The 243,793-nt window shown below is 40.5% G+C and overlaps 1 protein-coding gene and 1 non-coding gene across 2 annotated transcripts; one reads left to right on the top strand and one right to left on the bottom strand.

The window, feature by feature from the left end:
- Positions 1-5,367: 5,367 nt before the first annotated feature.
- LOC126473662 (dnaJ homolog subfamily C member 16) lies at positions 5,368-176,500 on the bottom strand. The gene is made up of 13 exons (XM_050100894.1): positions 176,220-176,500; positions 175,997-176,063; positions 142,978-143,180; positions 142,567-142,847; positions 142,306-142,486; positions 113,475-113,676; positions 102,101-102,311; positions 100,577-100,779; positions 80,861-81,033; positions 45,450-45,719; positions 30,692-30,902; positions 21,219-21,350; positions 5,368-9,121 (listed from the first exon to the last, which is right to left on the bottom strand). Exons 1-13 carry the CDS (start codon positions 176,363-176,365, stop codon positions 8,981-8,983), a joined length of 2,421 nt encoding a protein of 806 aa, XP_049956851.1. The 5' UTR covers positions 176,366-176,500; the 3' UTR covers positions 5,368-8,980.
- Positions 168,843-169,041, top strand: LOC126476524 (U2 spliceosomal RNA). Its single transcript, XR_007587029.1, has one exon. It is a non-coding gene; the product is annotated as a U2 spliceosomal RNA (small nuclear RNA).
- Positions 176,501-243,793: the final 67,293 nt, after the last annotated feature.

The following is a 243,793-nucleotide window of genomic DNA, read 5'->3' as shown; positions in this document are numbered from 1 at the left end:
GCACTCCATGGCTGGCTGGTACTGCGCTGGTTGATCCGAGACAAGACTTACTAAAACAACATGGTCATGGAACGGAATGTCGTCAACATGGACTCCATCATTCCCATTGACCTGAACCTTTCTCCTTTACTTGGAGCTGGGGCTCAGACATTTAAAGAGCTCTCCATAGTTCTGTGACATGCAATTTACTGGTGGTGACCACATGTGACCTCATTCTGCTACCCTTGCTTTAATTCTCTCTTAGCAGCTATTTAAATTGATTTATGAGGGTTTGCCCTAGCCATGTCTATTGCTTCTTGGGGCACCGTGCGAACGAATGAGTGTGCGTATTATTCTGCCTAGTCACTGTCCTTTTCTGTTGCTCTCTCTCACTCAGCTACTGCAGATTGTGCTGCCCGTCTGTCTTGCATCACGTGCTTCCTGGTCCGCCGCTAATTGTAGCATAACCAGCCTATCTTACAACAAAGTGGTTGAACTCTACTGAAAATTTTATGACTTGGAACCCTTATTATTCTGTACAGTTTCACATCCCTTCCCTCTGTTAAAATTCGTCCCAAATTTTCAGCTTCACTTGTTCTTAGTTAGCCTATACATTCTTAGTTGATTTTGCTATGCTTACCTAACTACAGCATTGTTTTTTCTGCTTCCATCTTATGACTAAGTTGTATCTATTTTACTGCATTTGGTGGTTTGCTATTTCACTTGAGTGTACCATCATACATCTCAGACAGAAGTAGATTGCACAAATAAATATCAGAACCAACATTATGCTCATGATTGACGAACTGTAAATAATTGTCTTCTGCCTATGCTTTTCATGATACTGTTTCTGTTGGTTTTTGGAATTTATCAAGTTGTTTATTGGCTGTAATAAAGTTTAAGCCAACGAGTTGTTGATATAAGTTAGGTTTTGGTGGGATAGAATGTGTGGGGGTTTCTCTGGCCAATACAACATTGGTCTGGACATGTTAATTAGTGTTGTACCCGTAATGGTATTTGGAAGGTGAAACTGTCTCCTTGCTATCTCGCATCAAGTCACTTTTATTAGCAATCCGTTACTTGTAACAATAACCGCATAATTCCTGTAGGTTTTCCATTTTCGTAACAGTTAGTGATTACTGTTTCTGACGTAAACATAGAATAAAGCCAGTGGTCTGTGGTTCTCTGGAATTCCGACTGTGGCACAAAAACTTTTTTCTCACACTCTGCCGCTTCTAGCTTCCATAAAAACAATTGCATTTCACATGACTTTTGGTTGGTTTCTATCGCCTTTGATGGACAAATACTAATTCTTTCCTGAATGCAGTCACTGAAATTTTCTATGGACATGGCAACATGAGCATCTCTTTCCTTAGAATCGAATGATATTTCTCGTGTTTGTAACTGTACCCATTTCTGAACTGTACTTCATTTTATTGGATATGGATGTACCGTGTAACATTGGTATTGTGCATTCATTCCTACTACTGGAAATTTAATTCTAACATGTATCCTAGCTTGATCAGTGGTTACTTCTACAATAAATGTACGATGAAATAAAACAATTGAAAATCCAGGATTGAATGTAACAATATTATGAAAAGGAAAGTTGCTACTCACCATATCACTAGTGCACTGACTATAACACCATGTTCAAACTCACTTAGATCTTGATAACCTGCCATTGTAACAGCAGAACCGATCTAACAACTGCGCCATACACTTCTCGTCTTATATAGGCACTTCAGACCACAGCGCTGTCTTCTGCCTGTTTACATATCTCTGTATTTGAATACGCATGCCTATACCAGTTTCTTTTGCACTTCTGTGTATATTTATCCATGCCAAGATGAATGGAAATTGTTTTGAATGCCAACAGTTTTTTACACCATATCAGGCATGTGCTTTTCACTTATGACTGATAGCTCATAAATTCAGAGAAAAATGTAGTTCAGCAGAACTGATGATTACACTAGTCTGCTGACATGAAATGATTGGAAACTGACTTCAACTTTTTATGTTGATTCCAAATCTGTTTTCAGGTTTTTTCCTATCACATGCAGTTTTGCCACAATTTGACCTCAAAGATATGTTGCTGTGTCAGTGCATTATACATACTGTTGGAGGGAAATTTATCAATATGCCACTGTATACCTTTAGGTTGTTAAAACTGTTGATGCTAGTTACTATTGTGTGACCTTGAAAGTGTTGTTCATCTCACAGACTGGCATTGCTAGTCTTACATTGTGATTATTCTGATATTTAAGACAGTATTAATAAAATAGTTTGCCTATTGTTTGTTGTAACTACAATGTCAACACGCAAGAGTTTGAACAACCCATATGTTTTCTGTTAGATTTGTGGAAATTATACAGTGCCAAGTAGAGAATGGTCATAACAGACTTTGAGAAAAAAGCTTACCATGTTTATTTTAAAATGAAACTTGGTGACCAGGACAAGGGAAGGGCACCAAAGACAAATTGCCGCTATTGTGTTAAGAGGTTACGTCTGTGGACAAAAGAAAGAAAGCATTTGTGCCATTTGTGATTCCAGTGGTGTGGAGGGTCCCTAAAAATCACCTTAATGAATGTTAATTCTGTTTTGTTAATGTTCAGGGGTGCAGTTCTAAAATTAAAACACACGTTGTGTATACAAGCATTGTTTCAGCCACTACACCAGCCGCACATGGAGAAAATCTGATTGCTCCTCTTCCTCCAGCAGTTTTAGATAATGTGGCAGAAGAAGAAGAAGAAGAAGAAGAAGAAGAAGAAGATGATGATAATGAAGCTGATACAATTCCAAAGACAATAGTGATGTCTACCAGCCTGAATGTGACTTTACCCCACAACTCGGCTATCAGAGCGAACTTCAAGTGAACTTAATGATCTCGTATGAGATTTGAATTTGCCTAAGGAATCTGTGGAACAACTTGGCTCGCAGTTAAAAAGTAAGAATCTTCTGAAACCAAGAACACATTACTCACAGTGCAGACAAAGAGGGAAAGGACTAGTTCCTTTATTCTCACTGAATGATTCCTTGGTTTACTGCCATAACATAAGTGAGATAATGTACTTGTATGGCACTGAACATGATCCTACTCAGAGGACACTACTTCTAGACTCATCAACAAGGAGTCTAAAATGTGTGTTACTGCGTAATGGGAACATTTATGGATCCAATTCCTGTGGCCTATTCTGTTAAAATGAAAGAGACATATCAGAACACCCGAAGATACTTTTAACAAGTATCCAGGTATGAGAAACAAAAACGGCTTATCCACAGTGACTGCAAAGTTGTCAGAATACTATTGCGACAAAAAACTGGGTTGACAGAAATGCCTTGCTTTCTATATGAATGGAACAGTCAGAGAAGGCAAAGACACTGGAGTGTGAAAATTTGGTCAGAGCAGATAAATGTTGTGCCTGGAACTAAAAAAAATCCTGCATGAACTGCTTGTAAAAAAAAAAAAAAATAATAATCTTGCTTCTGCCAATGCACATAGAACTGGGCTTGATGAATTAATTTGTAAAAGATCTACAACAGGATGAAGCCTGCTTGAAGTACCTTTCCAAGAAACTTCCTCTTCATCGCACAAAACAGATTAAATGCTGGAATTTTTGTTGGTTCTCAAATAAAGAAATTGATGAAGGATGAAGATTTTGATAACACAACGAGGAGGAAAGAAAAAGACACATGGACTGCCTTCTGATAAGTTACTGAGAACTTGATAGGGAATAACAAAGATACTAATAACAAAGCCATTGTTGAAAAAATTGAAGAAGATAGGTCTGAAAGTCAACTTTCTACACTCATACATTGACAACATTCCAGAAAATTTGTACATTGACAACATTCCAGAAAATTCGGAACATTATAATAAGGATCGGGGGAACATTTTCACCAAGATATTAAGGAGATGGAGAGGAGGATCAGGGTGAACATTTTCACCAAGATATTAAGGAGATGGAGAGGAAGTACCAGGGGGACTGGAATGCAACTGCGATGGCCAATTATTGTTGGATGTTGAAGAGGGACAGTCATCATATATAAGAATCTGTCACAATATTTGAGAAGGAAAGTTGCTACTCACCATATAGCGGAGATACTGAGTCACGGAGGATTTTTCAGGACGTCAAGAAAGATAAAGTTTAAAAATTAATAGAATACTGTTGACTTGATACATGGTAAACATGAAATGAATTAGGGGAGTTCTGTAGAGTATTTTTTAAATGTATTTTATTTTTTTAATGTACTTTGTCATTAAAAACTCACATTGTATGAAATGGTGTTCGACTATTTTTGTGGTCTCAGAAGTTAAAAACTTCAAAATATTATTTGAATATAATAGAGGGAAACATTCCACGTGGGAAAAATATATCTAAAAACAAAGATGATGAGACTTACCAAACAAAAGCGCTGGCAGGTTGATAGACACACAAACAAACAAACACAAACATACATGTATGTTGTATGTTTGTGTTTGTTTGTGTGTCTATCGACCTGCCAGCGCTTTTGTTTGGTAAGTCTCATCATCTTTGTTTTCAAAATATTATTTCTTTTTTATGTAAAAACCTGAAGTGATAGGCAAAATTGGCAGTTATTTCTAGAAACAGCAAAAACACTTATTTTTAACAAACCATCTGACAACAAAAAGTTTTACAACACAGACTAGTGTTACAGTAACACTACTAAACATTCATTTTGGACGTTTTATGTTCAATCACTTGGTTCATGACATGATGACTTGCAGACTGAAGATTTTGATTAAGCAAGTAGTGCACATGCTCTGCCTCATAGTTTGACCACAGCTATTTGGGATTACTCATGCAAGTTGTTTTAATTCTAATAAGTAAACTTTTCAGTCTTATATACCACATATCACAACATTCCCCATCAGTTCTCATTCTGCTCTTAGGTTGCACCGTCTCACACATTTACACTTTCCTTTCTTGAGTCTTTCACTGCCCTCTTTCATTCCAGTTTTTTTTTCTTTGTATATCATGCATACTGTATTCTTGCTTTTTATTTCGTTCTACAATGATTGGAATTTTTTCTTAGCCAACCATAGTTTTCTCCTTTTTTTTAAAAAAAACTCCTTCAATGTGCCAGCTCAATCATTTTATTTCATTTACTTGTACCCTGTTCTTTCAATATATCCTGCCTGTATGCAGCAATATTTCTTAAGGCGATACAAAAGAAAACACACATGAGGAAGATAAAAACTCACAGCTTTGTATATTTTATTTTTAACAGTGCCTCTTTTTCCCTACTGCCAATGTCTGCTGTCAGATGCACATTATATTAAGTGTTAATCAAAGATACACTATTCTGTAAAAAGAAAGGAAAAACATAACCAAAAACTTTTCATTAATCAAATGAAAACAAATGTTTTGAAAGAAAGAATGTATTTGCATGTATAATTGGTTTTCTAGTATAAAGGCAATACATGTAAAATAATTTGTACTGCATTTTCAATGATGTTCTTGATTTTATAATGCAAATAGCATTTGCGACCATACTATAAAATATTATTAGAAACCTAGAGCAAATTGCAATGACCTGTTTAAAATGCAGAAAAGTCACCAGAAGTTTATGGCAGAGTGCCATTACACAGTCCTTGCAATTCACTCCACATCGACGACTTACCCTGAAATTTTAATGAGCATGTAAGTATTGAAAAATCAGTGTCCCATCATTCACTGCAATTTTAGAGCAGTAAGCTTGCATAAATAACAATAATAATATAACAACAACAACAGCAAGAAGAAGAAGAAGAAGAACAACAACAACAACAAGAATGATTAACCAAGAAAGCACTGCTCAAAATTTTACACATTAAATAACAAATAGTGTAGGAATGTCACAGGGATAAAGGAAATGATAAATGTTTACTTATTGCAGTGAAATGTAGAGGGAGATATCAAGTTTAGATGTGCAACAAACTATGATAAACAATGAGAGAACATTAATAATTACAAGAACTTAGCCATTCACCTTTAGCGTTATAGATTCATATATAACAAATAGATCAGTTCTGCTCTAGGCTATTAAAATTACATTTCCCACCCTCATGTAAACAATATGTATGGCACTTTGGAAAATTTGTCAATCCCCTAGGGGATTACAAGGCTTAATTTGTTTTTAGTAATATTCCATTTCTATTTACAGTCTACAGAAAGTTTTACTGAATAGCATGTACTTTCAAATAATGCTCATTTACAGGAAATAAAAATATATGTAAAAGCCCCCTAAATGACAGACATTCTTAGAATCTTCATAAATTTTACAGAATATTATGTACAAAAAGCAATGACAACTATGTACCACCCTCCCTCCACCCACCCACACACACAAATGAAGTTGTGCATGACTAGGAATGTATGTGTGGGCTTGGAGGAGGGGAGGAATAGACAGGGATTGGGAGGATAGTGCATCCAAGTATGAGTGTGAACATAATGAGCCTTCTTTCTAATGCTGGGAATTCAAAAAATATAGATAACTTAGCTTTTTATGCAAATATGGTACATTACCCGCCACATGTAACAGAAAAACAAATAAATCAAAAATTCTAAAAAAAGAAATTATTGTACATACTGTCATTTTATGGGGGTCTGTGAAAGCTGAATGGGAGCCAATGGTACAATTAAACTGTATAATATCACAGAGTGTGTAAATACAAAATAAAAAGGTCATATCATGACAACATTGTACAAACGGACCTTTAATTAAGAATTCTGACAGTTTCTCAAAAATTCAGCATGAAACATGAACACTTATACACTGTTAAAAACTGTAGTCCAAAAAATAATGTCTTATTTTGCAAAACACTGTATAAATTCTAATATGAAATTACAATCATTGGCTCACACACAGAAACAAAGAGACTAATGACAACTAATAAATACTAACAACTACAATTTTTTGCTTATGAAAAATGAAATATCAAAATCTAATATTTCCTTTCACTCTCATTAAGCATAACTGAGAAGTTAACCTTAAGCACAAAACAAGTGTGTTTCAAAAATTCTGATAAACAAAATGTTAAGACTTATTCATCAGACTTTGTATTTATATTCATACATAATTTTCCTTTCTTCAGTGAAAGCATTTTACCTTCTACATTTTAGACTACATGTCTCATCATTAATACTAATTTGTTAAAAATCTTTATTTACAACTGATTGTATATTTTGTGTCATCACGTGCAATTAAATTTATCAACTTTAGTGTTCATTTAATTGGTACATTGTATCTAAAGTCTTTGTATTAAAGTAAACTAAGATTTCTCTTCAATATCACTATGGTATATATAACTATAAGTTTTAATAACATATTTTCTTCCTTTTATATATCGAATATGTATTAAAAAAGAACAGCTACAGTAAACCATAACCATAGAAATTACAGGGAAAATGTTTAAACAGGTTATTAAAATCAGCATAGTAGCACGATTCAATAGGATACAGTTCATCTGAAGTAATCACAGATACAGGGAACAGCATACTCCCACAAAATGTAAGGCTAAAAATGGAGTATGTCTGTCACTCAAACAGCCAATAGGACTTCAAGTGTTAAAATCTTATTTGCGATCTGACTAGATAAAACATTACATTTTCAGGGAAACTAGTTTTTCCCTCTTACAGAACAAAGTCAGTGACTAGAAATTATACTAAAAGTGTAAATAACTCTATAAATTAGATAATAAGATGCACTTCAGTTAAAGAATATTCTTTGTAAAGAAATTTTGTCTCGTTCCTATTACACATGCAGAAATTAAAATTTAGATTAATAGAATACATTAAGAGTGAAATACAAAAAAGGGTATGTTGCCTTCTACTTAACAAAGTATTGAGTTATTGCAGGCTGAATCTGAAGACAAAAGTTAAAGATTTTGCTGCAACTGTAACTTCCTTTGTGGTACTACCTACATAAAAAAGAGCTTCCACAGAGCATCATATAGTGAACTGAATGAATTATCGACCAGAAAGCTCAATCTTTATTCTATACGTGGTCCTAATTAACAGTGTTTTCAAAAATACTCTTCTTAAAGATATATGAACTTTCAAGACGAATGTTTCTTTGCTCTTGGTTAAGCAGAATCATGCAATATCTGCAAAAAAGTCAATTGATAAGTGACACAGAGTCACTTTCTAGGAGGCAATGGACCTACATTAGCAACAATTCTGTAAGCTAAATGGCAGTGAAAATCTATATATCAATGCAAATGGAACAATGTCCTTATAGTTGATGAAGTCTCTTTATTTTTTCCAGGAGTCCTTCAATATAATTAAAAACATGGCATAAAATATCCATGTTGCAAATATCTACTAATTTTAAGCTGCTTCAGTTCTTGCGTAATAGGCATCTGTATATTTGTGGTGAAGGACTTAATTTATTTACAGAACTATTTTTTAAAAAATCAACGAGATTTTTTTCTTTCTGTAGAAGTATGTTTCACAGATTGTTCCTCTACACAGAGAGGGATTATTTTCCCCTATGAAGTTTGAGTTGTGATGCACACAGTGAACACAGTTTCTCAAGCTATGCTTCAATTGTTCTTAAAACTGTAACAGTATTCAGAATCTTCTCCGATAATACAATCAAATTTGCTCATACCACAACAACAGCTGCATAAATGCTAAAAAACAACATTCTTATTTCTGTCAGTCATGGGACCCTCAAAATGCCACATCATAAATAATACACTATAGTTTTTTTAGTAACAGCCAGATTAACAAAGTACATTCCTCTTCTAGAAAACAACAACACTCCTTAATCACATCACAGCATTTGGGAGAAAGATTTCCAATTAGGGTACAGAACTTCTTCGGAACATGGAACTTGCAGAAACTTTTAAGAGAAATGGGCTTCTAAGGAATTTATGAAAAGTTATTTACATGATATTTTAAAATGTTTTAAATTTTTATATTATTTTACAAAAGCAGACAAGTTATACTTCTTAGTACAGCACCTCTTGTTATACAGATCATTGGCCAACTGCCTACTTCAGTGGAAAATCTGGCCAATAATTTATATAGTATCGTTGTGTTGTTCCTTCGAACAGCCTATCAAGCCAATTGGGTAAACCATCAAGAAGGTTACCTTGGAATACAACATTGCTGTATTTGTCAGATAGTAGACCCTGCAAAAAAAGAAAAGAAATCAAAAATATGTTTGCAATCCAAGCTGCTCCTGTAAGAAAAATCAGAATTTCAATATTCAGAGCTGTGTGGTAAATTTGAGATTGTGATTGCTGACATCATTTTGCAGCGTCTGCCTTGTCTTAGAAATGCATTCCAAGGGTATGTTAAGAGCAGATCATGCTATTTCACTAATCAACACTTGGTACACACAAACACACCCCTCACATTTACTGTACAGATAAATAGCCTGTTAGTCACTATCAATTGCCTACTGAAAAAAGAATTATAGCTAGTAACTAATGTACATAAAATTTTACTGACACATTTAGATACAGTAGGATCATGATAGTGAACAACATTTGATTGTCAGTATACTCTTTGTTGCAAAATAATATAACCCTGCTTACAGAAAGTTGCTGAGAATTACTATACCGGAGACATACAAGGATGAATGATGAATGCTGCATTTTGTGCCACTGTGAAACTCTTTTCCCACCAATTTAGTTAGTTCCTTTCAGCACTAATACGGATATACAAAGAGTAACATGTATCCTTGTCAAGACGCCTGCAATTCAATCACAACTCATCCTGCCTGTGACAGCTGCTGCAGTATTGAGAGTTCCACATCCACCAGGTACAAACAGCAATAGCTTGTGTCCACAAGCCATGTGACACTAAACATCCACGTATTCCTCTGCAGGGCAGCTTTATGTCACCACCCAGCAGCTTAGCAGTGAGTGCAAATTCCAGTCTTGATCTCGATGTCTTGACTTAACATGACAAGTCCTGCCAGTCTACCCATCAGAGCACAGTGGGCACCAGTGCAACCTATACCAACTGTGCCTAGACAGTGTTTCACAATTGTGACAGACTGAGTGCTCACATGCACCTACAAGAACTGCTATCACACTCAAAAGCTGTTTTGGTTCTAAAGTTACTGTGTACTTCCCCTCACACAACCAAACAACCAGATGTCAGACTCTCATGTCGGTACCAAATATGTATATTGAAAGACTGTCAACCAAAACATCAATTTAGTTGAAAGAAGCAAAAATATAGAGAACATTTTTATTTTATTTAAAAACAAAGATGATGTGACTTACCATACGAAAGCGCTGGCAGGTCGATAGAAACACAAACAAACACATACATACACACAAAATTCTAGCTTTCGCAACCAATGGTTGCTTCGTCAGGAAAGAGGGAAGGAGAGGGAAAGACAAAAGGATGTGGGTTTTAAGGGAGAGGGTAAGGAGTCATTCCAATCCTGGGAGCGGAAAGACTTACCTTAGGGCGAAAAAAGGACAGGTATACACTCGCGCACACACACACACACACACACATATCCATCCGCACATACACAGACACAAGCAGACATTTTTACAAGGACAGGTATACACTCGCGCGCACACACACACACACACACACACACACACACACACACACACACACACACACACACACACACACACATATCCATCTGCACATACACAGACACAAGCAGACATTTGTAAAAATGTCTGCTTGTGTCTGTGTATGTGCAGATGGATATGTGTGTGTGTGCGAGTGTATAACTGTCCTTTTTTCCCCTTAAGGTAAGTCTTTCCGCTCCCGGGATTGGAATGACTCCTTACCCTCTCCCTTAAAACCCACATCCTTTCGTCTTTCCCTCTCCTTCCTTCTTTCCTGACGAAGCAACCATTGGTTGCGAAAGCTAGAATTTTGTGTGTATGTATGTGTTTGTTTGTGTTTCTATCGACCTGCCAGCGCTTTCGTATGGTAAGTCACATCATCTTTGTTTTTAAATATATTTTTCCCGCATGGAATGTTTCCTCTATTATGAACATTTTTATTAGATAGATGTGGTGTTCTGTTGGACCAGAAACCTTTCTGATGAAAACGTGGTCAGAACTTATGGTTGTCTTGTAATCGTGTCTGTTTGCAAATTAACATGTCATATTTGCGGTAAGTACAATCTATCTTTCTTACATTGTTGACAACACAACATGGAGTTTCCATTCTTTTAAGTTGAATAATCATATTTGCTTGTAAAACATACCACTGACTTGCTTTACAAATTAACAGTAGGCACTGTGGCACGTCAGAAGACTAAAAGATCTTCCTCAAATCAGCGAACTCATAAAAGTGGCATATGGGAATGAAATCATGTTACTTTAACAGTGTCGACATGGATATGGCAATTCTGAGCGTGACATACATCAGTTCCAAACATTATCATCATATGGAGATGTGTCACAGACAATTTCACTGTGACAAAAAACAATATGATACTAAAATATTAGTAGAAGTACTAAAGGCACAATTTAGTGTTGTGGCTCTGTATGGCATGCTACCAGGTACATCTTCAGAAAATTTAGCTGCAACAGGTGTCAAGATTCGATTACATAATTCAAAAACAACATTTAGCTTTTAGCAATACTGTTTACATGTGACCACAGTGAAGGTATATAAATAGCAGTTTCTGCCCAACTTTTAAAATCAGGGAGGTTGTGTTTATGGTTGAGAAATAATGGGGATGAGCAATGGCAAATTAACATCTTCTCTCCATCTTTCCAAGGCATGAGTTCTTCCAAACTCCACTTTGTTGTCAAAGGGAAGGAGATGACATAACTAGTGAGCTTAAAAAATTCATTTTATGGTAAATTCAAACTGCAGCTCATTGCAACTAGAATTGTGTCCACACAAACTACTTTACTAACAATAATTTAAAATAACTCTATTATCTGCACATAAATATTCACAAAAGTAATCAATTTTCACTTACTGGTATAGGAAAATATCTAGTGAAGCATAATTCGGAAAGAGTTAGATGTATTCCAATAAAAGGCATTTAGTATGCATGAACACAACTGCCAGTCAGAGCACTCAAAATACTCTACCAAATTAATGGTCAAGCAAGTGAAAGGTGCCTACACAAGGATATGTTAAGTATTGCAACATAAGTCACTTTTGTTACTGACATCATTAAAATGTGCACAGGTTGGTTTCACTCACTCTTTTTTTAGATAGTTTCCTTATTTTGTGTCATATTACACGCTATGAAACAGTGTTCTGCAGTTTTTGTAACAAATGAATTGGCTGCAAAATGAAAGATAATGTCAAGCACAAATTTAAATCTGGAAAGTATCTTCAAGACAGTGCAGCTGCTTTTCAATGAAAAGACTTATTGGAAGTTTGGGGAATCTAAGTGAAGAAAACAAGATGAAGATAATTTCAAACAAATGTCAGTGGAAGTTTTTGCAAAAGTAAATACTCCATTTGTAAAACTTGGAAATCCTGAATTCTGCTTCTGGATTACTAATTTTGCAGACAAAGATCTACCCTGCACAAGATACGTACAACAAAATGAATGACCTTGGCAGCCAGTCATATGAGTGTGAGCTGCATTTGCATGAGTGTGTGTGTGTGTGTGTGTGTGTGTGTGTGTGTGTGAGTGTGTGTGTGTGTGTGTGTGTGTGTGTGTACAAGGTATGTTCAAAAAATTCCGGAACATTCATAATTTTGTGCCAATGTCGTCTTGGAGCAAAATGCGGTTGGCATCCCTGCATAAGCCTGTGTTTAATGTGTACTGCCAGAAGTTTCATTGCTATATGTCTTGTTAGTTGTTGTTCAGTGCTGTATTAAGCAGAACGTTGTGTTGCACAGTCTGTGGATTCCAGAGATGGCAGAGTTAGAGGAGCAACGCGTTTGCATTAAATTTTGCGTGAAACTCAAGAAAACCTCTACAGAGACAAACCAAGTGATGCAGAAAGCTTCTGGTGATGAGTGCTTAAGCCGTACTTGGAGTTACGAATAGTCACAATTTAAAAATGGGTGGACTGAAGTTAAAGATGACCTTCATTCAGGATGCCCTTTGACGTCTAACAATGACACTCATGTCAGAAATGTCAATGAAATTGTGAGTACCATTTGAAGATTGAATGTCCAACAGATTTCAGAAGAATGAACAATTTTAGTTGGATCATGTCACGAAATCCTGACATAGCATCTTGGAAAGGAATGTGTTGACACCAAGTTCGTCCCATGGCTTACAAGTAAAGACCAGAAAGACCTTCGCCTCGCAATCTGTGAAGAGCTTTTGGATCTTGCAAATGAGAATGAGATTAAACAACAGAAACTCCAGGACGGAATGTAACAATATTAAGGGAAGCAAAGTTGCTACTCATCATACAGCAGAGATGCAGAGTAGCAGATAGGCACAACAAAAAAACTGTCAAAAATGAAGCTTTCGGCCAGTAAGGCCTTCGTCAAAAATAGACCCCACACACACACACACACACACACACACACACACACAAAAGCAGTCTCAGGCAACTGAAAACACACTGTGAGTGGCAGCACCAGTGCATGATGGGAGTGGAGACCGAGTGAGGGATAAGGAGGAGGCTGGGATGGGGAGGGGGAGAGATAGTATGGTAGGGGTGGCAGAAGGTGAATTGCTGCAGGTTAGATAGAGGGCAAGCGAGAGATGGAGGGGGGGGGGAGTAGCGGAAAGAAAGAGAAGTAAAAGGACTGGGTGTGATGGTGGAATGATGGCTGTAGAGTGCTCGATAGGAGTAGGGAAGAGGTTGGATGGGTGAAGACATTGACTTTCGAAGGTTGAGGCCAGGAAGGTTACAGGGACATAGGATGTATTGCAGGGAAACATCTCACCTGTGCAATTCAGAAAGCCTGGTGTTGTTGGGAAGGATCCACATGGCACAGGGTGTGAAGCAGTCATTGAAATGAAGGACATCATGTTTGGCATGTGTTCATCAACAGGGTGATCCACTTGTTTCTTGGCCATAGTTTTCAGTGGCTGTTCATGCAGACACACAGCTCTTTGGTTGTCATGCCCACATAGAATGCAGCATAGTGGTTGCAGCTTAGCTTGTAGATCACATGACTGGTTTCACACATAGCCCTGCCTTTGATGGGATAGGTGATGTTTGTGACGTGGTAGTGGGAAGCTGTATGGGACAGGTCTTGCATCTATGTCTATTACAGGGGTATCAGCCAAGAGGTAAGGGGTTGGGACCAGGCGTTATGTAAGGATGGATGAGTATATTGTGTAGGTTCGGTGGATGGTGGAATACCACTGTGGGAGGGGTGGGAAGGATAGTGAGCAGGACATTTTTCATTTCAGGGCACGACGAGAGGTAGTCAAAACCCTGACAGAGAATGTCCCAGGACTGGAGCAACTGTATTACATTTTCCCCCAGGGTTTCAACTACCTCTTGTCATGTCCTGGAATGAAAACTGTACTGCCCACTATCCTTCCCATCTCTCCCACAGTGGTGTTGCACTGTCCACCGAACCTACACAATATATTTGTCCATCCTCATACAACCCCAGCTCCCAACCCCTAACCTTGTGGCTAACACCCCTGTAATACACCTAGAAGCAAGACCTGCCCCATACATCCTCCTACCACCACCACTACCACCACCACCACCACCACCTACTCCAGTCCGTTCACAAACATCACCTATCCCATCAAAGGCAGGGCTACCTGTGAAAGCAGTCATGTGAGCTACAAGCTAAGCTGCAACTGCTGTGCTGCATTGTATGTGGGCATGACAACCAACAAGCTATTTGTCCACATGAAAGTAAGCTGATAAACTGTGGCCAAGAAACAAGTGGACCATCCTGTTGCTGAGCACGCTGCCCAACATGACATCCTTAATTTCAATGACTGCTTCACAGCCTGTGCCACGGGGACCCTCCACATGAACACCAGCTTTTCTGAATTGAACAGGTGGGAACTTTCCATGCAATACATTCAACGTTCCCATAACCCTCCTGGCCTCAACCTTCGTTAGTCACTGTCCTCACCCATCCAGCCCCTTCCTTGTTCCCATTCCAGCAGTACACAGCTGTCATTCCACCATCACACCCAGCCTTTTTACTTCTTTTACACTACTTCCCTCGTCTCACCTCTCCCCTGCCCATCATTTAACCTGCAGCACTTCATTGTCTGCCTCCACTACCATTCTGTCCCTCTCCCTCCCTGCCTCAGCCTCCTCCTTACCACCACCCAGTCACCACTCATATCAGGCACTGGTGCTGCTGCTTGCAGTGTAGTTTTAGTTGCCAGAGACTGCAGTCACTTGTGTGTGTGTGTGTGTGTGTGTGTGTGTGTTGTTTATTTTTGACAAAGGGCTTACTGGCCAAAAGCTTTATTTGTTACAGTCTTTTTGTTGTGCCTAAATAAGAATCTGATAAAAAGGGGGGGGGGGGGGGGGGGGGGACAAACTGTTAATCAACGGTACTATTGGTACATGTTGCATTGCTTGTGAGAAAATGTGAGAAGGAAACCACCTGAAATGTGGGGAGACAATTCATGGCTCTTGCATCACAATGACACACCTGCACATTCATCCCTGTTGGTGCACGACTAAAGCACAAAAAATCAAATCACTGTGCTGCTTCATCCTCCATACCCTCCAAACCTGGCCCCACCGGACCCTTTTTTTTTTTATTTCCAAAGTGGAAAACCCTGTTGAAAGGCTGATGATTTGCAATGATAAATGAGATTAAAGAAAATTACCAGAGATGCTTCACGTGATCCATCAAGAGTCGTACAGAGATTGCTTTCAGAAGTGGAAACAGCACTGAGAGCATTGCATCAATTGTGGAGGAGATTACTTCGAAGGAAACCATGCACAGTAAGTAAAAGATGAGCGTAGAAAAATCCTGCTATGTGGATATCCATAAACACAGCAAAAATAGATAATGTTACTAATGCTTTTCTGAGCATTTTATGTAGCTTTGGAATGATATCACTGGTCAGCTGTCCAACAAGGATAACGACACAATCAGTCTCTACTATTGATCATATAGCCACTGATACTGGCACAGAAAACTGTTACTTAGTACTAAAAAATCTGGGACTTTCAGTTCATCTTTGTCAAATTGCACAAATAAAAGTTCCTGTGGGAAAAGCAGCCAAGTTACATGCATATAAATCACTCTACTCCAAATCAACCACGCAATATTTTACTGCACAGTTAAGTCGTGTAACCTGGGACAGTGTATACAAACAAACAGATGCCAACAAAAAGTTTTGTCATCTTATGTCATTGTTTAAGCTCAAATTTGTGGAATCGCTTCCTGAAGTCCTACTTCTGGTTGGAGCACAGAGCAAAATGAAATGGATTACCAGTGGGATTACAAAATCACCCAAACCTTCAGACAACTCAGCTCTATAAACAATACATGCAGTCGCCCTGGTTTTTAAGCTATTATAAAAACTACAAAAAAATCTACAGAAGGTCCTTCAGGCAGCTAAAAGGTCAGCCAACGACAAACTGATAAAAAAATGCAAACAATAAAAGTAAAGCTGCTTGGACTTTAGTTAAATGTGAGACTGGGAGGAAAAAAAAGGAGGAGGCACTCAAACACCAAAATCAATAAATCAGGCAACACAATCAGTGATGAAAAAGAACTGGCTAACTTCATAAACTCATACTTCATCAGTATTGCAAAAGAACTGCAGAGCAAATTTCCAAAAAGATCTGATATTCCAGTGCAAAATTACGTAAAAATTCAATGGTTCTGCTCTCCACTACTCTGGGAGAAGTAAGCAGTGCCATAAAACAATTAAAAAACAAACCCTCAATAGGATTGGATGAAGTCCCAGTTTGTGTGTTAAAAGAGTGCCTAGACAGCATTAAAGCTCCAGTAACTGACACCACTAACCAGTCTTCTAGGACTGGCTGCTTCCCAGACTACCTGAAACTAGCTAAAATCATACCCCTTCACAAAAAAGGCGATGTTGAAAACACAGAAAATTACAGGCCAATTGCTTTACTTCCAGAATTTCCTAAAATAGTGGAGACTTTAATGAAAAATAAACTTATGAGCTACTTAAATAAATATAATCTTCTCTGCAAGGAACAGCATGGCTTCAGACTGCTCAGAAGTGCTGAACACCAATAGCTCTGTTAATAAAAATTGTTGTTGAATCACTTGACAAGGATAGTTATGTAACTGTAATTTTCCTACATCTATTGAAGGCCTTCGATACCATTGATCATGACACTCTTCTACACAAATTGGAGTCTCTGGGAATCAGGGGAGTGGTAAATAAATGGTGCCAATTATATCTAAATAACAGTGCAGAGAGTAGAAATTTCACATAACACATCCAAATATGTGGTAAATCACTTATCTGACCCACAGTACGTTAATGTAGGAGTCCCACAAGGAAGTGTTCTGGGCCCAATATTGTTCTTAATTTATATTAATGATTTTCCACAATGTGTGGAGCATGGAGAAAAAGTAATTTTTGCTGATGACAGTAATATACTGATTACCAGCAAGACACCTGCCATGCTATTGGAAAAAGCCAATGAAGCACTAGCAGATGTTTACAAATGGTCTACAGAGATCAGAGCAACTCTCAACATTAAGAAAACCAACAGCATGTACTTTAGAATAAACAAGAAGCCCAAGTCCATAAATTTAAAACTATGCAACACTTCAATAACAGATAACAGATATACCTAGGACTGCACATCGACAGCCAACTAAAACGGAATGAACATGTCATGATTATCTCAAAGAGGGTACCCACAGCATGCTACATGCTTAAGAGTTCTTGCATCAGTATGCAGTGACATTTGTGTAAGGTCAGCTTACTTTGGTTATGTGCATGCCATTTTTAGCTGTGTAATAATCTTTCTTGGGGAAATAGTACACAGAATCTGCAAACAGTTTTCAGATTACAACAGAGAGCTGTAAGTATAATGACAAAATGCAATAAATGGGCTCACTGCAAAGAATTATTTAAAAACCAGGTCATTCTGACTGTTCCTTGTGAGTTTATTTTTCAGACCATAATATATAACAGAAAAAATCTTGACAATTACAGCTTGAATAACATTATTCATGATCATAACACAAGGTTGAGTCATTGCCTCCATTTAGATAGAAAAAATATGCTAAAAGCTCAGAACAGTCTTGATTAGTGAGGCATGATAATCTATAAGAATCTGCCCCAGAATATAAAAGAAATTAGCAGTAAGTATTCTTTTTAAAAAAACTGTTTTCACAAGAGTATTATTTCTACACTTGGACAAATATCTTAAATGAAAACCAAAGAACTGTTGGGAACATCTAGCATAAGTTGTACCTGACATCGTATTTTTTTTCCATTCATGTATTATGTATTTATGCCTATGCATTTACGTCTGCTAGTTCCATATCAACACATCTAGTATACTTATTTAAACAATATAAATTAACTTTTTTCATTTACATTATATAGAGGCAAACATTCCACGTGGGAAAAATATATCTAAAAACAAAGATGATGTGACTTACCAAACGAAAGTGCTGGCAGGTCGATAGACACACAAACATACACACAAAATTCAAGCTTTCGCAACCAACCGTTGCTTCATCAGGAAAGAGGGAAGGAGAGGGAAAGACGAAAGGATGTGGGTTTTAAGGGAGAGGGTAAGGAGTCATTCCAATCCCGGGAGTGGAAAGACTTACCTTAGGGGGAAAAAAGGACAGGTACACACTCGCACACACACACATATCCATCCGCACATACACAGACACAAGCAGACATTTGTAAAGGCCTTTACAACTCCTAAAAACTTAGTTCAGCTATATTTGCACTTATAATCATTGCCAATCTTAGGGAGGGACAAATCAGTATATTGACATATTTTTATTTGATAATGCCACGTAGAATTGTGTTCTGGGGTAACTCATCTTTAGGAAAGAAAGTCTTCATCTAACAAAAATGTGCTATCAGAATAATATGTGGTGGTCACTCATGTGGTGATCACTCACAGTCATCTTGTAGACATCTGTTTAAAGAGTTGGGCATTATGACAACTACTTCACAGTATATTTATTCTCTCATGAAGTTTGTTGTAAATAATCCACTACAGTTCAAAAGGAGCATGATGTACACAGTTACAATGCCACAAAGAAAAACAACATTCATTACTCCACACTGAGGTTGTCTTTAGCACAAAATAGGGTGCATAATATTGGAAAAAAATTTTGATCACTTATCCAGTATATAGTATTTTTGACAGACAGCAAAGTAAAATTTGAAAAACAACTCCTCCTACTCCGTAGCAGAATTTCTATTACCATTATGTCTAAAAGGTGTTGGGTAGGAATTAGTAACTCACATCTGTATATCTTTCCTTTCTTTTTGTAAAAACAACAAGAACTTCAAAATGTTCAGAATGTGACCATGTGTACCAATTAATACGTGATGTGAATGTAAAATCACTTGTTACACATTGTTACGATCTATAGTGCACAATGATCCAAGGAATATGTAACTAACTTAAACTTAATGACTGTGAGATGGTACACTGGCCAGCCTGAACATGGTTTTTAAGCAGTTTTCCGTGTTTTTTTAGGACTATGCTGGGCTCGTCCTCAAATTCTGCCTCCAACAATATGATAAATAAACAATTAAAACACAACTACATACAGAACAAAGTATAAATAACTCGCAGACAGATGGTGGAAATAACTTCCCTCTCTTAGGTAACCTTGACGACTGTGGTATTAGGAAGAGCTCCCAGCCACAAAGTTATATAATAAAATTTGCCGAATCTTGAAAAGCTGACCATGTACTAGACAAATTAAAAACTCTAGGAAAAAGACTAAAGAAGAAGTAATGTCTTACTATTTCACAATGGTGAAATCAGCCTTTTTAAACACCAAAAGTCACAAAAACAAATACATTCAGGTTTTGAAAACAAGTATTAAATTACAGCAATTCAAAAGAAATTAAAATGAAAGTATTAAATCTTAAACGAAATAAAGCTTCTTGCAATATAATGTAATGCAACAGATTTATTGTCGGGACATTGTAAACTTTAAATTGATAAAAATGAGAGATACTAGTAAGAGCGCTGTAGATTTTATACAGTGTTTAACAGGGAGGGATGTAAACAGGATATACACCCTTGTTTTTAAAGAAGATCTTCAGTCAGCTAATTGAGATTCTAACTTTACTTGAGGGATTAAAATAACACTTATTATTCTGCAAAATTTAATTCTGGGCTTATATGTGAAGTATTCTGAGACAACAGAAACAGAATTAGGTGGACTAAATACGGAAGTACAAGCTCTATATGAGGATGTGTTTCACAATAGAGCTAATGCTGGGAAAATGGAATCTTGCAATACTGAATATCAAAGATCAAAATCATGAGATTTTTGAATCCTAAGACTGGACATTTTATCCAAGAAATGTGACTTTATGCAACACTGTAAATGAGTTGAAATAGAGAAAAATAATTGAGTGTTTTAGATATAACAATGCCAGACATGGTGAGAAGCTATGACATTTCAGGAAATTAGTCGAAGTGCGGCTAAAACAGAATAACAAAGCTGATGGAAGTGTCTTGATTGTCATTAGGGTTGAGTATGATGTGTGTGCCAAACATAGTTCCTGTGGATATCAATAGATAATGTTGACAGCATGAAAATTTAGCCTCACTACAATACTATTGTTCAGAAATGGGTGTAAACTTAAGGACTCATTCATATGAGCAATAAGAAAGGTTCACTACATTTTTTGTCACTTGTTTCTTTCTTCAAGGAGGTTGATCAGTATTTAAGAAAGTAATTACTTACTACTAGGTGTAATGAACACTAGTAAATGGTAGGAATTAAAATCCTTTGAAATTTATAAATTTATCTCTTTCCTAAACATAGATGATGCTTTGTCCAAAAACAGATGTTACATTTTCAGGCCCCAAATCAAACAACCACAATTCATTTATTCTACAATTCACAAAAAATTATCTGCATTTCAAATGAACAGGAATTCTTCAAAAGGAGGGATTAGGTAATTAGAGGTGGAGCACAAATTGGACTGGAGAAGGAAACTGGTCACATCCTTTTCAAAAGAATCATCCTGGCATATGCCTTACATGATTTACGGAAACCACAGAAAAATTGCTAAATGGGGATTCGAAGTGCCATCATTAATGTACCATGTCAATTAGAAAAATAATTTTGCATTTTACACTTTCAAACCCTTCTAGTCCAAGTAAAATTTTTCTGCCAAAGATACTAGTAAAAATTAGATAGTGTAAGGATACTTACATCATCTTGCTGGTACCCTTGCTCAATGTCAGAGGTTTCTGTGTCATCTGATTCACTAGTATCAAAACCCATAAATGCTCCATTTGTTGCATTAGGTGTATTGCTGATGCGTTTTGTCATTTTTACCATACGCTACAAAAAAATTACAAGTAAAAATTAAACAACACATCGATCCTATGTATTAAAAATTAACATGACTCATGGATAAAGACTTGCCCCAATCAATAAGAGAACAATAAAAGAAGTTGCACTGGCTAAAAAGTCTTATTATCTGAGCAAGGCAATGAGATGACAACTCTACTATGGTTACCCAAGATGTGAAAAGAATACCCATGTTACCACAATGACCTATCAGTTGGTTGTAATTGATCATTAGTGGGTTCACATCTGGATAAAGCAGATTATTGCATGCACTATATTCCTGCATCTTTAAGGGAGACATACGAAAGACTGATGCAGAATGTGTTTGCGCTTACATCTTGAAAGTGAGAATTTTTCACAACATGATGGAAACACAAAGTAAGAGGCTGCGGTATTCTATCTCAACAGTGCTCACTGTGCAGGTTTCCATGGAAGGAATGAATGAATGGGATCCGGTATCTCCATGTGATACTAGCCAAATATGTGACAAACCCCCTCTCACTTGATGAATACTGTTATGTGAGCACCGGCCGCTGTAGCCGTGCGGTTCTAGGCGCTTCAGCCCGGAACCGCGCGACTGCTACGGTCGCAGGTTCGAATCCTGCCTGGGGCATGGGTGTGTGTGATGTCCTTAGGTTAGTTAGGTTTAAGTAGTTCTAAGTTCTAGGGGATTGGTGACCTCAGATGTTAAGTCCCATAGTGCTCAGAGCCATTTGAACCATTTGTTATGTGAGTACAGGTTTTCTCCCCAAGTGCTACCTGGTCCATCAGAACCTAAGGTTTCAATGTCAGATGAAAGATTACTACTAAATTAATATAACAGATAGCAAGCTGCCATTTCGATGAATCTGAATAAACAGGAAATGATAACTTTGTCTTTGCCTGTCAGTATCTTGAATCTTTGCCCCTTATCGTACTTGAATTTATATTTAGTTTTTGGTAAATACTCAAAATACATACTCCAGTAAGAATCCGTCCATGTTTTTAATCCAGACCATATCCTAACATACAGTGCTGATCTCCTAAGTTGTAATTTCAGGTGCATATTGTATATAGTTTCAATTATTTCTACTCAAAATGTCAAGTGAAACTAGCCTTTCTATTGAATGAAGTGGGTAGTAAACTAATAAAAAGGTATCACAGAATGTGATTTGCTTGATCATAAACAGTCCCTCCAAAAACACCCCTCAGAGATAGTTTATTTCACTAAATTTCCAAACTATGTTTTATATCAATGAGCCAAAACATGAGCACCTGCTGGAATGCAATGCAGCAGTGTTTTTACATGGCAAGGATTCAACAAGTCCTTGGTAGCTTTCTTCAGGTACGCAGAACCAGATACCTATGCACAGGTTAAGCAATTCCTGTAAATTATGCCTGTAGTTTGTGGGTGCAGAGCTGGTGCCCTTAATCTCCCACGTGTTCCATTGGGTCCAGGTCAGGCGAATTTGTTGACCAAGACACCAATATGAGTTCACTGTCATGTTCCTCAAAGCACTGTACCATGATTCTGGTCTTGTGATATGGGCAGGTACCCTACTGAAAGATGCCATCACCATTGGGGAAGACGTCGAGCATGAAGGAATGCAAGTAGTTTGCTGTAATGTTCATGTAGTCCACAACTGTCATGATGCCTTTGATTACTACCAGAGATCCCACTGAAGCCGGACTTAAAGACGATCATAGCATAATATTGTCCCCACTGACCAGTGCCTGTGGCACAGCGAATGTTTTATGCAGCTGTCTGCCTTGATGGCATTGTATCCAGTCATGACCACAGACCTAGTGTAACAAGAAACGTGATTCATCTGACCACATGTAACATTTTCATTGGTGCATGGTCCAATCCATTGATGCATGGTCCAATGATCTCATGCCCACTGCAATCTTAACTGATGATGTCATTTGGTCAACATCTGAATGGGTAGGTGTCATCTGCTGGACAGCCTCATGTTCATCAATGCATGCTGAGTGGTGTGCCCTAAACATTTGTGCCTGCACCAGCATTGTACTCTGTTATCAGTTCTGAAACAAATCACTTACTATCCTGCTTTGCAGAACATGTAAGTCTCCTAGCACACATTCTGTGATGTGGCGAAGGCATCAAACACCCTGTCATCTAATCGTGGTTTTAATGTCCTTCAACCACTTTCTGTTGCTGCTCACAAAAGCAAATGTGTGAACAGTTTCACCACGTCAGAGATGCTTGTTCTCAGGTGCCACACCATAATAATCTATCCCTTGTAAAATTTACCTGTGTCAATGGACTTCCCCCTTTCGAGCCGATATTGACATCAGAATGACTCTCCAATCGTTCTGCTCCGCTTATGTACTTTCTGTTGTGACTCGCCGATCATTCACAGTGCTGCCGCGCAATTAGGCGCATTGTCTACATGCAGCGCTGGCTGCCAGCCACGCAGCAGCCGCGCCACCTAAGCGACCAGCCAGCCAGCGGCCACTAGGCTTGGACTCAGTGCTCATTCAAATGTTACCGTGTTCACATGTCTTGCTTTGTCAACTTGCTCAGTGACTTATGTGTGTTGTATCGTTTCGAAATATGTGTGTTCAACTTGACATTATAACAATTTGCGACGAGGTAGTGGATTTTTCCTTTTCATTGTTGACTCACAGGTTTGCATGGCTACTGTCGAGCAACTATTGCAAGGTCTCATTAAACAGCAAACGCTTCTCACATCGGCGATTCACGATTTCGGCGCGGCATCAAATGCGGGCGTTTCTCGTTGTTGTCTATGCCTCCTTTTCCTCCTTATGACCATACGGCGGAAGACTGGTCTGATTACGAAAAACGTCTTCGACAACATTTCTCGGCCTTTCATGTCATGTACGAACAAACAAGTAAATATCTGTTCCTTCCATGGATTTCACCTCAAATGTATCGGTTGTTGTCGCAAATGGCTCCTTTGAAAGATCCTGCGTCTTTGTCTTTTGCTGAAATGTGCTCACTTCTGTCCGTATATTTTCATAAGCAAATGCATGTGGTAGCCTTTCATGTTGCCTTTTATCGTTGTCAAAAACAACCGCATCAATCCTATCGCGCTTGGGCTGCTGAACTTCACGGCCTCAGTCGAAAGTGTCAATTTGTTACCGACGTTCACAAAGAATCCTATGCCGATTCCATGGTCCGGGATGCTATTATCCGGTCGGCGCCCGACAAAGAAGTTCGGCAATGTGCCCTTCAGTTGGCCAATCCTACTCTAGATGAAGTCCTATCCATCGCGCAGTCTTTTGAAATTTCTCGCGCCGCTGGGACGCAAATAGAGGCATGGGGCGACGTCGGGGAAATACAGCCCCTGAGCGCTGTTGACGACGCGTGCGGTGAGACCCTGCCGGCCGACATGGCCGCAGTACGCTCCCACGCGCAGCCTCGGCCTAACCGTAAACAACCCTCTAAGAAACTGCAGCACAACCCCCGGCAACTCCCTTCATGTCCGCAGTGTTTTACGAAACATTCACGGGAGGGCTGTCCCCAACGTTGGGCCACGTGTCACAATTGCAAAAAGAAGTGTCATGTGTCTGCCGTTTGCAAATCTGACCGCATACACGATGGTCATGACCGTGACACTAATGCTGATTCTGCTTCTGTGTTGTCTGTCAATTGCACTTCTACCCTTTCAGGGAGGTTATTCCTCACTGTCCAAATCCTTGGTCGGGATGTTCGCATTCAGGTGGATACTGGTTCTGCAGCCACTATAATTAATTCTCAGACGTATCTTCAGTTGGGTTCTCCACTCCTATCACCTGTCACTCAGCAATTACGGACGTGCAATAAACAGAAGATTTCTCTCTTGGGGCAATTTAATGCTGAGGTATCTTACAAATCCATCGTTCGCACTGTTCCCATATTTGTGGTCGACCAGAGTAACGCAGAGAATCTTTTTGGTTTCGATGCCTTTCACGTTTTTCGGTTCTCCATAGATGGCTCTGTCAATATCGTCTTTGATGCTATTCCTTATGCTCAATTGGATTCCTTGTCGACGACATTTTCGTCCCTTTTTTCTCCTGGGTTAGGCCGTGCAAACGACTTTGAAGCTCATATCACGCTCAAACCCACTGCTCGGCCTAAGTTTTTTCGGGCTCAGCCCATTCCTGTGGCCCTTCGGGATCAGGTAAAATGGGAGCTGGATAGTCTCACTACTTCAGAGGTCTTGCTTCCTGTCACTTCCAGTGAGTGGTCCTCTCCTGTCGTTGTTGTTACTAAGCCCAATGGTGATATTCGTCTCTGTGGCGATTTTAAAGCCACTGTAAATGCGCAATGCCTCACTGACACTTACCCCATGCCCCGACCTGAAGAATTGTTCACTAAACTTGCGGGAGGCCAGTATTTTTCTAAAACTGACATGTCATAAGCTTATCATCAACTTCCTCTCGATGCTGCTTCCCGGCAGTTTCTGGTCCTTAACACGCCTTTCGGCCTCTATCAATACCAACGATTGCCATTCGGGGTTGCCAGCACCCCTGCTCTCTTTCAGAGATTCTTGGAACAATTATTGCTCCCTGTCCCTGGGTGTATAAATTACATGGACGACATTGTTGTCACTGGCTCTACCACTGAAGAACATCTTCAGAACCTCCGCACCCTTTTTCATGTCTTACAGACTGCCGGTCCTATGTGTAATCTTCAGAAGTCACAACTTTTTCAGGCATCTATCACATACTTGGGGTTTCAACTCCCTCGGGATGGTATTCGTCCGCTTCAGCAAACTGTCGCTGCGATCGATGCCCTTCCTTGCCCTACATCTGTTAAGGAGCTGCAGGCCTTCTTGGGGAAAATAGCATACTATCACAAGTTTTTACCGTCTGCTGCTTCGGTGGCTCAGCCGTTGCATCGCCTGTTGCATAAAAACGTGCCTTTTCACTGGTCCGCGTCATGCAATGTGGCTTTCCAGAAATTGAAAACTATGCTGAAACAGGCCCCGTGCCTGGCTACTTATCGACCTGGCCAACATCTTGTTCTGGCCACGGACGCGGTCGGTGCAGTCCTTGTGCACCATTTTTCTGACGGCTCTGAACAACCCATTGCTTATGCCTCCAAAACACTCACGGATGCCCAACAAAAGTATTCTCAAATTGAAAAAAAACTTTGGACATTATTTATGCTCTTCATAAGTTTGGTGTTTTTCTCTATGGATCCAAATATCATCTTGTTACGGATCATAAACCACTTGTTTCCTTGTTTCATCCATCATCGTCACTTCCTGACAAGGCTGCACACTGTCTCCAGCGTTGGGCTCTTTACTTGTCTCATTTCAATTATGAGATTCATTTCCGGCCGACGGCTCAACATGCAAATGCTGATGCACTGTCTCGCCTTCCCATGGGTCCTGATCTGGCATTTGATAGGGATGAACTTTTGTGTTTCCACCTGGATGTTGCTGAGTAGCGGGTTGTGGACAGATTCCCCATCACCGGGGACCGGCTGGCGGCTGCTACGGGTTCTGATCCTACTCTCTCCCGGGTTTTACGCTGTATTCAGAAGGGTTGGACAGATCGTCCGTCTGCTAAGACTTCTGACCCGTTGCGGAACTACTACGCTTTGTGCTACCGCCTCACGGCTAGGGATGGTGTTATCCTCCTTTCTACCGACAATGCTTCGCCGCGTGTTGTGGTACCTGCGTCTTTGTGTGTTTTGGTCTTGCGCCTCCTTCACAAAGGGCACTGGGGTGTCTCTCACACAAAATCTCTGTCATGTGTACTGGCCTGGCCTGGCATCGGCTCTGAAATAGCATACATGGTCGCTGCCTGCGGTCCTTGTGCATCGCAGGCCGCCGCCCCGAAGTCATCTTTGTCACCGTGGCCTTCGCTTGAGACGCCCTGGTAGCGCATTCATGCTGACTTCGCGGGACCTTTTTTAGGTACTTATTGGCTCCACGTAATTGACGCCTACTCTAACTTTCCTTTCATTGTCCGTCGCACGTTGCCTACCACCGTGGCGACCACAAGTGCTCTCACCCGCATTTTTTCTTTGGAAGGCCTTCCCTCTACTCTCGTTACTGATAATGGTCCGCAATTTGCCTCTTCCGAATTTGCGGATTTTTGTTCTCGTCACGGCTTTACGCATGTCACGGCCCCTCCGTTCCATACACAATCAAACGGTGAGGCTGAAAGACTGGTCCGCACATTTAAGGCTCAGATGCGGAAACTCCTGACTTCTTCTGCTGCTGATGATGCGCTTCTCCAGTTTCGGTTTCTTACCGTTTCACCCCCATGGGCGACCACAGCCCGGCTGAGCTCTTACATGGCCGACAGCCCCACACACTACTTCATCTTCTGCGGCCTTCCACCTCACGGCCGCGGGTGCCTTTGCTTGGCCGGTTCACCGCCAACGACCTTGTCTGGGTACGGGGATATGGCAGGCGGCCAAAATGGAGCCTGGGCCGCATCTTACGACACCGTGGCCGACGCCTGTATGAAATCCAGACGGACACAGGTGTTGCAGTGTGTCATTCGGACCAACTTCGGCCTTGTGTGCCGGCAACGCCTGTTCTGAATGCCGCTACACCACCTTCGGCTCTACCTGACGCTCAGGATCTTGGCATCTCTCATTACTCACAACACAACCCTCTCACCGTCATCTTGGTGCCAGTACAAGAACGGACACCACCGGGAGACGTGCCCATGCAGGAACCAGATGACCATCATCTGTCGGAGCCAATCTACTCGCCTCCTTCTCATATGGACGCTGACACATCGCCCATGTCTCCTGTTATATCCACTGGACTTGCCGCAACGGGCAGATTAGTGCACGGGGCCCCAGCCGATTTGACCCCTACATCTCCTGTCATCTCGACCCGGTATCATTGGGGACACTTCCGTCCTTATGGGAAACCCCCTCCTCGAGACTTTACGGCCAGTCAAACAACACCTATGGACGTTAGCACTCTACAGGCCACCTCCATCAAGACCAGTGCAAAAATTTCAAAGGGGGGAAAAGTGTTGTGACTCGCCGATCATTCACAGTGCCGCCCTGCAATTACGCGTCATCTACATGCGGCGCTGGCTGTCAGCCATGCAGCAACCACGCCACCTAAGCGGCCAGCCAGCCAGCAGCCGCTAGACTTGGGCTGGCTCAGTGCTCATTCAAATGTTACCGTGTTCACATGTCTTGCTTTGTCAACTTGCTCAGTGACTTATATGTGTTGTATCATTTCGAAACATATGTGTTCAACTTGACATTATAACACTTTCCCTACAACATCACATGACGGGAATACCATCAAGTGGCATTCAATCTCGGGTGGGCTGTGGTCATTATGTTTTGGTTCGTCAGTGAATGTGCATATTCATCACTACCTTAATCATATTACATGTTCAAATCCACTAAAAGCACATTCACATAAAGTAAATTATTTTTTTAGAGTACTTTAATCTTTGGCCTTTTACATTCAGTAAATATTTACAGCACAGGTCTTAATATTATTTTTCGCTTAAGTTAAAAATATTACATTTATTTCTTTCAATCTTGTCAAAAGATATGAAATATTTACATCAGCTTTTATAAATGACGTGATTTTAAAATAGCCATAGTTGGCAAAGTGCACCAGCTGATTTCATAGTAGATTAAGGTTAGTCAAATTTTGTGGCTGTCTTAAAAATGTGTGTTTAAAAGAATCAACTATATTTCATTGGGAAGAATGTAAGGAGACTGCACTCAAATTAGCTGTGGTCAATATGTTGTTTAATGCATCAAGCATTAGAAAAGGCAGGTGTGACTGTGGCCCCAAGGTGCACCACTTTATGCTGAGACAAAGCTTATAAATAACAGATACAATTTTGCATTCATGTCCTGATTTCTAGAGTGGGTAAAAGAATTTTAGCAGCATATTTAATGAGGATGTCAAGTTGAGTGAAATTAAATTACATGAAAAAATTGCTTAGTCAGCTAACAACCTTGTCACACATGGACATTTGAAGACACGTCAAATATGATTCAAACCTGCGCATGTCAGATATGTCCATTATAACTGTTTATTCATTCATTACTTCATTAAATATATGTGAGCTATGGTACAAGTATTTGAAATCATTCTGACTGTGTCACTGACACTCCAGAAGCCGTCATTTATCTCTCTGGAATGTTCCTGCTGTTCTACCACAACACTGCATGGATAACAGTGGCAGCCTGTATTGTTGCCAGCACGTAACTGTGCTGTGAGGCAGGGCATGCGAGACACTGTTAACCAGTAGTGGCAATATATTCTGACCTCCCTCTAGCGCTCATCATCTCGTATTGAAGACCTGTGTTGTAACAAAGCAATAATTCACACAGCATCAAAGTGAGTGACAAATCATAATCTTGATACACTGAAAAGGCTAAAAGCCTGTGGAGTGTGTATGGAGCACTCAATAGTATGTGGTCATGACATGAGACTGATAAGCAACATGAAAGACTTAAATCTGATAATGATGTTGCACTGTACCTATCTTGTGTTTCCTAGTTGTTGAAAAAGACTATAAATTTGGAGAAAGCAGGAGATTAAAAGTTGATGAGAGGAAGGATTTTTTTTGTTTAGCTCTTGGTCAATTAAGCATGTCTCTTTCATTTTATATAATGTTTACATTGTCACAAAATTACCTGAATCATGTACTGAAAATCAGAACATGTCCGTCAATGAAAACAATCAATAATATTAAAAGTATGTTCATCACATAAACACAAAAATAACTGTCATTGCTAAACTGGGTTCTGAAGGGTGACAGCCCTGATTTATATACAATATTGAATTTTCTCTAATTGCCCAAAATTTTATTTACAAGAAGTTTCAAGAATCTTTCAAAACTCTTAAATATTTGATTTGGAGTTAATTCAAAATTTGTCAATCAAAACACCAGAAATGAAAATTTAGCATCTCATCACACACTTTGCAACTTTCGCTGTCTCAAGTCTCATGTGGAGTTTTCTTACTTTTGAAATTATTTATTTCAGACATCTCAGCTGTATCTACTATCAATATTACTGTACATCCTTAAGGATAAAGAATACACAAAACTCTCTCATATGGTGCACTTGAAGTATTTTTCTGATGCAAAATATTGCTAATGCCTTAAATTCTGACTTGTGACATCAAATAATCAATTACACCAGATATTTAAATTCTGATGTCTGCAGCTGAAGATTATTTGCAAAAACAAAAATAAATGAAATTTTTCTACACTGGGGAACATTATTTCCCAATTAACACATTAGTGAGAAAGAACAGACTGTCGAAAGTTGCAAATGGGGAGGCTTGCATATAATAGAAACACTATGTTACATGCACAGAACAACTTTAATTACAGCTGCTAAAATATGGAAGTCACCTATACTGTCCTACCTTGGAACCTTTTCCTCTACCGCATTCAGGGTGCTTAGCATGGTACATGCAAAAGTATTTCCGATGGCCATTTAGCGACAGGACGGTACCAATGCAATTCCTCGGATTTATGTTAAGATCTCTTGGTTCCGGTAAGCTCAGTGTTAGTAAACACTTGTACCACTCTAAAGCACGATCCAGCATCAAGTAGCCAAACATTAATGTCTTATTTCTGAAACAATGAGGGAAAGTTCTGTATAAAACATCAATTCAATAAATACAAACCAAAATGTCATAAAATGGCTGAATTTAATTGTTAATATTACTGTATGCAAAACATGAAAGTATAAGATTAGTTTCCAAGTTTGCCTTTGTCATACAGTCAGTCACACAGCAACTGACTTACAATAGTATAAGATGGACTTCGATGGAAGGAGGATCAAGTTAGCATTCTTTTCCAAATGCTTGTATGTTACTGAGTTTCTCTTCTATTCATATATAATGAACTAATTTTAATTTACATTTTGTTCATTTTACATTTATTTCCTGGGATGACAAATTTTCATATAACATACAGTCTGCTTAAAATTACTTGATAGTCGACATCTGTAACTTGCTGCTACAGTGTTGTCACATTGGCCACCAATCAGTTATAAGTGAACATAAGCACGGAAAGTTACTTCACAAATGCTGTTAATGTGTAACACATAGCAATGTTGGATGTGGCTGCCGCTAGATATGTCAGAAACGTAAGATGCTCTGTCGAGAACTGATTTTAAGTGACCAATGACTGTACTGCGGCACGAGATGGGTTTTGCAGACCTGAATTTAAACTCCTGTCCAAAGCTAACAACCACCTCAAGGTACGTAATGTATAAGAGATAGCGGTGGTCAACAATCTGTGGCAGAACTAAAATCACATTGAGTAAAAACTATAATCAAACTCTTTTGATTAGATTTTGAAGTAATTTTTTTTGACATCACACAAGATTTGAATCTACGACATTCCACATGGCAGGTTATTATGCTAACAATTGCACTAAAATACACCAAACACATCAGGAAAGAATACCAGACATGGAACTGGAAGTGAACTGACCAACTGTTGTGTGGCAGTTTGGCAACGGTGAACAGTTCAGGTGCGATGTTGAGGAAACTGTCTTGAGCAGCTAAATCGACAGCCAACGCGTAATGGAAATATTTTAGATCTGGTAGCCATGAACAGACCAGACCTCATCGATGGTGTCAGTGTTGAGACAGGGATTAGTGATCATGATGTTGTCATTACGACTATGGTTACGAAAGTTAAAAAGTCGGTCAAGAAGGCTAGGAGAGAATTCTCACTAGAAAGAGCAGATAAGCAGTTGCTAGTACCCCACTTAGTAAATGAATCGACTTTATTTATTCCCGGTACGACGGACGTGGAAGAATTATGGGCAAATTTTAAACACATTGTAAATCACGCATTGGAGAAGTATGTGCCGAAAAAGTGGGTTACGGATGGAAAAGACCAACTGTGATTTACCGTATTTACTCGAATCTAAGCCGCACTCGAATCTAAGCCGCACCTGAAAAATGAGCCTCGAAATAAGGAAAAAAAAAAAAAAAAAAAATTCTCGAATCTAATCCGCACCTGAAATCTGAGACTCGAAATTCAAGGGGAGAAAAAAGTTTTAGGCCGCATCTCCAAATCGAAACAAAGTTGGTCCATTGTAATATGAGACACAATTTAGGTCGAATGAATGACGATGCAGCTACAGTAGTTTGGTTCGAGTCGTAAGCTTAGCAGTTAAGCTTTACCAGGTAGCCATTGCTATGCGTCAGGCGCTCCATCCGTATTTATACGGGTACCCTTCCTTTTTCACGCGCTTTGTCTGGTTTGAATCGATTGCTTATTTTGCTTTGATCTGATAAGTGCCGATTTCTTTGTTATAGGTGTTTACGTCACTCTAAGCTGAAAATGCATTACTGTACTGCGTCATGCATTGTTTGTCGCATTCTGATAGTTCGTATTTACGGCCTGTCGCCGCTCGCGGCATGGCTTGCTTTTGTGCGCGCTACCGCCGCTTACAATAATAAAAAAGAGAGGAATTGTCTCATAACCGAAACAACGGCAAGAGACTGCTATTTGTTGTTACTTACACTGCTGCTTTCTTCGATAATGATCAACAAGAACCAAATAATAGACTGCGTATGATAGAACATAGTTCTGAACGAGAGTTAGTCGAAAATTTTGCTCCGTTTGAAAATCTTTGCGGCCGCTTCTTTAGTACACCAAATTCTGCACAGAAATTAGTCATCTTAGATTTAAAAATCTAGTCAGTTGCCGTACTTCATTTCTGACTGTGTCACTATTAGGCATAAGAATAATACGAATATAAACATGAAACGATACGTAAATTCTTCCGCGTTTGCTGTTGTCTCACTCTAGTTTCGTAGTTTATTAGGCAGACAGGATTTAAATGAGATAGCAGCAAACACGAAAGAATGCATGGCAAAATGTTTATATTCGTATTAATTTTATAGTGAAGAGAATACCGCATGTGATTCACATTTCATCAGGTTCCTATTAGCAACCATCTCTTCTCACAGGTAGGAAAAAGTTCAGAACATAGAGTTGGCCATATTGACGAACATCCCAAACAGTCTTGCCAGTCGGATTTTCGTATTACATTGAAATTCTGCTACATTCGAAGATGAACAATGCGGAATTTGTATTTACTTCGTTGAATAATGTATGAAAATGCAGTGGTCGAAACTCGGGGCGGAGAAAAAAAGCTCGTCTTCCACCTTTTTTTTTTTTTCAAAAAAAATTTATTTACTGACTCAGAGGTTTTGGCGCCAGTATTTATCTTTGTGCCTACAAAGCATGCCTGTGTAGCGCTACATATATTCGACGGCAGAAGTTAGCTGTGGCGGCACCTACCAACATTTTTCAGAACTTCCGCTTGCTTTGCACTCGATTCTAAGCCGCAGGCGGTTTTTTGGATTACAAAAACCGGAAAAAAAGTGCGGCTTAGATTCGAGTAAATACGGTAACAGCGCAATTCGGAGAACGCTCAGGAAGCAAAGACAGTTGCACTCGCGGTACAAGAAAGATCGGCAGAATGAGGACAGGCAAAAGTTAGTAGAGATTCATTCTGCTGTAAAAAGAGCAATGTGCGAAGCATACAACCACTACCACCGTCATACCTAAGCAAAAGATCTTGCTGAAAACCCAAGGAAATTCTGGTCTTACGTAAAATCGGTAAGTGGGTCGAAGGCTTCCATCCAGTCACTCACTGATCAGTCTGGCCTGGCAACGGAAGACAGCAAAACGAAAGCTGAAATTTCAAATTTAGGATTTGAGAAATCTTTCACACAGGAGGATCGTACAAACATACCGCCATTTGAGTCTCGTCCCCTATGAAGGACATAGTGATAGACATCCCTGGGGTTGTGAAGCAGCTGAATAGGTTGAAAATAAATAAATCGCCAGGTCCTGATGGGATTCCAATTCGGTTTTACAGAGAGTACTCTACTGCATTGGCCCCTTACTTAGCTTGCATTTATTGCGAATCTCTTGCCCAACGTAAAGTCCTGAGCAACTGGAAAAAAGTGCAGGTGACGCCTGTATATAAGAAGGGTAGAAGGACGGATCCTCAAAATTACAGACCAATATCCTTAACATCAGTTTGTTGCAGGATTCTCGAACATATTCTCAGTTCGAATATAATGAATTTCCTTGAGACAGAGAAGTTGCTGTCCATGCATCAGCAAGGCTTTAGAAAGTATCGCTCCTGCGAAACGCAACTCGCCCTTTTTTCACAAGATATCTTGCGAACCATGGATGAAGGGTATCAGAAGGATGCCATATTCCTTGGCTTCCGTAAAGCGTTTGACTCGGTGCCCCACTGTAGACTCCTAACTAAGGTACGAGCATATGGGATTGGTTCCCAAATATGCGAGTGGCTCGAAGAATTCTAAGTAATAGAATCCAGTACATTGTCCTCGATGGTGAGTGTTCATTGTAGGTGAGGGTATCATCTGGAGTGCCCCAGGGAAGTGTGGTAGGTCCGCTGTTGTTTTCTATCTACATAAATGATCTTTTGGATAGAGTGGTGTACAGGAAGGTGTCGTCATTGAGTGACTGTAGGAGGATACAAGATGACTTGGACAGGATTTGTGATTGGTGTAAAGAATGGCAGCTAACTCTAAATATAGAATGTAAATTAATGCAGATGAATAGGAAAAAGAATCCCGTAATGTTCGAATATTCCATTAGTAGTGTAGCGCTTGATACTGTCACATCGATTAAATATGTGGGCGTAACAATGCGGAGCGATATGCAGTGGAACAAGCATGTAATGGCAATTGTGGGGAAGGCGGATAGTCGTCTTCGGTTCATTGGTAGAATTTCGGGAAGATGTAGTTAATCTGTAAAGGAGACCCGCTTATAAAACACTAATATGACCTATTCTTGAGTACTGCTTGAGCGTTTCGGATTCCTATCAGGTTGCATTGAGGAAGGACACACAAGCAATTCAGAGGCGGGCTGCTAGATTTGTTACTGGTAGGTTTGATCATCAAACGAGTGTTACGGAAATGCTTCAGGAACTCGGGTGGGAGTCTTTGGAGGAAAGGAGGCATTCTTTTTGTGAATTGCTACTGAGGAAATTTAGAGAACTAGCATTTGAGGCTGACTGCAGTACAATTTTACAGCCGCCAACTTATATTTCGTGGAAAGACCACAAAGATAAGATAAGAGAGATTAGGGCTTGTACAGAGGCATATATGCAGTCATTTTTCCCTCGTTCTGTTTGGGAGTGGAACAGGGAGAGAAGATGCTAGTTGTGGTACGAGGTACCCTCTGCCACGCACCGTATGGTGGATTGCGGAGTATGCATGTAGATGCAGATTGGAGGAAACCAGCTCCCCACACTTTGTGGTACGAGGTACCCTCTGCCACGCACCGTATGGTGGATTGCGGAGTATGCATGTAGATGCAGATTGGAGGAAACCAGCTCCCCACACTTGATGGGTCAACTATGAAGTAATTTTAATTAGACTATAGCTAAAGCACTTGCCAGAAGTGTTTAAATTCCTGCAACAGGGAAAGACTAAACAGACGCCCTCAGACAATTAGGAACTCTATAGAAATTAATGCCAAAAAACTGAATTAGATTATTGTTTTGGAGAAATATAAGTAACACACAAACTTGTATTACAATGATAATCACTTGTGAAAATTGAAAAACTATGAGAGAACTTGACTGCCCCACACTTGCCTTCAGAAGACAAAATTCCATTGCTGCCAATACTAGTAAAATTATTATTTAACTTTCAGAACCGTTCTACGGGATGGGCATGGAAAGGTTGTGAAGGAGGTTGAAGTCACTCAGGCACCAGACTGAGAGGGTCACAAATCATAAGGGGTGGGTCCCTCTCAACCTGGTATTTGAGTGGCACAACCACCATTTCCAAACCTCGCCCCCCCCCCCCCCCCTTCCCCTCCTGAGAATGGGGTTAAGGGTTCTGAAGGTTATGTAACAATTTTTCAATTTTGATGTTTCTATCAGCAGCAGTGCAATACCACCTCCTGGTGATTATACAGCATTGTACCATTGTACCTCCAGGGTTTCAGAAGACAACTGCACGAAACTATGAGACATACAGAAAAATAGCACATATCTGGGGTAGAGAACCTCTCCAAGTTTCGATATGTAATCTGCACTGCGGTGTAAATGCAGAGAGCAACAGTACCTGGCAGGCACGTCAGAACATGATGTATAATGGAGCAATGTGTGTGTCGTGGTCCTTGACTTCACTAAATGTGAGTCAACTGTGATGGTTCTGCGATGATTTCATACCCAATACCAAGTAAGAGTTCAAACGGACAAATCAATCTGTGGGTGGCACAACATTTTCAGTGAGCATGACTTCTTGTATGATGCAAACACTAACATTATTAATAAAGCAGCCTAATTAAAGCAATGTATGACATACGTGAGCCATCCAAACTAAACCAGGTATCTAACAAGGCAGCAGTCTCTTGCTTCCCACATTACTATAATGGATGAAGTAACAAAAAGAATTAAAAGCTGAACCACAGCAAATAACTTACAAATGTGACTGAGACAAGTGCCTTTGCTAAGAGTACGTCATCGCAAGCAGTGCCTCCCCTGGGCTCATGACCATATTGGTTGGACCCTAGAAGGATGGAAGCATGTGGCAATGTCAGACAAGTCCCGATTTCAGTTGGAACAAGCTGATGGTTGGGTTCATATGTAGGCCCAAGTTTTCAACAAGGCACTGTGCAAGCTGATGGTGGCTCCATAAGGGTATGGGCTATGTTAAAATGGAATGGACTGGGACCTCTTGTCCAAATGGACTGCTTGGAGACCATTTGCAGCCATTCATAGACTTCATGTTCCCAAAGAATAATGGAATTTTTATGGATGACAATGTGCCATATCACTGGGCCACAACTTTTGTGACTGGTCTGAAGAACATTCTGGACAATTTCAGCAAATGACTTGACCACCCAGACTGTCCAACATGAAACCCACTGAACATTTGTGGGACATAATCAAGAAGTCAGTTTGTGCACAAAATCCAGCTATGACAACACTTTCACAATTATGGATAATTATAGAGGCAGCATAGCTCAATATTTCTGCAGGGGACACTCAGTCCATGCCTTACTGATATGCTGCACTACGCTGGGAAAAAAGAGGTCCAACATGATATTAGGAGGTATCCCATGACTTTTGACAACTTAGTGTAATACCTAAAACAAATTACAGTCCTACATAACAAGCAAATAGGGTCTAAAATTTAATAAATTTTGTATCACAACTATATCCTGCCCCAGTGGTTTCAATTTGAAACCATTCATCAAAGCAGTAGTATGAACTCAAGAGACTTTTGCAATAGCTTTCGATATACAGTAAAACTTCCCTTAATGGACATTTGCCGATCTTTAACGGACAGACTCCTCTCAATAGTAGACATTTTAAAACTCTTCTGCAAAATAACATTAGCCCTTATGGTAAAATTCATTCGAATGGTGGACTTTATCAATAATGGATGCTGGCACTGAAATGTATCCCTCAACAACAATTGAAGCTTCTTAATGATGGTTTGTGTGAATGAAGAAGATGGTTGTAAATTAAATGGCAGCAATCATTATCACAAATTTCCATGTTTTGTTAAGTTAAAGTGCATACTGTCTCTGTCTTGAAACACGAGAGCTTATATACTGCAGTACTAAGATGTAATAAAAATGGAAGAGGTTAACACCGAATGAAAAGATCAAGATCATCAATGTCTACGAAAAGGAAAAGTTTAGTGCTAAAGACATGGCCACAATGTTCGCTACCGGAAAAACAGTTCAGTGGCTGTTTAAGCAACAAAGTGAAATTCTGAAATTGTGTACTGGAAATGATAACCTTGCTAGTAAATGCACTTTTCCCAATGCACCATGCATTATACACCATGCTCTATTTTATAATTTTTCATATTATAATAGTGTACGGACATTTTTAATGAAGTACTGTAGTTACAGATAATTTTTCACTAGTTTAGATATACAGAATACTGCTGTATGGCACTACTGTATGTACAGAATTGTATACTGTATCTTTCCCCTTTTCTCAATAATGGACACTTCTTACGAGCAGACATTTTTATTTTCCCCATAGATGTCCACTTTTCAGAAGTTTTATTGTACTTACTTTCATTTCACTTCACGCACATGGAAACAAGACAAGCCCCCCCCCCCCCCCCCCCACACACACACACTAAAAGCAACAACAACACGTTACAATCTCCTACAACCACATAGCACATTATTCTCCGTGCTGACTGTTGCTTTTAATGCTGTAAATGACTACTAAAATACTACAGTCTCTCTGGTTATGACGACATTAGTGTTCTTCTCTAATCTATTTAAAAATGTAGTGAGTTACCAAACGAAAGCGCTGGCACGTCGATAGACACACAAACAAACACAAATATACACACAAAATTCTAGCTTTCGCAACCAATGGTTGCTTCGTCAGGAAAGAGGGAAGGAGAGGGAAAGACGAAAGGATGTGGGTTTTAAGGGAGAGGGTAAGGAATCATTCCAATCCCGGGAGCGGAAAGACTTACCTTAGGGGGGAAAAAAGGACAGGTATACACTTGCGCGCACACACACACATATCCATCCGCATGCCTTTACAAATGTCTGCTTGTGTCTGTGTATGTGCAGATGGATGTGTGTGTGTGTGTGTGTGTGTGTGTGTGTGTGTGTGTGTGTGTGTGTGCGTGCGCGAGTGTATACCTGTCCTTTTTTCCCCCTAAGGTAAGTCTTTCCACTCCCGGGATTGGAATGACTTCTTACCCTCTCCTTTAAAAACCACATCCTTTCGTCTTTCCCTCTCCTTCCCTCTTTCCTGACGAAGCAACCGTTGGTTGCGAAAGCTAGAATTTTGTGTGTATATTTGTGTTTGTTTGTGTGTCTATCGACGTGCCAGCGCTTTCGTTTGGTAAGTCACATCATCTTTGTTTTTAGATGTATTTTTCCCACGTGGAATGTTTCCCTCTATTATATTCATAAAAATGTAGTGAAATTTTTCTATCTGTTTACTCTCCAAAAGTACTTATTTTAACTGCTGCATATCTATCATAACAATACTGTGTATGTTGCTGTATATGCAGGATGCATCAACTGTATCACAAACACAACCAATATCCTACACTGAAAACACTGAAATTATATTGTAAATATAATAAATTTCAGCATGTTCATTTTAATAAATCTGCTAGAAACATCAAGCTTTCCTAGTATTTAACTCCATGATGGCATATCAGGCCTGCAACTTGGTGTAACCATTTCTTCTACATATATATATACAAATGTACAAACATCACAAGCCAGCATATAGAGCATGGCAGAGAGTAACTTGTAACACTGTTGTCACTCACTTTCTTGTTCAACTTGCAATGGAGGGAGAGAAAAAGAGCTCCAAAAGAGCACTAATTTCTTGTATGTCGTCTTTTCATTTCTTATGCAGGATGTACACTGATGGCAGTAGTTGCAAATGCTGGTTCTCCTTTTTTCTCGTAAGTATTTCTAAAAAAGATCACCATCCCCCTCCCCCGCCCATGGATTCCAATATGAGTTCACTGAGCATTTCTGCAATATTTGCATGTTGAATGTACCTACCAGTAACAAATCTAATACCATGCCCTTGAATTATACTTTGATGTCACCTTCTAATCCAATGTGCTGGGGATCCCAAACACTCGCACAGTACTCTAGAATGAGTTTTGTCAGTGTTCAGCATGCCGTCTACTTCATAGATAAGCTACACTTTTCTAGAATTCTCCCAATAAATCGAAGTCAACGATTCCCCTTCCTTACTATCATCCCACTTCATATCACTTTGCAATGTTACATCTAGACATTTAATCAACATAATTGTGACAAGTAGGACACTACTAACACTGTATTTAAACATTACAGAATTGTTTTTCCTACTCACTTGCATAAGCTTGCATTTTTTATTTATAAGAAGCTGCCACTCATCTCACCTACTAAAAATTCTTTACATGTCATCCTATATTCTCGTACCAGCACTCAATGACAAAATTTTCCCATACACTATAGTGTCATCAGCAAACAGTTACATATTGCTGCACACCCTATCCTTCAGATCATGTATATGTATAGAGAACAAGACTGTTCCTATCACATTTCCCTGGGACATTACTGACAACACACTTGTCTCTGAAGAGCAATCGCCATCCAAGACAACTGACAAGCTTCTATAACCTAAAAAGTCTTCGAGCCACTCATATATCCAGGAGCCTATTCTGTAGGCTTGGACATTTAATTAACAGTCTGCAGCAAGGCACTGTGTCAAAATACTTTCCAGAAATATAGAAATTTGCAATGTACCTGTTGTGCTTCATCTATGGGCACAGGATATCAGGTGAGAAGAGGGCAACTTGAGTTTCACAAGAGCAACACTTTGTAAGTCCATGCTGATTTGTTGGTAGAAGCTTTATGTTTCAAGGAAATATATTAAATTCAAATTTAGAACATGGTCAAAACTTCTGGTGCAAAATGATGTCAAGGATACTGGTCTTCAATTAAGTGGGTCCATTTTCTTATCCTCCTCATATACGGGAGTCATCTGTACTTTTTTTCCAGTCACTTGGGACTTGGCACTCAGTGAGAAGCTCACGATAAATTAATGGGCCAAGAGAAACAAAACTGGCGTTCTACAGACTGGGGGGGGGGTAAAGTCTGACGGCAGGAGGAACAGGACTTGTGATTGGGTGAGTACAGGGTTATAAATACAAAATCAAATAGGGGTTAAGAGGGAGTCGGTTTAATAGTGAATAAGAAAATAGGAATATGGGTAAGCTACTATGAACAGCATAGTGAATGCATTATTGTAATCAAGGTAAACATGAAGCCCACACCCCCACAATAGCATGTTTATATGCCAACTAGCTCTGCAGATGATGAAGAGATTGAAGAAATGTATGATGAGATAAAAGAAATTATTCAGATAGTTAAGGAAGACAAAAATTTAGTTGTGATGGGGGACTGGAATTTGATAGTAGGAAAAGGAAGAGAAGGAAAAATGGTAGGTGAACATGGTCTGGAGGAAAGGAATGAAAGAGGAAGCTACCTGGCAGAATTTTGCACAGAGCACATATTACCATAGCTAACAATTGGTTTAAATACCATGGAAGAAGGCTGTCACCTGGAAGAGGTCTTGGAGACACCAGAAGGATTCAGACTGATTATATAATGGTAAGACATGAGATTCTGGAACCAGATTTTAAATTGTGAAACATTCCTAGGGCAGATGTGGAATCTGATCATACTTTATTGGATATGAACTGTACATCAAAATTGGTGAAATTGCCAAAAGTTAGGAAATTAAGGAGATGGGACTTGGGTGAGTGAAAAGAACCAGAGCATGTTGAGAGTTTCAGAGTGAGCGCTAGGCAATGACGATAGGGAAAAGGCATACAAGAAGAAGATGAATGTGTAGCTTTGAGAGATGTAGTAGTAAAGGCAGCAGAGAATCAAACAGGTAAAAAGACAAGGCCTAGTAGAAATCCTTGGACAGAACGTAAGATACTGAATTTTAAGTGATGGAATGAGAAAAAATTAAAATGCAGTAAATGAAGTTGGCAAAAGGGAATACAAACACTAAACAATGGAACTGACAGGAAATGAAAAATGGCTGAAAAGGAATGGCTATTATATATAGTGGAAAGATAGACACCACCTACAAGAAAATTAAAGAGATCTTTGGAGAAAAGAAAAGCAACTGTATGAATATTATGAGCTCAGATGGAAAACCAGTCCTAAACAAAGAAGGGGAAACTGAAAAGTGCAAGGAGTATATATAGGGTCTATCCAAGGGAGATGTACTTGAGAGCAATATTACAGAAATGGAAGAGGATGAGTATGAAGATGAGATGAGAGACATGATACTGTGAGAAAAATTTGACAGAGCACTTAAAGACTTAAGTCGACACAAGGGCCAAGGAATAAATGACATTCCGTCAAAACTACTGATAGGCTTGAGAGAGCTAGACACGACGAAACTGATCCATGTGGTGAGCAAGATATATATAATAATACCAATTCCAAAAAAGAAAGGAGGTGCTGACAGTTTAATAAGTCATGGTTGCAAAATACTAACATGAATTGGTTACAGAAAAATGGAAAAACTGGCTGAAGCCAATCTTGGGGAAGATCAGTTTCAGTTCTGGAAAAACGTGGAACTCGTGAGGTAATACTGACTCTATGACTTCTTGTAGAAGAAACTTAAACAAAGGCTGAACATCAACAAAAGGAAAACAAGGATAATAGAATGTAGTCCAATGAAATCAGGTGATGCTAAGGGGATTAGATTAGGAAACGAGACACTGAAAGGAGACAAGTTTTGTTATTTGAGAAGCAAAATAACTTATGCTAGCTGAAGTAGAAAAGATATAAAATGTTGACTGGCAATGGCAAGAAACGTGATTCTGAAGAAGAGAAATTTGTTAGTATCAAATACAGATTTAAGTGCCAAGAACTCATTTTTGGAAATATTTGCATGGTGTGTAGCCATGTATGGAAGAGTAATGTGGCAATAAACAGTTTAGACAAGAAAAGAACAGAAGCCATTGAAATGTGATGCTACAGAAAAATGCTGAAGATTAGATGGGTAGGTCACGTAGCTGATGAGGAGGTACTGAATAGAACAGAGGAGGAAAGAAATGTTTTGGCACAACCTAATTAGAAGAAAGGATCAGATGACAGGGCACGTACTGAGGCATCAAGGGACCACTGTTTTAGTACTGGAGGAAAGTGTGGAAGGTAAAAATTGTAGGAGGAGACCAAGAGATCGAAACAGTAAGCAGATTCAGAAGGATATAGATTGCAGTATGTTTTCAGAGACGAAGAGGCTTTTACAGGATAGAGTTGCAGGAGAGCTGCATCAAACCAGTCTTTGGACTGAAGACCACAACAGTAAGGGGCCTATACTGAAAAGTATTCATGGTAAAACTTAACTGGGATGCCATCTGGACATGACGATTTATTTGTTTTCAACTGTAACAGTCGCTTCTCAACACCAGGAATGCCTATTTCTACACCATCCAAACAGGAGTCTGCATGATGGTCAAAAGATTTTTTGAAAATGGAACTTAAGCTATCATTTTGCTGTCTTCTAATGCCACACAAGATTGGCTGATGAGTGGCTAAATAGAAGCCTCTGACCCACTTAGCGATATTATGTAGAACTAAAATTTTCTCAGGTTCTTGGCAAGTTCTTTCACTAACATTTGCTGGTGAAAATTTTAGCATGCTTCATGCTTGGTCTTTTTATAGACACATGAATTTCTACTAATTTTTGCCTGTCAATATTTCTGCATTCTTTTTTGAACTGAGAATGCAACAATCTCTATTTCCTCAGCATTTTACACAAGAAATCGACTACATCCAGTTACATGAATGAAATCTCATTAAGTACACTATTCTGATTTATAATATGAAAGAAGAAAATTACAATAAGAGGAACAACATTTTTTGTGATGATGATAATAAAATAGTAGTGTAAGGTGGGGTAAATCTGACCTAGTAATTTCTTGTGGCTATAAAATGCTTATCCGGGGTCGGATATTAACATCATGTACATTAAATTATAGGTAATATAAAGGAGCAATTGTTTGCAAAATATTTTTGTTATACCATAAATAGTATTTGATATCGGTATTTTAAGAAACTTCCATTTTTTCCATATGCAAAAATGGTGGGGTAAACCCGACCCCCTATTTGTTTGGCTGATTTTGCCCAAAAATAGTTCTAAATGAACGGTTTTTTTGGGAAATGCTTATAAGCAATTATGTTTTTTACATAAATGAACAAAATGTATTAAAACAAATAACAATGTTTAGAGTACTAAATGAACTGAAAGTTAAATGAATGTAAATTTTAATTGAAAAAAAGATGATTTCATTGCACAGTGGTGCAACAGCAATGTCGATCTCAAAATGTTAAAATCACGAGCGACAGCTTGTACAGACATTCCCATTTGCATTGCAGCAACTGCTCGGCGAATATCGTTTTGATTGCATTTTGTTGTTTTTTGTTTGTAATTTTTCGTACCATTTCCCTAAAAATAAACAAAAATTCACTTTGTTTCCATAAATAAATAATTTCATACACATAAACAATAAAAAATATACGGTCCGATTTACCCCACGATTTAGCGGTTGGATTTGTCATTTAACACACACAGAAACAATTTAGATGAAATTTCCAACAAAAACAATACATACACTAAATAGGTCACTAAATGCACTACTAAATCACTTACCGTTTGTTTTGCAATCACTTTATTTAATAAAGTAAATCTAGTGATGCAATTTGCACAAAAATTAAATTGAAACAGTCGAAAACACAATTGTCAATTGAGTGTCTAAATTTCAATTACAGCAAAGTTGTCAAGGTGACATTTTCGTTATTTCGAATGCTCTATATGGTAACACTAATGCGAAATTGCTCCGCTTTGCCGTTTCTCACAAACAGAGTGTGGTCGAGTTTACCCACGCGGTCGGATTTACCCCACCTTACCTTATTAAAAATTTAATTTCATGTTTGATAGGTTACAGAATAATAAACAATTGACCATATAACACACTCCAAAACTGATATGTATATTCACTTTTCAGGTAAGGTGAGCAGTCAAGACATCTCAAATCATCTGCTTGCAGTAAACTAACATAAGAGATGGTACAGGATAGAGCGAGTGTGATTAAAGCCAATTCCAAGTTTAAGAAGCTACTCCATTTGTAATGAACTGAGTATAGGACATGTCAAAGGAGACCTTTGTAATGGATGGGGCCACCAATAATGATATCCAGGTTAATGCCAAGGGCTTAACTAGTGGTTGAAATGATGCCTTACAAAAATAATGTCCTGTTTTGAACATTACTGACTCAAATAACATCCTTCTACATTTATTAGAACTACATCTAGAAACAAGCTGCTGATAAATACTATCCTGTGTGTCAGCTGAATCTATCTGTGGGGCTCATCAGCAATACAGTCAAAGCAACCTCTTGGATTCATAATAAAGTATCTCTCTCTTATGGAAACAAACTCATTACATAGTAACCATAACTACACTACAAAAGATATGAAAAAAAAACCTTAACTTGGACTCAATGGGTTACAAATATAACATTTTCAAACACTTCTCTTAAGTAAAATTATGGTAATCAGAAAGTAGCTTACTTGCGATACGGCCAGACTGTTTTGTGAAATGCAGCTATAAGTTGGTTGCGGGACTGTGTATCAACTAGAAGTACAATTGTACGACAACCAGGTTTCAAAAGGCGAACCATCCCATTGTATGTTTCAGCTCGAAGTTCGTGTAATCGTAACTCCGGTGTTGTTGGCTTTCCAGTCTTCTTCAGTGTTGTAGTTTCATAATTTCCAGTCTCTGGTTTTGGAGCTGCACCATTTGTACACTGTTTTTTTCGGATGCTTTCTTCCTCAAGTCGGCTAATGGAAAATGCACAACACTTTAATATGTATGGGTATTGTTTCAAATAATTTTACATTACAATGAAACTCACATCCAATTCTGAGCCACAAAAGTATTTAGATTTTTGAAATGTCATGATATTTATATGCCTTTCTTTAATTTATCTAGGATTTTAAGCTATTACCAATGTGTTATTAAAAAAATCACAAAGCATAAAAATGTCAACTGAGTAACTGTATTTTTATGTAAACAATATGTTACTTATATATAGCATTATGTGAGGTTCATTAAGGAAATTCAACCTTGCAGGAGCATATTTTCAAATTCTCATGAATGTAGCATCAGAAGCTTACCTGGTGCTCAATAAATCATATGGCCTCTCAGTTACCTTTGAAATCTCTTCAGCCCCTGCCATAATCTAGTATTTTATGGATTGTTTACTACATTGTGTTCCAAAATGTTCTGCACACCTTGGTCAGATCTTAGTCACAACTGAGAACCTCACGCTCTTGTTCCGGGCACTAGTAGCAAAAGGACTAAAAAGGAAGGGAAGTTATGCACCACTGAAAACGTCGGTATGGAAACTGAGGAGTTGAGCTGTCCACCATGGTGCCACTACCAAGGTGATGTGTCATCAGGGGGACACCCTGAGTATTATTCGTCCCCGGACCAGCCTGAGTCAGTTGTAATGCTATTTGTGACATCTATGTGGATTGGCATATTTGTCTGTTTTACAATGTTTACATTCCAAGTTCTGTTAGCAGATGAACTCTGCTATTGCACAAACTGGTTTTTGAGGGGCATGCTTATTTAAAACAGCTCGCTTGCATCGCGTCTAAGTTTTCTGTAACCGATTTCATTTAGTTAAGCAAACTGGGGTGGTACTCAGTTTGTTTTGGGTGTAACTCATGTTTAAAAGAAATTATTTTTTGATGACTGTATGTCTTGTGGATTACTCACAAATATTTTTCATTTCTAACAGCACTAAGAAACAATTATTAGGATGGCACTCAGCATGACCCGTTCACAGTTTAGTTGGAATCCAAACAGTGAAAAACAAAATCTGGACTCAAGACCTGATGAAGACAACTAGCACATTTGTTGAAATATTGTGTAAAGAGAAAACCACAATATGGCAATCCCAAAAACTTGTAAACTATCAATTTTGCCAAGAAAGCCTGAAGGATCACAAAAGACATTATATGCGCAAGACATGGATTATTTCAAGGAGAGCCAAATTTTCATCCACTAATTTTCATGCGCTTTTTCTATATCACATTTCATCTGAAGTCAGAGGAGAACTATGACTCAAATTATTGAAAAATGACATAACAAAACCTCTCACTGAATGAAAAAACTTGACATGTATTGCTAAAGATATGAAAAATAAACTTTGTATCAAAACAAAAATTCTCCTGAGAAAGCTATAAAGTTATGAGACAGAACTGCTCAGCTGTACTTATCTCAGCAGAAGTTCACAGACACATTTACAGCAAGTATATACATTATCCTACTTTGTGGAACTAATAGTTCCTTTATTAGGGAGAACAGAAAGATAGATTTGGGAAGGTTGAAAAGGAAGGGCAAATCACTAAGACCCCTACACGAAATCTCCCTGCTGCGAGAACGAGGGGACAGGGACCCTCTAATCTCATCCTGCGATATGAGTGACTTGTCCTTCCTTTCTTGTTTCACCTTTCCCAATCTACTTCTTTCTCTCTCTTGCGGAAGGAACTACTAATCATGAAAAACAGCTTAAATAGTTATGAGGAAAACAATTACCCAGGTGTGTGTGGAGAGATTGGGGGGTGATGAGGAGAGGGAAAGGGCTCATCCTGCGATATGAGTGACTTGTCCATCCTTTCTTGTTTCACCTTTCCCAATCTACTTCTTTCTCTCTCTTGCGGAAGGAACTACTAATTGAGAGATTGGGGGGTGGTGAGGAGAGGGAAAAGGGGGGGGGGGGGAGAGAGAGAGAGAGAGAGAGAGAGAGAGAGAGAGAGAGAGAGATAATTTATAGAAGAATGGAAAAACTAGTGGCGGCTGACCTAACCTCAGGGAACATAATTTGAGTTCCGGAGAAATGTGGGAACACACGAATCAACACGGACTTCAGAACTTATCTTACAAGGTACTTTAAAGGAAAAAAACCTATGTTTGTAGCATTTATAGATTTAATAAGAGAGCTTTTGACAATGCTGACAGGCATACACTCTTTGAAATTTTGAAAGTAGCAAGTATAAAATACAGAAAGTGCAAGGTTATTTAAAACTTTTTCAGAAACCAGACTGCAGTTATAAGTGTGGAAGGACACGAAGGGGAAGCTGTGATTGAGAAGGTAGTGAGGCAGGTTGTGGCTTCTCTCCAACGTTGCTCAATCTTTTTGTTTAACAAGCAGTAAATTAGAACAAGGAGGAATTCCGAAAGGGAACTAATATTCAGGGAGAAAACATAAAAACACTGATATTTGCCGATAATATTATAATTCTGTACACAGGAATCGAAAGAGCTGTTGGACTGAATGGATAGTGTTTTGAAAAGAGGTTATAAGATGAATATCAACAAAACTGAAGCAAAGGTAATGAAATGCAGTTGAATTAAATGGGGCAATTACATTAGCAAATGAGAACCTAAAGGTAGCAAATGAGTTTTGCTATTTGCGCAGCCAAATAAATGTTGATGGCTGAAGTAGGGAGGTGTAAAAAGTAGACTGGCAACAGCAAACAAAGCAATTCTCAAAAAGAGGGATTTGTTAACATCTAATACCAATTTAAGAGTGGATCATCAATACAGTGTATTTCAGTTTTTAATATATCTATGTTTCTCCAAGTACTGACAAAATAATGAATACATGTATTTGTCTAGAGTGTAGCTTTGTACGGAACTGAAATGTAGACAATAATCAGTTCAGATAAGAAGTGTGTGGAGGCTTTTGAAATGTGGAGCTATAGGAGAATGCTAAAGACTAGACTAGTAGACCAAGCAAATAATGATGAGGTACTGAAGCAAATTGAGGAAAAAAGAAATATATGACACAACTTGATTAAAAGCAAGGATTGATTCAACGGCCACATCCTGAGGCATCAACGAATCATCAGTGGGGTAACGGAGGGAAATGTGTGGAGGGGGGGATGGGGGTGGGGGGGGGGTGGGGGGGGGGGGTGTAAGAGGTGAACTGGGAAGCCATACTATGAATACAGTAAGCAGGTTCAAATGGATGAAGGTTGCAGTAGTTCGCTGGCCATCTCCATTACCCTTTCTTTTGGGGTTTATTGCCCAGTTATGACCCTAGCAGCTCAAGTCTGAATTCCTTTGATGCATGCTGTAATGCTTATCCTAGAAGGACTAGAAATATTGGTACAGTGTTCTAGAAAATGTCATGCTAGCATCTTTATGCAGTTTCCAACAACCCTTCCAACAAATCCCCGCCACCCATTTGTCTTCCCTGCTACCGATTTCACCTATTCATCTCATTTCGTATCACTTTTTAGTATCACCTATCAAAATTTAAATAATGTAAATGGGTCCAACAGTTTACCACTAACCTTTAAACCAGATACCACTAAAATCTCGCTTTCCAGGTTTCGTTTTTGCTCAATTCACAAAATTGGTTTCTGAGAAATTTCACACAAATAATCTGCCATCTGATAATCCACTTTCAATATTAGTGCATCAGCATAGATTCACGAAAACTCACTTCTATAACACACAACTGCACTTACTGATACAAAATGTCATGCAAACAGAAGATGCAGCTTGTAATGAAACAGGCTGTATTGGGTCATGTGGAGTACCTGATACAGCATGTTTTGTAGTACGCAATGCATGCTAAAACAGATGTCGGTAATGTGTAAGGACACTTAGTGAATAAGGTCACTTAGTGCAACAGTGTGAAATAGTTGTAATGAAAATGTTAAACTGTGTTACAGAGCAATAAATATATGTTCTTAATCAGGTAAAGTAATACAGTTAGGATAAGTCATTATCACTTTGATATGAATTTCAGGATGTTTTGGCGAGAAAGAACACGTTCTGGAATCAGTATTAATAGCGTATAAATGTTAGTAACCTCCTTCATTCAGTTTTGTAATTGTAGTTTGATGAGTAAAATTCACTGTTTGCCGTAATGCAAATTAACTGTGTAAACCATTAATTTTCGAAAAGCTTAACATTTATATATCTTCGCAAGTCAGGACAAAATATTCTCATGGAAATCATCAACCAAAAATCTGCAATTAAACTCTTAATTAATGTTTCTGAAACATTCTATAGAGAAATTCAGAGCAACGTCCACTTATTATGAAAACTAGAGAATATTCGTTTAAACTGGAGATATAACCTGATTCAGAAAGACGATCTGTATCACAAATAATGTTAGAAGAACGATTCATTAATTTTCTGTTACACAACTTAAAGATTTTGTGATGTACGTAATTATTCCGCATTTTAGCCTTCAAATGTAGTAAAATGCATTTTTGAATGTTCGAATTGTAATTTTTTTATGTAGAAATATTACCAGTTCAAAATTGTTTCATAAAATTGCATAATTAATTAAATTACATAAAGATATTCGAGAATGTTCTGGACTGAATACTAAGAACTTGATTGTTAACCGTATGTATGTTTCAAAATTGCACTTCTAAAAGATTGTTAATTTCAGAAATATGCATTATTATTGTACTCATTTTAATTTCTACTAAAACTCTGTAATGTCAGTTTCTGCTGGATTAACTTATTGCAACTGTAACATCAAACATGAAATAACATAATAATCTCAAAGAACATAATTGTTAAAAGATGTATAAATACATCTTGTTCAAAGCCTTTGAGAGGGATAGAGGGAGTGCGCGGTTGGAGTACTATCTGGTGTGTTGCGGTTCCTGGTAAGTTGTAACAGTCAGCTGTTGTATATATGTATGTAATAAAGAAGTGTTGTCAACAGATTAATTGGTGTACATCTGGTAGTGACCCATGACTTTCTGCAGTGAAGTCATCATCTCCAAAAATGTAAAACAAGGTGCGATCAGCTATACTATGTTAAACCTGAATTGAAGGGATTGCCACATTGGATTTGGTGAATGGAGCTGGTATGAGAAGTTATGTTAGATTTGATGTTGGAGCTGGGCTTCCAGGCCTGGTTAAGTTTTAAATGGTTTGATGAGCTGGGATAGTTACGTTTTAAATGGTAGAGGATGAGAGGATTTATGACATACCAGTGTATTCTTCAGAAGAAAATATGCCTACTTTGGGTGCACAAGTTGAGTGAAACTACCGAACGAACCATTCTGGAATTGAAGGAATTTCGAAAACACGGACACCAACGACCGACAACGAGCAAAGAGATAAGTACTTACATTCTAAAATTTCTACTTTATCACGGATAAAGATTCAGAATTTAGTGTTAATGACAGTAAATATGAGCACACCTATAACACAATCAGATGTTAGGGAAAGTGTTTCTGACAGTGTAAGAATGTTGACAGTGTTAGAAAAGATGTTTTCAGACTTTTAACTCGAAAACTGAAAATTCTCATGCAGACATACATTCAAGACACAAAAGTTCTCAGGTAGAATTAAGTTTAAATTTGAGCCACAAATCGACGATTCTCAGGCAGATCTACAAGTTGTAAGTCCAAATTTGAACCAACAGATTGACAGTTCGATTTCGAAGGCTGTGAATGATTAAAATAAAAAATCGATGCAAATTTGGAGCAGATAGTGCAAACTAAGCAAACTTTCGAAAAGTGGCATATTACTTTTGAGTCAAGTCGTGAAGCAGTTAGTACTCGAGTGGACACTGTTGAGGGCAAAATTGCAGAGTTTGAAATTAATTCAACAAATGAAATTTCAAACAACTGGTCAAAATTTAAAAACATTGCTGATTTTGTAAATAAGGAAAATTCTCAACTGAGAAATGAATTTGACCAGTCGAAACGATTTTTTGGAAACGAAATTGAGACTTTCAAAACTGATACTGACAGAAAGGTCACAGAAATTGGTAGTAGGGTAGTTAATGTCGAAAAACTGTAGACCAAAAATTTGTAGAAATACAAGAAAGTATGTATAAAAAAATTTTAGTAGTAGTTGTAGTGGGGTCTGGGGAAATTTCCCAATAAAAACTTATCCAGGGGATAACAAACTACACCCAAAAGACTTTTTGCAATTCTGCAAGTAACAGAAATGTGTGACACTGTTAAGATAAAATTTGTAAAGAAATTACTTGATGGTGAGGCACCTTCGTGGGCTGATCAGTATTGTTCCGTGGAAATGTCTTTTGAAGATTTTGAAAAATGTTTTCTAACTAAATTTTGATCTGAAACTGAGCAAGCACAAATTAAAAGTGAAGTCTTGAACAGTCCCAGTTATAAAGAATCTGACAGGACAATGAAAGCTTATTGTGAGAAACTGTTACAGACATTAACGCATCTGGATAGACCATTTGATGAGCTCACTCATATCGATGCATTAAAACAGAGGCTTCCAAAAAGAGTACAGTGGGGTCTATTCTATTGACCAGATGAGTCCATAGAACAATTCTTGAAATATGTGGACAAACGCGACAGAGACTTTGAACAGAATAACAGATTTAATGTTAATCCCAATGACTTAGTCACAGAGAGGGTGCGGACCAAACCATGGGAATAATAATAATAATAATAATAATAATAAAAAATGAAGAAACTTTAATAATAACAGGGATGATTATAATGGCAATGATAGGAGAAATTTCAGTAGAAATGATCAGTACTATAACTCAAACAGAGAATGGGAAATGACAAGAGAGAGGTAACCAAAAGCAGGGAGATGATAGACATAGGCCTTTAAACAACTAAGTGCCCCACTGTGAGCCTGTCACTTTAGGACAAGGAATGTGTCTTACCAAAATCAGGCTAACTTCACCCGGAACAGACAGTATTAATATCAGTGACCAATCCATTATCGACAGTATGCAAATGATCAACCCGCAGATAGAGGAAATAAAAGAATACATTTATATAAACAAACTTAAATTTTACAGGCAATTTTGGAAAGTCATCAGAGAAACTACTAGTTACAATTGTAATAGGAGCCATGTTAATTTTGATGAAGCAGGCTTAGAAGACGATGTTATTGCAAGTTTACATAATCAAGAAGAACAATCTAATGCTGAAATGAAAGGTAAGAATAACTTTGATAATTATGGGTTGTGCAAACTTATGTGTCATAATGCTTTAGATGTAAGTTGTCATAATGATGTTTCTAATGAACTTTCTGTAGAGTCTGATGTTCATGTAGATGTGGTTAGTGAAAATGTTGTTGTGAGTGGTGATGGTGATGTTAATAGTGTTTTTAGTGTAAGCTCAGGTGATGGTGGTGGTGGTGGTGGTGGTGGTGGTGGTGATGATGATGATAGGGATTATGATGATTATGTGCTAGAAGATTCTGATGGTGAATTGAATGGAAAAGTACAGTTGAAGTCAAGGAGGATGCAATTAGTAACAGTGTTGAGAATAGCAGTTCCAGGAACTCTAATTACATACCACGTGAGAATCAGATTGTACCAGTCCAGCTTAGTAATGCATCAGAAGACAGGGGGGTTGACTGTGCTGATGTTTCTGAGATTATCTTGAAATCTGTTTGGGACAAATTTAAAGATTACAATGATGACAATGAAGCTAAGATCAAATTAAGGGAAATTTGTGAATAAACTACTTCTAAGCCAAATGAAATTGTCAGACAGGATACTATTCAGAACATGTGAAGTAAATAGCAACTCAAAAATTGCAATAAATTCTACTATATGTTTGAAGAAGGTATTGCCTATTAAAGAAAATGCAAACATGGAACAGAGGTTTGATGAGATAGTAGAAGATCTTTTGTATCAGGGACAGGAAGACAGGGAAAACACCACTATTGGCAGTCCCTACATAAAAATTAAAGCTGCAGATTGGGAAGGATTTTGTTTGATTGACACAGGGACCCAATTATCCTTAATGACCCCAAGACAGGGGTAAGATCCAGCACTGAGGATTATGGGGAGATAGTTAAAGAAAAATTAGGGGAATCAGGTAAATTGAAACAAGAACAAAAGGCAGAATTAGGAGAATTATTGTGGAATTACTACGACTTTTTGATGACAGGCCTGGTAAAATAAAAGATTATCGGTGTAAACTCAGATTAAAACCACATTAGCCTTTCTTCAGAAAGCCTTATTGGGTACCCATTGCAAAAAGAAAAGATGTAGAAAAGGAACTTCAAAAGATGGAAGAGTGGGACATCATTGAGAGAAGTAAGAGCCAATACGATAACCCATTGGTAGAAGCAACAAAACGTGATGGTAGTGTTAGGCTCGTGCTTGATTCAAGACACCTAAACAAGTATTTGGAAAGGGAAACTGATCATCCAGAGAACATAGACAAGTTACTACATAAATTTGAAAGAATGAAATACATGACTAGTTTAGAGCTCACATCAGGATTTCTCCAAGTAGAGTTAGAAAATGATTCCAGAAAGTATACTACCTTTTTGTATGGGGGAAGATGTTACCAGTATTGTCTAGCACCATTTGGCCTTAGATTAGATTAGTTTTTTGTTCCATAGATTCGTGCTGAGGAGATCCTCGTGGATGTGGAACATGTCTTTTTTTTTTTTTTAAGCTGAAATAACAATACTAATAGTATGAATATATGCAATACAACATTTGTTTCTATTAAAAAATTCACCATGGAGTAGAAGGAGTTGGCCACTAGTAAGTCTTTCAGCCTCCTTTTAAACTGATCTTTATTTGTAACTAAATTTTTTATGTTTGCTGGCAAATTATTGAAGATGAGTGTTCCTGAGTAGTGGACACCTTTTTGAACTAAAGTAAGTGCTTTTAAGTCCTTGTGCAGATCATTTTTGTTCCTAGTATTGTATGTATGGACTGAGCTGTTTGTTGGAAAAAGAGGTATATTATTTAGGACAAATTTCATTAAGGAGTAAATACACTGAGAGGCAGTAGTTAGTATACCCAGTTCTTTGAAGAGGTTTCTACAGGACGTCCGTGAATTTACTCCACAAATAATACATATTACACGCTTTTGAACTCTGAAAACTTTTGTTTGACTTGAAGAGTTAACCCAAAATACTATACCATATAACATTATGGAATGAAAGTAGGCAAAGTATGCAAGCTTTTTCATTTTTATGTCGCCTATGTCTGCTAACACTCGAATTGTAAATACATATTTGTTAAGGCGTTTCTGCAGTTCTGTGGTGTGCTCCTCCCAACTGAATTTATTATCAAGTTGTAATCCCAGGAATTTAAGACTGTCAACCTCTTCTATCTGCTCTTCTTCATACTTTATGCATATGCTGGGTGGAAACCTATTACAGGTTCTGAATTGCATATAGAAAGTCTTTTTGAAGTTTAATGTCAGTGAGTTGGCTTTAAACCATTTATTAATATCCATGAAAATATCATTAGCAGATCTTTCTAGAACTACACTTGACATACTATTTATTGCAATACTTGTGTCATCTGCAAACAAAATGAACTTTGCTTCTGGAAGTGTAAATGATGAGAGATCATTAATGTAAACAAGAAAAAGCAATGGCCCTAAGACGGATCCTTGTGGGACACCATATGTAATTTCTTCCCATTCTGATGATGACTGATGACTTAATTCACTAGTCCCTTGCACTGACACCCTTTGTTTCCTGTTAGTGAGGTATGACTTGAACCATTTTGCAGCACTGCCCGTGACATCATAGAATTCTAATTTATTTAAAAGGATGTTGTGGTTCACACAATCAAATGCCTTTGACAAATCACAGAAAATACCTGCTGCTTGTAACTTGTTATTTAATGAATTAAATACATTTTCACTGTAGGTGTAAACAGCCTTCTCGATATCAGAACCCTTCGAAAATCCAAACTGTGTTCTTGATAATATGTTATTTGTGGTCAGATGGTTGAGAAGCTGCCTGTACATTACTTTTTCTAAAATTTTTGAGAATGCTGGCAAAAGTGAAATTGGCCTGTAGTTTGATGGTATCTCTTAACCCCTTTCTTGAATAGAGGCTTTAAATCTGCATATTTTAGCCAGTCAGGAAATGTCCCAGTTATCATTGACTGGTTACACAAGTAACTTAGAATTGTACTAAACTCACAAGAACATGCCTTAATTAACTTTGTTGATATTGTAACCACTATAATGCTTTGTTTTTAAAGATTTTATTATGGAAGTTATTTCTTTTGGTGAAGTGAGTAACATATTCATGTACCTGAAGCTATTTGTAAAGGCTAGTTTCAGATATTCAAGGGCATTATTTACTGATCCTGACAATCCCATTCTAGCAGTAACGGATATAAAGTACTCGTTAAATAGATTTGCCACACCATGCCCATCGGTTACTAATGTGTCATCTACCGTTAGTGCTACTTGCTCCTGGTCCTTTCTGGTTCTACCAGTCTCCTCTTTCACTATATCCCATATTGTTTTATTTTGTTCCCTAACATTACTATCTTCTTCTGGTAGTGCATTTGTTTAGATGTCTGAATTACTTTTTTTAATGTTTTACAGTATTCCTTGTATTTATCTAAATCATCAGCATTGGAGCTTTTCTTGGTCGACAGATACATTTTCCTTTTTGTCTTACAGGAAATCTTTATTCCTTGTGTAATCCACAGTTTTATTATAGACTTCTGTTTAATCTGAGTAACTTTTAAAGGAAAACAGTTTTCAAACATGGTACTGACTTTGTTCATGAATGTGTATATTTTTCATTCATGTCATGAGCACTATAAACATCTTTCCAGTTCATATCTTTGAGCAGTTTTTTAAAACGCTCAGTTTTTGGTCGATTGACTACTCTCCTGTACTCAGATTTAGCAGTCTTGATAATCTGCTTAGAATTTACATCTAAAACAAGGAGCCTTAACGTTTCGGTAGCAGAATTCATTACAGCTCTTGACTCTGTTTTGGGAAAGGATCTTTGTCAAAATTAACTGTTTATATAGATGACATTTTGATTACTGGGGAAACTTGGGAGCAACATATTAATACTTTGAGGGATGTTTGCAATAGACTGAGGAAGGGGGGAACGTTACTTAAACTATCTAAATATAAGTTTGCTGTGAAAAAATCGAAATTTTTCAGCCACAGCATTTCTGAGGAGGGTATTTTGCCAGATTCTGAAAAACTTGAGGCAACTGCAAAATCCCAATTCCTAAAACCAATAAACAATCGAAGTCATTTTTTGGGATGTGCAGTTACTACTGAATATTCATTAGTACCCAAGCTTTGAATGCTCCAAGTCTCAACAGACTGCTGAAGAAAAACACAATGTGGGTTTGGGATCAGGAATGTGAAGCTGCCTTTGAAGAAATAAAAACACAATTACGTAACAGTCAAATTATGTAGCGTCCCAATATGAGTTTACCCTTTTGCATTATGGCAGATAGCACTGATTATGGTCTAGGGCTTCACTTTTTACATGAAGTAGATGTAAATGGGAAAACAGAAAACAGATCTAGCGCTTCTGCTAGTAGAACTTTGAAAAAAAACATGAGAAACAATACACTGTTACAGAGAAGGAACTTTTAGCCATTTACTGGGCATTTTCTAAATTCAGAAATTATTTATTGGGACATCAGATAGTTGTCTACAATGACCAAAAGGCATTACTTTATATTCAAGAATGTAGGTTCATCATGTAAGGATTACCAGGTGGGCACTCTTGTTACAGCAATTTAACTACTCAATAAAACATCTTAGAGCGTTTGATAATGTAGTTGCTGATGCTTTGTCTAGGCTGCCTGTGGGGAGTGACTTTGAAGATAACAGTGGAGAATGTGAAAAGGAATTCAAAATTATGTACTTAAGTGGGGTGGACAATGAACAAGAAATCAGAGTCATTTGTAATGACATCCGCCAGAATCAGAACCATGGCAAGAACTTTAAACTGGTCAAAAGTTATCTAGGAAAAAGGGGACACGAGAAAGTGGGAGATTATTACAAAATTTACAAAGAAATGCTATTCAAGAAAAACAGCATCGATAGTGATGTATGGAAATTATGTTGGCCTGATCAATACATTGATGTAATACATTGATGTACTCATCAAATACATTCATGAAAGTTTTGGCCATTGTGGAATTCAAAAGTGTATCCAGTAAATCCAAGAGAATGTATACTTTAACAATATAGCTAGGAGAGTCAGAAAAAATTTTGACAGCTTGTGACAGGTGCCAAAGAGTAAAAGTATCCAATCAAACTTGTAGAGGATTGATACAGAACATCTTGCTAAAAGAACAACACGAGTTAGTCACTGTGACTTATATGGAGCGTCACCCAAGACCAAAGGAGACTATTGGTACATCTTTGTTATGGTTGCTGTTTCTTTCAAAATTCATTAAGTTATAACCTCTTCAGAAAGGAAAAAGTACAAGCATTATTTCAAAAATCAGAGGGGATTATTTTGGCAGGGTAGGAAAACGTCCGAAAATTTTATCAGATAATGCCACTTAATTTATTTCTGGACCATGGAAAGCTTTTATTGAAGATGAAAGGATAAACCATATTCTTATTTCAGCCTATCACCCACCGGGAAACCCTTCGGAGAGATACACGAGAGAAATTGGGCAATTCTTTAGTACATACTATAATACTAATCATGCTAGTTGGATTGACTATGTTGAGAAATTTGAAGATGTTATAAACTGCCTGCATCATTCCTCAACAAGTTTTTCACTTTATGAAATACAGTATAATAGCAAACCACCACATCCAATTAGTGATTTCATTGATTTTCTAGTCCGCAAACCATTAAGTACCCAATAGAGATAGTGTAAATTGTAAGAAAAACCATGAAATCTCAATGTGACATAAGGAAATGTAGACATGAAAAAAGATTGAACCCTACACAATTTAAAATTGATGACTTAGTCCCTGTTAAAACACAAGGGAAATCTAAAGCCATCAGTGGGGAATCAAAAAAGTTTTTTGACATATAAACTGGACCTTTCAGAATTCAGGACAACCCACATCCGAACGCTTACCATCTAGTCTACCCAAGTTCTGGGAGACTGTTTGGCCTACGAAATGTAACCAAACTGAAACTGTATAAAACAAAATGTAAGAAAATATTTTATAATAGATGTTTACAGAAATTTTAAATACTTTCATGCCGTAATTTTCCCAGGATATAGTGTATACTATGTTATGCTGTATATATTTGTTCCTCGGGGGAGCATGCATCCTTGGTATGCTAAGTGTTTGGCGAACACTGGATCCCCTAACTGTGCAATTGCCAGGTTTCATTTTCGTATTCTGGCATTGCATCTTACTCTTATTCTGTAACCTTGTATAATCAATTTTCTCCAACTGTCAATCTATCCTCTCTTAGCGTTAAGATATTTTTTTTTTAATTAATCTTACTTTTCAACAAATTTTTTAGAATAATTAGAACCTTGTGCAATTACATGTAAAAATATCTGTGAACCGGATTTGTACCCGACAACTTGTCCACAAAAGTATTGGCCCTCCTTCACTTATTCCTAACTGGAATTGACCACTGTATACCGTGTACTCGTAGTGGACAGTGCTATTGCAGCCTATAGTAGCCAGCAGTGTACAAGAAAGCCACGCCAAGTATCAGATAGGGACTGAAAACTGAAGTGTGCCGCTAAGGTGTACCAATGGGTGTACCAATCTTCAAGAAAGAAGACACCAACCCTCAAGAAAAGACGACACCAAAGAGATATATATATATGAATATAATAGGGAAACATTCCACGCGGGAAAAATATATTTAAAAACAAAGATGATGTGACTTACCATACGAAAGAATGCATCACAGTGTAGGCAGGTCAGTTGGTAAATCACGTGGGTGCTTTCACATGTGGCTCTGCCTTTGATCGTGTACACCTTCCGGGTTACAGGACTGGAGCAGGTGGTGGTGGGAGGGTGCATGGGACAGGTTTTGCATCAGGGGCGGTTACAAGGATAGGAGCCAGAGGGTAGGGAAGGTGGTTTGGGGATTTCATAGGGATGAACTAACAGGTTACGAAGATTAGGTGGACGGCGGAAAGACACTCTTGGCGGAGTGGGGAGGACTTCATGAAGGATGGATCTCATTTCAGGGCAGGATTTGAGGAAGTCGTATCCCTGCTGGAGAGCCACATTCAGTGTCTGGTCCAGTCCCGGAAAGTATCCTGTCACAAGTGGGGCACTTTTGTAGTTCTTGTGTGGGGGATTCTGGGTTTGAGGGGATGAGGAAGTGGCTCTGGTTATTTGCTTCTGTACCAGGTCGGGAGGGTAGTTGCCAAAGCTGTTGTCAGGTTGTTGGTGTAATGATTCAGGGATTCCGGACTGGAGCAGATTCGTTTGCCACGAAGACCTAGGCTGTAGGGAAGGGACCGTTTGATGTGGAATGGGTGGCAGCTGTCATAATGGAGGTACTGTTGCTTGTTGGTGGGTTTGATGTGGACGGACGTGTGAAGTTGGCCATTGGACAGGTGGAGGTCAACGTCAAGGAAAGTGGCATGGGATTTGGAGTAGTAACAGGTGAATCTGATGGAACCAAAGGAGTTGAGGTTGGAGAGGAAATTCTGGAGTACTTCTTCACTGTGAGTCCAGATCATGAAGACGTCATCAATAAATCTCTACCAAACTTTGGGTTGGCAGACTTGGGTAACCAAGAAGGCTTCCTCTAAGCAACCCATGAATAGGTTGGCGTACGAGGGGGCCATCCTGGTACCCATGGCTGTTCCCTTTCTTCACTTTTGAAGGCCAGACATACCAACAATTAAAGGGAAGTTTAACATTTATGTATCTTTGAAAGTCAGGACAACATATTCTTACAGAAATCATCAACTAAAAATCTGCAATTAAACTCTTAATTAATGTTTCTGGAACATTCTATAGAGAAATTCAGTGCAATGTCCACTTATTACAAAAACTAGAGAATATTCTCTTAAACTGGAGACATAACCTGATTCAGAAAGACAATTTGTATCATAAATAATGTTAGAAGAACGATTCATTAATTCTTTGTCACACAATTTAAAGATTTTGTGACGTATGTACTTATTCCGCATTTTAGCCATCAAATGTTGTAAAATATCATTTTGAATGTTTGAATTGTATTTTGATGTTGTAGAAATATTACCAGTTCAAAATTGTTTCATAAAATTGCATAATTAATTAAATTACGTAAAGCTATTTGAGAATGTTCTGGACTGAATAATAAGAACTTCATTGTTAACTGTACGTATATTTCAAAATTGCACTTGTAAAAGACTGTTAATTTTGGAAATTTGCATTATCACTGTACTTGTTTTAATTTCTACCAAAACTCTGAATGTCAGTTTTTGCTGGTTTAACTTATTGCAATTGTAACATCAAACATGAAATAACATAATAATGTCAAAGAACATAATTGTTAATGGATGTATAAATACATCTTGTCGAAAGCCTATGAGGAGGGCAGAGGTTGGAGTACTATCTGGTGTGTTCCGGTTCCTGGTAAGTTGTAACAGTCAGTTGTGGTATATATGTGTGTAATAAAGAAGTGTTGTTAACAGATTAATTGGTGTACGTCTGGTAGTGACCCAAGACTTTCTGCAGCGAAGTTATCACCTCCAAAAATGTAAAAAAAGGTGCGATCAGCTATACTATGTTAAACATGAATTGATGGGATTGCTGCATTAAGATTTGATGAATGGAGCTCATACGAGAAGTTACGTTAGATTTGACATTAGATCTGTGCTTCTAGACCTGGTTAAGTTTTAAATGATTTGATGAGCTGGGATAGTTACGTTTTAAGTTGAACAGTTATATTGTATCTATCTTGAAATCCAAAGGCACTTATCTCTATCAAATCAGCAACTACTACCAACCAAGGTATGATTGTAAGGAGTATCTTCACATACATGATTGGCTTGATAAATATTTAACTGGCAGAATCCAGTGCATTACATTGGAAGGCAAATGCAAAAATGAAAATAAGATCAGGTATGTCCCAAGTCAGCATAATTGGATCTCTAACATACAACACAATTTATCAGACAGGACCAGTAGCACTATAAGATAGTTTGATGATAATGCTGTTATCGACAGAAACTTTTCACTCTCTCTCTCTCTCTCTCTCTAACCTCCCGGTTTCTTAATTTGGGTGGGGTTGGGGGGTATAACATCAGTTTTCTAACAGAGATTTGTCATGCCATGAACTCTTCTCCTGTGCCAGCCTCTTCATCACAGAGTAGCACTCACTTGCACCCAACATCATCAATCTCTGTCTTCCCCTCCACAGTTCCCTCAAGTACTATGGATGCTACTCCTTCATGTCTTAATGCATGTATTATCATCCTATCTCTTCTTATTGTCAATGTTTTCTATATATTTCTCTTCCTTCTGGTTCTATAGTGAACCACTTGATTTCTTATTTTATCAGTCCACCTAATCTTCAACATCCTTCTGCAGCACTATACCTCAAATGCTTTGATTCTCTTCTTTTCTGGTTTGCCCAAAACCTATGGTTCACCATCATACAATGCTGCTCTCAAAATGTACACTCTCAGAAATTTTTTGCTCAAATTTAAGTTGATGTTTGATACGAAGAGACTTCTTTTGGCCAGGAATGCTCTCTTTATGTGTGCTAATATGTCCCCCCCCCCCCCCCCCCCCTGGTTTTTTGCTTTGAAGATAGCAGAATTCCTTTACTTCATCTACTTTGCAGTCCCCAATTTTGATTTTAGTTTATCGCTAACCTCATTTCTGATACTTTCATCTTTCTTCAGTTTACTCTCAGTCCATAGTGTATGCTCATTAGACTGTTCATTTCATTCAACAAGTCCTGTAATTCTTCCACAACTTCAATGAGGATAGCAATCTCATCACTGATAACCTTTCATCCTGAATTTTAATCCCATTCCTGAACCTCTCTCATTTATTCTGTCAATGCTTCTTTGAAGTACAGAGGCAAAAAATCTGCATCATCTTTAATATGAGTACTTTGTTCTTGGATTTCCACAATTATTGTTTCTTCTCAGTTCTTGAATATGTTGTATATTATCCATCTTTCCCAACAGATTATAATAATTTTTCTGGGAATTTCAAATATCTTAAGGCATTTTATGTCACTGAAAGTGTTTTCCACATCAACAAATCCTGTGACATCTCCTGATCTTAAATTGTGTTTCCATTACCATGAGCAACATCTTTCCTAAAGCCAAACTGACTTATCTAACTGATCTCCAGTTTTCTTTTCCATTTTCTGTACGCTGAGGTGACAAAAGTCATTGGATACCTTCTAATGTTGTCTCGGACCTCCTTTAGCCCCGCATAGTGCAGCAACTCGATGTGGCATAGACTAAGCAACTCACTGGAAGTCTCCTGCGAAATACCAAGCCATGCTGCCTCTATAGCTCTTCATAATTGCAAAAGTGCGGCTGGTGCAGTATTTTGTGCACGAACTGACTTCTTGCTTATGTCCCATAAACTTTTAATGGGATTCATGTTGGTCAATCTGGATGACCAAATCATTTGCTCAAATTGTCCTTCAAACCATTCACAAACAACAGTGGCCCAGTGACATGGTGCATTATCGTCCATAAAAATTCCATTGTTATTTGGAAACATGATGCCCATGAATGGCTGCAGATGGTCTCCAAATAGCTGAACATAATCATTTCCAGTCAATGATCCGTTCAGTTGGAACAGTCGCCCAAGTCCATTCCATGTGACAACAGCACACACCATTATGGAGCCACCACCAACATGCACAGTGCCTTATTGACAATTTGGGTCCATGGCTTCGTGGAGTCTGTGTCACACTTGAACCCTTACAAAGTGAAATCGGGACTCATCTGACCAGCCCACGGCTTTCCAGTCATCTAGAGTCCAACTGATAAGGTCACAAGCGAAGGAGAGATGTTGCAGGCAATATTGTGCTGTTAGCAAAGATATTTGCTTCAGTCTTCTGCTGCCATAGCCCATTAATGGAAAATTTTGACGCAGTGCCCTAACTTATATAGTCATCATACAGTCATCACAGTGTAGCTTGTCTGTTATGACAACTCTATGTGAATGCCACTGCTCTCAGTCATCAAGTGTAGGCTGTTGGCCACTGTTATATGTGGTGAGAGGTAATGCCTGGAATTTAGTATTCTCAGTACACTCCTGATACTGTGGATATCGAAATACTGAATTTCCTAACGATTTCCAAAATGGAATGTCCCATGCATCTACCTCCAACTACCATTCTGCGTTAAAAGGCTATTAATTTCCATTGTGCAGCCATAATCACATCAGAAACTTTTTCACATGAATCACCTGAGTACAAATGAAAGCTATGCCAATGCACAGCCCTTTTATACCTTGGATTCATGATACTATCATCATCTGCATATTGAGTATCACTATCCCATGACTTTTTGTCATTTCAGTGTATACAGGGTGATTCAAAAAGAATACCACAACTTTAAAAATGTGTATTTAATGAAAGAAACATAATATAACCTTCTGTTATATATCATTACAAAGAGTATTTAAAAAGGTTTTTTTTCACTCAAAAACAAGTTCAGAGATGTTCAATATGGCCCCCTCCAGACACACGAGCAATATCAACCCGATACTCCAACTCGTTCCACACTCTCTGTAGCATATCAGGCGTAACAGTTTGGATAGCTGCTGTTATTTCTTGTTTCAAATCATCAATGGTGGCTGGGAGAGGTGGCCGAAACACCATATCCTTAACATACCCCCATAAGAAAAAATCGCAGGGGGTAAGATCAGGGCTTCTTGGAGGCCAGTGATGAAGTGCTCCGTCACCTGGCGGCCGATCCATCGGCTCGGGTAGTTGACGTTCAGGTAGTTATGGACAGATAAGTGCCAATGTGGTGGCGCTCCATCCTGCTGAAATATGAATTGTTGTGCTTCTTGTTCGAGCTGAGGAAACAGCCAATTCTCTAACATCTCCAGATACTGTAGTCCAGTTACAGTAGCACCTTCGAAGAAAAAGGGACCAAAAGCTTTATTGGCTGAAATGGCACAGAAAACGTTCACCTTAGGCGAGTCACGTTCATACTGAGTTGTTTCCCGCGGATTCTCAGTGCCCCATATACAGACATTGTGACGGTTGACTTTCCCGTTAGTGTGGAAAGTTGCTTCATCACTAAACACAATCTTTGAAACGAAAGATTCATCTGTTTCCATTTGAGCAAGGATAAAATCACAGAAATCGATTCTTTTAATCTTATCAGCTGCAGACAGTGCTTGAACCAATTTCAGGCGATAAGGTTTCATAACTAACCTTTTTTGTAGGACTCTCCATACAGTTGATTGTGGAATTTGCAGCTCTCTGCTAGCTCTGCGAGTCGATTTTCCTGGGCTGCGAACAAATGCTTGCTGGATGCATGCTACATTTTCATCACTCGTTCTCGGCCGTCCAGAACTTTTCCCTTTGCACAAACACCCATTCTCTGTAAACTGTTTATACCAACGTTTAATACACCACCTATCAGGAGGTTTAACACCATACTTCGTTCGAAATGCACGCTGAACAATTGTCGTCGATTCACTTCTGCCGTACTCAATAACACAAAAAGATTTCTGTTGAGCGGTCGCCATCTTAGCATCCACTGACGCTGACGCCTAGTCAACAGCGCCTCAAGCGAACAAATGTACAACTAAATGAAACTTTATAGCTCCCTTAATTAGCCGACAGATAATGCTTAGCTCTGCCTTTTGTCGTTGCGGAGTTTTAAATTCCTAAAGTTGTGGTATTCTTTTTGAATCACCCTGTATTACTCTTATCAGAAACTTCTAACACTTATCTGGCATTACTATATTTGGAATTGTGTAGATGATATTTTTCTGTAAGTCTGACAGTATGTCTCCAGTCTCACAGTTCTTACACATCAACTTGAATAGTCATTTGGCTGCCAATACCCTTGATGATTTTAGAAATTTCAAAGAAATCTTATCTAGGCCTTCTGCCTCATTTGATCACACATTTTCCAAAGCTCTGTTCAGCTCGGACTCCAATAGACTCCAATATTGGTTACCTCTGTCTTATAAATCAACACCCATTTCTCTTTCTATCACATCATCAGACATTTCCTCCCTGCAGTAGAGACCTCCAACATTCTCTTTCCTCTACCTGCTTTCTCCTCTGTGTTTAACAGTAGAATATGACACTTTTCTTTTAACATTACCATGGGTTGTTTTGACTTTTCTATACGTTATATATTAAATTTTTCTTCATATGAACATTTCTTCATTGATTTCTTCACATTTTTTCCTGCAGCCATTTCGCTTTAGCTTCCCTATGCTTCCTATTTATTTAATCCACAAGTGTCTTATATTGCTGTATTCCTTTCTTTTCCTGAACATTTTTGTACTTCCTTTTTTGTCAACTGATTGAAATATTTTTCTCTTAACCAAAGGTTCTTCTTAGACACCTTCATTATACCTATCTTTGTCTGACCAACTTCTGCAATTGCTCTTTCTAGAACCTTCCATTCCTCTTCAACTGAGCTGCTTACTGTGGTATTCATTATTGCAGCATCTCCATCCTTAAAGAACTTCAAACACATATGAACATTTCTCAGCACTTCAGTATCTCATTTCTTTCCATACTGATTTTTACAGACGATTTTCTTAAACTTTAATCTATTCTTGATCATCACTAAATTATGATCTGAGTTTATATCAACTCATAGGCACACCTCACACTCTACTGTCTGATTTCAGAATGTGTCTGACCATGATGTAATACAGCTGTAATTTTCCTGTGCCTCCGAGCCTTTTCCAAATATGCCACTTCCTCTTGTGATTGTTGAACTGTGTATTCACTATTACTAACTGAAATTTATTGTAGAACCAAAGTTTTATTTCCCCTCTCTCATTTCTACTACCAAATCCACATCACCCACAACACTTGTCTTCTATTCCTTTCCCCTACTATATCATTCTTATACCTCATACATTCATTCATTTCGTATAGGCCACCTTTGGACCACGTTATTTCAACTGTCTTGCTTTACGTGTTCTGATGTTTGCCCAGTGCTCCCACATTCATTCTCAATGTTGCTCCTTCTTCTCCTGGGTCCAAGCTTTTCCTGTTTTTAGTTTTGGCTTTTCTTGGAAACCCTGCCACGCCGTAAGTTTCTCCTTGAGTGCAACACACTCCAAGATGCCATCATGGGTGATCCCCACTTCTTTAAGATTTTACTCCACCTCTGTGAACCAGGCCCATTTTGTTTTCTTCTCCTGAAAGTAGGTGATCATACGATTGGTGAGTCTTCCAGGGCTCATTCAGGTCGTATGTCCATAAAACATAATCCTTCTTTTCCGAATGGTATTGGTTATCTTCTCTAGGTGGGAATACAGTTCATGATTATGACATCATCTATATTCCCCATTCTCTTTGATGGAACCTAAGATCTTTCTCAAAATCTTCCTTTCCCTGACTTCCAGTTTTTCCATTAGGCCTTTTTTGTTCATTACTAGGCATTCAGAAGTGTACAGCCTCTGGACGGATAACACTGCAGTAATACCTTACCTTTGCAATGAATGATACTGATCTTTTGGTGTCGATGTTTTTAGTTAAATGAAATGCCATTTCCATTTTGTTGATGCTTGATATGAAGGCTTCTTTCTCTGATAAGGTGGCTGTTATCCAGTCTCCAAGATATTTAAACTTTTCAACTCGCTTAATTTTGCCTTTACCCGCTACAAGCTCCCTTGGTGGTGAATTTACATTTGTTATAAACTTGGTTTTCTCAAATGGAATTTGGAGGCCAGTCTTCTGTACTTGTGCATTAAGCTCATTAATCTGTCTCTCAGCTGTTCCCATGGAATTAGAAAAGATTGCAAGATCATCTGCAAAAGCGAGAGAATCGATTTCAAAATTTTGTTTCTTGTAACCCAGGCTGACACCATTTTTAAGTTCTTGGTTTTCCAGTTCTTTGCACCACTTATGAATCACCTTCTTGAGGACACAGTTGAAGAGCAGAGGTGAGAGCCCATCTCCTTGCCTCCCTCCAGTCTTTATTTGAGAAGCTTCTGATGTTTCTCCTCTAAATTTCACTTTTGAGGTTGTGTTGGTTAGTGTTTGCTGGGTTATCACTTGGGTCTTCTTGTCTAGGCCAAATTGTTCTAGAATTCTGATCAGGGTTTTATGATCAATTGAGCCGTATGGCTTTTTGAAATCCACAAAGGTGGTCACAACAAAATTTTTATTCCTGAGCTTCAGGTATGAAAGGAAGTATTTGAGGTTCATTACCTGTTCGATGCATGATTAACCCTTCCTGAAACCTCCTTGATACTCTTCCAGTTGTGGATCTAGTATATAAAGCTTTCGACAGAATCTTGTTGTTGTTGTTGTGGTCTTCAGTCCCGAGACTGGTTTGATGCAGCTCTCCATGCTACTCTATCCTGTGCAAGCTTTTTCATCTCCCAGTACCTACTGCAACCTACATCCTTCTGAATCTGCTTAGTGTATTCATCTCTTGGTCTCCCTCTACGATTTTTACCCTCCACGCTGCCCTCCAATACTAAATTGGTGATCCCTTGATGCCTCAGAACATGTCCTACCAACCGATCCCTTCTTCTGGTCAAGTTGTGCCACAAACTTCTCTTCTCCCCAATCCTATTCAATACTTCCTCATTAGTTATGTGATCTACCCATCTAATCTTTAGCATTCTTCTGTAGCACCACATTTCGAAAGCTTCTATTCTCTTCTTGTCCAAACTATTTATCGTCCATGTTTCACTTCCATACATGGCTACACTCCATACGAATACTTTCAGAAATGACTTCCTGACACTTAAATCAATACTGGATGTTAACAAATTTCTCTTCTTCAGAAACGATTTCCTTGCCATTGCCAGCCTACATTTTATATCCTCTCTACTTCGACCATCATCAGTTATTTTGCTCCCCAAATAGCAAAACTCCTTTACTACTTTCAGTGCCTCATTTCCTAATCTAATTCCCTCAGCATCACCCGACTTAATTAGACTACATTCCATTATCCTTGTTTTGCTTTTGTTGATGTTCATCTTATATCCTCCTTTCAAGACACTGTCCATTCCATTCAACTGCTCTTCCAAGTCCTTTGCTGTCTCTGACAGAATTACAATGTCATCAGCGAACCTCAAAGTTTTTATTTCTTCTCCATGAATTTTAATACCTACTCCGAATTTTTCTTTTGTTTCCTTTACTGCTTGCTCAATATACAGATTGAACAACATCGGGGAGAGGCTACAACCCTGTCTTACTCCCTTCCCAACCACTGCTTCCCTTTCATGCCCCTCGACTCTTATAACTGCCATCTGGTTTCTGTACAAATTGTAAATAGCCTTTCGCGCCCTGTATTTTACCCCTGCCACCTTTAGAATTTGAAAGAGAGTATTCCAGTCAACATTGTCAAAAGCTTTCTCTAAGTCTACAAATGCTAGAAACGTAGGTTTGCCTTTCCTTAATCTTTCTTCTAAGATAAGTCGTAAGGTCAGTATTGCCTCACGTGTTCCAGTGTTTCTACGGAATCCAAACTGATCTTCCCCGAGGTTGGCTTCTACTAGTTTTTCCATTCGTCTGTAAAGAATTCGTGTTAGTATTTTGCAGCTGTGACTTATTAAGCTGATAGTTCGGTAATTTTCACATCTGTCAACACCCGCTTTCTTTGGGATTGGAATTATTATATTCTTCTTGAAGTCTGAGGGTATTTCGCCTGTTTCATACATCTTGCTCACCAGATGGTAGAGTTTTGTCAGGACTGGCTCTCCCACGGCCGTCAGTAGTTCCAATGGAATATTGTCTACTCCGGGGGCCTTGTTTCGACTCAGGTCTTTCAGTGCTCTGTCAAACTCTTCACGCAGTATCATATCTCCCATTTCATCTTCATCTACATCCTCTTCCATTTCCATAATATTGTCCTCAAGTACATCGCCCTTGTATAGACCCTCTATATACTCCTTCCACCTTTCTGCTTTCCCTTCTTTGCTTAGAACTGGGTTTCCATCTGAGCTCTTGATATTCATACAAGTCGTTCTCTTATCTCCAAAGGTCTCTTTAATTTTCCTGTAGGCGGTATCTATCTTACCCCTAGTGAGATAGGCCTCTACATCCTTACATTTGTCCTCTAGCCATCCCTGCTTAACCATTATACCTCAGTTATTATTAAATTTTTATATTCCTTTACATAATGAATTATCTGTTCAATATCCCTCTATACTTTCTCTGTCTCTTCTTCTTGTGCTTATGACATTGGCTTGTATACCCACACTATTGTTATTGGCATTGGTTTTGTATTGAGTGTGATGAGAATAAACCTATCACTGAACTGTTCACAGTAACTCACTCTCTCTGTTACCTTCTTTCTCATAATGCATCCTACTCCTGTCACACTATTTTCTGCTGCTGCTGATATTACCCTATATTTTTATAACTTTAGAAAACTTATCTTCTTTCTATTTAATTTCAAACCCCCCCCCCCCCCCACCACCACCACCACCACCTAGACTGAATCTTTGCATTTCCATTTTCAGGTGTTCTAGCTTCTCTACTACATTCATACTTCTGACATTCCGAACCTATATTTGTAGAATATTACCCCGTGATTGGTTACACAATCTTTTTCTAATGGTTACCTCTCGTTGGCAGTCCCCTCACAATGGTGATCTGAATAGGGCTACTAATCCATAACCATTTGTATGTGGAAAGATCATCGTGACACTTTTTCAATTACAGGCTACATGTAATGTGGATAAACATTACATGTCCTTGATGCAGGCACTTCCGCTGCCTTTTGAATCCTCAAGCCAATGATCAGTGGCAATTCTTCTGCATTTTAGGGGCAAATTCCCACCCTAAGGGTGAGAGGATCTCTTACCTTTGACCGCTTCTCCTCCCTCCTTGCAAGGTTGTTGGTAGAACTGGGGGTAATTCCTTCTATCGGCAGTCTTTGTCTGCTGATGACTTTTATTTAATAACTTGGGAAACAGGACATTTTGATTAGTTGTAACAGACAATATTCCTAGATCATGGTGATCTAACACTTCCCTTCAAATGTGGATAAATGGAAGGTAACGCCCATAATACAGAGAAATAATCCAGAAGTAAACAATTATAAAACATCTTGAGCATGTCACATTGTGTAAGTAGTTGTGGGTAATACTAAGAAGTGGCACGAAATGGGTTAATCACATGAAATTAGTACAGTAATACTTGATCAATGTAGAATGTATATACCGTATTTACTCGAATCTAAGCCGCATTCAAATCTAAGCTGCACCTGAAAAATGAGACTCAAAATCAAGGAAAAAAAAAATTCCCAAATCTAAGCCGCACCTAAAATTTGAGATTCGAAATTCAAGGGGGAGAAACGTTTTAGACCGCAGAAACGTTTTAGACCGCACCTCCAAACCGAAACAAAGTTGGTCTATTGTAATATGAGACAATTTAGGTCGAATGAATGACGATACAGCTACAGTAATTTGGTGCGTGTGGTAAACTTAGCAGTTAAGCTTTGCCACGTAGTCACTGCTATGCGTCAGGCACTCCATCCGTATTTATACTAGAGAGCCTTTTTCACGTGCTTCATCTGGTTTGAATTGATTGCTTATTTTTCTTTGATCTGATAGGTGCCGTTCTCTTTGTTATAGGTGTTTCCGTCACTCTAAGCTCAAAATGCATTATTGTACTGTGCCCTGCATTGTTTGTCGCATTTTGATAATGCGTGTTTACGGCCTGTCACCGCTCGCGGCATGGCTTGCTTTTGTGCACGCTACTGCCACTTACAATTTTAAAAAAAGAGAGAGGAATCATCTCATTAGCGAAACAATGGCAAGAGACTGCTATTTGTTGTTACTTACACTGCTGCTTTCTTTGATAATGATAAACAAGAACCACATAATAGACTGCATATGATAAATGTTCTGAACGAAAGTTAAGTGTAAATTTTTCTCCGTTTGAAAATTTTTGAAGACACCTCTTTAGTACATTACATTCTGCACAGAAATTTGAGTCATCTCAGGTTTAAAAATCTAGTCAGTTGCCGTGCTTCATTTCTGACTGTATCACTATTCAGCATAGGAATAATACGAATATTAACATGACATGATATATATATTCTTCCGCATTTGCTGGTGTCTCACTCTAGTTTCGTAGTTTATTAGGAAGACAGGATTTAAATGAGATAGCAGGAAGCACATAGGAACACATGGCAAAATGTTTACATTCGTATTATTCTTATGGTGAAGAGTGATTCACAATTCATAAAAGTTCCTATTAGCAACCATCTCTTGTCACAGGTACGAAAAAATTCAGAACGTAGAGTTGGCCATATTGACACACATCCCAAACAGTCTTGCCAGTCGGACTTACGTAGTACATTGAAAGGCTGCTACATTCGGAGATGAACAATACGGAATTTGTATTTACTTCGTTGGGTAAAGTATGAAAATGCAGTGGTCGAAACTCGGGGCAGAGAAAGAAGCTCGTCTTCCACTTTTTTGTTTTGTTTTGTTTTGTTTTGTTTACTGACGCAGAGGTTTTGGCGCCAGTATTGATCTTTGTGCCTGCAAAGCATGCCTGTGTAGCGCTACATATATTCGACGGCAGAAGTTAGTTGTGGCGGCACCTACCAACATTTTTCAGAACTTCCGCTTACTTTGCACTCGATTCTAAGCCGCATGCGGTTTTTTGGATTACAAAAACCGGAAAAAAAGTGCGGCTTACATTCGAGTAAATATGGTAAGCTGCACCTAAAATTTGAGACTCGAAATTCAAGGGGAGAGAAAAGTTTTAGACTGCACTTCCAAATTGAAAAAAAGTTGGTCCATTGTAACAAGAGACACAATTTAGGTAGAACGGATAAAGATACAGCTACAGTAGTTCGGTTTGAGTCATAAGCTTAACAGTTAAGCTTTACCAAGTAGCCATTGCTATGTGTTAGGCACTCCGTCTGTATTTATATGGGTACTCTTCCTTTTTCACGTGCTTCGTCTGGTTTGAATCGATTGCTTATTTTGCTTTGATTTGATAAGTGATGTTCTCTTTGTTATAGGTGTTTACGTCACTCTAAGCTCAAAATGCATTATTGTACTATGTCATGCATTGTTTGTTGCATTCTGATAATGAGCGTTTATGACCTGTCGCTGCTCGCGGCATGGCTTGCTTTGGTGTGTGGTACCAAGGTTTACAATATAAAAAAATAGAGAAATTGTCTCATTAGTAAAACAATGGCAAGAGACTGCTATTTGTTGTTACTTACACTGCTGCTTTCTTTGATAATGATCAACAAGAACCAAGTAATAAACTGCGTATGACAGAAGACGTTCTGAACGAGAGTTTAGTGAAAATTTTTCTCCATTTGAAAATCATTGCAGACGCCTCTTTAATACATTACATTCTGCACAGAAATTAGTCATCTTAGATTTAAAAATCTAGTCAGTTGCCGTGCTCCATTTCTGACTGTATCACTATTCAGCATAAGAATAATACGAATATAAACATGACGTGATATGTATATTCTTCCGCGTTTGCTGTTGTCTCACTGTAGTTTCGTAGTTTATTAGGCAGACAGGATTTAAATGAGATAGCAGCAAACACGAAAGAATACATGGCATAATGTTTACATCCTTCTACATTTTCTTTTAATTTATTTACTGATGCAGAGATTTTGGCACCACTATTTATCTTTGTGCCTGCAAAGCATGCCTGTGTAGCGCTACATATATTCGACGGCAGAAGTTAGTTGTGACGGCACCTACCTACATTTTTCAGAACTAACGCTTACTTTGCACTCGATTCTAAGCTGTAGGCGTTTTTTGGATTACAAAACCAGAAAAAAGTGCGGCTTAGATTCGAGTAAATACGGTAATTCAGAAATCTGATCTAGCCGTACAAGTATTTCACTCCTGAGGCACTCAGAACACTTTTATAGACCAATTTTTTGTGTAAAGTGGAATGTGCCTAATGCAGAAATGGAACGCAAATTTTAAGACTTGATTGCAGAAAAAAGCTTATACAATACTACTGTATTACGGTATACCTTAGTTATTCATGTCTATGCAAGAATACTATTTTTAACATTAATATTGTAGAGCCCTGACAATGCTGTTATGTGAAAAGATGTGATTTATGTTCTGCTAAACAATGGTTTTACCCAGTAAGGTCAAGCTTTTCAAAGAAATGCACTACCTGCATTATTTTATGCCAGTTTCAGTTGATTTGTAGCACTAAGTGACAACATGATGTCAAAAAAAGTAAGTTGCTAACACTTAATGAAAAGATTACGGTAACCAAGGCAAGTAGAAAGACAAACTCTCTGGCACGACACAATGTTGTGTTTTCAAATGTGGTAGCACACAAATTTATGAAACATTAAGAAATAAGGATATGAGATATGACATGGGATGGAGTGATGAAAGACAATGGGCAAACAAAAAGAAAGACAAAGATGAAGGGAACTGAAGAAACTGATGAGACAGTATGGGAACAGTTTTTAAGTGCATGAGCAAAAGACATGCCTCTGTGTGGACGCATGTCGCAGAGTGAGACTGAAGTCGCTTAAGAGCTTGGGAATATGGAATTTAAGGCATCCACAGGATGGTTGGAAGTTTGAAAATTATACACGTCGTGTGGAATGAAGCTTGTGGAAAAGTTAAGTATATGCAGGGAAGTGTAGCAACAGAACTGAAGACAATACTGAAGGCAATACTGCACAATGTAACTGTGAATTATGACCCAAAAGACTTGTGCAATGTTGATGAAATGGGACTGTTTTTCCACACTCTGCCTTCAAAATCTCTAACTTGAGGAGAGAAGTGCATCAATGGGAAAATGTCAAAGGTAAGACTCATTAGACTGCTTCATGGGAACATATTAGCTGAAATGGAGAAGCCACTGATTATTGGAGAGGTGGCAAAACCTTGGTGTTGCAAAAACATAGATACCAGTAATGTTCTGACGTCAGTAATATTCCAGTCACAAGGCGAAGCAATAAAATGGCATGAATGGTGAGTGGTTTTATGGAAGAATGGCTGGGCTCTTTCAATGACAAAATGAAGAAAGGACATCACCAAGCTCTCTTTTTCCTAGGCAACACAACCTATCACCCTGAAATTATAATATCAAACATGAAACTGACTTGGTTCCCGTCGAATCAACCAGCCTATTACTGATGCAGTCTCTTATTCTTAGTGTTGAAGAAGCCAAAAGTGCATTTGCTCTTGCACAGTCAGTTTCTGTCCTGGATGCAGTAAATTGGATTGGCTTGGCAGTAATGGATATAAAGCCCAAAACCGTCACCAAGTGCTTCATCAAAGCGGGGTTTGGAGGTGGTGAACAAGACACTTCTGTACTCACCGAAACTCAAGAAAATGCAACAGCCACTTCTGAATTAATTCAAACGCAAAACAATTCAAGCAGTCGCGATGAATACATCTTAAGTGATGACTGTCAACTCACTCCACTTTTACTTAAGCAATTGATGATGATGACGAAACAAAGGAAGAAGAAGAGGAGCAAAATGATGTCCCTAGAAAAACTGATGCATGAAGAAACTATTGTCAGCATTAACGATCTATGCAATTTGCAGTGCACATAAATTCTGTGCAAAATGTTGCACAGAAAAAAACAATTTTGAATAGGAAATTCAAACATATTTTCCTCTTTGATATGTGGCAAAAAAATGTGAAATGTAAAGCAATTTCCATGGCTGTGTGAGTTGACCGTATGCCGCTGTGTGAGGCGGGTGACCTTGAGCGGGACTTAGCCGCTGGACGAGGCCGGGCGCAACACGGGCCCTAGTATTACTAAGCCCGTGTTGCTCGAAAATTCACTTCCGGTTGCGCAATATGCGCCGCCATTGCACTGGCGCGCGGGCTTACTTCCTGCCACGCCCATGTTGCTTGATATCAGAGTGCGCAGGAAGCTGCAGGCTGATTCGACTCGAGGCAGCCGCACGATACAAACAGCCATGCCGTACAGGAGGAGAATGTATAGAAGAAGGAGCAGATAGCCAGTGTACAAGACAGTGGACACCTTTTCAATTACACCTTGTATACAATGAAAATGGCTTGTCTGTTGTAACCACACATGTTCCATAATCCCTGTTCGGTACAACTCCAACTGCAAAGGTGCGATAAGAAATAATGTCTCTTTCATTGTAGGCCTCCAATCCTTGAAGATGTATATCAGTACCTCTTACAATAGCAATTGTTAACCATGAATTGCCACTAACTACTTCTGTTGTAGTACAAGAAAATTGAATCTTGCAACCAACAAAAGTAATAGGTCCTTGTAGTAACTCCTGTTGACCAGTCTCATGTATGTAAAACATTACACAAATTTAAAGTTACAGCAAAAATGCAGCAGACATGTCGTATTGTGTGTCAATTAGTGTAATAGTAAGTGAACATCTACTGTACAGGATTAAAGGTATGTAAATATGTGCATAATTACAAAATCATAATTTTGTGCATGGTACTTGACAAATTTTATTTAGCCTAGTGTGTTTTATGTAATCCAGAAACTTGCCTGATTTGGAAAGTTATTTTAGTCCCATACGATTCCATTGTGAGAGAGTTTTACTGTATTAGGAAATGCAAATGGAAGACTTTAGATTTATTGAAAGAGTTCTGGGAAAGAGCAGTGTGTACATAAAGAAAATTCTTCACAAGGCACAAGTGCAACCAATCCTAGATTACTGCTTCAGCATTTAAGAGTTTTATGAGGTAGGCTTGACAACAGATGTTGAACAAATTTAGATGCACACTGCTAATATTGTGTAAGTTTGGCACAGACCATATCAAAGTGTAAGAGAGAGTAAAATAAATGGGAAGCTTTGGAAGGCAGGAGGCTTAATTCTTCAGAAACCCTACTTGGTAAATTCAGAGAACCTATATCCAAGGAAGCCTGTATGATCATTCTGCTGCGACCATCACATATCTCATGTAGTGATCATGAGAACAGGACTAAAGAGATTAGAACCACATAGACTGTCAATTTCACCTCTCTCAACATGTTAACAAAATAGGACAGAAAATCAATAATGGTTTGATGTATCCTCCACCTTCCACGCACAGTGCCTTGTAGAGCATATCACGTGTGTTAAAAAGAAATGGGAATTTTTTAATTTAGCGTGTTGCCTTCATATCACTTGCACTTTTTTTCCAATTTTGTACTGGTAAATGTGGCTGGAAAGAATGTCTATAGTGTTATCCATATCAGATTTTTAGTTTGTTCTCCGCTGTCAAAGAGGTTAGATGATTATTTATTTTATATGAAAATGAACCAGAGAATTTTTGATACAAGATTGGAGTAAGCACAGCAAGATATTACAAATGTTAAATATTGCTTTTGATGAGGAAAACACTGGTTTAAGAGTGGCATAAGCATTTCAAACGCCGTGCAGACAAGTGCCGGGGATTCCCCAGGGCATTGTCAACCGATGCAATTGCAGAAAAAGTGAAAGAAATAATTATAAAGGATCACCGAATCACAATCGTGGAATTTTCTGACAATGCTGGCATATGAAGGGTTTCATGTAATGAAATCTTTTCAGGTGGGTGTGGACCCGTGAAAGCAAGCTTTGTTCCAAAATTTTTGTTGCATTTTGAATAAACACAGCGACAAATACTTGGGAGTCACTAAATGAAGTCTACAATGATGTGAAACAAATGAACTGCGTCATTGAAGGTGATGAAACATGGGTTTACAGATATTATCCTGTAAATAAAGTTCAGTTGTCCCAGCAGAAACATTCCAGATGACAATGACTGAGGAAAGCTCCAGTGTGGTCACATACAAAGGTTATGCTCATTGTGTTCTTCGATTTTAACAGCACAGTGCACCACGAGTTCTCATCAGAGGGTCGAATGAACAATAAGGAGCATTACTTACAAATTCAACACAGTTTGCATGATGCAGTGTGGAAAACACTACCTACACTTGTAGCAAAACAATTCATAGCTTTTGCACCACATAATGTGCCTGCTCACACTTCATTAATTGCTTGTTAATTTTTGGCCAAAACAATACTGTAATGATGCCTTAGCAGACAATCTACAGACATGGTTCCAAGGGACTTCTTTCTGTCCCCCTCCCCACCCCCCAAAAAAAGAACTATCACTTTACAAGCATAGATGAGATTAAAATAAACCACCAAAAGTGCTAAAAGTTAACCCATATACTGAGTTCCAGATTAAAAAAAAAAATAAAATAAAATAAAATAAAATTAAATTAAATTTAAAAAAAAACACCTGGAGAGGTGCGAGTATGACTCATGCACTATGGGATATTTACATTTTGTACTACGTGGGCACGGCAACCAAAAAACTGTCTATCTGCATGAATGGCCACTGACAAACTGTGACCAAAAAACAACTGGACCACCCGGTTGCTGATCACGCTGTCCAACATGATGTTCTTCATTTCACTGACTGCTTCACAACCTGTGACATCTGGATCCTTCCCACCAACACCAGCTTTTCTGAATTACACAGATGGGAACCCTTCCTGCAATATATCGCACGTTCCCCTTACGCTCCTTCCCTTTGTTTGTCATTGTCCTTACCCATCTAGCTCCTTCCCTGTTCCCATTCCAGCACTACACAGCCCTTTATTCCACCAACACACCCAGCCTTTTTACTACTCTCCTTTTCCACTACCCCCCACCCTCTCACTCTCTTCCCCGTCCTCCGTCTGACCTCCTGACTGCAAGCAGCTGCTCCACCGTCTTTCCGCCTTGTCCCTGCAAGCTCCCGCAGTAGTAGCACTTTAGTGTCTCTCACCCCCACCATGCTAGACTCCCCCCCTCCCCCCCTGCTGCCCACCCTGTTACCTCTCCCATCCTCCACTGCTGTTTGTAGTCTCTCTCTCTCTCTCTCTCTCTCTCTCTCTCTCTCTCTCTCTCTTTCTCCTTTTTTTTTGACAAAGGCCTTGTGGGCCGAAAACTTACAGTATGATAGTCTATTTGTTGTGCCTGTCTGCGACTCAGCATCTCCGCTATATGGTGAGTAGCAACTACCCTTTTCATATTTTTTTTCCATGTGATGTAGTTAGAAATTAACAATTTTTGGAGTTTTTCCTTTAGTTGTACTGTGCGTCGTTGCTTCTTGCCAAATTTCATGGTTGTTGGCAACAGGATGTACATTATAGGTATTGATGAGTGAGTTTGTAAGTATTAAAATATGCGACATAAAATGGCTGTGTCTTTGATTGCATTGACTTTGAAGCTACAATTTTTTATGCCACCAAGGGGCCATAGACAAAAGTATGTGATATAAATTTCAACTTGATATGTCTACATGTTCCTGAGAAAATGGGTTTTTAACAGTCAGACAGACAGAGAGACAGACAGACAAAGTGATCCTATACGGGTTCTGTTTTTCCAGGGTGAGGTACAGAGCTCTTATAATGGGATATTTTTTGTCTTTTTTTTTGAAAGAGTTTTATTTAACCACCTACATTAATGTTATTCCTTTTGAAATAGTTTCTATTGGATATTATACACTTACACCAGCATCCAAAAATAATTCTATGATCAACATTGTACACGTACTTATTTCCCATCTTATACACACAAAATAAAGGTAAAACTGTTAAAACACCTAGAAGAGTTTGTTAATCATTACGAACTGGGATGCTGACTGTGAAGGCATTGCCAGTTCACACAACTGGTAAATTTAAAAGATACTGACTAGCCAATGACTTCATAAGCCAATACCAGTAGTGAAAACAAATAAATAACAGTCTCAGTGAAGAAAATTTTCAGTCCCTGAAACACTTCTGGACCTCAATATTTGAGATAGTTTTTAGCAATCTAAGTAATTTATTTTAGTCTTATCTATGCTTGTAAAATAATGGCCCTTTAAGGTTCCCAAAAATAAGGAAAAAGCCGCATTCATTCTATGTGGATTCACTATGGCTGAAAAAGCAACTAGCCAACCAGCAATGGGCAAAGTTATGTTTGTTATTTGGGACTGCCATCATCTAGTGCTAACACATCATGCTTGTAAGTGGGCAGAAGCATGATAAGAACATACTTCTGAAATCTCCTGAAAAGGCATTGGGAGGCTGTCAAGACGAAACTTCACAGGAAGCTGTACGACGCGGTGTTTTTGCTCCCAGAAAATGCCCCAGCACAACACACAGTCCCACAAGCTGTTTCTTTGGACAACCAAATTTAGCCTCACCCTCTCATATCTGCTGACAAAACGCCCACTGACTTCTTCCTCTTTCCTGTGATCCCTATGAACTTAGAGAATGAGAAATAGTGAAGGAAAATATATGGAACCACACAAAATTCTAAGAAAACAAAAACCACTTACACTTCTGAAGCAGATGGTAACTGTGTTTCACAAAACACTAATTACAACAGGATAAAAGCTTTAAAATAAATACAAATAACAAACACAATAAATGTGACAAAAATGGAGTAGGGTGGGAACACAGTGTACATTAAAAGCCACATGATTAGCTCTGGTGGTCCATCTGCTGCTGGCCCACTAATGTGTCATCCTTAGCAAATGGCATCAATGGATATCAGTACTGATGTGTATTGGTTAGCACATCTCTCTCCTCTCTCTCTCTCTCTCTCTCTCTCTCAGCAGTTAATGGTGGGCTTCCCAAAACAGAATCAGTACTGTTCCTTAAAGTACTTACTCAATTCTCCTCACAAGGCTGAATGTACCACATTTCAGTCATTTTAAAAAGAACAAATATTTGGTAGTATAGAAACTGAACTGAAGGACTCAGTGTGATAGCCAAGGCAGGCAGACCCCTCTGCCATAGAAGTAGGCAGTATACTTTAACTTCTTACATAAACTGTAAAAGTTTATCACCCATGAACATTTGCAACTTTGACAGTTTGCAATGTTCTCCATAGTACATATGAAGCAATTGCCAAAGTGCAGTTTAACAAACTATAAGTGCCTGATAGCAATTTATTATCGATTTGTGTAATGAATACCTAATTAGTGCATATTAATGATTTGCTCTTGCTATTAGTTAGTAGTCTCTTCTCAATATCATTCCAAGTTCAATTAATTTTTCACAATTTACACAAGATATGTCATTATGTACCCTCCAATCACAATGAAGACAACTGTTCCTAAAAAGGACAGAAGTGGCAGCAACTGTTCCGTTGTTATATTGTATATATTAATTTTTCACTACTTACACAAGATATGTCATTATGTACCCTCCAATCACAATGAAGACAACTGTTCCTAAAACAGACAGAAGTGGCAGTAACTGTTCCCTGGTTATATTGTCTTTGAGGTAGTCCACGGCAGAAAAAACCTTGGCCAGTATGCGCATCATGATCCCTTGTGCATGCTCATCCATTAACTCCTGTTCAAAATGGAAACAGAATAATATACTTATTTTGACAATTTACAGAATGATTTAACTTAGACTGCAATACAACTACTTAACTAGTAAATGAATTCTGTCTTGGAAGCAAATGCTATTTTACATGATATTCTCTTCTCTCTCTCACCCCCCCCCCCTTTCCCCACCCCACAAACACACATACACAAATGTGTTGTTATACGAGAGATAAAAAAAGATTCTTGACATGCATACATAGTTAAGACATCCTAGCAATGATAGCTGAGCAAAATGTTACATACTTTAGATTAGATTTACTTTCATTCCAATTGATCAGTAGTGAGGAGGTCCTCCAGGATGTGGAACGTCTCAGAAAAACAACAATACATGACAAATATTTACAACTAAAACAAATAAGCTAATGTACCATTCCACAGGTCCCAAGTGGAATGATCGTCATTTTTTAATGAACACTAAGAGTCATTTTACAAATACTAATGCACTGAATTTAAAATAAAAAAGTTTTTTATTTATTTATAAGGTAATAAACATGTAATACAACTACTGTAATACTTATTTACAATGAACACATGACTGCACTGAAATTGTGCAGAAGTTAGATTTCTTACTGCACATTTTTGTGCCCGGAAAACTTTAGCTTGGCTTGATGAATTACCCCAAAAAATAATCCCATATGACATTATGGAATGAAAGTAAGCATAGTATGCCAGCTTTTTCATTTTTATATCTCCTATGTCTGACAAAATTCGCATTGCAAACAGAGATTTGTTAAGACGCTTCAGCAGTTCTGTGGTGTGCTCCTCCCAGTTGAATTTATTATCAAGCTGTAATCCCAAGAATTTAACACTGTCCACTTCTTCTATCTTCTTGTCATCGTATGTTAGACATATACCCTTGGGACACCCCTTACAACTTCTGAACTGCATGTAGTGTGTTTTTTCAAAGTTTAGTGACAAAGAATTGGCTAGGAACCAGTGATTAATGTCCACAAATATTTTATTGGCTGATCTTTCTAAGACTACACTTGATTTGCTATTTATTGCAATGTTTGTATCATCGGCAAACAAAACAAACTTGCCATCTGGTAATGTTACTGATGAAAGGTCATTGATATACACAAGAAAAAGTAAGGGCCCCAAAATGGAACCTTGTGGGACCCCACATGTAATTAGTTCCCAGTTGGATGATGCCTGATAGCTTGATACATGTCTCTTTCCTAATAACACCCTTTGTTTCCTGCCAGAGATATAAGATTTGAACCATTTTGCAGCATTTCCTGTTACACTATAATATTCTAGTTTACTTAAAAGGATATTGTGATTTACACAGTCAAATGCCTTTGACAGATCACAAAATACGAGGGCAGTTCAGAAAGTAACCTCCGATTGGTCACAGTGCGGGTTGTGGGGGGAGTAGCGACGCCATCTGTGCGTTCACGCACTCAACAGGTCAGTCGGCATCAAGCCGTGGTCGAGTGAACGTCGTACCTGCGCTAGTTTAGTTTTTGTGGCAGTTTGAAATGTGTGCTGCAATAGAAAACCCCGCCAAATGTGAAGTGCGTGCTGTCATAAGGTTTTTTACAGCCAAAGGATATTCTGCAGCAGCTATTCATCGTGAGCTTTGTGCCGTGTACGGATCAAGAGTTATGAGTGAAGGAGTTGTCCGTGAATGGGTACGTTCATTTAAAAGTGGACGAGAAAACGTTCATGATGAAGAGAGGAGTGGTAGACCATCATTGGTGACTAACGAACTCGTTCAGACAGTTGATGCAAAAGTTCGTGAAAATCGACGTTTCTCAATGTCGGAGTTGTCTCCTGGTTTTCCACAGATTTCTAAGACTCTCTTGTACGAGATAATGACAGCAAGATTGGGTTACCGTAAGTTCTGTGCACGATGGGTGCCCAAAATTCTTACCGACCACCACAAAACTCAAAGAATGGCCTCTGCATTAGACTTTCTGTCACGTTATGAGGACGAAGGAGAACCATTGTTAAACAGAATCGTGAACCCTGAGACAAAAGAACAATCAAAGATGTGGGCACATTCAAATTCGCCTACCAAACCAAGAAAAGCCTCACAAGATTTTTCTGCCAGAAAACTGATGGCAACGGTGTTTTGGGATGCCAAAGGGGTGTTGTTGGTTGAATTCATGGAACGTGGTACGACCATTAATCAAGACGTGTACTGTGAAACAATAAAAAAGTTACGACGGGCTATACAGAACAAACGCCGTGGTATGCTGACTTCCGGTATCGTTTTTTTGCACGATAACGCCCGCCCTCACTCTGCTCGCAGAACAACGGCCCTTCTTGAGTCCTTCAAGTGGGACGTTATCAACCACCCACCTTACAGCCCAGACCTGGCGCCAAGTGATTATCACCTCTTCATGCATTTGAAGAAATGGCTCGGGTCACAGCGGTTTGATGACGACGAAGAGCTCAAAGATGCGGTCACAGGCTGGCTCCAGGCACAAGCGGGTGATTTTTATGCAGAAGGAATTTCAAAGCTTGTGAAGAGATACGATAAGTGCCTCAATCGCTATGGAGACTATGTAGAAAAATAGTGCAAAGATGTAGTTGTACGATGTATATATTAAAATATTTTTATTTAACTTGGTGTATTTTTTTAAATCAACCGGAGGTTACTTTCTGAACGGCCCTCGTATACCAGTTGCCTGCAATTTTTTGTCTAACGAATTAAGCACATTTTCACTGTAAGTGTAGATAGCCTTCTCAATACCAGAACCTTTTAGAAATCCAAAATGTGACTTTGAAAGTATGTTACTTGAGATAAGATGGTTATAAAGACTGTACATTACTTTTTCAAAAATTTTTGAGAATGCTGGCAACAGTGAAATTGGACGGAAATTTGATGCTATTTCATTATCTCCCTTCTTAAACAGAGGCTTAACTTCAGCATATTTCAGCCATTCAGGAAATATTCCACTGATTGTGATCTACCCATCTAATCTTCAGCATTCTTCTGTAGCACCATATTTCGAAAGCTTCTATTTCTTCCTGTCCAAACTATTTATTGTCCATGTTTCACTCCCATACATGGCTACACACCATACAAATACTTTCAGAAACGACACCCTGACACTTGACTCTATACCCAATGTTAACAAATTTCTCTTCTTCAGAAACGCTCTCCTTGCCATTACCAGTCTACATTTTATATCCTCTCTACTTCAACCATCATCAGTTATTTTGCTCACCAAGTAACAAAACTCCTTTACTAGTTTAAGTGTCTCACTTCCTAATCTAATTCCCTCAGCATCATCTGACTTAATTCAACTACATTCCATTATCCTTGTTTTGCTTTTGTCGATGTTCAACTTATATCCTCCTTTTAAGACACTGTGCATTCCATTCAACTGCTCTTCCAAGTCCTTTGGTGTCTATGACAGAATTACAATGTCATCGGCGAACCTCAAAGTTTTTATTTCTTCTCCATGGATTTTAATACCTACACTGAATTTTTCTTTTGTTTCCTTTAGTGCTTGCTCAATATACAGATTGAATAACACCAGGGAGAGGCTACAACCCTGTCTCACTCCCTTCCCAACCACTGCTTCCCTTTCATGTCCTTCGACTCTTATAACTGCCATATGGTTTCTGTACAAATTGTAAATAGCCTTTCGCTCCCTGTATTTTACCCCTGCCACCTTCAGAATTTGAAAGAGAGTGTTCCAGTCAACATTGTCAAAAACTTTCTCTAAGTCTACAAATGCTAGGAATGTAGGTTTGCCTTTCCTTAATCTTTCTTCTATGGTAAGTCGTAAGGTCAGTATTGCCTCACGTGTTCCAATATTTCTATAGCATCCAAACTGATCTTCCCCGACGTTGACTTCTACCAGTTTTTCCATTTGTCTGTAAAGAATTCGTGTTAGTATTTTGCAGCTGTGACTTATTAAACTGATAGTTCGGTAATTTTCACATCTGTCAACACCTGCTTTCTCTGGGATTGGAATTATTATATTCTTCTTGAAGTCTGAGGGTATTTCGCCTGTCTCATACATCTTGCTCATCAGATGGTAGAGTTTTGTCAGGACTGGCTCTCACAAGGCTGTCAGTAGCTCTAATGGAATGTTGTCTACTCCCGGGGCCTAGTTTCAACTCAGGTCTTTCAGTGCTCTGTCGAACTCTTCACGCAGTATCATATCTCCCATTTCATCTTCATCTACATCCTCTTCCATTTCCATAATATTGTCCTCAAGTACATTACCCTTGTATAGACCCTCTATATACACCTTCCACATTTCTGCTTTCCCTTCTTTGCTTAGAACTGAGTTTCCATCTGAGCTCTTGATATTCACACAAGTGTTTCTCTTTTCTCCAAAGCTCTCTTTAATTTTCCTGTAGGTTGTATCTATCTTACACCTAGTGAGATAAGCCTCTACATCCTTATATTTGTTTTCTAGCCATCCCTGCTTAGCCATTTTGCACTTCTGGTCGATCTCATTTTTGAGACGTTTGGATTCCTTTTTGACTGCTTCATTTACTGCATTTTTATATTTTCTATTTTCACCAATTAAATTCAGTATTTCTTCTGTTACCCAAGGATTTCTACTAGCCCTCGTCTTTTTACCTACTTGATCCTCTGCTGCCTTCACTACTTCATCCCTCAAAGCTACCCATTCTTCTTCTACTGTATTTATTTCCCCCATTCCTGTCAATTGTTCCCTTATGCTCTCCCCGAAACTCTGTACAACCTCTGGTTTAGTCAGTTTATCCAGGTCCCATCTCCTTAAATTCCCACCTTTTTGCAGTTTCTTCAGTTTTAATCTACATTTCATAACCAATAGATTGTGGTCAGAGTCCACATCTGCCCCTGGAAATGTCTTACAATTTAAAACCTGGTTCCTAAATCTCTGTCTTACTATTATATAATCTATCTGAGACCTTCTAGTATCTCCAGACTTCTTCCATGTATACAGCCTTCTTTTATGATTCTTTACCTCAAATTGGCCTACAAAAACTGCGTAAACTAGAGTGCATGTTCATCAAGCGAGTTTTTCAACATTCTCGCGCTCCCTTCGCTCAAACTACTAGTTCTAGAGAAAAAACTGAACCGGACACTTTTTGTAGGAAATTTAATGTTGTTTAATTTTGTACTGTCACACGTTTTCGCTGGAGGGTGCGGTTTTCAAGTTATTCAAGAAAAACATACAAAAGTGATATTAAATGTGTTCTATCTTGGAAACCATTTGGACTAGGGCATACGTCCATATGAAGTCTTTTGTTCAGGATCACTAATATTATCACCCCTCAAAGCATTTACCTTTCCTACTGACTCTCCTTGTAAATCAGGCAATCTGACGAGTGAGGAGAATGTGGCCAGAACAGTTCACGCACTTGGGCAGTGGTGTGTAAGGGAGGCAAATAGGATTTGCATCATGCCGTGAAGACATATGACCAAAAGCAGTACACTGGGAACAGCGCGTGGGAGGTGGGTTATAGGGCTTCAAGTCACACCAGTAAACCATAACTTTACTTTTTGTGGAAGGGTACCCTCCTCAAAGGCCAGGACGAAAGCACCAGTACCAACACTATTGTCCTTAGTACCTCTCTCTGGACGAAATTAAAGCCAGGCCATTCCATATTATTCTCGAGTTCCTTGTCAGATTGAAGAAGAAGATCCCTGTGGAAAATAATGTCTTAGGTCACATTTAAGGACTGGTGAAGAGTAATGTTGAACCCGGATGTCACCTAATCATTCGCAAGCACATTCGGAAGCCAAATGGCTGGCAGAGGAGGTTTTAATCAGTAAGGAACCAGATCACATCTGAGTGAGTCAGCTTCACAAAACTTATCTTTGATATGTTCTACAATAAAGAGCAATTTGGTGTGTATTATTTATATCTCACTGTGTATCTTCTGTAGGCTTGCTGAAGATGTTTGTATAGCCCAATACTGGTCAAGCCACAATAAAAATGAACAAGCAGCAATGCAAACAGGGTGTCAAAAAAAGTCTAGTAAACATGGGCTCTAAAATGCATGTCTTAATGAGTCAGGAGCATTTATTCAGTAGAAGAGAAGCATTTTACACTAGTGAAGATGAGTAAGTAGTCATAGCTCTTAGGGTTTACATTTTAGACCCCACATTTATTGGACACTTTTTCTTAGTTTGATCTGCACTACCTCCTCCCAAAATATGGAAAACAAAGTCCTTGCAGCAGAAGACATGTGTTTCACAGTATCAAAGATGAACCAGTGCTCATAGCTCTTAAGTTGGGCATTTTAGAGCCCATGTTTGCTAGACATTTTTTCTTGTTTTGGAACCTGTCCCTAAAGCTTGTTTTGGGACACCTTATATAGAGTTGGTGCGTAAGTTCGTAGCATTTTTCCATAATTTTAATACAAACAACACATACACGTAACAGAGACTTTAGTCATCAACAATACATTGAGACTGCAGTATTGTGTTTGTGATTGTGTTCGCGTTAGAGTGTGTGTGTGTGTGTGTATTTTTGATGAAGGCCTTAAGGGCCGAAAGTTTTATTTGGAACAATATTTTTGTTGTGCCTATCTTCGACTCAGCGTCACCACTACATGGTGAGTAGCAACTTTCCTTTTCATTATACTGTTACATTCCATCCTGGATTTTTCATTGTTTGATACATTCTCCTTCGCTGCTTGCAACAGTTTGCCAATGGCGCGGGTAAATTTTTGATTCCGCAACTGTTGAAATCATGTGATTTTGAGGCAAATAACTCAGTGAGCCATGTTCAGAGCGCATTTTCATCTGAAAAGGAATGTCCTTGAAGGTTGTTTGATAGAGTGGAAAAGGTGGAAATCTGAGGGCGCAAGATCAGGTGAATAAGGTGGGTGTGGAATGACTTTCCAACCCTACTCCAGTGTAGAGTTTTTTTGCCAGTCGAGGAGGATGTGGGTAGGCATTATCATGGAGTGGAATCACTTCCTGCAGTCGTCCTGGTCATTGTTCTTGGACTGCAGCTGCAAGATGTCTCAGATGTTGACAATAAATCTCAGCAGTCACGGCTACACCTCAGAAAAGCAATTCGTAGTAGACCACACCATTGTTGTTCCACCAGATGCATAACATTACCTTTTGTGGAAGCGTGCAGATCTTCATAAGGGGAGTTGCTGCATTGTGTGGGCTCAAACATTGCTTTCTTTTCCTTATGTTAGCATAGAGACACCATTTCTTGTCACCAGTAACAATACAGGATAAGAATAGTCAACATAGTTCGCGAGTTAACCGACAACAAGCAAGCAGAGACGCACATATGGCTACCCGCAGCTTTCTGTGATTTTTGCTTAGAGGATTTGGTACCCACACCCCTTGATTTTTTAACCTTCCCCATTGCATGCAAATGTCACATGATGGTGGAATGATCACATTTCATCATATTTGCCAGTTCTTAATGACAATGACATGGATGACTGTGGATTAATGCATTTAAACAATCTGTGTCTACACAGGTACTCCATAAGCCACCATACGGTGCGTGGTGGAGGGTATCCTGTGCCACTGCCAGTCATTTCCTTTTCTGTTCCACTCACAAATAGAGCAAGGGAAAAATGACCGTCTATATGCCTCCATATGAGCCCTGATTTTTCGTGTCTTATCTTCACGGTTATTACACGCAATGTACAATGGCGGCAGGAGAGTTGTTCGGCAGTCAGTCTCAAATTCAAGTTCTCTAAATTTTCTCAATAGTGTTTTTCGAAAAGAATGTCTTTCTTCCAGGGATTCCCATTTGAGTTCCTGAAGCATCTTCTAACACATACACGTTTGAATCTACTGGAAACAAATTTAGCAAGGTGCCACTGAACTGCTTCATTGTCTTCCTTCAATCTGACCTGGTACAGATCCCAAACACTTGAGCAGTACTTAAGAAAAGGTAGCACCGGTGTCCTATATGCTGTCTCCTTTACAGGTGAACCACTCTTTTCTAAAATTTTCCCAATAAACTGAAGGCAACCACTTGTCTTCCATACCACAGTTCTCACATGCTTGTTCCATCTCATTTCGCTTTGCAACATTATGTCCAGACATTTAAACGACTTGGCTGTGTCAAACAGGACACTAGTATTACTGTATCTGAACATTAAAGGTTTGATCTACCAACTCATCTGCATTAACTTACATTTTTCCACATTTAGGGCTAAGTCACATTTTATCTTCCTATAGTCACTCAGATTCGAGACCTTACAGTACACCGTGGCATCATCAGCAACAACCGCAAATTGCTGCCCACACTGTTCACCAAATCATTTATGTATATAGAGAACAATAGCGGTCCAATCATACTTCCCAGGGGCATTCTTGATGATACCTGTGTCTCCGATGAAAACCCACCATCAAGGATAACATACAGGGCTCTACTATTTAACAAGTCTTCCAGCTACTCACATATCTATGAACTTATTCTATATGCTCATATCTACATTAACAGCCTGCAATGGGCCACCGCGTCAAATGATTTCCAGAAATAGAAATATGGACTGCCTGTTACTCTTCATCCATACTCTGCAGTATCTCATGTTAGAAAAGGGAAAGCTGAGTTCCACATGAGAAATACTTTCTAAAACCATGCTGATTCATGAACATAAGCTTCTGAGTCTCATGAAAGTTTATTGTATTCGAACTCAGAATATGTTCAAGAATTCTGCAGCAAACACAAGTTAAGGATATTTGTATGTAATTTTGCAGGTCTCATCTTTTATCCTTCTTACATACTAGAGTGGCCTGCGCTTTTTTCCAGTTGTTAGGGACTTTGTACTGGGTGAGAGATTCACGATAAATTCAAGCTATGTAAAGGACCAATGCTGTAGAGCAATCATTGTAAAATTGAACTGGGATTCCACCTGGATATGGTGCTTTACTTGCTTTCAAATCTTTCAGTTGTTTCTCTACACCATGGATGCTTATTGAAACTTCCTGGCAGATTAAAACTGTGTGCCGGACCGAGACTTGAACTCCCTACCTTTGCTTGGGTAGCTCAGTTGGTAGAGCACTTGCCCACGAAAGGCAAGGTCCCAAGTTCGAGTCTCAGTCCGGCACACAGTTTTAATCTGCCAGGAAGTTTCATATCAGTGCACACTCCACTGCAGAGTGAAAATCTCATTTATGGATGCTTATTACTATGTAATCCATATATGAGTCTGTTCGATGGTCAAATGGTGGTATGTTTGTACGATTCTCCTTTCTGAACAATTTATTGAACATGAAATTTAAAACTTTGGCTTTCACTTTGCTATCTACAACTGCCACACCAGACTGTTCAACAAGGGACTGAATGGAAGCCTTAGACCCATTTAGCTATTTTACATAAGACTAGAACTTTCTCAGGTTCTCAGCCAGATCTTTTGCTAAGGTGTGATAGTGGTAGTTGTGGTAGGCTTCGTGCATAGATCTTTTCACTGACACACAAATCTCGACTAACCTTTGCATGTTGTCATTTGTGCATTCCCTTTTGAACCGAAAGTGCAATAGTCTCTGCTTCCTCAGCATCCTCCGAATTTCATCATTAAACCATGGTGGATGTTTTTATTTATTTATTTTATTTATTTACACGTCAAATTCCGTAGGACCAAATTGAGGAGCAAATCTCCAAGGTCATGGAACGTGTCAATACATGAACTTACAACATAAAAGTAATAACAGACAAAAATAAATGTTCATGAACCTACAAGAAAATCAGTCCATAAGTTTAAGCAAACACTATCAGCTATACAATGAGAATCGGCTTAATTTTTCAAGGAACTCCTCGACAGAATAGAAGGAGTGACCCATGAGGGAACTCTTCAGTTTCAATTTGAAAGCGCGTGGATTACTGCTAAGATTTGGTTCGCGAACTCACACCACTTATTGCCCGAACCGCCCGTTTCTGAGCCAAAAATATCCTCCTACAATGGGAAGAATTACCCCAAAACATAATACCATATGAGCCCAATGTCAAAATACCCAGACTCGTGAACAGAGGTCGACAAGAGGTTCGCGAACTCACACCACTTATTGCCCGAACCGCCCGTTTCTGAGCCAAAAATATCCTCCTACAATGGGAAGAGTTACCCCAAAACATAATACCATATGACATAAGTGAATGAAAATAAGCCAAGTAGACTAATTTACGTGTCGAAGTATCACTCACTTTCAATACCGTTCGAAGAGTGAAAATGGCAATATTAAGTCTTTGAACAAGATCCTGAACGTGGGCTTTCCACGACAGCTTACTATCTATCTGAACACCTAGGAATTTCAACTGTTCAGTTTCACTAATCATATGCCCGTTCTGTGAGATTAAAACGTCAGGTTTTGTTGAATTGTGTGTTAGGAACTGTAAAAACTGAGTCTTACTGTGATTTAACGTTAGTTTATTTTCTACAAGCCATGAACTGAGGTCATGTACTGCACTACTTGAAATCGAGTCAATGTTGCACACAACATCCTTTACTACCAAGCTAGTGTCATCAGCAAACAGAAATATTTTAGAGTTACCCATAATACCTACGGGCATATCATTTATATAAATAAGGAACAGGAGCAGCCCCAACACTGATCCCTGGGGCACCCCCACTTGACAGCACCCCACTCAGATCCCACATTACAGCCGTTATCAACATTGTGAATAATGACCTTTTGCTACCTGTTGCTAAAGTAAGAGGTGAACCAATTGTGAGCTACTCCCCTTATTCCGTAATGGTCCAACTTCTGGAGCAATATTGTGAGATCAACACAGTCAAATGCCTTTGTTAAATCAAAAAATACGCAAAGCATTCGAAACTTTTTGTTTAGCCCATCCAGTACCTCACAGAGAAAAGAGAATATAGCATTTTCAGTTGTCAAACGACTTCTAAAGCCAAACTGTACATTTGATAGCAAATCGTGTGATATAAAATGATCAATTAACCTTACATACACAGCCTTTTCGATAACTTTTGCAAACACTGATGGCATAGAAATTGGTCTAAAATTATCTACATTATCCCTTTCTCCCTTTTTATAAAGCGGCTTTACTACTGAGTACTTTAATTGCTCAGAAAAGTGACCATTCCTAAAGGAAAAATTACAAATATGGCTAAATACAGGGCTAACATGTGCAGCACAGTACTTTAATATTCTACTACACACTCCATCATAACCATGAGAGTCCTTAGTCTTCAGTGATTTAATTATTGACTCAATCTCCCTCTTGTCTGTATCACAGAGGAGTACTTCAGACGTCAATCTCGGAAAGGCATTTGCTAAGAAATTTATATGATTTCCTGTAGAAACTAAATTTTTATTTAATTCACCAGCAATGCTCAGAAAATGGTTGTTAAATACTGTACACGTATCTGATTTATCAGTAACAGAAATATTATTACTGCGAACTGTCTTTATATCATCAACCTTGTGCTGCTGACCAGACACTTCCTTCACAACTGACCACATGGCTTTAATTTTATCCTGTGAATTAGCTATTCTATTTGCATACCACATACTTTTTGCCTTGCTAATAACATTTTTAAGCACCATACAATACTGTTTGAGATGGGCTACTGTAGCTTGATTGTGACTACTTCTAACATTTTCATATAATTCCCACTTTGTTCTACATGATATCCTTATCCCACTAGTCAGCCAACCGGGCTGTACATTACTGCTAGTACCCCGTTTAGAATGTTCTAAAGGAAAGCAACTCTCAAAGAGCATGAGAAATGTGTTATGGAAAGCATTGTATTTATCATCTATATTATCGGCACTATAAACATCTTCCCACTCTTGTTCCTTGACAAGTTTTGAAAAACTCTCTATTGCTGTTGGATTAACTTTCCTACGTAGTTTGTAATTAAATACGACATTGGTTTGAGTACAAAAACCTTTTAGTGTTAAAATTTGCGCATCATGGTCTGAAAGGCCATTCACCCTTTTACTAACAGAATGCCCATCTAGTAATGAAGAAGGAATAAAAATATTGTCTATGACTGTGCTACTGTTCCCCTGCACCCTAGTTGGAAAAAACACAGTTTGCATCAGATCATATGAATTCAGGAGATCTACCAACATCCTTTTTCTTGCACAATCATGTACAAAATTAATATTGAAGTCACCACATATAACTACACTCCTGGAAATTGAAATAAGAACACCGTGAATTCATTGTCCCAGGAAGGGGAAACTTTATTGACACATTCCTGGGGTCAGATACATCACATGATCACACTGACAGAAACACAGGCACATAGACACAGGCAACAGAGCATGCACAATGTCGGCACTAGTACAGTGTATATCCACCTTTCGCAGCAATGCAGGCTGCTATTCTCCCATGGAGACGATCGTAGAGATGCTGGATGTAGTCCTGTGGAACGGCTTGCCATGCCATTTCCACCTGGCGCCTCAGTTGGACCAGCGTTCGTGCTGGACGTGCAGACCGCGTGAGACGACGCTTCATCCAGTCCCAAACATGCTCAATGGGGGACAGATCCGGAGATCTTGCTGGCCAGGGTAGTTGACTTACACCTTCTAGAGCACGTTGGGTGGCACGGGATACATGCGGACGTGCATTGTCCTGTTGGAACAGCAAGTTCCCTTGCCGGTCTAGGAATGGTAGAACGATGGGTTCGATGACGGTTTGGATGTACCGTGCACTATTCAGTGTCCCCTTGACGATCACCAGTGGTGTACGGCCAGTGTAGGAGATCGCTCCCCACACCATGATGCCGGGTGTTGGCCCTGTGTGCCTCGGTCGTATGCAGTCCTGATTGTGGCGCTCACCTGCACGGCGCCAAACACGCATACGACCATCATTGGCACCAAGGCAGAAGCGACTCTCATCGCTGAAGACGACACGTCTCCATTCGTCCCTCCATTCACGCCTGTCGCGACACCACTGGAGGCGGGCTGCACGATGTTGGGGCGTGAGCGGAAGACGGCCTAACGGTGTGCGGGACCGTAGCCCAGCTTCATGGAGACGGTTGCGAATGGTCCTCGCCGATACCCCAGGAGCAACAGTGTCCCTAATTTGCTTGGAAGTGGCGGTGCGGTCCCCTATGGCACTGCGTAGGATCCTACGGTCTTGGCGTGCATCCGTGCGTCGCTGCGGTCCGGTCCCAGGTCGACGGGCACGTGCACCTTCCGCCGACCACTGGCGATAACATCGATGTACTGTGGAGACCTCACGCCCCACGTGTTGAGCAATTCGGCGGTACATCCACCCGCATGCCCACTATACGCCCTCGCTCAAAGTCCATCAACTGCACATACGGTTCACGTCCACGCTGTCGCGGCATGCTACCAGTGTTAAAGACTGCGATGGAGCTCCGTATGCCACGGCAAACTGGCTGACACTGACGGCGGCGGTGCACAAATGCTGCGCAGCTAGCGCCATTCGACGGCCAACACCGCAGTTCCTGGTGTGTCCGCTGTGCCATGCGTGTGATCATTGCTTGTACAGCCCTCTCGCATTGTCCGGAGCAAGTAGGGTGGGTCTGACACACCGGTGTCAATGTGTTCTTTTTTCCATTTCCAGGAGTGTACTTTCTGGTACTTCTTACAAAGTGAATCAAGAACCCTCTCTAGCTTAAGCAAAAATGCTCTGAAGTCGGAGTTAGGGGACCTATAAACAACAGCAATTAGAAGTTTAGTTTCACTAAATTCAACTAATGCTGCACAACTTTCAAATATCTGTTCAGTGCAGTGTCGTGATACGTCTATGGACTCAAATGGAATACTGTTTTTTACGTACAGAGCCACTCCCCCACGCAGCAAGGAACTCCTCGAGAAACAGCCAGCTACATCCCTTATCCACTTACTAGGCACATAAGTCTCCAGACCACAATTTACAGTCTGATTAAACCTCATCCATAATTCCTCTACATCCATCTTACTGGAACTAAGTGACGCCAATTCACTGTCTAAGTGAAACCAAATAATTGCTCATCTGCTCTATCTAGCAGAAACACTCTCCTAGACTTCTTGACTGATTTATTAACTTTCGTAATCATAGTTGCTATAATGACATCTTGATCACTAATCCCCATTTCTACCACTGACATTGCTGATGAAGTCCAGCCTATATGTAGCTACAATGTCTACGATATTCCCATCGTGTGTGGGCTGCTAGCTAACTGCTCAAGACAGTTTTCTGAAAATGTGTTCAAAGGTATTTTGTATTACTGTCTGTCTGTACCCCCCCCCCCCCCCCCCCAGACCCTCCCCCCTCCACACACACACACAATGAATCCACAGACATCCCTGTCTACCCTCAGTAGGTTAAAGTCACCTTCAACGAGTATTGCATGATCTGAGTATTTACGTGCTACTGAGTGTACGCTTTCTTTGAATGACTTCAGAACTGTCGCAGCAGAGCCAGGTGGCCAGTAAAAACTTCCAACAATTAACTTGGTTTCACCTACACTTGTTATATGCAACCAGATAACTTCACTGTAACACTCAACTTCGACCTCCTAGGTACACAAAACGGGTTAGAACACTGTTGCAGAAACAACGAAACAAACACGCCAAATTTAAACACATGCAAAATCCCCAAGATTGGCAATCTTTTACAGAAGCTCAAAATTCAGCATGGACTTCAATGTGAGATGCTTATAACAATTTCCACAATGAAACTTTGTCTCGAAACCTGGCAGAAAATCCAAAGAGATTCTGGTCGTATGTGAAGTATGTTAGCGGCAAGAAACAATCAATGCCTTCTCTGCGCGATAACAATGGAGATACTATCGACGACAGTGCTGCCAAAGCAGAGTTTCTAAACACAGCCTTTCACAATGCCTTCACAAAAGAAGATGACGTAAATATTCCAGAATTTGAATCAAGGACAGCTGCCAACATGAGTAACGTAGAATTAAATATCCTCGGAGTAGTGAAGCAACTTAAATCACTTAATAAAAGCAAGTCTTCTGTTCCAGACTGTATACCAATTAGGTTCCTTACAGAGTATGCTGATGCATTAGCTCCATATTTAACAATCATATACAACCGTTCGTTTGACGGAGGGTCTGTACCCAAAGACTGGAAAGTTGCAGAGGTCACACCAATATTCAAGAAAGGTAGTGGAAGTAATCCAATAAATTACAGGCCCGTATTGTTAACATCAACATGCAGCAGGATTTTAGAACACATATTGTGTTCAAACATTATGGAATTACCTTGAAGAAAACGGTCTACTGACACACGGTCAACATGGGTTTAGAAAACATCGTTCCTGTGAAACACAACTAGCTCTTTATTCACATGAAGTGTTGAGTGCTATTGATAAGGGATTTCAGGTCGATTCCGCATTTCTGGATTTCCAGAAGGCTTTTGCCACTGTACCACACAAGCGGCTCATAGTGAAATTGCGTACTTATAGGGTATCGTCTCAGTTATGTGGCTGGATTTGTGATTTTCTGTCAGAGAGGTCTCGGTTCATACTAACTGACGGAAAGTCATTGAGTAAAACAGAAGTCATTTCTGGCATTCCCCAAGGTACTGTTATAGGCCCTTTGTTGTTCCTTATCTATATAAACGATTTTGGAGACAATAAGAGCAGCCGTCTTCGGTTGTTTGCAGGTGACGCTGTCGTTCATCGACTAATTAAGTCATCAGAAGATCAAAACAAACTGCAAAATGATTTAGAAAATATATCTGAATAGTTCAAAAAGTGGCAGTTGGCCCTAAATAACGAGAAGTGTGAGGTCATCCACATGAGTGCTAAGAGGAACTCGTTAAATTTCGGTTACACAATAAATCAGTCTAATCTAAAAGCCGTAAATTCAACTAAATACCTAGGTATTACAATCACGAACAACTTAAATTGGAAGGGACACATAGAAGATAGTGTCGGAAGTCCCATGCGGCTTTTCGCGGATGATGCTGTAGTATACAGAGACGTTGCAGCATTAGAAAATTGTAGCGAAATGCAGGAAGATCTGCAGCGGATAGGCACTTGGTGCAGGGAGTGGCAACTGACCCTTAACATAGACAAATGTAATGTATTGTGAATACATAGAAAGAAGGATCCTTTATTGTATGATTATATGATAGCGGAACAAACACTGGTAGCAGTTACTTCTGTAAAATATCTGGGAGTATACGTGCGGAACGATTTGAAGTGGAACGATCATATAAAATTAATTGTTGGTAAGGCAGGTACCAGGTTGAGATTCGTTGGGAGAGTCCTTAGAAAATGTAGTCCATCAACAAAGGAGGTAGCTTACAAAACACTCGTTCGACCTATACTTGAGTATTGCTCATCAGTGTGGGATCCGTACCAGATCGGGTTGACGGAGGAGATAGAGAAGATCCAAAGAAGAGCGGCGCGTTTCGTCACAGGGTTATTTGGTAACCGTGATAGCGTTACGGAGATGCTTAACAAACTCAAGTGGCAGACTCTGCAAGAGAGGCGCTCTGCATCGCGGTGTATCTTGCCCGCCAGGTTTCGAGAGGGTGCGTTTCTGGATGAGGTATAGAATATATTGCTTCCCCCTACTTATACCTCCCGAGGAGATCACGAATGTAAAATTAGAGAGATTAGAGCGCGCACGGAGGCTTTCAGAAGTCGTTCTTCCCGCGAACCATACGCGACTGGAACAGGAAAGGGAGGTAATGACAGTGGCACGTAAAGTGCCCTCCGCCACACACCGTTGGGTGGCTTGCGGAGTATAAATGTAGATGTAGATGTAGATGTAGATGAAGATGTTGTGGGCAAGGCTAACCAAAGACTGTGTTTTATTGGCAGAACACTTAGAAAATGTAACAGACCTACTACGAAGACTGACTACACAACGTTTGTCCGTCCTCTTAAAGAGTACTGCTGTTCGGTGTGGGATCCTTACCAGATAGGACTGATGGAGTACATCGAAAAAGTTCAAAGAAAGGCAGCATGTTTTGTATTATTGCGAAATATGGGAGAGAGTGTCACAGAAATGATACAGGATTTGGGCTGGAAATCATTAAAAGAAAGGGGTTTTTCATTGCGGTGGAATCTTCTCATGAAATTACGATCACCAACTTTCTCCTCCAAATGCGAAAATATTTTGTTGACACCAACCTACATAGGGAGGAATGATCACCACGATAAAATAAGGGAAATCAGAGCTCGTACGGAAAGATACAGGTGTTCATTCTTTTCGCGCGCTATACGAGATTGGAATAATAGAGAATTGTGAAGGTGGTTTGATAAACCCTCTGCCAGGCACTTGAATGTGATTTGCAGAGTATCCATGTGGATGTAGATGTAGACCTCAATAGAGACAATATTTTTGACAACTGCAATGAACACGCCCCTCCTATGGCCTCTAATCTGTCTTTCTGACATATGTTTCACGACTTGCTGAATATCTTAGAGCTTTCCACTTTCAGTTTCACCAAGCTCTTGGTCCCAAGAATAATTGCCCGGAGGTCTTCCTGAACATGGAGATTTACTAACATCAAAATGATCCTCCTTAAAATGAGAAAATAATTTTCGTGTCATGCTTTTTCCAATGGTAGTATCCTCACACACAGCACACACACTTTAGGAAAAAGGAGACATGCAGAGAAGAGCATCATGAACACCGACCTTTTTCTAGTATATGCAGTTTGGAGACTAATTTACGTTCCTTATTAAAGAAAAAGATCAGATCTTTTGATAAACTGAAGATCCCTCTCAATAGAACTCATAAAACCGTTAAGATGAAATGAATGGAAATTTATTTCAGTAAGTCTTTGGAAATAAAAAGCACTATAGTCGGAGAAAGTGAGTATGCACATATGTTTGTGCAAGCGTGTGCGTATGCTTGTGTTTGCATGGCTTCTATTTCCAAAGAAGTAATTTTTGGTTGAGAGCTAGAAGTTTTAGGAGTCTTTTCACTGTGCTTGTCTGCAACTCAATGCCTCCTCTATGTGGTGAATAGTAATCTATCCTTTCATAAGGTCCCTGTTATTTCATCCTGGGCTTTCCCTTGGCTGTGGACATCTGGTTGAAACATTTATGAACACCTTTCATACATCATGGACAATGCCTACAGTTAGCTCCAGAAAAGAGGACATTATTGACTGGTTAAAATAAGAGGATTTCCACACCAGACAACTTTAGAAAGAGTGAATCAAGGAATTTCATAATTTAAAATTCCATAGTTATAATAAATTTCAGTTGCCTCAACATGTCTTAGACTAAATAGATAAAAATCATAGTGTACAATTCTGATACAGCCTCATTTTACTAAGACAACTTTCACTGATTTATGGTTCAAATGGAAGACAAATGAAAATTACATAAACGTCAAAAAATAGGCAATGTGGTGTGTTTCGATAAAGATATTCATATTATTTTATTTAATACATTTAGACTGCAAGACCATGAATCAGAAAAATACTTGGGGATATATTCACAATTTACATGTCAACCCCAAAAAACAGGTGAGATTCAACTTCTATCTACATTTGTTTTAGTATGTTCATCAACTGTATCATCATCAATAATTGAGCATAATACTCCCATCTGCATATACAGGGTGAACATTAATAAAACCAATAAACTGCAGGGCCAATCCCTGACTGGAAATGGAGGAAAAAAGGTCCTATGAACATATGTCCGGAAACACACGATTGCCACGATAGATGGCACTGACAAATGACTGTTTCTCTGACCATATCCTTTGTGTGTTGCAGCCTCGGTGATTGACACAGCATACTGTAAGCAGCAAAAAGGTCTGGTATTCACGTCAGGAACAAGCCATGGAGATGGAAATGGTCGAGTGGCGGCATGACAGTACCAAAAAAAGTACCCTCATAGACACCAACCCCATTGCACAACACTTCACACCCTTTTTGGGCACTTGTGTGATCACGGGTCCTTTCAGGTGGACGAGTGTGCAGGGAGGTGGCGGACTGTGCAAAAACAAGATCTGGAGGACCAGCTCCTAAAGGATATCGAGATGAACCTTAGTACAAACTCCAGGCAAATGGCCCGCAAACAGGGTATAAGCCGACATACGATTATGTGTATAACGCATGACAACCGCTACTATCCCTATCACCTGCAATCCTATGGAGGCCACTTTGAACATGACTTAGATGCAATGCAATACTGCACTGTGTTCCAAGATGATTTGCTGTAGTTGCACACACACCGTCCATTTCTGAACACATGTTCATAGGACCTTTTCTCTTCCATTTCTAGTCAGAAATCTGTCCCTGCAGTTTGTTGGTTTTATTAATGTTCACCCTGTATGTCATGCATTTAATGTTAAAACACATGCAACAGGTAACATAACATTACCATGAATTTATATATGTGCCCATAAAATGTTATGTATAACCTTAATCATAGGATGAAAACAAAAAAATACTGTCAGATGTGTGATGTGTGATGCTGTAGTTGCACACACACCGCCCATTTCTGAACACATGTTCATAGGACCTTTTCTCTTCCATTTCTAGTCAGGAATCTGTCCCTGCAGTTTGTTGGTTTTATTAATGTTCACCCTGTATGTCATGCATTTAATACTGTCATGCATACTGTCAGGTGGAAGAGTTACGAGTATACAGAAAAGTAATGAACAAATGAGAAAAATTTGCTAAGAGGTAACAAAAAAAAGTGCACCTTGATAACAGCCTCATATGTTAATGCTTCTGTTGAATGAAGTAATCGCTGTATAGTGGATTCCAGCTGATCCCTTGTTTCATTCCATTCCTTAATCTTGGCAGAATCCCAAGTATGTGGTAACCATTCATATTTAATATGATTTGCATCTCTCCGCCATATGATAACAATATGTAAGGAAGGCTCCAGTGGACCGCCTTCACCTGTTGAGAATGAAATTTTGTACCCAGGCCAAAATCTGTTTCCACTTACATCAAAAGTTTTTATAAAGCTATTATTTTCTATATATAAAGCAGCAAGTTTTTTTATTTTTTAAAAAAAAAAGAGCCTTCAGTAGTTTCAGAAACTGTACACAAGCTCATCTGAATATTTGCTCAACTTCTTGTTTAATACAAAATGATAATTCACTTATTTTACCTATTTTCCATTGTTCCTTCTACATTAGTCCTGTTTAGTGTGCTAGAGTATTAATTTAACTATTTCTATCTGGTGTCGTGGAATAAGTTATGCCAGTTACAAAATTCTGTTGTCAAATTAAAAAGGTACCATCAAATTTTCACCACTATCTGCACTCCACGAGTTACCTTAGCATGTGTAATGGAGGGCAATATGTGTCTTTTTATTATTTGCTGAACAGATTACTATATAAAATAATGGAAAATAAAACTGAGGACTCTTAGATGACACAGTTTGACTTCGGAAGAGGAAACGGTAACTGAAAGGTAGTTCTGACATTGTGCTTGATACTGAAGCAAGACTCAAGAAAAAACCAAGATATTTTCATACCATTTGTTGGACTAGAAAGAGATTTCAACACTGTAAAGAGGTGGAAAACATTTAAAATCATCAGAGGACGTACAGTTAAGACTGTAAAATAGCTGGGTAATCTTTATGCAAATGAATAAACGCATGGGCTTCACCTTGTATTACTTTTTGAAATCTATCATGAGCCACAAGCTATAAAATTAACTTATATTATTCTACTTACATCCAATTTCAAGTTTAAGAATTCTGAACAACATTCTCACAAGCAGCAAAAGGCTTATTATGCAAGGTTATCTGAATTGTTCTGGTATTTGAAGAGATTTGTGTACCTAGTTAGAGAGCAATTAATGTGACAAAAGCAGAAACTTTTCACAAATCTATGTAACTTGTTTAAAGTCAAATGAATATTCTGCCTTGATTTTGATGAGTGGGAACAAACTGGAATACATCTACATGAGCCACTAGTTTTAGTTTTCAGTACACGCCTGAGTTGGAAACAAATATTATTCATGGAAAATCCCAACAACTTTTTGTCTGACTTAAAAGATATTTCACTTTCCAAAACTTGGTATTCATTTGGCAGTTTGCACTCTAAATTACAACATTTGTCACATGAAACAAATTGAGTTTCCATGATAGTAAATCCACTGCTTACTAAACTAAGTGTAGACATGAAATACAAAATCAAAAAACTTCAAAAAATTAGAGTACATAATAAATCTGACATACTGAGGAATGAGTACTGCCCTTGTTACATACCGCTTGTTAGTGCATTTATAAACTCCATTTGTTTCTCCTGGAAAATATACACAAAACGAACTCTTTCCACATTGTATGACGATTCCTGGGCAAAATCCCTTAGTGCTTGTCTTGCATCATCATGGTATGGTGTATCTTGAGATACTAGCACTACACACAGTCTCTTTCTTGGTCGTGACCACTCAGGAGGACATAATGCATCAAACATCCCCTACAACAAAATTCAGAGAAATTATTTCCAGTAATCCTAAACAGTTCTGAAGTTTCAGTTCTTATCTACTGCCTCTCTTATCTATTACATTAGAAAAATGCATTTAATCACATGCCATTGGCAGTTATTTGAAAGTCCGGTGGATAATAATCGCAACCTTTTACTATGGTTCAGAATGAGAAATTTTTATATTATTGGGAAGGTGATCACAGATTTTAATGGTTGAATACTACTCTTTCCTTTCTATGGCTCACTGAAGCTGAGCCGTTGAATAGTATAATTCATTTCTTCTTCTAGAATTATAGTTACAATGATGATGTTTTTAAATTATGATTGATTGTTGACAACAAACTTTATAAGGGTGTACATGTAAAGTGAAGCTGTCGCCAGTATGCCCAATTGTTTTAAGAGTTGTCTACAAGTTATTCTAGAGTGGAAATTAGACATTATCCTTATTGCATGCTCCTGTGCAACAAACACGTTTTAGTCAATGTCAATGATGAGTTACACCTGAATATCATGCCATAAGACACTAGTAAATGAAAACAGGAAAAGTAAGTCAACTTGTTGGCATTTTCGTATCCAAAATCTGATATTATCTGTAACAAAAGATGCATAGCTTAATGTGTAAGAAGCTCTGTAACCTGACTTGCAGCTGAGGTTCTTATCAATATAAACACCCAATAATTTATAATATTGTTTCATTTGTTGAAGCATTATTTCTAATGGTGTCCTTGTACTGAATCACATGTCTTGTGCTTTATCTAAATTCAATGACAATCCATATCCAGAGAACTGATCATTTATTTTCAGGAAAATATTGTGAAGAGTGTTCCATATTGATTTACTCTTTAATTTCTCCCATCATTCATGTTATGCCATTTGGATCATTACAATTGCAACAATGTAGTACTTTGGTTTAACAGTAGGTGACAGAACAATCACTAAAATTTTAATCCTTACACAGTACAACTCATTTTCCCAACTGCTGTCACTAAGTGTGTGGATAACAAGTTGTGCAATAATCCATGATGGCACTGTAAAATATGGTTTCTGCACAAGAAGAGTGTAAATACAGAGGATATTGACAGGCTATTAGTGGCAGTGTGTGAAGAATGTGCACCATCACGAAAAGTGCTCTTTCAGCACAACAGTGTCAGTCTCCATGCAAGCTGGAACACCACGGCTGCCATCGCTGTAATGGGATTCCAGGGACTTGGCCCATTCTGGTTACTACTTATTTACGGCTGTGAAGAAACCTCTGCATGGACTTCATTCGACAGACTTCCAGAAACTGCAAGCAGACTGCAGAAAACTGTTGTGAAAAGGATAAACAGAAGTTAAAGGGGCAAAGTCAGAGAATACAAAGGGTTTGGAAATACATGGAATGTCATTTCACCAATGGCAGCCTTGGTTGTTTGACTCACATGGGGATGAGCACTGCCATGTTGCAAGACCATTTTTTGTGATGGTGCACACACTCCGCACATCGCCACCAATCACCTGTGAATATCCTGCGTTTACCCCCTGTCTTCCACAGAAACCAACCACATTGTACAGTGCCAACCTGTTGTCCACACACGTAATGACAGCAGTTGGGAAAATGGGTTGCACTGTATAGGGATTAAACTTCTAGTGACTGTCCTGCTGCCTATGGTTGGACCAAAGTACTGCGTACTTGCAACTGTAACGATGAGTCAAATAGCGCACCATGACTCTCAGAAAAAAATTAAGTGTAAATCAATATGGAATGCCCCTCATATTTACATTCTGAAGTACTGAAGTTGCCCCATTAGACTTTATTATAATGCCTGCATGGTCATCAAAGAGTATTATTTCTGCTTCTTGGATATATGATCGAAAAACAAGAGCAGACCCAATATTGATCCCTATGATATGCCTATGATGATTATTCATGAAGGTGCTTTTTCATTCCATACAATCCTTAAGTTTCTTAATGCGATGCTATGCACCATTTTGGTTAGATAAGATGTAAAACAATTGTACATGTGCGCACATCATGGTAGAGGTGGGGCAACGGTAGTTGTGGGTGTTTCATTTACCGTGGGCACCGCACAGTTTGGGCGGTGCAGTTCAACAGCTGAAAACTACTTACAAGTGGAACTCCTAAGCTATAGTAGCGAGACTGCAAACACTTGTATGACCAATGACTCAATAAATCATTTGTTTCTTTTTACTAGAGCACTGAATAAGAAAATCAGTATGTAAACAACTGAGACAGCCACTTTCAATGGACAAACCATACAGTTCAGAAGGCATGAGCAAACCACTCCTTTGAAACAAAGCGCTGTTTCTGGCCAAAACAGAGAACAATAATGTGGTTCTGCACAGATCCCAAGTTATAATGTGCAAGCTCTACCAGCATGATCTCTAATACCATAAAATTTGAGCCTCTGTAAGAGAATATTGTGAATTGCTCTATCAAATGCTTTTTGACAAGTTACAAAAATGATCCGTTGGCCATTTTTTGCATTTTAAATTTTGCACAATCCAATTCATGTTTTGAAAAACAGCATGTTCAGTGGAGAGGTAAGTGGTGAGAACAATCAGTAATTGTTAATATACCTGTCTTACTACCTTTCATATAAAGAGATTTGGCAAAAGTATCTTTCAGTCTGGAAAATCCCTTGTAATAGTGATGTATTGCATATGTCACTAATACACTGCATATATGTGAAGAACAGAATTTTATTACTTTACTCAAGACATTATCATCGAATACTTGAGTTTCTGGTTATGAGGGAGTTTATTACATTCTTAATTTCTTGACAAACACGGAGAATTGCAGTTTGCCTGTATGTTACTTCTTGCATTCACTCTATTGGCTTATTTCTGGAACTGTCCACGACAATCTGCTGAGTTACCTCAAGGATGTGATTATTAAATACGTTGGCTATCCGGTTGCTATCATTTATTATTTGGCTGTTATATGTAACATTTGTTAAATGATTTCCTGGTCTCTCTTTTAACTTTCACCTACATCAATTTAATTTTATAATCTGAATTACTAGTTTCAAGATGTTATACTGAAACCCACCTGTCTAATCTTCAATCATAGGAAACCTCGTTGTCTTTGTTTGGCATCTGAAATCTAACATTCACAGAAAATAAGAGGAGCCTGCACTGAAGTACTTTGGAAAATAATTATTTCACAAATTATAGAACATCTGTATGAATGCAGAACACCAAAACATAGGAAGATAATGTGAAAAGTTCTCTGATCAGCAAAGTGGCGGTGTTCACATAAATGAAATTTTGTTTATATTATGTTGGTACATTTGTGAAACAATGAAAGTCTGGAATGCTGTGTCATCATAATATTCTATCTTTAAGAAGGTTTACTGCCAAGAGTTTGTTCTTCAGTTTTTTGACATAAGAAATGAGCGCCTGAATTACTCTCCCTTGAATGTAGTATACATGAAGGACACCAAAAACTGCACTATCAGCAAGGAAAGAAGATGAAAGTTTAACACTGCATTAATGACAAGATAATTAAGGATGGAATAGAAGGTTGGATAGGAGAGGATGAGAAATGATATCTTCATTCTCTTTTCAAAACAATCACACAAGCTGCACTATCATTTGTAAGATTTATGTGAACAGTTCAGTCAGAAGAACAAGTGTGGTGCATTTTACATAATGATATCTTTGTACATGACATAGATTAAATTTCTTGGCAGAAAAGGTGGCAGGAAGATTAAGATTTCACAGCTTGTTGATGATGAGAGCACTAGAAGAGGATGATTTGTTCAACACTAAAGGGGGGGGGGGGGGTGTTTGAACTCCAATTTTCTAGTTGTTGTTGTTGTTGTTGTTGTTGTTGTGGTCTTCAGTCCTGAGACTGGTTTGATGCAACTCTCCATTCTACTCTATCCTGTGCAAGCTTCTTCATCTCCCAGTACCTACTGCAGCCTACATCCTTCTGAATCTGCTTAGTGTATTCATCTCTTGGTCTCCCTCTTCGATTTTTACCCTCCACGCTGCCCTCCAATACTAAATTGGTGATCCCTCGATGTCTCAGAACATGTCCTACCATCCGATCCCTTCTTCTAGTCAAGTTGTGCCACAAGCTCCTCCTCTCCCCAATTCTATTCAATACCTCCTCATTAGTTACGTGATCAACCCATCTAATCTTCAGCATTCTTCTGTAGCACCACATTTCGAAAGCTTCTATTCTCTTCTTGTCTAAGCTATTTATCGTCCACGTTTCACTTCCATACATGGCTACACTCCATACAAATACTTTGAGAAACAACTTCCTGACACTTAAATCTATACTCGATGTTAACAAATTTCTCTTCTTAAAAAACGCTTTCCTTGCCATTGCCAGTCTACATCTTATATCCTCTCTACTTCGACCATCATCAGTTATTTTGCTCCCCAATAGCAAAACTCCTTTACTACTTTAAGTGTCTCATTTCCTAATCTAATTCCCTCAGCGTCACCCGACTTAATTCGATTACATTCCATTATCCTCGTTTTGCTTTTGTTGATGTTCATCTTATACCCTCCTTTCAAGACACTGTCCATTCCATTCAACTGCTCTTCCAAGTCCTTTGCTGTCTCTGACAGAATTACAATGTCATCGGCAAACCTCAAAGTTTTTATTTCTTCTCCATGGATTTTAATACCTACTCCGAACTTTTCTTTTGTTTCCTTTATTGCTTGCTCAATATACAGATTGAATAACATCGGGGATAGGCTACAACCCTGTCTCACTACAAATTTTCTAGTATACTGTAGCATTTACAAGACAGGTGTTGACAGATCTGAGCAAAAGAAACAACTGAATTGGAGAAACATTTTCTCATCAGTACTGCAAACACTGTTATACCGCTACTTATTTTTACCCTGTTTTGGGAAACCAGGAACCAAAGCGAAAGAAAAACTGGAAGTCTTCTCATAGAGTTGGATGACAGTTTTGTATGGACGGCAACAAATATAATAAACAGTAACTATGAGACCAGTACTAATCGACTACATGAAAGTCTCATATGTTCAGTGTCATTGTAGCAGTCAATTTGGAGTATTGTCCTGAGGACTAATGAGTGTTTACTGTTATGGATCCAAGTGAAGCTTTTAGACCAGGGAACTTGGCTGCTGAGTCCTCTGCCATCCGTACAGGGAATGAGACCTGTAAAGTCACCCTGGATAAAGAACGTGTGCACTGTAAAAGAAAATGGCAACTTCGATGACAGAATAAGTGTGGCAAACACTTTCTTAAGGACAAGAGAAACTCTTGAGAGCCCAGACAAAATCCTACAAACTGAGAAACAATTTATAAAAACTGGTAGATTATCACATACAGACAATGACTATCTTATTTGATAACAAATAAAACAGTCACAGCAAATTCCCAGAACTCAAATCTCTCATAGAAAGGTGACACATACAAATGACATAAAGAATTGAGAATATTGTGAATTTCATAGCAGAAATCATTCAACTCTATAACCACAAATGTAACATATATTGGAAAAATACATTAGATGCTCAAGGAGGTAAATTATTTACAGCAACAAGTCGAAACATTAAGTCCAGCAAAGTTCAAAATGCATACAAGTGAGAGTAACTGGAATCGGTGGATTTAGATTAATAACTGGAGGTATCTACCAGCTGCCAGATACAGATGTATCAGTTGTAGAGTCATTCACAGATAGCCTAAACTTGAAAGGACAGACAGGTCCCGACCATATGGTAAAAGCAGGGACTGACTCATTCACCCAAGGCTGAATGGGAAGTTAAGCATATACAGGGTGGTCCATTGATTGTGACCGGGCCAAATATCTCACAAAATAAGTGTCAAACGAAAAAACTACAAAGAACGAAACTTGTCTAGCTTGAAGGGGAAACAAGATGGCGCTATGGTTGGCCTGCTAGATGGCACTGCCATAGGTCAAACGGATATCAACTGCATTTTTTTAAATAGGAACCCCCATTTTTTATTACATATTCGTGTAGTACATAAAGAAATATGAATGCTTTAGTTGGGCCACTTTTTTCGCTTTGTGATAGACAGTGCTGTAATAGTTACAAACACATGGGTCACAATTTTAGACAAACAGCTGGTAACATGTAGGTTTTTTAAATTAAAATACAGAACATAGGTAGATTTGAACATTTTATTGTGGTTGTTCCAACGTGATACATGTACCGTTGTGAACTTATCATTTCTGAGAACGCATGCTATTACAGCGTGATTATCTGTAAATACCACATTAATGCAATAAATGCTCAAAATTATGTCCATCAAACCCAATGCATTTGGCAATACATGTAATGACATTCCTCTCAACAGCGAGTAGTTTGCCTTCCGTAATGTTCGGCCATGCCGTAATGTTCGGCCATGCATTGACAATGGGCTGACACATGTTGCCAGGCGTTGTCGGTGGATCACGATAGCAAATATCCTTCAACTTTCTCCACAGAAAGAAATCCGGGGACGTCAGATCCGGTGAATGTGCTTCTACGACCAATCCACCTGTCATGAAATATGATATTCAATACCGTTTCAACCGCGCGCAAGCTATGTGCCAGACATCCATGAAGTTGGAAGTACATCGCCATTCTGTCATGCAGTGAAACATCTTGTAGTAACATTGGTAGAATATTACGTAGGAAATCAGCATACACTGCACCATTTAGATTGCCATCGATAAAATGGGGGCCAATTATCCTTCCTCCCATAATGCCGCACCACACATTAACCCGCCAAGGTTGCTGTTGTTTCACTTGTAGCAGCTATCGTGGATTTTCCGTTGCCCAGTAGTGCATATTATGCCGGTTTACGTTACCATTGTTGGTGAATGATGCTTCGTCGCTAAATAGAATGCATGCAAAAAATCTGTCATTGTCCCGCAATTTCTCTTGTGCCCAGTGGCAGAACTGTACACGACGTACAAAGTTGTCACCATGCAATTCCTGGTGCATAGAAATATGGTACACGTGCAGTTGATGTTGATGTAGCATTCTGAACACCGACGTTTTTGAGATTCCCGATTCTCACACAATCTGTCTGCTACTGATGTGCGGATTAGCCGTGACAGCAGCTAAAACACCTTTGTTGCAGGTCGTGGTTGACATTTCACATGTGGCTGAACACTTCCTGTTTCCTTAAATAACGTAACTATCTGGCGAACGGTCCGGACACTTGGATGATGTCATCCAAGATACTGAGCAGCATACATAGCACATTCCCGTTGGACAATTTGATCACAATAGCCACACATCAACACGATATTGACCTTTTCCGCAATTGGTAAAAGGTCCATTTTAACACGGGTAACGTATCACGAAGCAAATACCGTCCTCACTGGCGGAATGTTGCGTGATACCATGTACTTATACGTTTGTGACTATTACAGTGCCATCTATCACAAAGCGAAAAAAGTTGCCCAACTAAAACATTCATATTTCTTTACATACTACATGAATATGTAATAAAAAATGGGGGTTCCTATTTTTAAAAAACCCAGTTGATATCCGTTTGACCTATGGCAGCACCATCTAGCAGGTCAACCATAGTGCCATCTGGTTTCCCCCTTCAAGCTAGACGAGTTTCGTTATTTGTAGTTTTTTCGTTTGATGCTTATTTCGTGAGATATTTGGCCCGGTCAGTATCAATGGACCACCTGTATGACAAACACTATTATGATGTAATACTGAATTCATTATTGCATAACTGGCTCCAACAACTACTCTGACAGCCTATTAACAGATCTGATATCTTCAACAATTTCATCAAAGACACAGAGATTTGGGACTAATGTGCTGTTACAGGGATGATAGCCACCAAAGTTTATTATGAGCAGAGAATTATTGTTTGGCAGATCTGTTATCCAATAATGTGCTCTTAGCAAATCCTATTGGGTATATTTAGAGAAACAATATTTGAGAAAGACTGTGTCACAATTGTGTTGTTTTAAATGAATACACAGGTGATATATGTCATGGGACACCACCTCATATCATGTCGGACCTCCTTTCCCCAGGACAGTACAGCAACTTGACGTGGTAAGCACTGAAAAAGTCATAGGAAGTAACCCGCATAAATATTGAGCCATGTTGTCTCTACAGCTGTCAATTACAAAAGTGTTGCTTGTGTGGGGTTTTGTACATGAACTGACCTCTTGCTTATGTCCCATAAATGTTAAATGGGAATCATGTCGGGTGATCTGGATGGCCAAATCATTCGCCTGAAATGTCCAGAATGTCCTTCAAACCAATTGCAAGCAACTGTGACCTGGCACGCTGTCATCCACACAAATTCCATCATTTTTTGGGACCATGAAGTCCATGAATGGCTGCAAATATTCTCGAAGTACCCGAACATAACAATTACCAGTCAATGATTGGTTCAGTTGGACCAGAGGGCCCAGTCCATTTTGTGTAAATGCAGCCCATACCATTAATAAGTTTGCACAATGCCTTGTTGAAAATGTGAGTCCATGGCTTTGTAGGGTCTGCACCACACTTGAAACCTACCATCAGCTCTTTAACAACTGAAATCAGGACTCATGTGACCAGGCCACAGTTTTACGGGGTCCAATTGATAGGCCCACAAGCACAGGAGAGGCACTGCAGGCAATATCGTGCTGTTAGCAAAGGCACTCGCATCAGTTGTCTGCTGCCGATAAATCTTGCCATGTTGTCCTAATAGATATGTTCATCATACATCCCACACTGATTTGCTTGTCTGTTAGCACTGACAACTTTATGCACACACCATGTTCTTGGTCATTACATGAAGGCCATTGACCATTACATTATCCATGGTGAGAGGTAATGCCTGAAATTTATTATTCCTTGCACACCCTTGACACTACGGATCTTGGAATATTAGATTCCCTAATGATTCCTGAAATGGACACTACCATGCAATAATCACATTGGAACCTTTTCACACGAAACATTTGAGTACAAGTGACAGAGTAGCCAATGCACCTTTTACACCTCATCTACATGATACTACTGCCATCTGTATGTGGGAAAATCACTATCCAATGACTTTTATCACCTCAGCATATATCACCAGTAGGGACAATAGAAAACAGAGCCACAGAATTAATAATATTTCTAATTATAGCTTATGCAAATGGTACAGAACAGAAAGTCGCTAATATCTGTCAATGTACTCCCCACCATGCACTGTACATCAGCTTGCAGTGTACATATGTAGACAGACGTGAAGACAAGATACAGTCGCTCACAAAGAAAGCAAATCTAACAAGTTTTTTTAATACTGTGTACAGAATATATACACACATAAAAAAAGTTTTGCATCACCTCGGTTCCTAGAACTCCTGAAGACAGACGTTGACTGTGGATATTGTATCACAGACACAATCCCTTTGACTGACCAGATATGTCACTAAACAAGCCGAAAGATGTAAACAAGCATGCAGGAGCAGCGCCTGATAGATGGAGGGGGTCCGACAACCGATCAGTTCCAGTCATTCCACCAGGAAAGAGGTACATGGCTCGTGTTGTCTGTAGTTCAATCATGCCTAGACGGTCAATACCGCAGTTCGATCATGTCCGCATTGTTATTTTGTGCCAGAAAGGGCTCCCAGGTGTCTCCGAGTGAACTAAAGGGATGTTGTTCAGACATGGAGGAGATATAGAGAGACAGGGACTGTTGTTGACATGCCTCGCTCAGGCTGCCCAAGGTCTACTACTGCGGTGGATGACCGCTACCCATGGATTATGGCTCGGAGGAACCCTGACAGCAACACGAACATGTTGAATAATGCTTTTCGTGCAGCCACAGGACGTTGTTTTACGATACAAACTGTGCGCAATAGGTTGCATGATGCGCAACTTCACTCCCAACATCCATGGCGAGGTCCATCTTTGCAACCACGACACCATACAGTGCATAACAGATGGGCCCAATAACATGCCAAATAGACCGCTACAGATTGGCGCCACGTTCTCTTCACCGATGAGTATCGCATATGCCTTCAACCAGACAGTCGTCCGAGACGTGTTTGAAGGCGACCCAGTCAGGCTGAACTCTTTAGACACGCTGTCCACCGAGTGCAGCAAGGTGGAGGTTCCCTGCTGTTTTAGGGTGGCATTATGTGTGGCCGATGTACACCGTTGGTTGTCATCAAAGGCGCCGTAACGGCTGTACAATACACATATTGGCAAGGCATTTGTCTTCATGGACGATAATTTGCGTCGCATGATGCACATCTTGTGAATGACTCCCTTCAGGATAACGGCATCGCTCGACTAGAGTGCCCAGCATGTTCTCCAGACATGAACCCTATCAAACATGCCTGGAATAGATTGAAAAGGGCTGTTTATGGATGATGTGATCCACCAACCACTCTGAGGAATCTATGCCAAATCGCTGTTGAGGAGTGGGACAATCTACACCAACAGTGCCTTGATGAAATTGTGGATAGTATGCCACGGCGAATAAGGCATGCATCAATGCAAAAGGATGTGCTGCTGGGTATTAGAGATACCGGTGTGTGCAGCAATCTGGACCACGACCTTTGAAGGTCTCACTGTATGGTGGTACAACATGCAATGTGTGGTTTCTATGAGCAATAAAAAGGGCGGAAATGATGTTTATGTCGATCTCTATTCCAATTTTCTGTACAGGTTCCAGAACTCTCAGAACCGAGGTGATATAAAACCTTTTTTATATGTTTGTTGTACAGAATTAAACAAAATAATCCTCCAGGAAAAAGTTTTGCTGACAGTGTTCTGACTGCACTGTAGCACTTTGTATGCCTGATTGTTCTAACACAAAATTTAAAATTTTTATTTATGAATTCTTTCAAGATTAGAACACTGAATGTTCTACGTGTCATTTTTTCATGCAGGCTGATAAAATATTGATATTTATATCCATCTACAAACAGATGTTTAGACCTTTATTTTCTGTAATATTGAGCGTACTTATTAACTCTCATTCCTGATACCTAAATATTCCAAAACTTCTTTAAAACGCTATTCTAGCAATCCTTACATAGTTTTGCAAGATCAGTCTCCAAAATGTTAACCCCACATAAAGTCACTGTAAATGCATATAAAACAGTAAACTGTACAAGAATTCTTATCTTTTTCAAATAAGACATCAGAATGATTACAGTAATGTTACAAAGAAATCTAGGATTGGCATCTGACCTGTGAAGACAATCTGGGAAGCATTAGATATTTGTTACTATTAATAATATCCTGCATTGTTTTTATTGGCATGTCTGACATGCTCAGACTTGCAACCGGACGATCAATATTTTCATTGAAAAGCAATAGAGTATCAATATCACTAGGAACTTTGTACTTCTTTTGAACAGATCCAGTGGCAGGAGAATTCAGTTGCACAAACCTGAAAAGAGAAAAAAAGATTAGCAACAATATGTTAATAGTTATTAAGATGCTGCCAAATACAAGAAATTGAATTTGCTACTTTGATAAATATACATTGTCCAGTCACATTAATATGATCATCTGTCAAAACCTGAATGACCACCTTTTGCAGCTTGAGACATGCAGGAAGGCAGTCACGGTTCTGAGAGGGATTGAGAGGGATGTGGCACCATGCTGACTCCAGTGCTATGGCCAGCTGCATTATGTTTCTCAGTTGAGGACCAATGGTGCAAAGAGCTCGAGTGAGGAAGTTCCACAGATTCTCAACTGGGTTTAAATCTGGGTAGTTTGGTGGCCAAGGGTGTATAATACTCGCCCTGGTGCTCTTTGAACCACACATATACACTGCAAGCTGCGTGACATGTTGCACTGTCCTGCTAGTAGATCCCACAGAGCCGAGGGAAAACGAACTGCATGTAGGGGTGGACTTGGTCCACAAGGATAGTTGCATACATGTGTTGATCCACTGTGCCATCCAGAATGACGAGCTCACACAGGGAATTCCATGAAAACATTCCCCAGACCATACACTTCCGCCTGGTTGTAAGGCGTTTGCTTTACGACGTTTCATGCTATATACACCACACGTCTGTGCAATTGAGCATAAAATGTGATTCTTCCGAAAAGGTAACCTGTCACAATTCAATGAACATGTAGTTGTGATATTAGCGTGCAAATTTCAGCCTTCGTTGCTAATGAAAAGCAGTCAGCATGGGTGCATGAACCAGGTGCCTGCTGTGACGGCTCATGTGCAGCAACGTTCACTGAGGAGACACTGCTGGTAGACACTTGGTTAATCTGAGAGGTCAGTTGCTCAACCAACTGCACATCTATTCACTTATACACATCTCGGCAGCCGTCGGTCATCCCTGTCATCTATGGGCTGTGGCAGTTGCCTTGGCGCCAGTTTTGGACAGCACCCTTTCGCCATCATTGCATAAGAGGGGGACCCAAAAATAACCGGAATTTCTTTCTAGAAAGCATATACTTTATTGTTTTCAAATACAACCTTAATCTCCTTCGAAGTACTCTCCATTAGCATTAATACACTTGTCCAAATGTTCATTCCAGTGTTCGAAGCACCTTTTAAATTCGTCCTCTTTGATACCTGCTAGCACTTTCATGACATCGGGTTTTACGACTTCCACATCCACAAAACGTTTCCCTCTCAAGTCTCTTTTCATCCTCAGGAATAGGAAGAAGTCTGAGGGTGCTAAATCCGATAAATAGGGCGAGTGGGTCAAGATAGTCTCTTCGCTGAGACCAAAAACTGGCGAACGCTGAGAGCTGTGTGTGCGGGAGCGTTGTTGTGATGCGGGAACCACATGCCAGAATCCCACAAAGCCGGACGTTTTCGCGACAAACTTGTGCGAAGTCGTTTCATAGCCTCCAAATAAAATTGTTGGTTTACTGCCTGGTTTTCAGGGACAAATTCAGAGTGTACGATCCCTTTGATGTCAAAAAGACAGATCAACATCATTTTCACATTCGATTTCACTTGTTGAGCTTTGTTTGGTCGAGGTGAGCCAGGTGACTTCCATTGTGATGACTGTTGTTTACTTTCTGGATCGTACCCATGGCACCGTGACTCATCACCTGTGATGATTTTGTTGAAAAAAATGTGGATCAGCTTTGAATGCATGCTTCATTTCAAGACAGGCTTGAATGCGATGATCCCTTCGATCTCCGGTAAGAAGCTTCGGCATGAATTTTGCTACCACTCTTCGCATCCCCAAATCGATTGTCAAGATGCGCTGAATTGAGCTCAAGGACAACCTGGACAAGTTCTAGAGTTGCTCGATTGTCTTGCGTCGATCTTCACTGATGAGATCACGAATTTTGTCGATGTTGTCTTTGCTTCGAGCAGTTGAAAGTTGACCGGAATGGGGCTGATCTTCAACCACCATTTCTCCATTTTTAAACTGAGAAAACCATTCGTACACTTGTGTTTTACTAAGAGAATGGTCTTTGTAGGCTGTCTGAATCATTGCAACAGTTTCTGCTGGGTTCTTGCCCAGCATGAAACAAAACTTCATTGCCGCATGTTGTTCGTAAGAACTAACCATTTCCTTGTGTCACGTCTGCACTGTATACACACTCAAAGAACTGCCAAAGAAACCAGACTTCTCACTGTTGGGTGACACCGCGTGGCAGAATGACTCAGCAGAGCTCCTACTGCGAGCCTCTGGCGGCACAAGCTGCTACTACAAGTACACAATGTACAGCATTACGATTCCGGTTACTTTTGGGTCCCCCCTCGTACTTTAGCCACGATGTAGGCAAACAGTTTACAAGCTTAGCTGTTTTGGAAATGCTACCACCTTTGGCCTGAAAGCCAATTATCAAGCCCTTCTGGACATCTGCTAAATTGCTCATTTCTGCGTTACAACGAATGCACTGTTTTCCGCATCCCCCAACATGCTTTATATACACCCTCCACTGCTAGTGCTGCCACCTGCTGTCACTGAGTGGCTATTTCTTGTTGACATTGAACATAGGCAGTGGCCTCATTAATGTTACTGGACAGTCTATATATTTTAGATACCACTGTAATGAAGACGAAAATATCAATAAAGAATAAAAACTGAGTGACAACTGCTAAGCCACATCAAGATTTCCACACCTCTAAATGTGCAGCAGTGATGCAATGAACTGTTATGGGTCCCTATCAACCTGGTTGTCTCAACAGTAAGGGCAAGTGTTATCAAGTTCACTATCAGGACCGATCTTCTGGAATCAGTCGGTGTGTTGATCCAAGGAGACTTGAGAAGGATAAGAATTTAACATGTCTTCTGCAATGTTGACATTAGAAATTGAGCACAAGCTCAATCCACCATATCAGCATTCACATACAGCAGTACAAGGAAACCACTGAAAACTTAAAATTTGGACAAAATGATTGGGGCATATATCCAGAAATAAAAGTTGCACATTTCGCTCCATAAGTGACCAAAGTTTGAAAGCAAATAGCTACATGGCTAGAGGGCAAATATAAGGATGTAGAGGCTTATCTCGCTAGGGGTAAGCTAGATACTACCCACCAGAAAGGTGGAAGGAGTATATAGAGGGCCTATTCAAGGGTGATGTACTTGTGGACAATATTTTGGAAATGGAAGAGGATGTAGAAGAACACGAAATGGGAGATATGATATTGCGTGAAGAGTTTGACAGAGCACTGAAAGACCTGAGTCGAAACAACGCCCCGGGAGTAGACAACATTCCATTAGAATTACTAACAGCCTTGGGAGAGCCAGTCCTGACGAAACTCTACCATCTGTTGAGCAAGATGTACGAGACAGGCGAAATACCCTCAGATTTCAAGAAGAATATAATAATTCCAGTCTCAAAGAAAGCAGGTGTTGACAGATGCGAAAATTACTGAGCTATCAGTTTAGTAAGTCACAGCTACAAAATACTAACGCGAATTCTTTACAGACAAATGGAAAAGCTGGTAGAAGCTGACCTCGGGGAAGATCAGTTTGGATTCCGTAGAAATATTGGAACACGTGAGGCAATACTGACCCTACGACTTATTTTAGAAAATAGATTAAGGAAAGGCAAACCTTCGTTTCTAGCATTTGTAGACTTAGAGAAAGCTTTTGACAATGTTGACTGGAATACTCTCTTTCAAATTCTGAAGGTGGCAGGGCTAACATACAGGGAGCAAAAGGCTATTTACAATTTGTACAGAAACCAGATGGCAGTTATAAGAGTTGAGGGACATGAAAGGGAAGCAGTGGTTGGGAAGGGAGTGAGACAGGGTTGTAGCCTCTCCCTGATGTTATTCAACCCTCTCCCTGATGTTATTCAATCTGTATATTGAGCAAGCAGTGAAGGAAACAAAAGAAAAATTCAGAGTAGGTATTAAAATCCATGGAGAAGAAATAAAAACTTTGAGGTTCGCTGATGACATTGTAATTCTGTCAGAGACAGCAAAGGACTTGGAAGAGCAGTTGAATGGAACGGACAGTGTCTTGAAAGGAGGATATAAGATGAACATCAACAAAAGCAAAACGAGGATAATGGAATGTAGTCGAATTAAGTCGGGTGATGCTGAGGGAATTAGATTAGGAAATGAGACACTTAAAGTAGTAAAGGAGTTTTGCTATTTGGGGAGCAAAATAACTGATGATGGTCGAAGTAGAGAGGATATAAAATGTAGACTGGCAATGGCAAGGAAAGCGTTTCTGAAGAAGAGAAATTTGTTAACATCGAGTATAGATTTAAGTGTCCGGAAGTCATTTCTCAAAGCATCTGTATGGAGTGTAGTCATGTATGGAAATGAAACATGGACGAAAAATAGTTTGGACAAGAAGAGAATAGAAGCTTTCGAAATGTGGTGCTACAGAAGAATGCTGAAGATTATATGGGTAGATCACATAAGTAATGAGGAGGTATTGAACAGAATTGGGGAGAAGAGGAGTTTGTGGCACAACTTGACTAGAAGAAGGGATCGGATGGTAGGACATGTTCTGAGGCATCAAGGGATCACCAATTTAGTATTGGAGGGCACCGTGGAGGGTAAAAATCATAGAGGGAGACCAAGAGATGAATACACTAAGCAGATTCAGAAGGATGTAAGTTGCGGTAGGTACTGGGAGTTGAAGAAGCTTGCAAAGGATAGATTAGCATGGAGAGCTGCATCAAATCAGTCACAGGACTGAAGACCGCAACAACAACAACAACAACAACAACAACAACAACAACAGCAGCAGCAGCAGCAGCTACAGTGTGAGGCTACTTGGCATGAACATAAATATCACTATAGAGACAGAACAGAGGCTCAGATTGACAAAAGTTGGGAAGGGTATTATTCTTTTCAAAAGCCTACCCCAAAAGTGATTGTGGGGAAACATAAAACATAATTATTTATGATCAACGGGGAAATGAACATTATTCCTCCCAATGTCAGACCAACGCTCAACCACTGTGCCACCTATCTTGGTAATATTATTGTAATATGGCTAAAAACAACCCAAGTGGCTATGATAGTGGAAGAGTAGTTGGCCAGCTTGAGATGAGTCACAGCAACACCACCATTTTCAAATGTAATTAAGAGTTGCAAAGAGTGTTTCCTCATGACTGAAGGAAGTTCCTTGCAAGTGTAAAGAGAGGGGCAAAAGGTATTTTCTCGTGACTAAATAAAGTAGCTTTTGGAGAAGGAACAGCTGTGAATATGACTGTGGAGGTTGTAGAAGGTATGCAACACATGGTACACAGACCAACTAGTGAATTGGAACAAGTTTGTCACTGCTCCGCATATCCCTCTCCCTCTCTCTTTTTCATTTTCTCTTGGCTTGTACACTTTTAACTGGTGTATTTAAACTTTGTGGGTATGGACTTGTGGACAAATGCCTAAATTCAGAGATTAAATAATGAAACAACAAACTCATGAATAACTTATTTAAAATGCAATCACTCGTTTATTCAAAGTATTTTGCATACGATGCAAATATGATGTATTAGCATCAAATCTGGGCGGTTTGTATGTATGTCTGTTCCTGTCCCATGATATAAAAAAGTGACTATCGACTTCATTTCCCTACTCATCTCATAGGTGACCTGTGAAGAAAGCACAGTGTCCAGTAGAATGGCCAGATGGCAGCATAGTGTGTTTCAACAATCGCCACTAACTGCCATGCCAGACTACTGTGATGTACGGGACGTAATGATAGAGCTAACAGTACTGGTCATTGACAATGTTCTACGATGAATCTCAGTTTACATTTTGAGATATTCCAAACACGATCTAGTGTGGAAGCAATGAAGAATGTACTGAACTGTGACAATTACAATGAGTCTTGAGCCATGGTCTAGGTGGGAATCATAATCAGTGTAAGAGCTACATGGTTGGAAGGATATGTTTTATTTTTCTGAGGCATACTGGATACCTGTATAGGTCCACTGTCAGGTGGATGACAACTTCTATACCAATGTTCTTAACATAGTGATCAGTAAGAACATTAAGTGAGAGGAGTGCCCTGCAAATTTTTCACATGTGAATTTCAAATAGCAAATGTGAGATGGAACATGTACTCACATGATAGTAAGATCTTACCAATTTCAAGTTATAAAAAAAATAATAGATATATATTAAAAAATCTCTGCAGAAATCAACTGTGAGGTTGTCGTCGTCTTCTTCAGTCCAAAGACTGGTTTGATGCAGGTCTCAATGATGTTCTATCCAGTACACGCCTCTTCATCTCCAAAGAACTACTGCAACATACGTCCTCCTGAATCTGCTTACTGTACTCATATCTTGGTCTCCCTTTACAATTTTAACCCCCACACTCCCTCCAGTACTACATTGGTGATCCCTTGATGCTTCAGAATGTGTCCTGCCAACCGATCCCTTCTTTTAGTCACGTTTCACCACAAATTTCTCTTCTTCCAAATTCTATTCAGAACCTCCTCATTAGTTATGTGATCTACCCATCTAATCTTCACATTCGTCTGTAGCACCACATTTCAAAAGCTTCTATTCTCTACTTGTTTAAGCTGTTTATCATCCATGTTTCACTTCCATACATGGCCACACTCTATACAAATACTTTCAGAATGGACATCCTGACACTTCCATCTATACTCGATGTTAACTAATTTCTCTTTTTCAGAAACGCTTTTCCTGCCGTTGCCAGTCTACATATTATATCCTCTCTACTTTGGCCATAATCAGTTATTTAGCTCCACAAATAGCAAAACTCATCTACTGCTTGAAGTGTCTCATTTTCTAATCTAATCCCCTCAGCATCGCCTGATTTAATTTGACTACATTCCACTACCCTCATTTTCCTTTTGTTAGTATTCTCCTTATATCCTCCTTTCAGGACACTGTCCATTCTGCTCAACTGCTCTTCTAGGTCCTTTTCAGTCTCCGACAGAATTACAATGTCATCGGCAACCCTCTAATTTCCCCCCCCCCCCCCCCCCCATGGATATTATTCCTATTTCAAATTTTTCTTTTGTTTCCTTTACTGCTTTACTAACTCATTGACAAATTTAGATAAAACTGTAACAGTGAAACGAGTCAGCAACTTCAGCTAACACAATGTAAATACATTTGTCTCAAGACTAAATGAAACATCCTGGTCTTTCAGCAAGCAGTACTCAGTAAACACAAACTACAATGCTTTCGTATCAGAATTCATGAGTGTTTTCGATGAATGCTTCCCCTTCATAACAGCATATGACAAAAACTGTAAAAAGAACTCATGGATAACAGAAGGCATCAGGAGCCAAGTAGAAGTTCTTGGGTAACATAAGAGATATCACCAGAATGAGATTTTCACTCTGCAGCGGAGTGTGCGCTGATATGAAACTTCCTGGCAGATTAAAACTGTGTGCCCGACCGAGACTCGAACTCGGGACCTTTGCCTTTTGTGGGCAAGTGCTCTGCAGAGTGAAAATCTCATTCTGGAAACATCCCCCAGGCTGTGGCTAAGCCATGTCTCCGCAATATCCTTTCTTTCAGGAGTGCTAGTTCTGTAAGGTTCGCAGGAGAGCTTCTGTAAAGTTTGGAAGGTAGGAGACGAGGTACTGGCAGAAGTAAAGCTGTGAGTACCGGGCGTGAGTCGTGCTTCGGTAGCTCAGATGGTAGAGCACTTGCCCACGAAAGGCAAAGATCCCGAGTTCGAGTCTCGGTCGGGCACACAGTTTTAATCTGCCAGGAAGTTTCATAAGAGATATCAGTTTGATTGATAACAGGAGAAAATATAAAAATGCAGTAAATGAAGCAGGTGAAAGGTAGTACAAAAGACTAAAAAATGAGATTGACAGGAAGTGCAAAATGGCTAAGCAGGAATAATGGGCGGACAAATATAAGAGTGTAAAAACATACATCACTAGGGGAAAGCTAGAAGCCACCTGCAGAAAAATTAAAGAAGCCTTTGGAAAAAAGGAACCACCTGTGTGAATATCAAGAGCTGAGATTGTAAATCAGTCTTAAGTAAAGAAGGGAAAGCTGAAAGATGGAAGGAGCGTATGGGGGTTCTGCACAAGGAGATGTATTTGAGGGCAATATAACAGAAATGGAAGAGGACATAAATGATTATGGGATGGGAGATATGATAGTATGGGAAAAATTTGACAGAGCACTGTACAAAAGGTGTAAGTCATAACAAGAGCCTGCAAGTAGACAAGATTACATTCCAACTACTGATAGCCTGGGAGAGCCAGCCATAACAAAACTCTTCCATCTGGGAGCAAGATGCATGAAATAGGCAAAATATCATCAGGCTTCAAGAAGAATGTAATAATTCTAATTCCAAGAAAGTAGTTGCTGACAGGCGGGAACATTGCTGAATTGTCATTTTTATAAGTCATTGTTGCAAAATACTAACATGAAGTCTTTACAGAAGAATGGAAAAACTGGTAGAAGCCGACCTCAGGGAAGATAACTTTGGATTCCGGAGAAATTTAGGAATGCACAAGGCAAAATGAAATGAGTGTGTGTCATTGTTAGCCGGGAGGCCCCATCGGGGAAGTTCGGTTGCCGAGTGCAAGTCTTATTTCAGTCAACGCCACATTGGGCGACTTGTGCGACGGGGATGAGGATGAAATGATAATGATGACAACACAACACCAAGTCCACAAGCGGAGAAAATCTCTAAGACAGCAGTTATAAGAGTCAAGGGACATGAAAGTGAAGCAATGGTTGAGAAGGGAGTGACACAGGGTTGTAGCGTATCCCTGATTTTATTCAGTCTGTACATTGAGCAAGCAGTAGAGAAAAAACAAAAAAATTGGAGTAGGAATTAAAGTTCAGGGATAATAAATAAAAACTTTGGGGTTTGGTGATGACACTGTAATTCTGTCGGAGACAGTGAAGGACTTAGAAGAGCAGGTGAATAAATTTGACAGTGTCTTGAAAGGAGGATATAAGGTGAACAATGAACCTTGCCATTGGTGTGGATGCCTGCGGGTCTCAGCAATATAGATAGCCATACCATAGGTGCAACCACAACAGAAGGGTATCTGTTGAGAGGCCAGACAAACATGTGGTTCCTGAAGAGGGACAGCAACCTTTTCGGTAGTTGCAGGGGCAACAGTCTGGACAATTGACTGAACTGCCCTTGTAACATCAACCAAAACAGCTTTGCTGTGCTGGTACTGCAGACAGCTGAAAGCAAGTGGAAACTACAGCCATAATTTTCCCAAAGGCATGCAGCTTTACTGTATGGTTAAATGATGATGGCGTCCTCTTGGGGAAAATATTCTGGAGGTAAAATAGTCCCCCATCTGGTTCTCCGGGCAGGGACTTCTCAGAAGGATGTTGTTATTAGGAGAAATAAAACTGGTGTTCTATGGATCGAAGTGTGGAATGTGAGATCCCTTAATCGTGCAGGGGGTTGGAAAACTTAAAAAGGGAAATGAATAGGTTAAAGTTAGATATAGCGGGATTTAGTGAAATTCAGTGGCAGGAGGAACAGAACTTCTGGTCTGGTGAATATAGGGCCATAAATACAAAATCAAATAGCGGTAATGCAGGAATAGATTTAATAATGAATAAAAAATAGGAACACGGATAAGCTGCTATGAACAGCATAGTGAATGCATTATTGTAGCCAAGATAGACATGAAGCCCACACCTACCACAGTAGTGCAAGTTTACGAGGTGCTATCCAAAATGTTCGGGACTGGTGCTGCCATCTGTTGAAAACCTTACCTTTGGACCAATTGTCACCATCACCCTCGAAGTACAAGGCATGTTTTTTTTAAGTAAGTACTGTTTTGATATAAAAAAAGACGCGCTAAGATATCTCAATAATTTTATTTTTACATGAAAGCCTGTACCTTAATCTAGGCACTGACGCCATTACAGTCTGATTCTTCCTTGTTTAGATTGTGTACCGAGTGTTTAACATGCCTCCGATAATCATGAGTCCCACCGACTGTGAAGTACAGGCTGTTATAAGATTTCTTAGTGCCAAAGGCCTAAAAGTGATTGATATTCATTGTGAGATCTGTGCAGTTTACGGAGAAAACATTATGAGTGATGGAATGGTAAGAAAGTGGGTGAGAGCATTTAAAGATGGCCACACAAATCTGCATGATGAACAACAGAATGGGTGTCCTTCGGTCGTTAATGAAAGTTTGGTGCAGGAAGTGGACAATAAGGTGAGAGAAAAGAGACGCTTTACGATTTCCTCCTTGATGGATGACTTTCCTAATGTTTCTCGTACTGTTTTGTACGGCATTGTGACCGAGTACTTGAATTACCGAAAACTGCATGCATGTTGGGTACCGAAAATGTTGACGGATGTGCACAAAACCAAACATTTAGACAGTGCATCGACTTTCCTTGAGTGGTACCACAACGACGGTGATGATTGCTTAAGCCTAATTGTTACGGGCGATGAAACATGGGTGGCCTATGTCACACCAGAATCAAAGCAACAGTTCATGGAAGATGAGCAAGGGCGTCACTTTGCTGAAATTATGTAGAAAAGTAAATTAAGGTACAGGCTTTCATGTAAAAATAAAATTATTCAGATATCTTAGCACGTCTTTTTTAAATTTCAAAACGGTACTTTCTTAAAAAATATGCCTCGTAGTTCCCATCCATATGTACACACCGGTCCCAGTGCTTCTGCCACTGGTCAAGTGTTTCCTGAAAGTCCTGTTCTTTGAGGGTGTTTATCACCGCCAGCGATACTTCTTGAATCCTCTCTAGAGTGTCGAACTAACGGCCTTTCAACTTGAGTTTCAGTTTTGGGATTAGCGCAAAGTCGCAAGGTGCCAATCTAGCAAGTACGGTGGGTGGGGTACAACTGCCATGTTGTTTTTTGCCAAAAAGGTCCTAGTGAGCAAGGACCTGCGACAGAGCTTGTTGTCGTGATGCAGCAGCAAGTTCCCTTGACATCAAAGTTCGGGCAGTTGTCGCCACACGTTTTCATGGAGCCGTCTCAAAACGTCACAGTAGTATGCGGAATTCACTGTTTGTTTGGGTGGGACGAATTCTTTGTGCACAATTCCCTTGGTATCAAAGAAAATGATGATCATGTTCTTCACTTTGCTCTTCACCTGTCTTGCTTTTTTGGGTCTTGGAGCGCCCAGGCTCTTCCACTGGGACGATTGTTGCTTAGTCTCTGGGTCATAACCATAAATTCAGCTCTAGTCGCCAGTGATAACCCGTGACAAGAAGGCTGGATCATCAGATGCAGTCTGACAAAGGTCTGTGCACACTTCAACACGCTGTGCCTTCTGATCAGCAGTCAAGATCCTTGGCACAAATTTTGCAGTGACACGATGCATGCCCAATTCGTCAGTCAACATCCGTTGACATGTCTCATAACCAATACCCACTTCAACCGCAAGCTCCTGAATGGTTCAACGTCTATCCGCACGAACCAGTTGTTGAAGTTTGGCAACAACGTCTGGTGCTGTGCAGCTAACGGGCCTTCCAGTGTGAGCATCATCTTCAACATCTGTAAGGCCAGCCCTGAACCACATGCCACTCACACATGCGTACGGCTCATGCTCTGTCCTCCAAACACTTGTTGAATCATTGCAAGGGTCTCCGTAGCACTTTTCCTGAGACTTGCACAGAATTTGATACACACGCGCTGTTCTGTTCACGAATCCATCATAAAATTGTCACACACCAAACACAGAGTATTACGAAAATCACTGTGGACACGCAACATGTCCTCCCAGCTGAATGCCACTCTGCACACTGACTCATAAGATATGCAGCTCTCGCCACCTAGCGGTGCAAAGATCTACTACTCCTACTTTCCAGATGGCAGCACCAGTCCCGAAAATTCAGGATTCCACCTTATATATGCCAGCTGGCTCCACAGATGATGAGATTGAATAAATGTATGATGAGATAAAAGAAATTAATCAGATAGTTAAGGGAGATGAAAATATAATAGTCATGGGGGACTGGAATTCAATAGTAGGAAAAGGAAGAGAAGGAAAAGTAGAAGGTGAATATGGGCTGCAGATAAGGAAAGAAAGAGGAAGCTGCCTGGTAGAATTTTGCACAGAGCACAACTTAATCATAACTAACACTTGGTTTAAGAATCTTGAAAGAAGACTGTGCATGTGGAACAGACCTGGAGACACTGCAAGGTTTAGATTGATTATGTAATAGTAAGATAGAGATTTAGAAACCAGGTTTTGAATCATAAGTCATGTCCAGGAGCAGATGTAGGCACTGACCACAATTAATTGGTTATGAACTGTAGATTAAAACTGAAGAAACTGAAAAAAGGTAGGGATTTAAGGAGATGGGACCTGGATAAACTGAAAGAACCAGAGAATGCAGAGTGTTTCGTAGGGAGCGTTAGGGAACAATTGACAAGAATAAGGGAAAGGAATGCAGTAGAAGAAGAATGGGTAGCTTTCAGAGATGAAATAGTGAAGGCAACATAGGATTGGAATACTGACAGTAAAAAGTTGAGGGCTAGAAGAAATCTTTGGGTAACACAAGAGTTACTGAAATTAATTGATGAAAGGAGAAAACATAAAAATGCAGTAAATGAAGCAGATGAAAAGGAATACAAATGCCTAAAAAATTCAATCTACAGGAAGTGCAGAATGGCTAAGCAGGAATGGGTAGAGGACAAATGTAAGGATGTAGAAGCATGTATCACTAGGGGTAAGATAGATACTGCCTACAAGAAAATTAAAGAGACATTTGGACAAAAGAGAACCACCTGTACAAATATCAACAGCTCAGAGGGAAAACTGGTCCTAAACAAAGAAGGGAAAACAGAAAGGTGGGAGGAGTATATAGAGGGTCTATACAAGGGTGATATACTTGAGGGCAATGTTAGGGAAATGGAAGAGAATGTAGATGAAAATGAAATGGTAGATATGATACTGCATGAGGACTTTGACAGAGCACTCAAAGACCAAAGTTGAAACAAGGCCCAGGGAGTAGACAACATTCCCTCAGAACTACTGATAGCCGTGGGAGAGCCAGCCATGACAACAAAACTCTTCCACCTGGTGAGCAAGATGTATGAGACAGGCAAAATACCCTCAGCACTCCGGCCCTTTCTTCCTGGAATCTCAAATGCTTATCACCACCAGCTAAAGAAGACTATGTTCCATGATACAAAAGTGTCTGCACTGAAGGTCGTGAATGAAAAATACAACCACCTGACAGAAGCATGTATTGCAAGAATAACTAACAATGACAGAACGCAGCCCTTTGAATTCGTCATTTTAGTAGAATGTAATCATAATGTCATTCTCCACCAGAGCTTCTTGCAAGCAACACAAGCAATCATAGAATGTAGAAGATCAGAGCTCCAGACTGCTGAAGCTATTCCAACAATCACATGTAACAAAGACTGCTCCAGGCAGCTGTTTTGCTGCTGGTGAAGACATAATTATCCTGCGATCATCAATAATAAGTTTTCCAGTTGTCAATGAAGACGCACAGTTAAACTGTGAAAGGATGGGCTTTAATGAAGAAATATGCCTTGCTACCACTAAGACAATGCAGGGAACAAAGTTACTATCGAACGCAAATAGGATTTGGCCTGACTGAGGAACAATGTTGGTGAGTCTATTTTTGGATGCTTTCAAATCCAGAGTGGAGAAAACACAGACCAAGCAGCCCACAGTAAAACACCTTATGAACACTGGAAATCATCCACCAATCAGCCAGAACTAGTATTGCCAGCTGAACAATGGATAATCTAAGGAAGTGGAAGAGATGCTACAAGATGACTTCGTTGAACTTTCACATAGTCCTTGGTCCTCTCCTGTGGCACACAGCATTTCTGTATCGACTACCAGTGACTGAACAAAATCACAAGTAAAGATGTCTATCCATTATCAAACAATGGAAAATCCAGGATGTAATGTAACAATATTATGAGAAGGAAAGTTGCTACTCACCATATAGCGGAGATGCTGAGTTGCAGATAGGCACAACAAAAAGATTTTAATACTTAAAGCTTTTGGCCTGGCCTTTGTCAACAATATACACACATTGCAGTTTCACTTGCCTGCAACTGCAAAATGTATGTGTGTGTGTGTGTGTGTGTGTGTGTGTGTGGGTGGGTGTGCGCACCAGTATGTGTGTCTACTGTTGACAAAGGCCATTGGCTGAAAGCTTTAAGTGTGAAAATCTTTTTGTTGTGCCTATATGCGACTCAACATCTCCGCTATATGGTGAGTAGCAACTTTCCTTCTCATAATGATGTCTATACATTGCCGCACGCTAATGATACCCTAGACTTTTGAAAGGAGCAAAGCATTTCTCTACTATGGACATTCACACAGGTTCCTGGAAAAACAAGGCTGAGAGGGGTGATCAGGAAAGGCCTGCCTTCATAGCTCTTGACAACCTCTAGGAGTTCAAAGTCACGGTGTTTGGACTTAACATTCCAGCCACCTTCGAACATATGATGGACAACCTGCTTTGCTCCAAAACTGGACACTGTGTCTTTGCTATGTGGACGGCACTGTCACTTTTCGAAGACATTTGAAGAACTTCTACGCCAATCGACAACCATGTTGAAGTGTGTTCTGATGGTAGGTCTCTGTCTGATCAAGCGAGATGGCGCATTGGTTAGCACACTGGACTCGCATTCGGAAGGACTACGGTTCAATCCCGCGTACGGCCACCCTGATTTAGGTTTTCCTGGATTTCTCTAAATCACTCCAGGCAAATACCACCATGCTTCCTTTGGAAGGGCACAGCCAACTTCCTTCCCCATCCTTACCTAATTTGACAAGAGTGATGACCTCACTGTCTGGTCTCCTCCCCCAAACAACCCAACCCTCTTTGCCTGAATCTCAAAAAGTGCCTCTTCATCACCCAAGAAATGTTGATCTTGGGGCACCTGACGAATGGTGAAGGAGTCTGTCCTGATCCAAAGAAAGTAATAGTAATCGCAGATTTTATGACTCCTCAGCATATCTGTGATGTGAGAAGTTTTCTTGGAACGTGCCCATATTATCAGCAATTCATAAAGGACTTCTGTACCATGAAACTTTCCTGCAAGAACTACTGCAGGAAGACACCAAATTTTTTTTTTGTATGAGGCACAAGAAAAATCTTTCTTTGTCAATGCAGAGGTTCTAACATCTTGTCCCATTCTATTATTGTATGACAAGAATGCTGAGAAGGAAGTTCACACTGACCAAGCTGTTTTGGCATAGCAGCAGTTGTAGTACAAATTCAGGAAGGTGCTGAAAGACTGATAGCTTATTCTTGCAGAGTACTTTCCACATCTGAGAAGTGCCACTCTACAACAGACAAAGAGTGCCTTGCAGTTGTCAGAGTTATCAACAAGTTCCAGCTGTATTTATTTGGAAATCATTCACCACTGTGATGGATCATCACTCTCTATGCTTGCTGAGTAGGCTGAAGGATTTGTCAAGCTGACCAGTGAGAGGGGCATTGAGACTTCAGGAGTGTGACATCACAATGGCATACAAAAAAGAATGCAAACAGAATGATGCTGACCATTTTTCAAGGAACCCAATAGTGGAGCACAGCAGCATGGACAAAATCTTTGTCACTCTGCATTAAATGACATGGTTGTTGAACAGGAGGAAGACACAGCACTGCTGGAAACTACAGAAATATTGAAGAATGATGAGTCGATCAGAGGAGGATTCCAGTCAATAAATAAAACATTGTATAAGAGGAACTATGATCCAATGGGGCAGAAATGGTTGCCTCTCATCCCCCCTCATCTGCAGCCAGTGATCCTAAAGTATTTATATAGCACTCCAACATCTGATCACCTTGGATTCATGAAGATTCTGTAGAGAATCAGAGGCAAGTATCACTGATCATGTCCCCGTCAATTTGTTACAGCACTATGTGAGCCACTGTGAGGAATTCCAACAATGGAAGCACGTGACATAGTTACCTCCGGAGCATCAGGTATGAATTCCACCTACAGCAGCACTATTCCACCACATTGGAATTGGCGGCTTGGCAAGAGTCACAAAGCTGACAAAGGGGAATTTATAGATAATAGTCGGCAATGACTACCTCACCCACTACTCTGTCACCAAAGATGTACCGACTGCTAACGCTCTGGAAATGGAAAAATTCCTTGTGGACACCACCATTCTGAAGCACCCTGTGTGACAATCTCTGAGCATGGAGATGTTTTCCATTTGAGGCTCGCACCAGAGGTAACTTCACATTGTAATATCACCCACAGGATGACAACTGCCTAGCATCCACAGATGAATCTATCTACATTTACAGCTACATGGATACTCTGCAAATCACATTTAAGTGCCTGGGAGAGGGTTCATCAAACTGCCTTCACAATTCGGTACGATTCCAATCTCGTATAGAGCACGGAAAGAATGAACACCTATATCTATCTGTATGAGCTCTGATTTCCCTTATTTTATCATGGTGATCATTTCTCCCTATGTAGGTCAGTGTCAACAAAGTATTTTTGCATCTGGAGGAGAAAGTTGGTGATTGGAATTTCGTGAGAAGATTCTGTCGCAACGAAAATTGCCTTTCTTTCAATGATGTCCAGCCCAAATCCTGTATCATTTCAGTGACACTCTCTCCCATATTTCGCAATAATACAAAATGTGCTGCACTTCTTTGTACTTTTTCGATGCACTCCATCAGTCCTATCTGGTAAAGATCTCACACTGCGCAGCAGTACTCTTTAAGACAACGGACAAGCGTAATGTAGGCAGTCTCCTTAGTATATCTGTTACATAGAATGGCCTTACAGAGCACTTTAATGAGATGCTGGCAGATGTGGTCTCAATCTACATTGGTGTCAAATGTAGAAATTGGGATACAACAAAACACATTGCGACATTCACATACAACACAGTGAAACAATACACAACATACAAAACAGGTTTCAGACTGTTCTTTCTGCTCCACGGTCATGAGGCTGAAATGATAATGGAAACCCTGTTCTTATTTCATATGGACAATGCTCAGGATACCTAAGTAAAGGATTATGAACCAATGTTAAGAAGTCAGCACGCAGAGATTATGTCTGTGTCTTCCACATGTAGCCCTACTACTGTCCAGAGGCAAAGACAGACTATGAGAGGTTCAAGGAATCTGACAACTCACTTCATGATTGTAAAGTTTTGACGGAAGGGGTTACTTCGATGCTCGTCATAGTTTAGAGGATGTAACAATACGACCAGAATATGAGGATCCACCAGCACTGTTGTACAGTGACAAGATCTAGATCCAGAATGCAATAGTAGGCTCCAATGACAGCTTCTGAAACAGTGGGTTACTATTTCTGCAGGAAAGGGAAGAATGCTGTGAGCTCTAGAGCCATCGGTGTGGTGTCTTATATTTGCAATGTTTCTTTACCTGTAACATTCAATAGTTGTATGAGGACCAAACCACTGTACAAACCACCATAGAGTGCGTTGCAAAGGGTACCCTGTATCACAACTAGTCGTTTCATTTACTGTTTCACTCACTCAGAGATAGAGCAAGGGAAAAACTACTGCCTATATGCCTCCATATGAGCCCTAATTTCTAGTATCTTATCTTCATGGTCCTTAAGCCAAATATGTGTTGGCGGCAATAGGATTGCTCTGCACTCAGTTTCAAATGCCGGGTCTCCAAATTTTCTCAATAGTGGTCCCTGAAAAGAGCATAGCCTCCCACCCAGGGATTCCCAATTGAATTCCCAAAGCATCTCCATAACATATGCGTGTTGTTCGAGCCTACTGGTAACAAACCACAGGCAGCCTCTGAATTGCTTTGATGCTTTCCTTTAACCTGACCTGGTGTGGATCCCAAACACTTGAGTAGCACTCAAGAGTAGGTCATGTTAATATCCTATATGTCTCATTTACAAATGAACCACACTTTCCTAAAATTCTCCCAATACAGCAAAGTCAATGACTCGCCTTTCCTACCACAATCCTTACATGTTCATTCCATTTTATATCACTTTGCAATGTGAAGTCCACATATTTAAACAATGTGACTGTGTCACACACGATGCTATCAATGCTGTATCTGAATATTACAGGTTTGTTTTTCTTATTCATCACCATTAACTTATATTTTTCTACATTTAGAGCCAACTATCCTTTATCACACCAGCTAGAAATTTTATCTAAGTCATCTTGCATCATCCTATGGTCACTCACCTTCGACACCTTCCCTTACACCACAGCATCATCAGAAAACAACTGCACATTGCTATCCACCCTGTCTGCCAAATCATTTATGTGTACAGAAAATAATAGCAGTCCTATCACACTTCCCTGGGCCCACCTGATGATTCCCTTGTCTCTGATGAACACTTGTTGTCGAGAAGAATGTATTGGGTTCTATTGCTTAAAAAGTCTTTTAGCCACTCACATATCTGGGAACCTGTTCCATATGTTTGTAGCTTTGTTAACAGTCTGCAGAGCAGTACCATGTCAAATGCCTTTTGGAAATCTAGGAGTATGCGAACTGTCTGTTGCCCTTCATCCATAGTTTGCAGTGTATCATGAGTGTTAAATGCTTTCAATGCTACGTGTTGTATTTCACTGATGACCAAGCTTTCACATTAGGTCTTGAGTGAGGTTAAGAAGTGACAATATGAACAAGAATATTCACTGATGGAGGACTCAAATCAGTTATTTGATTTTTCTTACAGCTGCCAACTTTAAGCAAAATAGTAGCAGTGTGATTCTAGGATGAGCTACATTCAATATTATAAAAATTCTACACTTATATTGTTGTTATAAGGAAAATTAAGCACATGTTAGTGACGGTAACGATAAATAGTCTTGCTGAACAACAACAACAACAACAACAACAACCACCACCACCACCACCACCACCACCACCACCACCAGCAGCACCACAACCACAGAATATTTTCAACAGTGGCATCCAAGTCACAGGGATTTGCAACTTCATCAAAAGTTCATTAAGAAGACTAAGAAAGTATTTGTATTTGGCAGAAATTATATTCATTAACATCCTTCTCAAGAGGTAAATTGGCGTGTTTTGCAGAAAAATGTAGGAGAGACATAGTTAAAAAAAATGGCACTACTTAAAAAAGCAAAGCAACAAAACCAGACAAAGACTTACCTCAATTTAGTGGTACATTTTAGAGTTTTTTTTTACACTCTCATTACATAAGAGACATTCAGGGAAATTGGAAGAGGAGACTTAATGGCAGCTCATGTAGCCATTGCAAGAATTATAAGTAAAGTTTGCAATAATTTTTGCAATCACATCTTGGTGAAATAACTTTCAGTAAATCCACAGTCTCTCTTTGACCAGACTCAGAAAACATACCAAGATTCTACTACCTTAGCTTTGCTGAAAAACTGTACCAACTTCAAAACAGGTGAAAACAAAATAAGCACTCTTAGTATTGAGAAACAACTGAAACGAAAACATTGTTTTTACAGTTTCAGGCTTCTACCAATCATTTCCAATGGATAAACTAACACAATACACAAATAACAAGGCACTACGTTCTGACATAACTCCTATTAGGTTTTGCATTGAATATGTTGCTGAATTACTTCCTGTTCTACACAATCTCCTGACAATATCCTTGGTAGCAAAGGATCCTGTGCAAGTGGAAAAAGAGACTAGGTGACTCATTTTTAATAATGTAGAACAATAGATGCATTAATTGAGACCAGTATCTCTAGCATCCACGTGTTGCAGAATCCTACTGGAGTATATTATAAACTCCAGTATTATAAAATTTTCGAAGAAAACAGAATCCCTCAAAGACTCTGATGTGTTCAGAAAAAAATCATTTGGGTAAAACATGGATTACTTTTTCATCCTATATCTTGCAAACAGTAGACACAGTTGAACAGGTAGATTCCCTTTTTAATAGGTGTTCCCCAATGTACCATATTGCCAACTGAGATGACCATATGGAATATCTTCACAAATATGTACTAGCTGAAGAATTTTTCACTGTCAGAATCCAATATGTTGCACTGCATAAATTTTCAACAGTAACATCAAATGCGCACCACTGAGACATAAAATAATCAATAAAATAATGTTCTCAACACGTACAGAGGATTTAACAGATAGGGCCAGCAGATGTCTCCACGGCCAATATGAAAGCATGATGATCATGAAATTGTAAAGAAATGAAGAATAACTAAGAACTTTCGCTTCAGGTACCAAGTGGCAGCTCTCTTCAAATCTGCAGAAATAAAAGGTACTTCTCCTAACAAAAATAAAGAACCTAACAGTATATATACCAGGTGTCCCTCTGAGTCTTTGGGTGCATTTTGTCTGGTTTTTCGGCAGCTATTTGCAAATTTGTTTTTACAGTGTATAGCTGGAGTCACCCCAAACAAATACTGTTCATCACATCTTTTATGCAATGTTCAGTGAGGACAGAAATCGTAGATTTGTTTCACCGTTACACAAAAAATGATTTTAAAAGTGGAATCTGACATGCTCATTTGATAGAATGGTCTGAAGGTAGTCTACTGTGATCCTCATTTTACTGATATGGACAATGGCAAGTTGAAAAGTAATGCCTCTGAATTTTTTATGTGAAAATAATTTAAAATAATTTTAAATAATAAAAATTTTGTTTACATTCTACATCCTTATTCTTCATGTGTTCATATTTATTTCTCAACGTATTCATCCAGGTCTGAGCATATTTCTCCCAATGAGAGACCAGTCTGTTGATACCATTACTGTAGAATGACTGACTCTGTTGACAGGCCCACAACCTTACCTCTGCTTGCAATGTTTCATCATTATCAAAGTGAAGTCCTTGAAGGTGTTTTGGAAACGGATAAAAATTGGATGTGGTTGGGACCGTACGGAGGATGACTGATGACAGTGAACCCAAGGCGTCAAATTGTTGCAGTGATCGTCTGTGGTCTGCCATTGTCATGCAGAAGGAGAGGGTGTTCCATGTGTGAACAAATGTTTTCTGCAGTAGTAACTCGATTACAACACACTGTTTTTTGCACAGCAGATTTTTTTCTTTATGCACTGCTACAATACATGTTACAATTCTGAGTCCTATAGCGGCAGAGGGCTGCAACTTTCATTACTGAAGTGGGAAAGTCAACCGAGTAATATGCATGACGTTTAATACCTCAACTGATATTGAGAAGAGAATAAAAAATTCGGAGGCATTACTTTTCAGCACATCCTCATATTAACAGAGATAGCAAAACATGAAAAATAACCAGGACTCCAGCAGTGACAGCACCACCACCCCAGTCTGTACTGACTATTACTGCTATGCTGCAGCACTGGTCAGTTGATGCTGGAGTACTGATTACATTTCATGTTTTACTGCCCCTGTTAATACATATTGATAAAACAAATATCACACTAAACTGATCTGGAACCGATCTATCGAACGGGCAAATAAAATTCTGCTTTGAAAATCATTTTGTTTGTAACAGGAAACAAACTGACACTTTCTGTCGACACTGGGCATTGCAGGAAAGATGTGATTAGCAGTATTTGTTTGTGCCTGATGACTCTTAGGAGGTACAACCTGTGTAAATGATATACCTTCTAATGACAGATGATTCTCAAATATTTCTATTTGATGATGACATTAGCTGGTAGCGAAGGATATTGAGTGCAATGTAGGCTACATATCAAATAGTAAAGTTCAAGACATAAGTTAACAGCTTCTAGAAAATAAATTGATGCCAAATCACATTAAGACTCAGTTTTCACAGTTTCTAACATACAATTTAGCTAAAACCAGCATTCTGAATACACAGATAGAGCATATGATTAGCCAGTCTGAATAATCTCAATTCCTATGTGCTCAGACAGACTGTAAACTGTCATGAAAAGCCCAAATTCAGGATCTAGTTAAAAAAAAAAAACCCTCAGTACTATTATATTTACAATTAGAGCTGAATCTGCAATAAGTGGTCATCCAACACAAAAATTAGTCTACTTCCCTTATTTTCATTTGCTTATGACATACAGCATTATATTCTGGGTAACTCTTCCCATTCTTAAAGAATATTTTTGGCTCAGAAATGGACATTTTGGCAATATGCGATACAAGTTCATGAAATTTCTGGGGACTCCTGTTCAGAACTCTGGGAATCCTTACATTGTCCTCTTAAAACATTTTCTTTAAAGTTTCTTGTTATTAATAATAAGAGTTAATTCCTAAGAATTAGCAGCTTCCATTCAATTAATACTAGGCAGAAACCCAACCTGCATTTGGGTCGCATCTCCTTAACTCTTGCGCAGAAAGGTGTACAGTATTCTGCTGCATACATTTTCAATAAGCTACCAGAAGAACAAAAAATCTTAGCAGTAGTCCTTGCACTTTCAAATCTAAACTAGAGAATTTCTTCATAGGTCACTCCTTCTAATCTGGCTAAGAGATAATGGGAAAATTTAAGCAAATTCCTATGTCATATTGTTGATTTTGTGAATATATATTCAGCAGTTTGTCATTTTCAAAGCATTCATGTGAAATTTATTTTATTAATTATTAATTTTTCTGGTGTAATTTCATGTACTGACTTGTCCCATGGAGATTGGCTCCTTAATTTGATCCTACAAAACTAGACATGTAAACAAATAAAATTATTAGTAATACCAAATGTGTTACATAAAATTTGACTTCAGCACATCTACAGTGCAGTAATATGATCAATGTAAATAAATGTTGCAAACTGCTTTCTGCTTGATGATGCTTGGCTACAATAGCCTAAGACTTTTCTTATGTACTTCAGTGTACCTACATTAACACATCTGTAACAACTTTTCAAATTACCTCCAAAATTAAATTACATTTCAGATCATTTTACTTACTCTGTATTATGTAGTCTTGTTTTTATGACGTGTTCTACATTCTTGACAATATATCTAGATGACAAAATGCATATCCAATCCCACCTACAAGGGAAATGGGAGAGATTGAGGTGTGTGAAGAGGTGTAGGGTGTCCCTCCTTCCTTGTTCTACATGTTAATGGTGTAGGGCAGAGTGGTTAACACTGGCAAGAAGTACTCTTCACCAAGCACTGAAGAGTGGCTTGTGGAGAGTATATGTAGAAACAGATGAATACGTAAGCATGTGTGAATGAACTACATACATTATGAAAAAGGAAGCAGTCTACTTCCATTTGGACGACAGATGCTGTACAGGATTGGGGAAATAGTGTTTGTTCAAAATAGTGAGCTAGTGTTTTTATATTCTCTGGTTTTAATATGTGTGAATCTATTATAACTGTGCAGCCTGACTTCTGCTGACACTCTGATATTGCAGTTTTAACTCCCAAGATAATTAGGGGTTGTACTGCACCTTTAAGGAGACACAATGCTTGTACATTAAAAATAATAATAATAATAATAATAATAATAATAATAATAATAATAATTTCCCCGTGGAGATCCGGGAAAAGAATAGGCCACCGGTATGTTCTGCCAGTCGTAAAAGGCGACGAAAAGAACAAACCACTAATAGGGCTAACCCCCCTTTTAGTGTGATTAGTTGGTTCAGGACAGAACTAAAGAAGCCTCGGACAAGCGCCGTCATGGTCGGGGACAACGCTTGAACCCTATGCCCGCCCACAATGGTAACGACACTGCTAGCCAACTGGAAAATGATTTAAATCCAAATAGAGGTGTTTTGCCGGATATGCTTCCTGCAACCACCCTAGAAGGAAAACAAAGACAGAGGATGAGATGGTCAGATGAAGTTAATCGACACCTCATGTTCTGTTATTACCAAGCAACAAACCTAGGAACCAACACAACTGGATACAAATCACAAGTATACACAACATTTATTACCAGATACCCAGAATTAAAATTTTTAACAGAACAACGACTAGCTGATCAGATCCATGTAATAATAGAAAATAACAGGATACCCCAGTCAGAATTAGAAAACATCAAACAACAAGTACAACAAATACTGGAACAAAATAATGTGCAATCAGAAGAAGAAGAAAATACAGCAATGGACTCAAACATCCCAGAGCAAACAAACAAAGAACAACACGCATCAATTAAACAATCAGAGGAAAACGAAATCTTAAGACAGCCACCAGAACAAGCACAAATAGAACACGAAGTGACACAGATGTTAGATATAGAAGAAAAATTTCAGTTAACATATATAGAATACAAAGACACAAATACAGACATTAGACCATTCTTGCATAGACCACCAAATAACCCACAAGTCGAAACAACAATAAAAACTATCAACACAATCATACACAAAAAAATAAATGAAAACACAACTATGGAAGAGTTACAACTACTGGTTTATATAGGAGCACTCACTACACTAAATATACACACTAGGCAGAGATCAGAACCAACCAACACACAGAAGAAACCCACAAAACCAGCATGGCAACACAGGCTACAGATCAAAATAGAAAAACTGAGAAAAGACATCGGACAGATAACACAATTTATAAGAAATGAAATCTCGGAAAAAAAAAAAAAAAAAAAAAAACGAAAAAGGTTAGGTAAAATCTCACAACAAGAAGCGACAGAGCAATTAGACGAAAAGAAGCAGAAATTACAAGCATTAGCCAAACGACTCAGAAGATACAAAAAAAGTGAAAATAGAAGGAAACAAAACCAAACATTCAACACAAACCAAAAGAAATTTTACCAGACAATAGATAACACACACATTAAAATAAACAATCCACCAAACATAACAGACATGGAACACTTCTGGAGCAACATATGGTCAAACCCGGTACAACATAACAGGCATGCACGATGGATACAAGCAGAAACAGACACATACAAGATGATACCACAAATGCCTGAAGTGATAATTTTGCAACATGAAGTCACCCAAGCAATTAATTCTACTCACAATTGGAAAGCCCCTGGAAATGATAAAATAGCACATTTCTGGATAAAGAAGTTCACCTCAACACATTCACATCTAACTAAATTATTTAACAGTTACATTGCAGACCCATACACATTCCCTGATACACTTACACACAGAATAACATATCTGAAACCTAAAGATCAAGCAGACACAGCAAACCCAGCTAAATATCGCCCCATAACATGCCTACCAACAATATACAAAATATTAACTTCAGTCATTAAACAGAAATTAATGATACATACAACACAGAACAAAATTATAAATGAAGAACAAAAAGGCTGTTGCAAAGGAGCACGAGGATGTAAAGAGCAACTGATAATAGATGCAGAGGTGACATATCAAGCTAAAACTAAACAAAGGTCGCTACACTACGCATACATTGATTACCAAAAAGCTTTTGATAGTGTACCCCACTCATGGTTACTACAAATATTGGAAATATACAAAGTAGATCCTAAATTGATACAGTTCCTAAACATAGTAATGAAAAATTGGAAAACCACACTTAATATCCAAACAAATTCAAATAATATCACATCACAGCCAATACAGATTAAGCGTGGAATATACCAAGGAGACTCATTAAGTCCTTTCTGGTTCTGCCTTGCTCTGAACCCACTATCCAACATGCTAAATAATACAAATTATGGATACAATATTACTGGAACATACCCACACAAAATCACACATTTGCTATACACGGATGATCTAAAACTACTGGCAGCAACAAATCAACAACTCAACCAATTACTAAAGATAACAGAAGGATTCAGCAATGATATAAGTATGGCTTTTGGAACAGACAAATGTAAGAAAAATAGCATAGTCAAGGGAAAACACACTAAACAAGAAGATTACATATTGGATAACCACAGCGACTGCATAGAAGCGATGGAAAAAACGGATGCCTATAAATATCTAGGATATAGACAAAAAATAGGAATAGATAATACAAATATTAAAGAAGAACTAAAAGAAAAATATAGACAAAGACTAACAAAAATACTGAAAACAGAATTGACAGCAAGAAACAAGACAAAAGCTATAAATACTTATGCCATACCAATATTGACCTACTCATTTGGAGTAGTGAAATGGAGTAACACAGACCTAGAAGCACTCAATACACTTACACGATCACAATGCCACAAATATAGAATACATCACATACATTCAGCAACAGAAAGATTCACATTAAGCAGAAAGGAAGGAGGAAAGGGATTTATCGACATAAAAAACCTACATTATGGACAATATAATAGAGGGAAACATTCCACGTGGGAAAAATTATATATAAAAACAAAGATGAGGTGACTTACTGAACGAAAGCGCAGGCAGGTCGATAGACACACAAACAAACACAAACATACACACAAAATTCAAGCTTTCGCAACAAACTGTTGCCTCATCAGGAAAGAGGGAAGGAGAGGGGAAGACGAAAGGAAGTGGGTTTTAAGGGAGAGGGTAAGGAGTCATTCCAATCCCGGGAGCGGAAAGACTTACCTTAGGGGGAAAAAAGGACAGGTATACACTCGCACACATGCACATATCCATCCACACATACAGACACAAGCAGACAGTCTGCTTGTGTCTGTATGTGTGGATGGATATGTGCATGTGTGCGAGTGTATACCTGTCCTTTTTTCCCCCTAAGGTAAGTCTTTCCGCTCCCGGGATTGGAATGACTCCTTACCCTCTCCCTTAAAACCCACTTCCTTTCGTCTTCCCCTCTCCTTCCCTCTTTCCTGATGAGGCAACAGTTTGTTGCGAAAGCTTGAATTTTGTGTGTATGTTTGTGTTTGTTTGTGTGTCTATCGACCTGCCAGCACTACATTATGGACAGGTAGACAATTTAAGAAAATTCTTTCTAGAACGAGCAGAAACTAGCAAAATACACAAGGCAATCACTCATATAAATACATCAGCTACACCACTGCAATTTCATAACCGCTTCTACAGCCCTTTAGATCACATAACATCAACAGATACGAAGAAAGTAAATTGGAAAAAGAAAACACTTCATGGCAAGCACCCGTATCATCTAACACAGCCACACATCGATCAAGACGCATCCAACACATGGCTAAGAAAAGGCAATATATACAGTGAGACAGAAGGATTCACGATTGCAATACAGGATCAAACAATAAACACCAGGTATTACAGCAAGCATATTATTAAAGATCCCAATACCACAACGGATAAATGTAGACTTTGTAAACAACAAATAGAAACAGTAGATCACATCACAAGTGGATGTACAATACTAGCAAATACAGAATACCCCAGAAGACATGACAATGTCGCAAAAATAATACATCAACAGCTTGCCTTACAACATAAACTTTTAAAACAACACGTTCCTACATACAAGTATACACCACAAAATGTACTGGAGAATGATGAATACAAATTATACTGGAACAGAACCATTATAACAGATAAAACAACGCCACATAACAAACCTGACATCATACTCACCAACAAAAAGAAGAAATTAACACAACTAATCGAAATATCCATACCCAATACAACAAATATACAAAAGAAAACACGAGAAAAAATTGAAAAATACATCCAACTGGCTGAGGAAGTCAAAGACATGTGGCATCAGGATAAAGTTGACATCATACCAATTATACTATCAACTACAGGAGTCATACCACACAATATCCACCAGTACATCAATGCAATAAAGCTACATCCAAACATATATATACAACTACAGAAATCCGTAATTATTGATACATGTTCAATTACCCGAAAGTTCCGAAATGCAATATAACACATACCGTACAGTTAAAAGGAAGTGACGCTTGATCAAGGTCCGCGTCACTCCATTTTTAACCGGACTTAACGTCTGAGAAAGTGAAGGAAATAATAATAATATGCTTAGACTGTCCACACACATCAGATATTGAGTAAATTTGACAACAGGAAATAAAAATCTACTTGGCAAGGATTTAAAAGCTTAGAAAAATGTTCAAATGTATGTGAAATCTTATGGGGCTTAACTGCTAAGGTCATCAGTCCCTAAGCTTACACACTACTTAACCTAAACTATCCTAAGCACAAACACACACACACACCCATGCACGAGGGAGGACTTGAACCTCCGCCGGGACCAGCCGCACTGTAGTGCATGACTACAGCGCCCTAGACCGCTCGGCTAATCCCGCGCGGCTAAAAGCTTTGAACTCTCCATCAAACAATATGGAAAGTATTATGACAACATTTATGACTAGAACTATACAGGGTTCAACTTCTGCTAGCAATTAACGAAGGCAATAAGGAAATTTACACTCAGTTTTCTACTGCCTTCAGAAAAGGTAAGAAACTTTCTCACTGTTCGGATACTGCAATGGTAGAGCCAATTTTTCGAAAAGTTAATTTGGGGGAGTTGACAGCTACATGTTCTCACAACACATGAAATGACTTCCACTACTTGACAGGATTTCTTATACAGTAGGAGTAGGTGATCATTCAGATCTGACACAAATTGCAACTATGTAAAAGTCTTGATCACACAAATGTTACGTGTTTTGAAAAATCGTCGTCAGACAAAAGCTGTGGGGCAATGTATAGAAATTTGTGTACACTGTCCCATACCTTGTCTGACAATGATTTTTCGAAACATTTCATATTTAATAAAGAACTGTGCCATCAAGATATTTTCATGGTTGCAATTGTATGAAAATGATACCCTTACAGATCATTTATGGCACACACAAAATCAATTTAAATAATATCTACTGAACTAGCTTCACATCAGGTTGTAGTTTTAGATGACACTTACCCAAATGCAACACGTTCCCTGTAGAAAAATGCCATTAATAGGTACCGTAACCTCACTGAATCGTGGCGCTCAAATATAAGTGCTCTAACTCTGTTGTCTTTCCAACCACTCAGAAATAAGGAGACTGTTTCATCTTCAACTGGCTGAACTAATCGATATGGAAATCTACTTCTCACAAATTCTGAAAATATTTTTGGAATTATGAAACAATGTTAACTTTATTTAACAATACACAGATATCAGTAATTCTCTGGTTCTTACCAACAATTTTTTGAACACTAAAAAGTGAGTCTCTATAAATACTAGCTTTCCCATCCAACAGTACAACAAGGGTAGGCAGTGTATGAATGCCAATTTTTTTTGTCAGCATTGGCTCATTTTCTGAATGAACTGTAACAATGCCAAATCCTAATGGCTCCAATTCTTCTATTAATCTTCTCCATACTGGCTCCACTTGCAGACAAGCAAAGCACCAATCCGAGTAGAACATTACAAGATATGGAATTCTGAAACTCTTTGGTACAATTTTGTTCTCAAAAGCCCTGAAAATTGATATAAAATTAGTATAAAAGATGGAAATATTTGTGAACATTAAACTGTACAAAATTACAAATAATAAAAAATACTGATAGTATAAAATTGTAGATGATGAGTTCCCTGAAGATCACTTACCGAGTTGTGACACTAAGCTGATGAAACGTAGTGATGTCACGATCCTGAAATTGAAATTTAAAACTACCTCCATGAGTGCCAAAGAGATCATCAAATGGATCTCTTCGATACTGACTATAATCACGTTTTGGACGTAGAGGTGGAGTTTCTTCCGTTATCCCAAAATTGTCATACTTCTTTCTTCGTTCAGGATCAGTTAAAAGCTTAATGGAAGGAAATAAAATATTATTATGCTGACTATTATAATATTTATAAACATTTAATTACTGCATATGGTACACATGTCCACCTCTAAAACATTAATACTAAAGATCCTCACTGAACTTGTGTCCGCAGCCCCGACAAACTCTTTGCATGACGTGATACTGCCTGTAGCTGTTATTTTTTTCTTTATTTGTATACAACTGTGCACATCCAGACAAGGCCTTTTTTAAATAACTGTACAAAAATTCAACGATGGCATAAATGGCATAATGTCAGTGACTTGGGAGTTCTCATCTTCTTCCACAGTGACTATGTTACAGATTTAAATATAAATTTTCTTTGAACTTAACAAAGAGGGTGGGGAGAGGGGAAGAATTTCAAACAAGTTTGTTCTTCACTGTATTCACTTAATTAGCAACATTAATTGACCACTGTTGCAGAAAACTTACTGTCACTAAAAAACAGGATGGGACGTAGGGCCAGATCAATGGTTACTCCCAGCTGCCTTTCTCTATTTACTTATAAACATCTGCATATATCGCTTGGAATATGAGACAATGGATTATTAAAACAGCATTTTCTGGCAGGGAATGAAACTGAATATAACAAATTACCCAAGAACATGAAAACGTTTACTAAAACAAGTAAGGCATTATATGTAATCAAAGATTATTTAGAAGATTCAGATTTTTTTAGTGGTCCTTAATGAAAGGGGGTTACTAAACATCTTGTCACATTACAATACTGTAACACTTCTGCAAGAGAATCATGTGCCAAGATCTACAGTGCATGACAGTAACGTCTTGTCATTCTTCTCAGTTCAACATCTCACTCAGCATGGGGAGATGCTGACTCAGTTTTTCAGGTGGACTGAGGGGAGAACATACATCTACATCTACCTCTATCTACATACATACACCTATACACCGGTAGCAACCGCATGGTGCATAGCAGAGGGTACTTTGTATACCACTGTCACTTTCCCATTTTCTGTTCCACTTGTGAGTGGTTTCCAAGAAGAACGACTACTGGTAAGCCTCCATGTTGCTTCAAATCTTATTTTATCTTCACGGTCTTTTGCAAGATATATGTAGGAGCAAGTAATATACTGGTTGACTCTTACACATATGTACATTCTCAGATTTTTAACAGCAACCACACCCCAATGTAGAATGCCTTTTTTGTAACATCTGCCACTGGAGCTGGCTAAGCATTTTCGTGACATTTCTGCACTTACTAAACAAACATGTAATAAAACATGCTGCTCTTCTTTGGTCTTCTCAAATTCCTCTATCAATACTATCTGGTACAGATCCCAGACTGATAAGCAACATTCAAGTATTGATCAAATGAGGGTTTTGTAAGCTAACTCCTTTGCTGATGGACTACATTTCTTGAGGATTCTTCCAATGAATCTGTCTGGCATCTGCATTACCCACAATTATTTTTATGTTATTCTTCCACTTCAAACTACTCCACACACATACTCCTAGATATTTTGTGGAAGTAACTGTCGCCAGTGACTGTTTTGAAATAGTGTAATCAAACAATAACATATCTTTTGTCTACATACATGCAATATTTTACATTTAAACATTGGTTGGAATGTCAATTTTGAGAAGGATTGATTTCTACGCAGTGTAAAGATAACACATTGAGATGCAGACAGGCACACCGAACAGACTGTTACATGTTAAGCTTTCGGCCAAATCCTTTTTCAGAAAGGAAAGGAAAACGAATACACATTCAGACACCTCACACTAAGATAACCAACATCTCTGGTCGCTCTAGCTGGACTGCAGCTGTTGCATTGAATGAAAGCAGCAATCAGGAGTGAGGAAGGGCGGAGAGAAGAGCGCTGTCTCGAAGAGTATGCAGGGATGTGAATGGGGCAGGAAAAGGCTGCAAGAGACAGTGTTAGGACTGTGGGGAAGGGAATGGGAGCGGGGCAAGCAGAGGAACAGAATAGGAGCCACGAGGGGAAAAGACTGGTGCGTGCATTAGCAGAGCGTGAGAACAAGGAGGGTGAGGGTACATGAACTGGTAAGCAGTTACAGGACAGATGAGGTGGAAACTGCCGAGTGGAGGGTGTGGGAACTGTAGATTATTGTAGTTGAGGCTCGGATAATTTCGGGAACAGAGAATGTGTTGTAAAGATAACTCCCGTTTGTGCAGTTCAGAAAAGCTGGTGTTGGAGGGGAGGATCCATCTGGCCTGGAATGTGAAGCAGCATTAAAATCAAGCATATTAATGTTCAGCTGCAAGTGTCATAGGCTGGTTGTCTTCACTCTTTGCACGGTTTGGTAGTGGTTTGTACCAATATAAAAACACATGCAATGATCGCAGCAGAGCTGGTATACGACATGGCTGCTTTCACATGTGACCCAGCTTCTGATGGGGGTAGGATAATTAGACCACATAACAGCGAAGCAAGGACACCACAAAAACTTGGGCAGATGTACAAGGAAAATTACATTAATCTTACAACAGATCATGGACCCTATAGACTCTGACCACTGATGTGCCTCTTGCCAATAATGTCGGAAAGTCACACACATAGCTTGTACTGCCTGCATAAATGGCAATTAGTAACCCCACCAAATTACAATATATAGCGATCACTGGCTGCAAAGTGTAGCCTTTACAATTCCCTCTACACTGCAACAAGTCGCATGTTTCTCAAACAGCACTTGCAAATCCCTATGCACCTCAGTCCAATCCACCATTACCATACACAAAAGCAACACAAAAAACACATCAAAAAAATAAAGCCCATTCACCAAACATGTATTGTTCAAACCACATCCAGAGCTGATGACAACTTTGCAGCCGCAGAGTCCTCTTGACAAATGGCAACAGCTGATGTTGCAGTAGATATTTCTGACACCAGATTGTTGAGGCTAGGTGGTTATCACAACAGTGACAGAGGAAATTGCTATTTAGAATGAAGCACTGCTTCCTTTGTCCGCAAATGGGTTGGCAGTGGTGGTGGTGATTATTGGAATCAAGTGGTGGACTGCTAGTGAGACATCCCTGGATGAACTGGACTTTCAGCCATTTTAGGTACAGAGGTATTGTTGCTGCTGGAGTGGACATCGTTGGCCTCGGAATGACACAGCTAGCCACAGAAAGTGAGCAAGCCACCACCAGCATGACTGCTTTGACAGCTGTGTGCATAGGCAGTGTCACCTAGTGATGTCACCAAGATGTCAGTGGCTGACAGAGAGACTATGCACCACAGCTGATGAACAGCAGCCATGTCCATGCTGCATGCTCACCTAGAGCTGCTGAATACACTACAAGGATGAACGATACTCAAACTGTGCGCTCCACCATAACTGACATCAAAGGTGTATGCCTACCTTGGGTGATGGTCAGTGAAAGGGTGGTCAACAACAATCAGAGTGCAGCGAAGTACCAGTTGGGTTGGTTGATTTGGGTGAGGGAACCAAACTGCGATATCATTGGTCCCATGGATTTGGTAGGGGGGAGGAAGTAAGTCAGCCATGCCCATTCAAAGGGACCATACCAACATTTGCCTGAAACGATTAGGGAAATCACAGAAAACCTAAATCAGAATGGCCGGACACGGTGTTTGAACCTTCATTCTCCCGAATGTGAGTCCAATGTGCTAACCACTGCACCACCTAGCTCTGTAACATACCAGTCCAGACTTGAACACACATCTCAGCAGGGAAATGGTCATCCTCTGGAAGTAGTCACCTGGTAGGTGATTCCGCTGTGTGAAGACTCCAGATGGTCCACACATGACCTTCTGCTCTTGTGGATGCCTGTACGTTGTGGATTCTTAGTCCAGAGGGAAGGACAGCAGAATATGGGCAGGGGGGGGGGGGGGGGGGGGGGGGGGTGACAGTCCTGTCTGGCGGAGCTCCAGAGACTAGAAGGTGGCAGGACAAGCCTGCAAGGGGCTTTGTTGAGAGGCAGTGGCAGAGGGAATGGGATGAGAGGAGGGGTGGTGGAAAGGAATAGGAGCAGAGAGGGGAAGAGTGTTGGGTGCATTGGCGGAGAGTGAACATAATGATTAAGAGGGGACATGAATTGGGTGGAGTTTATAGGACAGGGGTCAGAAACGGTTGGGTGGAGGGTGTGGGAACAGTAGGTTATTGTAGATTGAGTTCAGGATAATTTTGGGAGTGGAGAATGCTTGTAAAGGTTACTCCCTATGTGCAGTTCCAGATACCTCGTGGTTGAGGGGAGAATCCAGATGGCCTGGATTGTGAAGCAGCCACGAAAATCAAGCAAGCTATGTATAGCTGCATGTCGTGCCACGAGGTGACCTAGCAAGCTCTAGGCACAGTTTGGTGGTGGCCATTCTTTCTGGCGGACAGCTGGTTGGTAGTCGTACCAGTACAAAAGTATGTGAAGTGACTGCAACTGCAGTATATGACATGGCTGCTTTTGCAGGTGGCCCGGTCTCTGATAGGACAGTATAAGCCTGTGTCAGGACTGGAATAGGCAGTGCTGGGTGAGTGGATTGGGCAGGTCTTGCATGTAGGTCTTCCACAGGTGCCTGTCTGTGAAAGTCTTTGTGAGACCTTCAGCATACTGGGAAAGGGAGTACTTGTCATTGCAGGTAGATACATCATACCCCAGGCGATGTGGGAGGGACTTTTTGGTGTGGAAGGGATGACAGCTGTCAAAATACAGATACTTTGGTGGTTGCTGAGTTTAATATTGACTGACTTGTGGATGGAGCCAACACAGAGCAGGAGGTGGAGTCGAGGAAAGTGGCATACTGAATTCAGAAGGACCAGGGGAAGTGGATAAGAGAAAAGGTGTTGAGGTTGCAAAGGAATGAGGATAGGTTTCTTAGCCCTGAGTTCAGATCATGAAGATATCATCAATGAACCTGAACCAGACCGCAATTTTGGGCTTTTAGAAGGCTAGGAAGGTTTCCTCTACATGGGCCATAAACAGGTTTGTGTCGGAGTGTGCCTTATTGGGTGCCCATGGCTGTGCCACAGGTCTGTCTGTACAGCCTCCCTACAGAGGAGTACTAGTTGTGTGTTAGGGTAAAGTTAGTAAGGTGTGGCTTTTTCATCACCTTCCAAACCCCTCACGCTCTGACATACCAGCTACACTGTATCAACATTCATCATCCTCGCAGATATTCACGTCCCCCCCCCTCCCACCTTGCTGTGTCACATGAACTTGTGAATCTCGACCTAACGAATTCCCCTCTCTCTTCCCTTATCCCAAAACGCGAATACTCCCACACTCCATCCATTTCTTCCCTTTTCCCACATTTTTTTTATATTTTTTCATAAATTTGTTTGCTCATATTATTACATATTTTCATGTAGTGATTAATATTTTTACATACTGATGTGTGTTTTTACATACTGGTACATGTTTTTTACATTATTTGTGTATATTTTTGTGTGTGTGTAAGTATTGGTGCTTGTCTTTTCCTTATTATCCAGCTCCCATAAGCCATCTAATGCCTTCATTGGAATTGTCCGTAACAGCCTAATCATAAAAATTTTCTTCTCTGGACCCCACCCCTCTTTTCACAATGACTTTCACCTTTTCAGATTTCGGTGTGTGTACCACTCCCTCACGAACCTGGTACTCCCAAAAAAGTATCTCCATAGCATAGGCATCAGAGTATATCTCTGCTCCCTCCACAAGACACTTCTACTGTGCAATTCTTACCACACACATCATATCTCTGAAACTGAATCCCTTGCTCTCCAGCATGTGGAAGGGTATTTCAGACATCACTTCCACAAGTTATCCAACCTGCTGACATCCTACTGCCACCTTGGGGCACCACTATCCAACCCTTATCCTACCCACAGTGTTCTTCCTTGTTAACCCCTCCTAGCACCCAGACACTACCTAACTGACCTTTTCCACCAAAATCCTCAGCCTCACAGCAGTTTCAGTCCTGTCAAAAAGCCTAACCTTCAGCCTTACATCCAAATTTAACCACACTGGGCTTGTCAAACTCCTACTCTTCTTTTCCTGATCCAAGCAATGGACGGAAACACTTCTTTCTCAACAATCCCTTCAACCATGGCAGTCATAATCTCAACACTGAACCCAGCCTCATTTCATATGACCATCCAATTGTGATCCTCTACTCCACCCACACCCCTCGCACCTTCCAAGACTTCCTTACCTCCAGCTTGACCTCACTATCCTTCCCCAAGTACCTTCGCAAGAACACCAGCGTTTCGGCAGAAAAAAAGGACAGCCATACAGAGCCTCAAAACAGATCTCACCTAATCATCCTACATCCAAACAAAGGTTCCACCACTGTCTTTATGAATCACAGTGACTCCCTGGCAGAAGACTTTTCCCAATTGTCTGATTCCTCCACATATAATCTTTGCTAGAGTGATCCCATCCCAGAAGCCCAACATGACCTGCAATTCCTACTTAAAGAGTCAGGCCCTTTCCAGAACCTCTCCTCTGAATCCATTTCCCTCCTTACACCCAAGACAACCCACAAATTCAACTTGTAAATGCTCCTCAAAATCCACAAACCCTACATCCCCAAGCATCAAGAACCCTGATGCCCATCATCTTGTTGCTGTTGAACACCTCTCACAATGTTCTTCAGATTCCAAAGCTATTATATCATTACACTCAAGGTACAAGGGGAGGGGGGGGGGGGCAAAAAAGGCCTTCAGTCACAAATTTTCATGTTTTATTCAGTACACGAGGACCCTATAGGTGCATCTTCAGGCGTAATTCGTCTTAATACAGGCTTCATTTGTTCTCTTGAATAAGATGAAGTGCATATACCTGTCGCGAAAAGATTTCATGTTAGTTTATGAATTTCATGAGTCAGATGGGCAAAATATGTGTGAAATACTGGAAAAGGTGAATAGTGTAATCTTACCACATAATTCAAGAAAAGTGTTTTTAACATTTTAGCAGCAGCATCAGTTTTCTCCTCCATCGATTACAAACATATTACTTCATTCACGAGGCACATTTGCAAACACATGCTTGTAAACACTTCACAGATGTTTTTGTACATGGTGTGGTCAATAATGAATTTTTCATAGTGCTAAAGATATAATTATTAAACAATTGACATATGTAGGAAACAGTTGATATATGCAGGAAATAACTTTAGAACAGATCTTTAAAATTACTGAAATAGCTGTGGCTTGCAAAATCTGTTTGTTCATTTAACATCGATTCTGGTTTTTGATTTTGTGGGCGTATATCTCCAGATTTTCTAACAGATTTGAGGCCTTACCATTGGCTTCATTATGTGATACAACCAAATTGTTTTCTAGATTGTTGATGACATGTTTCGTTTCCAACATACATTGTGCAATGACTTATTTTTCAAAGTGGCTGAGCCTGAAAGGATTTACATTGTCTTGAAAATGGGTCCCCTCTTCCCCTTGCAGGCTTATCCTGCCCCCTCCTAGTCTCTGGATGCTCCACCAGACAGGACTGTTCTCTCCCCACACCCATCTTCTGCTATCCTTCCCTCTGGACTTAGGCTTCACAAGCTACAGGCATCCACAAGGGCAAAGATCATGTGTGGACTACCTGCAGTCTTCACACAGCAGAATCACCTACCAGGTGACTACTTCCAGAGGATGTCTGCTTCCCTGCTGGGATGTGTATTCAAGTCTGGACTGGTATGCCACCCAGATTGGACTCGCATTCGGGAGGATGAAGGTACAAACCCGTGTCAGGCCATTCTGCTTTAGGTTTTCTGTGATTTCCCTAATCGTTTCAGGCAAATGTTGGTATGGTCCCTTTGAATGGGCATGGCTGACTTACTTCCTCCCCCCTACCAAATCCATGGGACCAATGATATCGCAGTTTGGTTCCCTCACCCAAATCAACCAACCCAACTGGTACTTCGCTGCACTCTGATTCTTGTTGACCACCCTGTCACTGACCATCACCCAAGGTAGGCATACACCTTTGATGTCAGTTATGGTGGAGCGCACAGTTTGAGTATCGTTCATCCTTGTAGTGTATTCAGAAGCTCTAGGTGAGCATGCAGCATGGACATGGCTGCTGTTCATCAGCTGTGGTGCATAGTCTCTCTGTCAGCCACTGACATCTTGGTGACATCACTAGGTGACACTGCCTATGCACACAGCTGTCAAAGCAGTCATGCTGGTGGTGGCTTGCTCACTTTCTGTGGCTAGCTGTGTCATTCCGAGGCCAACGATGTCCACTCCAGCAGCAACAATACCTCTGTACCTAAAATGGCTGAAAGTCCAGTTCATCCAGGGATGTCTCACTAGCAGTCCACCAATCATCACCACCACCACCACCACCACCACCACCGTCAACCCATTTGCAGATAAAGGAATCAGTGCTTCATCCTGAAAAGCCATTTCCTCTGCCTCTTTTGTGATAACAACCTAGTGTCAACAATCTGGTGTCAGAAGTGTTTAATGCAACATCAGCTGCTGCCATTTGTCAAGGGGACACTGCAGCTGCAAAGCAATCATCAGCTCTGGATGTGGTTTGAACAGTAGGTGTATGGTGAATGGGCTTTATTTTTTTGGTGTGTTTTTTGTGTTGCTCTTGTGTACGGTAATGGTGGATTGGACTGAAGTGCACAAGAATTTGCAGGTGCTGTTTGAGAAACATGCAACTTATCGCAGTTTACAGGGAATTGTAGAGAGTACACTTTGCGGCCAGATACATCTAAATATTGTAATTTGGTGGGGTAACTAATTGCTGTTTATGAAGTCAGTACAAGCTATGCGTGGGACTTGCCGACATCATGGGCATTATGCTCAGAGCCTAGTGTGACTATGATCTGTTGTTAGAATTTATGTTATTTTCCTTGTACACCTGCCCAAGGGTTTTTGGTGGCCTTGCTTTGTTGTCATGTGGCGTACTTTAATTTTTTTTAAATAGAGTTTGCGCAAATGCCACAAACACAAGTAATGATGATACAGGAAGCAGCTGAAACTTTGTTGAAACAGATGGTTTCAGTACCACAGAAGAATGATATGCTACAAGGCAGGCATATACTTTAACAGCAGATAATAAGTGCAAACAAGGTGAACTAGCTGCGACGGTAGATGCAAAAGCATAATTTAGTGTACCCATTCCCTCTGTGGATCCCAGCGTGGCAAGTCTTGATGCTCTTTTCTACGCGTAAACCAACAGAGGATGTGTCACCCTTTATTCACAATCTGTATCCTTCTGCTACTCTGGGTAATTGGTCAGAAAAATGTATGTTTGCCCAAGACCATGTTACAGTTTGTGGATGCAGCAAAGACATACATAATGTGTCATGAATAAGGTGTCACGTTCGAACAACTTAAGAAAGGATTTTATCAGCATTATCGCAAGCAGAATAGTGCTAGATTCTTCAGGATGCAACTGAATGGGATGTCTCAGAAATAAAACGTATTGGTGCAAGCATTCTTAGGTAGGAACAGGGAAATCAATGCACAAACATATGAGTTAATACAGAAGGAGATGGATAAACCTACCATAAACCTATTCTGCAAGAGGAGGAACAGAGAGTGCTAGACATATTTTTGAGAGGACTTCCACTTGATATAGTATGGTATGGTATGGTATGGATGGAGAATGCAAAGGGTCTGGCTGATGCCATTAAGGTTGCTATGGAACTACAGGAAATAGACATAGTGACTAAGGTGCGAGATAAACTGAGTGTTTTTTCCTCTGATGTGAAGTGTTAAAGGTGTGGACTGAGTTGCTTCCAAACGTAGCCCTACATTCAGAAACAATGCCACTGATCACAATGCTAAATGCAGGTGGTGGAGCAATGGGTGCAAAACTGCTAACATAGAAAGCAAGGAGGATGGTATGAGGCTAAGGGCTTGTTAAACATCAACAGCAATTCCTCAGCTGACTTATGGCTTTCCCAGTGAAGCATTAAGCTATGAAGGCATATGCAGAGACAGAGTGCTGCTTGGTGGGCATTGTGAACAGAATGGAACATAGTTTTCTAGCATTCACTGTGGCTCATGTGTCAGTTTTTTTTTTTTTTTTTTTTGGTAGGGTTTAAGGGCGCTCAACTGCTGAGGTCATTAGCGCCCAGTCACTGGTGTCAGAGCACAAGGAACCTGCTAAAACTCAAGGGGATGGGGGGACATCAAAAGGACCGGACAAAGATGCAGATGAAATAAGTAAAAGGTTAAATGTCTTTGGTCAAGCCAGTTAAAGTTATAAAACGCAGAAGACGAGCAGCTGCTCGAGCGTCATCAGCTAAAACATCCGGTAAGGTAGATGGCAGGGACAGGACAACACGAAATTGACTAAAACGGGGACACGACAATAAAACATGGCGCACCGTTAATGCCTGACCACAAGGGCACTGTGGGGCTGGGTCACCAGAGAGCAGGTAGCGGTGGCTAAACCGGCAATGCCCAATCCGCAACCTGGTCAGAAGGACCTCCTCGCGCCGAGATGGTCGGGAGGAAGTTGTCCAAGCAGTTGGGAGCGGTTTTACTGCCCGGAGCTTGTTTCCTTGGAGGGATGACCAAGCATCCCACCACAAGGACACAAGCCTCTTACAGACATCCCCACAAACGTCAGATGACGGGACACAATGGGAGGCTGGGCGAGGCTGGAGGACTGCAGCCTTGGCTGCAGCATCCGCAGCCTCATTCCCAGGCACTCCCACATGTCCGGGGACCCACAGAAGGCTGACAGAACCGCCATTATCAGCGAAACTATGGAGGGACTGCTGTATTCGGTGAATCAAGGGATGGACCGGATAGGGAGCCCCAAGGCTCTGAAGAGCACTGAGTGAGTCAGTGCAGAGGACATACGATGAATGGCGGTGGCGGCGGGCATACTGAATGGCCTGATGGAGAGCAAAGAGCTCGGCCGTAAAGCTCGAACATTGGTCAAGGAGCCGGTATTTAAAGGTGGCGGTCCCGACGACAAAGGCACAGCCGACACCATCGTCAGTTTTGGAGCCATCGGTGTAAATAAAGGTGTGACCAGCAAGTCGAGCACGAAGTTCGACAAACCGTGAGCAATACACAGCAGCCGGAGTACCCTCCTTCGGGAGTGAGCTGAGGTCGAGATAAATACGAACCGGAGCCTGGAGCCAAGGTGGTGTCGGGCTCTCACCCTCTCTGAAGGTGGTAGGGAGGGCAAAATCCAATTGTCGAAGCAGGCGACGGAAGCGGACTCCGGGGGGCAGCAGGGCAGACACATATAACCCGTACTGACGGTCGAGAGAATCAGCGAAGAAGGACTTGTAAGAGGGGTGGTCGGGCATAGACAACAGCCGGCAGGCATACCGACACAGCAGTATGTCGCGCCGGTAGGTCAACGGTAACTCGGCAGCTTCAGCGTAAAGACTCTCGACAGGACTAGTGTAGAAGGCTCCGGTCGCAAGACGTATCCCCCGATGGTGGATGGAGTTGAGCCGGCGTAAGAGGGATGGCCGAGCGGACGAGTAGACGAAGCTCCCATAATCCAGCTTCGATCGGACTATGGACCGATACAAGCGAAGCAGGACAGTGCGATCCGCTCCCCAAGATGAACCGCTAAGAACTCTGAGGACATTAAGGGAACGTGTACAACGGGCCGCCAAATAAGAGACATGTGGAGACCAACACAGTTTCCGGTCCAACGTGAGCCCTAGAAACTTAGTTGTGTCCACGAATGGGAGAACAACGGGACCAAGATGTAAGGATGGCGGAAGGAACGCTTTATATCGCCAAAAGTTGATACAAACCGTCTTCTCTTCAGAGAACCGGAAGCCATTTGCCACGCTCCATGAGTAGAGGCTGTCTAGACAACGCTGGAGGCAGCGCTCCAGGAGACATGTTCTCTGGGCACTGCAGTAGATCGCGAAGTCATTGACAAAGAGAGAGCCTGAGACATTAGGTGGAATGCAATCCATAATTGGATTGATCGCGATGGCAAAAAGGGCTACGCTCAAGACGGAGCCCTGAGGCACTCCGTTCTCCTGGAGGAAGACGTCGGACAATACGGAACCCACACGTACCCTAAACTTTCGATCCGTTAAAAAGGAATCAATAAAAAGGGGCAGACGACCGCGTAGGCCCCACTTGTGCATAGTGCGGAGGATACCTCCTCTCCAACAGGTATCATAAGCCTTCTCCAAGTCGAAGAACACGGCGACCGTTTGGCGCCTTTTCAAAAAGTTGTTCATGATGAATGTCGACAAGGTCACAAGGTGGTCAACAGCGGAGCGGCGGCGACGAAAGCCGCATTGGACATTAGTAAGTAGTCGTCGAGATTCAAGAATCCAAACTAACCGAGCATTAACCATGCGCTCCATCACCTTACAGACACAGCTTGTAAGAGAAATGGGGCGGTAACTAGAAGGAAGGTGTCTATCCTTCCCGGGTTTGGGTATAGGAACAACAACGGCGTCACGCCAACGCATGGGGACCTGACCTTCGGTCCAGACGCGATTGTAGGTACGAAGAAGGAAGCTTTTGCCCGCCGGAGAAAGGTGGGCCAGCATCTGAACGTGAATGGCATCTGGCCCCGGAGCAGAGGACCGGGACAGTGCAAGCGCACGTTCGAGTTCCCGCATGGTAAAGGGGGCATTGTAAGTCTCCAGATTCAGCGAGTGGAAGGAAGGTCGCCGAGCCTCGTCTGCCTCTTTCCTGGGAAGGAAGGCAGGATGGTAATGGGCGGAGCTTGAAACCTCCGCGAAAAAGCGGCCAAAGGCGTTGGAGACAGCCACAGGATCAACAAGGACCTCATTACCTGAGGTCAGGCCAGGTACCGAGGAGTGGGCCTTAATGCCCGACAGCCGGCGCAGGCTACCCCAAACTACGGAAGAGGGAGTAAAACTGGTAAAGGAGCTCGTGAAAGAGGCCCAGCAAGCTTTTTTGCTGTCTTTGATGACTCTACGGCATTGCGCTCGGAGTCGTTTGTATTCAATACAATTCGCCAATGTAGGATGGCGGCGAAAGGTGCGTAAAGCACGTCGTCGAGCACGGATAGCGTCCCTACAAGCCTCGTTCCACCAGGGGACGGAAACGCGACGGGAAGAAGAAGTAGTACGAGGTATGGAACGTTCGGCAGCATTGATGATAACAGCCGTGAGGTATTCGACCTGACTGTCACAACTGGAAAAATCGCGGTCCGGAAAGGTCGCCAGGGAGGAGTAAAGTCCCCAGTCAGCTTTCAGTATGTTCCAGCGCGAAGGACGTGGGGATGGGGTGTGGTGCAGGAGACGAACGACACAGGGGAAGTGGTCGCTCGAATAGGTGTCAGAAAGGACATACCACTCGAACCGACGGGCAAGAGTGGTAGAACAGATCGAGAGGTCCAAGTGGGAGTAGGTATGAGTAGAGTCCGAGAGGAAAGTCGGGGCGCCGGTATTGAGGCAGACAAGATTGAGATGGTTGAAGACATCCGCCAAGAGTGAGCCTCTTTGACAGGATGCAGGAGAGCCCCAAAGGGGATGATGGGCATTGAAGTCGCCAAACAATAAGAACGGCGGGGGAAGCTGATCGATCAGGTGCATCAGGTCAGCTCGACTAACAGCAGATGACGGTGGAGTGTAGACGGTACAAACGGAAAAAGTAAAAGCAGAAAGAGTAATGCGGATAGCTATTGCTTGGAGTGGGGTGGTCAATGGGATGGGATGGTAATATACATCGTCCCGAACGAGCAACATGACCCCACCATGAGCTGGGATACCGTCCACAGGGGCGAGGTCATACCGCTCCGAGGTATAGTGGGAAAAGGCAATACGGTCAGTCGGGCGCAACTTGGTTTCCTGGAGACCAAGGACGAGCGGACAGTGCAGGCGGAGGAGCAGTTGTAATTCCTCCCGATTAGATCGAATACCCCTTATGTTCCAATGAAACAACGCCATTGCTAGTCAAAAAGTTGGGGGAACGAGACGGGGAAGAGCTGGTCACCTCGATGGCCGCGGAGGGCCAGGTTGCGAGGCAACAACACTACAACTGACGGCAGGCGGATCCGGTTCCATCGACTCGTCGCCAGCTGCGGCCGCTGTCCCTGATTGTGTAGGAGGGGCCGCATCATTTGCCGACAAAAGGCCGGCGGAACGCCTGGCAGCAGAGCGTCCCGGCGAAACTGAGGACGGCCGGGAGCAGCGACTCACGGATGAAGCGTCAGATGAAACGCGCCGGGGTGGAGAGGGGGATAGAGATTTCTTCTTGGAGGCCTTCTTGGAAGGCCGAGGAGGTACAGGGATGGTGGGCTGGACCCGAAGAAGGTCCTCACGCGCGGGGTCCGTTTTGGAACGCCGGACCTCGGAAGCCGGGGTCCGGAACGTTTCCCCGATGGACGCCTGAGAAGAGGATCGCTTCTCAGGTGGCGTGGGGGGAGGAGGAGGAGGAAGGGTGGCCCCTGGGCCAGGGGGGGTGGGGGCCGCGGGGGAGGAGGATTTGGAAGGGAGTGATTTGGGAGGCGGAGGCAGAGCCCCCTGACGGGCAGAGGAGGCGGAGGGGGGACAGGATAGAGGTGAGGATACAGCGGAAGGAGTGGACACAACGGAGGCAAACGAAGTGGCCAGTGACACGGGATGAAGGCGGTCATACTTCTTCCTGGCCTCAGAATAAGAGAGCCGATCCAAAGTTTTGAGTTCCTGTATCTTTTTCTCCTTCTGATAGGCGGGGCAGTCCGGGGACCTAGGCGAGTGGACGCCAGGACAATTAGGGCACCGAGGTGGTGGGGTGCAAGTATGTTCCTCACGAAGAGGACGTCCACAGTCGCCACAAAGGGGCTCAGCCTCACACCGGGACGACATGTGCCCAAAGCGCAAACACCTAAAACAGCGCATAGGAGGCGGGACGTAAGGTCGCACGTCGCACCGGTAGCACATCACCTTTACCTTCTCCGGGAGAACGTCCCCCTCGAAGGCGAGGATAAAGGCCCCGGTGTCGATGCGACGGTCCTTGGGGCCGCGCTGGACTCGCCGGACGAAATGCACGCCGCGGCGCTCCAGGTTGGCCCTGAGCTCCTCATCAGATTGTAGCAGGAGGTCACGATGAAAAATGACCCCCTGCGTCCTATTGAGTGCCAGATGTGGGACAATGGAGACTGGGATGTCCCCTAGGCGGTCGCACGCCTGGAGTGCCGCCGATTGTGTGGCAGAGGTGGTCTTGATAAGAACGGACCCCGATCTCATCTTGCTGAGAGCCTCGATTTCCCCGAAGACGTCCTCAATGTGTTGAACAAAGAACATGGGCTTGGAGGTGGCGAACGTCCCCCCATCTGTTCGAGAACAGACCAAATAGCGGGGGAAGTACTTCGCCCCAAGCCGGCGGGCCTGTCCCTCCTCCCATGGAGGGGCCAAGGGGGAAAGGGCAGGAGAACCAGAACTAGAAACCGTACCTTTTCTTTTGGAAGACTCGGCCGCAGAGCGACCTGATACATGCTGACGTTTCATGTGCGAAACGTCCGCCCCGATACCACCCACTCCGACCAGGGGCTCTCCCCACGGGCGCCACCCAGCCGCAGCAAGGGCCACCTGGCAGGATGACCATTGCCGGGAGTCCTGATGCCCCAAGGAGACGGGCATCTACTCCTTGGCCAACGTGGGGAGGGTGCAGCTCAGGTATCGGCAGTACGATCCCTGTGTTGTCAGGGGGCTACAACCTAGAGGGTACATGACGACCCCACCACAACGGGCTGGCTACCGTGCTGGATTTCTGGTGCCATGGAAAGTCCATCATGATCGCTGGTGCAGATGGAGAGGCACTATGGGCGTAACGTGGACAACCCATCAGGCGTTTAGGCCCAATTTGAGGAATAATGGGTATGGTTACAACGCCAGTACAATGCTGAGTGCCAAGGTCTTAGTGCACTTAGGACCAGTGGTACACCACGTAAGGTGTCCTTCCCCAAAAGGCTCGTACTTCTGTAGAATTTTGAAAAATGGAGGTCAAACCGCAAGGGGGACCATCACATGGAAGGCCGAAACGGTTGAAACTCCTTTTAGTCGCCTCTTACGACAGGCAGGAATACCTCAGGCCTATTCTTACCCCGGACCCGCAGGGGGGTCATGTGTCAGTAACTAGTATGGACCTCCTGAGTAGAAAGAGACTGAATTGGGTAAGATACAGGTTATGTGGAGTAGAGGATAATGATGTGACATTTTTGGGATCAACTCTGCTCAATTTCTTCATTGGAGCAAGACATATATGGAAGTACAGCCCTGTGTTAGTGGGGATACTGAACAATCCTAGGACTAAATTTTCTGAATAAGCATCACGGAAGAACTGTTCTTTCACAGCAAACTATCGAGCTCGGTGACAGACTGTTCCGGCTTGGAACAGTAACCAAAACGGTCCACCAATCATGAAGGTCGAGTCGAGTAAACTGTAGACACATTCACTAAAGCTCAATTCGGATGACAAAGTGCCGAGGTACAGGGAAGCTACTCTGAGTGTGTGTGGGTACTGCTATGGAGCTGTTGGAATTGGATAATTTGCATAATTTTGTATGTACGAGGGTTATTCCAAAAGTAAGGTCCGGTTATAAAAAAAAAATCAAAACTAAAATGTTTTTTCAAAACAATTGTTTTATTTACATTCCTTACATCTTTATCTATTTTTCTACATAACTTCCATACTTATTTAAACATTTGTCACATCGTTCAACAAGCTTTTGAATGCCCATGTTATAGAAATCGGCCGCCTGTGACGATAACCAGTCCTTAACTGCTTCTTTCACTTCATCATCTGTGTCGGAGCGCTTGCCACCGAGAAACTCCTTTAAGTAACGGAACAGGTGGAAATCACTTGGCGCCAGGTCCGGACTGTAAGGAGGATGGTCCATCTGTTCCCATCCAAATTTCTTGATCAGAGCTTGCGTTTCATTTGCAGTGTGGGGTCTGGCATTGTCATGCAACAACAAGATTCCAGACGACAAAAGACCACGTCGCTTATTCTGGATTGCACGTCGAAGTTTAGTCAGGGTAGCGCAGTAGGCGGCTTTATTAATCGTTGTTCCTCTCTCCATAAAGTCGACTAACAATACTCCACGTCTATCCCAGAACACAGTCGCCATAACCTTACGTGTTGAGATTGTCTGCTTTGCCTTGACCTTGACTGGCGATGACGTGTGACGCCATTGCATTGACTGACGTTTAGACTCTGGAGTGATGTGAGAAACCCATGTCTCATCCCCTGTGACAACATTGTCTAAAAGACTGTCACCTTCCTTATGATATCGCTCCAAAAAATCAAGAGCAAAAGCCATTCTTTTCATTCGTTGGGGCTCAGTAAGCAGCCTGGGAACCCAACGGGCACACAATTTGTGAAACTTCAAATGTTCAGACACAATTCTGTACAAAGTTGTTCTACTCACATTCGGAAAATGCATGTCTACGTCTGTAATAGTGAATCGGCGATCTTCACGAATTTTTTTGTCAACCGCATTGACCAAATCGTCTGAAATCACTGATGGTCGGCCACACCGTGGTTCATCGGGCACATTATCCCGTCCTTCATTAAAAGCTCGCACCCACTTGCGCACTTTACTGTCGCTCATTATGTTAGGACCGTACACTTCAGTAATCTGCCGATGGATTTCCGCCGCTGAATTGTTTCTTGCAGACAAAAACCGTATCACTGCCCTTACTTCACAATCGGTGGGCTGATCAATTGTCTTAAACATTGTAAAGTGACACTGTGAACTACACTCAGCAACAGTAACAAAGCGAATGGCGGCGTTTGACGCGCAAGGCTTGCTGGGAGTCGGCGCGCATGCGTGTTTTGTCATTGGCGCCAAATTTCAATAGTTACGGCGAATCGGACCTTACTTTTGGAATAACCCTCGTATAAGAGTTGCATATGAATACAGGCAGTAGATGGGGATTACATGGTTCCAGTGGATGTGGATAATTTTGTCTCTGACTAAGTGGAGCTGTTAAAGGGATTATTGATTGCCTACTTGGACATACTAGACGAGGACGATTTATACAGGTCAAGTGAAGACCTTTGCCACAAGCATGCCATAGATGCATCTGAACTGTGCGAGAAACTACAGCATTTATAAGTGCAGTCCCCTAGAACTTAGAACTACTTAAACTTAACTAACCTAAGGACATAACACACACCCATGCCCGAAGCAGGATTCGAACCTGCGACCGTAGCAGCCGCGTGGTTCTGGACTGAAGCGACTAGACGACTAGAACCTCTCGGCCACCGCGGCCGGCTGGAGAGTACAGGTCAGTGTCAATGCTTCTCAATGACAGATTTAAAGAGTGGATGTCACCAGTTGGAAGTGGTTCACTCTTCCACGGGGACACTACCAGCATCAATGCCTGCTGTTTGGAATCATGAATATGCTGGCAATGTTCCAGAGGTTATTGAATGGAGTGCTATGTGGATTAAAAGAAAGTCTGTGTATGGTCTATTTAGATGATATTATTATGTTTCCTTAAGACCTAGAGGAGCATCCACTGCAACTGAAGGGAGTGTTTAAGAGGTTACGTTTTATTTTAAGTAGTCAAAAGTGTCATTTCACTTCCACAGAGATGACTATTTAGGTCAAGTGATTAGCCAAGATGGCAGTGATATGTTCTGTCTGTGATTTTCTTACCACCACAAACAACAAAACAACTTCAATCATCTGTAAGACAATGCAATGAATATAGAAAATCTGTCAAGAGACTTGCTAAGATTGCTAAACCATTAACTCATTTGTTAAAAAGAGGTGAGGAATTCCAGTGGACAATTGATTGCCACACTACATTCAAGAAACTGAAAAATGCACTAACTATTAGCATGGTATTAATACTTGCAAATTATGAGAAAGAATTCATCCCATCCTGTGACTCACGCAACCAGGTGATTGGATGCATTCCTAGTCAGGATATAAATGGCAAGGAACACCCAGAAGCATGTGCATCACAGCAGTTGAATAAGGCCAAACAAAATCACTCAACCACAGAGAAAGAGATGTTGAGTGTCATATATGGTACTACTTATTTCCATTGTTACATGTATGGTAGCAAATTCAAAATGATAACAGACAATGCAGCATTAAAGTGGTTATTAGGACTGAATGATTCTTCAAGCAGCTTAACTTGCTAGGCATTAAGGTTGAGTGAATTTGATTATGAGTTAGTACACAAACCTGGAAGAAGCAGCAATGCCAATTGCTTGAGCAGATAGACTGGAGTTGTAAGAGTGCTTGGTAGAAGCCTTGCAGAGTGGCAAAAGGAGCAGACTGCCAGCTATTTACAACACATCCACGCTTCTCGATGCATGAGGGGCTGCTGTGTAGGCTGACAAAGTTTGGCCCTTATGTTGTGGTGTACCCACTGCACTGTGGGACAAAGTGTTCAGAGAAGCACACAAACATGTGTCCCGGCTGCAGCACAAATTTTAATTCATTTTGTCTGCTTCGATCATTATCGTAGATAATAAAAAGAGACTTAAATGTCTCAGGGAAACATTTAATTATAAGATCTATTAGAACAAAAACAAGTGTTAGCAGGTCACGGAGGGCACAAAACAACTTTTTGTCAAACAGCTGAGCAATTACTGGTGGAGGACAGAGAGACAGGACGCTGATCAGCATGTGAGGAACTGCATACCACGTGCACAATGTGCTGATATCAACCATCATCACACACAGTGCAGACATTATACGAGGCATTCAAGACATTTGAAATGGTGAGAATGGACATTTTCGGTCATTTCAACCTAATACTGGCAGGTAACTGCATCATATTAACCATCATAGACCACTTTTCATGTTATGTTGCGATGGCTGCAATCTCAAATCAACAAGCAAATACAGTGGCTCAGGCAATGGTAAACAACTGGTTATTGAAGTTTGGTATTCCGACACAATAATTACAGATTAGTACACTAACTTCACGTCCAAGCTGATTAAGCAGTTGTGCCATATATTGCAAATGTGGATGCTAAGAACTAGTGCCTTCCACCCTCAATCAAATGGAAGAAAGAAACATATCCATCACACAGTCTGCAAAATATTAAGCTAATTACGTGAACTGAAATTACAACAATTGTGATGTTGCAGCTGCATACAATTTTGAAATACATGATAGCAGTGTGCTTTCACCATATGAGGCGATACATAGTTCTAAGATGCAGTCGCCTTTTGAAGTGACTAAGCCGTAAGTTGGGAAAAACAGGGAGTCTGTCAAGATGTTTGTGAAGGTGTTATAGGTTGTGTGGAAATTTGTGACAAAAGTGAATACAAAAGCATTCGAGCAGCTGGCAAGAGCAAGTGGGATGACGTGTTGACAAACTACCTACGAACAGATTTGATCAACGGATTAAGCTGGCAAATCCCTTCACACCGAAGGGTAAAATGAAAAAAATTCCTTTTACAGTATCAAAGGTCATATCAAGTCATAGAAATGACATCACTCATGAAATTAAGTTACAGCAAAAAAGGGGTGTATTATCGCTGAGCAAATGTTTCAGTATGTGTGGCAGTATCACAATAGGCAGCAGAATAGCATTACAACTTTCAGTGCCTCAGTTTATAGTACTGTTGTGGTTCTGATTTTGCTTTGTGTAACCTGCATTTACCTCAAGATGAAGACAGTCCACTCCTGTTATAGCAAATATCTTATTTGTTTAATGTCAAGTTAGATGAATGGGTTTAAATGCAACAAAATACCTTGAAGTGAGTAGGAAAGGTCTGACCTACACATTTGAACCAAGAAAAGAAAAATCTTGGGCCCAATTAGGGAGAATCGTGACACACAGCCAGTGACATAAAAGGAACTGCACTTGCACAAGGTAAAGGTGACTGATATCATGTGGAAACATCTGCTTTCAGTGGTTACATAACACATATGAATCCAAACAGACTGACTTGTCAGTGAGCTTTTTAATGTCGCCAATTAGTGGTTACTGATTAGTCTTCAGTTTTGAGATCTTTAGTTCCGCTATTGTTAATGGTTTGAAAGTTAATTTTTCATTATTCAATTGGCATGGATGTTATGACAAAATTTACCAGTCATTTGTTGGTAGGTGCTATGGGTGACAGTATGGATGCTACAATTGAATTTCTTCAGTTGTATGACCTCATGGTGGAATGTTTACAGTGTCAGCAGTGTGCAGAATTTATGAAATTGAAAAAAACCTCTGCTTCTCAAACCTGGGACAGGTGTATGTGGCAGTGTTTTCAGGGATGTTTATTTTGGCTTTTTAGCGTCTGTTTTTTTTTTTTACTTGTCAGCTGACCTTGAGTGGTGAGTATATTTTCCTGTATTTTTGATGTTTATCAAAAGAAGTGTAGTGTGTTTCCTTGTGTTCATAATTTTCTTTGATAAGTGGAAATCAAAATTTATGTTGGAGTACTTTTGTGTGTGTGTGGTTTGTGTTGGTAGCATAAATTCATGTTCAGTAGTTTATAGTAGTGCGTATCATGGAGTGTGTTGTATGTATTTTGGTCTTGTTCAGTGTTCCTTTTTTTTTCTTCTATCTCACTCTCTCTAAAATACTTAGTTCTGCTTGTCTGAGCTGTTGGTACAATGGAATTTGTTTGAGCTATATAGGTCAGATGAAATTTGCAACAGCAGGTTTTTGGGCTGTTGTGGGATCCTGGTACTGCTACCTTTCTTTCCAGCAAAATTTGTAGTACTGGGTTTTAACATTGAATGGATGTTCCTGGTATTGCCGTCTTCATTTGACTTATATAGCTCAAGCAAAATTTACGGTACCAGGTTTTTATGCTGTGTGTGGGCTGTTGGTATAGCTGTCTTTGTTTGAGCTTTATAGGTCAAGTGAAACCCTAAATTACTAACAGTGCATTTTTTTGTCAGGGTGGATTATCGATTTCATGTACATTACTTTTGGCTGAGTATTTGTTTGGAATAGTAATGCAATTTTTACTGTCATGTATTCAGTTTGTCCCACCTAAAACTCCCTACTTCCCACAGCTGTCCTGTTCATTTCATATTATTGCATGAGTTAAATATTTCGTGCATTACTGCATCATCTTGACAACATCACAGATCAAAGCCGTCTGGGAGTATCACAACTTTTGGTACTGCCCTGTACTCATAAAACAATTTTAAAAATACAATACACCAGTCATAAAACTGCATAACAGGTGATTGGGGAAGAGTTAATAGCCCATCACCCTATATATGTATTCAAATGTTCAAATAAATATCACACCCATCTCACTGTCACTTAACACAGAGGGAAGATTTATGGTAAACTAGTTGCTGTCCATAACATGAGATTACATACAGCCCGTCAAAATGTGGCGAACAGAAACTGAGTTCCGGTATTGGTACTGTCAGCTGGTTTATATGGTTTGCTGTGCGACAACTGACATTGTCATCACGAAGAATGACATAGCATCTTCAGTTGTTTTATCTGGTATTATCGACAACTTGTAAACCCACCACAAGTGTCACACACTGATGGCACAGGGCGAATCCACACATCATAGGGTAATGCTGCACAGAAAGGTGTTCTTTATTTTCTTTCCACTGGGAACGTAGAATGGCTTGCCTTGTAACTATTTACAAAAACAATGAAAGAAAATTTTGTGTACAAATAATTTTGTTCCCTTCTAAATACTCATTTTTAAAATTCATACTTCCTTGTGTGTGTGTGTGTGTGTGTGTGTTCAAACCAATACTGGAAACATTTTTTCCTCTCCGGTGTAGGTACTAAAGTACATGGGCTTGGAAAGCATCAACAGCTTCTTGAGGTAGTAAAAAATCACTATCCACACATTGGGACAACAAGACATTAATTCCAAACTTTTCTCTGTCTAATAATTTATGGTTTGGTCATACTATCTGAAGCCACCAAGTCATAAGCAAATTGTCATCCTTCAATTTAGCACATACATCATCAGTTTGTGCTACAGATCAGTGTCACCACAACCAAAATTTAAAAAAAGATGACACACACACGGCAGTATGTTCTCTACCTGTTCATGCATGTATGAAGTCACACACCCCTAAATCGTTATGTCACAGGATGAAGCCAACATCCAGTATCAGTAGGTTCGGTTGACTCATTTAGTGCATTGTTATGATGAAGAACGACATGACCTTTTCAGTTGTTCATTCGGGTATCAATTATAACTTATAGCAAACAAACTGTTGTACACTATTCAGCACTCAATGTTCTTTGATCCTCTAAAGCATTGGTTCCTAGCCTGGGGGTTAAACATAATGTTCCAAGGGGTAAAAACAAAAGGTTAACTGTGTTTCAGTCATGAAATAAAGTTATTTGTAAAAGATTGATAGTATTATCACTATTTTGTAGGACTGTAATGCTGATTCCATAAGTTACCAATAAATTCTTCTTCTTTCTTTCTCTTTTTTTTTCAAAATACTAACATTAGTATATGAAACAATGTTCTGGAGGTTATAGCTTGTGAAACAAATGTATGAACATCTTCCTCATGCAGTTTACCCACAGCATGTGAAGTTTGCATTATGTACATGCATCCATGACAGCAAAATTGAGACGTATACATCATGCTCAAATATCTCATGATAGTTCTTACAATAGACCAAAAATTGCTTCATTACTCACTTCATAACAGATAAACAAACTAATTGACAGCACAACATGACAGTAACCACATAATGGCTACCACATTGCTGTAGATCCTAAACATTATTATTATTATTATTATTATTATTATTATTGCTAGTCGTCAGACACAGAACAATGGAATGGCAAACTGAAGTCTCCCAATTTCTGCCACTTCAGAAGTAAGAAGCCCAGCAATCAAGTGATTTACAAACGGCAAGCCTAAGTACAGTACACACATTTTAATTTGGATGATTTTAAATTGTGGTGCAGGGACGGGTTGAAGCAAGTATTCCTTGGGAGAGGATTGGCGTACAGGAACCACATGTTGTACTGTGTGTCTACCCATAATATGGACGGTTAGATTTCTTTTCCGAGAAGTAGCTCTAGGTAAAACTCACAATGCACTAAGAACTGCTTCATTATTCTATGAAGAAGCTTGTTACAAATATGTAGACGCAACTGTATCTCAAACATTTTAATTGGTAGTTTAACACAACACCTAAACCTCAACTACCTTTCATCATTTTAAAAATGAAAGTATTCAAAGACAATTCTTTTTCATTCAGAAGTTTTATTACATGCTAATATTAAGGATGGTGGGGAAGGAGGGGTACTAGCTAATATCTCATTACACCCAGGTAAATGGCATTGGAAAGGTTCGGAACCACTGCTGTAAAGCAATGATTGCGACATCCCAATATAACAAAAGACAAATAAACCATTTTGTTGGTTTCGGTTCATCTTGGAACACACAAACAGTTGATCGCTGTTTAGTTTCCAGCTTCAATGAATATATTCAGGTTTCGCATCCTGTTACAATGTAGTATATGGGTTCTACATTTATACAACAGACTTTATTGGGCATTTTATGATATGAATTGACATGAGGCCTCTTTTTGTTTAGGTCAACCTGTGCAGAATCCATCAGCACGACATATTTTCCGAGCTAAATGTACATGCAATCTTCAATATGCTTAAGGATGTCTCTGTCTCACAGGAAGGGAAGTGCTGGTCCTCTTCAATTATGCTGAGCACAGCACTGATATCTTTTGGATCAATGGCTTTTGTTCGATCTTTCCAAAATTCATCTCTGCCGGAAGTATCCTGATAGCAAAATTCTTCAAATCAATCGCAAACAATCTTTTCTGAAGCTGATTGATTACCAAAAGGTGAAAAAAGTGATTTGAGACATTGTTATTTGAAGCCGTAACAAATACGGTTAAAAAATCTGCTGTCAAAAACATTCACAGGAAATTTCCATTTTTTTCACTACACTTTGTTCACACGCACACTTCATATAAACAACTAGGCCCATTTCTGAGCTGGCATATAAACAACTTGGCCCATTTCTGAGCTGCCATTGCTTTAACAACAACAAATGATAAATTGTAGAATCATGGTAATGTCATACCTCAACATCAGTCACAGTCATTAGTAAAATCATAAAAGGTGACCCTCATATCTCAGGAGCCAGAGCAGGTTATAAGGAAGTTGGTGCAGACCTTGTAAATTGAAGGAGGAGGTTATTATAGACAAGTGATATTAAAAGGTAAATGCAACAACCTGGTAAAGGAAATTCAATATTTCACAGCAATATAATTGAATTTAACAGGGAATCGAATGATGTGAAAATCATTCTACTCCGCTGCAGAAGATCTTCACAAGAACTATTAAAATTCTAGGCTAAAATCAAACAGTGGAAAATCCAGCATGGAATGTAAAAAACATAACCCATGCAAAGTAGAGTCCCATTAATGCGAACTAATTGGTTTGGTTGGTTGGTTCGGGGAAGGAGACCAGACAGCGAGGTCATCGGTCTCATCGGATTAGGGAAGGACGGGGAAGGAAGTCGGCCATGCCCTTTGAAAGGAACCATCCCGGCATTTACCTGGAGCGATTTAGGGAAATCACGGAAAACCTAAATCAGGATGGCCGGATGCGGGATTGAACCGTCGTCCTACCGAATGCGAGTCCAGTGTCTAACCACTGCGCCACCTCGCTCGGTGAAGTAATTGGGACCGGACCTTGTTCGGATTAGTCGGAATTACGGTGACGAGTTTCTAGAATGAAGTATACCAAGCAGATAAGTAGGTACACCATGGTAACAAATGGGAACAAGTGTGGGAACAATGGCTCACTCTCACTCCCTGCCCTTGTTGTTGTGCATTGTTGAGACCTCTCTACATCTACATGGTTACTCTGCAATTCACACTTGGCTAAGATCAAAGTGTAGTATCTGTTCTTATCAGCTTAATATCTGATACGTCCTGCATCGCAGGACCAGAATATTAAACTCATTTTTGGCTCATGACAGAGTGCTAGGGGCTTGCTCCACCTCTGTCACAGGTTGGCCCGGCATTACAGTACCGCCGGGATCGGCCCACCTAAAATGAATTAAAACACAGCCTGACATGAGAATCTTCTGCAGTGATCAGATATTCTGCTGGTAGCAAAACTTGTCGTAGTTGTCGTGCCTGGCAGAGGGTTCATTGAACCATTTTGATACTACTTCTCTACCATTCCACTCTTGAATGGTGTGTGGGAAAAAGGACCACCTAAATCTTTACGTTTGAGCTGAGGGGGTTGGGTTGTTTGGGGAAGGAGACCAGACAGCGAGGTCATCGGTCTCATTGGATTAGGGAAGGATGGGGAAGGAAGTCGGCCGTGCCCTTTCAAAGGAACCATCCCGGCATTTGCCTGGAGCGATTTAGGGAAATCACGGAAAACCTAAATCAGGATGGTCGGACGTGGGATTGAAACGTCGTCCTCCCAAATGCGAGTCCAGTGTGCTAACCACTGCACCACCTCGCTCGGTGTTTGAGCTGATTTCTCTTATTTTATTATGATGAGCATTTCTCCCTATGGAGGTGGGTGTCAACAAAATATTTTCGCATTCGGAAGAGAAAGCTGGTGATTGAAATTTTGTAAATAGATCTTGCCGCAAAGAAAACTGCCTTTGTTTCATTGACTGCCACTCCAAATCGCGTATCACATCAGTGACACTCTCACCCCTATTGCACGATAACACGAAACGAGCTGCCTTTCTTTGCACTTTTTCGATGTCCTCTGTCAATCCTACCTGGTAAGGATCCCACACTGTGCAGCAATATTCCAGAAGAGGACGGACAAGTGTAATGTAGGCTGTCTCTTTAGTGGGTTTGTCGCATCTTCTAAGTGTTCTGCCAACAAAGCGCAGTCTTTGTTTTGCCTTCCCCACAATATTATCTATGTGGTCTTTCCAATTTAAGTTGCTCGTAATTGTAATTCCTAAGTATTTAGTCGAATTGACAGCCATCAGATTTGTGCAATTTATCATATACCCAAAATTTATCGGATTTCTTTTAGTACCCATGTAGATGACCTCGCACTTTTCTTTGTTTAGTGCCAATTGCCACTTTTCGCACCATACACAAATTCTTTTTAGATCGTTTTGTAACTGGAATTGATCATATGATGATTTTACTATACGGTAAATTACAGTGTCATCTCCAAACAATCTAAGTGGGGTGCTCAGATTATCACCTAGATCATTTATATGTAAATCAGGAACAGCAGAAGGCCTATGACACTACCTTGCGGAACGCCAGATATCACTTCTGTTCTACTCGATGATTTACCATCTATGACTACAAATTGTGACCTCTCTGAGAGGAAATCACAAATCCAGTCACACAACTGAGATGATACTCCATACACACGCAATTTGATTAATAGTCACTTGTGAGGAACGGTATCAAAAGCCTTCTGGAAATATATGAATATGGAATCAATCTGAGATCCCTTATCAACAGCACTCATTACTTCATGGGAATCAAGAGCTTGCTGTGTTGCACAGCTGCAGTCAGTGCACTGCCAATTGGCTCACAAAGCGCTGGATTATGTTAAGTTATTGATAGCTGGCAAGCGTAACATTTGTGATGTATTCGTTCAGGTGTAGTGGAGTGCGTATTTTCATTATGAGTAAACGGAAACATACAATGTTAATTCTCAAAGAAAAACTGAATGCTTTGAAGCGGATAGACAATGGTGAGAATGTATCTAAACTTGCAATGGAACTGGGTGTTGCCAAAGCAAACATTTGTGATTGGAAGAAGAGCCGAGTGAAGCTTGAACAGTCTTGTGCAATATCTTCGGGAAAAACACTCGAAATTCGGCAGACTTTGAAACAGTCCCAGTATGATAAAATGGATGAAACTCTTTTCCTTTGGTTTATGCAGGAAAGAGAAAGGGGAACTCCTCTACGTGGAGCACAGGTTCAGGAGATGGCTGTCTACCTGAACAAGCTAATGAATGGTCAGGAGTCTTTTAGTGTGAGCACAGGTTGGTTGGACAGATTCGAAAAATGACATTGAATCCGTCAGCTAACAATTACTGGAGAGAAGCTTTCTTTTGTCCATGATGCAGCGAAGGAATAGTTGGGTAAGCTTGAAAAAATGATATCAGGGGGAGAGTATTCTCCCCAACAAGTTTATAACACTGACGAGACTGGCCTTAATTTTAGGGCATTGAAAACGAAAAGCCTGACATCAAAAGCAGAAGACCATGCTCCTGGTTTTAAAATGTGCAAAGATCGTGTGACTTTATTAGCATGTAGCAATGCTGCTGGTAATCACAAGCTGCCTTTAATGCTGATTGGCAAATATGCTAGGCCCAGAGCTTTTAAAAACTGCAACATGAAGTCCCTGCCCGTATATTATAGCAACCAGAAAAATGCACGGATGGATGGTAAGCTGTTCAAAAAATGGTTTCACGGCCAGTTTGTTCCCTCTGTTCAACAGTTTTCTAAGGAGAATCATTTGTCTCCCTGTGCAATCCTATCGATTGATAACGCGCCATCTCACCCCAGCACTGTGGAATTATGTAATGGCAAATTTGTGGCGAAGTTTTTGCTGCCAAATGTTACACCACTTCTACAGCTGATGGTCCAGGGCATACTGAAAACATCAAAATTGATTTACAGAAAACAATTTTTAAGAATGCTGATCCAAGAAGATAGCATTCCTTTAGTGGACAAAATAAAAAAGACCAACGTGAAGGACATTGTTTATTGAGCTGCTGAGGCATGGCAGAATATTTCAGAAAATACTATGAGAAAATCATGGAGAAAACTGTGGACATCTCTTGAATTTCAGGGCAACCTGGTTGAAAATGAAGAGGAAAATCTACTACAAATGATACAGACACTCCCTGGATGTGAAGAAGCTAGTGAAGGAGACGTAGATGAGTGGATGGCAGCAGATGGGGCATGTGTGGAGAACCTCAATGATGCTGATTTAGTTGCTGCTGTGACCAGGAAGAAGTGGACTGCTGTGATGGAAGTGACAATGAGCCTGAAAGCAACAAAGGACAGCTGGTGCCACACAGTGACGCAGCAGAAGCCCTTGACCTCGTGTTGCATTGTTTGGAGCAACAGCCCACTGCTACACCTGCTGATTTTATGTTTATGAGACAATCGCACAACTATGTGTCATATAACAGGCTGTCTTCATTATGCCAGAAAACAATGACTGAGTTTTTCTCATCTAAAAAGTAGGGATAAAATGTCGGCTGTATTTTAGTAAGTTTGACAGCTTTTCTTTCATTGTTATGCATTGTTTAACCTAATGTTTTCTTACCAATTTTTCTAATACATGTTTACTGTACTGTGTAAATTAAAATAGTGTGTATGTGGGGCAGTTTACCACACAGTTTTCCATACTTAGACTAACATGTTTCATGTTCGGATTAACCAAACTTTCAGATTACTGGGGTTTGGATTAGTGAAACTCTGCTGCAATTGAATTTCAGGGAATCAAATGATGAGAAAATAATTCTACTCCACTGCAGAGGATCTTCACAGGAAGTGTTAAAATTCTAGGCTAAAATCAAACAGTGGAAAATCCAGGATGGAATGTAACAAATACAACCACTGCCTCCAACCCCTTACCTCATGGCTCATACCCCTGTAACAGACGTAGATGCAAGACGTGTCCCAAACATCCTCCCACCACCACCACCTACTCCAGTCCAGTCACAAACTTCACCCATCCCATCAAAGGCAGGGCTACCTGTGAAACCTGTCATGTGATCTACAAGCTAAGCTGCAACCAGTGTGCTGCATTCTATGTTGGCATGACAACCAACAAGATGTCTGTCCGCATAAGTGACCACCGACAAATTGTGGCCAAGAAATAAGTGTACCACCCTGTTGCTGAGCACACTGCCCAACAGACATCCTTCATTTCAATGACTGTTTCACAGCCTGTGCCACATGGATCCTTCCCACCATCACCAGCTTTTCTGAATTGAGCAGCTGGAAACTTTGCCTGCAATACATCCTATGTTCCTGTCAACCTCCTGCCCTCAACCTTCGTTACTCACTGTCCTCACCCAACCAGCTCCTTCCCTGTTCCCCATTCCAGCACTACACAGTTATCAGTCCACCATCACACCCAGTCTTTTTACTTCTCTCCTTTTCCATCATTCCTCCCCACCACTCCCCCACCATCCGTCTAACCTGCAGCACTTCACTGTCCACCAACCCCACCATAATATCCCTCCCCAACCCAGCCTCCTCTTTACCCCCCACCCAGTCGCCACTCTCATCATTCACTGATGTTGCTGCCTGCAGTGTGGTTTCAGTTGCATGAGTCTGCAGTCATTTGTGTGTGTGTGTGTGTGTGTGTGTGTGTGTGTGTGTGTGTGTGTGTGTGCGTGCGTGTCTGTCGTCTATTGATGATGAAGGTCTTATTGGCTGAAAGCTTTATCTGTGATAGTCTTTTTGTTGTGCCTATCTGCGACTCAAAATTCTAGGCTAATGTTACAATTAATATTAGGAATGTGACAATGATGAGGCCCCATACTCCAAAGAGTGAAGGGGACGATGCGGGAGACCAGCATCGCTGTACTAGGCGAGGTCCTTGTGGAGGTGGTTTGCCATTGCCTTCATCCAATCGTAATGGGGATGAATAATGATGAAGACGGCACAACAACACCCAGTCATCTCGAGGCAGAAAAAATCCCTGACCCCGCCGGGAATCGAACCCGGGACCCCGTACACGGGAAGTGAGAATGCCACCGCAAGATCATGAGCTGCAGACATCAGCAATGTAACTATAATATTTCGTTAAGTCACTGTTGTATTACACTTAACTAAATTGTACACATCTAACTTTTCAGGTTTGCACATATCTCACTGCAAGACCACGGAAATTTGATTCATAAAATGTAATTCAATTTAATATTATACTGCTTGGTACAATACATGTTACAAAGGCCTATTCCTTCTTATGTTTGCTTCATAAGAAGAGAGGTTTTAGGCAATGTCACGGTGAAAAATCTGGAGTAAATCCATGGGATACAACTTCGCAATCTTAGGTCTACCTCTTTCACAGTTTACCTGTACGATCAGCTTAAATATCACATGTTCACTACTGTAACACCGGGAACTTACATCAAAATACTTCAAAAGTAATAGACTTACTGCTAGCACACACACAAAATTAAAGCAGTATCTTCATTTAACAGGTGACAAGAATAGAATAATCCATATTAAGAACATACATCCTGGTCTCGAATTGTTTATCCAACTTTCGAAGTATCATCTTCATTAAAAATGAAAGAAAATAATGCTATCCCATCAGGACGAAGTATGACATTAACTGTAGTATGACATTAACTGTAGTACAAATTCTGGAAATTCCTACTGATATTACTCATTAGCAAAGTAGAATGTACGTTGGGCATCAACAAATAAATATTGTGTGGCTCTTTAGCTGCAGGTCAAGTTCAGTATTTATTTGTTTGCATAACGGAGTTATGTAAAAACAGTCCCAGATAGACAATCCCCCCCCCACAATTACAGAAACTATCCAAGTGACACCTGTGTCATCAGTGACACTGTTCATAAGACCTCAGAGACAGCTGTAAACAAGGAGCAGCAAGCGACTAGTTGGGAATAGACCATTAACTTGTAATACAAAGGATGGCATACAATTTTTGAAGTAAATATTTATTATATACTAAATGCATTAGCATAATAAAGATTCATCAGGATACGATATAGGGACACAATCAGGTGTGGCCAAAAACATTATGTTTGCTGTCACCAGTCGCATGTAAAACACCAGAACTCCTGACAGCAAGTGGAGAAACTCTCAGGATGACTAATAAACAAAATAAGCCAGACGTTAGTGACAAAACCACACACTGTATAGCAAATAAAAGACACTTATTGACGAATTTTAACTAGAAGACTTTATGTCACACAATGACATCATCAATGATGGTATTGTGGAGAATGCTATGCCATTAGAGTTTTGTCAACAGGAGGCCTACAAAATAGCCAGTATTTTACTCTATAAACTTGTCTTACATGTTTCTTTTATAATGACATAATCCAAGTCTTGCAGCCATATCCCAAGAGTCTACATTAATAAAATATCAGCTCTTTTCAATCTGTATGTAAGTGCTCTACAAACAACAACTTTGGCTGTGGCGAGAAAGAAATACAATTGGCATGCTGTTCCTTTAGGTACAACCAGAATTATGCTTCCAAAATATAATACAATACACTTCTTATTATGTCAAATGGCTCTGAGCACTATGCAACTTAACTTAGAACTAATTAAACCTAATTAACCTAAGGACATCACACACATCCATGCCCGAGGCAGGATTCGAACCTGCGACCACAGCGGTCGATCGGCTCCAGGCTGTAGTGCCTAGAACCGCACGGCCACTCCGGCCTGCTCTTATTATGTCCCTACTAAATATTTGTGGCATGATGTTTTTTGTCTATATATTCGTTTTTCGAAATAGTAAACAGAACAGAATTTTCACACCTACACCCATAGTCTCTGATTAGGTATTACGCTGAAGACGAAAAAACAGGGTGTTGGCGAAATAATGTTTCAGGCCATGATAGATCAAGTAAACAAATGTCAGTACACAAGTACCGATCTATATTAATGATTCTGTACAATACGTATCGAGATTTAAAACATCTTTAGGCAGTAATGATGTTGCGTATTATTTAGTGAGTCTGTGTTGGAATCCATTTGAGTCTTGTTTTCTGGTCTTGCAGTAGTATGCGTATTCGTCATTTCCAGACGCGCCCAAGCAAGTTCGTTCAGGCTTAGTACCCACAAGGGTTATGAAATCAAAGCGCAACTAGAGTTACGAACAACTGATGTCTACAAACACAGCTGATTATTCAAAAATACACGAGATAACCCGCACATTTTTTCCAATAAGATGAGAATTCCCGAATATATCTATCGTTAGAGCATTACAATTACTTGGTACTCAGGTGATTGCAGACGTGAGTACAAGCTATACAACAAACTGTGAAACGTCATTCTTACCTCATATGCCTGGTTTATTTCCACGAATTTATTTTCGGCGGCGGGATCACTATTTTTATCAGGATGCCTAGAACAAACGACGTGTTTTAAGACGTCAAATGTCGTTGAGCGCAATACAGCAATGCGGCTTTTGTTTTGCACAGTTTCATTTAACAAACTACTGACAACTGTTATGAACGCTTAAAACCGTTCCTTTGAAAAGCTGGGAGGCAATGAAACTCACCATTCTTTCGCTAACTGCTTGTATGCCTTCCTTATTTCTTGTAGTGTTGCTCTCCTATGTATTCCTAAAATTTGATATGGGTTACCTAAACCATGAACACCAGCAGTTATCAGAAAAAAGCAAATGAAATGACTGAGCCATTTCATTGCTTCTCGTTAATTTAGAAGTTAGAAAACACGTCCAACAACCATCAACAACAACGAAAAAAGTATTTACAAAATTAACACAAACACTATCACATATTGATCCGCGCCATGACAAAACACACCTCCTTGCCTACTGTCCACCACACGCCACAGGAATATCTGTGGCGTTTATTTTGGGAGCTAGCTAAAATGTTGGAAACTGGCAGTAAAAATTACTGTTCATATCAGTCAAAGATGGTTAATAAAAGTCAAATTATTTAGTTCGCGATGTATGGCATAGTTTTGGTTCACCATATTACATAACAAAAAGTAACTTCAATTCTCATTGAATTTGATCAACATTCCAAAACACATTTCAACGGCGGCACTCCCGCAGGCCTTCAACGGACTATCACATTATGGGACTTAACGTCACGTTAAGGTTTTTGGGAGGAAAGTCTTCATAGTATGGTCGTCTGTTAATGTCAAAAGTGAACCTGTTTTCGTGGGTTACAGTATTTAATTTTGTACTTTTTTATCTTCTTAACATTCATTTCATTACTGTGCTTTGTTTTCGTGGCAAAACTGGACTTTTTTTCCATTGCATGGTCTTTCATAAGCGAAGTCAGATATCTGAAAACGAAAAATTATTATAGCTTTATAGTAACAGAACGGAGCTGATATTTATAAATAAATACATATAAATGAAAGAAGCGATATCATTTAACAAAATTTTAGTGAAAAAGTAAGTTCTGGCAGGGTGAAAAATCCAGTTGTATATGACATTATTAGTTACAAAAGGGAAAAAAAACATGGATAATCTAAACCACCTCTATTTATTTCCTTATAAATATTGTTTGATGTGTTTGTATGTCTATATTTCATTAGCACTTTACCACATGGAATTGATCAAGAACATGGGTTGTTAAGGGGAGACAGAAGGCAAATGGCTTAAAAAAAAACGTGTTTGAAGAGCCCGCTAATCCCCGTGTAAACGGCACAAATTGTTCGTGAGTTGTGATCCCTCATTTAAATGCCATTCCCTCTTTTTTGTACCACGCAGTGAAAATTGCACCGATTTTGATATTTCTCGTAGCCATTTGCGGCATCTATTGCTTTTTCATGTCGAGATCAGTGAGGTCAATAGTATAGAACTCGCTGGTCAAGATTCCCTACTCTGTATCTCCTATCGATACCCTCCGTTCCGATCGCGTTTGTTAAGCCATGTTTTCACAGGCATGAATTTCTTACAGTTGCTTCCCCATACCACTAGGCTAACAAGTACGTTACCGTTCCCACACGTCGAAGTTGCAAATGCTGCTTACCCTACTTTACTCATACGAGAGTTTTTAGCGGGAGAGTTTATACTGATATCGATGAACAAAACTCGGACACACATATGTTGAGTATGGAAATGGACATCTTGCAGGAATAATTTTGGGACATCCAATACGCTAGTAATCAAGCTATCTGCCGAGGACGACATTACGTTTGAAAATCATTTTCGAATGAGAAAAATCAATTTTGAAATATTTTTGAGCCGTATTTTTGGCTCTTTACACACACTGACCAGCCAGAACATTATTTATTTACTTATTTATTATTAGTCCTATAGATCACACATTTTGTACAAAAAAATGTATCATGATGTACGAAAAGTCAGTTAAAAGTTATGGTAAGATGATGATGGTGGTAGATACTTCACGTAGCAGAATACATATAAGACGTAAATACAATATTACAAATTATTTTACTTAGTATAAATAAATACAAGTGTATAACAAACGAAAATGTACGTTACTAAGAAATATTCCACATGTTCTCCATAGACCATATCTCAATACAGACCACCAAACTACTTTCGATACAAACTTATCCAGATGACAGCAGCATCACCTGGCAAAGAATGACTTCTAGTCAGACATATCCATGGCGCATGTAGTAACAATGAGCATGCTCTCCGTTTGTTGAATGGGGAAGACGTGGGATCTATCTGAGTTTGACTGAGGGTAGATTGTGATGGCCCGGAGGCTTAGCACGAACATTTCAGGTGCTCAAGGAGTGCTGTGGTGAGTGTCGTCAACAAGTGGCGAAACCAAGGTGTAACCAGGTTCAGATGTCGTAGGGTTGGGCGGCCACTCCTCATTACGGATATCGGACGTTGTAGGCTGGGCAGACTGGTAAAACAGAACAGGCGGTGGAGTGTGGTGGAACTAATATCAGACTTTAATGCTGAGCAGAGTACAAGTGTGTCTGAACACACAGTGCATCGAACACACCATGATGGGTCTCTGTAGGTGACGATGCATGCATGTGCCAGTTTTAACACTATAACATTGGCAACTACAACCGAAATGGGCACATAAACATCGGCACTGGACGTTGGAGCAATGGCAGAGCGTTACATGGTCTGATGAATCCCGGTACTTTCTTCATTATGCCGTTGGGAGGACGCGAATCCATCAGCTTCCAGGGGAACAGCTCCTTGTCACCTGCACTGTGGGATGGAGACAAGCTAGCGACTGCTCCATTTTGCTCTGGAGAACATTCACGTGGGCATACATGGGTCCAGTGAAGCTTGTGCAAGGCACCATGACGACCAAAGAGTATCACACACTGGCTGCAGATTACCTACACCCTTTCATGACGATCATGTTTCCCAAAGTCAGTGTCATTCTTCATCAAGATAATGTGTAATGTCACAAGGCCAGGAGTGTGATGGAGCGGTTCAAGGAACATAGTGGCGAGTTCCAATTGATGTGCAGGCTCCCCAACTCGCCAAATCTGAATCCGATCGAAAACATCTGAAATGTGATTGAATGTGGCGTCAGAGCTCATCGCCCCCTGGTCGGAATTTACAGGAATTAGGTGACTTGTGCAGTGCCAACTCCCTCCAGCGACTCACCAAGACCTTACTGATCCTTCGTAAAGGTGGACATATCGTCTACTAGGTAGGTGGTCATAATGTTCTGGCTGATCAGTGTAAGTCCAATACACATATGTAAGATACCATTCCAACTCGCATTAAATTACAAGTAACATTGAAATATCTGGTGGCTGGGGTCACTGCAATACAGGTATTTCATTCCAAAAACCACTGTTTTTAAATTTTTATGTTAGCTTCAATACACTGAAAGTACATCAGAAAGTAGGTTTTGTCTCAGCAGCTCAGCTTTGCTTTCATTTTCAGGGTTAGTCAAGGATCTGATCTGTCACTGGTGCTATAAATATAAGTTTGTTTTACCGGGTATAGTACTTAATTTTGTAATCAGTCTTTGTGCTACTGTATGGAACAGTCATTACTCAATGACAGCCCTAGTACAAACAGTTACATTTGTTTGGATTTTAATGAGAGCCAAGAGAAGTTTTAAATCTCTAAAACCACAAATGAGTTTCCATTTCATCGCAATATTTACGGTCAATGACTAAAGTAAAAATTATCATTATACTAAAATAAAAAATACACTCAGAGTATTGACTGCTCTGCAGTAAAATTAGCCTTAGCAACATCATACAGTTACAACACTGTTTAATGCGTTTCGTCACTTCAAACGGTGTTGTGTAACTCTGTTACAAATAGTGACTACAGTTGTTAAATGCTAAAAAGTTGTTCATGGTGCACTGTTTAGAAACAATTTGCCACTTTAGAAAGTATTTATTTACCTAGTTGAAGACCAAGCCAAGTATTCTGGAATGATGCTAACTTTTCACATAAAGAAACGCAAGAGTCTGGATCAGTACTGTCCAACGAACCAGAGCATAATGAGAGCAGTTCCACCTGCTGGCAGCTGCTGAAGTTCATAGGCGATGTAAGAAATTCATGAGTGTGGAAACATGCCTTTATTGTTTTGGAGCATTGTTGTTTGTACTTAGTGAAGTTTGTTGTGAGTGAGCTAGGTGTTGATTTATACACTCCTGGAAATTGAAATAAGAACACCGTGAATTCATTGTCCCAGGAAGGGGAAACTTTATTGACACATTCCTGGGGACAGATACATCACATGATCACACTGACAGAACCACAGGCACATAGACACAGGCAACAGAGCATGCACAATGTCGGCACTAGTACAGTGTATATCCACCTTTCGCAGCAATGCAGGCTGCTATTCTCCCATGGAGACGATCGTAGAGATGCTGGATGTAGTCCTGTGGAACGGCTTGCCATGCCATTTCCACCTGGCGTCTCAGTTGGACCAGCGTTCGTGCTGGACGTGCAGACCGCGTGAGACAACGCTTCATCCAGTCCCAAACATGCTCAATGGGGGACAGATCCGGAGATCTTGCTGGCCAGGGTAGTTGACTTACACCTTCTAGAGCACGTTGGGTGGCACGGGATACATGCGGACGTGCATTGTCCTGTTGGAACAGCAAGTTCCCTTGCCGGTCTAGGAATGGTAGAACGATGGGTTCGATGACGGTTTGGATGTACCGTGCACTATTCAGTGTCCCCTCGACGATCACCAGTGGTGTACGGCCAGTGTAGGAGATCGCTCCCCACGCCATGATGCCGGGTGTTGGCCCTGTGTGCCTCGGTCGTATGCAGTCCTGATTGTGGCGCTCACCTGCACGGCGCCAAACACGCATACGACCATCATTGGCACCAAGGCAGAAGCGACTCTCATCGCTGAAGACGACACGTCTCCATTCGTCCATCCATTCACGCCTGTCGCGACACCACTGGAGGCGGGCTGCACGATGTTGGGGCGTGAGCGGAAGACGGCCTAACGGTGTGCGGGACCGTAGCCCAGCTTCATGGAGACGGTTGCGAATGGTCCTCGCCGATACCCCAGGAGCAACAGTGTCCCTAATTTGCTGGGAAGTGGCGGTGCGGTCCCCTACGGCACTGCGTAGGATCCTACAGTCTTGGCGTGCATCCGTGCGTCGCTGCGGTCCGTTCCCAGGTCGAAGGGCACGTGCACCTTCCGCCGACCACTGGCGACAACATCGATGTACTGTGGAGACCTCACGCCCCACGTGTTGAGCAATTCGGCGGTATGTCCACCCGGCCTCCCGCATGCCCACTATACGCCCTCGCTCAAAGTCCGTCAACTGCACATACGGTTCACGTCCACACTGTCGCAGCATGCTACCAGTGTTAAAGACTGCGATGGAGCTCCGTATGCCACGGCAAACTGGCTGACACTGACGGCGGCGGTGCACAAATGCTGCGCAGCTAGCGCCATTCGACGGCCAACACCGCGGTTCCTGGTGTGTCCGCTGTGCCGTGCGTGTGATCATTGCTTGTACAACCCTCTCACAGTGTCCGGAGCAAGTATGGTGGGTCTGACACACCGGTGTCAATGTGTTCTTTTTTCCATTTCCAGGAGTGTATTTCTCTGGGTTCACACATCTTTATAAAAACGTTACAAGTAAAGAAATTCTCTCCTAAAATAAAATTCAGAGGAAAAAAATGTGTAAAGGCACATGAAAGAAACCAAGAATGTCAGATCAAAGAAAATCAGTCCCTCAAGAAAGTGTTCCAGCATCTTCAAGGCTTTTCCCCATAGTGAGCTGGTGGAGATGGACACTCATTTGAAAATACTGTGGTGAACTTCAGTATGCTTTGTTATATTATTTCCAAAAATACTGTGCGTAGAATGTGTGGTAGTCACATATTTTTGGGAGAGAATAACTATCCTCACAAAAGGGTTGTGTCAAAACTGACATTGAATTGTGCAAAGTGTGAAGCAGTCATTACAACGATGGCATCACAGATGCAAAATAGTGTATTCAAGTACAACATAAGAAAAGTTTGTGGTCTTAGATCAGTTGGTACGGGGATGGAGGCAGCCAAGCTCTTTCGTGCAATGCCTCACATTCTAAATACTCCTGTTAAATTTATGACTTATGATGAAATCATCAGAAGTGTTGTTGCTGAAGTATGTAACCTTTCAATGCAGGAAGCAGCTGAAGAAGCACCCAAGAAAAGTTAAGACAGTGAAAATGGATACATTTGTTCATGTTTTGATGGCAACTGGCAGAAATGTGCCCATACTTCACTAAATGACTATATAATTTGATACCAGCAAGGTAACTGATGTAGAGATTCTAAGCAAGTACTGTGTTACTTGTGGCAGCGAACTGAGAAAGAGAATGAACAAAACTCTCAGAAGAATTATGCTGGTCCAAGTGGTGAGATGGAAGTAGCAGGAGTTCTCAGGATTTTTAATTGTTTGTTCAGATGCAAATAGAGGTGGTAGATACACACAGTATTTATGGGGCTGTAACAGTGAGGCTTATGACCAGATATATCCAGAAGAACCTTATGGTCCAAGTGTCACAATTTCCAAATTAGAATACACTGGGCACATTCAGAAGAGAAGGGGGTCCCATTTGAGAATTTTATCGAACTAAATTTCAAAATAGTGTTGGGACATGGTAGGAGGATATGTAGTAAAGGTAGCCTGACAACCGTTAAAATAGATAATTACAGAATTACTATGGCTTGGGCATGTGAAGAAATGTTGGGAATTAAAAATATATGAAGAAAGTTGCATGCACTCTCTTTTCCATAAGCTTTCCACAAATGAAAATCCTCAGCATTTTCTTCACTTAGCTGATCCTGACACTTTGTGCAAATACATGAGAAGTGATACGTATATTTAGAGATCTTTATAAATATACTTCATTGGAGAAATGTCTTCAGCAGAAAACACAAAATTTAAATGAATGTGTGAAATCTGTCATTTGGCCCTGGCTATCAAAAACTGTATTTGTTCAAATTGCAACTCTCAAATTTGGTGTTTATGGTGCAATTTTTTGCTTCCCTAACTGAATTTTTGGAAGCACTGGGCATAAAATCTAGTGGAAATACTACAAAATCCTTGGTACAAATAGCTAAAGAGAGTATCTGCACAGCAGAAAGTGCTAATTTAAAATGCACAAAAGAAGCAAGACAAAAAATAAGATGGATCAAGAGAAGAAAAGAAGACCAATATGATTCAGATGATGCTCAATATGGCACAGGAAAATATTAATTGCAAGTAATTCTCATAATTAAGTACACTAAAACTGCAGTATTAAATTTTATATTGATTTTTCTCAAAAGCACATTTTATGTTTTTCAGCTGATGTTATTTTCTGAAATAAACTGCTTAGAAATATAAAAATTGGTCAGTTTGTACTCAGGATGGTAATAAGTTATTAGAAATAAATTTTGAACTACAAAACCAACAGAAACTGTTTTGTGGCGTTTAAGGTTTAAAAAAGAAAAATTTATTAGAGAGAGATTTAAAAAAATATTTGAAATCCATAAGAAGTAAATTCAGACATATGTGTTATGTACATTCAGGAAATATTTCCGATTCTATCACATAGTTCTCCTCAAAAGCGCGTCTATTCGAAGGATGAAATATTGGCAGAATAGGAATAAAAATGGATGAAAACACACACTATTTAAAAGATGTATCAGTTCCACAATTTTGAAGATATGGCAGTGAAATTTTGTTCTATCCTATACAGAGGATGAAATATCATTGGCAGAATAGGAATAAAAATTGATGAAAACACACACTATTTAAAAGATGTATCAATTCCACAATTTTGAAGATATGGCAGTGAAATTGTGTTCCATCCTAAACATGAAATTAACACATTTACTCTCAATTTCCTTGGATTTTCTCGGAAACTATTAAAGGGATTTCTAGAAAGTAGTCCCTGTTTAATCTCTTTGTGTATAGTAAGCTTCTCTCATGAGGTTTCTTGAATATATAGGAGAATTTTAATAATGTTTTAGTTATAATTCTGTAAGCAAAATGCCAAGCACTTTCTCCCATACATCACCTTAGATTCAGAATTTCAAAACTTACAGTTGGGACAATATTTATTGGGTTTATAGAAATAGATGTACAAAATTTCATAATTTTATCATTCATAGATTCTGAGAAAAAGGGACATAAACTACAAGAAAACATAATTTTCAGGAAATGCTATTTCAGGTTCAACCTAACGTTTTTCCTTATGCCACTTCTTCAGAAGACCTCCCAGATTTTTTCCCTTCAAGGCATCTCTTCTAGTTTCTTCTTCTCTGCCTTCTTTCCCTTACCAGGTCTTCCAATCACTTTTTAGCTCCAGAGAGGTGGTGTAAATCCATTTTCCTCAAGATATCTCGGGTGAATTTTCCCACCTTAAAGCTCATTTCCTCTAATACCTTCATAGTCCGTAAGTTCCTGTCATTAAATACAAGAATTGCATCATAACTTGTAATTTTGACAACTGTAGCAGATAAAAATATGACAAAACAAGAATAGTTCGTTTGTTGTTCATACGAAACAGAGTCACAGATGATCCATAAAACCAAAGGTTATGTATCACAACCTTCCAGATGCATCCTATGCAAGTTTGCTTCAAAATAATCCATGGAATCGTTGTTCACCAAGTTAAGGCCAATTCACACTGGTCATCATGACACCATCACGTCAGCACACTGTCACGTCAAAGTGAATTCTTGCATGGCTGCCCTCAAATTTTTACTTCTTTTTTTGCGGGAATTGCGATCTTCACAAGATGACTTTCAACATTTCTCACATGCAAAGTGCACATACATTATGGTAGTGTACATGGATGCTGAAGTCCACATTTGTACAAAAATGACTTTTATTGGACTCAAATGGTTTGCAGCTTGTGGGATAGATTATATATTAGAGAAGGAAGACAGAAGTGCAAAACAACACAAAAAAGAGTGTGGGTACGAAAATATCAATACGTGGTACAAAATGGGAGTTTCACACACTATACAAGGAGGTCAAGGAAGAAGAAACTGCATTTTTTATTTCAAAAAGTCGAAACATCACTTCTTCTCGTTTGTTTCATCAAATTGCACTCAGAATTACTAAAAGGAAGACAGTGTTGTGAACAGCCATAACACTGCATGAGAAATTGGTTTAAGTTTAATTGCTGGTTCAGTGCAAATTTTTGTGCAATAGTCATATCTCCCTCAAATGTCCTCCTGCTTAGCTGGGTGGTAATGTGCTTGGTTCGACTCCTGGCCGGGTTGGAGATTTTCTCCACTCAGGGGCATGGTGGTGTGTTGTCATCATCATTTCATCCTCATCATCGGCTGCAAGTCGCCCAATGTGGCGTCGCCTGAAATAAGACTTGCGCTTGGTGGCCAAACCCGAATGGGACCTCCTGGCTAACAATGCCATATGATCATTTCATTTCATCTCCCTCAAATACCTTTTACTTCAAGATTTATAGGTTTTCTTTACATCTTGTATTTGTCTTTTAATAGTGCCTTACGTGTACTGGGGTTAGATAGAGAAACCATGTAAATATTGACCACTGATGCTTGTAAAACTGTTTCACACAGAATCCAGACAGTTACTTCACAATAAATAAACACACCACAAACACATTTAATCAAACAGCTTGCAGTGTCTGAAGATTTCAGTCCATTTCTGTATGAATTACTACCAATGTCTGACAACACACAAATAAATTCCACCTACTAATCAATCTGATTCTACCCACAGTACTTTCTTCACTTGAAGTTGCAGCAATGTTTCAGTCCATTTTATTGTAGAATATAAAATATGGACTCGGTATGTACAAAAATGCTCTTTATAAATGTATTAGAGGGCAACTAATTTTGTAGACTCATGTCGTACAATTCAGACTGCTGCATCACAACTTCAATTAACCTTTCGTGAGTTATTATAAACTTTAGCAAAAGAAAAACGTAACGGAACAATTTACAGCCAACAATAAAAACTAATATCAACCATGAAAACCACGACAAAACGAAATACGGAGATCTGCACATAGGCTTGGGCCATGTGGTCAACAATGGACAGTCAGTGTCAGCTGTCAAAACTTGCTTCTTCAGAAACCTTGGTAGTGCCATTGTGTGACGTGATGGGATGGGATGGTCAGTGTACATGAGGCCATTCGTAATGCACTGCAGAATTTTTGACAGAATGGGATGTGATGTGACATGATGGCCAATGTGAATTGGTGTCTACTATTGAAGTGTTTCAAAAAGTGGTGGTGGAGGAAGGTTGCATCACATATTCAATTGTTTTTCAGGCACTCTGGATGCAATTTCGTCATTGAAACTTTTGGAACTTAATGTCCATGAGTTCTGCTAATAAATGAAAAAAAACTGAAAATTGGCATTTTGGTCGATTTCATGATCGTTCACCCTTAAGTTTGGTTTGGCCATTAATAAAATTTAACGTTTTTAGTTCCTCAGTTCCAATACTATACTCCAACTTTTTGTATCATGGATGGTAGCTCTTAACCTCACTTTCACCATTTGGTACAACGCCAAGCATATTTTCTCCAGTTCACACTGGCCATCACATCACATAACGTCAAAACATTCCACAATGGATTTCAAATGGTAGCATCAACACTGACCCTCATATCAGTTTGGGACATGGTACCACATCATCATCCATTATCGATCACATGACCCTCGAGCTCATTTTGTCCCAGTACACTGCCATGCTCTCATCCTCCACCCAATACACTGCCATGTTCCCATTCACCATAGTTCGTTTTGCCATGCTTTCATTAGGTTATGGTTTTTGTTAGTTAATGTCAGTTGTTATGCTATGTCTTTGTTATTTGTTCTTTGTGACTTGAACTGACTTGAAATGACATGATGGACAGTGTGAATACACCTTGATGTAACAGTACCATGATATGATGGCCAGTGTAAAAAGGTCTGTGGCATCACATGTGATGGCCAGTTAGAATTGACCTTAAGACTAGTTCACACAAGTAACAAATGTGATCGACAGCTTGTGCATTTCTGTAGTAGCACCACGATCTACCAATCACACAGGATGCCACAAATGCTATGTTGCTGGACAGTTTTCAACATGGCGTTAAATGAAACCATATGGGTGGGTATTAGTATTATAAAGTGGGTTATGGTATTAGAACTGTGTCAACAGTTATGTACAAGGGAGGCAAAACCTATATATTAGATCCGAAAATAGATTTTGTGCAGTGATAAATCAGAGGCCACAAATACATATACATAAGAAATGCAATTGAAGAAGAAAATGCTGTCCGCTATGACAAACTAACCAATATATGGCATGTATAAACATCATCTGCAGAGATGTTACTCTTACAAGATTATAGAATTTTATTGCACTCGTTGATCTAGGTATTTTGAATAACTAATTTTTAGTTTAACAGCTGCCATATCACACTCAGAGGCTGTTTCTGATATATAACTCACAATCTATTCAGTGCCTCATCTTACAAATCACAAAGATTATACAACTCACTTTTTTGGTTAAATATTAAGTTTATTTATTTATTCACCCACAAATCTTTCAAGATTGTGGGATAGGCCTACAGCATGGGTATGCAAACATTGTGCTCTTTGCATTCTATAGTTTGGGAGGAAGCACTACAGACAAAAACAAGAAAAAATTCTTAGTTAACATGGGCTCTGAAGTGCATACCTTAAGAGCTATGATCACTTTTTCATCTTTTCTATATTGAAAACTTCACAGAGAAGAATTTGGACCATGTGATGTTGTCTGTATTGGGTAAAGGACGCAATTTTGCCCCTACACCTAGTGCACTATCTCCGATAAGTTTTGTGAGTGGTGTTGACGAAGCTGTACAACGTCTTCCTATGGATGCTTCTGAAGAAAGAACAAGGGAAACTAGCCTTGCTCTTTTGAAAGATCCTTCTCAATGCAGTAACACAACCTCTGAAGAAAAAGCTGAACAACAGGATCTCCAAGAGGATCCAGACATAGTGGTACTGAAGAGTGCTAAAGGTAACTCAACTGTTTTGTTACCTCATAGTTTGGATTTAGAGAAGATGTATGGCCTACTTAGTGATTCTATGTGCAGGGATATTGATCACGACCACGCAGCACATGTGTAACGGAAGACGTGTACATTCCTGAATTCTTCCTCGTTACCTGCAGACACCACTGAGTGGTTAAGACCACATGGCAATGTACCACCAAGACTGTATGACCTTCCTAAGGTGCTCAAAGATGGTCTTCCTTTATGGCCTATAGTGAGTAAAATTAACACCATCACATATGATTTAGCCATACAGCTTGTTTCTTGCTGAGACTATTGGTTGGCAAATGTCCACATCATATACAGAAATAATTCGATTTTATTAACAGACAGGGGACTCTCCACCCAAGTAGTGCAAAACTTTTAGTGGGTTTTGATGTAGTATCTCATTTTACAAAGGTACCTCTTGCTAATTCCTTGGTACTAATTGGTAAATAGTTTTAGGTGGGCCTCACTGCTTTGTTTCAGCATGCTCTTTTTCAATCTATTTTATATTTTGCACAGACTGACAGCATCGCCATGAGCTGCCCCTTGTCTTCCTTGGTGGCTAATTTATTTATGGAGGATTTTGAGGGAAGAGCTCCTGAATAAGTGGTTCTTAAACCAACTGTGTTTTGGAGGGATGTGGGTGATACTTTAATAGTGATCCCCACAGAGAAGATAAGTTAATGGAGTTTTTACATCAATTTACGTACATTCATGAGAACATTCGATTTACTATTGAATTAGAGAAAGATGCTTGTCTCTCATTCCTGGATATTTTGGTTAGACGAAGAATGATAGCTGTCTGAGGCACTCTGTTTATCATAAGCCAACGCACGCTGATTTGTACTTACATTCTTCAAGCTGCCATCACCCTCCCAAACCATGACTGTGCTTAAAACCCTTGTACATAGAGCCCATACAGTGTCGGATGCTGATAGTTTGCCTAAAGTGCTTAGACATTTAAATACAGTGTTCAGAGACAATGGATATTCTATCCAGCAAATTAACAAGGCACTCTCAGCTAAAAACAAGAACTGGGAAGTGGATAAAGAGGAGAATGTGCCAGCAAAGTCGCTAGCTATTCTTCCCTTCGGCAGAACTATTTCCTTCAAAATAGCATGAATCCTCAGTAACTTTAAGGTGAAAGTGATTTACGACCACCATCTAAGATTTCAGACCTGCTGTGATCAATGAAGTATAATTTTTTATTGCAGAAGGCAGAAATTTACAAAATACCTGCCAGTGTGGTATGGTGCATACAGGACAAACAACACACATAGTGGAAGAACGCTGTACATAAATATTGCACCCTCCTTTTGCAACCCAGCAAGTCTGTAAATGCGGAATATTGTATCTACAATGGACATTCAATGGAGTATGACAAAACTTCCATTTTGGCCACAGCAACATCTTGTTGGGACTCCATTGTAAAAGAATCCGTTTGCTCCAGACGATGACGCCAGAATACTTCGATGACTGTGGCGAATGGCAACACCAAAGACAGCTAATCTTTGAGATCCCAAGAGCGAGGGCGCTGGCACGAGGCACTCTGGTGCATCTGTCACTGTGACTCTGCGGCAATACTCCCAGTGCACTATGTAGGGCGGAGTGGAGAACGTCTTCGTCAGTCTTTGATGGCCCACCTGAAGATGACTGGCAGGTGTCCAGACGTAGAGTGGAGTGATGTTTACGACGACTGGCTGCAATCCCGAAATTTCTTCGAACATTTAATTTGTTAGGAAAAGTTTTAATTTCACAGCTGCCTTCTTTTCGTTTTTCCTTACCTCCAGTTTACTGGGGGCAGTGATTGCATGAGAATTCTGTTTGCTCTGCTCTCTCACAACTGGAAGAGTCACTGCTGACTTGTCTGCTTCTTTCCCCTGAATAATTGACTTACCTGGCTATACACAATGACCAGTCAGAATAGAGTTGTAGCAACAACTCAATTTTGAAAAAATTGTGGCTACCTATTTTCTATCTCCCAACCCTTCTAATGGTAACTAAGCTTGTTTTTATTCAGTGGTCTTAAATTATTTCGCAGCATTGCAGTCAGATTCTGAGTTGACTTCCGAAAATTTCCCGGCGTATTTCTTCTTCTAATAATTTTCGGAAATGCAGCCGGATCCCGTCGACATTCTGCCACGATATTTCGGCCCAGAGACGTCCGGTCATCATCAGGTGTGTACACAACTACTGAAGAGCCCAGGTGCAGTCGCGGTATTTATGCCAAATTCCGCGCATGCGAAATGTAGTGGAATCCTACAACGCATGCGTCAGATGTTGACATGCGCGGTATAGCCGAGTTGTACGTGCTGGTAACTTAATCAGTGCAGAATTGACGGCCTTGTTTGAATATATACTCTCCTCAACGTACTTTTTATTCAATGGCGAATTCTTTGAACAAACAAACGCCGTCGTCATGGGGAGCCCTTTGTCCCTTGTGGTAGCTAATCCTTTTATGGAAGATTTTGAGGAGAAAGTACTTGAGTCTGCTGTTTTAAAGCCTACGGTCTTCTGGCGGTACATAGATGATACTTTTGTTGTATGGCCTCATGGCAGACAGGAACTGGAGAGATTCCTTCATCACTTAAACTCACTACATGAGAACATCAAATTCACAATGGAGATTGAAAAAGATGGCATTTAACCATTTCTAGCTATCCTAGTACGCCGTAAAAATGATGGGTCATTAGGACATTCTGTGTACAGGAAACCGACTCTCACAGATTTGTATCTCCAGGCGTCAAGCTGCCATCACCCAGCACAAACAGCTGGTGTTCTCAGTACCTTAATACATCGAGCGCATGTAATATCGGACGTTGAAAACCTCCACACAGAATTAGAACACTTGGAGAAGGTTTTTAAAGAGAATGGCTACACTTCACGCCAAATAAGGAAGGCCACGCGCAACTGTCACAACAAAAAGCAACGCACTGAGGACGCTGATGACGACCATAAATCAGCTGCGTTCCTTCCATACGCCGTGAATGTGTCGTCGAAAATAGGCAGGTTACTGAAGAAAAATAAAATCAAGGTTATCTTCCGTCCACCAGCAAAGAACCGGGCCCTGGTTGGCTCCGTTAAAGACGATATACAGCTGAAGAAAGCAAGCGTCTACAAAATTCCCTGTGAGTGTGGTTCTGCATACATTGGCCAGACGACAAGAACTGTCCATGAACGATGTACAGAACATGAGAGATATACCCGTCTGCAGCAGCCATCAAAATCGTCAGTAGCAGAGCACTGTATTTCTTTGGGACATTCAATGTTTATTCCAGCCATTGCAGAAGCATAATCTGTGCCAGTTCCTACCATATTAGTGACTGGACGTTTGAGATCTTTCAAAGAATTCACAAGAACAGCAGCCACATTTCTTGCATCTGCAGTTTCTACTACAACGAGTTTGAGAAATGCTGATCTAATGGTTTTGTTGTTTACACTATAGTACCATATAACGATACCTAACATTTTAAATATTGATACATCTGTGGATTCATCTATTAGTACACTGTATTTTTGGTTACCTATATCTTCAACCAATGATTGTGTAAAATATGGAGCCAAAACTTCAGTGTTAGTGCACTTTGTACGATGTAATTGCATGTTTTTAGCGCCTTCATCACCGGAAAACACCTCCTTGCACAGTATTCCTCAATGATCTACAGCTAAAATAGAGCAATGTTCAGCAATAAATAAAGAAAGGGCGCCTTCCGCTCTGCTTGCTATTCTAACTGTAGTTTTCTGAACAATTTTCGCAGGTAAGGTGGTTTGTGTTCTTTTTAAATCATTTTTTTGTTTATGCTTAATAGTTTTCGAATGCTTTCTAATGTTACACAATTTAGCATAAACTCTGTTGCACATACTTGTCATCTTACCTTGGATAAGTCTCCAACGACTGGTTTCAGCCACCCATTGAATTCAGGTTCTGCTTCCCACGCATTCCGATATTCTTGAGCATACTGCTTCTTCTTCTGCGGTAAATCCGTTATGTAAGCCACCACAACATAAGTTTCACCAATTTATAATCACTGAAAATACATTAAAACTCAGGCGAACTAGAGGTCATGAAACAATCTACTCACTCGGTAACTCGATATCAGTCCTATTGTTCATTGTTTAAAACGTAATAATGTCTGAGATACCCCCACCGAATTGTTCTTGCGTTACCGCTGTGCATGTGGTAATAATTTGACTGTGAGTTAACATTTCGAAAAATGAGAGGTTGCTGGACAGAAGTGTATTTTATTATACTTAATATTACGTATGTTTTTTGACAATTCGAAAAATAAAGTGACTTCAAAAGTTGAAGAATTATAGATCGATACGCTATCGACGATAACAGGCTGTTGGGTAATGAATAATGAATTGTCCTATAGTCAAGGTTTTCTTATTCTGTAGGCAATTCCCACGTTCAGGTTTACTAAATGCTGAACAATGTTACATGATCTGCTAAGAACTTAATTAACTTAGTAAATCTAGAACAAAGTCAGTGTAGTACCCATTCTATAGTTAAAATCTTAGTTATGTTAATGAAAATACTGGCCCAAAATAGTTCTGATTTGTACTTCAAAAGTCGTCAGTACTCCAAAAGTCGCCAAATAAGTCGCTAAATAATTTTTGTCGCTAAAAAGTTTTTTTGTCGTTAAGACGAAGGCAAAAGTCGCTATTTCTAGAGACAAAGTCACTAAGTTGGCAACACTGAGCCCAGGTGCAGTCGCGGTATTTATGCCGAATCTCGCGTACGCGAAATGTACTGGCATCCTACAGCGCATGCGCCAGTTTTTGACATGCGCGGCATAGCCGAGTTGTACGTGCTGCCCTCGGTGGTGAAAGTAAAAGATCATCTAGTCATTGAGTATCGAATGACGCCATCGATTCCGTTGTGACTGTATAATTTTAATAACAGGATTCGAATTTTTATCCAGCTGAAAGCCATTGTCACGATTTATAAGATGATAAAATGTATTTCCACTGATTCTCTGATGACAGAATCCCAAAATCCGGAAACCGGAGCTAAAATTTTTGTTCCACTGTATTCCATTGAATGTCCCAAAGATATACAGTGCTCTGCTACTGCCGATTTCGACGGCTGCCGCAGACGGGTGTATGGTTTGGTTGTTTGGGGAAGGAGACCAGACAGCGTGGTCATCGGTCTCATCGAATTAGGAAAGGATGGGGAAGGAAGTCGGCCGTGCCCTTTCAGAGGAACCATCCTGGGATTTGCCTGGAGTGATTTAGGGAAATCACGGAAAACCTAAATCAGGATGGCCGGTCGCGGGATTTAACCGTCATCCTCCCGAATGCGAGTCCAGTGTCTAGACGGGTGTATGTTTCATGTTCTGTGCATCGTTCATGGACAGGTCTTGTCGTCTGGCCAATATATGCAGAACCACATTCACAGGGAATTTTGTAGACGCCTGCTTTCTTCAGTTGTAAATCGTCTTTAATGGATCCAACCAGGGCCCGGTTCTTTGCTGGTGGACGAAGATAACCTTGATTTTATTTTTCTTCAGTAACCTGCCTATTTTCGACGACACATTCACGGCATATGGAAGGAACGTGGTTTATTAAGTTTTCAAATTCATACTGACATATTGTTCACCCAGTATTTTGCAACCTAATTTGAGTTCTTACTTTCTTTTGTTACAAATATAGTTGTATATTTCTAGTATACTTGACTACTGTGATTGAAACAACATTTTATGTGTTGCATCAATTATGGTAACATGTTTAATTAAACATTAGCGTATTTATATGTATGTTGTTGCAAGCGATGCATCATTTAATTAAGACAATATAGCAATTTCGTATGAGACAATTTTTATTAATATTTTATTCCCCCCCTCCCCCCACTGGCTTATTGCACCATTCACAGAACGAAATTTTCAGTACACCCCTAGTAAAATCAGTTATAGCGACTTTCTAGCGACTTTTGATATTGAATCTAGCGACTCGGGTTTTTTAGAGTTGGCAACACTGCCTGAGCTCTTCAGTAGTTGTTTACTCACCTGATGATGGCCGGAGGTCTCTGGGCCGAAATATCGTGGCAGAATGTCGACGGGATCCGGCTGCATACCTGCAAATTATTAGATTCTGAGTTGTAAATTCCACATAGCTCCAATGTTTGTAGTTTATTAAACAGATTTTGACTGCAAGTCGATGCACACTGGTTTATATCTTAGCGACCATAGGTTTCACCATCCAGTCTAGAAGAGAGCAGCATTAAACACACTAGTACACCGAACAAAAGCCGTTTCTGATGGGGACCACGTGGTTTTAGAAATTAATCATTTGTAATACGTGTTCTGAAAGAACTATTGTGGGTAATATGACATCAAGTTAGCATTTTTCAAAAAAAACGACACGTGTAAATGTTGAACATTCAGGTGATGAACCACCGATTGCATTCCTTCCCCTCTGCGGTGCTACAGCCAGCAAAATAGGAAGAGTCCCTAAAAGATAAGGTATCAGATCTATGAGGCCTTTTTTTTTTCAACCTCCGATAGGCTATAAATAAAAGACAAGTGCATAGAAAATAATTATCTTATTACCGAAAGTTTTGTACACTTATGGTTACTTTTCAACATAGTCACCTAAAAGATTGAGACATTTATCGTGTCTGTGGATAAGCTTAGCAATACCCTCTTCAAAAAATGTTCCCACCAATGATTGTAAATGAGCATTGACGTTGTTTCAAAGATCTTCGTTGGTTTGAGAGCGCTGCACTCCTTGCCAAGTCTACAGTCAGCATTCCTCTTCATTTGTTTTGAATGACCAAATTTGCATTTGACTTCAGGAATTGTGTTGATCCATGACCACGCTTGTCCACACACTGCTGGCACAACCCAATGGCTTCTTGAACAATTTCAATGAGACATTTCAATCATCCACCGTACAGTCCTGACCTGACATCCAGCGACTTTCACCTTTTCCCTGAACTGAAGAGTGCAGCACTTTGAGACCAACAAAGGTCTTCAAAACAACGTCAATGCTCATTTGCAATCATTGGTGGCAACATTTTTTGAAGAGGGTAATGCAAAGCTTGTCCACAGGTACGATAAATGTCTCAATTGTTTCGGTGATTGTGTTGAAAAGTAACCATAAGTGTACAAAACTTTTGGTAATAAAATAATTGTTTTCTATATACTTATCTTTTGTTTATAGCCTATCGGAGGTTGAAAAAAAAACGGCCCTTGTATTTTCCGACTGCCTAAGAAGATAAATCAGATCTACACCCCATTAAAGACAATCTCAGACTCAGGATTTCTGGGATATATAGCACCCAATGTGAGGGCCGAAGCAGTTACACCCATCAGTCCATCTGCACCGTTTCCGACTGCTGTGAAGAATATCTAAGGCATATTAAAAATCGAGAACTGCAGAAATCAACAGTCACAGTTGCCTCACAGACAAACAGAAAATACTGTTTGACGAAACAAAAATTTCTCCCAGGCTTCCACATACTGGACTCAATAATTAAAGAGGCAGTAGAAATAAAAATGTGTGAGAAAACCTTCAACTGTAACAGCGGATATAATCTTAGTGGTGGGTGGAAGCGAACTCTCTATGCAGAGAGCAGACAGAGGTATTCGTCACAATGTTTAAGCCGGGTTCACACACGCAACGAAAGTATCGCCACAAGTCAAGTCATTCTGGAGTGGCGCTGTGAGCTACTGGTCACACAGGACGCCACAAATTCTTCGTAATTGCGCAGTTTGTAAAATGGCGTCACCTGTCTCAGCTTATTAAACGGCTGTACATATTACTAAATAAGATGTTTTGGAAACATAATAAATGTAAAATATTACTTACCAAAGTGTTTCTCGTCTCTCTTGTCTCGACTACATGTTTTAAGAACCGGTCTGCAGCTTCAAACCAAGCAAGGCTGGGTTTATAAATACCATCTGTAGATGCACCACTTTTAAGTGATTTCAGTACTTTTTATATTCATTCATGTAAGCATTTCGAATGCTTCGAATTTTTTATTTTGTTGTAGCTACAACAATTCCAGGTACATATTCACACATACTGTTTACTATTTCAATTAATGCAGCATCTCTCAAATTTCTGTCTTTGTATGATTCGCTTTTGCAGTTTCAAAGGAATTCTCGTTCTTGATACACCTCCAAGAATCTCATAATTGTCGCTGTTGACCACGTTTTCGACATATTAATAGCAAACGCACAAACAAAAGCTCTATCTGCGAACGAATACGCACTAGAAAGGTTTGAATCTAGCCGCGAGGTAGCAATCGAATGACGTTATTCGATTGGCAAAATGGCGCAGCAAAGTAGAACAAGTTCAACTTTTCGTGGCTTGACAAAAGTTGCGCTTCTTAAATGGCGCCACCGAAAACTAGGCGTTCACACATGGAACTACAAAGCCACTGCAGTTCGCCATTAGCAGTGGCGATACTTTTGTTGCCTGTGTGAACCCGGCTTTGCACTACTTTGGGAGTGGTGGAGCCACCACCGCAGACGTTGACACCACCTGCGACTGTGTGATGTAACTACCAACCAATCAGAAGCCTTCTTTGGGCTATGTAAGGCCACCACAATAGCAACTTTGACAGTCAGTTTCTCCTGACAAAGATGATAGTGGAAATTGTAGAAAGCTCAACGAGGCAAGGAGCTCGAGAATGCTTTGTACAACAGTCGTGAAATACTTTGTTCTCATAAGGGACTATTTGCTACCTATGCCATAACTATATTTATAAGGGTTTTGCTTTTATTTGATGGTCATTTCACAGTTTGCCATCGACTTTCCCCTTGACTGTATAATACATCGGTTATGTGTTGCTGAAAATCTTCTTTGTCTAACATGGTGTTATGCAGCACAAAAACGTACTTCATAGTACTGTCTGTAAGGCTCATATTGGTTTCTATGTTCTTCGATAATAAGCGTCATTTCGATGCCAAAATACCAAAGGCAGACTCCAGCATTTTTGTACACCTGGATAGACGTTTCATTAAGCATTGCTCTTCAATAGTTAATCTCTTCTCACCATACCGCTTCAGAATGTTAAGTAGTAGTGGATATTCGGTTGAGGCAAGAAGCTGTACTCTGGAATGTCCAGTCTTTTGTCCTTTAGTTGCTGAAGAGTGCAGATGGTTGAAATATTCCACCAACACTCTGCTTCTCTGTTTACTACATCCATTGACACATAGTTACTAACTTGAAATGAACGTGGGTGATGGCCTGTAGGACTCTGAAAAGAACTTCTTGCAATTGGAAAACATCTATCCTGCATTTTTCGGACATTGGCTCAGAATATGTTTGCCGTCAATAGCACCATTAGCATTAAAAAAGTTCCATGTCTTATAAAATGCTTCTGCTATACCTCTGAAAGTCTCCATCATTGGAACAGGCATGTATTTTGGTTGCAGTTGCTCTCACAATGCAACAACAGTTTCATCTATAACGTTGCCAACAGCTGATGTCCTCGCCCTACCGCTATATGCAAGCGTCTTAAAAGATGATCTATTGGTTACATACCTAAAATGAAATCATAAAATCAATACAAGTTTTAAGTTGAATTTTTCTTAATCGCCAGTAATATTTTCTAGGACACAGCAATATTGGAACATGGAAAAAAATTAATTTGTAGAGACCATGTTAAGAAAGAAATTGATGTATTTGAGAGACTAGTTTGCAGTAGAACTAAGAAAAATTCCAGTTTCAAAGTCAGGATATTTTGCAAATGGCATCATTGTTACAGAATGCTCTTATTTCAATTTGTTGATGTTTCTGAAGGACACTGTGAAACCTAGAACGTCATCAGGGAATTTGTGACAAGTCTTTGTCGGAGAAAACGTTGAGTCTTTGGAATCCATTACTGAAGAACTATAGTCCAATTCAAGAATGTAGGCGATTCGCACAGCTCGAGGCACTGACAGTGATTGCATTCTTGCCAGTTCCGAGTGACAGTTACGGTACATGCGTACACATGCTTTATGCTTGAACAAAGTGTGAGTAGAAGGGTCTTGGGGTATCGGCGCAATTTTTATATCAAATTGATATCATATTGGTATGCAAATTAATTAAAGTGTTAAATTAATTACAGCCCCAACCACGGCCACTCCACTGCCGACCAACCGCACCACCAACCCCTACCCCCAGATGATGTCATGTGTTTTCCTAAGCCTGAACTTGGGTCCGAGCCCACTCCCCCTCCTTACCTGTTGGGGGAATATCTTTGTCCCTGGGCTGTGCTGACTTATTTCCCCCCCCCCCCCAATTGTGAATTGGCAGGAAATCAGAAGTGGCAGTGCCCTTTCTGGGACTTGAACCCTGCTCCTCCTGGACAGAGAGCCCAATTGCACACCCCAACACATGTAAACCGCCCAGATAGGGGAGAGTAAGGTTATGTTAGTGTACTTTATTTATTTTGGTTGGAAAACTGAGGTAAAGATCGGTCCAAATTACGTAATTAGTCATAAAGATCGGCCTAATTAGATAACTAAATCCATAGCGTTACACAAGGACTGCCCAGTGTCGCAATACAGCTCAAATATTGACGACACAGTACACCTGGTGTTATCCTGCTGGTAAAAAAATTTACAATATGACTCGAAACTAGTGGCAGACGCACTTAAACTCTACCATACAACTACAAGCCTGCAAAAAAAAGGATGAGGTGTAAGGCACTATCTTTATTTCTTTTATTTTTTTGGCGGGAAATATATTCTACTGACAAGATGCTGGTGTTGAACAGAGATGAGTTACCTGTAAGCATAAATCGGAGGACTGTATATATGGCTGTTTGATACCAGGGTTCGCTACAGATGCCTGCTCGACAATCACCTTGCAGCCCAGGTAATCGAAGCCAGTACACACTAATGTAAAAAATGCTACACTGTTCTAATTACACTTCGAAATGGTCGTGGACAAACCAGTACTCATAATGAATGGGTCATAATGCAACACATGTACTGGGGAAAATCGTCGACCCAAATGACTGCAGAGGGGGGTGGTAGTTGAATGTGCGTTCTCCTCAATGGGCGCTTACGAACTAACCAACCTGGAGGCAGTCTTAGTCTCCCCCCCCCCCTTCCTCCCTCCCTCTCCTCACCGTGGACAACGACAGAGGTTGTTCGACCTTGCCGTTAGTGGTCCACAAACAGATCCTTCTGGTCGCATTGATACACTGACTCCAGTGTGTGGAAATCAGTCACAGATAGACAAAGGCAAGAAGAGAATGCTTATTGCCATCTGTTAAAGTATTTCTTGGAAAGACTGGATCCCCCAAGAAACAAAAATGACTTGGAAAACAGGAAGCCCTCCTCCTAAAGCGACCGGAAACCCCACTGTACCTGTGAGCACAACATTCATCAGCTGTAGCCAGAGTAGCCTGCAAGGCATAGCATATGCTTGCTGCAGTCGCTGACCACCTTGATGTGACAGACTTCGCCAACACAAAAATATGTGTAGTCAACTAAAAAACGGACGGTAAATGGAGGACTATCCCAAGTTCAAACTTTCTGTTTAAAATATAGAACCCCCCCACCTACCCATATGCCGCCATCCCAGTCATCGACAGCTGTGTCGGCGATCTCACACACACTAGACCATCTGCCACACTGCCCTTACAGCTATCCAAAGCTGATGACACATACAGGTAACCTCATCTTACACATCGACAGTGTAGCAGATGTCTCAGTGTTCCATTTCAAAGAGCATTGTTTCCGCATTTGCAGTCAGGTACATGTTTACTGTTCTGGTGTTGACTGTTGCCGGAGAGGTGCCATTTACAACACGCATGAGGTAGTAGAGGTACTGTTATACTATGGGAGAAAAATTGAAATAAAAACATTACGAGGGCATACCAGCATGTGGAAAATGGCTCCGAGCACTATGGGACTTAACATTGCAGGTCATCAGTCCCCTAGAACTTGTTGTTGCTGTGGTCTTCAGTCCTGAGACTGGTTTGATGTAGCTCTCCATGCTACTCTGTCCTGTGCAAGCTTCATCATGTCCCAGTACCTACTGCAACCTACATCCTTCGGAATCTGCTTAGTGTATTCGTCTCTTGGTCTCCCTCTATGATTTTTACCCTCCACAGTGCCCTCCAATACTAAACCGGTGATCCCTTGATGCCTCAGAACATGTCCTACCAACCGATCCCTTCTTCTAGTCAAGTTGTGCCACAAACTTCTCTTCTCCCCCATCCTATTCAGTACCTCCACATTAGTTATGTGATCTACCCATCTAATCTTCATCATTCTTCTGTAGCACCACATTTCGAAAGATTCTACTCTCTTCTTGTCCAAAATATTTATCATCCATGTTTCACTTCCATACATGGCTACACTCCATACAAATACTTTCAGAAACGACTTCCTGGCACTTAAATCTACACTCGATGTTAACAAATTTCTCTTCTTCAGAAATGCTTTCCTTGCCATTGCCAGCCCACATTTTATATCCAACCATCATCAGTTATTTTGCTTCCCAAATAGCAAAACTCCTTTACTACTTTAAGTGTCTCATTTCCTAATCTAATTCCCTCAGCATCACCTGACTTAATTCGACTACATTCCATTATCCTCGTTTTGCTTTTGTTGATGTTCATTTTATATCCTCCTTTCAAGACACTATCCATTCCGTTCAACTGCTCTTCCAAGTCCTTTGCTGTCTCTGACAGAATTACAATGTCATCGGCGAACCTCAAAGTTTTTATTTCTTCTCCATGGATTTTAATACCTACTCCGAATTTCTCTTTTGTTTCCTTCACTGCGTGCTCAATATACAGATTGAATAACATCAGGGAGATGCTACAACCCTGTCTCACTCCCTTCCCAAACACTGCTTCCCTTTCACATCCCTCGACTCTTATAACTGCAATCTGGTTTCTGTACAAATTGTAAATAGCCTGTCGCTCCCTGCTATTTTACCCCTGCCACCTTCAGAATTTGAAAGAGAGTATTCCAGTCAACATTGTCAAAAGCTTTCTCCAAGTCTACAAATGCTAGAAACATAGGTTTGCCTTTCCTTAAATGTAGCTTTTAAGATAAGTCGTAAGGGTCAGTATTGCCTCACATGTTCCGATATTTCTACGGAATCCAAACTGATCTTCCCCGAGGTTGGCTTCTACTAGTTTTTTCCATTTGTCTGTAAAGAATTCGCGTTAGTATTTTGCAGCCGTGACTTATTAAACTGATAGTTTGGTAATTTTCACATCTGTCAACACCTGCTTTCTTTGGGATTGGAATTATTATATTCTTCTTGAAGTCTGAGGCTATTTCGCCTGTCTCATACATCTTGCTCACCAGATGGTAGAGTTTTGTCAGTACTGGCTCTCCCAAGGCTGTCAGTAGTCCTAATGGAATGTTGTCTACTCCCGGGCTTTGTTTCGTCTCAGGTCTTTCAGTGCTCTGTCGAAATCTTCACGCAGTATCATATCTCCCATTTCATCTTCATCTACATCCTCTTCCATTTCCAAAATATTGTCCTCAAGTATTTTGCCCTTGTATAGACCCTCTATATATTCCTTCCACCTTTCTGCTTTCCCTTCTTTGCTTAGAACTGGGTTTCCATCTGGGCACTTGATATTCATACAAATTGTTCTCTTTTCTCCAAAGGTCTCTTTAATTTTCCTGTAGGCACTATCTATCTGACCCCTAGTGAGATAAGCCTCTACATCCTTATATTTGTCCTCTAGCTATCCCTGCTTAGCCATTTTGCACTTCCTGTCGAACTTATTTTTGAGACGTTTGTATTCCTTTTTGCCTGCTTCATTTACTGCATTTTTATATTTTCTCCTTTAATCAATTAAATTCAATATTTCTTCTGTTACCCAAGGATTTCTACTAGCCCTCGTGTTTTTTCCTACTTGATCCTCTGCTGCCTTCACTACTTCACCCCTATAAGCTACCCATTCTTCTTCTACTGTATTTCTTTCCCTCATTCTTGTCAATTGTTCCCTTATGCTCTCCCTGAAACTCTCTACAACCTCTGGTTCTTTCAGTTTATCCAGGTACAATCTCCTTAAATTCCCACCTTTTTGCAGTTTCTTCAGTTTTAATCTACAGTTCATAACCAATATATTGTGGTCAGAGTCCACATCTGCCCCTGGGAATGTCTTACAATTTAAAACCTGGTTCCTAAATCTCTGTCTTACCATTATATAATCTATCTGAATCCTGTCAGTATCTCCAGGCTTCTTCCATGTATACAGTCTTCTTTTATGATTCTTGAACCAGGTGTTAGCTACGATTAAGTTGTGCTCTGCGCAAAATTCTACCAGGCGGCTTCCTCTTTCGTTTCTTACCCACAATACATATTCACCTACTACGTTTCCTTCTCTCCCTTTTCCTACTGACGAATTTCAGTCACCCATGACCATTAAAATTTTTGTCTCCCTTCACTGTCTGAATAATTTCTTTTATTTCATCATACATTTCTTCAATTTCTTCGTCATCTGCAGAGCTAGTTGGCATATAAACTTGTACTACTGCGGTAGGCGTGGGCTTCGTATCTATTTTGGCCACAATAATGCGTTCACTATGCTGTTTGCGTTAGCTTACCTGCATTCCTATTTTCCTATTCATTATTAAACCTACTCCTGTATTACCCCTATTTGATTTTGTGTTTATAACCCTGTAGTCACCTGACCAAAAGTCTTGTTCCTCCTGCCACCGAACTTCACTAACTCCCACTATATCTAACTTTAACCTATCCACTTCCCTTTTTAAATTTTCTAACCTACCTGCCCGATTGAGGGATCTGACATTCCACACTCTGATCCAGAGCTACTTAAACCTAACTAACCTGTGGACATCACACACATCCATGCCCGAGGCATGATTCGAAGCTGCGACCATAGCGGTCGCGCGAATCCAGACTGAAGCCCCTAGAACCGCTCGGCCACAGCGGTCTGCAGCATTGAGGAATGCTTCTAAACAACTGTCTCTACATTTAATCCCATTCTCCATAGTGACAAGCAGCAGATATCCAGTGTTCCGCCAAGGCTCCCTTAATCTCAAGCAAGTGGTGTGAGTCGATCATTATGTGGTAATCAACAGTGCACCAGTTGACGGATGGATGCGAAATACACTGTTGATATGGGATGATGGAAAGTAATACACTCTGCAGTTGATATCACGATCAATTTCAGCAATTTTCTCAGTTGTTGCGTAATTTCAGCACCAGTCAGTGACACAGTAGAATTTTTCCCAGTTTCTGTATCATGGGTAAATCACCCCTCGACTACTTTGCAGCTACACTATACTAGATTTCGAGTTCAGCTAGATAACTGTGCAGTATGTCCATTCGACCATATACGCCAAAGTATACCAGCTGGCGTCCTATACCGACGTAATTATGTTACCCACATACTTCCAGTGCATCAGTCATAGTGCGGAATTTACGATTACGGCTGGCCATCTTTACCTGAGTGGATGGGCATCACAGAGTATTCACACATTCGTAAGATAAAGCCTGAGATTGACAGATCCCTCCCACATTGTCCTTGATCAGTCTTCGCTGCTACACCAATCTTACCCATGACATCCATCCAGAATTACAAGATCTCTCCACATAATGTGCATGTCGAGGAGAGTAGTGCCTCTTATTGGTGTACAGAAGACATGAGAGTGTCATGGTGATATGACGGATGGTTAAGAAGAAACTTGTGGTTTATACATGATGGAACTCCAGATGGATGGAGTTTGAAACATTTCACGTAAATCAACTGCACTGTCAATTCTGAAGCATTATCTCACTGTCTAGAGTCAGTACCAATAAGGTACCAGCATGAGAGAAATTATGGCTACACAGCTCTGCACCTAAAAAACGCTATATTGTTAATGTCACACAGTTTCCGAAGTATTCATCGTGCAAAATGCAACGCTCTAAATCTATAATGCACAATATATTCGTCCAACGTCAGACATACAACCAACCCATAAGTTTCCTATCCCAGTCACTACAGTGAAAAACTTTAAAATGATAAAACTCCTTCCTTCTACACTATTCTGGTGTCCTAGGATGGCGACGTGACTGTATATCCACCACTCGTGCTTCTTGTAAACCAACTAGAACGATAGAGCGAAGTCTGGAGATTACTACACACTTCGCTGCTCTACTCGCTGGGACTCACTTCGCTATCGCCGCTCGCCTGCGTCACTAGCCGCAAGTTATGGCTGGATGCAAGGGTGGCAGACTTGCAGCCGCACTTGAGCTGCTCATAGACGCTGTGGGAAGTAACTGCAGCCACAAAAGACAGCCCAAGCGAAAGAACACGATGCTGCAGTGCTACACCTGCCAGTGGGTGCGGCATTTTGAGAGTACATGCAAGGGCGCCATTGCATGCTTGAAGTGCGTGGCAACGCATGACACTCGCAGCTGCCCCAAGTCACATGGAGTGGTTTGCAAATGCGTGAACTGCGGCGGGCCCCACGCCGCCATCTCACATAGCTGCGGCTACCTCAAGGTGATCCGCCGCCAGCACGCCGCGACACGTCCTGTGGCGGTGTCTGGCGCCAAGACGACCCCCCCCCCCCCCTCCCCTGCTCTGGTGAGGGTAATGGGCCTCGCCGACTAGAAGCCGCCACCGACGACGCACTGGCCGGCTTCCAAGCCGCCTTTGCGGCCGTAAGGGCCGCATTCAAGGACGAACTTGCAGCTGTCCATCGCCAGCTTCAGCTGCTGCTGGAGGAGCTGCAGCTTCTGAAGAAAAAGACACCTTTCTCCACCCCACCTCCCCTGTGAGGAGGCCGGTAGTGGTGTACGCCGCCATGCAGATATCGACCGCCCCGCCCCCTGCAGAGATGCAGGAGGCGGTGCACCTGAGTATTGGGACAGGGGTGATTTTGGCACAAAGTACTGTTATACAAGATGGAGACGATGATGTCATCCAATATGGCGACGATGACGTCATCCAATATGGTGGCCGTGACGTCATTCAAAATGACGGATTTTGGCTGGAAGTTTGAATTTCGGTGGGAAAGTGCCACGGCCCCCTCCCCTAGAAAAATGGCTGGAAGCTCAAATTCCACCATGATTATGCGTCACACCTAGGAAAACGGCGGTAAAAATGGACATGTCTTTATTATGTAACCAATTTCAAGCATGTGTGTTCGCCATGAGCTCTAAGCCCAACTGATTTAGTTCATATCATCGCCACCAGAGAGCGCCACCGTGACATAATCCAAGATGGCGACCGTGACATCGGTCGAAATGGCTGCACCCAGTGTATCCACCACGTGGTGTAAGATTCGACACTTGGCCTACCTCCACTAACCTAACCCCTCCAAAATAAAAATCACACAAAGTGCAACTTCCAACTTGATGATACGGTACATCTACCATAATGGCGGGAAAAACAGACTTGTCTTTATTAGTTAACAAATTTCAGGCAGGTGTGTTCGCAACTGAGTCTGGCATCCAACTGGCTTAGGTCATATCGGTGTCACCAGAGGGCACTCTCCTGACTCCAGATCATTACGCAAGTACCGTTATTCAAAATGACGGCAGACACTGTGTTCACTGCGAGCTCCATGGCCCAACTGACGTAGTTCATATCGTCAACACCAGAGGACACCACAGCGACATCACGTGAATCCGCAAGATCGTCTGCTCTCTCCCGCGCGCTCGTTATAACCGGACACGCGCCGTGCCACGAGGCCCGCGGGCGTCCAACCGCTTATGTCACACACCCTTGGCCGGCACCTCCATACACGCGCCATACGTAGTTTTCTGTAAATATGCTAACACTAACATCACACATCTAACCTATCAATTACCTAAATAATTAGTTCCATTTCAATTTTAATCATTTTCAGTAATTCAATTTACAATTTCAACATTCAATGATCAAGTTAGAAGTTCCACATTTTCCCACTATATGCACAGCGTTCAGTCATGACCTAGCACCCCCCGCCCCCCTCAGCCCTAGAATGCTGCACCAATAGGCACGTGACTCTACGTAAGGAAACTGTGGGAAAGAAAGGACACTTGTACTAACCTCAGCCACCCCACCGCCACTTCCTCCTAGTAACCAGCGCCAAGTTTGAATTCTGGCAGTAAAGAAAGGTCACTTGTGCTTTCGCTACCAACGTAAGAAAATTGTTGCAAACGTAGCTCACCACCACCACTAACCTAAGTCACCAGGCCACCACCTCTTCCTAGGGGCGGGTGGTAAAAGGACTCAGCCCGCACTAGGCTGATGGAGAAAGGAAGGGGTGTACTTCATTTACTTGGGAGCAATTTTATTTAGGGATCAATCACAGAACATACGCTCTCACATGCCCCACATCATAGAGACCTGCAAACTACTCCTACATAACTCATGTATAAGGCTTTACACACTCTTGCTAATTCTAAACCGTCAAAAATAACACATTGCAAAGCCTACAGACATGTGAACCACCTGTAAATAATGCAATACATTTACATCCAGATAGCCAAACAACTCCTAAAGTGTCATATAGCTAGGAAAATGGGTTTTGCTACGCTTTCAGCTACCTAGCTTCACTACTTTTCAAGGACCAGACCGCCGATTTTGAATTCTGGCACTAAAGAAAAGTCACTTGTGCTTTTGCTACCAATGTAAGAAAATTGTTCAAAATGTCGCTTACCACCACCACTAACCTACGCCTCCAGGATGTAACCTCTTCCTACGTGCTGCTGGTAAAAGAACTCCACCCACACTAGGCTGATGGAGAGAGGAAGGAATGTATGTTATTTATTTGGGAGCATTTTATCTAGGGGTGGAGTATATGTGTCACAGAACACATGCACTGACATGCCCCATAGCATACAGATCTGCAAACCACTTCTACATAACTCATTTATAAGGCTCTACACATACCATTGTAATTGTAAACCGTCAAGAATAACGCACTGCACTGCCTACAGACATGCGAAATACTCTTAATTAGTACAATACATTTATGTCCAAATAGCCAAACAACTTCTAAATTGTGAAAATAACAGTCCATCTAAAACACTCTCCCTGCTAATTGTCAATGGTCGAAATCATGCATCACCCTTTATTTAAACAAATAGAGGCAGCGCCACCACCAAGTGTATTCGCCACTGAGTCCATAGCCCAACTGACTTCTTCATATCGATGCACTAGAGGACGCTGTAGTGACGCCAGGTGATGATGCAAGTCCCTTAATCCAAGATGGCGCCACCTAGTGGATTCACTACAAGCTCCAGACCCCAACTGGCTTAGTACATGTCATCGCCAACAGAGGACGCCACCGTGACACCAGCTGATAATGCAAGTACAGCTATCCATGATGGCGGCAAACACTATGTTCTCCACGAGGTCTAGTACTCAGTACCACCAACAGAGGACGCTGTCGTCCGTTTCCTGACGTAAATCAAGATGGTGACGTAAACCAAGATGGTGAGCGCGTTAGAAAACAGTGTTTCAAACAACTAAACAGGTTCACAGGGGCCGTTTCTTCCGATTTACAGTGTAGTACGTGAGTACGTGGGATACGATCATTCTCCTAGAGTAGAGGTGATAAAACTTTAAACTACCCTCTGTAGTGTATCAGTACGTGTGTATTTAAAAGTTTCGGTCCACATAAGCAGCAGTAGCAGCAGCAGTTTGACAGGTAAATCCAGTGAGGGACGAAGTATGCCATTAGGAATGCCTGGAAGGCTGCACGATGTGCTATTCTGAGAAGCATTGCGAAATCTCTCTCTCTCTCTCTCTCTCTCTCTCTCTCTCTCTGGTGGCTCTCTCTCTCTGGCTCTCTCTCTCCGCGCTCGACCCCCAACGCAGCTTTGCGTCATCGCACGAGTAATGGCGTCTGTGTGAGTTCTATATCGGATTAAGTTATTTGAGCTTCTATAGTTGTTAATTTTTGTGTGCTGAGGGATAGAGAATAACGATGATAGCATGTTGGGCTTATAGATTTGAATGGACGTGGATCTGTAGTGCTTGTATGTCATTTGGGAACGCACCACAATGCGCGCATTTCCGCCGAATGGTCAAAACACGGTCCTGTCGCAGTAAGTCAATTCGCTCTGTTTCTAGACAGGCTGCAGAAGGTGGTGGGTATGGCTTTGGCCGACATCTGCCCATTTCGGACTCAAAATGGTATGATCACATGCGCAAAGCTGTAGAAATGGAAGCAGTTGCAAGATGTGTAGGGACTGACTAAGACCATGTTGGATTTTTATTGTAGCAGATAGGTTCGAGAAAGGTGACTCGTTTCGAGATATGAGAGCGCCAGAAATATGATTCATTTGTGGCTGTGATCCAGCGCAGGTATGTGGCTCAATGGGAGGACCTGATTCCAAATCATAGACATCATTTCTAGCGGGAAGCGTAACACTAGATGTGTGAAAAGCTAGTGTACATTTCTTACGACCTCAATAAGGATACGATTTACTACTGTTTGTGTTCCTTGTCAATCAGTCATCGCCTTTAACTCATTGGATGTATAACGGAGCCTCTGACATGGCATCTAGACAGAAAACGTTACACTTACTGGATAAGTGTGAGGGAGTTGCAAATACTGGTCACATACCGCGTTCCTCAGCAGAATGACTTTCAAAATTAAGCGATTTTATGACGAGATTGGATTGTCTGTTTGTTTCTAGTTATTGAGCTGTCTAGAGCAGGCTCAACTTAGCTAAAGTTTCGTGTTCATAAAGAAATAATTCCAAGTCTATATGTTCAGAATTATATTTCGTGAGTGATCGGTAGGATGCTGCCTGGTGCTTGATAACGAGAAGTACAGCGAAAATGGTATAATATTATAGCGAAAATATGGGTGTTCTTGTAATCGACGAGTCTGGAGATGTCTAGAAATGTGTTCAAGAAAGCGGAAACCGTAACGCGTTTGTGCCGCGTGGAGACGACCCTCTCCTTGTACATCAGTTCTGAGAATGACTTCGGTTCGCTGATGTAAGGGGGATGATTTGGTATGGTGAGGGATATGAATTGCATGTTTACTAGATCGAGATGGTACTCGGTGATAAATTCCCTGGTTCGAGGTAGGTTTGACGTTCCAATATTCCTGTGAGTTTGGTATGTATTTGATGACCTGTAGACAACATTGTGATGTTTAGTTGTCGGTGCAAAATGGAGATCAGTGTAAATTAGTTTTTTACCGTTGAGTGTAGCGTCTGTAGAAAGAAAGAACTGGATGACAGTGCTTCCCTAGGACTGGGGGAGCATCGTGACATATAGCCAGTGTGAATGTGGGCATACCATAATTTTTTCGGGTGCTGTAACGATATAAAAGATAAGTGCGCTTTTTCTGTAGAATGTGCATGTATTGTATTTTAAGGTTAGTGTGGCTTACACTGTGTAAAGTGTGTATATATTGCATTGTAAAGTTACTATTGTTTATGTTATGGGATGACTAGAGAGGATGACTGCGAGTCCTATCGTGAGGGACGTATAGATTGAGTACATAGATAACGGTGATCGATTTTTTACGTGGAAAATTATATGCGCTATAGATAATGAGGTGCAGTCGTCAAGAGGAGAGATTAACTGTACATTGTTTGGTGTCAGAGTGTAGCAGCAATATAATATTTAATTTTAGTTACACTGGTAAATGTCTTCATCCATTCCAACATTCTTGTGAATCTGGTGTGTATTTGACAATGTGTGGGAAATTTTGCATGTTTAACTGTCAGTGCAATTGAGCGATCTGTGCAAAATAAACACAGAAAACCTCAGAAAGACTAAGTGGATCATGCTTCAATAAAGGTTGCATCACTAATTCGGCGGGTAAATTCGATAAGAGCGAATCAGAATGCTCGATTGATTGTGGTGGGATATAGGAGGGAAAGTTTGCGTATGTTGTGAGCAGGAAGGGTACAACTTTAGGAGCGTTCGGAAGAGTGGATTCGATGTTATTTTCGTGAACAGGTTCTGTTATGGGAAGAATTTCCGTGCACACAACTTGAGACATCTAGCAAGCGAGCGTTAACTATTTCTGGGACATTATACAATTTCCGAGAGGTTGACTTGTGTGTTATTTTTTTACAGTGCGATGTGACGTAAGAATAACGTTGAGAACGTTTTAGATGGCGAGTCGTCACGCAGACGTTTCGCGGCGAGGCGAGAGCCATGCTGTGTAGTTAAGTATGGTTAAACGTGTGTGTGTGTCAACACGCCCTGTGCTATTATGCCTTCAATGGCAGAGACAAGCGGCACCTGGAGATGCCTGGCATATGAGACTGGCGTGAGCGCTGTTTGGAATGCAACTTTCACCGATGTTCGACGATGCTGGCTCAGGGACCGTGACGGAGCGCGCGGGACTCGAGCTATGGTCGCCTCACTTCGCCAGGGTTGTGGCACGTGCAGAACAGCTTTGCTCGCGTCATCGTTGGCGTCTAGTTAAACACTTATTTGGATAGGAATTTCACGGATGTGAAGTATGAATGCGGCTGTCGCCACTTCACGTTTGCGGAAGCCGAGCAGGGACCTGTGCGCGGTTTGACAGCTGACGGGCATGTGACTTCGCGGAGGACAGGGTGTAGTGGCGGGTGCTTGCTCGCATCTGTTGCGTAATTTTGCGAGCGGACCTGTAGTCTGTTCTTTGCGTTATTTGGACAGTTTATGGGTACTGAGCGTGTTTGCAGATATGTGTACTGCAATATTTATTAGCAGTTTGCTATTGTTACTGAAATTAGTGGACTGTGCAACATGACCCCAGATATATCTGGGTGCGTGTTTTGTAATAGTGTGATAAATAAAATGTTCAAAAATAAATACAGTGCAGTCATTCCATACACTCCCCAGCAGCCCAGAACAGGCTGAGTTGTCTTCCCTCACCATCTTGGTTTACATCAGGAAACGGGCGACAGCGTCCTCTGTTGGTGGTACTAAGTACTAGACCTCATGAAGAACATAGTGTTTGCCGCCATCATGGATAACTGTACTTGCATCATCAGCTGTCGTCACGGTGGCGTCCTCTGATGGTGACGAAATGTACTAAGCCAGTTGGGGTCTGGAACTTGTAATGAGCCCACTAGGTGGCGCCATCTTGGATTAAGGGATTTGCATCATCACCTGACGTCACTACAGCGTCCTCTAGTGCATCGATATGAAGAAGTCAGTTGGGATTTGGACTCAGTGGCGAATACACATGGTGGTGGTGCTGCCTCTAATTGTTTAAATAAAGGGTGGTGTATAATTTCGACAGTTGACAATTAGCAGGGAGAGTGTTTTAGATGGATTATTATTTTGACAATTTGAGATTTGTTTGGCTATCTGGGCGTACATGTATTGCGTTATTTACGAGTGATTTGCATGTCTGTAGGCTGTGCAGTCCGTTGTTTTTGACGGTTTACAATTACAAGGGTATGTGTAGAGCCTTATAAATGATTAATGTAGCAGTGGTTTGCAGATCTGTATGCTGTGGGGCATGTCAGTGCGTGTGATCTGTGACATACTCCACCCCTAAATAAAAAGCCTCCAAATAAATAACATACGTTCCTTCCTCTCTCCATCAGCCTAGTGCGGGCTGAGTCCATTTAGCAGCAGCCCATAGGAAGACGTGGTGGCCTGGTGACTTAGGTTAGTGGTGGTGGTGAGCTACGTTTGCAACAATTTTCTTACGTTGGTAGCAAAAACACAAGTGACCTTTCTTTACTGTCAGAATTCAAACTCGGCGCCGGTTCCTAGTAGGAGGTGGCGGTCGGGTGGCTGAAGTTAGTACAAGTGCTCTTTCTTTCCCACAGTTTCCTTACGTAGATTCACGTGACTATTGGTGCAGCATTCTAGGGCTGGGGGGGGGGGGGGGTGCTAGGTCATGACTGAACGCCGTGCATAGAGTGGGAAAATGTGGAACTTCTAATTTGATCATTATATATTGAAATTGTAAATTGTATTATTGAATGTGATTACAATTGAAATGGAACTCATTAATTAGGTAGTTGATAGGTTAGATGTGCAATGTGAGTGTTACCATATTTACAGAAGACTATGTCCGGCGCTTGTATGGAGATGGCGGCCAAGGGTGTGTAATGTAAGCGGTTGGACGCCCGCGGGCCTCGTGGCACGGCGCGTGTCCGGTTAGAACGCGCGTGCGAAAGAGAGCAGACGATCTTGCGGATACACGCGATGTCACGATGGTGTCCTCTGGTGTTGAAAATATGAACTACGTCAGTTGGGCCATGGAGCTGCAGTTGACACAGTGGCTGCAGTCATCTTGAATAACGGTACTTGTGTCGTGGTCTTACGTCAGGAGAGCGCCCTCTGGTGACTTCGATATGACGTAAGCCAGTTGGAGGCCAGACTCGGTGACGAATACACCCGCCTGAAATTCGTTAACTAATAAAGACAAGTCTGTTTTTCCCGCCATTATGGTAGGTGTACCGCATCATCAAGTTGGAATTTGAACTTCGCGCGATTTTTATTGGGGAGGGGGTTAGGTTAATGGAGGTAGTCCACATGTCCAATCTTAAACCACATGTTGAATACTCTGGGTGCAGCCATTTTGATTGACGTCAAGGTCGCCATCTTGGATGACGTCACTGTGGCACTCTCTGGTGGCAACGATATGAACTAAGTCAGTTGGGCTCTAGAGCTTGTGGTGAACACACATGCTTGAAATTTGTTACATAATAAAGACATGTCCATTTTTGCCGCCATTTTCCTAGGTGTGACGAATTATCATGTTGGAATTTGAGCTTCTCGCCATTTTTCTGGGGGAGGGGGGCATGGTACTTTTCCGTCAAAATTGAAACTTCTCGCCAAAATCAGCCATCTTGAATGACGTCACAGTCGCCATATTCGATGACTTCATCGCCACCATCTTGGATTACGTCATCGCAGCCATCTTGGATAATGGTACTTCGTGCCAAAATCACCCCTGTCCCAATAGTCACCTGGAGATGGACGTGGAGTCGCACACTCTGCCTCCTGCTGTGGAGACAGACACACAAACCATGGAAGAGATGCCATCTTCTACTTCACACGACAAAGAAGGGGCATCAGAGGAGGAAGAGCTGCCCCTGTGCCTGCCACTCTCAGATGAACGCAGTGTGCAGCCCTTTCTCAAGAAGATTGCGGTGTCCGTAAGGGATGGGTCGTACTCACACTGGGACAAACCATATCCCTTCACGCCTCCGGAATTGCACAAGCCTCCCCTTCCCTACCACCAGTGCGACCTTTGCTACAAGTGTGGCCTGTTGCAGGAGGTGGTTTCCTGGAAGGAACTGCATCATCTTAATGCTCATCCTGTCTTCACCCCCCATGACTGGGAGCGTGTCTACCAAGTTGCAGAGAAGTGGGTGTAAGAAGAGTGGTGCATCGGCAGGAAGAAGCATGTCCCAGGGGACCAAGCAGCCGTAGACTAGTTCAAAAAACCTCAGGAAGTACCATGATGCCAAATCGAACGAGAGGCCATAAAACCACCCAAGATGTCAATGGAGAAACAGCAGACACATTGTTTACTCTCCCTCATCACTGGACTCAATGACAGTCTGCAAATTAGTGCAGTGCAGTATGGAGACTCCTGTTCTGTCTCTTAGGAAGTTAATGGATTTCATACGTCTAAAAGTCAGACATGTATGTACCCTCAGTCACACTTATCGCATCAGTTGTGCTTATAATTAGTAATAGTATCAGTTTTGACGTATGCGGCTATGTCTCACAAGGAAATAGTGCAAACAAAAACCGGCATGAATATTTTTGACAGCTGATACACTGAGGTACCACCCACACCATGCTGAAATGCACATGAAGAAGCAGCACTATCAGTAGCCAAAGGAGATGTAACAGTCTTATTGTTGTTTACAGTAGCATCACCATAGATCTGGTTGCATTCCTCATGCAAAAAGAAGCCCTAGTATGATGTTAGGTACGTTTGCTTATGTGTAGGATACTGTAGCAATTTCGTCCTAACACCACATCTCTCGAATACACCCCCCCCCAATTATTTAAGATGATATATGTGATATTAGTCCACTCTCCTACAGAATACTCTAGGGAATGGCTTAAGTCTGATAAATGCATTGATTCTTCTCCTTAATGCTTAAGGAATAACATTGTTTTGAGAACCGGCAGTAATTCGCTAATATCTATTCGACTGCATGTGCGAGAACACAATTGTGGATAGGGATACATATGTTTTGGATGCTGTAATGTAGCGCCTCTGTGTAATACTTATGTCGCCTTTGTTGGAGCATTTGCTACAAAAACCCATGTAGTTTACAGGGGGAGTGGGAGGGATAAAACTGAATGCAGCGAGAGCATAATTTTTAAGCCTTTTTCGGTCTTGAGTGTCAGGGAACCCCACAACCCACCTCAGTTCCCCGCATTTCGTTGTACTTGTTCTCTAATTTTATGTATTCTCAGTCAGTGTACGTCATTTTTCAAGTTTATTTCTCGATTTTACATATTTCGTCGTATTTCCCTCAATCTTACGTATGTTCCATCAATTTTTCGTGTTTGTGCCAGTTTTTCCGCTATTTTTACTGATTTTATGTCATTTTTTCATATTTTATATATATATATATATATGGTCATACTGCCGGTATACCCACTCGTTGTTTGATTTTATACAAGGATATTTGCGTGTTCTATACACCAGCCTACTAAAAATCATAAAATCCTAAGAATTAACCTGTTCCCTGTGATCTACATGCATGCAATTTGGATAGGGAGCCCATGAAAACTATAGTAACAGTCGCCTGGTACCTAGATGAGACTCAACGAGTAGTGCAGATTGGAATCTTGTAGTCTGGAAACAAATCCATGTACTGCTACGGCACATCTCAATTTAAATAAGGCAGCCCGCTGTTGACGTAGCGTGTTTGAGTAGTGTACCCATTAGGCACAGGCCTTTAGAGAAATAAAACCTCCACTGGTGACTGGAAACAGTTTTTTCTTTCGAAGGTTTTCTCCTGGCACCACCCATACATCCCACTCATTTTCCCTTCCTGACACAGTACAGCACATACAAAGTGATGTCACAAGTGGGATTAGCCCACCGTTAGGTGTGGCTTACTTGTTTACTTTGCGTATTTTACCACTCCAATTTGATGAAAATGAGGTGGCAGCGCCTGTTTGCCTGGTAGTTATCATGTAAATTGGCAATGACACGAAACTTCGACTTCCACTTTGCGCTTTTAAGCGCACATTGTGCGCTCGCCGCGTGCGGAACGTACCGTCAATGCATTAGGCCGAAGGTGGCTCCTTTGCTGCTGCAGTCTTCGCGTTGCTACACGCGCAGTCTGGCGCACGTCGCTGACCACGCCACGCCTTCATAGCCACGCCATCTTGTTGTGCCGCTAAGCGTCCATGCTGCCTCGCTGCCGCACGCAGATGCTGCCGCCGCCGCCGCCATCGTCATCTCGAAGCCCGGCGCCTCCTTACTGCTGTTCCGCCTACACTACCACCTTCGCTGCTGTCCCCATCGATGCGGCGTGTTGCTGCAAAGCACTCTTACTTTCCTTCAAAGCCTGGGCTGCAACTCGTCACTGCTTAAACACTATAACTGCTGATATTTGGACATAACTACAACTGCGGCCGTGTCCTTAATGACCCACATATCGTTCCCTTTTATTATCCTGTGTCAGTGAATTATTATTACTACTAATGAATCTATTCTTTGAAGCTTTTCACAAATTATCATTTATTATTTTAAAAAGCTTACACTCATTTTCCAGTCTCCTTTATTGGCTACCATCAAATAATGAGCACAAATTATAGTCTTTGGCGTACATTTGTTGCAGTTTTCTTGCACATATGAAACTTCACAAATGATTTGTTCCCTTCACAGTGAGTCTTTACAAGGCAACACGTTCACTTTTCTTGTCTCTCAGAAATGCCCTCGGGTGTGACGTAGGTACTAGTCTCCCTGGTTGCTGTGTGCTTATTTTGTCTTCTTGATATAAAGTGGAATCTCTCTACGAGATAGATTAATGGTGCCAACTAGATTTGTAGTGTTTGCTTTCACGGTTTCAGAGAGAGCAAAGGAGGTGAAAAGATTGTCACATGTGACATTTTATCCTTTATTGAGGTAATGTTGCATCAATTTTTTCGCAACAAAGTCGCCAGCCTAATGTCGTCCTTTCTTAGGTAAGGGAAAGCATTCACAATGTTTTGTAGTCCTTTTCTAATGCCACCCAATACTTCTGCCTGCCTGGTTTTGAGCCATGAATTGTGTGAATCTGTAATGGCACTTTGAAGGAAAAACCTGTTCATCAGTTGTTTTATAATGACCTGGTTGTAGCTACATTGTGCATTCACAATGAACTCATACCAGATATCTGATATCGAAGGAAGTTTGTCTTCTTTCAATCGTTCTGATCTTGTGGATGTAATTATCTCTCTATCATGAGCCATTGTTAACTTCACAAAATTATTTCCCCACTTCATTGACCACAATGTGTCTGGGGGGGGGGGGCAGAGGAGGGGTAATCAGAACAATTGCGCAAACAGAATTCGAAGCACTGTCTTACAGAAGAGAAAAAATGGCCGGAATTTTCAGTATCCTACAGCTACAGGTCTGGAGATGTCCTAATACCACAGTGACGGGTTAGTGACAGCATCCCCACCAGTGATGTATGGTCTGCTTCAGCTTGACTTTGAACACTTGATTTCTCAGAACTTTCCGTACATACCTTGCCTCCATCTTGTTCGAATCAGTTTTTAGATGCTCCTATGTACTGGCACAAAGGATGCCTTGTGAATGAATAGAGCATTATGATTGTATTTTGCACAGATCAGGATATTGCACCGGCAGTTAAATTCTGCAAAGTGGCCTACAGATCGCCAGAATATGGAAAGACTCCTACGCAATTACACTGCCCTCCCACTGAGGACAGGAGCTTGAATATTATAGCACGAAACAGATCTCCATCAATATATCACAGCGTACTGTGCCCATGTAGTAAACATACAATTCATATCTTGCACCCTACAAAATCAGCCCTTTTACGTCACTGATAATAGACTGTGAATACAGACAACACTATGTACACCCCTCGCAGCACTAGATATTTCATTGTGAGCTCGGCAATCATCCACCCCCGACGGGTGACCAGAGCGCCCTCAGCTGGCCGAAGTCACTCTCAGAACTGTTCTACAAATTTGGGCTCGCTCCCCGTTGGCACAAAAACGTTACTGTTTCTAGTCCGGACCTGCTTGCTTGCTTACTTTTTCTACACCCATCTCCAGACTCTGGGATTACAAGAACACATGTATTTTCGCGTGGTTTGCCATAATATTATACCATTTTCACGGTACTTCTCGATATCAAGCACACAGCAGTATCCTACTGATCGCTCACACAATATAATTCTGAAGATATAGACTGGAAATTATTTTTCTACAAACCCGAAACTTTAGCTATGTGGGGTGTGCTGTAAACCACTGACTAACTAGAAACTTCTTACATCTATGAAGACATTTGCGCAGAAACTCGAAAAAAATAGAGATAACTGATATTTCCACTCACGAATACTGATGCTGGTGATGTAGCAGATTCCAAATCATCCCTATAATTTACAAGCTCAAGTAAGGTGTTTCTCAACCCGCTCGGTTAGCTGAGCGGTCTAACGCACGGCGTTCCGGAGTGGAAAGGAGTGCCTGGTCCCCATCACGAATCCGCCCGGTAGACTTGTGTCGAGGTTCAGTGAGCCAGTCAGTCTGTAGATGGTTTTTAGGCGGTTTTCCATCTGCCTCAGTGAATGCGGGCTGGTTCCCCTTATTCCGCCTCAGCTACACTATGTCGGCGATTGAGGATCAAACAAGTTCTCCACATATGCATACACCACCATTACTCTACCATGCAAACATAGGGGTTACACTCATCTAATGTGTGACGTTCCCTGGGGAAGGGGGGGTCCACCGGGGGCCAAACTGCACAACAACCTTTGGGTTCGGTGTGGGGCGGCGGGCGGGTGCAGTGGACTGTGGTAGTCGTTGTGGGATTGTGGACCACTGCGGCTGCAGCGGGGATGGAGCCTCTCCATCATTTCTAGGTCCTTGGTTAACATACAATACTATATGAAGGTGTTTTTCATGTCTAGAGAACCAGCAAACGTGTCTTCCACATGCTAGATGCACACACCACAATCGATCTTCTCTTATTTAAATTTCCTGGATTTTGCTATTTCATTGTGGTTCTTCTCCAAACTACGAGCAGGTACTATAGATTCATGTCCTTCAGTGCCCATTCACGTCTATCATGACAACATTCTATCATTATTCTATTCCATCGACCAGAGAAAAACTACGAAGTATAAAACCTCCAATAACTTCATCTGATAGAGAACTCGATGAGATTTTTACCGCATGCTGGCATCGAACACATGTGACGACCCTATTAAATATACAGGTATTGATCCACTGCAGAGACCAGTTTAAAGTTGCATCACCTGTACTGTAGGAGGATGACCGTATCCCACAGATCATACTGTAAGTCGCAAGAGACGCTCCCTGTGACCCTGCATCGTTGTTCAAAACATTGTTTTTTTCTGCTGTAACACAATGTGTACACTGCCTTACATTTTGTTTTTCCACCACGACTTCGAGGTCTGTGTAAGGTTCTAAACTGTCATTAACAAGTTCTGATCCATTGCCTCTGTCCGCCCCCGGTAGCTGAGTGGTCAGCGCGACAGATTGTCAATCCAAAGGGCCCGGGTTCGATTCCCGGCTGGGTTGGAGATTTTCTCCGCTCAGGGACTGGGTGTTGTGTTGTCCTAATCATCATCATTTCATCCCCATCGGCGCGCAAGTCGCCGAAGTGGCGTCAAGTCGAAAGACTTGCACCAGGCGAACGGTCTACCTGATGGGAGGCCCTCGTCACACGACATTTCATTTCATCCATTGCCTCTCACAGAAAACTAGATGTTGTACGGTGTAAATCATGTTGTTATTACTGCTACCATATCACACCGCACACAATGGATGATTTCAAATAAAAGACGGTTATAACATAAGGAAACTGGAAGAACTTGGCAGCATTGTGGAGAGTTTCCCAACTGCAGTCCAGGGGTGATTGGCGACCTCTACATTTAAAGTCATCTGTCACAGTGACGGAATAGCTGATGGCTCCACATTCCATTTCGACTGATTCCTCATATTGAAGTCATGTATGTGATCACTGTTTTGGTGATATCCATCCCCAGAAGGTGTTGTCCATCCAACAAAACTCGTTTTCCAACTCAAACAAGCGATGTCAGTCAATCATTACGTGGCAACCAGCAGCATACCAGTGAATGGGTAGGATGGAAAAGAAACCCCCGATGTACTGAAATAATAAGCGTTACAGTTGATTACGTGAATAATTGTACCAATTTTACAATAACTTCAACACCGACCAATGATGTGACAGCATGTTTCCCAGTTTCAGTATCATAGCTAAACCACCCTCTCTACACTTCGCAAGTATCATTACAAATGTGGATAGATGACTGTGCAGTACGTCCATGCACTGTTAATTCTTGAACACATCATCAAAGTATATCAGACAGAACTGTACATACTTCTAACACTTAGAGCATAGTGCTTAATTCACGATCTATCTCTATGCCGATGGGAATCACAGAGCACTTCGCAGTCTTGGGTAAAATTAGAGTCTGAAAGACAGCCCTCACACTGTCATTGACCAACCCACCCAGCAGCACCGTTACCAATTTAATCCGCAATCGACCAGAAGTTGACCGCTATATTCCACGTCTCGTGAATGAATGGACCTTGCCGAGACATCGCCCATCCAAGTGCACAAGATTCCTCGAGATGCGCCCATGTCGAGGAGGTTAGCGCTCCTTATCGATGTATAGTAACAGATTTGAAGATGTTGTGATGTAATAGCAAACGGTGAAGAAGAACAAGAAACAGGTGTTTTTTATGTGCGATGGAGCTCCAGACAAATGGAGTTCGAAGCATTTTTATGTAAATCAACCAAGCTATCAATTTTAAAGTATTACTCCAGAGTCTAGGATCAGTACCTGGAAAGTATTGGTAAGAGAGAACATAAAGACATGCACTCCTAAGGCTACAATGTTCTGCACTTAAAACGGGCTATAATGTTAGATCACTTGGGTTTCCGACCTATCAGTCGTATGGAATATAGCGCTGTTAATATTCCAATGTAAGAAATATATTTCAAGAGTATGACATACATCCTTCTTCCCCATTTCTTTGAGATAAGCTATGTTATCGAACTGTAAAACTAAAAAACTACATCTTTAAAACATTCGCTGTGTGTGACGAGCACAATATAGCTTTCCAGAGATGTATAGCATCAACTGTTCAAATCCGATCATGATTCAGAAATTATACTGTGCCTGCGTCAGCACTATATAAAATTATGGTTAGTAACAGGGAATACCTCTTACAAGAAAACAGATAAACTCATGGCAGCAGCCCCTAACATGAGAAAATTACAAGTCATTCCACCACTAACTCTGTAAACAGCACATCTGTCATGCCAATGTATACAAGGGGATTTCAGAGTCTCACAAGCACCTATCGCTAACTTAGTTACGAAGCTGACGTCTTGGTATTACATCCAAGATGCGACAGGGGGATGGAGTACATCACATAAATCATAATTCTTTTAGAGGAATGTGTCACGTTTCACCACACATGAGATGGAAGTCCTATGATGACCGACAGGTTTTCTGTTAATGATCACAAGTAGACAGTGCTTTAAATCACATACAGAACACATGGCTGTATACGAGTCGAATGCAGGCTATGTTGAGTGTAACCTCCCCACAAAAAAATAAAATAATTAAATGATGAACCTAGAATAAACTCCCCACAAAAATAATGAAATGAACCATGAGCCAAGTGTAACCTCCGCACAAAAATAATAATTAAATGAATTTTTAAAATTCAATTCCTAAACCTGGAAATAATAATAAAAAAAATTCAGTAACCAGGTAAATTTTATGACGACAGCAACGCTGCGCCTCAGCCCTGTATCCTGAATAAAAGAGCAAAAATTCTTACCTCAATAAAAACTGCGAATATATCTGCTCTTATGTAGAAATTTTTTGGCACAGCTTCGTGCAATGCTGGCGTATATTTTTTTCTGATTCTTGGAAGGAATGATCATGCATTGGAAATATTCTTTAAATTGAAATGAATGCTTTTCTTTAAAAAATTACTTTATATTATGAAAATTATTATTGCAGCATTTTTGAAAGAAGTTAATAACAGTTAATATACATTACAAGATATGCGCAAGGCTGCTTCTTTACCTTCTACAATAATACTCATCCTACAGAGTCCCAACCAGAGCAGACTGGCGACACGCGCAGGCACGCGCCGACTCCTGCAGACTACTGCATACTAACGTGGACTGAAGACTACAGCCGACTGACTACTACTGCCGACTGCTACCGACTCGCGACATGCAACAACAAACTACATACTGCTCTCTGGTCAGAGATTCTGCCATGCCTCGCCCATCGCCGGCAACACATGCGTCTTACATAACCCTCCACTGGGGGGTTAAAATTTGGCAGCGATGGTGAGTCAATTGGACTTGCCATGAGCAACAAATTTTTCTTAATTAACTAAGTTTACAATCACAGAATATGTACATCAATAAGTGCAGAACATGAAATAAAATATAGTGCACATGCACTGAGTACAGAACATATCAAGCAATGACAAAATGTATACACAATGAGTACAAATCATATTAGCAAATGGCAAAAGTGCACACGCACAGCAGTACAGAACATATCAGCAAATCACAAAATGTATACGCAATGAATACAAATCATATTAACAAATGACAAAAGTGCACACGCACTGTAGATCAAAATATATCAGGAAATCACAAAGTATGCGGAATGAGTACAAATCATATTAACAAATGACAAAGTGCACACGCACTGTAAAAGTCTTTAGCATATTTAGGACAACTGATCTTGTTAACAAATGAAAATGAAGTGCACACGTACTGTATATGTCTTTATCATTTTACAAGAACTAGGATAGGAAAGGGAAGGATTGCGTCATGGTTGTAGAACATTAGGATGCACGCAGCTGCACTGAAAGTCCATATCTTGCTGCAGAAGCACAACACCAAGTGAGACAATCTGAAGTTCTCTTCCCTGAAGTATTAATCAGTGTATCGAAGACACTGAAATGTCGTATTAATATTCCATGTTATCATTTTGGTAGTACATTAGGTACACCAAACAGTGGGACTATAATAACATCTCCATCGCTCAAGGTGATGGACAGCATGTCGTGTCAACACCACGTTCTTGTAAGGTACACCAATGTAGAATTAGTGCAGAAACCAAATATAGTGCTCCATGAGCATGAGGATAGATAGGACAAACGGATATTGCAGTAATTTGTGGTAATTAGGTCAGATGGTGAAGGACATTAAATCTTATGCCAGTCATCATTGATAATTACACCAATCTATTAACTGATTTTTAAGTAATTTGAGGCACTCATCGCCCAGTTACTGAACATTTCTGTACCATGTATGAAGTACTACAGAATAATGTTCATAAGTTATCTGTTTACAGAGAACATTGGCACTCATTGGCCAGTTACAAATCATCAGAAGTCATCATTCAAAACAGGAGCTAATTCATATATAGCATTAAAGCGACATAATATAAATTTAAAGTATAAGAAACAGTGGCATTCGTTGGTCAGCAAGTATAAATTATTACAAAACATTTTTCATCCTTCAAGTGACATCTGACATATTTTAAATAATTATTGGCACTCATTGGCCAATTACAAAGTATTCATATAGTTTTACAAAACATTATTCAGTATTATTCAGAAGTCATCATTCAAAACAAGAGTTAATTATTGGAATAGCATTAATGCATAAGTCATCATTCAGTATTACTCAGAACTCATCATTCAAGTGATATAGGACATATTTAACGCGTAACACACTGTAACTAATACTCAAGGTCTGTGGTTAGAAAACATTACTCAGTATTACTCAGAATTCATCATTCAAATGACATATTACTCAGAACTGATCATTCCAGTGACATAGGACATAATGAAAATGTAACATACTGTAACTATTATTCAAGGTCTGTGACTAGAAAACATTATTCATTATTACTCAGAATTCATCATTCAAATGACATATTACTCAGAACTGATCATTCCAGTGACATAGGACATATTGAAAATGTAACACACTGTAACTATTACTCAACGTCTGTGGTTAGAAAACATTATTCAGTATTACTCAGAACTCTCTTAAACTGGTAGCATTATTTGGGACTGGTAATACATTTTTTTTGTGCTAGCAATGCATTGCGTTGGGATCGATAATTAATTACTGGGGCATAACAATATTTGCTTTTGAGTTATTGCTGCAAATGAAGATGTGTAACGTCATTCGTCATGAGTCAGCTGTAGCAAGGTTATGAAACAAAGGCAGTATATGTGATCACATGCATAAATGACACAGGTTTAATGACCAACTGCTTATAGCACATTAATTTCATGAATAATTTCTCCTGCAAAAAATAAAAAATGGATTATTAAACTGAAAGAAGAAACGCATATTATGCTGAAAAGTAGTGAACTTCGAATTAACGGGTAATGAAATGTGTATAAAATATATATGTTCTCTAGCTATCCTTTCCAAAACATTCAGTCATCATACCATGCAACATAAGACATACTGTGAAAGCGAACTGCAACAAATACTTAAATAACTACATAGCATTTCTTAACTAACAGTAAATATATAAACTTCATCATTATTTTCATCTGCAAAGAAAAACTTCGTAATTCATATCACTATATTCTTCATCATTATTCATCACCATTCATTATCATCTGCAAAAGTCACTTCATTATTCATTATACAACTATTCCTTATTTCTAGCATATTTCATCACTAAAATTAACATGTGTAGTTCTGTCTGACAGACTGCACAATCGCCTCGTATTCTGAAAGAAAAAATTAGTTAAGACTGCTATTCTACGATGTGTATAGTATATTCTTGTTAATGCTTGTTAATTCTGATCCATTTACTATTCGTGACGAGGTATTGCATCCTTTTTTCGTTCATTGCGAAGGTGAAATTCTCATTTCTGTTTAATTTATTTCTTTTACACGTTATTTCTTTCTGAAAATGATGAACAAAGATTAATGTCTTGCATTTAAATCATATACCCACTAAATAAAAGCTGGTTTCTAGTGATATAACTGAGCATACAGCATAGCAAGACAGAAAACGTAATATGTCAAAAACATAGACAGTGTGCAGGTGCAAAAAAGTACACAGAGTATCACAATGTAGCAGCAAAAAAAAAGTAAAATAGTCATGATGTTGAGATATCGTAAGGCATAATGTGAAAGTCAACTGGTGTTTGTTACATCTTAAATATTTCATAGTGCATACAAACAAAATAGGAAAACAATCATACACTCCTGGAAATGGAAAAAAGAACACATTGACACCGGTGTGTCAGACCCACCATACTTGCTCCGGACACTGCGAGAGGGCTGTACAAGCAATGATCACACGCACGGCACAGCGGACACACCAGGAACCGCGGTGTTGGCCGTCGAATGGCGCTAGCTGCGCAGCATTTGTGCACCGCCGCCGTCAGTGTCAGCCAGTTTGCCGTGGCATACGGAGCTCCATCGCAGTCTTTAACACTGGTAGCATGCCGTGACAGCGTGGACGTGAACCGTATGTGCAGTTGACGGACTTTGAGCGAGGGCGTATAGTGGGCATGCGGGAGGCCAGGTGAACGTACCGCCAAATTGCTCAACACGTGGGGCGTGAGGTCTCCACAGTACATCGATGTTGTCGCCAGTGGTCGGCGGAAGGTGCACGTGCCCGTCGACCTGGGAACGGACCGCAGCGACGCACGGATGCATGCCAAGACCGTAGGATCCTACACAGTGCCGTAGGGGACCGCACCGCCACTTCCCAGCAAATTAGGGACACTGTTGCTCCTGGGGTATCGGCGAGGACCATTCGCAACCGTCTCCATGAAGCTGGGCTACGGTCCCGCACACCGTTAGGCCGTCTTCCGCTCACGCCCCAACATCGTGCAGCCCGCCTCCAGTGGTGTCGCGACAGGCGTGAATGGAGGGACGAATGGAGACGTGTCGTCTTCAGCGATGAGAATCGCTTCTGCCTTGGTGCCAATGATGGTCGTATGCGTGTTTGGCGCCGTGCAGGTGAGCGCCACAGTCAGGACTGCATACGACCGAGGCACACAGGGCCAACACCCGGCAACATGGTGTGGGGAGAGATCTCCTACACTGGCCGTACACCACTGGTGTTCGTCGAGGGGACACTGAATAGTGTACGGTACATCCAAACCGTCATCGAACCCATCGTTCTACCATTCCTAGACCGGCAAGGGAACTTGCTGTTCCAACAGGACAATGCCCGTCCGCATGTATCCCGTGCCACCCAACGTGCTCTAGAAGGTGTAAGTCAACTACCCTGGCCAGCAACATCTCCGGATCTGTCCCCCATTGAGCATGTTTGGGACCGGATGAAGCGTCGTCTCACGCGGTCTGCACGTCCAACACGAACGCTGGTCCAACTGAGGCGCCAGGTGGAAATGGCATGGCAAGCCGTTCCACAGGACTACATCCAGCATCTCTACGACCGTCTCCATGGGAGAATAGCAGCCTGCATTGCTGCGAAAGGTGGATATACACTGTACTAGTGCCGACATTGTGCATGCTCTGTTGCCTGTGTCTATGTGCCTGTGGTTCTGCCAGTGTGATCATGTGATGTATCTGACCCCAGGAATGTGTCAATAAAGTTTCCCCTTCCTGGGACAATGAATTCACGGTGTTCTTATTTCAATTTCCAGGAGTGTACATACATGAAAAATGTGCACAGTCTGATGTGTAACGACAAGAAAAGCGACCTGCAAACCTTACCTTGCCAGGCACTTGCCAAGAGAAAATACGATAATCATCAGTAAGTGTTCATCTGAATATAATTGCATAAGTGGTCATAAAAAAATTAGGAAATGGCATTACAGTGTGGTAAATTATAAAGTATGTTCATTCAATAAAGGGTTTGATGTTGGAGATATGTTGATTCCCTTTGGTTTTTCTGGTTCTCAAAGTTTCGACGTGTACTACATTGGGGTGAGGAATGCTGCGAATTCGATATGGACCTGCGTAAAGAAGCTCAAATTTACTGCATCTACTCTTTCCTCTGTTGGATAAATAGTGTGTACATACTAATATCTTCTGTCCAATGTGAAAATCACGGCGTGTACAAACCTGTTTTTGCTGTCTTCTCCGGCGCTCTGCGGCACGTTTGATGTTGTTCAGCGCAATGTCAATTATTTCATGGTGTCGTAGTCGACGAGATGTAGGAAAGGTTACTAATTCTTTAATTTTGTTAGATGGTTCAACATTTTTCAGTATAACAGACGGAGATAGCATAGTAGATTCATTTGGTATGGAATTAATTACATCCTGGAATGAGAGTATGTGTGTATCCCAATCAATATGTCTTTTATGGCAGTATATTCTACACAGTTTACCAATTTCTTTCATTAATCGTTCACAAGGGTTCGAAGAAGCATGGTACCTGGATATATAGATCGGAGAAATGTTTCTAGCTCGTAACATACGTGTCAATTTGTAGATCAAAACTGTGATCCATTGTCGGAAATTATTTTCAATACATGCCCTACATGAAATAGAAAATGTTTTACAAATGCTTTCGAAACAGTTTTAGCAGTAGCTTTGCGTAACGGAGTGAAGGTAACAAATTTTGAAGTAAGTTCAACAGCGACAAAGATATAGCAAAGACCTCTATTAGTTCTGGGAATCGGACCAAAAATATCTACAGCGGCCATGTTTCTCAATTTAGCAGGTACAATGGGATGTAACGGAGGAATATGTGAAGTCGTGTCTGACTTAACTTTCTGGCAAATTTTATATGACGCTAAAACTCGTCGAATACGTTTCTTCATGTTGGTAAAATAACAGTTCTGTCTCAGTGTAAGAAAACATTTTCTGGCTCCGTAATGTGCGTAACTTAAATAGTATACCAGATTAATTTGTTAACAAGCTCGTCAGGAATGCATAATAACCAATTGTTGCTGTCAGGGTGAGAGCGGCGAAACAGAATATTATTGTGTACAGTGTACTGGTTTCTAATGGTAACATTATTCCTATCTTGCCAAAGGTGTTTAATTTCTTTCCATACGTTGTCTTTACTCTGTTCTTGTGCTATGTCTCGTAATGACGACGAAATGAAATTTTCAAATGCAACTCGTTGAATGTACATGACGCTGAAATTTGCTTTGCAGAAGTTGGTTGCGATGTCTTGCTGATTGTTGCTGAGAGAACGGGATAATGCGTCTGCTACAACATTTTGTGTACCGGGAATGTGAACTATTGTAAAATTAAATTCCTGCAAATAAAGTTTCCATCTACTTAATCTGTCGTGCGTAAATTTAGCGGAAAGTAAAAACTGTATAGCTCTATGGTCCGTGTAAACGGTCGTATGCCTTCCATAAAGAAAATGCCGAAATCTCGTAAATGCCCAAACAACACATAATGTTTCAAGCTCTGTAACAGAATAATTACGTTCAGCAGGTGACAGTATGCGACTCGCAAAGGCGATGTTTTTAATTACTGTAGAACCATCTTCTTCAATTTCCTGAAAAATATGTACGCCTAAAGTGGTGTTAGAACTGTCGGTGGCAATGGAAAAATTTCTAGTAAGATCTGGGTGCGATAAAAGAGGTGCATTCAACAAAGCATGTTTCAGATTGACTAATTTAGACTATTGGTTTTTCATGTAAAAGTATGTCTCAGATGTCGTCAAAAGTATAACATTTTCGTGTACAAGATTCTCTGTGTCAAAAGTATTGCTTGCGTTACTGGAAGATGCAACCTCTACTGTATTTAGTCAAATTCTATCTGATGTGCTATTATTTTCGGGAGGATGCTGCGGCATTTCCACTATTTGTACTATTCTGTTATTTCTTCCTGACGTATTTCGTTCGGGATGATACCTACTGTCTGGTTCATTCATGATAATATGCTGTTGCGGATGATTTTGCTGCCGATAACACCGACTGTTATTAAATGTACGCTGAAAATTGTACACATTACTTTGACGTCTCTCATGATAATCATTTCTATATGGCGCATTGCGATAGGAATTGAAATGGTGTGTTTTCTGTACGTAGCTATTTCCATGTTGCTGTGCGTTGCTATTTGTTGGAGCTGATGCTATACGTGCAGGCGGCGAAACATTAAAGCTTGGTTGACCTTGAACATTACATTGTTGGTTAGGTATGCTAACCGGCTGGTTTTGTTGCTATTGCGGTGAAAAACCACTATTGTTACCAAAAATATGTTTGCTGTTGCTGATAATTTTACACATACTGATGATTAAATTTTTGTCTGATATTAACATTACGCTGGTAGTTTCGGGAATGTATAATGATAAAATTGTCATTTTCGGTAAAACTTGTCTTATAGGGTTTTCTTTACACATTCTTAGACATAGATAGGGCGGTAGTTGAAGAGCTGTTTTGATAGATATAAAGGATAGTAGAAGAGAAGGCAGCAGTGCAGAAAACTAAAGATGAAACAGCACTACTACGGCTCGGGGACCTGTGCACGCTACGGCACATATTCATTAAAGCGTAGTGAATCCCCTGAGGTTTATTACGCGCTGCAAATAAATTTTAGCTTTTGCGTTACAGGCAATGCCGTTGAAAATTCAGAAGGAAGTTGTTGTATCAAGTCCAAAGCTAGTTTCTGCATTACAGGCAATGCTCGTGAAAGTACAAAAATAAATTGTCGTATACAGTTCAAAGCGTGTACCTGTGCTCTGTCATTTTCAAATACCTTAGATTTTCGTACAGATAAAAATTGCTTATAATCGAGGTTATTGTCTCTGACTTTGTGAACAGGTTCAGGATTGCATGAGAATCTATTTGTCTGTGTCACTTCATATTCTAAGTCACATAGTCTCTGTAAATTACTTAAGTTACACTGGCTGTGTGAGTGTGACAAATGTTCGGAATGTGCCGTATGCTGTGACGTGTTAGTGACTGAAACATTTTTCATTTCTGTTACTTTAATACGTTCGTCAATTTGGTTGTTCTGCTGTTCACATTTCTTATCGACTTCCGTATCCAGAGTGTGTGAAAGTTTGGTGACTTTAAATTAAACTCGTCGCGTATCTGTGTCGCATTTTCTGAACATTGTTCAGTGACTGCATTAATTTCATCTCTAAGTGATTCTGTTGTGCCTACATGTGTACTACATAATTCTTGTACAACAGATGTAATTTCTTCATAACTGTTCCTAGCATGAGCCTTACTTTCCTCACATAATTGTTCTTTCGTGTCGTGACGTTGCACGGTAACAGCTGTAATCTGTTCACTAACTTGTTTGTTCTGTTCGTTAAGGTTGTTGTGTTTTTGATTCGGCAGTTTGAAACTTTCATTAAATTGTTTGATCGACCTGTCGTATTTTTCATTGAGTTGTTTGAAATGGTTGTCGAAATTTTCATTACGTTGTTTGTACGATTCCTTAAGTCTTTTGAAATTGACGTCTTGTTTTCTACTGCTTTCATTAATTTGTTGTTTGAGATTTTCATGAAGTTGTAGTATTAATGCTATGACTCGATCCCAGCCAATATTACCTACTCTATTCTGTATGCTGTTTGATGGCGTATCTGCTTTTGTCGCGTTTTCTGTAGCCATTTGGTTATTCTGTGATTCTCGAAAAGGTTTGCCAATCGGATGTGCACTGTTAGTCACAACACCGGAATTAAATAATTTTGACGTATTCTGATTACACTGTTCATTTTCGTTAGAAACATTTATCTGTTTGTTACGTAAATTTTGCAAACCGGGTGTGTCAAGCTGGGCAGCGTTCATTGTAACAGAACGTCCCGCGTCTTCAATTGCCGTTAAATTAATAGAAGACACAATTGAATTTGTTTGCTCATCATTAGCATTAAAATCATTACTAGTGGTTGGTAGGCACTGATCGTCTGTACATGGAGGACTATCATTAAGACACTGAGTGTCGCAAGTATTATCGGTCAAATTAGAGTCGGTTATTTCACTCATTGTACATCGCGATGTACTGTTAACAGTTTTTCGCGGCATTTTTCAAAAATCAGAATTAAGCACAAATGAAACAAAGACAATGCAAAATGCAACAAACACAATTACAACAAAGAGCAACAAATTGCCGATGATCTGTGAAAGAAAGAGTGACAAATTAGTAAATGCGTTGCGCCAGATGCAAACTACATTTAAATAAATAAGAGCAGATATATGACTACTTCTCAGAAGATTCACAAAGAAATACGATCCTGGCGGGATGTCGCCAAGTGTAACCTCCCCACAAAAAAAATAAAATAATTAAATGATGAACCTAGAATAAACTCCCCACAAAAATAATGAAATGAACCATGAGCCAAGTGTAACCTCCGCACAAAAATAATAATTAAATGAATTTTTAAAATTCAATTCCTAAACCCGGAAATAATAATAAAAAAAATTCAGTAACCAGGTAAATTTTATGACGACAGCAACGCTGCGCCTCGGCCCTGTATCCTGAATAAAAAAGCAAAAATTCTTACCTCAATAAATCTGCGAATATCTGCTCTTATGTAGAAATTTTTTGGCACAGCTTCGTGCAATGCTGGTGTATATTTTTTTCTGATTCTTGGAAGGAATGATCACGCATTGGAAATATTCTTTAAATTGAAATGAATGCTTTTCTTTAAAAAATTGCTTTATATTATGAAAATTATTGTTGCGGCAGTTTTGAAAGAAGTTAATAACAGTTAATATACATTACAAGATATGCGCAAGGCTGCCTCTTTACCTTCTACAATAATACTCATCCTACAGTGTCCCGACCAGAGCAGACTGGCGACACGCGCAGGCACGCGCCGACTCCTGCAGACTACTGCATACTAACGCGGACTGAAGACTACAGCCGACTGACTACTACTGCCGACTGCTACCGACCCGCGACAAGCAACAACTAACTACATACTGCTCTCTGGTCAGAGATTCTGCCATGCCTCGCCCATCGCCGGCAACACATACGTCTTACAATGTCATGCGACTGATGCAGCCGGACAAAACAGAGGAAAAATTGACCTGCACCAACTTCTCCCTCTCTTGAATGCATCACCAGTCTACCACTAAATCGTACCTTATTACAGCTCCATCTCAATCGATCAGTCCATCCACTCTCTGTTATCCTTTAACGCAGATGCATGTAAGTTTAGTGGCGCATGGTTCTCTGTCTTCCTGAAAAGCGTCAAATACTTTAGTCAACTCGTGTGTATGACTGAAACCTCAATAGACACACAGTATAATGCTGCCTTGATTTAGAAAAGTTGACTGCTGCCCTGATTCCCTTCACTTCCATGTCGACGTTTTCTAGGATTCCTCTTGCTGCCACATACTTCTTCCCATGTACAAATTGTTCTGTGCGAACCAGAAGATACGCAAATATTTCCTCAATTATCCCACATTTTGGTGTATATTCAGTTAATTTATACCTATTTCCTGTCCTTTTTCACAATTCTATCGATTTTATGTCAGATCTATCCATTCGATCATGATATAACCTCTCGTTCTGTGTTCTAAAATTGCTTGTAAATATAGCACAGCTGCCAACACCCAGCCCACATGCATTAATCGGGAGGTGTAGTATAGTACTGTACTCGACTGTGTCTAGTCACCTCCACATTGCAGAGTGTTTGCCCATCTGTCCTTAGAGAATGCTCTCTTTCCAAACAACAAGAATGCTTTTATGATTAATGATGTTTTCACGAGCGTGCACAAGCTTTTAGCAGTGAGAACATTTAACATTTCTGAGGCGTATATTGATAGCAGAACATTTGGCATGATGCATCAGTCACCCTGGGTACACATGCACGGCTGGGTACATGTGCTTGGATGGTCTTTGCTATGCAATTAGGTCTTTGCATACGTCTGGTCGCGTCAGCAACAGTGTTTAGGTGATCGCGTATTTCGAGAGGAATTTCTCAGGTGTCAAGTATGAAAGGGATGCCGCCGCCTCATGCTTGAGGGACCCGAATGGGCACCTGTGCGTGGCTTGGCAGTTGCCAGTGCATCCCTACTTCTGGGAGCATGTGCGGTAGCATTCTGTGCAGTCCAGTGGACAGGGGGCAGCGGGTGGTGCCTGCACATGTTTTATGCGTGTCAGTTGCATTATTTTGTGAGCAGGTCTGTAGGCTGTGCTATGCGTTATTTGGACAGTTTACAAGTTTATTTCGTATCTGCGCATCAGTGTACTGCATTATTTAGGAGTAGTTTGCATGTCTGTGTACTGTGTATTGAAATTATTTCAGTAATTTAGGAGTTGTTTGTGTGTCTGCAGAGCATTATTTCAGTAATATCTTAGTAGTTTACAGGTCTCTAGGCTGTGTGGCATGACCCCAAGCATGTCAGAGCATGTGTTTTGTATCAGTCTGATAAATATACTATCTAAAATCTATCCCTTAATAAATTGCTCCAAAATAAATAAAGTACACCCCTTCCTCTCTCCAGCGGCCCAGCACAGGCTGAGTCATTTTCCCCTCCAGACAGCCACTTGGGTTACGTCACGGAACGGGTGACTTCGCCCTGTGGTGGTGGTACTGTGTACTAGGCCTGGACCCCATGGCGACCACACTGTTTCCCTCCATTTTCCCCTGCCACCTTGTATTATGTCACAGAACAGACAACAGCACCCTCTGGTGGCAGTACTGTGTACTAGGTCAGTTGGACTCCAGACCCCATGGCGACTACACTTGGTGGTGGTACTGCCCCTAATTGTTTAAATAAATAGTGTACGCAAAAGAAAGACCTACGTCCAGCACAGGTTGAGTCCTCTTCCCACCAGTTCCTAAGACAAGATGGTGGTCAGATGACTTAGGTTAGTGGAGGTAGCCAAAGCGCCTTTTCTTTCCCGCCATTTTCTTAGGTTAGTAGAGGTGTGTTGCATTGTCCTGATGGAATTTGAGCTTGCTGCCATTTTCCGTGGGAGGGGGTTTACCAGTGGGTGAGAGGTTAATTAATTGATCAATTTAATTAAGTAGTCAATCAAAGTGACAAGGGTGAGAGGAGCTATTACAATAACTCAGACCTGAAAGTGTGCCTGTAGCAGTGAGTGGGGAGGTTTGCTGAGGGGGGAGGGGCTGGCAAGGGGTGGAGTACAACACGTTAACTGTCTGTCAATCAAAAGGAAGTGCGGGTGACATGGAAAACCACTTAACAGAACACTAGGTTAAGTACCTGTCAATCAAAGGAGTGTTGAATTGTCCTGATGGAATTTGAACTTCTAGCCATTTTCTGAGGGAAGGGATTTACCAGTGGGTGAGAGGTTAATTAATTGATCAATTTAATTAAGTAGTTAATCAAACTGATAAGAGTGAGATGAGCTATTACAATAACTCAGACCAGAAAGTGTGCCTGTAGCAGTGAGGGGGAAGGTTTCCTGAGGGGGGAGGGGCTGCGAAGGGGTGGGGGAACAACAAGTTAATTGCCTATCAATCAAAAGGAAATGCAGGTGACATGGAAAACAACTTAACAGAACAATAGGTTAAGTACCTCTCAATCAAAGGAGAACAATATGTTAAGTACCTGTCAATCAAAGGACAACAATAGGTTTGCCCCTGAGTGCATATCTGCCCCTGATGTAGGCTACCCACACTAACAAAATGGACTCATATGAAGGTAGTCCCTATAGTCACGGATTGGTATTCAATATATTTTGGTATATTAGAACAAAAAACACACCTGGCACAAAAACTCAACAAAGCAACAACATATAAATATAAGTGTTGGAATTTAATTCTGTGTCTATGCAGTACAAACATTAACAATAATTATTATAAAAACAACATAAACATGCATACCTTCTTCATCAATACTGAGTAGAACATCTTGAGGAGTAACATCATTTTCTGATGAAAAATCTGAAACTTAAGCTGGTGGTAATTCTTCCTCAGATGAAGACTCCAGTTGTTCGTCGTCAGATTCATTATCCAAAATCTCATTTAGTGCATTTATAATGTGTTCTTCTCTCCGTAGACGTTTGGCCATAATAAGTTTGTATGTGGCAATCACTACTTACACAGAATGCATTACTGAAACCGTATTGCATGAAACAAAGCAGTGGCTGCATAATACTTGCATACAAGGACAGACATGTTTCAACCTGTTCTCCTTCTCCTCCAGTGCTGGAAAGCTACAACGACATCAAGCAGTGAGATAAAAGGAAGTTTTGCGATTGTTGACCAAACACCATCAAAACGAAAAATGCGATTGTTGTAGCCGCTGTAGCAGAGGGGTCACCTGTTCTCCTTCTCCTCCAGTGCTGGAAAGCTACAACGACATCAAGCAGTGAGATAAAAGGAAGTTTTGCGATTGTTGACCAAACACCATCTAAACGAAAAATGCGATTGTTGTAGCCGCTGTAGCAGAGGGGTCAGAACTGACCCGTCCACAGTTCTAGGACAATCTTCATATTTATTTTTTTAAAGTTTCCCCATAAAATGTAAAATTAAGTATAATCGCTAATTACCTTAGTTCATAAAAAATCACAGAGATTCAGCACTCTAGGCAATAATGCAAAAATGTGACAAACAAATGAATTAAGAACTGGGCCACGAGTGACCCAACCGCTGTTCTAGTGTTAATGTAGTACAGGTTACTGTTGAGACCTCTCTATTGAAACGTTATTGGTCTACAGAAATCTGGGCCCTGATATTGTAACCAGGCCTTATACACGTTTCTTGCCAGAGCAGCCAGAAATGACATCTGCAGCCGCTGCTGTTTCAAACAACGCGGTAGATCACCTCGGGCTCTTACAAATGCAGCTTAAGCAAATGGCGCTTGACAAATTAGAGTTAGAGAGACAGTTTGATGAAACTGTGAAACCCGGCAGGAGTCAATGCAGACAGCTACAAGCTCTTCTAAAGCCGCTGCAAAGGATCCTATCATGTATTTGCCTAATGTATCCAGTATGCTCCCGGCATTTAATTTTGTACCTACATTTTCTGGATAATCGCCTGAAAATCTCTCCACATTCCTCCAAAATATCCATGATGTAGGGCAAACATGTTTCTGGCCAGACGGCTTTCTTTTAAACATAACAAAATTAAAACTTTCTGTCGATGCATGCACATATGTGGAGTCAATCGACGCATTGCGTGACGCAGTTACTTTCGACGTCCTGGGGGTTGGGTTGTTTTGGGGGAAGAGACCAAACAGCGAGGTCATCGCTCTCATCGGATTAGGGAAGGAAGTCGGCCGTGCCCTTTGAAAGGAACTATCAAAGCATTTGCCTGGAGCGATTTAGGGGAATCACGGAAAACCTAAATCAGGATGGCCGGACGCGGGATTGAACCGTCGTCCTCCCGAATGCGAGTCCAGTGTGCTACCACTGCGCCACCTCGCTCGGTCCGACGTCCTGGCGAAGGGGTTAGTAGAGCGCTACTCCAACAAATGTTGTGTCAGTTATTACCAAGATCGGTTATCGATACTCCGATAGAAGAGTGGGAGAGATTTCGAAGCCTTTGGTGATCGCATCAGACCTGTATCTTGCCCCAATTATGCCTTAGGGAAGAATTGAGGAGGCCAAAGCAAGAACGATTGCGGTATTTATACGGAGAATTAACCGGGAGATCGGGAGTGAGGTAAAAGTAGTCTCTCGCACTTCTCTGCATGAGGCAGTTCGACTAGCGTTAATCCGCAAAGAAGCTAGACGGTTTGTTTCGATCCCCGCGCCCCGAAAAGAACTGCGCCAAGCTTTTGTTAACAATACCAAGTACCAGCGGTGTGGCAAGTCAAATCACACTGCAGAGTAGAGTTGTGGCGATTCGTGAATGAGTCATTCATTTGAAAGACTCAAATAAAGAATCGAATGGTGATACGGACGAATCGTCGTTCTAATGAATCGTAAGAACAATTGCGTGTTTCCGTGTCGTGACGATTCCTAGTTCCAACGATTCATCGATTCTTAGTACGCTATGCTTCGAAGGCAACTTCCGAATCATGCTGGGTCTTGCCGAATGATTACGACCGTCAGATGGCAGTTAAGTGGAGGATGCATGTGAACAAAGGAAGCTCGGAATGAAGAAACGAAGTTCGTGAGCCATAATATTACTCGTGAAAACCAAGCTGACACTTGGCGGTGGCTGACGGGAACGAGCGTAAGGGAATTTCCCATTTACTATCGCTACCATCAGCCACCGCGCCGACGTCAGCTTCGTTTGCGCGAGTAATACACGAACTAGTGATGACAGAAACGATATACAGCGAGTACACAGCTCCCAATAGAAACGATTAAAATCACGAAATCCAAGTGTGATGAATAAATACGTACCTCTTACTTGTTGCAGATGCAATGCAAAACACTCACACCTTCTTTACACACGAGCAATAGCACTTGGATTATGTATTATATTTCTCGTATCTCGAAAACGGCCCTAACGATTTGGATGAAATTTTGTGTTTAGACTGGTTTTTGCCTTTTGAGTTCACCTACATAGTTGCATTCTTTCGTAAAAAGTCCATTTTACAATATATATATCCTACATAGTTCCATTCATAAAAACGCAATTTTATATTATAAAAACGCTATTTCACATTAACGCCATCTCGTAAAACTTTGTTAGTACTTATTGAATGTAGTTAAGGTTTTGGTTCTTATGTTTATCTTTTTTATGTTTTTTTATGTTTATCTTTATATAGACGTCTTTCCTTGTTGTTGTTGTTGTGGTCTTCAGTCCTGAGACTGGTTTGATGCAGCTCTCCATGCTACTTATCCTGTGCAAGCCTCTTCATCTCCCAGTACCTACTACAGCCTACATCCTTCTGAATCTGCTTAGTGTATTCATCTCTTGGTCCCCCACTACGATTTTTACCCCCCACGCTGCCCTCCAGTACTAAATTGGTGATCCCTTGATGCCTCAGAACATGTTCGCTGGTATCTCGGAAATGAAAATTTATATTTAGTTAACTGTTTGTTTTCAACTTTATTTGAATAAGTAGTTTCTCACAAAAAACACGTTTTTAGAAAAAGAATGTCTTCCACACATTATGGTAATAACAAGAGTAATATGCACATTACAGCATTAGATTACTGATTACTTGCATAACTGTATCAAAGTTTCTTGTCTAAACACAGTTCAAAGCAAGTATTGTCACAAACACATACAGTTCAGGCTCAGTTCCCGAAAAAGTTCTACACACACACACACACACACACACACACACACACACACACACACACAGTTTATAAATTATAGTTCAAAAACATTATCTTTCTTAATTTACTCGATCTTAGACGTCGTCGTAAGTCTGTGAGAGTATTTCTAGCCCTTGAAAAAACACGCTCACAAGGAACTGAGCTTTCCACCACACACAAGCGTCTTAACATGGGCTGGTACAGTCTCGGGTAGTATATCTTACGTTCACTCCACCATCTAAATAAATTTCGATACACTTGTCGAATTGTATTGTTGTAGACGTCTTGTGTATAATAGTTTGACTCGAAGAGCGTTGAACACTGGAGTCAAAATCTTCACAAAATAAATCTTCCTCCGTGTATGCTGAGTGTTCCTGTTCTTCAGGCTGTTTTGCCTCTTCGTCGCTGGATGTTCTTAATGCTGCAGCTTTTTGTATAACAGACTGTTCTGCTTTGTTGTACGAATTTGTTGACAGAAACGCTTGCTTTTTAAATCTGGGATCAAGCAAGGTAGCTTCGGCCAACATAGCTCTATCTTCAATATCTTTGAAACGTCTGTCAAGTTCGTCCTATATTTTTCTAATAACTGATAATACCTGTCTAGGTTTGTTGGCAGTATCGTATTTCTCAAAATGTTTTCTCAAGCACCGAGAAAATAGAATTAGTTTAGATATAGTTACTTTTTTCTCAGAACTCACATCCTCAGGGATATGTAAAAAAAGGCTTTAAAATTTTGCACATTTCTTCGAGCATTTCAAAGTCTTCCTTAGCAATTACTATTGCAGGATTCATTATTGCCGAAGTTGCAACAATAGCATCCCTGCTCTTCACTACACTTCAGGGTTGAATTCCACCTTGTTTGAACGTCTTGTTTCATAGTCTGCTCTGGAAGACCCATTTGTTTTTGCACTTCCTTTAATTTTGAAAGTGCATGGGGACTTCGTTTAAAATATTCCACTGCTGTTTTTACTTTTGTTTGCAGCTCTTAAATTTCAGCTGCAAAATTTTGCACAACCAGATTTAGGGTGTGAGCGAAACATGGAATACTTTGCCACTCCAAATATCTCGCAGCTGAAATCATATTAGCGACATTGTCAGTCACAATTGCGACAATTTTATTGTCAATTTCCCACTCTTGACAAACCCTCCTTATTTCGTGGGAGATATTTTCGGCTGTGTGTTTTTCATTGAACGCAAAACAATCAAGGAACGCGCTGCATAATTTAGGGGTTTCATCTAAATAGTGCACAGTTATTGCCTCATAATTTTCGCCAGCAGCCGAAGTCCAACTGTCTGTAGTAACACAACACGCAACAGCTTGAGACATGTTTGCTTTTACTTTCTCTTTCATACTATTGTACGTTGAATCCAACAGGGGTCTTTCTCGAAGGTAATACATAATTTGGATTTAGATTCTGTATCAGTTCTCTAAATTCTGGCTGTTCAACTATTCTGAATGGGTGAAACTGCTTCACAATTAATTTCAGAACAATTCCGTCCAAAATTTTGATCTTCCACACTGGTAGGGGTCTCGTGACGAAATCACTAATTGTGCTCTGTCCTGTTTTCTGTTTTTTTTTTTTTTTGTGGCTGAATCGATTTTTTGGTCGACGTCGAGGGTATAGAATACGATGTTGAGGGCACTATAGCATACGTTGAAAATAATGATACTCTTACTTCAGTAACACCCTCTACTTCGTCTTCAATAACCAACTGAGGACCTTTGGGTGTGAGAACAGCAGTAGGATGCTGTGTTCTTAAGTGTCTTGCTAAATTGTAAGTCGTTCCAGCTTTGAAGGAATAAATACTAGAACATATTTCGCATTTAGCACGACCAGGGTTAATTTCTAGGAAATATTTCCAGATAACCCTTTTTTTCGCTTATCACGATCCATTTTACTGACAAACACTAACACTTTAACATGCACATATACAAAGAAGACGACAATCACTTCTGTTTACGACGACGCAAGTAACTCAAGAGACGAAAGTATATAAACATTCCTGTTTTTTGCCCATTTCGGGAGAGCCAACAAATGAAGAAAACTAAAGAACATGTAACTTATATTCTCTTAGTCCTTAGTAAATCATTTTCTTTTTCAACGAATTATAGTATGTTTACAGTAGTTTCCAGATATTTGCAACACTTTTAAAATCATGTATAATTTATTTGATCCAACCCTAGAATAAATGTCGATTGTTATGAACTCAGTAAAGTTGTAACACCTTGCCATTAAATCATTACGCGTTTGCAGGGTTACCAACGGTCTGGCTTTTTCCGGACATGTTCGACTTTTTTGTTCCTTTTTTAATGTTCGGCAGAGTTTTTGTTTTTTAGAAATATCGTGCTTTGTGGAAACAAAGATGTATTTAATCATGTAAGGAAGTTAAGTATAGCGTAATTGAACTGCGGTGTTGTTGTTGTGGTCTTCAGTCCTGAGACTGGTTTGATGCAGCTCTCCATGCTACTCTATCCTGTGCAAGCTTCTTCATCTCCCAGTACCTACTGCAACCTACATCCTTCTGAATCTGCTTAGTCTATTGATCTCTTGGTCTCCCTCTACGATTTTTACCCTCCACGCTGCCCTCCAATGCTAAATTTGTGATTCCTTGATGCCTCAATACATGTCCTACCAACCGATCCCTTCTTCTAGTCAAATTGTGCCACAAACTTCTCCCCAATCCTATTCAATACCTCCTCATTAGTTACGTGATCTACCCACCTTATCTTCAGCATTCTTCTGTAGCACCACATTTCGAAAGCTTCTATTCTCTTCTTGTCCAAACTGGTTATCGTCCATGTTTCACTTCCATACATGGCTACTATCCATACAAATACATTCAGAAACGACTTCCTGACGCTTAAATCTATACTCTATGTTAACAAAATTCTCTTCTTCAGAAACGCTTTCCTCGCCATTGCCAGTCTACATTTTATATCATCTCTACTTCGACCATCATCAGTTATTTTGCTCCCCAAATAGCAAAACTCTTTTACTACTTTAAGTGGGTCTCATTTCCCAAACTAATTCCCTCAGCATCACCTGACTTAATTCGACTACTTTCCATTATCCTCGGTTTTCAAGACACTGTCCATTCCGTTCAACTGCTCTTCCTGGTCCTTTGCTGTCTCCGACAGAATTACAATGTCATTGGCGAACCTCAAAGTTTTTATTTCTTCTCCCTGGATTTCAATACCTACTCCGAATTTTTCTTTTGTTTCCTTTACTGCTTGCTCAATATACATATTGAATAACATCAGGGAGAGGATAGAATCCTGTCTCACTCCCTTCCCAACCACTGCACCCCTTGCATGCCCCTCGACTCTTATAACTGCCATCTGGTTTCTGTACAAATTGTAAGTAGCCTTTCGCTCCCTGTATTTTACCCCTGCCACCTTCAGAATTTGAAAGAGAGTATTCCAGTTAACGTTGTCAAAAGCTTTCTCTAAGTCTACAAATGCTAGAAACGTAGGTTTGCCTTTTCTTAATCTTTCTTCTAAGATAAGTCGTAAGGTTAGTATTGCCTCACGTGTTCCAACATTTCTACGGAATCCAAACTGATCTTCTCCGAGGTCCGCTTCTACCAGTTTTTCCATTCGTCTGTAAAGAATTCGCGTTAGTATTTTGCAGCTGTGACTTATTAAACTGATAGTTCGGTAATTTTCACATCTGTCAACACCTGCTTTCTTTGGGATTGGAATTATTATATTCTTCTTGAAGTCTGTGGGTATTTCGCCTGTCTCATACATCTTGCTCACCAGATGGTAGAGTTTTGTCATGACTGGCTCTCCCAAGGCCATCAGTAGTTCTAATGGAATGTTGTCTATTCCCGGGGCCTTGTTTCGACTCAGGTCTCTCAGTGCTCTGTCAAACTCTTCACGCAGTATCTTATCTCCCATTTCATCTTCATCTACATCCTCTTCCATTTCCATAATATTGTCCTCAAGTACATCGCCCTTGTATAAACCCTCTATATACTCCTTCCACCTTTCTGCCTTCCCTTCTTTGCTTAGAACTGGGTTGCCATCTGAGCTCTTGATATTCATACAAGTGGTTCTCTTTTCTCCAAAGGTCACTTTAATTTTCCTGTAGGCAGTATCTATCTTACCCCTAGTGAGACAAGCCTCTACATCCTTACATTTGTCCTCTAGCCATCCCTGCTTAGCCATTTTGCACTTCCTGTCGATCTCATTTTTGAGACGTTTGTATTCCTTTTTGCCTGCTTCATTTACTGCATTTTTATATTTTCTCCTTTCATCAATTAAATTCAATATTTCTTCTGTTACCCAAGGATTTCTATTAGCCCTCGTCTTTTTACCTACTTGATCCTCTGCTGCCTTCACTACTTCATCCCTCTGAGCTACGCATTCTTCATCTAATGTTTTTCTTTCCCATAGATTGCAAACTCTTGGCTGTATGTTTTTCACGGGATTCGCAACCAATGGTGTGACTGGATAAATCTTTCATTCATAGTCAAGGTTAAGATATCGCTATTTGATATATTGTAATATGTCTAGCACTGTCTCGTTCATGTTCTTAAGGCCGTATTGTACGATACGCCTATCGCGTTCACCTACGCATCAGCTCCCTAAACGTAAACATCGGGAACTGCAGACCGGTTCACGTTGCCCGATCAGACGATGCACGGTTGATAGTCCTCACGCGAATAGGTGCATCCACACTAGATGACATTAAAACTCTTAGGGAACCATCTGATTTCTTGTGAAGCCGTTCATTTTAATTAAATTTTCTGAAAGCTTAAAGTTCATATTTATTAAGTAGTCGTTATATTTTTTATTGTCATTTTTTCTTGAGTAATTGTTCTCTCATATAGCTATCACCGAATTACGTTACAGTATTAGTGTTCTGACTATTCGTTTTACTTTATGGCACTTAAGTTGCACAAGCATATATTTATCTAAATTTACATTTATACAGCATTTCTCCCATGGAGGACGCATTGTTATTCCAGCTGCTGGCCTGTAACCCCTAAGATTAGGGCAGGATGACGATGACGAAAAGCCAGACGTTGTTGGGTTAAACCATGACTGGGAAGAAGGGACGAAGGCAGACGTGATGTGGCTCATATCATACTATCAATGAAGAAGTTAAATCCACACAGTTTATTCATTCATTTCGTGATCGGACCTTCTCACCGACTTCTGTCAGTTTTTTTTTCCTGGCGTACTAAAACAAAGCAAAATATGCAATCAAATCAAACGTGACCTTTCGTCAATTTTAAGACATTACCCATACAAATCGAAAATGACACTTGTAAAGTCATATGCATGATTACTCAGAAATAAACGATTGGTGGCGTATCTAATCACGATACAATGGATCGTGAGAGGAATACAAACACCTTTCTTCGCAGTATGCCTGAATTAAGGCGATTAATGCTTGTTTGATCCATTCTATTTCTAGAATACGAAGCAATCAAAGTACCAAGAATCTCTTCCGAAAATAGCTTGAGTAAAGAAAGTCTGCTGGAAAAAAAGTTGTTTAATTGCTGTATTTATGAAAATTTGAAGAATGGACAAAATCTTCTATTTAAAAGCTTGAAGTTGGGATCTGGTCACAGAGGTTAATAGCAACAGTAAACTATAAACAAATAAGCAGAAAGCTGACTGTAGTACCCCCTTGTGCCAATGCACGAGTTATCCGTATATAGTGCACATGCGTGGATTCGTATCATCCTACGTTTTTCTGTGCTCTTTCCAATTCCACAGCACCTTATAATTCGTAATAAAGAAGCTGTCAGCCCTCCCACACTGCAAATTTAGCTTAACTTTTGTTTCGTCGAAATACAAAGCATAGGTATTTTGCTTTTAATTTGTCTGAGAACTTGCTTCTGCCACTACTATTTATGTGAGAAGACGACATACTTCCAAAGTGTAGGATATTATCGTATACAGCGACATTACTTCACTGCTAATTTGCTAATTCTGTTAGTTCCACCAGTGCTGTCACTAAATGGCTGTCGCACTAGACCAATATTACAGAGCCTATATAGAGAGAATATAGGCTCTCTAACCAATACTTTTCTTGGCGGATCGCTTTAAACAAAAGCTTTGTAATTAATAATTTCAAGTTCGAGTTTTCGAATGTTATCGTGTTCAGATTCATATAAAATTTTAGTGAAGTAATGTCGTTGTATACCATTGAATCCTACTGTTGAGAAGTATGTCGTCTTCTCACGTAAATAGTAGTGACAGCGGCAAGTTCTCAGACAAATTAAAAGCAGAATACCCATGCTTTGTGTTTAGAAGAAATGAAAGTTAAGCTAAATTTGCTGTGTGGGAGAGCTGTCAGCTGCGTTATGAATTACAAGGGTGATGTGGACTTGGAAAGACATCTTAGCAAAGAAAAACATAGGATGATACGAGCCAAACCACGTCTGCCTCACTGCTAGATTTTGTTACTATAAAACAGACGTCTGTAGTTAGATACGTTCAAGCCACACAACCAAACCGGCATACTACATAATTTTGCACAACCTTTCGCACAAATCGACTCCTCTTTCCTGGCGTACT

The sequence above is a fragment of the Schistocerca serialis genome, chromosome 4, assembly GCF_023864345.2.
Source record: "Schistocerca serialis cubense isolate TAMUIC-IGC-003099 chromosome 4, iqSchSeri2.2, whole genome shotgun sequence".
NCBI classification, from domain to species: domain Eukaryota; kingdom Metazoa; phylum Arthropoda; class Insecta; order Orthoptera; family Acrididae; genus Schistocerca; species Schistocerca serialis.
The sequence above is the reverse complement of the archived record's forward strand: the minus strand, read 5'-3'. Positions and strand labels throughout refer to the sequence as shown.

Coding starts and splice junctions, on each gene's coding strand:
- LOC126473662 (XM_050100894.1), bottom strand. CDS start 176,365: ATGAAATGGCTCAGTCATTTCATTTGCTTTTTTCTGATAACTGCTGGT. Junction 176,064..176,219: donor AAGCAGTTAGCGAAAGAATG/GTGAGTTTCATT, acceptor CGTTTGTTCTAG/GCATCCTGATAAAAATAGTG. Junction 142,848..142,977: donor CAGCTTAGTGTCACAACTCG/GTAAGTGATCTT, acceptor ATCAATTTTCAG/GGCTTTTGAGAACAAAATTG.